At 43.0% G+C, this 288,358-nt stretch overlaps 1 protein-coding gene across 1 annotated transcript; it reads right to left on the bottom strand.

Annotated features, from left to right (window-relative positions):
• Window positions 1–144,296: 144,296 nt before the first annotated feature.
• Window positions 144,297–256,195, bottom strand: LOC124596476 (UDP-glucosyltransferase 2-like). Its single transcript, XM_047135623.1, has 6 exons — window positions 256,057–256,195; window positions 210,078–210,309; window positions 209,384–209,976; window positions 193,675–193,897; window positions 190,810–191,029; window positions 144,297–144,814 (listed from the first exon to the last, which is right to left on the bottom strand). The coding sequence occupies exons 1-6, from the start codon at window positions 256,093–256,095 to the stop codon at window positions 144,526–144,528; spliced, it is 1,596 nt and encodes a 531-aa protein (XP_046991579.1). The 5' UTR covers window positions 256,096–256,195; the 3' UTR covers window positions 144,297–144,525.
• Window positions 256,196–288,358: the final 32,163 nt, after the last annotated feature.

The following is a 288,358-nucleotide window of genomic DNA, read 5'->3' as shown; positions in this document are numbered from 1 at the left end:
GCTGTTTCGCGAATTCAGACCACAGTGAGTAGCGAACTTTACATTCATCTGTGAACAGAACTCGACGTGCAAATGGGGATGTGTCCGATGCAGCGGTACAGGAACCACGTGCAGTAGGCAGCGCGTTGTGGAAAATCGGCTGGGCCCTTAGTGTGTACCCTTTGTAGGTGGTACGGTAGTTAACTGTTGCTCCCGAAGAACGTCCCAAGCGATACTGCGACTAACACTCATTGCAAGCCCAATTGTTCGAGTACTCGTTGACGGGTTCTCTTTAGCGTGTTGCAGTATATCTTCTTCAAATTCGGGTTTGCGGTATTTCTGTGGAGCACCACGGTCCTGCCTCCTCACGATGAAGGTACACTATCCGATCAAAAGCATCCGGACACCTAGCTGAAAAAGACTTACAAGTTCTGGCGCCCTCTATCGGTAATGCTGGAATTCAATATGGTGTTGGCCCACCCTTAGTCTTGATGACAGCTTCCACTCTCGTAGGTACACGTCCCATCAGGTGCTGGAAGGTTTCTTGGGGAATGGCAGACAATTCTTCACCGAGTTGTAAGGTGTCAGGCAAATCCAACACCTTCCATGAAAACCCTGACATGATAAGCAAATCCAGTAGTATGTCACATAGCTCCGAATAAATCGTGACATTAAATTAACCAAAGTAATACGAGTAACAAGTGAGCAAATGGAATACCACAGACTAACACAAGAATGCCTAAATGCATGTCATACCATTCCACCGTGAGACAGACGCAGTTCCGAGGGGAGAAACGAGAACAGAAGCCGAGAGCAGAACCGTGTTAAGCTGGAAGGCCCTACGATAAGGGACGGACACCCACGTCGCCAGCTAACCGCTAGGACCACCCCCCAGCCCATGTTAAAAGCTAGAGCCCTCCAGAAGAACAGTATAGATCTTACGATAACACAAAAAGGACCACCCCAGCCTGCAAGTTTTAGCGTGAGACTTTTTCGCGTCTCTGTTACGTCAGGACCACCCCCCAGCCCATGTTAAAAGATAGAGCCCTCCAGAAGAACAGTATAGATCTTACAATAACACTAAAAGGACCACACCAGCTGCAAGCTTTAGCGTGAGACTTTTTCGCGTTTCTGTTACGTTGCAAACTTTAAAAACATTGCCCCACCACGAAAAGTATAACGTTTCTCATTGGATAGACAGAATTTTTGTAGGCGGAGCTTAAGGTTAACATTGAGATGAAAACACAGCCAGATAGTTTTTTTAAACCAACTTCAGTAAATTGTAGTAAGGAGAAGTTAGGAGAGAGTTGCTTCCGAGACGGCGAGGTGAGCAGAGCTGTGCTGCCCGCCGCCCCCTGACACCGACAAGGTAATGAACGCACGCGATGCCGCATAACAGTGCATAAAGCTTCACTCAGAACTGCAGAAGTCTCATCTGTTACACCCCCATTTTGTGTAATACTAGTGTCGATAGTCAATTAAAGCTCATAGTGTTCACATTTGCCACTTGAAGTAAAAATCTGAAACGCGATGATTTTTCTGTTATATAATTATTGAGAAGCCACTGTAATTTACAACAAATTATATAAGTAATTAAAGATAATTGAGGGTCACTGTAGACCATTTTGATAGTTTTCTCTTTTGTGAAACTTAATTTGAACCTAGATTATAGATGTGATATGGGATAGGTCATCCTTCGATCCATTGTAGAACTTGGAAACCCATTCAGGGAATATTCGTTCACATTTTTGTTGAACGCAGTTAGTTTTTACCATCCTGTATTAAAACATTTCCTTTTATCAATAGTGCAATTTATAAACAATGTTTTGTGAGTAGAATAAAATTTCCAATGGTAAACTTAACTGCTTTTTCGACGTTATTTTACCAGCTAACTAAAAATAGGAAAGCCTTGAACCCCTTCCACTAAATTTAGTTAGTATTAAGATTCTCTTACAGGGAGTGCAGTGGAGCTGACGCTGAAATCATTAAGTATTTGGTTGTATCATCGCTAGTCTCACTGAACTCTTCTGAACTCTACATGTCATGTGTGGTCTGACGTCTCCTTACCAGCAACAGGTCCCAGGTTCAAACTAGTCAATTCCCTAAAAAACACGCTCAGAGCGTCGTTGTGCGAAAGTGGTAGGGAGACATGATATAGAACAAACAGACACCACGCAGAATGTTAGAGAATGGCGACCCTGCCAGGATGGTAAAATACCATGATTGAAGGTCGACCACATGCCTAACTAGGTCAGAAAAATATCCTGCTGAAAAATTTTCGTAATAAAAATTTTTTTTTTTTAATGTTATAATTAGTCGAAACAGTACCTGCAGCGATAGATAGTAAGAAAGTATTCAATAAAAGTGAGACATTCTGGCAGAGACAATAGCATAATTAAGTTATGAATTTTAATATTGTTGGAATTAAGTTTTCTCTCCAATGCAAGCGCACAGGTGGCGGATACATCATTGACAACTTGGTTCTGATCCAACAAGTAAGTGAATTTTTTGTCAAGTCGTGTGAACAAAAAGTTTATGAAACGCGTGAGATCGTATGAGCGCATGTTGACTCGAAGTAGGACGCGTGAATTGCTTTTAAAACAGAAAATAAGGGATTCGGAAAGATTAGCAATGGCAGATCGAGACTTTGACCGAATTGAGGTAGAGACCCAACATGTAAGCGGACAGAGAACAGAGGACAGTACAACAGACGATGCAGTATCGCGAGAAATAGGACAGATAACGCACCATAACGAGGATAATGTACGTCAAGGCATAGAAAACATAAGTCAGCATAAGACAGAGGAGCAGGAAAGTAGAGAGATAGTCGATGAGGATTCTAACTTGCGTCTTGAATACGTAGAACCCATAGTACAAGTAATCAGAGCTCCCTCAACACAGAGTACAAGGAATGCGAGCAGAAACGTGTCACAGCACAGTTCAATGCAATCGGTTGCGAACCAACACTTGGGCGAAAACACAGAGCGTAGGCCGTCGGAAGAAAACGCAATAGGACCCACCAATCTGGCAGAATTATTACAACAAATTACGGAAATCATGACAAGGCAAAATAAAGACATAGCGAACCAAATTCAAATTCAGAATACAGAAACCACGAGACAAATGAGTGAGATTAAAGAACAAAACAAAAAAATTCAGTTACACCTAAGTCATATTGAAGACGAGGCAAAAGAATCTCGAGAAGTGATAGGAAACTTAATAACAGGTCACAATCAATTGAGAACAGACATTGACAAGGTACAAGCGACGTACAAACATTGCGTAATGACATTCAGGACGAGAACAAAACATTACGTAACAACACCCAGGGAGAAGTCAAGAAACTAGAGAAACAGATAAACGAAATTACTAGACGAGCAGCAGGTACAGCGCGTGAAGTTGTTGAAAACAGTGTGTTACACAAACCTATCACAAAAGCAGCGCTGTAAAGATATGATAACCGCATAGTCAAAATAGAAGCGCAAATGAAGCGACAATTTCAGAAATTGCGAACAGAGTTGCTGCAAACCATTGAAGTGCGTAGTGAACAGGATAGAACAAGCACTGAGTCTGCAACCACATCCGTATCTGTAACAGTACCGGAAAAACAAGCAATTAACGAAGATATCATGCATTTTCGATTCCAATCACAGGCGTAAAATAACATACGTGAAATCAGACAGCCTGCACCGCGGGTAGCGAAAGTTCCAGTGAACAATATCCAATGGATCTACCACAACCGGAAAGAACGACGGGAGAAGTGATCAGAAACAAAAGTGGCGAAGAATCGCGAATTTCATATGGAACTACGACGAAGTACGACAACGATCATTTCCTCACAGTCAGAAAATTTCAACACTTTTGAGAAGGAAACTCATTACATCCACGAACTTTTATTGATCAATTCCGAGTAGGATTACCAGAACACTGGACGCTAGCACACAAATTAGACTTTATATGCGCACACATGTCAGGAACAGTCGCAGAAACCATGCAGAATGTTGCAGCGACATGCCGATCGTACGAAGATTTCAGAGAGAAGTTTCGCTCACGATATTGGTCCAGCGAAGCACAGAACAGAGTGAAGTACGAATTATTACAGAACCCATATTTCGAAAATTCAGGAGAGAAGAGTCCCGCAAAGAAAAATCAATGCTTAGATGTACCATACAGTGACGGAGAGTGGATTAAATTATGCGCGATGAAGCTATCATTGAAATACCAGCAATCATTAGTAGGTCGCGGAGGCAATGACGTCGAAGCATTTAAAGGTATTCTAAGGGAACTAGAGTTCATATTTTCGGAAGATGACGCAAGAAAAAGACGAAGCGCACGTGAAAACGAAAGCAGAAAGCAGTGGAATCCACAAGACACAGTACGAAGAAACAATAATTACGAACCATGTGATAACTTCGCACCAAGAAACGACAATAGATTTCAACAAAGAACCGGTTATGGATTTAGAAGAGAATATGACAATAACTATAATTCACCCGGGAACGGCAACAACTATTACAGAGGGAATAACGACAACCGGAACGGGTACTGGAGAACCAATAGACCGACAAATTATCAACAAAGAAACCACTATCAACAAGCTGAACGAGAAAAGAGAATACAGATAGAAGAGGTGGAGGTAAGACCACCAAACCCCGGTAAACGTTCGAATTGACAGCTAAGCGCCCATGCCAAAGAGAATGACGCACCGACCCTGGACAAATTGCAGCACCTTGAACAGAGAAGTAAAAATCTTATCACGAGAAGAGAAGAAGGAAGAAACAAATCCGCAGGGACCAGATGAAAACGAAGACAAGAAAATAACAATATCGTGTTGGGACGAAATTAATTGCGAGAATACTGACGAGGAAGATGAATTACCAGAGGCATGCACAACGAATGTAGGAGGAAAGGATGAAGTAATGAGTATTGCAGAGCTATTTGAGATGGAAACCAGGAAAAGCGAATTCAATGAGGATAATGCGCAGTCGACAGAAGTTGAAAATAAGTTACGAGTGGACACACAACCCAACGTATATAATGAAGGAAGTTATGAAGTGATAATTAGAGCATTTAGATGCGATTATGTGGAAGTAGCGACGAAGAAGGAGAAGATACACGAGGATGAGGAAAAAGTAGAGGATGTTGAAGAAAGCGTAAATGAAGGAAGAAATAGAGAAGAGGAAATAAAAGAGAGAGAAGTAGCAGTCGAAGCTTATCCTACAGAGAGTTCGAATTCACAAGGGAAATTCCTAAAAAGACTCATGTATGATTCAGTGGAGGATTCGTTGATGCAAGAAGAAGAAGAACAGAACCAACCCTTTCAAATTCAACCAATTGTGAAGGCCATGGTAAAGCATATCCCAGTCAATATTGTAATTGATAGCGGAAGTGAACTGACTGCGATCTCAGAAAATTTATTCATGCAGTGTAATGCCAATGAGGAATTGCCAATTCTGAAAACACGTAAGATTAAAGTAAGACCCTGTTATAAACAATGCTGCGGAAGTTACGAGACAAACAAGGTTAACTCTTTCGTGTCAAGGTCAAAAGATCGAAGCCAACTTCGTGATTATACCTAAACTAACTGTAGATTTGATTATAGGTGCAGATTTTTTAAATGAGAGACCAGCGATAATAGATATGGGGAGAGGTGGTGTAACATTCAGGAATGTCACACTTCTCTTGGAGCAAAAGCTAAAATTAGAAGAAATACCAGTTATAAACAAACAATTAAGAATGATGCGAGATCAAGAGGATGAAAAATTAAATGGTATGCACAAAAACTCACGTTAGAAGTTCATAAAGAAATCGACGAAAAATTGCAAGAAGTTCAAGGTATTTTGGAACACAGTAAAAGAGAATTAGAGGGTATTTTACGAGATAAAGCAGAGGTATTGTTACCTAAGACTGGCAGTATTAAACACTTTCAGTACAAGTTTGAAGATTTATTTTTATTACTGGTAAATAATCAGAACAATATTTCAAGATTATGTTGCAGATATGATCGTCAGGAGAAAGAAGAATGAAGAGAGAGGAAGGTGGGAAAAAGAAAGTAGTGTCAATAAAAACAAAAACAAAAATGACACCAATAGTACCATACATTAAGGTGAAGGAATAAAACGTAGATAGTCTAACAGCATGAAAGACTAAAATGCTATACACCACGACACTACACAAAAAATAAAAATAAAACGAATTTGAGGATTCTTTTAGAAGTTATGACTCAAAATATCTTAGAATTGTAACATGGAAGGGGCGCCGAAATTTGTAAAGCTTTTAAGAAGGCGTAAAACAATGTAGGTACTATACATATGTTAGATGATTATAATTAAAACTTTTTGTAGTAACCATTGTAAAAACTCCAGCAAGGACAAGGTGCAACGACCCACTAGTTGCAACAAGGGAAGTATCAAGAAAGAAAAGGATGTAATTAGCAAGACACGATTCCTACAAGGCAGAAGCGTCGAGAGAAAGGAAATGACAGCGAGACCAACAGAAGGCCCTTCTATCGGAAGTGGGCTGTAAATCTGCCTGCTAAGTGGAACCCTGCTGGGACAGGACATGGAACCACACAGTGGCGGAACCCTGCACAGACACGACAGGACACCGAATGCCAGAAGGGACGGGTGCAGGGACTGACAAGCAAACACCGGACTTTCACCGCTCGTAAACCATGGAACGCCCCGACTCAGCGGAGCGAGCAAAAAACGGCCTGACGAGAAGACCGCTTGGGCAAGCCACCACTGGCAGAAAAAAAAAAAAGCGTAAAAGTCACACTACTGCTATTAAACAGCACGCTGATGCACGAAACTGAAGAAAACTTACACAAAGTAAAAATGACACACCCAAACAATTTATCGAACTGTTACTAAGAGGAGAACTTCAAAGCGACTAGTTATCAATAAATATTTCCATATCCTGCCCAGAGAAGAACCAAGAAGTAAGTAAGAAGCAGAGAAAAAGCAGGAAGAACAGAAGTTGAAAATTCGCAAGATTGAGACCCAAAAAGAAGATGGGTGAAGAATAGGCGACATACCTTCCCAAATCCCTATCCTATTGTAAACTAGTCGTCTGTGAAGTATTACAACGAAAAACGACCGCTATCAGCGACATATAACGATGACTCTCACGCATACAAAGCCAGTAAACCACGAGATTCTGCACTCACAGCTCCATTCCATAATGGGACCTCCACAGCAGCAACACACACTTGCAAAGCCAACAAGGAACGACGAACGAAGCTGTACATCAAATACTTGCCCACATCCATCTCGCTCAAGTCGATGACCATCGTGAAAAAACATTCGTCAACCTCATGCTTAAACATTCATAGGATTGTGTGAATGTGGGAAATCAAATTATGTGATGTAGGAATTGTGCAAAAGAAAACTAAATAAATTAAGCACACCAGACAGCTAATAAACTACAAAATAACAGTCATTGACTATGGACTTAAGTAAAAAATAGACTATCGACAAAAATAAGTCATTAGTTCTGAAATGGTCAGTATATAAAGAACAAAAGTAAGGCATAATAAACACTAAAACTATATGCCACTCATTTTCTCCTCATAAAAATAAAAGAATAACTATATTTTACTTATTTTCTCCTTATAAAAATAAAGAATAAAATATTATCTTGTTGGATGTTTTCCCTTTTTTTGACATTTGTACCATTTGTTAGGATACTATCTCAATACTTACGTATGTATATTTCATTGTCAAAGCAATTCTTGGAAATAAGTCTTATTTGTTAGTGTAACAATGTTGAAATGAGTGTCTAGAAACAAAAACATTTTACTTGTACATGACATTTAGAAATTGTGTTAGGAATAGATTTTACTTAATTACTACATTTATAAAAACAATATTTCTAAGAAAATCGATGTGAAAGACTCCTCACTTTCGATAACAAACTTCTTAAAAAACAAACTTCACAATTAAATAAAGAAAGAAAATAATTTAAAAAATAATAATTATAATAGAATAAAAATATTCTTCCCTTGTCAATATAAACATATTTTTCATAATAATGTGGAAGAATATAAAAATATAAATTAGTAATACAAAGTAGCATAGAACAGAATAATGTGGCTGAACAGTAGGCAACAAAATTTAGATAACGGAATAATTTTTGACTGGCTTGGACAACAATTCGATCATTGACTAACTTCAGTGCAAAAATTAAGTTCGAAGGGTGGTGAAATGTAAGGTGTCAGGCAAATCCAACAACTTCCATGAAAACCCTGACATGATAAGCAAATGCAGTAGTACGTCACATAGTTCCGAATAAATCGTGACATTAAATTAACCAAAGTAATACGAGTAACGAGTGAGCAAATGGAATACCACAGACTAACACAAGAATGCCTAAATGCATGTCATACCATCCCACCGTGAGACAGACGCAGTTCCGAGGGGAGAAACGAGAACAGAAGCCGAGAGCAGAACCGTGTTAAGCCGGAAGGCCCTATGATAAGGGACGGACACCCACGTCGCCAGCTAACCGCTAGGACCACCCCCCAGCCTATGTTAAAAGCTAGAGCCCTCCAGAAGAACAGTATAGATCTTACGATAACACAAAAAGGACCACCCCAGCCTGCAAGTTTTAGCGTGAGACTTTTTCGCGTCTCTGTTGCGTCAGGACCACCCCCCAGCCCATGTTAAAAGATAGAGCCCTCCAGAAGAACAGTATAGATCTTACAATAACACTAAAAGGACCACACCAGCTGCAAGTTTTAGCGTGAGACTTTTTCGCGTCTCTGTTACGTTGCAAACTTTAAAAACATTGCCCCACCACGAAAAGTATAACGTTTCTCATTGGATAGACAGAATTTTTGTAGGCGGAGCTTAAGGTTAACATTGAGATGAAAACACAGCCAGATAGTTTTTTTAAACCAACTTCGGTAAATTGTAGTAAGGAGAAGTTAGGAGAGAGTTGCTTCGGAGACGGCGAGGTGAGCAGAGCTGTGCTGCCCGCCGCCGCCTGACACCGACAAGGTAATGAACGCACGCGATGCCGCATAACAGTGCATAAAGCTTCACTCAGAACTGCAGAAGTCTCATCTGATACACCCCCATTTTGTGTAATACTAGTGTCGATAGTCAATTAAAGCTCATAGTGTTCACATTTGCCACTTGAAGTAAAAATCTGAAACGCGATGATTTTTCTGTTATATAATTATTGAGAGGCCACTGTAATTTACAACAAATTATATAAGTAATTAAAGATAATTGAGGGTCACTGTAGACCATTTTGATAGTTTTCTCTTTTGTGAAACTTAATTTGAACCTAGATTATAGATGTGATATGGCATAGGTCATCCTTCGATCCATTGTAGAACTTGGACACCCATTCAGGGAATATTCGTTCACATTTTTGTTGAACGCAGTTGGTTTTTACCATCCTGTATTAAAACATTTCCTTTTATCAATAGTGCAATTTATAAACAATGTTTTGTGAGTAGAATAAAATTTCCAATGGTAAACTTAACTGCTTTTTCGACGTTATTTTACCAGCTAACTAAAAATAGGAAAGCCTTGAACCCCTTCCACTAAATTTAGTTAGTATTAAGATTCTCTTACAGGGAGTGCAGTGGAGCTGACGCTGAAATCATTAAGTATTTGGTTGTATCATCGCTAGTCTCACTGAACTCTTCTGAACTCTACATGTCATGTGTGGTCTGACGTCTCCTTACCAGCAACAGGTCCCAGGTTCAAACTAGTCAATTCCCTAAAAAACACACTCAGAGCGTCGTTGTGCGAAAGTGGTAGGGAGACATGATATAGAACAAACAGACACCACGCAGAATGTTAGAGAATGGCGACCCTGCCAGGATGGTAAAATACCATGATTGAAGGTCGACCACATGCCTAACTAGGTCAGAAAAATATCCTGTTGAAACATTTTCTGAATTTTACTGTTGGCACTACACTCGCTGGCAGACTACGCTCCTTAGACCAAACGTGGTGTCTTTTGGCATTTACCGGCATGATGTGTGGCTTAATAGCAGTCGCTTGACCATGAAATCCAAGTTTTCTCACCTCCCGCCTAACTGTCACAGTACTTGCAGTGGAACCTGATGCATTTTGGAATTGCTTTATGATGGTCGGATAGATGTCTGCCTAGTAGACATAACGATCCTCTTCAACTGTCGGCGGTCTCTGTCAGTCAAAAGACGAGGTCGGCCTGTGCGTTTTTGTCCTGTCCGTATCCCTTCACGTTTCCACTTCACTCTCACTTCGGAAACAGTGGACCTAGGGATGTTTAGAAGTGTGGAAATCTCGCGTGCAGACGTATGACACAAGTGACACCCAATCACGTGACCAAGTTCGAAGTACGTGAGTTTCGCTCTCTCACGATGTCTAACGACTACTGTCGTCGCTGATAGGGAGTACCTGGCAGTAGGTGGTAGCACAATGGCTTGGCTCTGAGCACTATGGGACTTAACTTCTGAGGTCATCAGTCCCCTAGAACTTAGAACTACATAAACCTAACTAACCTAAGGCCATCACACACATCCATGCCCGAGGCAGGATTCGAACCTGCGACCGTAGTGGTCGCGCGGTTCCAGACTGTAGCGCTTAGAACCGCTCGGTCATCCCGGCCGGCTGGCACAATGCACCTAATATGAATAGCGTATGGTTTTGGAGGTGTCCGCATAATTATGGTCACATAGTATACCTGTTTCTAGGAGCCGCTGCTTAACTTGGGCAAAACGTTTGTGCAATGGCGTACTACAAGGAGCATGTCTGTGTATTCCGAAAAGTGTACCAAACCTTGTTTATTGTATCGGAGACGCATAGGTAATGAATAGGTCTTGAAGCAAGGCAGACGTTAAGTGACATCACGTGAACGTCTGACATAGTACACGACATCCTGTCTACCTTATTGCATACCAGGAGAATGAGAAGACTTTTTTTTTCTTTCTCTCAGCAGACCTCGACGCGTTACACATTTGAATCGAAACCGTCGTAGAATGGAAACGATACGTTTCCGGACATGGGTTAATATTCAAAATATTATGTATTCGCTCCCCTCTAGAAGGCCTAGACGTTTGTAACCGAAATTTCCCTGCGCATTCATTTTGCCGTCGGCTGTATTTTAAAAAGTAAGGCAAAGTCGTTTGGCATTATTAGCCGGGAGAGCTCAACCGGTCTGGTCAAACGCTAAGTCGGAAAGGACTTGCTTCCGCCGCACACAGTTGCTTCTTTCGTCGCGGACATACGAGAAGTGCCTCTGTCGTATGTGTGTTTGTAGAATGTGACGAGTGTAACTGATGCGTTTGTAGTGTGGTGCTATGTTTGTTTTATCTGATGAAAAAAGAAGGGAGAGGGTGAATCATGGTGCCGGCACATAGCCTTCTCCTCTTGAACACCGCAAAGGGGGCGCTGAGCTTAACGTCCGCATACAGCGGACGGATCACCATAAAATGTCTCTGTGAAGTCGAATTCGCTACAACTTATTCGCTTTACTGCCTGATTTTAGCTCAATTTACGAACTCTTCCAGAAAGACTGAGCACTCAAATAAGACCTATTGAATATCATATGTGCGTTTTAATGTGGGGTTTCGGTTTTGTTTTGTGGGAAACGCTGAGTTGGTCATCGTCTGCTGGGAGCAGACGATGTTGCTTCTCGTTCGAAGGAGAGCACAGTATGACCAAGTTAGGTTTCCAATACCTGAACAGAGAGGTTTACCCATCTTAGTCGAAGGCTGTTTTTGTATGTGAGGTTGGCGACGGAGGGCTACCCCTCTGGTAGATTCCGCTGCACGGGGAGCTAGGTAATCTCGAAAGAGAAAGCGGCACTCTTAGGTGAACGCTTGGTGAGTACGGATCGTAGCTCTTAAGGGGGGTTGCAGGTGATAGGAAGCAGGTTGAGTTAGGACTTCGTTATGTTTAACTGTTGAAACACTTAAGAACTTTAGCTTAACTGAATCGTGTGAAGCGAGTTATTTTCGAATGTGCCATAATTATATTGCATGAAATAGGCGATTTTTGTGTGTTTGAGTAAAAAGTGTGGAGGTTACTTTGTTGATTTTGAACAACGATAAAGTAGAATTTCAAACGGTAAATCTGATTAGTAAAAGCTGGTTAGGATCACTTCAGCCGTACGTGAGTGTAACACTGTGTCGAAGCGAGTATGATTTTTAATGATTTTTTATATTATATTTTGTGGAAGTTGCCTTTGTCTATGTGTGCCGATTTTATGCCACGTGTTTGGTAATCAATGACCATTCGGGTCCACCACGGCACCGCCATAGTCTTTATTTTAACAGTTTGCTTGTTTAATGAGCTATAATTTCTGCGATAATATCTGTTCTTTCGTGCGCTTTCTACAAAGCAGCACAACAGTTTGATTCGGAATGCACCACGTCTTCTAGTTCGGCTGTTTGCAAGGAGCAGACGCAGTTACTATGTTGAATAGTAATCTCACAATCTCGTGCATTGGTTAAACCTCTGTCCAGAGTAGTGCATGCCTAGAATCGTAATGCGAATCTCACTGAGATATTTTTATGGTATGAATGGAAAGGAGATGATAGTATCATTGTCTCTCACCCCCGTTTTTCTTCTTGCTGTAGTTAAATTGTGCTCTGTTACATTCTCACGTAATGCTTACTTAAATATTTCTAGTCAGGCACCAGTTATGTGTAGTTAGGATGTGCAACCAAATACTTAGATACATTACTGGCCATTAAAATTGGTGCACCACGAACATGACGTGCTACAGACGCGAAATTTAACCGACAGGAAGAAGATGCTGTGATATGCAAATAATTAGTTTTTCAGAGCATTCACACAAGGATGGCACCGGTGGCGACACCTACAACGAGCTGACATGAGGAAAGTTTCCAACCGATTTCTCATACACAAACAGCAATTGACCGGCGTCAACGTTGTTGTGATGCCTCGTGTAAGGAGGAAAAATGCGTACCATCACGTTTCCGACTTCGATAAAGGTCGAACTGTAGCCTATCGCGATTGCGGATTATTGTATCGCGACATTGCTGCTCGCGTTGGTCGAGATCCAATGACTGTTAGCAGAATATGGAATCGGTGGGTTCAGGAGGGTACTACGGAACGCCGTGGTGGATCCCAACGGCCTCGTATCACCAGCAGTCGAAATGACAGGCATCTTATCCGCATGGGTGTAACAGATCGTGCAGCCACGTCTCGATCCCTCAGTCAACAGATGAGGACGTTTGCAAGACAACAACCATCTGCACGAACAGTTCGTGACGTTTGCAGCATCATGATGGTCGCATCCGTGTTTGGCGACATCGCCGTAAACGCACATTGGAAGTGTGTATTTTGGCATATCACCCGGCGTGATGGTATGGGGTGCCATTGGTTACACGTCTCGGTCACCTCTTGTTCGCATTGACGGCACTTTGAACAGTGGACGTTACATTCAGATGTGTTACGACCCCTGGCTCTACCCTTCATTCGATCCCTGCGAAACCCTACATTTCAGCAGGATAATGCACGACCGCATGTTGCAGGTCCTGTACGGGCCTTTCTGGATGCAGAAAATGTTCGACTGCTGCCCTGGCCAGCACATTCTCCAGATCTCTCACCAACTGAAAACGTCTGGTCAATGGTGGCCGAGCACCTGGCTCGTCATAATACGCCAGTCACTACTCTTGATGAACTGTGGTATCGTGCTGAAGATGCATGGGCAGCTGTACCTGTACACGCCATCCGAGCTCTGTTTGACTCAATGCCCAGGCGTATCAAGGCCGTTATTACGGCCAGAGGTGGTTGTTCTGGGTACTGATTTCTCAGCATCTAGACACCCAAATTGCGTGAAAATAGTATAATCTAAAAATGCCTCTGAGCACCATGGGACTTAACATCTGAGGTCATCAACCCCATAGAACTTTTGAACTAATTGAACCTAAGGACATCACACACATCCATACCCAAGGCAGGATTCGAACCTGCGACCGTAGCGGTCGCGCGGTTCCAGACTGAAGCGCCTAGAACCGCTCGGCCACTCCGGCCGGCAAAATGTAATCACATGTCCGTTCTAGTGTAATATGTTTGTCCAATGAGTACCCGTTTAGCGTCTGCATTTCTTCTTGGTGTAGCAATTTTAATGGCCAGTAGTGTATAGTAAATGATCTATGTGAAAGATAAATTCTGTGGTGTTGATCTTACCCATTTATTCCGATTTCCAATCTTGTATTAATCAAGTTGCTTCATGCATGACATGGAGTGCTATTTTTCTGGCTACTTAAAGAAATTTGCATACTTATAATTAAATTATTAAAGTAATTAAACTAATAATTTTCCAGCTCAGTTTTTTTATAAATCGTTAGGAGGGGCTTGGGCTGTTGGCGACCCTGAAATTCTGAATTTTATCACTATTTGTGTGAGAGAAGCAGCTAGAAATGCGAGATAACGTATATGGCTCGATGAGAAACGCCGTAAAGATAGTAATACGTTACAACCATCAACAGTATCACAAGCCTTCACTTCATGAAACATTGCGGGGAGGTTTGCAATTGAATCCAGGATATTGGGGAAAAGTCTGTTAATCAGGAGCTTTACGCTACTAACTCTCCTTCCATGGCCGGCCAAATACCCGCAGTGAAGATTGCATCCACCTTCGAGATTCAAGCCGGCTTACGTCCGAGTCGAGCGCTACCGCACAAGTGTGCTTTAACGACCTCGCCTACGGAGGTAAGTACTACGAGGGTTATTCGGTAAGTAAGGAACGATCGGTCGCGAAATGGAAAATACACTAAAAATCTGATCAAGCTTTTCACAGATGCGTTGGGCACTGTGTCTAGTACGCCCGTCCATCACATCATGTCGCTCTTTTGAGTTCTGCGTTCACAGTGAGAATGTAAGGATGGCTAGAAATTAGCGTCTCCCGCGAAGTATGAGAGCCTGGCGAAAGATTTCGCCTGAAGCTATGCAATCCACACAACTGTCATGTGGTTCGTTCTATACGATAATTCTCGGCCGCACTCTGGAGGAGTAGCGAAGATGCTCCTGCAGCGTTCACGATGGGAAGTGTTTGATCACCCACAATACAGCCCGTAATTGGCTACCCATGAGGTTTATCTCTGATCAAATAAACCGCTGGCTATGAAGACAATATTTTGACACAGACAACGATCTGCAGTCCAGAGTAGAAATTTGTCGGAAAGCACTGGCGGCTGTCTTCTATAACTAGGGAACTGAAAAGTTGGTACAACGCTACGACAGATGTCTAAGTCTGAGCGGCGACTGTGTAGAGAAGTAGCTGGAAGGGGTAGCTAACCGTTGCAAGTAAAACTGTTTTGTTTTCACTGTGGTTTCCATCTCGCGACCTATCGTTCCTTACTTTCCGAATAGCCCTCGCACATGGTAGAATACTTTTTATGCTCATGCGTTTTGACATTTCTGTAGTCGGAAAATCTTCTCTGTAGGAACCAACATGGGTTTCGCAAACAACGATCGTGTGAATCCCAGCTCGCTCTCCAAGAGATGCAGAAGGCACTAAACCAGCTCCCAAGTTAATACCGTGTTCCTTGACTTACGAAAGGCGTTCGACGCAATTTCGTTCTGTCGCTGAGATAGCAAAATGCGAACATACCGAATAACAGACCAGCTTTGTGAGTGGAATGAACAGTTCCGACAAAACAACAGAGTATGCCTTCTAAAGGAGAGAAACTTACACTTAAAAGTAAGTTCAGGCGGGCCGAAATAGAGTGTTACAGGACCACTGACTTTCACAGTATATCCATATCAGAAGCTCCATGAAACTATTCACAGATGATGCTACAGAATATAGAGAAATAGCAAGATTAAAAAACTACAGCGAAATGTAGGAAGACCTAGCAGTGCCAATGAGGATGTAAATCAGGTTTCCTTTAAATACACGCTGTAACGGTCGTGAGGTTTCGTGACCTTTGAGATAGGACGTGGTGAGTCGATGTTAAGTCAGGAATGCCTTTAAGGCGACAAAGATGTCATTATCAGCACCTCATCGAGTTTGAAGGAAGTCGTGCAACAGGGCCACGAGAAGCCGGATCTTCCTTCATTGATATTGCAGAAAGACTTGGCAGGAATGTACACTGTACTGTTTGCTGGCAGCGGTGGTCACGGGAATGTACGGCCCCAAAAAGACCGGACTCCGGACGGTCGGGTAGTACTACCGAGAGGGAAGACCATCGTGTGAGCAGCAGATGGCACTACGGTGATACAACTGTTACAAACTGGTTACTTCAAGGACATGTGCAAGCCAGACGCCCTGTAGCATGCATTCATTCCACTGTCCCCAAACCACCATCAGTTGCGCTTTCAGAGCTGTCAAGCGAGAGCTCATTGGAGGGCAGGGTGTGTTTTCTTATGAAAGGTGGTTCTGCCAGTAATGACCGTTTGTTGGTTAGGAGGCCAATTGATAGCCTGAAACTAACCTGTCTGCGAGCTAGACATTCTGGACCTACACCTGTAGTTACGGTCTGTGGTGCGATTTCGTATGACAACAGGAGCTCTCTCGTGGTTATCCCAGGCACCCTGACTACAAAACTGTACGTCAAGCTGTTGTTTCGAACTGTTGTGTCGCCACTCATGAATAGATTTACAGAGGGTGTTTTCCAACAGCACAACGTTTGCCCACATACCGCTGCTGTAACACAACATGCTGTAATCGAGCATATATGGAACATCGCCGGACCTCAACTCCAGCGTCATCCACAACCAGCATTAAGCGTCCATTTATAGACGGGCCAAGTGCAACAGACATGTAACTCTATCCCACAAACCGACACCCAGCATCTGTAAAACACAGCGCATGCTCGTTCGCATGCTTGCATTCAACATTCTGCGCGGTAAGAGACGTTATTAATATACCAGCATATCACATTTGCAATGGCTTATCTCGCGCTTACATTAACCTGTGATCTTGCAATGTTAAACATTGAAATATGTTAACTAGAAAAATGTATTTCCGAAATTTCATTACTCTACATTAATTATTTTTTGGTGTTGCGTTTTTTCCGTCAGTGTAGGTGAAAATACCCGCTATTGTATGATTACACAAATGTTAAACAATTACTGGAAGTTACATCAATTAAACACCTGGGAGTGTGCGTGGGGACGATTTGAAGTGGAAAGACCACATAAAACTGCTCGCAGGTATGGTATATGCCAGACAGAGTGGTTTTACAAATCAGCTGGAAGTGCGGTCCACCCTCGAAGGATGTAGCTCACAAACCGGTGTTTCGACCGATACTTTAACATTGCTCATCAGTATCAGGGAGGTTTGACAGAACTAACAGAGAAGATGCGAATAAAGAGCAGTGCGTTTCATCACGGGATCATGTAATAAGCGCAACGGCGTCAACAAGATGATGCTCATTTAACTCCAGTTGCAGACGCTGCAACAGAGATGTTGTCCGTCACTGTGTTATTTACTCTTAAAATTCCAAGCGAGTACGTCCTTAGAGGACTCAAATTCAAATGGTTCAAATGGCTCTGAGCACTACGCGACTCAACTTCTGAGGTCATCAGTCGCCTAGAACTTAGAACTAATTAAACCTAACTAACCTAAGGACATCACACACATCCATGCCCGAGGCAGGATTCGAACCTGTGGCCGTAGCGGTCACGCAGTTCCAGACTGAAGCGCCTAGAACCGCACGGCCACACCGGCCGGCCTTAGAGGACTCAACCAGCATATTCTTTCCATCTACGTATACCTCGTGGAGAGACTATGAAGGTCAAATCAGATTAGAACTCACACAGAGGCTTACCAACAAGCGTTCCTTCCGAGCACCAATCGCGGCAGAAACAGGGAAGGGCGAAAGTGACGTTGGTACACAAAAAACCCGCCGCCATACTCCATAAAGTGGTCTGCGGATTGTACTACGAGTTTGTGGTCATGGTCATTTCACACGAGGTGTCTGTGAGGCAGTAGTATATTGCTGGACCCATCTTGCAAATCACTTTCTCTGAATTTTAGAGTAAAACTCCCTGCAACACAAAGAAGTCCTCCTGTAGAATCTGCCACCGGACCTTGATGAGCTTACCTCTGACGTGCTATCACTTTAGTAAACGGACCCACGCTGAATCTTACTGCTGCTCTTCGGATCTTCTCTGCTTCTTGTATAATTCTTCCTGGTGAGAGTCTCCGAGAGACGAACTGTACTCGAGAAAGCTACCTCTTTGGTAGCATAGTACATTTCATTAGGATTCTTCCAAAGAATTTGTCAGTTATCCGACTTCCCGATAACTACGTAATCTAATGTTGTGGTCTCACTTTAAATCATTCTCAATTCTTACGCCTAGATAGTTCAAAGGTTCAATGAATGTTCATTTTTTTTATAAAATTTTTATGACCCAAGATCGCGAATAGGAAATCTGATAACTAGTTCCGACCGTTTCCATCAGGTGGTCGGATTCTGTACGACAACCTAATGGAAACTTCGACTGTTGCTGTTACCTGACAACATGGCTGCTGCATATGTCACTTTCCATGCACTGTGCTTGTCTGTACTTACTCATACTCGTATTACAAGTATTAGTTTGAATATGAAAATCCCATGGCGTTGTTAACAGCCAATTGACAAAGTGTCCTATCTTAGACACTGCTGTGTATGCTTTGATCTGATGACTGGAAGCAAACGAAAGTACGAGGGTCACTCCAAAAGAAATGCACACTACTTTTTTAAAAAATCCATATTTTATTCTACATGTTTGTAAGTTTTACAGTGTGTAGATACATTCTTTAGGAACAATATTTTCACTTCTCCACATAATTTCCCTCCCTCTCAACTGCCTTACGCCATCTTGGAACCAGCGCCTGTATACCAACACGTTAAAATTCTGGACCAACCTGTTGGAGCCACTGTTTGGCAGCGTGCACAAGGGAGTCATTATCTTCAAACCCTGTTCCACGAAGAGAGTCTTTCAGTTTCCCAAAGAGTTGATAGTCACATGGAGCCAGGACAGGACTGTAAGGTGGGTGTTTCACTGTTGTCCATCCAAGTTTTGTGATCGATTCCATGGTTTTTTGACTGACATGTGGCCGTGCATTGTCGTGCAACAGCAAAACATCCTGCTTTTGCCGGTGTGGTCGAACATGACTCAGTCGAGCTTGAAGTTTCTTCAGCATCATCACATATGCATCAGAATTCATGGTGGTTCCACTTGGCATGATGTCCACTTGGCATGATTCCTTCGGAATCGAAAAAAACCGTAGACATAACTTTTCCAGCAGAAGGTGTGGTTTTGAATTTTTTTTTTCTTGTGTGAATTTGCATGATGCCACTACATTGATTGCCTCTTCGTCTCTGGTGAATAATGATCGAGCCATGTTTCATCACCTGTCACAATTCTTCCAAGAAATTCGTCCCCATCAATGTCGAACTGATCCAAAAGTTCGCTGCATACCGTTTTTCTGGTTTCTTTGTGAGCCACTGTCAACACCCAGGGAAACCACCTGGCACAAACCTTTTTTAACGCCAACACTTTCAGTATTCTCCAAACACTTCCTTCCCCTATCCCAATGTAGCGTGGCAATTCATTCACTGTGATGCGTCTGTCAGCAGTTACCAATTCATTAACTCTCTGCACATTGTCTGGAGTGTGTGCAGTACGGGGCCTGCCGCTGCGAGAACAATCGTCAATATTACCGTGCCCGCTTTCATCACGTAACCTGCTTGCCCGCCGACTAACTGTACTGCGATCGACAGCAGCATCTCCATACACCCTTCTCAACCTCTTGTGGATTTTTCCCACTGTCTCGTTTTCACAGCACAGAAATTATATGACAGCACGTTGCTTCTGACGAAGGACAAGTGTAGCAGCCATCTTGAAGACATGCTGTGACGGCTCCACTCACGGTGACAGGTTGAACTAAGTTTGAAAACAAGCGGGAAGGATGTATCTACACACTGTAAAAATTTCATACATGCAGAATGAAAACTGTATTTTTACAAAAACAGTGTGCATTTCTTTTGGAGTGACTCTCGTATTTCTCAAACTTACTAACACGATGTTGGCTAAGAAAGATTTTCTAAGAAGAAGATCAATGTTCATCGAAATAATAGATCGGATCACTACACTGACGATGTAACTATAATTTAAAGGTTGTTATTGTTTGCAATGATTAATCGTCAGTCGTATAATCGAATATTAATGAGTTTAAAGGTTTACAATTAAACAAAATGCTAGTAAATGAATGTTAGTTGGGTGTATTACCACTTGGTGCCTCTTTGAAACCAAATATGATGGAAATTGTCTGTTTATTCAGAATATTGCCACTTTAAATTTATTTCCATGCTGAAAACATGAATAATACAGTCTCTGGTTTTCGGAGGTTACATTGTTGACAAAAGCACGGGAAAGTTATAGCTGGAAGTCACGAACGATGCCGGTCGAGCGTAGGCTTGTTCTGCGCCCTTACATCACGCATTCTCAGAAAGTCAGTGTGGGTTCAGAATTACTGTGAGCGCCCTGCTGTTAATGCCGTAACTAATGCATTCTGCAGAAGCAACCGAGAGACATAATTTGCAGGACATGCGCTTTCTTCAAGCATAAAGCACGCGCATGCGCGTACGTACTGTAACTGTCAGTCAGGCAATAGTAGCTGACCGAGACAGACGCGGCAACTGGGAAGTAACCGCTTTTGTGACATTTACGAGTTCCTAACCAGAAGCGAATTTTATTACATCATCTGTGTGCTTTAATAGTTTAGTTTCTTGAGTTTCTGCGTGAAAATTTAGTATCTAATAGCCACAGTTCTCGCGTTTTCGTTTGCGCCGGAAAGTAAACCGATTTTGTGACATATTACAAGTTTCTTATCAGGGGCAAATTATTTAGTTTCACCTGAGTGCTTCGGTAGTTAGGTTTTTGAATATCTGCGTATTATTAGACTCTGTTCCTGCGTTTTCGTTTGGATCTGCAGTAGATTTCCGTAGCGCGTGTCGATGATCGTTTGCGCTGCCAAAGTAGAGTAACTAAACATAGCCTTCCGAAATGCTTTCACAAAAGAAGACGAAGTAAATATTCCAGAATTCGAATCGAGAAAAGCTGCCAACATGAGTAGCGTGGAAGTAAATATCCTCTGAGTAGTGAAGCAACTTAAATCACTTAATAAAAGCAAGTCTTCTGGTCCAGACTGTATACCAATTAGGTATGCTGATGCACTAACTCCATACTAAATAATCATATACAACCGTTCGCTCGACGAAAGATCCGTGTCCGCAGCTCGTGGTCGTGCGGTAGCGTTCTCGCTTCCCGCGCCCGGGTTCCCGGGTTCGATTCCCGGCGGGGTCAGGGATTTTCTCTGCCTCGTGATGACTGGGTGTTGTTCAAAATGGCTCTGAGCACTATGGGGCTTAACATCTTTGGTCATCAGTCCCCTAGAACTTAGAACTAGTTAAACCTAACTAACCTAAGGACATCACACACATCCATGCCCGAGGCAGGATTCGAACCTGCGACCGTAGCGGTCGCGCGGCTCCGGACTGAGCGCCTAGAGCCGCGAGACCACCGCGGCCTCCTGGGTGTTGTGTGATGTCCTTAGGTTAGTTAGGTTTAAGTAGTTCTAAGTTCTAGGGGACTGATGAGCATAGATGTTAAGTCCCATAGTGCTCAGAGCCATTTGAACCAAAGATCCGTACTCAAAGACTGGAAAGTTGCACAGGTCACACCAATATTCAAGAAAGGTAGCAGGAGTAAACCACTAAATTACAGACCCAGATCGTTAACGCCGATATGCAGCAGGATTTTGGAACATAATAGTGTGTTCAAACATTATGAATTACCTCGAAGAAAACTGTCTTTTAACACAGAGTCAACATGGGTTTAGAAAACATCGCTCCTGTGAAACACAACTAGCTCTTTATTCACATGAAGTGTTGAGTGGTATTGACAAGGGATTTCAGATCGATTCCGTATTTCTGGATTTCCGGAAGGCTTTTGACACTATACCACACAAGCGGCTTGTAGTGAAATTGCGTGCTTATGGAATTCGCCTCAGTTATGTGACTAGACTTCTGATTTCCTATCAGAGAGGTCACAGTTCGTAGTAATTGACGGAAGGTCATCGAGTAAAACAGATGTGATTTCTGGCGTTCCCCAATGTAGTGTTATAGGCCCTTTGCTGTTCCTTATCTATATAAACGATTTGGGAGACAATCTGAGCAGCCGTCTTAGGTTGTTTGCAGATGACGATGTCGTTTATCGACTAATAAAGTCATCAGAAGGTCAAAATAAATTGCAAAACGATTTAGAAAAGATATCTGAACGGTGCGAAAATTGGCAGTTGACCCTAAATAACGAAAAGTGTGAGGTCATCCACATGAGTGCTAAAAGGAATTCGTTAAACTTCGGTTACACGATAAATCAGTCTAATCTAAAAGCCGCAAATTCAACTAAATTCCTAGGTATTACAATTACGAACAACTTTAATTGGAAGGAACACATAGAAAATGTTGTGGGGAAGGCTAACCAAAGACTTCGTTTTATTGGCAGGACACTTAGAAAATGTAACAGATCTACTAAGGAGACTGCCTACCCTACGCTTGTCCGTCCTGTTTTAGGGTACTGCTGCGCGTTGTGTGATCCTTACCAGATAGGACTGACGAAGTACATCGAAAAAGTTCAAAGAAGGGCAGCAAGTTTTGTATTATCGCGAAATATGGGAGTGAGTGTCACAGAAATGATACAGGATTTGGGTTGGACATCATTAAAAGAAAGGCGTTTTTCGTTGCGACGGAATCTTCTCACGAAATTCCAATCACCAACTTCCTCCTACGAATGCGAAAATATTTTGTTGACGTCGACCTACATAGGGAGAAACGATTACCACGATAAAATAAGGGAAATCAGAGCTCCTACGGAAAGATGTACGTGTTCGTTCTTTCCGCGCGCTGTACGAGATTGGACTAACAGAGAATTGTGAAGGTGGTTCGATGAACCCTCTGCCAGCACTTAAATGCGATTTGCTGAGTATCCATGTAGATGTAGATGTAGATGTCGTCTGGAATCATCAACAATGCAATCCTCATCTGTGCCTCGAAATGCGCGAACTGCCATCGATCGTGGATTGGGCTACAGTAGCCTTGCACAGTAGTAGTTGTGGAGTCGCGAACAGATATGTTTTATATTAACGGGTTTCTACGGGCTTACGTACAGTCAGTTTACTGTTTTGTAAAAGTGTAAGTTTATCAAATATAGCAGAGTATCTTTCATTGTCTTTCTATATGTTCCCGTTCGCCCCCGGTAGCTGAGCGATCAGCGCGACAGAATGTCAATCCTAACGGCCACGGTTAGATTCCCGGCTGGGTCGCAGATTTTTTCCGCTTAGGGACAAGGTGTTGTGTTGTCCTAATCATCATCATTTCATTCCCATCGGCGCGCAAGTCGCCGAAGTGGCGTCAAGTCGAAAGACTTGCACCCAGCGAACGGTCTACCCGACGGGAGGCCATAGCCACACGACATTTTTATTCATATGTTCCCCGCGGTATTCACGTTTAATCCCAGATGCAGGTGTCCATGAACAGCATTCCGTCCAATAAATGGAAGGATATTTTTTTTAAATAAAGCAAACTGAAAAATTTTACCAAGCCATATAATATATGAGACATGTCATAATCTAATCGACATGTACACGTCCTGGTGGGAAATCCAAGCAATGGCGACAAACGCACTCTTCAGAGAGCTGAGACATCTCTTACTGATTGTGAAATAGTGCACCTCGCAGCCGGTAACTGCGGTCATTAATCTGTCGCATTGCTGCAAGAGCGGCTTTTTGCACTTACGTATCTCAACGACTTATACAACGCTTACACGAAATAAAGTAATACTACAAGCTACGAAACGTCTAAATTTATTTCGATATACAACTGTTGTTCTCGTCCTTGTACCAGTGACCTCGCGTAGACCACATGGAAGAATAACAGCGCCTTTCCAAATCTGCGCTCAGAAAAAGTACGAGGTGCATTCAAGTTCTAAGGCCTCCAATTTTTTTTCTAATTAACTACTCACCCGAAATCGATGAAACTGGCGTTACTTCTTGACGTAATCGCCCTGCAGACGTATACATTTTTCACAACGCTGTCGCCATGATTCCATGGCAGCGGTGAAAGCTTCTGTAGGAGTCTGTTTTGACCACTGGAAAATCGCTGAGGCAATAGCAGCACGGCTGGTGAATGTGCGGCCACGGAGAGTGTCTTTCATTGTTGGAAAAAGCCAAAAGTCACTAGGAGCCAGGTCAGGTGAGTAGGGAGCATGAGGAATCACTCCAAAGTTGTTATCACGAAGAAACTGTTGCGTAACGTTAGCTCGATGTGCGGGTGCATTGTCTTGGTGAAACAGCACACGCGCAGCCCTTCCCGGACGTTTTTGTTGCAGTGCAGGAAGGAATTTGTTCTTGAAAACATTTTCGTAGGATGCACCTGTTACCGTACTACCCTTTGGAACGTAATGGGTAAGGATTACGCACTCGCTGTCTCAGAACATGGACACCATCATTTTTTCAGCGTTGGCGGTTACCCGAAATTTTTTTGGTGGCGGTGAATTTGTGTGCTTCCATTGAGCTGACTGGCGCTTTGTTTCTGAATTGAAAAATGGCATCCACGTCTCATTCATTGTCACAACCAACGAAAAGAAAGTCCCATTCATGCTGTCGTTGCGCGTCAACATTGCTTGGCAACATGCCACACGGGTAGCCCTGTGGTCGTCCGTCAGCATTCGTGGCACCCACCTGGATGACACTTTTCGCATTTTCAGGTCGTCATGCAGGATTGTGTGCACAGAACCCACAGAAATGCCAACTCTGGAGGCGATCTGTTCAACAGTCATTCGGCGATCCCCCAAAACAATTCTCTCCACTTTCTCGATTATGTCGTCAGACTGGCTTGTGCGAGCCCGAGGTTGTTTTGGTTTGTTGTCACACGATGTTCTGCCTTCATTAAATTGTCGCACCCATGAACGCACTTTCGACACATCCATAACTCCATCACCACATGTCTCCTTCAACTGTCGAATTTCAGTTGGTTTCACACCACGCAAATTCAGAAAACGAATGATTGCACGCTGTTCAAGTAAGGAAAACGTCGCCATTTTAAGTATTTAAAACAGTTCTCATTCTCGCCGCTGGCGGTAAAATTCCATCTGCTGTACGGTGCTGCCGTCTCTGGGACGTATTGACAATGAACACGCCCTCATTTTAAAACAATGCGCATGTTTCTATCTCTTTCCAGTCCGGAGAAAAAAATCGGAGGCCTTAGAACTTGAATGCACCTCGTAATACGTATTCCATACTAGTGAAGTAACTTGGTTAATATGTCATTTTGTTTTCTTTTGTGGCCCCTCTGCAGCAGTCGCAGTTTTACGACTAATATGGGATATATTCCGTCCTTTGTGACTGTAATGGCTCTGAGCACTATGGGACTTAATATCTATGGTCATCGGTCCCCTACAACTTAGAACTACTTAAACCTAACTAACCTAAGGACATCACACAACACCCAGTCATCACGAGGCAGAGAAGACTGTAATGAAAGTGTTATTAGACAAGAAGCGTTTTGGGTTATTTGAAAGCATCTACATTGCTCACTGTAACAACTGTGTCTTTTCTTACAAATTTGTTTTCTGCGAAATACGGACGTCGTTCATCCAAGCTCCAGCTCCTTCACAAAATTGCTACTTTTTTCTCTTCCGGACTATGCTGTACCATACATAACCACGCAGCGAGGTGGCGAATTGGATATGGCATAGGATTCAGAGGAGTGAGTTTCAAACGACTGTCCCAGCATCCTGTATTCCGCACTTTTTCGTAATCAGTTCATATGAATGTCGGAATAAAAGGGTTGATGGCTATAAATCATTATAGCCTTTAACATTCTCCATTTCATCGCCTACACTCTGAAAAAGTATATTCCGAAGGTCGGCACAGCCACACGAGCAAAAGGAGAAGACTGCAAGTTTCAGCTCTCTTAGGCCACCACAACATGGGCTTTTGCAACGAACAGTCTTCCACACAGTGCAGAAACGATGTACAAAAGAATCTAAATAAAGGAAGAAAGAAGATATCATCAGGCTGAAAACACCAACAACTTGTTATGGGTAGACAGATAGAATGGCTCTCTTCCACACAGTGCAGGAACGATGTACAAAAGAATCGAAATAAATGAAGGAAGTCAGAAGATATCACGAGGTTAAAAACATTAATAACTTGGTATTGGTAGACTGCCACATAGAAACAGAAATTTTTCGGAAGAAAACTTACATTCTTTCGTCTGAATGCGTACACCTTCTCCATGGCGAGACAAATGTGACTTTAAGTGGTCTATTACTTTACCAATATGCTATAGAACATGAATGGAATCTCGAGCTATGGCGAACAACTTAAATTCCAAGCACGTCACAAGCCCATAACAAGTGGTTCTTAAAACTGCTAATACAACCACATGAAGAGACCACTGCGTTTGCAAAAAGGAAGAATTAGAGGAAACAGAAAAGGGTTACGTTGGCGGCTTTCCAGATGTCGCTTATCACTTCTCAAGCGTTACCCTTATAAATGAAATGTAAGCTGTTGCTGTTGTATTTGTCCCATTCTTTGAATTCTGTTTGTAACTCTATAACGCTTCTGATAAAGAGGCTGGCATAAAGCATACTGTACAACGCAATTTCCTTGCCTATTCTTAATACAAGCAAAATTTGGTGCAATGATGTCTGCCTTAGGGCTCGATCATTTGAGAACCTAGTTTGATCATGTGGCATCATGCTTCGATATCACGCTAAAGACGTCGTTACGTTGGTGGCGGAATTGCAAGTTTCCATTAGACAGTGATAGCAGTCAGGCGGGATCTGGTGGGCCCAATAGAGTAGGGCTGATGATAAAATATCGATACTTTTCCCAAAATATATCATTAGATATCGATCATACTTTCTCACTGATATCGAAATGGCAATATCGGGTGCCGATATTTTTATTTTGTGTTACATTTTTTCGGAATTTTCGGTAAATATTTGAAACTGTACTTTTGAAATTGTAGTAGAACACAATTTTACTTTCACTGAGTGAAGGACTCTTACTACTTTTTGAGCTTTCATCAGTCCAGTGTTTCTATTTGACTATGTGAAGCAAGTGTAGGTGGCACAAGAAGACATCTGATTGCGCTGGGGATGGAGTGTGAATGGAATAACAAGATTTCCGATGTGAAGTGTGGCGGAACCGGTTTATAGTATTTCGTGACTTTAATTACTTATAAATGATATTTCATATATATATATATATATATATATATATATATATATATATATATACAATTCGTTTGATCTCAAAAATGATTATCCCGGCTAATATTTGTCACTGCACTAAAGAAATCTCCACTTGACGTTGTGTAGAAATGTTGTCTGTAAAGTCGTGAGAGTTGGACTAAATTGCATATCATTTATCAGATTTTACACAACTGTTACTTAAGATGGAAGCACCTTTCTCTAGCAAAGGGAACATTTAGTCACAAAATACTACCCGCGCACAACACTGACGTATGTCTCCTATTAAAATATTTCATGTAAATCGTCCGAAATAATTAGGCTTCATACATCAGCAAATAAGAAATTGACATTATGTAACGTGCTGTGAGTACTGTTTTTAAAGATACAATGTGAGTTGAATTCTGTCTGTTAAAGTAGATTCGGGACCACCAGTGCACATTTATTTGCCTTCATTTATATCTAACAACATGTTTGTTAAAATTCTCGATTCTAACCTGCTGCGGAAATAATTTTGCTAAGATGGCGGCAGGCAGACGATAGTCAATTTGTCTATTGTTATTCTCGATTCCTTTTATATCAAGTTAATATATTTAGATAAAACTCTTTAAGCCTTTTATCTCTATTCTTCAGCATTTAAAGTTTTTTCAATGGAAATTACGTCATATTTTTCATACCAGCAACTATAGTTGAAGTCTTTTATCTCGGCGGCTCGCGCATGCCCGCCCAGACGCGGGAGATTGCTGCGTTGCCAGTTGCACACGACGCACGCGCCAAGAGAAGCAGCACCATAGTATAGTTCGCAAGCTTACGTTTAGGGGGGAGCGCGCAGTTCATGAAGTAAAGCCACCACGGCCGCATTAACCTTTTCGCTGCTACAGAGACGTGCTCCCCGCATTCCGCGCTGTGCGCGATTTTGTCACTGCACTGCTCGCCTGTGCTGACACATGGTGTTTCCGACTGCTTTGACACACTTATCATTCGATTCCACAAAACCTATTTGGCCAAAAAATTAGATTTTTACACATCTTCTTGACTGATACCTTCCCCACACTTCCTTTGACTGATTGAAGTGCTTTAAAATAAAGCCAAACGCGCCCGGTGTAAATAAAACTTTTATTACAGTCGCGAAAGACGGAATATTTCTCAATATTACATACGACACCTATGTGGTACTTAAATTAAATGAGTTATTGTTATACAGTAAATTTTATATGAAATTTAGGTACCTTGTCCACATTATATTCTCAACATTGTGGCAACTAAAATCGACCATACGGAAAGTATACGCTATGGACTTTTACCTCTGCAAACTCTTCAGAATTTCGTGCAATGGTTTTCTACATTTAATGCTGCACAATAACTGGGTTGAACATCGAAACAAAATTAAGTCATTTATGGGGGGAAGGTATCAGTCAAGAAGATGTGTAAAAATCTAATTTTTGGGCCAAATAGTTTTTGTGAAATCGAATGATAAGTGTGTCAAAGCAGTGGGAACACCATGTGTCTGCACAGGCAAGCAGTGCAGTGATGACAAAATCGCGCACAGCGCGGAATGCGGGGAGCACGTGACAGCAGCAGCGAAAGGGTTAATGAAGAGACAAAGCACTATTTCAAGAAATTGCATTCAAACGAATAAAATTAGTGAAGTAAGACACTTCGATATTGTTTTTAAATAAAGAAAATATTTATTATTGCACAAGGTTTGAACTCTTCACTTTTCACTTACTAACCCAACCCCTTAACCGTTACGCTAGCACAGCTTGTCCTGCAATGTCTCTCGATAAGGACTCTAACAGGTCACGCAAAATTCTGACAAACACTGTTGGTATGCCTATGAATTACTCGCACTTCGTCGAAGTACAATAGGAAATAAACAATTACCGCTGTTCTTTATTGCGAAAAAGCAGTTCGTGAAATTGATACAAACACCTTTCCTTGCTATCGCCTGAATTAGGAGTCTTATTGCTTGTTTAGTTTAATTAATTAATAGAAAATGAAGCAACTGGTATAAAGAAGGGTTTTTCCAAACTTTCTATAAAACAAAGTCTGCTATCAAGACATTGCTTTTGTTCTATTACTTTATTTATGACTGAGCGTTTCTAAAATTGAAGACACTCGTCCGTGCTCTACTCTGCAGTCGAGATCTGGCAACGTCGTTCTCTGTTCATTGGCTGACTGTATTTTTTGACGTCAGATGCGCAGAACGAACCTAAACTCGGCCACCAACATAAATGACGCGTGCTTTAGCGCTAATGGCTGCGCTCCTACTTGCGGTGCTGAAAATTAACACTTAAAAACATTAATTACATTGGATTACAATTGAAATTAATACAAACTCACGTCTAGACAATAGCGACTCTATTTTTCAAATAATAATTAACAATATCGTTATAGGTTTTCTCTTTACAGACCTCACACGTCTCACGTCGGAACAGTTCATCGGTTAGCACAAGAAGAACAACTGAACCAAAATTATCACAGATAACAAAAAAAAGATTATAATTGTGGTTGTCTATGAATGTAGTTCTCTGATAACAGTTTTAATTCACACAGTAATTAAATTATTACAGAAATAATGAAATAATTCTCGTCATTTTTACACGATACAGTGTTTTTATTCGTAGTATCGATAATATTTGTTGAAGTTTGTACACTTAGTTCATTTTAACATCTTGTGCCGCACGGTCTCAGGCGCTGCAGTCATGGACTGTGCGGCTGGTCCCGGCGGAGGTTCGAGTCCTCCCTCGGGCGTAGGTGTGTGTGTTTGTCCTTAGGATAATTTAGGTTAAGTAGTGTGTAAGCTTAGGGACTGATGACTTTAGCAGTTAAGTCCCATAAGATTTCACACACATTTTTTTAACGTCCTGTCGCTAGAACATAGTGTCGTGGATATTATAGAAGAAATAGCACACGAGTTGCATTAAAAACAACGCAACTAGCGTGCTATTTCTTCACATCGGCGTTCTTCAAAAACAGTTACTGAAAATAATGAACAAAAATCTAAATGACAAGGTCGGTCTTGCCTGTGGGCGGAGACGTGTGAGGGAGAATGCTTACGTAATCGGCGGTCGTGGATAGCAACAGAAACTGCGACGTCTAACTTCACCACGCAATTTGGACACTACAGTTTCTTGATCGCTGGCGTTTGTAGAAATGAAAGGTCGACATGAAGTGTTCCGGACAAATCCGATATGTGACGAAACCGAACGACAGACCCAATGGACACCTTTTATTGTACCGCTTACATGCAGTTAGGCCGATATTACACTATCAAATTTATTTGTCTAAGATTTGATCAAAGATGTGATCAAATATTCGTCAAATATATTTGACAAAGATCTTTGATGTGGCGCTAAAAATGAGTATTACCCTGTAATCACATTTTTCGTCAAAGTTCAAGATGGCTGACAACAACAACTTGTTATTAACCGCAGCAGTTGCGTGTACCACACAATTGCACTGTGTGCACATGCGGAGAGAAGGGGGGGAAAAGGAAACGCACCTCGGTGAAGCTGTGGGTTTTACGACGACACGATAAAAACATCCAACAAAACTTGTTACGTGAGCTTATAGTGGAGGACGTCAAGTCGTACATTAATTACTTAAGAATGGATGAGCATACATTTCTGTATGTGCTCAGTGAAGTGTATCCTCATATCGCAAAGCACAATACTCACTTAAGAACTGCTGTATCTGCAGAAGATAGGCTCACTGTAACACTCTTATTCCTTGCTACAGGAGAGATTTAGGTTAGGTGAGGTTAGGTTAGGTCAAGTCAGGCCTCCAATCTTCTTAATCTATTTTTGTACTCAGGGTGCCTCACATTGTAAAGCGCCTCACCAGCTTCATACATCTCTATTAATTTTGTAGTTGTCAGCACACACCAATTGTATTTATGGGCAATGTTTATAAAAAACACTACAGATGACAGAACACTGCAGCGATGCTAGCGCTGCATGTGGTAACATGCCACATTGCAGTGAACAGAAGACAACCGACTTCTTTGATCAAATCAAAATATTTGACATCATTTGACAAAGTTCCTTATTACACCATCAAATTTCTTTGACAAAGATATTTGACAAACATATTGGACAAAGAAATTTGATAGTGTAATACCGGCCTTACCATTGTTAGCAAAGAGGTCATCGCTCTAAGGGGGATAAGTGGGCTGCTAGCCTTATGATGTACGAAATATCTAATAACAAATCTATGCATAAAAATGCACCTCTAAAACCGGCGGTACATTTACAATGTGCAGCCGATATTTTCACAGGCCGGTGCGTCGATATTTTTTCCGTCGGTATATCGAGATAATAACATCTTTTTTCGATATGTCGAGGGCCAATAAAGATAATTTTTAAATATCAGTATATCAGATTCCCGATATTTATAAAAATATCAACAGTCCTACAGTGGAGAGCACCCGCTGATCCACCCGCCTCCAGGGGCTCCGTACCTCGAGCGGCGCGATATACAGGGTGTCCGAAAAGACTTTCCCTTATTACATAAATTGATAACTCAAGCTAGAAGTAAGATACAAATATGAAACTTCTGTCGAATTGTTTACAACTACCAAAGTTTTTTTCTGTTTTAGGTTCGCAGTGCGTAAGTAGTGAATGAGGTGCAGTGCCCAAGAAGCCATGTTAACCGAAGGCACAGTGTGTCCTGTGATACCATGAGACACGATCACCAACCACAGTGCAGAGACACTTCCAGGCAACATTTGGAAGGAATCCACCTGATGTCAAGAGTATTAAAGCCTGGTATTAGAAGTTCAAGAACACAGGATCGGTTGCTGACCTTCCGAGGTCTGGTCGACCCTCAGCAGACAGGGTGGAAGCTGTAAGGCTGTTTTTTCTGCAAAGTGCAAAGAAATCGGTGCGCAGGGCCTCACGTGAATTACAGATGCGAAAAAGCTCTCTCCATGACATTTTACACAAACACTTATTGTTTCGTGCATACAAAGTGCAAATCGTTGAGGCCTTGTTGCCCAATGAGAGTACACGTCGATATGACTTTGCGGTCGAAATGCTATCACGTATTGAGGACGATGATGGTTATCTCAGACGAATTGCCTTTTCCGACGAAGTGACCTTTTTTGTCAGTGGAGTAGTGAATCACCATAATGTGCGCATTTGGGGTTCACAACCCCCTGGCGAGGTCATGGAGTGCACCAGAGGCAGTCCAAAGGTGAATGTTTGGTGCGCACTATTGCACGATCGAATTATAGGGCCATTCTGCTTCGTTGAGGTCACCATCACATCTGCAGTGTATCTGGACATGTTGCAACTGTATGCTGTTCCTCAGCTGCTTCAGTATCACCCCGATGTCTTCTTTCAGCAAGACGGTGCACCGCCTTGTTGGGGTTTGGACTTCCGTGCCTATCTTGATATGACCTTTCCTGGGTGATGGATTGGTCGTGATGGGCCAACGGTTTGGCCTCCGCGCTCTCCTGACATAACCCCATTAGACTTCTTTTTATGGGGTCATGTCAAGGACGAGATCTACCGAACACGTGTACCAGATCTTGAAACCCTGCGGCAACGGATAACCACAGTCGTTGAATCGATCCCTCCAGTAATATTGGGTAATGTGTGGACGGAAACTGAATATCGCCTAGATGTGCTAGATGCTACCAAGGGTGTTCATGTGGAAGTTTACTGATGTGTTAAAAAAACTTTGATAGTTCGTAAACAATTAGACACCAGTTACATATTTGTATCTTACTTCTAGCCTGAGTTATCAATTTATGTAATCAGGGAAAGACTTTTCGGACACCCTGTACTCTGTAGGACGGCCGGCGGCAGCAGTTCAGGCCTCTCGCACTCCACTTGCGCTTGGAGACTCATCGCTACGACAACATTGTTCGCTCTTAATAGGGCGAGCATCATCCTACTTGCTATTGTATGAGCTGGACTCTGACTCTTGCTGCATTATTTGTAATGAATCTTCGTATGATCGGAGGGATGCAAGATAAGTAACTCTTCTCTTTATTGTGTTAAATCGTTCGCTAATTATTTATCCCCCAGTTCAGCTTTCCTACGACGTCAGCTGCCGCTCCACTCTATAGACCATTGAAATGCCTGGTATGGCAGGAAAGAGCGGATTAGGTTGTGGAAAGGGGCCAAAATAAGTTCCTGTCAGTTGCACTCAACATACAAACTTTATTTATCAAAACACAATATTGCAACAAGGATGTAAAACACTCAAAACTCTAATCGACCTCCCTTGATTAACTTTAGATCGGCTGTGGGCCACACTCAAAATCCAAGACACAAGGCCTAAGCAAGAAATTGAAATACAGGGTTCTTCTAGAGGTTACACTCAAATATTTTCTAAATCTTCAATCTAAATAGGCTGAAGACCTTAGCAATATAATTATAATGGAACTTGGTTGGAGGCCGCATATTAAGCAATAAGAGTTACAATCACAAGACAGAAGGCCTTATTTTAAAACATTTCATGCAAAATTCGGCTGGAGGTCCCATACAAAAGCATAACAATCTTATCCCTTAAGGGCAAGACAAGAACATTAATTTAAGAAATATTAAAACTCGGCTGAAGGCTGCACATCAGCAAATAATTTAACGGCTTAAACCTTAGAACGAAGAGTATCAATTTTAAAAGGCAGAAGGCCGTATCTTAAAAATTTCATACAAAATTCGGCTGAAGGCCCCTATAAAGAATAACAATCTCATGCCTTAAGGGCAAGACAAGAACATTAATTTAAGAGATATTGATACTCGGCTGAAGGCCACATATCAAATGGTTCAAATGGCGCTGAGCACTATACGACTTTACTTCTGAGGTCATCAGTCGCCTAGAATTTAGAACTAATTAAACCTAACTAATCTAAGGACATCACACACATCCATGCCCAAGGCAGGATTTGAACCTGCGACCGTAGCGGCCGCCCGGCTCCAGACTGTAGCGCTTAGAACCGCACGGACACTCCGGTCGGCACCACATATCAACAAAATATGTTTAACGGCTTAAGGCCTAGAAAAAGAGTTTCAATTTAAAAGGCAGAAGGCCTTATCTTAAAACATCTCATGTAAATCTCGGCTTAAGGCCCCATATAAAAGAATAACATGCCTTAACGGCAAGACAAGAACGTTAATTTAAGAGATATTGATACTCGGCCGAAGGCCACACATCAACCAAATAACTAAAACCGAAACTGGGAAATTATTATGTAACACACAAGGAACGGCGCTCAGAAGTTTCCAAGGGTCGGCCTGGGATTGTAACACAAACGCTCGTGTAGGTGAGACAGGCAGCCTGTCCAACGACTTCTCAATCTGGAGGCAACCCAACCGACAGACAGCCGACAGACCAATCAACAAAATCGGTTCTACTCCACGCAACCAGCAAAACGACCACAAGATTTCAATACAACGACACACAGAATAATGTCGCCCACATCGACCAACAACACCTCAGCTGTCGAACTATACGCCGCGCTGGACAGCAACAACACGACGAGGAAAATACACTGCCGAAAAGTACGTCAACGACCAGGGCAGGTAACCGGAAAGTCAACGGCCACAAGGCAGAAGAGACCGCTGATCAACTTCAATAACAGGGAATAAATTAAGTTAAATTAAACTCCACAGGAAGACGGCTGGAATCTTAGCCGACTTAAATACACACACGTCGTTGCTCGCAGGAATGTCCCAAAAGCGACAACCAGGATCAAACGAAGAAATCTAAACAGCTGAGGCTCGGTAGTAGGTTAAGTGAGGACTCAACTTTCATGTCCGAGATCGGTGGGCGACGAACTTCGCAGCACTCGCAAGCAGCACCTCACACTCCAACCGCGCGTGCACACCGCCAGCGGCTCCGGCCCGACACCGCGAGACGAGGACTTCCTTGCTGCTCCACGCCAACCGACCGACTGGTCACACATCGCCCAGCTGGAAACTATATCCGCCACACCAAAAATAGTTCATCAGTACTAGTACCGATACACGCTGCTGCTGCCACTCACGGAGAGGACAGCAACATTATCACTATAACGGCAGGAGAAATAAAACCACAGGACTGCAACCGTGGTTTAACCCAAGACAAGCATGACTCGAGCCAGCCACGGCTCAATCATCTCTCCTTACCATTGTGTATGAAGTCGTACACAACAGACCAGATAATCTGACCCTCCTCATTTTGTGACCAATGACGGTCTTTAGAACAGCAGAGTGTCATTCTCCACACAGAATTCTAATTTTGCCCGCCTTACTTTACTGACGCTAAAATTAGTAATGGAGTAGAAGAAACTGAAAGGATTGACTGCCAGACTTTCCAGACATAATGCAATGAAGTGTTTCTAATCACTCATCATAAGGAAGAAACTCACTTGTGTAATAGATTTAGGTTCTGCTGCATCCATTTCCACATCTTCGAGCTACTAGCTAAAACAATATGTTAGGTGCTGAAGTACTTAACGAACTCTACATAACAGATAATTTTGCGGATTTGTGAAAATTTATAAGCCACTCCTTCAGTATGGTCGCAGAAAAAACTAAATGGATAATTGGCGAGAATAAAAGGCGCCCACGAAAACATACTCTTGATTTTTGTTAATAGCTTCTCCATATACATCCAAACTCCTCAAGCTGCTTTACAGTGCGTGGTGAAGGGTACGTCTGTTACCAGTATCTCTCACGAATGGCACGTGGGAAGAATGACTGTTACTAACGCTCTGCGTGAGTTCTAATTTCCCTGGTTTCTCGTCGTGGTCATTTCGCGATATTTATGTGAGAAGAAGTAATATGCTGCTTGGCTCTTCTTCGAACGCACGCTCTCGAAATTTCAGCAGTAAATTTCTGTGTGATGTGTAAGACCTCTATTGTTGAGTCTGCCAGTGGTTTTTCTTTAGTATCTCAGTAACACCCTCGCCCCGACTAAACGATCCCGTGACGGAACGCGCCGCTGTTAGATCTCCTCTGTCTCTTCAATTAATCTTACTTGATAAGTCCCAGGACAGCGCTGCTCAAGAATCGGGCAACACTTCTGTCGTGGATGAATCACATTTCCTGAAGATTCTCCCAATGAATTCTCAGCGTATTACCTAATTTCGTACCATTTGTTTTACGTGGACATTCCAGTTTAGATCGCTCCGGATACTTACTCCTACGTGTTTGATGTTAGTTACTGTTTACAGACATCTGTCGCCAATAGTTTAACTAAACAGTACGCCTTCACCTAGACATGCATAGTACGATACATTATTGATTCACGTTCAGCTTTGGGTAGTTATGGCCATTACGTGAACCAACGAAATAATTTCTGAGAAAAAAAATAGAAGTCAGTGAGATTTTGAACTTTCTGATTGATTCTGGATTTTCTTTCCCAGAAATTCTTTCAATGGTTCGCGAAATTGCCGTAACCACTAGAAGCTGAACGCAAATCAATGCAACCTACTGTGCATATGGAGTTGAAGATCTACCGTTCAGTTACACTATTTGCGACAAATGTCCGTAAACAGTAGCTTACATATCACACGTAAGAATAAGCATCAGGAGCGATCTAAACTGGAATGACTACGCAAAACAAATAGTAGGTATGGTAGTAATGTTCCGTGAGTATAATCATGTATTTCGGAAACAACGACGTCCAAGAAAAGAGTGGTTTAATATCGTAGACTGCAATTCCAGTTTAGCAACACTGAATAAGTAGTCGAAACTCTGAATGTGAGAACGGAATTAGCCTTGCAAGCAGCTTGTAACTAAGCACTGACACTAAATGACGTTCATGTGCCATGTAGCAGGAATCCGTTTAAAAAAGAAAGAAAATGCACTTCAGTGCAGTTATAATAGCAGCGAAACTTTGACTGCAGGTCTGCACCGAAAATCATCTTAAGAAGAAGCTCCCATTTTTCTTATAAGGAAAAATACGATTAAACAACTCTAAGTGCATGTGAAGTGTTTAGTGTAAATGGTTAAGCGCCATTTACAGCGGCTTCTAAAATTCATACTATCGTTGCCGTGCGGTTTTCGAATGTTGATGAATGAGTGACATCAAATATAAAATAACTACTAAGTGTGAGAGGCACCCACGTGCCTTGCTCATACTGTGGCATCAAGCAGTCAGGCCTGCAAGATGAGTGGTCTGCCAAGCGAGTGGATTCATTCTTATTTATCGAGTAACATGAACTCTCGTACTCACAATTAAGTCACTAATCAAACTCCTGTATGAATAATACGCAACGGAAACGCACATCTGACTATCAGTAATTTACAGAACTCTGACTGTTCACTACGCACTGGCAATACCACATTTTCTTTTTTCTTTTATTTAACGGCTTTTATCAACACGTGGCCACCGCACTGAAAATGAATGGCGCACACATTATAAATTCGGGACATCATGACAACATACAATTCGAAGGAAAAGTCCACCAATCTTTTTCTTTTCACTATCTTATTTATTCCGATAAATTCTATAACCTAAACACACAAATTCTATAACCTACAAGAATAACACATGAGAAATTCCGCCCAGTGGGCATGGCTTTACATTGGTGATTCTCTACCTTATGGTCTCGTAATTATTTAACGCTACAGTGCACTTTCTGGATAGGATGGTGGATCTTTTATTATATCTCACACTTCGACTCTCACAATCATCACGAAACTTTCCTCCAGATCGAGCGGTACAGAAGGAACAAGTATAACCCACTAATCTTTTGAAACTATCTTGCTACTCTCCCATGCAAACCACACATACCCAAATTACATGACATACACCACACTACAACATGGAATACAATACAATAAATATTCACAACACTATCACTTTCAGCTTTCCCACTTCAATTAGTATTTATCCCAGTTTCACACGACACTGCCCCACTTCGTAATTCTACTTTCCTACTGTGAACTCTGGAGATATAAGCACGTCTTCCTGTGCAATGCAAGCCATGTGGCGTTGCTGGATAGACGGCTGACTCACCTTGCTTCTCTCTCAGAGCATTATGGTTTGAATCAAGCGTCACACGGAAACATATCTCGCGAAGTAATATTAAGAACATATTCATCACACACATGAGTCCTCAACTGATACCATGCACGAGTCCTTCTCTTTATCCTTTGTCTCATGCACAGATTGAGACTCACACAGTACTCACCACGTGGAAGTACTCGTCTCTAATTTCAAGTCCTGCACACGCCATTTCTTAAATATTTCAACTTATAGTACACACGCTAGTAATTCAGCTTAACTTAAGCGCACGGAAGTATTTCAACTTATTGCTACACGTGGTTTCATTGTGACCGTTGGTCACTTCCGAAGATTACTACGATCCCATTAATATTACCTGCCTGACATTTAATTCTCCCCACAAAAGTTCCTGAAATAGAGAAATTATTATTTCAAACTACTCTTAAATATTCCACATGTATACCATGTCTCCACTCTTTTGTCTTTACGGAGCACACCCAAGACAGGTCTTAACAGCACAAGATCCAGCGGCAGAGTGCTGAAACATGGCCATTCTTCAGGTCATCTCGCACCTCTGTCGAGGTGGGGGAAGACCATTCTACCATATTGGTCAGCCACATTTCAGGTGCTCAAAGCTCCGGTAAGTTTCATCTCTTTGGTTCCACCAAAGGTGGCCAAAGGATCGTCTCAAAGATGATCATATACTCACATTCACTATCTGCGGTTAGCAGACGACCATACATTCATTCATTTCACAGATCTCACCAAACTGGATGTAGGGATTTACTTTGTGGGAGTGCACATGTGATAAATTAAATAAATAAATTGTCATTCTTTCCCACACTGGTATCCGGCTTCGCTGTATAAATTGAAATTGAGTTATTTCACAAAAAAATGTGTTGTTCTGACAAAAATAATGAAGTATGTTGTACCTATTTTCAATGTCGGGCGGTACTGTACCCTTTCAAGTGGCGCAAAGATTAAGAGAAAAGGGTAAGTAGTGAGATAGAAAAGTACCTAACAAAGGCATAAGAAGTATGATCAAAAGTTAATGCACAATAATTAAACTACAGTATTCTTACCATTAGTTTTCAGGGTAAAATGGATAGCACTCTTTTCGAATCTGAATACGTCAACTCACAAGAAAGAATATGTTTAAGAATTTGATTTTGGATAAGATGTTGTAGATGTTTGTGATTGCAGTAAAAGTTGAAATAAATTCGCACGACCATCAATCACAAGGCCAAAATTCTATAATGCTTTAAATAACTTGAACAACAATAAAGCGACAGGGATAGCCATTAAAGTATGCTGGAGATGCCGTAAAAGAACAGCCAATTTAAGTTACGTGTCTAGGTTATGTGGATTGAAAACTACCGACAAAACTGGTAAAAACCAAAATAATACCAAGCCTAAGAAAGGAAATACTGAATGTTAAAATTATAAAAACTGGGCGCTACTATCAAATACTTCAAATATTCTACACAAAATAGTAAAAAATAAAGTAAAAGTTGACATTCCCCTTCATTTTCGAGAAAATCAGTTTATATGTAGTCAAAGAGAAACTATAATTACGAATCATTTCGGCAATAAGATTGACTTGAAAGATTCATTGACATAGAAATATATTTGGACAGAACAGATTGGAAGTTACTCAGCTTAATCAAAGCTGAAGCGGTCTGGCGAGATGAATGACTGATACTCAACTTACTCAAAACTGAGTGTCGCATATCTCATCTAAGTATTAAGTAGTCATTCACGTCATTAAAAAAGAGTCTGCAATAAAAAGAGGCAGTCGCATTTCTCCCTGTTTGTATGTAGAAGGAGAAATACAAACAAGTAACAAACAAACAAAAGGAATACGAAATAACTGTAAACAAATTAATTGAATTAGACTTGCCAATGATTCTACATCTTACAAGATGCAGAATAGGATATTAATTACATTTGAAGTATTATGACAGATATCCGGGTTAACCGTAGGGTAAGAAGAAACACAAACAAAGCAAAACCGATGCTCATTGACATAATTGGGGAGCTAAGTGAGATCAAATATTTATATCAGAAATGCGACACTAATGTGGATAAATAACGTATGTTACTTAGACAGTGCAATTATTGATCACAATAGTAGGATGGCAGGCATTGCATAAGAACTGCAATGCCCAAACAAGCCTCAGGAAGTAAAAGTAATTTATTAACAAATAAACAGCATCGTACAAAAGTAAGAACGTAAGAAATTAGTCGAAAATGCTTTAAACTGTTGTTGTGAAGGGTAAACATATAGGAAATAGAAGAAGAAAAACTTTGAGACACTAAGGATGTAGGTACGGAGAAATCACTAAAACGTCAAAAACTCAAAGGAAATCCATAAAGTAAATACTAAAAGAAATAAACGAAAAAACTTGATTGTCATCTTAAGGAAAACCAAATTAAAATTAATAGAATGCTAATTAGGCATAACAAATTTATAACGAACGTCTTTGAAGGAAAAATGGAGGGAATCAATAGTCAGTCTCAGAAAATCGGTGCAGTAAGTGTGACCAGTGGAATTAATTGCAGCGCTTCAAAAATAGTGGCACGGTTGGGAAAGACGGAAGGATAGCTACAACACCAAGGCTTTGCACTTTATGAATGACAATAGTAAAATTCTTTCATGTGACACCATCCTGTTAGGACCACATATTTTTGTATTCTTAATCTACATGTGGAGAGAGATTCTCGGATAAATTCCATTCAGAGAACGATGTCCTCAGTGGCTTATCTGAATGTGCTACATTCTACACGATTGCTACAAGCGCTTGTGTCTCCACAATAAAACACCAGATAAATATTCTTTATTTGCCAACGAATCTTCCACGCCATGTTCTTCCTCCAGTCTCACTTCAAAGCATTCCCTAAATAATGGGCTAGGGCACGATACACAGGTTTTCATTTTGTTATGTTACAACATTCTGCACTGTTTATAGCTGTTCACTTCCTCTATTTTATTCCTATCCCTGGTCTGTATAGAGGTTGCCGAAGGAGAATTCTGGACAAAAGGCTTAAGTTCGTTAAAATGCTCGAGGGGACGACCTTGAAGATCCGTGAGACCACGTTAGCTGCCATTCTACTAAGCATCCGTCCTGTCCCGACTCGGGACTACGACAGTGTAATTTATAGGTGTACAAGACGGAGTTATTTAAATATTCATGACGCACACGACAATGAGGGAATTAGGATGGCGACTGGAGCTTACCGGATCAGCCCTGAGCCCCGTTTTTATGAGGACACACGAGAACAGCCGTGTGTCGTCCGGAGGCGACTGCTCACGCCACGTCACGTTCTGAAATTTCTCGCCCCCCACCCCTCCTTCAAAGTTATTTCCCTTCTTTCCTCACACCGTATATCCATATACAGACTATACAAAAAAGTGTTACCTATCGCCGGCCGGAGTGGCCGAGCGGTTCTAGGCGCTACATTCTGGAACCGCGAGACGGTCGCAGGTTCGAATCCTGCCTCGGGCATGGATGTGTGTGATGTCCATAGGTTAGTTAGGTTTAAGTAGTTCTACGTTCTAGGGGACTGATGACGTCAGAAGTTAAGTCCCATAGTGCCCAGAGCCATTTGAACCATTTTTTGTTGCCTATCTATCAGGAAGCATTCCTCACGCATGAAAATGTAAGATGTGTTATATGGACATGGGTCCTGAAACGCTTTATTTCCATGTTAGAGCTTATTTTCTAATTCTTTTCATAATCACATTAATCATGGGAAACACACAGAAAGAGAACTTACTAGAATTATATGAAATGTTTTGTTACATGAAATGCTCAAAGTACCCTCTTGGTTACATGGATGCGTGGTGTTTGTTCTTTTCGACTTGTCTAACAAGGGAACCTCCCCATCGCACCCCCCTCAGATTTAGTTGTAAGTTGGCACTGTGGATAGACGTTGAAAAACTGAACACAGATAAATAGAGAAAACAGGAAGAAGTTGTGTGGAACTATGAAAAAAATAAGCAAAATATACAAACTGAGTAGTCCATGCGTAAGATATGTAACATCAAGGACAGTGAGAGCTCAGGAGCGCCATGGTCCCGTGGTTAGCGTGAGCAACTGCGGAACTGTAGGTCCTTGGTTCAAGTATTCCCTCGAGTGAAAAGTTAAATTTTTTATTTTCAGACAATTTTAGTGTGGGAGTAGACGTGACTACCATTCCTCCAGGTCGTACACCTCTTGTGTTGATGTGTTTGGTTTTCGGCAAGTGAAATACTTTGTGAAAACATTCTACGATTTTGCGAAGCTGCACATGTACCCACAGCAGTATTGTTTACGTGATCGTGTGTCAATTACCAAAGTTCAGGCACTCACACACAATCGACTTCGCTCTCCAAAATTCCAGGACATGTTCAGATTTGCTTGGACATATGCAGGATTTGACGGTCTACACACGGAAAAATTTGAAAACGTTAAAAACATATGTTTTGACAGAGCACAGGGAAAACTGTGCGACTGTGAAACTGTTGCATTCATTTGTTGCAGTTTATGTGACAAACTCTTATGTTTTCATCACTTTTTTGGGAGTGATTATCACATCGACAAGAAAACCTAAATCGAGAAAGGTAGAAGAATCTTTTTACCCACTCGCCAAGTGTACAAGTTAGGTGGGTGGACAATATATTCCTGTCATGTGACGCACATGCCGTCACCAGTGTCGTATAGAATATATCAGACGTGTTTTCCTGTGGAGGAATCGGTTGAACTATGACCTTGCGATCAAATGTTTTCGGTTCCCATTGGAGAGGCACGTCCTTTCGTCTTCTAATCGCACGGTTTTGCGGTGCGGTCGCAAAACACAGACACTGAACTTATTATAGTGAACAGAGACGTCAATGAACGAACGAACAGATCATAACTTTGCGAAAATAAGGAAAGTAAACTTCTCACTCGAGTGAAGACTTCAACCAAGGACCTTTCGTTCCGCAGCTGCTCACGCTAACCGCGGGACCACTGCACTCCTGCGCTCATACAATCCTTGGTATTGCCTATCTTGCGCATGGACTACTCAGTGCGTATATTTTGCTTATTTTTTTCATAGTTCCACACACCTTCTTCCTGTTTTCTCGATTGATCTGTGTTCAGTTTTTCAAGGTCTATCCACCGTGTAGGGAAGCAGCCTACTCACGCCGTAGTCTTTCCATTGTGTGCCAGCCTAGTCCGCTGTAACTAGCTCTGACGTCATAAATGTTGCGCAATACTTTAAAAATCAAGCAAATAACCTGAAACGGTTCTAGCATGTCAGGAGTAATACTAAATTAACATGTGTTGAATGTCAGTTCAATAACTTTAACCATTTTCGAAATTTGGATGTTTTTCTGTAAAAATCATTGGCGCAACAGAAAAGAGCTAGAGATTTAAAAATATATATTTAGATACTTTTTCCATAATTATTTGATAGAAACAGTCTTCTGGATCTCACAAATTAAGATTTTAGTTGAAATTCATAATTTTTCGGTTTTTGTCTTAAAAATTAAGGAAGCAAGATAGATTAAGTAGGCTAATAAATAAGGCTAGGATGTTTATATTTAAGTAGAATGGAGATCCGCTATAACCATAAAAATGTGAGAAGTTTCATTTGAATAACTATAAAACTATAGCGATAGCGTATCTCCAAAGGGCAAGTTCAGAGCTCGTCTGCTGCGTGCACTGTAATTAATTTAATTCTCTCGCCCAAAATATTTAACTTAGCCACGTCAAACTTTTATTATGATTAATTACCTGTGTGTTGAATGCACATTTAAATTGAGAGTTTCATCGGCCATCAGCAAAAGAAGCTATGACTTATTCAATAACTTAAAGTGGTGCATTACTAGCCCAGCGGCTAGTCGGGAGAGCCGATTTGATCAGGCGTTCCCTTAGCCGTCCGCACCGCGGCTTTATACAGGGTGTTTCAAAAATGACCGGTATATTTGTAACGGCAATAAAAACTAAACGAGCAGCGATAGAAATACACCGTTTGTTGCAATATGCTTGGGACAACAGTACATTTTCAGGCGGACAAACTTTCGAAATTACAGTAGTTACAATTTTCAACAACAGATGGCGCTGCAAGTGATGTGAAAGAGATAGAAGACAACGCAGTCTGTGGGTGCGCCATTCTGTACGTCGTCTTTCTGCTGTAAGCGTGTGCTGTTCACAACATGCAAGTGTGCTGTGGACAACATGGTTTATTCCTTAGAACAGAGGATTTTTCTGGTGTTGGAATTCCACCGCCTAGAACACAGTGTTGTTGCAACAAGACGAAGTTTTCAACGGAGGTTTAATGTAACCAAAGGACCAAAAAGCGATACAGTAAAGGGTCTGTTTGAAAAATTTCAACGGACTGGGAACGTGACGGATGAACGTGCTGGAAAGGTAGGGCGACCGCGTACGGCAACCACAGAGGGCAACGCGCAGCCAGTGCAGCAGGTGATCCAACAGCGGCCTCGGGTTCGCCGTGTTGCAGCTGCGGTCCAAATGACGCCAACGTCCACGTATCGTCTCATGCGCCAGAGTTTACACCTCTATCCATACAAAATTCAAACGCGGCAACCCCTCAGCGCCGCTACCATTGCTGCATGAGAGACATTCGCTAACGATATAGTGCACAGGATTGATGACGGCGATATGCATGTGGGCAGCATTTGGTTTACTGACGAAGCTTATTTTTACCTGGACGGCTTCGTCAATAAACAGAACTGGCGCATATGGGGAACCGAAAAGCCCCATGTTGCGGTCCCATCGTCCCTGCATCCTCAAAAAGTACTGGTCTGGGCCGCCATTTCTCCAAAGGAATCATTGGCCCATTTTTCAGATCCGAAACGATTACTGCATCACGCTATGTGGACATTCTTCGTGAATTTGTGGCGGTACAAACTGCCTTAGACGACACTGCGAACACCTCGTGGTTTATGCAAGATGGTGCCCGGCCACATCGCACGGCCGACGTCTTTAATTTCCTGAATGAATATTTGATGATCGTGTGATTGCTTTGGGCTATCCGAAACATACAGGAGGCGGCGTGGATTGGCCTCCCTATTCGCCAGACATGAACCCCTGTGACTTCTTTCTGTGGGGACACTTGAAAGACCAGGTGTACCGCCAGAATCCAGAAACAATTGGGCAGCTGAAGCAGTACATCTCATCTGCATGTGAAGCCGTTCCGCCAGACACGTTGTCAAAGGTTTCGGGTAATTTCATTCAGAGACTACGCCATATTATTGCTATGCATGGTGGATATGTGGAAAATATCGTACTATAGAGTTTCCCAGACCGCTGCGCCATCTGTTGTTGAAAATTGTAACTACTGTAATTTCGAAAGTTTGTCTGCCTGAAAATGTACTGTTGTCCCAAGCATATTGCAACAAACGGTGTATTTCTATCGCTGCTCGTTTAGTTTTTATTGCCGTTTCAAATATACCGGTCATTTTTGAAACACCCTGTAAATAAGAACGCTGCGCGAGGAAGAAAAGGCCCTAGTTCTCTCCAGACGCTGAATAGCACACCATCTGTGTCGGGAGTCGCGTCGCGTCGGTATCATAGCTATAAACAGCCTCGGATGCCGTATTAAGTTACTCGGGATACGCGTAACCATGAAATCATTTTCGAGTGAAGTGTTGATTCTGGGATGACTTTAATTGTCTATCGTTAGTTTCAGTATGTCGTATTTTCACGTGCCGCCGCGGGACAGACATTCTACCATTATTTAGCGTGACGTTTGATGAACCTAATCATCAAATTATGGCGAGCATTCATTTAAACATTTAAGTTGGACAGTTATAGTTGCATCAGCGCATTAGACTCTGAACTGCTCTGTTAGTCAGATTGTGTGGATTCTTTTTTTTTTTTTTCATCTGTGATTTTCAGAATACAGAGAACTTTTTTTACATGATCGTTTTTGATTACGAATCCCAGACAACCTCCTAATTCCTCAAGAGCCATAAGCTGTAGCTATAAGTGTATTTCTCAGATGAAGTGGGCACTAGGAATTCTAATTACAGGCTTCACGTTTTGCTAATCACTTTCTGGTTGCCAATATTGTAGTTAGATAGCCAGTGTTGAGAACGGCAAAAGACAGCATAAATAATAGGAACTGGTTTTACATTCTACATTACATATTAACAAAATAAATTCCACAGCCGCCCCACAACTGTGCCAACTTATAACTAAATCTGAGGGGGGTGCGATGGGGAGGTTCCCTTGTAAGAAACAGGCATCACGCGGAAAATGGCTCTGAGCACTATGGGACTTTACTTCTGAGGTCATCAGTCCCCTAGAACTTAGAACAACTTAAACCTAACTAACCTAATGACATCACACACATCCATGCACGAGGCAGGATTCGAACCTGCGACCGTAGCGGTCGCGCGGTTCCAGACTGTAGCGCCTAGAACCGCTCGGCCACCACGTGGAATACACAGCTGTTACACGTATTAGGTAAACTAAAGGAGGATGGGTCAGAAAGGAAAGAAAAGGGAAAGAATTATTGATGTAATCTGCATCTGGACTTTATACAGAATCAGCGGCCACGAGTGAAAATGTGCGCTGGACCGGGATTTGAACCTAGAACCTTCTAGTTACTAGGAAGCTTCGTTACCCCTTTTTTATTATTATTATGATTTTTTTACGAGGAACAGGGTAAATTAACAAAAGATCTTTATTGGTACAAACTTAAATACAACAGAAATGCCATCCTTCCGGTGAAAATAACACAAGACATTATGATCGTACAAGGCGAGCAATTTTTTGTTTTTATGAACAAGGTGTAGGAAAAAAAGAATAATAATACTGATGTAAGCTACGAGGTGTGAAGCAATATACAGTGGAGTGAGGGAAAAACCACTGTGTTCTGGTATAGTGCATAAAAGAAAGGAGGCGCGTGTCCATGCGCCTACTCCACTGTGGGTTACAATATAGAAAGTAGCGCGGGGAGTCTCAGATGTCAGCAGGGGGGCGGGAGTGTTGTCGGCGTGTGGCACCATCCAGCTGAGCGGGGGTGACGTAAAGATCGCATGTAGGTAATTGGTGAAGAAGGCGCGGTAGCGCGGTCGGTGTTCGACTTGACTGTGGGCGGTTTGTAAGTACTGCCAGAAATCAAGGCGTGATTTGTCGCCATCATTATACATGTAGGTGATCGTCCATCCCTCGACCCATACAATCGCATGATTTTTGGTGGTGGGGAAATTAGTATTCTCAGGATGGATAAAAGTCCATGGGTCAATCGAGTTCGGCGGAATGCGGAGGTAACAGGCAACGAACTGTCGGGCAAGTTTCCAAACGTCACTGGTGGCAGCACAAGTCAGTTGATGGACATCGTCATCCACGAGGTGGCAAATGGAACAAAGTGGAGAGTCCAGTAGTCCGATGGCGTGAAGGCGATGATTTGTGGCGAATTTTTCATTTGCGACTTCGTACCATGTTGCCCGGACGTTGGAGGGAAGAAAAGGCTGGTGGATATGACGCCAAACCGTGGGCCACCGCTTGGACGGATGTCTCACTTCGATATTGTTGCTGGATATGGAACGAAGCAGTGGGGTGTAAAAATCTTTAGGTCGAGGAGAACGGGTGGTCGGTAAGTGTGTGTGGGCATAACTGAAGTCGACGATGAAATCAGAAATGTGCGTCAGATGGTGCTTGATGTGTCCGACTGGTACTGGTGGTGTTATGGTCGCGGGCACAAGAATTTCCAGCAAGCTGCGCGTAAGGGAGGTGCCCCCGTGCCACTGCTTGTGCATGGTGGACATGTACAAGGACGCCGCTCGGAGTCGCACATTGACAAGGCCGAGGCCTCCCGCTCGCGTGGGAAGGGTGAGCGTGTCGTAGCGGACCTTAAAGAGCGTACCAGCCGTAAGACAGTATCCGAAGGCAGCCTGGCGGCTGCGTCCAATTGTTGATGGCAGCGGGAGGACCTGTGCTATGTGGACCATTCTGGACGCCACATGTTGATTGAGGTATTGGACACGTTGTAAAGAGTCGAGTCGTAGGAGAAGATTTTGTCGCACCGCCGTGCGGATAGTTTGGAGTGCACGCCGAAAATTGATGGCAGCGGAGCGGCGCACGGTGGAGGTGAAAATGATACCAAGGTATCGTAGTTTTTGTACACATGGGAGAGGTGCTAAGTCGTCGTGTGAGAGGCCGCGTCCAATGGGCATCGCCGCGGATTTAGCCACATTCATGTTACTGCCCGCTGCAGTGCCGTACGCTGATATCAAATCAAGTGCCGTGTGTGTTTCACTCCGTGAGCGGATCAAGAGGAGGAGGTCGTCCGCATTCGCACGACATCGAAAACTGTGCTGTCGCAAAGTGAGACCAGAAAGGTGGCTCGTCAGACTCCCGATGAGTGGCTCCAGGCTTATGGCATAGAGTAGGGTCGAAAGTGGGCAGCCTTGCCGTACGGAACGCCGGATCGCCACCGGTCCCGCCACACGCCCGTTAACCTGCATCAGCGATTCGGCGGTGCCGTACAGGCGCCCGATAACGTCGGTAAAGACTGGTGGAAAACCCATGCGGTTCATCACTGAGAACAGAAAAAGATGCCGCACTTTGTCGAATGCGCTGTCAAAATCAACGGCAACCACTGCGGTGCGGAGTCTGCACGCCGCTGCCAGTGCAATTAAATCGCGACATTCTCCTGTGGCCGTTTGTATATTAACTAAGCCGCCCGGAGTCTTCTGTTCCGGGGATGGAATGCTAGGCAGGACCTTGCTGCATCGCGTTGCCTGTAGGCGTGTAAAAATTTTATAGTCTGCGTTAAGCAGAGTCAGGGGACGGTAATGTGCTGTCGTCACACCTGGTGTCGGTTTGTGGATGGGTATAATAATTCCCGTGACGAAGGACGGCGGTACGGCGGTCCCCATCGTCAGCAGTTCATGAAACATCGTTGTCCACTGTGACGCCATTAGTGTGAGGAAAGCGCGATAAAATTCTATCGGCAATCCGTCGACACCAGGTGACTTATTCAGAGCGCCTTTTTTGATTGCATCGTGGACTTCGTCACGCGTAATTGGCTCCATCATCTCGTCCGCTTCGTCGTTGGTGAGGGTGCGAGTTACGTGTGATAACACAGACTCCTCAGCGTGGTTGTCAGTAGTCTCCTCCTGGTACATTGTGCGGTAGTGGTCGACAAAGGCACTGACGATTTCAGCCTGGCAAGTGACGTGCTGGCCGTGACAGGTGTTGATCTCGGTGATGAGTTGTTGTCGTCGATGTTTCCTATCGGAGGCGATATGATACATGGTGGGATGCTCTCGTTCCGCCGAATCTTGACATCGGGTTGGCACCATAGCCCCCTGCAGTCTACGGCATGTCAACGTTGCAATTTGCGCCTTAATCCTGCTGCGTTCCCTCTGGGTGTCGGGGGTGGGCGGTTGGGCGTCCAGGTCGCGGAGAACGGCGTAGAAATAGTCGGTAGCGACTTCCTTTTCATACTGAATCAAAGTACGTCGAATGGCAGGTTTGGCACATTCCAGCCACCAGGTCAAGGTCGTGCAGTATGTAGGCAAGCGACGTTCACAGGTGGCCCATGTCTCGGTAACACATTGAAGACATTCGGGATCATGAAGATGGGAGGTGTTTAGCTTCCACGGTGCACGACTACGCCAGACCACTTGCTTGGGGAAGAGAATGTTGCAGATGTAGGCACAGTGGTCCGAAAAGGCCAGGGGCCAAAGTTCTGCACCTTGGACTGCAGGTGTGAGTTCCCGAGAGACGTAAACTCTATCAAGGCGGCTCGCGGAGTGACTCGTCTGGTAAGTATGTCCAGGCGCGTCGCCGTGCTTAACTTCCCAAGTGTCGCGGAGCAACAGATCTCGGACGACAAGACGCAATTCTTGACAGGTGTTGAAGTGGGGCACTTGATCTTTAGGGTGGAAGACACAATTAAAATCACCGCCAAGCAAGCAATGGTCACAGCGTCCAAGAAACAAAGGAGCGATTTCTTCTGAATAGAAGAGTGCCCTGTCGCGTCCGGGTGGAGCCTGACGGAGTGTAAATGTTGACGACACGCGTCCCAATGACGGTGACGGCCATCCCTCTGGCAGATGGAAGGTTTGTGATATCGGCCACTGGAATGCCTTCTCTGGCGTAGATGGCTACGCCACGTCCCAGGTGGTCACCAGGAGAAGGATAAGTGTTATATCCCGCGACGTCTGGAAGTGTGGCCAAGTGTACTTCCTGTAGTAGTGCGATATCGACGTCCGACGCCCATATCATCTCTCGCAGCAGTTGAAGTTTCAGGGGTGAGCTAATGGTGTTTGTGTTGATCGTCGCTATGCGGTAGGTTTGGAGCCGTACCCCGCCGTGGAGGGGAACTCCACCGGCAGAGGATGAAGAGGGGCGACGCAACGGCGAGTCGTGCCGTACGCCACCTGACGGCGTTAACAGCGGCGTAACGAGGCTTCCGTCTGGGGTAACTCTGTCCCCAGCGTGTGGTCCGGGTCTTCATCGACGTCCTCACTCCACACCATTGAAGGCGCTGTCGTTGTGATGGTCGTACGTTCCACGTCGGTCGCAGGGGCAGAGGACGTCTCGGCGGCAGTCGCAACGGTGGAGTCCATTGGCTCAGGAGCGCCTGAGCGAGCCAGCAGAGTAGGCATCTACACAGCCACAGTCGGCGTCATGTGGTCGTCATTCGTTTCGTCGTGTAGGTTCTCCGAGGGCTCGTCGGGTCGGACGGCCTCTGGAGCATCAGGGGGAGGTGATCCGTCTCGTTCCGAGACCGTGCGGCGCCTCCTCTTACGCCTCTTAGGTGAACGTTGTTTGCGGGTTCGTCCCTCCGTGTCGGAAGACGGAAGGGAGTCGCGTCGTTCTGAGAGGAAGGCCGTCGCGGGAACGTCGAATAAGGGGCGTCCATATGGTCGGGCGGGTGGGGGTTGGAAGTTGTCGCTGTTGGCAGTGGCGCCGGAGTAGCGTCAGGCTTTGAGCGCGACGTGTTGGCCCCGGCGGTATCCGTAGCAGCTGGAAGGGTCACCGGTACATGGTCCGACGGGTGGCGGCCGGTGGGAGGAGAAGAGAGCGCCGATGCGTAGGTGATCGGTAAAACCGTCGTCGGAGCCGGAGGTGCCACGGTAGCGGCTGGCAATTGGGTGATTCGTCGCTGAAGACACTCAGATGTGAGGTGGCCTTCTTTGCCGCACCCGGAACAGGTCTTGGGTTGGCCGTCGTATATGACAACCGCGCGCCACCCGCTAATTTGCAGGTAAGATGGCACGTGGCGATGGAGATCGATGGTGATCTGCCGTACACGTAAGAACGGGGTACGTTTGGAATTGCGCCCAGCGTTGGGCAGTGTGGCCATGTACAGTGCCATAGGGGCAGAAAGCCGCGATAACGTCTTCCGCCGGAAGCTCGAACGGGAGTTCGAAAACTCGTATGGTGCGCATTCCTAAGCCGGCATGGTCGACAGTGACCGCTCCGACATTGCCGTCGGCGTGGCAAAAGCATAATCCATGGTTGGTGTCACGAAGTATTCTTTCACATACCGCGTCATTGACGACTTTGACGTACACTGTACTGCTTAATATGGACAAATGGATGCCCAAGATGTCGGAAGCTGGGATCTTAGCAACGTCGCGTAGGAAGCGTTCCACTTCCAAGGCCTTTGATCGTGCGTAGTCGTTACAGAAGGTGAATCGTAATGTTCATTTTCTAAAACGGTTGGCCATGGTTCTAGTGCACGTAAGCGACACATAAGCGACGGCCGCTAAAAAGTAAACAACAGCGAGCGCGCGCGCTCCGCAGGCGGAAACAACTCGTCCGCACTGCACGGCGGCGAAAACCGGACTGCCCCTTGAGCGATCCAGACACGGTGTTAAACACAGTTGGGCAGACTTCTCGGCCGATCCACATTCTCATGTAGTGCACCTTCAGGCAGTCCCTGTCCACGTCCTCCATGTTCGCTTCTTTGAGATTCCTGCAGGAGGTCGAATGAAACCGTGATCTCCACTGAAGGTGGAGGTATGGTTGGGGGTTTTGGGTAGATGGCGCTAGGTGGAAATGTGGGTCGACCGGGAGGCGGGTCGAGGTAGTCCGCGCAGTTACGATAAAGACCGTGTCCGGGTGACACAGTGCTTAAGGCAACTGCCTACTAGGCAGGAGATTCTGCGTTCGAATCCCGGTTTGGCAAACATATTTACCCGTCGCTGCGGATTCCCCATAAAGTCCAGATGCAGCTGACATCAATTATTCCTTCCCTTTCCTTTTATTTATCCGCCCTCTTGGATACGTTTGTTCGACTACATAGTAAGCCGTAATTCTTAGGTCCATCGCTAGTGTTTGTTGCTCCAATTGAACGAAGGTAAGGTTGACATGTGACTCGCTTCATTGCTTGTGTTGACATATGACTAACATCATTACGCTACTAGAATCAAGGGCCCAGCTTCAACTGTTCAGTGTTCATCACGAAATTGGTTTCTGGTAGAGCGCAATGGCAGCGTACTGAAATGTGGAGCTGACAGACGCCTATTTGCTGTACGAATAGTCAGATGGTAATGGCTGCGGCGCTCAACGTATATATCACGAGCGATTTCCAGAAGGACAGTGCTCCGACAGGAGAATTTTCGAAGCAATTGATCACCCTCTTAGGGGGCCGTGATGTACACTTATGCTCATAAATTAAGGATAATTTGCAGAATGTGGTACCACACAACGTGGCACTACACAAAACTGGCGCTAATAGCATAGGCACATAGGGAACACACACGACACAGATCTGTAAGTCCATGGTACTGGTGATAAGATGAGAAAACCGTCCCGAAACACATGTGCTCCTACACGCCACTGTTTCCTGCGCATGTACGCCGACATCAATATGGGAGTAATCACCATGCACACATACACAGGCCGCACAACGGCCTAGCATACTCAGGATAAGGTGGTCGAGCAGCTGCGGGGGTATAGCCTCCCATTCTTGCACCAGTGCCTGTCGTAGCTCCTGAAGTGTCGTAAGGGTTTGAAGACGTGCAGCGATACGTCAACTGAGAGCATCCCAGACGTGCTCCATGGGGTTTAGGTCTGGAGAAGAGGCAGGCCACTCCATTCATCTGATATCTTCTGTTTCAAGGTACTCCTCCACGATGGCAGCTCGGTGGGGCCGTGCGTTATCATCCATCAGGAGGAAGGTGGGACCCACTGCACCCCTGAAAAGGCGCACATACTGGTGCAAAATGACGTCCCCATACATCTGACCTGTTACAGTTCCTCTGTCAAAGACATGCAGGGGTGTATATGCACCAATCATAATCCCACCCCACACCATCAAACGACGACCTCGATACAGGTCCCTTTCAAGGACATTAAGGTGTTGGTGTCTGGTTCCTGGTTCACGCCAGATGAAAAACCGGCGAGAATCACTGTTCAGACTATACCTGGACTCATCCGTGAACATAACCTAGGACCACTGATCCAATGACCATGTGTTCTTGACACCAGGCTTTACGGGCTCTCCAGGGGTCAGTGGAATGCGCCTTGCAGGTCTCCGGGCGAATAAACCATGTCTGTTCAGTCGTCTGTTGACAGTGTGTCTGGAGACAACTGTTCCAGTGGCTGCGGTAACGTCCCGAGCAAGGCTACCTGCGGGCGCTGATGGTGAGATATCGGTCTTCTTGTGGTGTTGTACGCTGTGGACACGTTTCCTGTCTGCTGGAATCGTCGCCATAATCTTGAGATCACACTTGGTGGCACACGGAGGGCCTGTGCTACGACCTGCAGTGTTTGACCAGCCTCCAGTCACCCTAGTATTCTACCTCTCACAACGTCATCTATATGTGTTCTTTGAGCCATTTTCAACACACAGTCACCATTAGCACGTCTGAAAACATCTGCTCACTTACTCGCTGCACAGTACTCTGACATGCACCAACACACCTCTACGTATGTGGACTGCTGCCAGCGCCACCGTGCGCCGACCGCAGGTCAAATGCACCGCATGATCATACCCTGAGGTGATTTAAACCCGCAAACCGCCCACCAGAGCGTTGTTTCACCATGTAGCAGCATTATCCTTAATTTATGAGCATAAGTGTATTTAAGCCTATTTCTCGCGACTAGGGAAGGCATAGAAGGATGAGGACACCTCATCTGGAGGAAGGAACTTCTTCATGCAGTTGACGACAGTCCTAGAGCCAGGGAAAGATAGTAAGGTTGACCACATGACTGTCTGCAGAGTGCTACATGACAACCTGGTGTATTCATACCACGTGCAAGAAATACCAGCAGCTGACTTTTCTGCAAGTATACACTCCTGCGAATGATTGATCCAACAATTTGTCAACCCTCACTTTAGTGCAGATGTTCTGTTCACACATGAGGCTTCGTTTCAAAGCAGATGATCAATGTGTTGAAGAGCTGTAGAAAGTGAGCTGAAACAGGGAAGAAAAATGGTTTTGGTCTCATATCCACACAACACATTTTCTTCCTTTACGTGTGAGTAAGTTTCCTGAAAGTTCAGCCAAATGTTTTCTTACGCTCTGTACACCACCAAAAATGAATAAGCTCTCGAAAAGATAGCTTAACAGTTTTCGTCAACCAGTTTACTACGAAGAGTCGAGCTATCATTTTCAGTACATATTTACAACAGAGGCGCCAAAGACTAATTAAAGCTCCTACCATACCCAAAACGAAATGGGTAACGAACATCAGGAGCAAGATAACCTACGCCAGTGAGTACTGGCCGTCCTCGATGCTAGTAAAACGCTTTAACGTTGTTACTTGTGGGTCCTCAGTCACAGTCTAAATTACTAAATCACAATATGCAAGGTTGAATGTAAACTTCATTTTTCACTATTTTTATTGCAGGAGCAGCTCACGTCTTCAGTAGTTTGCGGTGCTGCTTTTACGTGTTTCAGCAGATGCAGGGGAGGACATAGGGCGTAGACCAGGTATGATGTTACATGAACTCCCAGTGTCACGATTAAATAGAAGGAAACCATCAGTACATTCCAGAATGAAATTTTCACTCTGCAGCAGAGTGTGCGCTGATATGAAACTTCCTGGCAGATTAAAACTGTGTGCCGGACCGAGAGTCGAACTCGGGACCTTTGCCTTTCGCGGGCCAGTGCTCTACTGGTACACAGTTTTAATCTGCCAGGAAATTTCATCATTACATTGATCACATTTGCCGTAGCCTCAACATGTAACGATCCGGTTATAATCGCTGTACATTCTGTTTTTAATTCCTCGGCATTGTGTTACCTCAAAACGTGGTAATATTTGCTAAGTGATGGGATATGAGCTGAGGGAAAATCATGTTATTAATTGTTTTAGGAAAATGTGTTACAGGCTGAGTTTTACGAGCCACCACACGGTAGGACAACTCGTGGCACTGAGTACCTCGATGGAGGATGCGTGAGGTGATAAAGCAGTGAGTCGGACTGCTGTTGCACCGTCAAAAGAGGATTTAATTAAAACTTTGTACGCGTCAGTCATCCTTTTGTTTTCGTTACTTAGTGACCTAATTCTTTTCTTTGTGCCAGGCTAGGATAAATTTTATTAAAAGTGAAATTAACATTTGTCACAAGACTTCAGAACTCCTTCCTTGAACACTGCGTTGAAATCTGCTTTGGCAATAGCTTAGCGATCAAGAGCAAGGTGTCTTGGCCTACGTGAAATTGGTGGGCCTGCGCTACTGTTAATGTAGTGAACGATGCTGTCACGTACCTTTTTCGGAGCTCCTGGGGGTCGCGTGATAATTGGGAACTGGCCCGGTAGCTCGGCGTATCGACTGCTTGTTGACTGGGTAAGTTTGGTGTCGCGATTATAGAGTCTGTCACATCCGCTACGGTAAAGTTCAAAATGAAGGCACGGCGCAATCCTAAATCCAGTCCTGTGTGTTGAATACTGTAGGCCGCTATGGACGAGTCATTGGCGGCGGAGAGGCGGAACATGTCGGTGGCCGATATTTGTGCAACAGGGTCCGCACAAAAATAGGCAGATCGGATCCCGTATCCACTAGAAATATCCGTCCCTTCTTCCGATCAGTTATGAAGACGCGCAAAGACGGGGACTGACATTCGGGTACGCCTACTTCCGATTGCCATTCTTGTTTGGGGAAAGCGCATGGCGAAGTGCATTTCTGCCCCTGGTCATAGAACTTTCGACGATACCAACAAATTTCGTGTTCGGTCATGCCGCCAGATGCAGGAGATTTTTTAAAAATAATCCTTGAGTGGGAGGGTGCAAAAGGCCATTGATGTTTACGGCATTCGACGCCCCACTTACTGTCAAATGGTTCAAATGGCTCTGAGCAATATGCGACTTAACTTCTGAGGTCATGAGTCGCCTAGAACTTAGAACTAATTAAACCTAACTAACCTAAGGACATCACACACATCCATGCCCGAGGCAGGATTCGAACCTGCGACCGTAGCGGTCCACTTACTGTCCACCATGCAATATTGGCTGCTAATGGTAACAGGGGGCGAGACTGGATGTATGCAGTGGTGAGCACAGTATGAGGCTACTGAACGTAGTTGAACCGCTTAGTCGACGAGTAACTCACAACAACGCCACAGTCCTAGTGGTGTTGATACAAAGAAGAGCAATGGCAACGATAAACAAAGCAAACGTTGCATTATATCTACAACAACTATTGCCGCAGTTGAAATGAAAATGAAATGATCGTATGGCATTGTTGGCCGGGAGGCCCCATTCGGGGAGTTCGGCCGCCGTATTGCATGTCCTTTTTAGCTGACGCCACTTCGGCGACTTGTGAGTCATTGATGATAAAAGACACACAACACCCAGTCCCACGCTGGGTATGGATCCCGTGGCCCCCTGCGTGGTAGGCGGTAACGCTACCGAGGCCGCAGTTGAAGTTTTGTCGAAATGAAACCTAAGGAATTTCACAGAGTGAGAAAGAAGTGGCGCATGAAATATTAGCGTTTTTGCAAGATGACTCAGTGGAATGTGTGGTATCGTATACGGTCGACTGTGTGGTCAATATGCATGAGTACAATGATGACCACAGGCTGAAACAGGCGTCGAGCCACGTAGTTCATCGTCCTTGTCGTACAGGGAGCCACAGATTCCGTCACCAGTGAGACGCAGTATAGGACAATCGCTGTCCAAGGAGCGGGTACTAAACATAGTTTCGTACATGGAAGATCACCGACAGCACAGTAAAATAAAAATTATGAACAGATTTGGAATAAGTTCTCAGCAATATGACGTGTAGTGCATCAGAAAAACTTTGGATATTCAAGGGAGGACACTTGTTATCAAAACTGGTGTTTGCGCGTTTCAAGGATGCTCGTTACAATTTACAGGATGTGCATGACAACTATCAATTGCGTCATGCATGTCAAACTGCGCGCGACATAGACTGCAATGATTTCAAAAAGTGATGCAGAATAGGAAGGCGTAAGACAACGGAATTTCAAACTAATCGTCAGCTTGGCGATGCACAGAAAACTGCGAAATCGGCCCGAAAATTTGTAGATGAGATAAACCAGCTTATTCCACCGCTCAGTAAGAAATTTATTTTCAATAATGCATAGGAAAGGAACCCTGGAAATTAGAGGTACCAAAAGAGTTGTATCAAGATCAGCTAACATGCTAGTGTTCATGTGGATGGAAAACTGGCTGTAAGTTATGTATTATACTGCGAGAAGTTGGAGGTAATCTACCCACTGCGTGTTCGTGATCTGGCAAGAGCAGTAGGGAATATTTACCTTACAGCAAGCTGTACTGGGAAATGGGCGTAAGAGAATTATAACTATGGTATGAACACTGCACCGGCCGCTGTGGTCGAGCGGTTCTAGGCGCTTCAGTCCGGAACCACGCGGCTGCTACGGTCGTAGGTTCGAATCCTGCCTCGGGCATGGATGTGTGTGATGTCCTTAGGTTAGTTAGGTTTCAGTAGTTCTAAGTCTAGGGGACTGATGACCTAAGATGTTAAGTCCCATGGTGCTCAGAGCCATTTGAACCATCAACACTGCTTTTGGCCAACAGCTGGTCAAAATAACTTGCTTTTGCTTGATTCCTGGTCTGCGTATAAAAATCATATTCCTTTATAGCAAACTATCCCTCCTGAAAAGTGTGTGACATTGCAGTTTATACCACCTGGAACCACTGGACAAATTCAGCTTCTGGATGTTAGTTTTTTCCGTGCCTATAAAACATATTAGGGAACTATCTGCAGCTACGCCATAAAGGATAGGTTTCACGACAATCTCCATGACAGACTGTTTTGCATTCGGTTGCATGCCATTACTTGCCATCAGTTTTCATCACCCCGTTACACCAGTGATTCCATAAGCATCCTGCACAGTTTGTAATTCCTAAAGAGTTCGCCTTCGATCTTGATGGTGAGAATCGTGATCTCAGTTGCTTGCAATTTTTCAGCCGGTGTTCATGGAACAAGTTAATTGTTTGGAACAATTTTTGAATGTCGACGATGTCCATTTGCGAAGTGTAATACATACATCCCATACAAGGTTGATTATCTCTGCATCTCCCAGACACTCATTTTCTGTCACCGTCCCGATGCTCATAGTAAATCATTAGGAGCTAATATTTTTCATATCATAATTGTTAACACAAGACTTTCATATGATTCTTACTAAAGACTGAACTAGCTGCCTCACACTTAAGGTGTTCCTTGCTAGAGGAACGACTTTTGGACCTTCTGCAAAAGCGTCCTCTAGCGTTTCGGTCAGAGAGTAGGTCGCTGATTTGTTTACTCACAAGGGAACCTCCCCATCGCACCCCCCTCAGATTTAGTTATAAGTTGGCACAGTGGATAGGCCTTGAAAAACTGAACACAGATCAACTGAGAAAACAGGAAGAAGTTGTGTGGAACTGTGAAAAAATAAGCAAAATATACAAACTGAGTCGTCCATGGGCAAGATATGCAACATCTAGGAGATCGTGAATGCAGGAGCGCCGTGGTCTCGTGGTAACGTGAGCAGCTGCGGTACGAGAGATCCTGGGTTCAAATCTTCCGTCGAATGAAAAAGTTTAATTTTTTATTTTCAGTTTATGTGACAAACTCTTATGTTTCCATCACTTTTTTGGAAGCGATTATCACATCCACAAGAAATCCTAAATAGGGCAAGGTAGAAGAATCTTTTTACTCATTCGCCAAGTGTACGAGTTAGGTGGGTCGACAACATATTCCTGTCATGTGACGCACATGCCGTCACCAGAGTCGTGTAGAATATATCAGACGTGTTTTCCTGTGGAGGAATCGGTTGACCTATGACCTTGTGATCAAATGTTTTCGGTTCCCATTGGAGAGGCACGTCCTTTCGTCTACTAATCGCACGGTTTTGCGATGCGGTCGCAAAACAGAGACACTAAACTTATTACAGTGAAGAGAGACGTCAATGAACGAACGGACAGATCATAACTATGCAAAAATAAACTTTTCGCTCGAGGGAAGACTTGAACCAAGGACCTCTCGTTCTGCAGCTGGTCACGCTACCACGGGACCACCGCCCTCCTGAGCTCGCGCCATCCATGATGTTGCGTATCTGCCCCATGGACTACTCAGCTTGCATAGTTTGTTTATTTTTTCATAGTTCCACACAACTTCTTCCTGTTTTCTCAATTGATCTGTGTTCCGTTTTTCAAGGCCTATCCACTGTGCCAACTCATAACTAAATCTGAGGGGGGTGCGATGGGGAGGTTCCCTTGTCAGTGCTTGAACCTAGTTCGCGAGGTTGTCGTAACCTGCGCGCGCCACCGCCGATGCGTTGCTGCATGCTACGACTGTTGAACTGCTTGATGACGACACGATCGCGTCCTGTATTCTGCTTGCCAGACCCGCTACGGCCCCTAGTCACGTCTACGTCTGTGACTCTGTAATGGTCTATCACTTTGAACTGCTCCACTGTGTGCGTAACCCTGCATCCGGTAAGGCGCACGCGTCGACCTTGTCGTGCAGATGTCGGAGGTACTGAGACGATTTTATGTTCCCTATGTCTTCCTGTGTAAGTACTTGCCTCACTCGCTCTTCCTGAGATGCTGACACTCTGTGGATCGACCCTGTCTTGAGCCTCTGGTATGATTCTGTCTCTGGAGGTGTGGTTATTATGTTTTGTACTTCTGCGGCGTAATGGTGGTGTAATTGTCTGACCGCTAGCGCGAACTTTGTGGATTATGCTGTTACTCCGGCGCTGAGGAAACTCGCCTCGACTTTCGCGAGTCATATTGCTGGATCGTGTGGCCAAAACGGGGGTAATCGAAATGTGTGCCTTGATACGGCGGGTGCGCCCACCATCTCGATAAATTCTTCACTCTTGATAAATCCGTCGTATTTCCGCTGTATCGCGGTTTATTCTCACCGGCTGTACTGCATCTTGTCGAGCTCGCCACTGTTGCAAGACTAGTTGACAGCCTAACCGACTGAATACGAAGAGCTCGTAACTGAGCTAGGTACAAATACGAAATATTAATTCTGTATCAAGAACAAAATTTATTTTAAAATGAATGAGGTCAACAAGCAGAACAGCCCTAACGTATAATTGAAACGAGACAGGTACAATTGTTACAAAGTGAAGTTGTAAAAGTTGTTTACTCTTAAAATTAATTCGGAGTACTCTTTGCATTGTAACGCGGAACTTTATTGTCCGAGGAATCTGGACAACTAAACGCAGTCAGATCGCATATTTTAGGGTCAAAGTATAACTCTTGCTGTGGAAGTGTTTCAGTAATCGGCGATTTTTATGTTAGACCACTTATACAGTCGGTTCACCAGAGTCGAATTATCAGAACTAAAATTATTACTGAGCATTAGAGTTTGGGAACTGACGGCTGGAATTATTGTGGTTAAACCCAAACATTCAGTATAACAGCAGATCCTCTTAAGACATAACTAAAACTTCCTGTTTTGAAAATAAAATAAATATTTAATTATATTTTCCAAGTACAAGACAATCGAGGGTGTGCCTCTGAATGCTAGTTGAACGAGGACAGCGGTAAGAATAGAAAAATCGGCAATAACGCGTAACACTTTTTGCGCGGATAATTAAAATATAATATTAGAAACAGGAGCAGTAAATATGTTACACACAGTTTCGAAGGAGGACAGGAATTGGCTCGGTGGTAAAATAATGTGGTATGAAGAAAGTATTACGACTGCAGATAAACTCCAGGGCTACAAAGCTTAGAGGTGCACTCATGTTCCGAAAATGTCGCAACAAATTAAAGCTTGTGCCTGGCCGGATTTCGAAACCTGTTCTTCTGCGAGTGGTGGAGTCACCTTACCCAACGGCACGATCCGAGAAAGTATTCAGGACCGATCTCAAAATTCCGTGTTACTCCAACATGTGCAGGTGATTCCATTGCATACGCGGAACTTCCGTGTTCGAAATTCGGTCTGGCACAGATTTTCCTTTATCACAGCATATTCATTACTTCGTAGATTCAGCATTTCGCAACGTATTTCACTAATTTCATTCCATGTCAATGATTTCATCCCAATCTTTTCATTCTAGTGAATTTGAGGAATTGGCGTATTCACCTCAGCCGCGCAGAAGGAAGTTATGCGAGTCGTCTGCCGCACGTGCTTGTCGTATTGTTTCTCTCTTTCTCTCTTTTCTCTCTCTCTCTCTCTCTCTCTCTCTCTCTCTCTCTTCTCTCTCTCATTCTCTATCACTAAACAAGTTAACTGACATTACAGATCAACATTTCCTTAAAATGGTGCTTCAAATCATGAAAGTAGAAGGTCTATCCAAGCAAGCAAAGCAAAGCTTCTCATTCTGGACCGCTCTCTTGTTTGTTGTTAGCTTTCTTGACCATGTTAGACTTGTTAGATCGGTTATTGCTGCTACAATGGCAAGTTATCAAGATTTAAGTGAGTTTGAACGTGGTGTTATAGTCGGAGCACTAACGATGGGACACAGCATCTCGAGGTAGCTATGAAGTGGGGATTTTCCCGTACGACCATTTCGCGAGTGTACCGTGAATGTAAGGAATCGGGTATAACATCAAATCTCCGACATCACTGCGGCCGGAGAAAGGTCCAGCAAGAGCGGGACCAACGATGACAAGACAATCGATCAACGAGACAGAAGTGTAGTCCTTCCGCAAATTGCTGCAGATTTCAATGCTGGGCCATCAATAAGTGTCAGCGTGCGAATCATTCAACGAAACATCATCGAAGGCCCACTCGTGTACCCTTGATGACTGCATGACACAAATCTTTAGCCTCGCCTGGGCCCGTCAACATCGACACTGGACTGTTGATGACTGGAAATATGTTGCCTGGTCGGACGAGTGTCGTTTCAAATTCTGTCGAGCGGATTGACGTGTACGGATATGGAGACAACCTCATGAATCTATGGACCCTGCGTACCAGCAGGGGACTGTTTAAGCTGGTGGAGGCTCTGTAATAGTGTGGGGCGTGTGCAGCTGGAGTGATATGGGATCCCCGATACGTCTAGATACGACTCTGACAGGTGAACGACGTAAGCATCCTGTATGATCACCTGTAGCCATTCATGTCCATTGTGCATTCCGATGGACTTGGGTAGTTGCAACAGGACAATGTGACACCCACAGGTCCAGAATTGCTACATAGTGGCTCCAGGAAAACTCTTTTGAGTTTAGACACTTCCACTGGCCACCGAACTCCCTGGACATGAACATTAATATACATATCTGGCATCCCTTGCAACGTGCTGTTCAGAAGAGATCGCCACCTCCTCGACCTGTTACAGATTTATGGACAGCCTTGCAGGATTCATGGTATCAATTCCCTCCATCACTACTTCAGACACTAGTCGAGTCCACGTCACGTCGTGTTGCGGCACTTCTGTGTGCTCACGTGGGCCCTACACGATATTAGGCAGGTGTGCCAGTTCCTCTGGCTCTTCAGTGTATAATCGGACAATTAGCACAGTTTTCGGCCTTCTATTGTAAATTATTACTTTTTGTGTGGTAGTAAACCAAACTTGTTCTTGCCATATCTTGGTTGTGTTTCTTTCCAGACAGCAGCCGATAATGTCCCCTGAGGCCGAAATTGATCAACTGCACAGGATGTAATGTAGTGAATTCTTGTCGACAACAACAGAGGCGCAATTTTTCAAACGTCCGTTATATTGTTTCATACTCTCGAAAATCTGAGTCGTGGTACGAAAACATCCCAAATTGTTACAGAAGCAGTTACGCAATTATATTACAGAACCACCTTTAGCCTCAATTACACCCTCACTACGAATTAAACACTTCATTCTGGCCTCAGCGCACTCGATTTCTCGCTTCATAAGCCAGCATTACGCGACACACGTAACGTGTACATCAAGTGTAGGCGTCCTACCATCTAGCAGTAGAACGGGTGAAGCTGCGATTTCACCAGACGGTTCATCCGCAAGGGAGAAATAGCAGCTGTTCTATTCTGCTGTGGAACCGCGCAAGCGCAGTGGAACAGATAGATACAAGTGTGCTTGAGCAAACAGCAGCATTTCGAGCAGGCTTTCTGCTTGTTATCGTTTTCACGTGCCGTCAACATTCGAGAAATACGTGAACTCTCGAGGACTCTTTTGGCTACTGCACGAGATATTCTAAATATTTTTCAGTAAGTAATTTTTATTTCATTAATGCAGTACATCGACCTCCAGAATGCTTATGACCGTGTATGACATTCCAGTCTCCTCTTTAAACTCCAAACCTATGCCCTGCTTATGAATTTTGTCCATCTGGCCGCTTCCTTCCTCTCACGCTGTCCTTCCTATGTCACCCTCCAGGATACCAACTCCCATATCTTTTATCTCACCACCGGCGTCCCCTTTTTGTCCTCTCCCTGTCCATTATCTCTTGTACACTGCCCTGATATGCCCAAGCCACCCCCACCTGTGCACCTCATGCAATATGCTGATGACACTGTCTTCCTGTCTATCCTACCCTTCCAAAGGTCCCAACGCACTTCCAAACCCACCTTGACCATTTCACCAACTGGCGCAACCAGCGGTTCCTTCGTATCAACCCCTCCAAGACCCAGGCAATCACCATAGGCTGCACCTTCCGCTCCTTCCGTCTCCATGATTTCTACCTAATCATTTATGGTCATCCCATCCAGCTCACCCCCACCTTGAGATACCTGGGCCTAACCCTCGACCGGCACCTCACCTGGACCCCACATCTCCTGACCATCCAGCAGAAAGTCTGTACCCACCTCCACCTCCTGAATCTCCTGTCCGTCCAGACATGGGGATTGCATTTTTCCACCATCCTCCACACCTACAAATCCCTCATCCGTCCTACACTCCATTATGCCAGCCCCCCCCCCCCCCCGACTTTCATAAGGTCATCCAAATGCTCTGATGCTCTGCCGTGCCTTCCGTATCTGCCAACCATCCCCCACGCGGCTCTTGTACGATCTCATCCCCTTCCCCACCTCCTCCTTTTCCTCCAACGTATCCACATCCTTTACACTGTCCGCAGGCTTGACTCCCCCCCCCCACCCCCTGGTGTCCTCCTTCCTCTCCACCCCCTGCCCATTGCCGCGCCTCTATCGTTGTATCGACCCCTCTCTTCACCTCCACACCCTCCATATCCTTCATCAGGGCAATTTCCAGCACCTCCCCCTCACAGATGATGTTCACTGTGACGTCTACCCTTCCTACCAACTGTGGCCTGGCCTTGCCCCCTCCCACCCCAGGGCACCCCCCTTCCTTTTCCCTCCTTCCCCCAGAACGGTTTCTCCACCTTCCCCCCTCCTCTCTGCACTCTCTCCTTGGCTGTTTTCCTCTCCCCCTTTGGCTGACCCCACCGCATCTCACCTTCTCTCCCCCCTCTAGCACTGCCCCTTCCCCTCTTTCTTCCCTTCTCCCTCGTATCCCTGCCCGTGGCAGATTCTCCCAGTTTGTTTCTTTGTCATCAGTGTGCTACATCTGTGTTGTGTTTGGTGCCAATCTACAGTGACATCAAGTGCTGTGGTTTTAATCATGTGCTCGACTTTATCCTCCAGCAGTACTTCGCCTTGTGTTCTTTTAATCATTACAGTGTGTGGTTTTTTGTGTAATATACTTTTTACATTTTTATGTCCATTGTTACAGTCGTCCTCTTTTGTACGCTCTCTTCCACAATGTTCCCCCTCTTTTTATCTATGTTCCGCGATATTTTCTCCTTTATATTGCTTTAAATGTCGTTCTGTTATGTGCTTACCTTCTCTCGGCTGAAGAGCAGCGCCTATGCTGTTGCCAGCCCGCCGGCCGCGGTGGCCGAGCAGTTCTAGGCGCTTCAGTCCGGAAATAAGCGGCTGCTGCGGTCGCAGATTCGAATCATGCCCTGGCCATGGATGTGTGTGATGTCCTCAGGTTAGTTAGGTTTAAGAAGTTCTAAGTTCTAGGGGAGTGATGACCTTAGATGTTAAGTCCCATAGTGCTTAGAGCCATTTGAACCATTTTGCTGCCAGCCCGCCCCATATGGGGAATTGAAATTCAATAAAAAAATTTAATACAGTAATAAAACAAATGAAAGTTATCTTTTTTGTATTATCGTTGAGTCTGATTTCATTGCATCTTTTGTATATTTCAGCATGCAGAGAAGCACAGTGTTGAGAGAACAGCCACAAGAATGAGATCAATTGTGCCATCTGCGACCAGTGAGGACTGTAAAAGTTGTTTTGCATCATTGCGGTCGCACTGTTGTGAAATAAGCTTCCCTTCATTACTGTGGCACTTGCGCGAATCGCATCATGTACGACCGACAAGGCGCATCCATTCTGACCAAATTCCTACATTGATGTAGATCTTCGAGCTTCAAATCCTTCATTAACAGGGAGCATACGTCCCTGCTTTCATCTCTTCTTCCAAGCCAGGGTTGAACCCAATTCCTACTCTTCGCAATACGTCGTCGTTCTGCCCTTCTCCACATAGACAATCATTTGCTTGCACCAGCATGACTATAATTCAGTATTATCATAACGTAATTTCATTCTAGCTGCACAAGATAACAATAACTGCTTAATAAATACGAATCTACACCTCTTAGAAGTTTCAATATGAGTAAACAGCAGCTTCACATAAAAATATAAATAGCAGCTTTAAAAAAATATCATCTTTTACACTCAACGTAAATCTCATAAGCAAGCCTGCTGTTTCGAATATGTGCCTCTGGCGCGCTTGTGCGGACCTATACACATTTAGATGACAAAAGTCATTACATATCTGCTAATATCGTATCGGACCTCCTTTTGCACGGCGTAATGTAGCAACTCTACGTGACATGGGCTCAACAAGTCGTTGGAAGTCCCCTACAGAAGTACTTAGCCACGCTGCCTCTACGGCCATCTGAAACTGCGAAAGTGATGTCAGTGCAGGATTTTGTACACGAACTGATCTCTCGATTATGTCCCATAAATGTTAGATGGGATTGATGTCGGGCGATCTGGATAACCAAATCATTCACTAGAACTGTTCAGAACGCTCTTCAAACCAAACGCGAACTATTGTGGCCTGGTGACATGGTACACTGTCATCCATAAAAATTCCAACATTGATTGGGAACATTAAGTCCATGAATAGCTGCAAATGGTTTCCATGTAGTCGAACATAACCATTTCCAGTCAATGATCGGTTCAGTTGGACCAGAGGACCCCGTCCATTATGTGTAAACATAGCACAGTGCCTTTCTGGTAACTTGAGTCTACGACTTCGTGCGGTCTACGCAACTCTCGTGCCCTACCACCAGCTATTACCAACTGAAATCGGGACTCATCTGATCAGGCCACGGTTTTCCAGTCGTCTAGGGTCCAGGAGAGGCGCTACAGGCGATGTCGTCCGCTGTCGTAGCCCATTAACGTCAAATTTCGCAGCACTGTCCTAAAGGATACGTTCAGTGTATGTCTCATATTGATTTCTGGTTATTTCATACAGTGTTGCTTGTCTGTTAGCACTGACAATTTCTAGGCAAATGCCGCTGCTCTCGGTCATTAAGTGAAGGCCGCTAGTCAGTGCGTTGTCCGTGTTACATTGCCTGAAACGTGGTATTCTCCGCACGCTCTTGCCACTGTGGATCTCGGGATACTGAATTCCCTAACGAACCCCGAAAACTAATGTCTCATGCGTCTAGCTCAAGTTACCATTCCGCGTTAAAAGCCTGTTAATTCCCGTCGTGTGGCCATAATCACTTCGGAAACGCTTTCATATGAATCACCTGAGTACGAATGACAGCTCCATCTGTTTAAGTGCATATCGCTACCCCATGACTTACGTCACTTCAGTGTACACGTTAGGTGTATCGTGTAATATGGCTAATGAAACTCAGCACGTCGCTCTTAACGGAACAAAATTGACAAATGTAAAGGTATTGTCTGGAGCACCCCAAGGAAGTGTGATAGGAACGTTACAGTTTACAGTATAAATAAATGATCTAGTAGAAAGGCTGTTCGCAGATGATGCGGTTGTCTATAATAAAGTAGCAACGCCAGAAGATAGTAACGATTTGCAGAATGATCTCCAGAGAATTGATGATCGGCGCAGGCTCTGGCAGTTGTCCCTGAACGTAAATAAATTTGGCATGCTGTGCTTACATAAGAAAAATGGTTCAAATGGCTCTGACACTATGGGACATAACTGCTGAGGTCATCAGTCCCCTAGAACTTAGAACTACTTAAACCTAACTAACCTAAGGACATCACACACATCAATGCCTGAGGCAGAATTCGAACCTGCGACAGTAGCGGCAGCGTGGTTCCAGACTGTAGCACCTAGAACCGCTCGGCTACGCCGGCCGGCTTACATAAGAAAAGCAATCCACTACTGTATAGATACACTATTGATGACAAACCGCTGTAAACATTATCTGCCGTAAAGTGTCTAGGAGTAACTATCCACAGCGAACTTAGGTGGAATGACCACATAAAACAAATAGTGGCAAAAGCGGATGCCAGACTCAGATTCATAGGAAGAATCTTAAGGGGGGACGTTGATGAAAACACACACTATTTCAAAAATGCACCAAATCCGCAGTTTTGGGGATATTACAATGACATTTTGTACCACGCTTTACACGAAAGTAATACATTTACATATAAAATCCTTTGATTATACATATTCAACTTTTTTTAAATGAAATTTGAAGTTTTATTTTCAAAAAATAATGTATGTTCCTTTTCCTCAGAAAGTATTCAAGAGATTTCTACAAACATTTCTCTGTTTCATCTTTTTATACGTTGTAAGCTTCTCTCACGAGGTTTTTGGGATGGGTCAAATAGGAGAATTTTCATAATTTTTAAATTATAATTCAACAAGTACAATTGTAAATTCATGAAAAATTCCAAGGACTTTTCCCCATATCTCAGCTTGCAATCAGAATTTCAAAATTTGCTCTTGAGACAACGTTTATTAGGTTTACAGAAAAATGTGTACAAAACTTCATAATTCTAACATTCATAGAATCTGAGGAAAAGACACATAAACTTTAAAACTCAAACTTTTCAGGAAAAGCAATTTAAAGTTCAACCTAACTTTTTTCCTAATGTCACTTCTTCAGAAGGCACCACATTTGTACTCTGGGTCGGCTTTCCCTTCAAGGCTTCTCTTCCGGTTTCTTGTTGTCTGTCTTCTTTCCTTTACCAGGTCTTCAACCGACTTTTCAGTTGCAGAGACCCGCTGTAAATCTATTTGTCTCAGGATGTCTTGCGTAAAATTTCCTACTTTGAAGCTTATTCTTTCTAATAACTTCGTCCTCCCGACCTTCCCATTATTAAATACAATAACTGCATCATTGGTTGCAATTCTGACAATTGTAGCAAATGCAAATGTGTTTTTAGGGCATCGTTTCCATATGAGTGAATTTAGAGACCCATTCGGATTTTGGTTTTTGCCATGCACACACTTTTTGAGCATTGCAGGATCGCCCAAAGATGATCTATAAAAGCGAAGAGTATGTATCACGGTCTTCTAGATGTATCCCGCACGCGTTTGGTTGAAAGTAATACGCAGAATCTTTGTTCACTGAGCTGGTATTGAAGTGCTGCTTCAAAACGTGGGCATGGCAAGGAGGCTGCATCACACTTTTAATTAATTTTCAGGCACTTTGGATGCGATTTCAGCATTGAAACTTTGGGAACTTATTGTCCATGAGTTGTACTAACAAATAAAAAATAAATCGAAAATTGACATTTTTGGTCAATTTCATCAACGTCCCCCCTTAAGGAAATGTAACTCATCCACGAATGGAGTGGCATATAAGGCCCTTGTTCGATCGATTCTTGAGTATTGTTCATCTATTTGGACTCCCTAATAGATAGACGTGATGGAAGAGATAAAGAGGATCAACGAAGAGTGGCGCATTTCGTCGCGGAATCGTTTAGCCGGCGCAAGCAGCGTCACGGACATGTTCAACAAACTCCATTGGCAAACGTTACAAGAGAGGCGTTGTCTATCACGGAGAGATTTACTATTGAAATTCCGAGAGAACACTTCCCGGGAAGAGTCGGAGTACACATTACTTCCCCCCACATACGTTTCGCGAAATTCGAGAAATTAGAGCCAATACAGACGCTTCTCGACAATCCTTCCTCCCACGCGCTATTCCGAGTGGAACAGGATTGGAGGGCTACGTTATCGATATAAAAAGTACCCTCCGCCACGCACTGTTGGGTGACTTGCGGAGTATTATATAGAAGTAGGTAAAAACGTTGGCAGTTCCAGACTTATACGCTTAGGCCGCTGCTGCAGACTTGTATACGATAGGTGTGTCGTGTAATACCGGCTTAAAGGTCTCCACTCAGCTTTGTCCAGCTTCTGCATTGTTTAGCCCATTGAAGATATGCAGCCTTGCGTGTCTCTTCGAGCACTTGTACCCGAATCCAAATGTCCGCTGGATGCAAGCTCCCTTCGCAATGTTCGTTCGGAAACTAGTTGAAATGGTCATACGTTCTTTGACAGCAGAAACAGCTGTCATGTTTGACACCGATTGTACTGACAAGGCGAAACACTCGTCTTCACTCCCTATTGGTTAACTTTCTCTTATGACCACTGTCCTCACTCCATGTTAGACCATTCCTTGTAGACACACTGGACAGCCCATGTTAGTATGCAAACAGATCATGTGCACGTCCGAAGACGATAACTGCTTTGTGATTTTCTCTGACTTCTCCAGTGTCCATCTTTCTTACTGCGCCGATTTCATATAATCGACTGGCAGCCATACGGAAAACACCTGCACCTGGGATGCTTTTTCTGGGTAGAAAACGTGGGCCGCACAACCCATTAAACATAGCGGATCACGAGATCCAGTACTTTGGTAAGTCGATTAAGAGGGTACGGCTAGCTTCGCAGTCGAGGCAGATACATATGTCGGACAACAAAAGATGGGCGTTGGCGCGAGCCGCCGTTACCCGACACCTCCCAGACATGGATACCCGCAGCATTCCACTTCGCCACTAGAGCTGTGACCAAGACACGTGCCCGCCAGGCACCTGTTGGCTGGGCGACCGTTCACGCTAAGCAGGTCTTGTCACTTCATTACCACAGCACCGGCTCCTCTCGCTGTAAAGGAGGGTGGGAGTAGGCCGCCCAGGACCGGAGTTCCATATATTTCGATGTATTACGACTTCAGCTATTGACCCTCATACACACTGCTGATCATTAAAGCTGCACAACAAGGAAGAGTAGCAAATAACCAAATTTTACTTATCTTATCTACACAGTGGCGGCTCGTAGGTATACATTATGAATGTTCACAAATTTTTAACAGCCGTATACCGCAAGTCTCTAGAGGAACGGAAGGTTCCAAATGATTGGAAAAGAGCACAGGTAGTTCCAGTTTTCAAGAAGGGTCTTCGAGCAGATGCGCAAAACTATAGGCCTATATCTCTGACATCGATCTGTTGTAGAATTTTAGAACATGTTTTTTGCTCGCGTATCATGTTCTTTCTGGAAACCCAGAATCTACTATGTAGGAATCAACATGGATTCCGGAAACAGCGATCGTGTGAGACCCAGCTCGCTTTATTTGTTCGTGAGACCCAGAAAATATTAGATACAGGCTCCCAGGTAGATCCCATTTTCCTTGACTTCCGGAAGGCGTTCGATACAGTTCCGCACTGTCGCCTGAAAAACAGAGTAAGAGCCTACGGAATATCAGACCAGCGGTAAGGCTGGATTGAAGAGTTTTTAGCAAACAGAACACAGCATGTCGTTCTCAATGGAAAGACGTCTACAGACGTTAAAGTAACCTCTGGCGTGCCACAGGGGAGTGTTATGGGAGCATTGCTTTTCACAATACATATAAATGACATAGTAGATAGTGTCAGAAGTTCCATGCAACTTTTCGCGGATGATGCTGTAGTATACAGAGAAGTTGCAGCATTAGAAAATTGCAGCGAAATGCAGGAAGATCTGCAGCGGATAGGCACTTGGTGCAGGGAGTGGCAACTTATCCTTAACATAGACGAATGTAATGTATTGCGAATACATAGAAAGAAGGATCCTTTATTGTATGATTATATGATAGCGGAACAAACACTGGTAGCAGTTACTTCTGTAAAATATCTGGGAGTATCCGTACGGAACGATTTGAAGTGGAATGATCATAAATTAATTGTTGGTAAGGCGAGTGCCAGGTTGAGATTCATTGGACGAGTACTTAGAAAATATAATAGTCCATCAACAAAGGAGGTGGCTTACAAAACACTCGTTCGACCTATACTTGAGTATTGCTCATCAGTGTGGGATCCGTACCAGGTCGGGTTGACAGAGGAGATATAGAAGGCCCAAAGAAGAGCGGCGCGTTTCGTCACAGGGTTATTTGGTAAGCGTGATAGCGTTACCGAGATGTTTAGCAAACTCAAGTGGCAGACTCTGCAAGAGAGGCGCTCTGCATCGCGGTGTAGTTTGCTGTCCAGGTTTCGAGAGGGTTCGTTTCTGGATGAGGTATCGAATATATTACCTCCCCCTACTTATACCTCCCAAGGAGATCACGAATGTATAATTAGAGAGATTCGAGCGCGCACGGAAGCTTTCTGGCAATCGTTCTTCCCGCGAACCATACGCGATTGGAACAGGAAAGGGAGGTAATAACAGTGGCACGTAAAGTACCCTCCGCCACACACCGTTGAGTGGCTTGAGGAGTATAAATGTAGACGTAGATGTAGATGTAGAATAACAACAACATACATAATTTGTCTGAAAAAATGGAGGAATTGCTTTTGTGGAATTTTGTTCTTTTGTACGTAATTAAGTACAGTTTATGGCAAGAATGAAATAATGTTTAAGCTTCCTCTACTCTCCGTTTCGCATTTTTGTGTAAGTGAGAGTTTTCCTGCTTTTTATTTTTTTCCAACTAATGTACAAGATCCCTAATTCATGTATTAGTTAACGAATTAACTTCTAGGCAGAAAATCAGGCTTTCTTACGTTGCACTCACACATCAATTTACACTTATTATACACTTCTTTGTTAAGTGTTCGCTTGCAGTCACGCTTATTTGACTTCGTCAGTTTCTCAGACAACGTATCTGATCTGGAATGCCCTAGTTTCTTTGCAGCTAACTTTTCCTGGTAATTTTCTTTTCTGTAACTGCTTAATACAGGTTCAACAGAGTTCATGTTGACACTCCACAGGAAAGCCAATTCCTGCACAGCAGACAACCAACTCCAAATACAAACTATCGTTTGGGGAAATTATTAAATTCAAGCAGTATCACCAACAATATCACTTGACTCTAGGTGCTGAGACCCATAAGGGCCAAGAGCAGACCTCTTCGAGCCCCTTACATTTAAGTGAATATCAGAGAATCCAGTGAGGCAGCTTTCTTTTTTTTTCCACACAGGCAGGGACAGGCTGGCAGCAACACAGTCCACCGCTCTTCAGCGAAAGGGTTTTACAAGAAAAATACAAAAAGGCAAACTCTTGCAAAAAAGGGGGATAAAATGGGGGACATAAAAAACACTGTAAATGGAGATGATGGGAGTTAAAAAACACACTAATAAAGGGACATGCACTGGGGGACAGTTAAAAAGTCGACATAAAGTTAAAAGAACACAGCTGGCAATTTGAAGCTCACTTAAAAAACATTGGAGGCAAAAACAAGTTACAAGTCAGCCACAGTATAAAAAGCACATGAACAATCATGGACTATATACAGGTCGAGCACACAACTAAAACCACATCACTAGATGACACTACCAGCACCGAACACAACACAAATGAAGCACACTTGATAATGGATAAAAAACCTGGAAGGATCTGTCGGAAGGGGGGGGGGAGGGGAAGGGACAAGGAAGAAGAGAAAAGGAGGCGAGAAGGAGGGGAGAGAAAGGGGGATGAGGTGGGGGGGTGCGCTGAAGGAGGGCTGGGGAGGGATGGGAGAGGAGGGAGTGCAGGGACTCAAGGGGAAGGAGGGAAATCCGCTCTGGGAGTAGGAGGGGAGAGGAAAAGGGGGCCCTGGGGAGGGGGGGGGTCAAGGCTTGGCTACAGTTAGTAGGAAGGGTAGATGTCATGTTCAACATCTGGGAGGGAGAGGTGCTGGAAATTTCCCTGACAAAGGAGATGGAGGGTGTGGAGGTGGAGGGAGACAGCAATAGAGGCGCAGCAACGGGTGGAGGGTGGAGAGGAAGGAGGAAACCAGGGGGTGGGGTGAAACAGCTTTTCTTGAATGCTCATATACACGTACAATATGTATAGATACATGATTTTCAGGGCCTCAAATGGATTACTCTATGATATAATCAAAAGCTTAATATACTGTATCTCATTCAGAAACCCACATAACAGGTTTTTCTATCAATATAGCTGTAACATATACTGATGTCCAATCTAATTTTACTATACAGTAAGCGAATTCGCATATCTGTGCAATGTGCTACCGCCTTGCACCGAACGAACCTCGGCTGCAGTGTGCTACCACCTGGGGACATTGATATAAACTTGTAGTTGAGTGATATGGGCAAACGGGCTAGCAGGCCACACTGTGAACTTTGCACATTGTTTATCAATTCCATATGTATCGGGCCCGTAAGACGATTACGTCATGCCAGTTGCGCATGCACAGGAGCTCCTTAAAACGTCCACAAGTGAAAGTGTGCTTGCGACCCTCATGCCAAGTTTCACCAAGTCTAGAGGAGCAGTATGTAGATTTAGTGCCGTGTATTTCAGATTATCGCATCTTCATTACGTTTAACAGTATTCAAAGAAAAGTAACCAATAAATCCGCGATGTTTCAAAAGTTAGGGTGTTCACGTGTTCTTGTGCTCTTACACAGCAGCCGCCACTGCATCTACTCTACATGGTGCATGGCGGCGGGAACCATGTACCACTATAATCATTTCCTTTCCTGTTCAACTCGCAAATAGAGCAAGACAAAAACGATTGTCTACAAGGCTTAGTATGAGACCTAATTTCTCTCATCTTATCTTCGTGGTCCTTACTCGAAACGTACGTTGGCGACAGTAGAATCCAACTGCAGTCAGCCTCAAATGCCGGCTCTCTAAATTTCCGCAATAATGCCATCAGGAAAAAGTGTCTTCTTCTCTCGAGGCATTTGAGTTCACAAAACATTTCCGTAATATTTGCATGTTCATTGAACCTATCGGTAGCGAATCTAGCAGCATGCCTCTGATTTGTTTGGATGTCTTTATTTAATCCTCGCTGATGGGTATCCTAAACACTCGATCAGTACTCAAGAATGGGATGTATCTTTGCTAGAGCTGCTTCCCGCGCGGACAGAGGTGACGGTTGGTGTTCAGCAAAGCAAGCTAGCGTTCTATAAGCGGTCTCCTTTCTAAATGGGCTACACTCTCCCAGAATAATCATAATAAAACAAAGTTGAGTTTTCGTCTACCCGATTAAAGACCTTACGTGCTTACTCCACTTCATATCACTTTACAACGTTAGGCCTAAATATTTAACAGGCGCCGGCCATGGTGGCCGAGCGGTTCTAGGCGCAACAGTCTGGAACCGCGCGACCGCTACGGTCGCAGGTTCGAATCCTGCCTCGGGCATGGGTGTGTGTGATGTCCTTAGGTTAGTTAGGTTTAAGTAGTTCTAAGTTCTAGGGGACTGATGACCTCAGAAGTTAAGTCCCATAGTGCTCAGAGCCATTTGAACCATTTAATAGGCGTGACTGTCAAGCACCACATTATTGATACTGTATTCGAACGTCACAGGATTGTTTTTCCTACTCATCCACAATAACTTACATTTTCCTAAATCTAGAGCAAGCTGGCATTCATCACACCAACTAGAAATTCTGCCTGTCATCATGTGTCCCCCCTGCAGTCAGTCAAGGATGATACCTTCCTGTACACCATAGCGTCATCTGCAAACAGCCGTAAGTTACTGTTCACCCTGCCCATCAGACCATTTACGTATATGGAAAATAACAGCAGTCCTGTCACACTTCCTTGGGGCACTTTTGAAGATAGCCTTGTCTTTGGTGATCACTCGCCGTCGAGGATAATGTACTGGGTTCTATTACTTAAAAAGTCTTCGAGCCACTCATATATTTGGGGACCTAACATGCATGCTCGAACCTTCGTCAACAGTCTGTGGTGGGACACTGTGTCAAACGCTTTCTGGAAATCAAGGAATACGGAATCTGCCTTTTGCGCGTCATCCATGGTTTGTAGGATGTCATGTGAGAAAAGGGAAAGCTGAGTTTCCCACGAACGATGTTTTCTATATCCGTGCTGATCTGTGGACCGATACTTTTCTGTTTCAGAGAAATTTCTTACATTGTAACTCAGAAAGTATTTAAGAATTCTGCAGCAAACCGATTTTAAGGATATTGGTCTGTAATTATGGGGATCCGTTCTTTTACCTTTCTTAAATACAGCAGTCACCTGCGCTTTCTTTTGCAGTCGCTTGGGACTTCGCCCTTGGCGAGAGATTCGCGATAAATGCAAGCTAAGTAAGGGACTAACGCCGCAGAGCACTCTCTGTAATACCGAACTGGGATTGCATCTGGACCTGGCGACTTACTTGTTTTCAACACTTTCAGTTGCTTCTCTACGCCAGCGATACCTATGTCCTACACGTGGAGTGCGATGGTATGTTTGTACGATCCTCCTGCGTGATTGATTTCTTAAACGTGAAATTTAAAACTTCAGCTTTCTTTTGCAGTCTTCTATTGCCACACCAGACTCGTTGACGAGAGGCTGAGCAGAAGCTTCCGATCTGCTTAGTGATTTTACGTATGACCGGAATTTTCTCGGGTTCTCGGCAGAATCTTTCGCTAAGGTACGAAGAAGTAGGAAGAAGAATACATGATTAAATCTGTAGATTGTGTAGGTTAATTTCCATCTTTTGCAACAGTAATGAAAGTCTTATTAAGACGAGATGCGTTTCGCTTTGTTCTAAAGCATCTTCAGTGGCCACTGCAACAATATGATTTTTTCTCTTAAAATTTTGTTTGCTATGATCACGAATAGTTCACATGCTTTACTAACAGTTTTTATTCTTTTCGTTGCTCACGGCACTTTGGCATTTTGTTGTTATACTTCATTCTGCTCTCCTTCCACTGAATGTGTTGGGTTTTTGCACACAGATTCAGAGACTTACAACATCCACCACAAACGCACACGCCGAGATTACCATCACCATACAGGAAGAGAAAAGCAGAAACTCAACAGGAAAGCTGATACGTACTCGCATACGGAAACAAACTGACACACAGAATCTGGAATATCCTTAAGAAACAAGGGATAAAAATAGTTTACAAAGCGACAACTCCACACAGATAAGTCTAAAAAAGGAAAATCACACTGACATGTACCAAAACTCCAGTGTAACAGCTGTAGTACTCTGTACCTAGTACAGAAAGGCAAAACTTTTGAAATAAGGTTCAAAATGGTTCAAATGGCTCTAAGCATATGGGACTTAACATCTGAGGTCATCAGTCGCCTAGAACTTAGAACTACTTAAACCTAACTAACCTAAGGACATCACACACGTCCATGCCCGAGGCAGAATTCGAACCTACAACCGTAGCAGTCGCGTGGTTCCGAACTGAAGCGCCTAGAACCGCTCGTTCACAGTGGCCGGCTTGAAATAAGGTATAAATAACACAAAAGAGCGGGGAAATATGCCACCAACTATTCAACATTAACAGAACACCGCCGGCAAGAAAATTACCACCCTAACACAACATAAAAGGATATGAAAACAGTCAGATTCTGCAACAAGAAACATCTGCTAAACGTATAAGAAAACTTCCAAATTCAAAAAGCAATAATAGAGAAGAAGATAATAAATGATCAGACAAAAATCAGCAACCAGACGCTATTTAGATTAATAAAACATATTGTTGAGAGAGAACAAACCCTGTAGACACCACAAAATAATATCACAAACTAGACAAAATGCTTAAACTAGATCTTACACCACTGTACCACAGCAAAGCAATAATTTATACACACAGTAGCTAGGACATGTTAGCTCCCATCACTAACACAGAAACTGAGACGCGCGCGCGCAAGCACAGAACAAGGATTATCACCCCAATTTATAAAACGTTTCAAATGGCTCTGAATACTATGGGACTTAACATCTGAGGTCATAAGTCCCCTAGAACTTAGAACTACTTAAACCTAAATAACCTAAGGACATCACACACATCCATGCCCTAGGCAGGATTCGAACCTGCGACCGTAGCCGTCGCGCGGTTCCACACTGAAGCGCCTAGAACCGCTCGGCCACTCCGGCCGTCTCTCTCTTTCTCTCTCTCTCTCTCACTCTCTCTCTCTCTCTCTCTCTCTCCACTCCCTCCCTCCCTCCCCCCCCTCCCCCCTCCCCCCCCCCATAACTGGAAAATATAAACACTCCCAGAGCGGTAGCAGGCACCCCAAGCACTACCTAAACAAACAAAAGACGAACGCATCCTGCAACAGCAAAGCAAAACACACAAAATGACGAGAGGGCAGTGATGCTTCTCAACAAAGAAACATGAATATAACTAGCGCATTGCAAATGCTCTGTACAAAAACCCAATACGTGGAAACTAAAGAAGAATGAAATAAACAACAAAACACCGCGAGTAACGAAAAGAATAAAAACTGTTGACAGTAGAAAGTAAATTATTCAAACTGTTAATGATCATAGGATACAAAATTGTAAGAGAAAAAAACTATATTATTATAGTGGCCACTGAGGATATAAAGCGAAGCGAATCTGGTCGTAATACGGCCTTCATTACAGTTGCAAAAGACGGAAAGTAACTTATACAACTGCATATCTGCAACTGCACAAAAAAGAGGCCGAAAAAACAAAGAAGACAACTTGTAAATTTGCAGATTATGTGAGCTTATGCACGGTGTTACATTTAGCAGCAACAACGGCTCTAGCCTGGCTGGCATTGATGGGTGGATGATAGATATGGGTACATCATACCATACTGCGTCAACTATGCCAGAGTTCATCAGTAGTGGTGGCTGCCGAGTCGAGGCACCCATGCCCTCGGGAACCCATAACCATTTGCAGTGTATGAGAGATCCTGAGGACTTGCTGGTCAGTAGAACACCCTCTGCATGTAGCTGCGGACCAAATAACTGGCTGTGCGAACCAGAGGTTATCATGTGCTGTACCGAATGGCACGCCGTACCACCATACCAGATGCTAGGCTCGTATGACCGACACGAATACCATCTGGGAAATTTGTTCTTCCCCGAGACTCCACACAGGGATATGCCCATCGTGATTCTGTTCACAGAAGCTGGACTCGTATGAAAAGGCGACATAGTACCACTGCTGAGTGCATTGCTGTCGTTGGGCGCACCACTGCCTGTACAACTCTCTCTCTACTGCCACGACAAGGAAAGCCGCAACAATGGCCACCGTGCTGTTGGTCCGTGGTGCTCCAAGCATCGTTACCCTTCCCGTATCTCAGTGCTCACCTTGCAGCAAGCAATCCCATTTCCTTATTCATTGTACGTGAACTGAATGTACGACTTTGCATGGCTTACAAAGGGAACACATAGAAATCGTTGTTTTTTTTCCTTTCTTTTATATTTATGGTATGTGAAGTTCAGAACTTAAATACCCCGATTTAAAAAAAAAATCGCAAAACCAAGAAGGAGTGCGACAAAAGTGAAAGTTGGGGGGCGTGTTTCTACATCTGAAAGAAGGTGTCTATCCAAATTTCATGCCAGTTGCGTAAGAATGGCGTTATTACTGCCACTAAGAGGCTACAAATCAGGTTTGCTTTAAACATACGCTGTAACGATCGTGAGCGTTAGTTACCTTCGAGATTGAACGTGATGAGTTAACGTCAGTCAAGAATGCCTTTAAAGCAACAAAGTAGCCATTATCAACATCTCACTGAATTTGAACGAGGTCGTTTAGTAGGGCTGCGGGAAGCTGGATGTACGTTCTGCAATATTTCAGAATGACTTGGCATGAGTGTAGTCACTGCAAGTGATTGTTGGCAGAGGTGATCACGGAAGGGTATGGTCCCAAGAAGACAGCACTCCAGACTGACACGTGACACTGCCGATTGGCATGACCAGCGTGTTCGCTGTACTGCTTTGGTTCAGCGTACGGCATTTTCAGCAGCAACTTGGCACCACAGTGACACAACGAACTGTTAAAAATCGGTTACTTCAAGGATTGCTCCGAGTAAGGCGCCCTGTACCGTGAATTCCACTGACCCCAAACCACCGCCATTATCGACTTCAGTGGTGTCAAACTAGAGCTCATTGGAGGGTAGGGCAGAGGGCTGTTGTGTTTTCTGATGAAAACTGGTTCCGCCCTTGCACCAGTGATGGCCGTGTGTTGGCTAGAAGGAGGCCAGTTGAGGGCGTGCAAATAATCTATCTGTGCTAGACACACTGGACCTACACCTGGAGCCATGATCTGGGGTGCGATTTCGTATGACAACAGGAGCACTCTCGTGATTATCCCACACACCCTGACTGCAAATTTGTATGTGAGTCTCGTGATTTGACATGTTGTGCTGCCATTTATGAACAGAATTCCAGCGGTTGTTTTCCAACTGGATAACGCTAGACCACATACCGCTGTTGCAACCCAATGTGCTCTACAGAGTGTGGACACTTTGCCTTGACCTGCTCGATCACCAGATCTGTCTCTGATCGAACACATACGGGGCGTCATCGCACAACTCCATCGTCATCCACAACCAGCATTAACCGTCGCTGTATGGACCGACCAAGGTATGGAACTCCATCCCACAAATTGACATCTGGGACCTCTACAACACAATGCACACACGTATGCATGCTTCCACTCAACATTCTCTACACCGGTTGTTAGTGCACCAGTATTTCACATTTCCAATGTCTTATCTCATGCTTACACTTATCTTGATCTTGAAATGTTTATCACTCAAATATATTACCTAGACAAATGTGGTCCTGAAATTTCATTGCACGACATAAATTATTTTTTGGTGCTGCGGTTTTTTCCGACAGTGTATCAATTTGCAGATACAGTTCGATGCAACTGTCAAGAATTCTCAAGAAAATCGACTTCAAAGTTTTCCGTTGTTTTCAATTGCTATACCAAGTTCCCTTTTTCTAGATAGGTCGTGTGGCTCTGAGGTAATTGCTCTTTTGCCACGTGTGTGGTCCAGGTTCGATTCACAGTCCTGGCAAAATTTTAAACAAAGGTGCCTGCTCCATGAACATTTCCATGATGCGTAAAATGCATAGGGATGAAAATAATTTACTACGTATTTTTAACTGAAAACAATCTTTTCTAAAAGAAATTCTATTGGTTAAGAATTTAAATTTTAAATGAAAACTGGATTTTTGTTGCCAGTACATAATTAGAAGTAAGAAGACATTCATTTTTCATAAAAATAGCTATCAGATATCTGCTAATTAGCATAATCTGAAGAATTTTATATTTAAATGATGCAGGTTTTGTAATGAAACGGACGAAAAGAAAAATATATTGACAGAAAGGAGACTCTAATCAGCGATTACCAGTCTCGAACGCTATTGATTGTTTTCCACGCCAGTAGAAATGCACCTCTATCAGTCACGAATCGAACATAAAATCCATACATAGCAAGCAACCATTCTACGAGGGTTGTTCCTCAGCCGAAAACAATGTTACGAATGCGAAACTTAATGTTTGTATTATTTGAAGTTTCCTGAGTGAGTGTGCCAAGTTTCAGTCACTTCCGACAGATAGCATAGCTGCAGGACAGTTTCAAAATGGCGTCTGTAGGTGATGTGCGTTACAAGCAACGTGCTGTCATTGAATTTCCCACTGCAGAGAAAGTAACTGTGGGGAACATTCACAAAAGCTTGTGAAAAGTCTGTGGAGTATCTGCTGTAGACAGAAGTACAGCTAGTCACTGGGCACGGAGAGTGAGTTCATCAAGAGGCGGTTCGGCGGAACTCCACGATTTACAGCGGTCGGAGAGACCATCCACGGCTGTCACACCTGACACACCTAACCTAAACCCCTCGGACTTCCACTTGTTTGGGCCATTAAAGGATGCCATTCGTGGAAGACATTCTGAGGACGATGAGGAGGTGATTCACACTGTGAAGCACTGGTTCCGTCATCAGGACAAGAATTGGTCCCATCATCAGGACAAGTATTGGTACCGACAGGGCATGCACACCCTTGTGTCTCACTGGAGGAAGGCCGTAGAACGGGATGGAGACTACGTGGCAAAATAGGGTGTGTAGATGAAACACCGTGTGTGTAATTCTCATTATATTCAACAAATAATTGCTGAAGAAAAAAAAAAAGTGGTGCATTGCTCTCTGGGCAACCCCCTTGTCAAACACCTACACTGCCTGTCGAGGATAACAGAGCCTGCTTTAGCACATTAATGACGAGTTGAAAAATTCAAATCTACTTTCTCGAGAATTTTTTAGAGTTGCATCGAAATGTTGACGGCAGGTGTCCGCACTAGCAGTGCATAAAACATGTCAGAGGGACACAGATAACAGTGCAGTCGATGTCGTACTGCTGAAACATAGAGATTTATCGGACGCCCAAAAGTGCAAGATCGTTGGCTTTCGCCCCAGGGGTGGAAGCAATTCCGAAACGGTTAAATGTGTAAACTGTTCTCATGCCGCCGCAGTTTAAGTATACCACGAATGGCAAAATGGTACCGCCGAAGCAACTGTGATGCACCACAGTAGTTAGATGACAGGGCTGAATGACAGCTGCGGAGATATGTACGGGCAAACAGACGTGCAACTGTTGAACAACTGCCTGCGCAGATGAAGCAAGGGGCTACCAGCAATGTCGCCTCTATGACCGTTCAGGGACTATTGCTGCGTATGAACCTCCACAACAGGTGCCTAGTTCATGAACCCTTGCTGACTGCTGTTCATCGGCGACGAAGGCCGAAATTTGCACGGAAATACCGCAGTTGGACATCTACAGCATGGCAAAAGGCGACTTTTCAGACGAATCGCGTTTTATGCACCATCGGACAGAAGGCAGTTGGCGTGTAGGATGTGAAACGTCTGGAAGCAAACACGCTGTAATCACGAGGGACCATTATGGCCTGGGGAATATTTTAGTGCCTTTCCCTGGGTGATCTCGTCATTCTGGAAGGCACACTGGATCAACACAACCGTGCATCTATCCTTGAGGACCATGCACACCCCTGCACACTCCTCGGAAAGATGACATCTACCAGCAGGACATTGCAACATGTCACACAGCACGCAGTGTACCGTGCTCTCTGGCCATCAAACTCCCCGGATTTAACCCCAATCGAGAATCCTTAGGACCAGCTCGTTTGGGTTGTTTGCGCAATGGGTCCTCAACCGTGACATCTCACACAGCTGGCCACGGCACCTTCAAGAACTTCATTGACACTCTTCCTGAAAATCTCGCAGCGGTCCGCGCTGCAAAGGATGTTTATTCAGCTATTGACAGATGGTCACATTAATGTGTGTGGACAGTGTATAAATGTTAGTACGTACAAAAAAATCCGACTGCCGTTTGGTCCATTTGTTAGTGAACATAATGTCTTTTCTTTCGGGCACCAGGCGCATGGTGCAGTTGAGATCCTACATGCTCTTAAGTATGGTCCCCCTAACCCCGTCGATTCAGCTTCTGCAAAGCAGTCACACGCATTCGACCAACACGAGCAGCAATAAACCGCAATCTCGATAGGCTTTGATCCTCCCATTGTCGAATTCGGACATGTGCTGATAGACTTTTCACTGTCTTACATGAGGAGTGATTGGATCTTCTCATAAACAAAAACATTCAAGTGCGATTTCCGAATGACATAGAATGTAGATGGTGTTACGTCTATGTGATTTGTGTGGTTTCTCTGAAATGCTAAGCACCTACATATCGAAGCTACTGAGCTGCCATGAGGATCCAGAGGGTCCCTGCATTTACCTGGCTTGTGGTGCTCATTTAAACTTTCGTAAAACGTAGTATTATACTACGTAATTGATTTCAGTTGTATCCTGTATTTAAGCCCCAAATTACTCTGCACCTCTTTGGTAAACAGTATAGCAATCTAATCCGCATCTGGTGTATTGTTGGTATCCACTCCACACCACATGATACTAGGTTTACATCTACAATGAGGTGACAAAAGTCATGGGATAGCGATATGCTCATATACAGATGGCAGTAGTATCGAGTACACAAGATATACACTGAAGCGCCAGTAACTGGTATAGACATGCGTAATGACATACAGAAATATGTAAACAGCCAGAATACGGCGCTGCGATCGGCAACGCCTATACAAGACAACAATTGTCTGGCGCAGTTGTTAGACCGGTTACTGCCGCTACAATGGCAGGTTATCGAAATGTAAGTGCCGGCCGCTGTGGCCGAGCGGTTCTAGGCGCTTCAGTCCGGAACCGCGCTGCTGCTACGGTCGCAGGTTCGAATCCTGCCTCGGGCATAGACGTGTGTGATGTACTTAGGTTAGTTAGGTTTAAGTAGTTCTAAGTCAAGAGGACTGATGACCTCAGATGTTAAGTCCTATAGTGCTCAGAGCCATTTCAACCATTTGAAGATGTAAGTGAGTTTGAACGTGGTGTTATAATGGGCGCACGAACGATGGGACACATCTCCGAGGTAGCGATGAAGTGGGTATTTTCCGGTACGACCATTTCACGAGTGTGCCGTGAATATCAGGAATCCTGTAAAACATCAAATCTCCAACATCACTGCGGCCGGAAAAGGATCCTGCAAGAACAGGACCAAGGACGACTGAAGAGAATTGTTCAACGTGACATAAATGTATTCTTTCCACAAATTGCAGCAGTTTTCTCTGTTGGGCCTTCAACAACTGTCATCCTGAGAACCATTCAACGAAATAACTTGGATATGGGCTTTCGGAGCAGAAGAGCCACTCGTGTACCTTTGTTGACAGCACGACACAAAGTTTTACGCCTCGCCTGGGCCTCTCAGCACCGGCTTTGGACTGTTGATGACTAGAAACATGTTGTCTTGTCCGACGAGTCTCGTTTCAAATTGTATCGAGCGCATGGACATGTACGGGTACAGAGACAACCTCATGGATCCATGGACACTGCATGTAGGCAGAGGACTGTTCAAGCTGGCGGAGGCTCTGTAATAGTGTGGGGTGTTTGCAGTTGGAGTGAAATGGGACTCCTGATACGTTTAGATACGACTCTGACATGTGACACTTACGTAAGCGTACTGTCTGATCACCTGCATCTATTCATGTCCATTATGCATTATGCTTCCGATGGACGTTTGCCATGAAGCAGGAGATCCCAGGTTCGAGTCCCAGTCGGGACACACATTTTCAACAGATACCATCTTCATATATATATACAGTTACCTGTTGACTTTGAACTACAGTGTCCAGTCACATTAATGTGACCACCGCTTATGTTCGGCGTCAAAGTGCCATAACGACTCACAGACTGCAGATGGCAGCACTAGCAGAGGAGGGTATGCAAAGAGTGTCGGGTGGTTACGGTAAACAGTACAGTCGTTGTCGTAATGCGGACAGTTTTTCTAACTTGCTAAAGGACATGATCACTGATTTCCTGTCCAAGAGTGGAAGCATTTATGAAACGGCTCAGCATGTAAACCGTTCGCTCGCCGCCATGGTTAAAGTACATAGTGGGTGGAAAAATGGCGTTATCCAAAACCTGCGCCGAGGCAACTATGGTGCGCCAGCGGCCATAGATGACAAGGATGATGTGTGCTGACAAATAGACGTGCAACTGTTGAGCAACTGGCCGCGAACGTTGCCGTGTATGGGCATCCGCAGCAGGCACCTGGTTCATGCACGCATGCTAAATGCTGCTCATCGCCGACGAAGGCTGGAATTTTCAAGCCAGCGCCGCAACTGCACGTCCACTGATTGGCGACAGCTGGCCGTTTCAGATGAATCACGTTTTAAGCTCCATCAGACAGATGTCCGTCAGTGTGTGCGGCGTAAAAAATCTGAAAGCAAACATCTTGCAACAATTTTCGGAAGGATCCAGGCCGGAGGAGGGAGCGTAATGCTCTGGAAAATGTTTTCGTGGCATTCCATGGGTGATCTCGCCATTCTGGAGGCACAGTGGATCAACACAAGTATGCATCTATCCTTGGGGACCCCTACATGCAGTTTGCTTTTCCTCGGCACCATGGAATCTACCAGCAGGACAATACACACAGCTCGCAGCTTACGTGTGCGGTTCAGAGAGCGCCAGGATGAGCTTATCGTAACCCCCACCAGACTTCCCGCATTTAAACCCAGTCTGTGAAACCACATCGACAGGGCTGCATGCACCATGGATCCTCAGCCGAAAAACTTAACGCATCTGGCCACGGCATGGCTCCGCTTCCTTCTCGGTACCTTCTAGAGCTTCACTGACTCTCTCGGTCCACATGCACCCTGCAAAATGTGCATATTCAGGGTTTTGATAGGTGGTGACGTTAATGTGATTGGACAGTATACAATTCAGCTGGATTTTTATGGGGATTATCGCCAGAGGTTGCTAGGAGGCAGCTCGAGATGTTGTACGAGATGTTAACGGTGTACAGTTTCCAGTCCAGACAGCTCTCAATCTTTCTAAATGTATTTAGATGGCTGCGGGTTATTAATTTTTCATTTTCAAGTGGTAACAGTTTTAACATTTCCTCTAGTGCCAATGCGAAGACAGTGCCCTTATTAGACTGGTTTTATTACTGCAATAGTGTAAACAATTAATTCCAGTCCGTCAATAAATGTTTCTGTAAATCTGGCACCGAATAATCTGTTTCGTGCGCCACTACATCGCAAAGGATGATTGGATTCTGGCCGCCGTAGTGAGTTTAATTTCATGCTACGCTACGAGATTTCCGAACAAAGGAAAACAACATTTCAGAACGTGTAATACAATGGATTCTGTTTTACCGTACCCCCCAAATTTGCATCATCTACTTTGTCCCTACTTTGTTTTAGACACCGCCTGGCAAAATAAGTTGAACGTCCAGCAGCGCATTAGGAAACGAAATTAAACTTCGTGGACTGAGAGGGTACGTGATGTTATTTTAATAAGTACAAAATCGAATCAAACTTACTGAGATCTTGGCCTATGGTACCACTTTTCAGTACGGTTTTATACTCCCTCTCATGTGAATGCATACACAGTTTCGGTTGGGAAGGTGGCCATAAAGCCATAGTATCCTCTCTTGAGGCAAGCTGGTCGTTGATGTCCTGGATAATGGCACTCGGGCGCAGTTGACTCCGAGCTGGTCCCAAACGTCACGTTCTATCGGGGACAGCTCGGGGGATCTTGTTGGCCACGGGAGTACCTCGAAAACAAGCAGACATTTTATAGAGATACGTGCCAGGTGTGAAAACGCACTATCGTGTTGAGAAATGTCACCATGGTTCTGTCGCATGAGATGCAACACATGAAGCCGCAGGATGTCCGTGAGATACAGTTGTGCCGTTAGAGTTTCCTTAATCACAACCAATCGCGACCTGCAGTCACACCCGATAGCTCCTATAAAGGAACTGGTCATTGGACAATTTTTTATATACAAAAATACTTAATACGATCAAAGAATTAGATAACCCGTTAAAAAAAATATTCTTCACAGATTATAATAGCTTTGCTTTTTATTTTAAATGAACAAATGGTAAGGTAACAAGTTATCCTTATTCAACTATAAAAATCTGTAATGAATTATTCCTAACTAAAAAAACAAATATACTAAAAAACTGTTTTCTAGGTTTTTAAGAGACGTTTCAGCTTGATGATTATTATTCTCAGTATTGCTATGTCTCTAAGTCATTTTTAGTAATAATTTGTAAAAAAAATAATTAATTACATGTAAACTCTCGGGACTCAAAAACTCGATACTTTGTAAGATCGTTGCTCTGTGAGTTGTATGTACTTCTTGATTTCACACATGTTATAGCGTGCTGTGACGTGGAAATATAAAAACCCTATATGTGAAATTAAGAAAGTAAAATATGTAATGGGAGACACTGAAAACATGCAGTATTCTTATCTAAAGTATCAAACCCGATCATACTTCCTAGGCGTGAAATTTATTTTTATAGCGAGCAATGTATTTCAACGAACCATGTTTTCGACGAGAAGCTTCAAGAAGCGCACGAGTAAACTCTGTTTTAGTATTATTCGTTCTTCCTTCTCACTCGTAATGGTTGAACTCTGCTAACGTAGTAACAGCTAAAAATTACACTTCTTTCAAAAGACAACAATAGTGATTTCTCAACATTTGTTTTTCACAGTACTAGAGGGAAAGGTCTTAATACTTTCCAAAACAATGGAAGATCGGGACTTCTCCCGAGGTCGACGCTATACCCACTGAAGATGGTCAATCGGTGTAGCGCAGAACCGTCATTCTTCGCTGAACAAAGTCGACGCCATTAATCCTTTCATCAGCAGTCCATGCGGCAACACCCCAAATGCAGCTGTTTGTCTTGTGGCGTTAACGGAAGGTTACGCAAGGGGCAGTGATTCTCTAGTTTGATTGCCGCTCGTGCTGCGGCGTAACAGAATTTTACGTTTTCTCGGATGACAAGTGCAGATGTGAAGGGCTTACGATGTGCTTGGTGTGCTTGTGGTGGTCAAGACGTGGTCGACCGGAAACTCGACGACGAATATCCCTGGTCTCACGTCCCCCCGCAATGCAACATCGGGCCCCTGTCACATCCGGATGCCTCACGAATCTGGATACTGCATGATTTGACCAGCTGGCCAAATGGAGACCCACATCGAAACCCATTTCGAAGTCACCTGCTGATAACGCTATGTCACACGAGTACGCTGCATGCCCGAGTCCTTCACATTGACCACCTAACATCTGATGCTGGCCTCATCAAGCCTGGAAACAACATTAAAGATGAACGACACTAATGCATTCTGGTGGCCAAACATGACAACGCTAATGCATTCTAGTGCCCACTACACCTGTCACTGAGAATCGCAGTTGTAATCATTTACGTATGTGTCGATAGTACAGGGTGTTCCATTTATCTGATGACCGGGGTATTGCAGGCCAGCCACGGAAGTCGCGCCTGCCGGTCGAATGGGTCCAGCGGGACGTCACTATGCCCCCCTCTTTTTTGTGGGTTTTAGCCTGATGGCTGTACAGACATACACGTCTTGTCGGCCAGTGCCATTCGAGCAGTGAAACAGGCATCACGAGTGTAACAGTGAAGTTTGCGAACGCAACAACGGCAGGAGCGAATTATTCAATTCCACAACAGGTGTTTATTTACGATTTGTACGTACATACAGAGTCCACTCGTACTGTTCAGAGATTGTTTGAACAGAAATTTCCAGGTGTTAAAGTTCCGAGTAGTGATACAGTCCACAAGATAGTGAATAAATTGGGTGAAAGGAGAAGTGTTCAAGACAAGAAGCGTAAACGACGACGTACAGTGCTCACAGCATCTCGTCTCGATGACGTTGCATGCCCCCTGTAAAATTCCCCTAAAAGGCCTCTTAGACGTCTTTCGCAGCGAACACAAATATCGTGCACCTCTGTACAATGAGGTGCTAAGCTGCTTGGGCTAAGACCTTATAAAGTATTGGTAGCACAAGAACTTCGACCTGGTGATTCTACGCACAAGATTAAATTTTGCTAATGGGTTTTAAAACAAGTGCATGATAGTAAAATGGATCCTTACCTCATTCAGTTTTCAGACGAGGCTTGCTTCCATTTACACGGGTATGTTAATCCCAAAACTGTTGACATTGGAGCGTAGATAGACCTGTTGCGCTTCATGAGGAACCCATTCATGTTCAGGGAACAGGGGTGTGGTGCGCAGCTAGTGGTGACAGAATAATAAGTCCAATTTTTTTAAGGATACTGTAATAGGTCCAATTTTTTTAATGATACTGTTGCAAGTGAAAGATACGTGCAAGACAGTTTGCCACAGTTTTTTGATGGACTGAGTAGTGGTATTTACACTGGTCTCAAGCAGTTTAAATCGTTGCTTGAATTCTGGGCGTGCTAAATCATAGACTGGGCGAATTACTCCTTATACACTATGTGATCAAAAGTATCCGGACACCTGCCTGAAAATGACTTAACAAGTTCGTGGCGCCCTCCATCGGTGATGCTGTAATTCAATACGGTATTGGCCCACCCTTAGCCTTGATGACAGCTTCCACTCTCGCAGGTATACGTTCAATCAGATGCTGGAAGGTTTCTTGGGAAATAGCAGCCCATTCTTCACGGAGTGCTGCACTGAGGAGAGGTATCGATGTCGGTCGGTGAGGCCTGGCACTAAGTCGGCGTTCGAAAACATCCCAAAGGTGTTCTATAGGATCCAGGTCAAGACTCTATGCAGGCCAGTCCATTACAGGGACGTTATTGTCGTTTAACAACTCCGTCACAGGCCGTGCATTATGAACAGGTGCTCGATCGTGTTGAAAGATGCAATCGCCATCCCCGATTTGCTCTTCAACAATGGGAAGCCTGTGTTGTGATAGTGCCACGCAAAACAACAAGGGGTGCAAGCCCACTCCATGAAAAACACGACCACACCATAAAACAACCGCCTCCGAATTTTACTGTTGGCACTACACACGCTGGCAGGTGATGTTGATCGGGCATTCGCCATACCCACACCCTGACATAGGATCGCCACATTGTATGCCGTAATTTGTCATTCTCTACAACGTTTTTCCACTTTTCAATCGTGCAATGTTTACTCTGCTTACACCAAGTGTTTGGTATTTACTGGTGTGATGTGTAGCTTATGAGCAGCCGCTCGACCATGAAAGACAAGTTTTCTCACCTCACGCCTAACTGTTATAGTACACGCAGTGGATCCTAATGCAGTTTGAAATTCCTGTGTGATGGTCAGGTTAGATGTCTGCCTATTACGCATTACGACCCTCTCAATTGTTGGTGGTCTCTGTCAGTCAACAGACGAGGTCGGCCTGTACGCTTTTGTGCTGTACGTGTCCTTCACGTTTCCACTTCACTATCACATCGGAAAAGTGGACCTAGGGATGTTTATGAGTGTGGAAATCTCGCGTACAGACGTGTGACACAAGTGACACCCAATCACCTGACCACGTCCTAAGTCAGTGAGTTCCGCGGAGCGCCAGATTCTGCTGTCTCACGATGTCTAATGACTACTGAGGTCGCTGATGTGGAGTACCTGGCAGTAGGTGGCAGCACAATGCCCCTAATATGAAAGACGTATGGTTTTGAGGATGTCCGGATACTTCCGATCACGTAGTGTATCTCATTATGAAATACTGTTCTCGAGCTACATCCGTTCAGACGTCTCAGCTGCTAGCGGGTGAAGGTAATGTTGTGGATCACGTGGAACTCCAGTATTTCGCTCAGTCCATGTTGCTTACGGTATTACTCATTGATGCCACTCGTCACGTGGACACCGAGGAGGTCTCCCGTGGCGCAGCTGACAGCTTCAGGGCGCTGCCTCGGCGAGCAGCTGTCAGCACCCGTCAGCAGAGTCACTGCCGACAGCCGCAGCGACCGCGGCGCTACGTGAGTCGAATGCGCCCGCTGCTCACCTGATTTATCTCCTCTTGTTTACATTCCATTCTGACTCGCACGCGGGAGGCCTCGCATTACGACGCTCTGCCCTCCGGATAACGTTGTTTCTTTTGCCGTCCGAATAAAAGTAATTGAAATGTTCGACGTCGAAAGAAGTAACAGCAGCTGCACACGTATTAGCCCGCCCAGTTCGTCACTGCACTCTTTTTATTATCCCACGTGACAGACAAATGTTACCCTTTCGCCGCCTGGTCCACTTCTGTAAACAGTTGGACAGTGACGCGTACCTCTCGGCGTACCAATCAGTCTCAGAGAGTTGTTCGCTATCAATCAGGGTGAACCTGCTCGCACTAGCTATGGTCTGATACACGCTTTGGAGAGTGTGTGAGCGTTTTTCAAGCAGATAGTGACCCTTTCGTGGTTAAAACTCATTTTACACATACACTGCCAGAAAGAAATTATTACATCCTTTTAGACGTTCCCAATTCACTCAAGATATATTGTTGCAGCAGTGCAGACAAGAAAATGAACTTGAATTATTATTTGGGTGTTTCAATCTAATTTTCCACCTCGTGTGCAGGAAAATAGCAGGACATTGATTGGTAACATTTTTGTAGACAGTGGTCAGATTGAAATAATTAACATGTACCTGATTTCAAATGGACTATCTGATCACAATGCACAATTAATGGAAATAAACAGTATGGCATCTTACAACCCAGAGGCAGCGAGACATACAGAATATTGTTTTAAGATTAAGCTAAGAGGGGTGGTATGAGATGAGATATGAGAGAAAGAGGTGCTGATGTCAAATTCAGTTTATTACATAGTAAATTTTGTGTCAGCATTAGAAAGTTGCTTTCCTAAAAACTTATGTAAAAGACTCTCTAACAAAAAAGCCGTCGATTACTAAGGAAACTGAAATCTCAGGTAAGAGTAAAAGGCTTCGACTGAAATAAGACTTGCACTTGGCGGCCGAACTTTCCCCGATGGGAACTTCCGACCAACGATGCCATACGCTCATTCACTGTAGTATTTTAAGGTAAGTAATTAAAATGACCAGAAGTATGCATGTAATGACAGAAATAAATACTGCGCATAACAAGATTAAAACTATATGGGACACTGTCGAAAGGAAAACAGGACAGCAATTCAGTGTACAAGATTCCATAACAATGAAACTAAATGACAATGTTATGACTGATAATTCACAAGCTGCAAGTATTTTTAACAGTCACTTTCTAAAGGCAGCAGAAAATATGGGGTTAAATGGATCAGTTGAAGAAGCGTGAGAATATAATGAGAACGTCATTCCACAACACTTTAGACAACTAGCAGTAGGACCAACACCCTTCACTGAAATTAATACAGATATAAAAATCCTAAAACAAAGCTCATATGAGGTGGAAGAAATTTCAAACAGAACTCTCAAAAGCTGTTCCATCTTAATAAGTAATGTCCTTAGTGATATACGCAATGCATCATTGGCACTGTGTATTTTTCCAGACAATTTAAAGTATGCAATTATTAAACCACTTCATGAGTACTCAAGTTTTGTGGAACTGATGACTTTACAAACAGCTGGTTTGAATCATACTTGACAAACAGAATGCAAACCGCTGGGCTGAATAGTTCAGACAATGTCTAAAGGTAGAAAATATTTGTGACTGTGGTAAAATCATAAAGGGATTCCCACATGATTTAATTCTGTGTCCACTCCTATTCCTTATATATGTGAATGACCCTCCTTAACATCCAACAAGCAAAATTGGTACTGTATGTAGACGTTGCTAGTGTTATCATAAATCCCATTTCAGAGAAAGCAACAGAAGAATTAGTAAATTATTAAGTAGTTATCCAAAAATGGACACTTCCTAAATTTTGAAAAAAAAAATACATTACTTTCAGTTCTGTACAAGAGTCACACCAACTGTTGATGTAGCACTTGAGCAGAAGTCAGTAAGTAAGGTAGAATCCTCCAAATTTTTGATATGCACAGTGATGAAAACTGGAAGAAGCATATTACTAAGCTTTTCAAACAATTAAGTTCAGCTACTTTTGCTCTTCGTATAATTGCTGAGCTTGGAAACAAACGTTTCAGCCTCCTGAAATATTTCGCGTATTTCCACTCAGGAACGTCGTACGGAATAATTTTTGGGGTAAGTCATCATTTAGAAATAAAGTATTGATTACACAAAAGTGAGCAGTAAAAATAATATGTGGTGTTCACCCACAGACGTCATGTAGGTGCTTCTTCTAGGAGCTAGGGCATTGTAACTGCGCCGTACAATTCATATTTTCCCTAGTGAAATTCGTCATAAGTAATCACAATTTGAGAAGAACAGTGGTGTAAATATCTACAACACTGTTAAATCTGTCAGTCGCTCAGAGAGGATTTCAGTATGCAGCAATAAAATTTTCTGACCATTTGATCAATAACGTAAATGTCTAACACGTAGCGAAGCAAGTTTTAAATCTTATTTAAAATTGTTCCTCCTGGACAACTGCTTCTGTTCCATTGACGAATTTCTATTTAGAAACTAGTTGCCATTAAAAGAACCTGTTTTTTAAGCGTAGTTGCATGGATAGTGTAAGTAGGCTGTTTATGTTTTCTTATTGGTAACGCCACGTAGCGCTCTATATGAAAAATCACTGGCTGTGCTGTGTGCAGTCTGTGGGTAGTTTGCATTGTTGTCTGCCATTGTAGTGTTGAGCAGCGGCAGCTGGATGTGAACAGCGCGTAGCGTTGCGCAGTTGGAGGTGAGCCGCCAGCAGTGGTGGATGTGGGGAGAGAGATGGCGGAGTTTTGTAATTTGTCATGAACTGCTATATATATTACGACTATTAAGGTAAATACATTGTTTGTTCTCTATTAATATCTTTCATTTGCTAACTATTCCTATCAGTAGTTAGTGCCTTCCGTAGTTTGAATCTTTTATTTAGCTGGCAGTAGTGGTGCTCGCTGTATTGCAGTAGTTCGAGTAACGAAGATTTTTGTGAGGTAAGTGATTTGTGAAACGTATAGGTTAATGTTAGTCAGGGCCATTCTTTTGTAGGGATTTTTGAAAGTCAGATTGCGTTGCGCTAAAAATATTGTGTGTCAGTTTAAGGACAGACGATCTATGGAACGTGTAACTAAGCAACTAACCAACACCTCTACGTAATGCGTAATGGAGCACAAGATTATCACGAAAGGCGGACTCCCCGGTATACAAGGAGGCAGGCTTTCAAAATAAAATGAATGAAATGAGGTGGTGGTGACCCCCAACTACGTACCCTCCGCCTCAGAGTTGCAATATTAAAAGTTTTGGCTGGTTTCGTTGTCTAGGGGCTGGGATACGTAGTTGCCGCATTACAGGCCAAATACTGCTGAGTCTACAGTATACGATAATAATACACACATGAATCGAATGGTCGAAGGTTTCTATCACTCGGCAACTGCGAATTATGAATGTAACATATAAATTTATAAATGAAAGATTGCAATTAAATAAAATCTGCAGGTACGGTATTAACTTAACTACTTTAAATGATGAGTAAGATAGTTGAAGTACTTTTGAGAATGCGGTATATTTCTGCAAAACACTTGTTGGTATCGATGGCCCAGCAATTAAATAAAATATAAGTTGAATAACAGGGAAACAATAGATTTCTACTTCACGTATTTAGTTATGAACAACAACATAGCTCGCGAGATATTCACTTCTGAACGCATACTACGACTTCACTGCAGAAGCCACGGAAATCACACAAGAGCACAGGTCGGCACTCCGAAATATTTCTATCTCTCGCGACCACTCGCAAACTGCCCCACTGCCCAAGTCTCCCCCGCGACTTTGCGTCCATCGCGCCGTCGCGTCCAGCACTTCCCGTATCCTGTGTCGTACTACAGTACTGCCCCTGCCAGAACTTCGGTAGTCACCTCCCTTAGTAACGAGCGCTGTGATTGGCTAGAGCGCTCCCTCCACGTCTCCAAGCTAACGTACATTCACAAACACAAAACACTTTCGAAACACTGGATTTTCATTTAAATAACTTGAAATTAAATAAATATTCCTATGGCTGGACCATAAACACGCTCTAACACACATTATTAAATACATAAACAAATTAAATAAACATATTTCAATGGAATAGAACAAAAGGTAGGCCAGTAGCCTATGGTCTCTGTGCTTTCTATAACACAATAAGTATTTAACTAATTTCTTCGTGAATAGTATATATCGGATTAAACAGAGACATAGACGAATAAATATATTTATAAGCATGCTGCTACCGTTTTTTCGTGTAACTGTGGAATATTTATGGCCTGACGCGATCGATAGTAATCGGCTACTTTCACCTCCAATAACTCATGTATTATTCAAGTTACATGCCTGTAATTCATACCAATTTAGGTTTACACTAATAGCTTTCTAAAGACATGGCGATCGACAAAATCGGATGAAGCGTTTATATTTTGGAAATTCGTTGCTGGCTGTTCCTTGTATTATTTACCATCAGATACTAAACTTTAAACTAATAAAGATATTGAAAATCTGAATACACCATCAGAATCGTCGTGCAAATAATGGTAATGTACATGTTTCTTTTTGAGGTATCATGATTCATCTGGCTACTATTAATTTCTATACAAACTGTGAAATGTCTGTCATTAAGGTTTCACGAAGTCCGCCATCTTTGGCCCTCCCGGCGCACAGCGTCACCAAGGAATTCCCAGCCACGTGCTCGATGGAACACGTGCTGGAGCTATCCCTCTCTTCCGGCTTACGTTCGGGACCACGTGTTTGCTGTCGGTCCCCGACTGGCCGGGCGGCCCGTGCGGCCACTGCTTCCTCCGAACTTGGAATATTTTCAGGGTGCCACGACTCGTCCGTTACTTCAAAGTTGTCAGCAAAGAAGCAGTAACAGCGAAATAGGCCGGTCAGGAGAGCTCACCGACTTCCAAAGTATACTAGTTCAAATGGTTCAAATGGCTCTGAGCACTGTGGGACTTAACATCTGAGGTCATCAGACCCCTAGAACTTAGAACTAATTAAACCAAACTAACCTAAGGACATCACCCACATCCATGCCCGAGGCGAAATTCGAACCTGCGACCGTAGCAGTCCCGCGGTTCCAGACTGAAGCGCCTAGAACAGCTTGGCCACAACGGCCGGCAAGTATACTAGTCATTGGATGTCACTTGAGTTACAAATCCATCACGGACATTTCAACCCTTCTAATGCTGTCCATGTCTACTGTTGGTGACGTGACTGTGAAGTGGAAACGCAAAGAAACAACCATTGCTAAACCAAGACCAAGCAGACCTCGTGCACTGACGGTCAAAAAATGGTTCAAATGGCTCTGAGCACTATGGGACTTAACGTCAAGGGTCATTAGTCCCCTAGAACCTAGAACTACTTAAACCTAACTAACCTAAGGACATCACACACATCCATGCCCGAGGAAGGATTCGAACCTGCAACCGTAGCGGTCGCGCGGTTCCAGACTGAAGCGCCTAGAACCGCTCGGCCACACTGGCCGGCACTGACGGACAGGGAACGTGGAACATTGCAGAAGGTGTTAGCAAAACATCGCATGAAATCAGCGGAAGGAATTACACGTAAGGTCCAAAGTGGGTGACAGAAGAAGTGGGATTCAACTGTCGAGCATCTCCTCATAATCACACATTTCTGGTGTGAGTGCTAAGTGACGCTTGATGTGGTGTAAGGAGCGACGCAACTGGATAGTCGACAGCTAGAGACGAGTGATTTCGAATGATGAGCCACACTGTAATCTGTGCCAATCCTGTGGAAGGTTTGATTTTCCGCCAACCCCTGCAGTACGTTATCTGCCATCATGTGTAGTCCCAAGAGTGAAATACGAAGGAGGTGGCGTAATTCAGTTGGTTCAAATAGCTCTAAGCACTATGGGACTTAACATCTGAGGTCATCAGTCCCCTAGACTTAGGACTACCTAAACCTAACTAATTTAAGGTCAGCACACACATCCATGCCCGAGGCAGGATTCGAACCTGCGATCGTAGAAGCAGCGCGGTTCCTGACCGAAGCGCCTAGAACCGCTCGGCCACAGGGCCGGCGGCGGGGTAATTGTATGGAACTTATGGTGTGGTTCCCTCAAAGCACTTAAGAAGGATATGAACACATTTTATGGCATTGTGTACTACGTACAACACAGGTTTGTGTCAGCAAGTCCATCCTGTTGTAAACAAGCGTCTCTGAACAATAACGTTCCTGAAATGGTCTGGACTGCTCAGAGTCCCGACATGAAGCCAATGGATCACCTTTGACATGAATCAGAACGTGGACTTCGCTCCAGACCGCAGTGTCCAAAATCACTACCTTCTTTGGTTTCGTCTCTTGAGGAAGAAAGTGCTACTATTCCACCACAGACATTAAGGACATCCCATTGAAGGTGTCCCTTGCAGAGTTCGAAACGTCATAAAGGCAAAGGATGGACGCACTCCATATTGATGTCCACTAACACTGTTGTAAGTAGGCTGTTCAGGTTTTTATGTTGGTGACGCCACGTAGTGCTCTGTATGAAAATCACCGACTGTGCTGTGTGCAGTCTGTGGCTGGTTGTCATTGTTGGAATATTCGCTTGTGTAGTGTTGGGCAGTTGGATGTGAACAGCGCGTAATGTTGTGCGGTTGGAGGTGAGCCGACAACAGTGGTGGATGTGGACAGAGAGATGACAGAGTTTTGAGCGGACGATCTGGACGGGTGTCCCTCAGAAATAGGAAATTTGTTTAATTGGATGTCACAAAATTATATATAATTACTTTTAAACGCTATTAAGGTAAATACATTGTTCGTTCTCTATCAAAATCTTTCATTTGCTAACTATGCCTATCAGTAGTTAGTGCCTTCAGTAGTTAGAATCTCTTATTTAGCTGGCAGTATTGGCGCTCGCTGTATGGCGGTACTCCGAGTAACGAAGATTTTTGTGAGGTAAGTGATTCATGAAAGGTATAGGTTATTGTTACTCAGGGCCATTCTTTTGTAGGGATTATTGAAAGTCAGATTGCGTTGCACTAAAAATATTGTGTGTCAGTTTAGTGATGATCAGAATCAGTAAAGAGAAAACTGTTTGAGTACGTTGAGTTTTACTCAGCTGTCTTTGTATCAAATAACGTAGTTTACCAGCACAGTAATTCAAATTTTTTCTAAGGGGACGTTTTCACTGTGTCCGGATACAGTTGATCAGAACCCCCTTCCAACGCCGAGATCGCAGTCAGCCTTTAGTGGCGCAGCGGTTCGAACGGTGTTTATATCCCTGACGCACATGAGCGCGAGAGGTGTTTACGCCAAGTGTGTAGCGGTGTGCCGCGGTAATATACAGAACGAATTATGGCCTTGTCGTTCAGCAAATCGACACTGAAATTAGCTTTGGTAACGAATATGCACGACCGAGAGCTTACGAGATAGAACGTTGTTCACGGGACGAGGTAAAAATCGAACCTGATGCTCTAGTCGGAATTCATTTATCTATAGTCAGCAGCATGGTCTATGTCAAGCTCATCAATGAAGCGGCATGTGACGAACTACTACTCCGACACCGACAAGGGCTTCGTTTTTGTCATTCGGACGGGAATGTTAGAGTAGTCACAGTTGAACACGTCGGCATGGGACAACGAACGATCCGCGTCTTTGAGCTTTTTCAGCTTCCATTCGAAGTGCCAGAAGAACAGGTGACAGATGCTCTGCGTCCTTACGGAAGGGTCCTATCCCATGTGGCTGGAAAATTGGCCAGTTTCAAAACGTATCCTGTCCTCAGTGGCATCAGACAAATACGGATCGAACTACGAAAACATGTTCCGTCATACCTATACACCGCTTGTTGTAGGGCGATTGTCATCTGTGACGGACAACCAAGAACGTGCTCTAGGTGCGGTAAGGAAGGATACGTACGTTCTGAGTGTACCCAACGAAGGTTGCAACTGCTGCCATGGGATGATCCACCACTCACACCGCATCCGACTATACTCCCCATGAACTATGTCACTGCACTACGTGATGGCGTAGGCCGGAAAGTACAAACAGAGGCAGATCGTGGTGAACCACGAAAGGAAGTCGTTGCGCCGGACCGCCTGCAGCAGTCAGAGGAAGCCATTTTTTCGGTGCCGCTTGCGGCCCCTTCAGATACGGCACTTACGGACGTCTATAATTTGACGGCACACGATTCAGAAGTTCTCCACGAACTTCAAGAGGCCATGCTGACCTCTGATGCCGAGTGTCGGCAACGAAAACAACGATCACCAAAACGCCGGAAGAAGCGCCGCCTTACGGTTGACAACGACCAACCAGATCCAGCAGGTAATGCTGAGGCGTTGAGTACAGAGCAGACAACTATGGATACAGAAGGATTGCCTTGCGTCGATGCAGGGGCGGCCAGCGGGACGGCGACACGACTTTCCGACGGCTCCAGAAACAGCGGAGGAGTACGATAGACGGCAACAGGATACTGAGGAGGTTACGACGCCTAAAACGCACCACAGCGATGGGACGCTGTGGGACTGGTCACAAGGTCCACCCCCGTGCGGAACTGATGGCTGGAGGAACTGCACCTATACATTCTCCCGGTGTACGACCGGAAGAGTGCACGGAATAACGGCAGACCACGTGAGGGGACGGCGGGGGAAGGTAGGAAGTAGCAGACTATGTACGGAAGAATTAGCGACCGTAAGATGTCCTGTCTACTAATATGTTAACAACAATGCAATAAGCTTATCGGATAGGGTCTGTTAACATCAATAGCATTGGGACGGCGGTAAAAATCAAGATGTTCCGTGACACGATAAGCTCTACAGACATAGACATAGCGCTGTTACAGGAAGTTCGGGTGCTTCCCCCTCGGAATTTTACGGTTAAGATATTTACTGTCCCCGTGTGACGAGAGAGGCGTCGGCACGGCGATACTGTTGAAGGAAGGGATACGTGCAAACGAAGTGGAGTATTTGCCTTTGGCCCGTGGTACGGCCGTTACCCTAGGTGGAATACGTTTGATCAATAAATATGCAACGTCAGGCTCTGATAAGAGAACGAGCAGATTTTTACGCCCGTGAGGTTACACCGTTGTTCCAGGGACGATACGATGTTTGCATACTCGGCAAGGATTTTAATTGTGTGCTCGACAGGAAGAATCAACATCCTAAATATATTCGTAGCCAAGAACCTCTGGAGCTAGTCAACGGGATGGTACTAGTCGATACATGGAACCTGAAGTATCGCAACCAACCGGAATATTGCATTTTTGCGAGCGAACCGTTTGGATCGGATCTATGTTTCTAGGGAGTTAGCGGTGTCGACGGTGGACACAAAAATCGGGGCGACGGCCAGGCATATATTTGTACGGTTACCATAGCTAGACAGCAGGTATGGAGACGGAGGAATAATTGGAAGATGAACGTCTCCCACCTGCGTGATGCAGAATGCCGCCGCATTGTGGAGAACACGTAGCATGTCTGTCTCCGTCGACCAAATTCTGATGGTTCTGTCCTACAGTGGTGGATCGAGTGCGCGAAGCCAGCTTTACGGAGATAAGTTATGGGAAGGAGGTTTCTCAATGGCAGCACACGACTTTTACCTTACGACCATCCGGGAACTGTTCGCTCAACCAGCTACACCAGAACGCCAGACGGCCGTCCACCGAGTCAAGGCGAAGTTGATACAACTCGTGACGCGAAGGACGGAGGGTACGATGATACATGCGAGGTCGCAGGATTGCCTTCCCAACGAAGTTCCCTCGATGCATTACGTGATAAAGGAAATAAGAACGAGACGAAGGCCGTTAATTCATGCGATCGATCACGGCGAGGCCGTCGTTTTCCAACACAAAGGGGCACAGCACAGGCGTTCGTGGATCATTTTAGCAGATTCTATGCGAGCGACAAGGAAGAGCCCGTACGAGACCCCAGACGCGACGCGAATGAAGCGGATTTGTTATCTGAAATTACGCGCGAGGAGCTGGAGGAAGCGATTACACGAGGTGCCTCCAACAAGTCCCCAGCCCCTGACGGATTCCCACTGAAATTTTATCGTGTCTTTGTGACCATTATGACGCCGATGTGGTTATGCCTGTTTAATGAGCTTCTGCGACAAGAAGGCCCGGTTCCCCGCAGAATTCACGGAAGTGCTCATGATTTCGATACCCATCCACATGGCGGCAGACGACCTTGTGATTATCGCCTCTTGGCCCTCCTTAATAGTGACTACAAGATCGTTACGCGCATACTGGGCTGTAGATTTCGTTCATGCGTTTTCGGGTGTATCTTGTGTGCCTCGCGGCGGTGATGAACAGGATGGGTGTCCCGCCATCATTGACCAATGCAGTGATGCGGCTGTTGCAAGGCGCCATATCAGCGATGGTGATCAACTGAGAGATAACAGAGTATTTTAAGATCTGTCTGACAGAGTTGCCCCTTGTCGATCCTCCTATATGCGATCGCTCTAGAACTGTCTTTCGTTTGCTTTCCACACGACATTATTTATGTGAGCATTCCAGTTAAAGCTGTTCATTATTGTAAACCCTAAGTATTTAGTTGAATTGTCAGTCTTCATATTTGTGTGATTTATCGTGTAACCAAATTTTAGCGGATACCTTTTAGTACTCACGTGGATGTCTTCACACTTTTCATTATTTAGAGCCAATTGGCATTTCTCGCACCATAGAGATACCTTGCCTAAATCATTTTGCAGTTGGTTTTGAACTTCTGATAAGTTTACAAACTTTACTTTCCAGTACAACCATTTCATGAGTGTACCGTGAATATCAGGAATCCGGTAAAACATCAAATCTCCGACATTGCTGTGGCCGGAAAAAGATGCTACAAGAATGGGACCAACGACTGAAGAGAATCGTTTAACGTGACAGAAGTGCAGCCCTTCCACAAATTGCTGGAGATTTCAATGGTGGGCCATCAACAAGTGTCAGCGTGCGAACCATTCAACGAAACATCATCGATATGGGCATCCGGAGCCGAAGATCCACTTTTGTACCCTTGGTGACTGCACGGCACAAAGTGTTACACCTCGCCTGGACCCGCCAACACCGACATTGGACTCTTGATGATTGGAAACATGTTGCCTGGTCGGACGAGTCTCGTTTCAAATTGTATCGAGTGGAAGGATGTGTACTACCTCATGAATCCATGGACACTGCATGTCAGCAGGGGACTGTTCAAGCTGGTGAAGGCTCTGTAATGTTGTGGGACTTGTGCAGTTGGAGTTACGTGAGACCCCTGGTATGTCTAGATACGATTCTGGCAGGTGACACATACGTAAGCATCCTGTCTGATCACCTGCAGCCATTCATGTCCATTGTGCATTCCGACGGACTTGGGCAGTTCCAGCAGGACAATGTGACACCCCACACGACCAGAATTGCCACAGATTGGCTCCAGGAACACTCTTCTGAGTTTAAACACTTCCGTTGGCCACCAAATACCCCAGAAATGAACATTATTGAGCATGTATGGGATGCCTTGCAAAGCGCTGTTCAGAAGAGATCTCCACCCCTCGTATTCTTACGGATATATGGACAGCCCTGCAGGAATCATGGTGTCAAGTCCTTCGAGCACTACTTCAGACATTAGTCGAGTCCACGCCACGTCGTGTTGCGCCACTTCTGCGTGCTCACGGGGGACGTACACGATATTAGGCAGATGTAGCAATTTCTTTGGCTCTTATGTGTAAGTGAGGAGCAGATGCAGACGTTTACATCTACATCTACATGATTACTCTGCAACTCTCAATTAAGTGCCTGGCAGAGGGTTCGTCGAACCACCTTCAAGTTATATCTCTACCGTTACACTCTCGAACACCACGCGTTAAAAAATAACACATACATCTTTCTGTACGAACTCTGATTTCTCTCTTTTTTTATGTCATCGCCTTTCGCTGTATAGGAGGGCGCCAACAGAATATGTTCACACTCTGAGGAGAAAGCTGGTGATTGAAATTTCATGAGAAGATCCTACCGCAACAAAAAACACCTTTGCTTTAATGATTACCATCCCAATTCGTTTATAACATCCGCAACACTCTTTTCCTCAGTTTCGCGTTAATACAAAACAAGCTGCCCTTCTTTTGAATTTTTCAATGTCGTCTGTCAACCGTATCTCATGCGGATCCCACACCGCGATTCTCCAAAACAGGGCGGACAAGTGTAGTGTAAGCATTCTCTTTAGTAGATTTGTTTCATTTTCTAAGTATTCTGCGAATGAATGGCAGTCTGTTTGCTTTCCACACAGCATTATTTACGTGAGCATTCCAGTTTAAGCCGTTCATAATTGTAAACCCTAATTATTTAGTTGAAGTGCCAGTCTTTAGATTTGTGTGATTTATCGTGTAACCAAAATTTAGCGGATTCCTTTTAGCACTCACGTGGATGTCTTCACACTTTTCATTATTTAGAGTCAATTAGCATTTCTCGCACCATAGAGGTATCTTGTCTAAATCATTTTGCAATTGGTTTTGATCATCTGATAAGTTTACAAACCGGTAAATCACAGCACCATCTGCAAACAGTTTTAGTGGGCTGCTCAGATTGTTTCCTAAATCGTTTCTGCAGATTAGGAACAGCAGAGGGTCTATAATACTTCCTCCGGGAACGACAGATATTGATTCTGTTTTACTCGATGACTTTCCGTGAACTACTAAGAACTGTGACTTTTCTGACATAAAATCATGAACCCGGTCGCACAACTGAGACCGTACTCCGTAGCCACGCAACTTGATTAAAAGTCACTTGTGGGGAACGGTGTCTAAAGCCTTCTGGAAGTCTAAAAATATGGATTCAATTTGACATCTCCCGTCGCTATCTCTCATTACTTTATGAGAATAAAGGGCTAGCTGTGCTTCACAAGAAGGATATTTTATGAATCCGTGTTGACTGTTTGTCAATAAACAGGTAATTCATAATGTTCGAGCACAGTATTTGTTCCAAAATCCTACTGCAAATCGACGTTAGCGATAAGGGTCTGTAATTCAGTAGTCTGCTCCTATTCCTTTTCCTGCATATATTTAAGGTTCTGGTGCAGGTCAGAGAATATCTTCCGTTGCGCAGGTAACAGTTTTAATTTCAGGACCACGAGGAGTAGTTTCTTTTGTGTATTATAGGGCGAGAAACATACGTTGAATTCCTCGAAGTCCCAGGTTAGAAGAAAAAAATGGCTCTGAGCGCTATGGGACTTAACATCTATGGTCATCAGTCCCCTAGAACTCAGAACTACTTAAACCTAACTAACCTAAGGACATCACACATCACCCAGTCATCACGAGGCAGAGAAAATCCCTGACCTCGCCGGGAATCGAACCCGGGAATCCGGGCGCGGGAAGCGAGAACGCTACCGCACGACCACGAGCTGCGGACCAGGTTAGAAGAATTAACTGTTAAAGTACAGAACTAGATTACGAAGTTTCACATTGTTTTACCAATAACAAATGCCAAATTTAAAGGAATAGTAGTCTCACATCTCAATGACACGATCCAGGATCGTTAGTATGGCTCTGAGCACTATGGGACTTAACATCTGTGGTCATCAGTCCCCTATAACTCAGAACTACTTAAACCTAACTAACCTAAGGACATCACACACATCCATGCCCGTGGCAGGATTCGAACCTGCGACCGTAGTAGTCGCGCGGTTCCGGACTGAGCGCCTGAACCGCTAGACCACCGCGGCCGATCGTTAGTAACTAGGTACAATATCAGCCTTCTATTTCGAAGGCAGTTGTGTAACTCCAAAGTTACGAGTCGAAGACACATGCTAGTTGATAAAACGAAGGATGTTCCCCAGGAGAAGTTGGCCGCAAAGATGATTGCTGGATGTATACTGTACGTGGGAAACTATTGTCACTGCCAACGGCCGTCGAAACGCGTAATCCTACCGCCAGCTGCCCATCCGCAGAGCTGTGAGCACAGGAAGGCGACCTCCGCCCGCGGGTTTACAGCTCCCTGGGGCGGTGTTTTAAAGATAGCCGCGTGCAGCCGCCACGTGGCTGGTTGGCTTAGACGCCGCGGGCCCTGTGTTTCTGCTGAGCGGCGGCAACTGGGGCAGACGCGGCCGCAGAGACATCGATCCGTCGCCGGAGGATCTCTCACCGTTGCGCGGGCTTCAACCCCGTTGCTTATAAGAATGAAGTCATTTCTTTTTTGATCCACTTTTTAAAATCAGTGCTCCAGCTAACATCTGTTCGGTCGTTCAACCTTTCTTACCATATGTTTCAGGTGACCAGATGCAGACCTATAAAAAAGAGGTCAAACAGCTTCAAAAAGGAGGTCAAAGTTAGAAAAAAGAGGGCACACCGAAACATATGTTCGAATTTAATAAACAAGTTAACCAACAAAGATATCATACATTACTTAATTTTTATTGGTACTTCCCTGAAGATCCAATTTTCCATAGAAGTGTGGGCTTGCTTAGCAGATAGTAGTAAAAAGATACACAGCAAAATTCTTTTAAATTATGCTGAAGCATCAACATGCCTTTAATAAACTGAAGGTTTAACCTACTCCTGTCATCAGACCATTGTATTGTAACGAGCGAATTCTGAATGACAATCAACAAACTTACTTTCACAAAAATACTTGGCCCATTTTTTACTACAAGAGAACTTACTAAATTCTGGGTCATTACTATTCTGTTTCAGAAATTGTCCAAATTATAGAACTGGTCAAAATGTTTTACGCCTTTAATTTAAAAAGTTTTGCGTTTATGTTGCAAATACAAAACACTTTTTTCAGTATCACTGTAGTTAAAATCTTTTTTAAGAGACATCCATTTGAAACACGAAAAGTCGTCATATACACAGAGCCTTCGTTTTAAATATTCATAGCACGATTGATGCAGCAACATACCTTCCTCCACTAAAAGTTTAACTTCTTTATCAAATCCTTCTCCTGCTGCCATTTGGAACTTCTGTTTAACCTTTAGGCAAATGAATTTTTCATTTGATTGGTCCTCAAGCTAAGTCCTCCTTTTCTAGATGCAGAATATTTGAATTGAACATCGACATCAATGATTGCAAATGCCACAAGCAGGCTTCACTTAACCTATTCTCAAAAAACAAACAAAACACATTTTGTCGCTTGCTTTCAGACAGAAAATAAGATCTGAGAGGAAAACACATTTCCAGTGCCCTTTCACTGGCTGGGGAAAGAGACAAGCACCTAGTTTTAGCATTAGGCAGGACTTGTTTGTAATTTACCTCGACAAATTCAGAGAAAAAGTGTAACTGTTCCGTTCTAACAGAGTACATAGAAAAATGTTATGGATTTTCACGATGACGCTCTCCAAATCAACAGAAAGACTATCAGGTTCACGCTGAATCACAGTATAGAAAATGTAATCGATAAAAACGACGATCCTGCTGCCATCTGTAGGTAAGGTATTTAACGAAAGAGCAATAGAACTGGAATAATAGAAAATATAATTTTATTACGGTCAACTTTGCGAAAAAGGAGGACAATGTAAAAATCCGCCCGGACGCCGGACAAAGAAATAAAAGGAGGAGATGTCCGGATCTACTCGGACTTCTGGTTGCCCTCCTTATGTTTTCGTTTGCATCACAACAGTGCCTTTTTTTATTTGGTTCGACGGATGTTTGCCGTGTTCTCCCTTCACTTCTGGTTGTTGTTATTATTTATTCATGCAAGTGACGGCCGCGGTGGTCTAGCGGTTCTAGGCGCGCAGTCCGGAACCGCGCGACTGCTACGGTCGCAGGTTCGAATCCTGCCTCGGGCATGGATGTGTGTGATGTCCTTAGGTTAGTTAGGTTTAAGTAGTTCTAAGTTCTAGGGGACTGTTGACCACAGATGTTAAGTCCCATAGTGCTCAGAACCATTTTTTTTATTCATGCAAGTGACAAGCAATCTGTTATCCGTTATATACAGGTTGTGTCACATAAAACCGGTACGCCTCACGTACCGATTAATCTTCTCTAGTCCAATTGTTTGTGAAGTAGCATCACTGTTTTGAACGCTGGCTACACTGCATTTTACTGAGAAGTTGAAGCTGTGTTTTTGTGTGTCAGTTGTTGTGAGAAACTCGTAGCGTTGAGCTGTTGTACAGAAATGGGGCAGTACAGCGAATTGATATTGTGGAGTCTTACATAAAGCACTTGGACGAGTCACCGTCCGGATCTGCCTTGTACTGTTGGCCAGCGGGGTGCACTCTGACCTTGTGAGGCCAATTGGGGAGCTCCCTCACTGAGAAGTTGAGAGTTGGCAATACTCTCTTAGGATGTAAAGGTTGGCTATAGCGCACATACACAATCTCTGGAATCTAAGATATTGTTGTCGCGCATCGGAGCGCTCGGATTAACTAGTAGCAATTTGGAGGCCAGTGTAGGAGCCCGCCTGCTGTGGTGCGCACGTGTGTTGGGCGAGGGGTCGTCGCCGAGCTGCCGTACTGCCGTGTCCGCCAGCAGCGACACAGAATTTGGTATTTAGTTGATATTTTTTTTATAATTTTCAGCGCGCTTGTAAATTTAAAGGAAAGGGTTTGTGTATGTGCGTAGCAGCAGACGGTAATTTTGATAATGATAGGAGTTGAATTCTTAAGGGGAAACCATTGTTAGATTAAGTATTGATTTTTGTCATTGATTTCTTTTGTAATTGTCAGGGAATTGTTTCGCTATATATTAAATTGCGAAGTATTTCAGTCTGTCTCAAGAGTTTGATTAATTTGTAATATTGCTTTAATTTCATTGGAGGCAGACTGACAAACGAAGCGATTGTTCAAAGAGCTTCTAGCGTTTTGTTGCTTGACTGAGAAAGAATCGCTTTCAGAATATAGTTTTTTGCTTGGGTTATCATTTATCGAGTTTAGATTTGACCAAACCCTTTCTCTTCAATTATATGTAGTTGTAGCAAGCAGCAGCAGCTGCAGCAACAGCAGAAGCCGCCATACAGCATGAATAATAGGTTTTTTATGTTTTTTGTTAAATAATGGAAAGCAGCAGATCAAGCAGTGGCAGCAGAAAGACCAAGTAAGTTATTTGTTGAGCACAGGACCAATAACAAAATAAAGTTTAGGCGATCTCTGTAATAGTAAAGTTAACAAGAGTACAAGCACGAGATTTTCAGTAGAAAACACGAGACAAGAAGATAGAGCTCGCAAATTTTCAAATTTGCGACACTGGCCTGGAAAACTGACAACGGCCGGCAGTGCGGTGTGTTGAGCACATGCCCCTCCGTATCTGCATCCGGTGACGCATAAGGTCTGAGGATGACACGGCGTCCGGTCGGTGCCGCTGGGCCTTTGAGACCACTTCGGACAGTGTTTGTTTGTTCTTTTCTTCTGTATGTCTGCAGACGAATGTCGTTTCTGACATACTCCCACCAAATGATGAAAACACAGTCAGTTATGCTATAGACATACACTACTGGCCCTTAAAATTGCTACACCACGAAGATGACGTGCTACAGACGCGAAATTTAACCGACAGGAAGAAGATGCTGTGATATGCAAATTATTAGCTTTTCGAGCATTCACACAAGGTTGGCCCCAGTGCCGACACCTGCAACGTGCTGACATGAGGAAAATTTCCAACCGATTTCTCATACACAAACAGCAGTTGACCGGCATTGCCTTGTGAAACGTTGTTGTGATGCCTCGTGTAAGGAGGAGAAATGCGTACCATTACGTTTCCGACTTTGATAAAGGTCGGATTGTACCCTATCGCGATTGCGGTTTATCGTATCACGACATTGCTGCTCGCGTTTGTCGAGATCCAATGACTGTTAGCAAAATATGGAATCGGTGGGTTCAGGAGGCTAATACGCAACGCCATGCTGGATCCCAACGGCCTCGTGCCACTAGCAGTCGATATGACAGGCATCTTATCCGCATGGCTGTAACGGATCGTGCAGCCACGTCTCGATCCCTGAGTCAACAGATGGGGGCCGGCCGCGGTGGTCTAGCGGTTCTAGGCGCTCAGTCCGGAGCCGCGCGACTGCTACGGTCGCAGGTTCGAATCCTGCCTCGGGCATGGATGTGTGTGATGTCCTTAGGTTAGTTAGGTTTAAGTAGTTCTAAGTTCTAGGGGACTGATGACCACAGATGTTAAGTCCCATAGTGCTCAGAGCCATTTGAACCGTTTTTGAACAGATGGGGACGTTTGCAAGACAACACCCACCTGTACTAAAAGTTCGACGACGTTTGCAGCAGCATGGACTATCAGCTCGGAGACCATGGGTGCGGTTACCCTTGACGCTGCAGACGAGCCTGGGTGCACGAATGCCAAAAAGTCATTTTTTTTCGGATGCATCCAGGTTCTGTTTACAGCATCATGATGGCCGCATCCGTGTTTGGCGACATCGCGGTCAACGCACATTGGAAGTGTGTATTCGTCATCACCATACTGGCGTATCACCTGGCGTGATGGTATGGGGTGCCATTGGTTACACGTCTCCGTCACCTCTTGTTCGCATTGACGGCACTTTGAACAGTGGACGTTACATTTCAGATGTTTTTCCCTTCATTCGATCCCTGCGAAACCCTACATTTCAGCAGGATAATGCACGACCGCATGTTGCAGGTCCTGTACGGGCATTTCTGGATACAGAAAATGTTCGACTGCTGTCCTGGCCAGCACTTTCTCCAGATCTCTCACCAATTGAAAACGTCTGGTCAATGGTGGCAGAGCAACTGGCTCGTCACAATACGCCGGTCACTACTCTTAATGAACTGTGGTATCGTGTTGAAGCTGCATGGGCAGCTGTACCTGTACACGCCATCCAAGCTCTGACTCAATGCCCAGGCGTATCGAGGCCGTTATTACGGCCAGAGGTGGTTGTTCTGGGTATTGATTTCTCGGGATCTATGCACCCAAATTGCGTGAAAATGTAATCACATGTCAGTTCTAGTATAATATATTTGTCCAATGAATACCCGTTTATCATCTGCATTTCTTCTTGGTGTAGCAATTTTAATGGCCAGTAGTGTATATTCCTGGGTGGTAGTGTCCAATCTCGACATCACTGTGATCGATAAGAGAAAATAGATTGCTTTATGCAATAACGAAAATTTGGAAACAGTTTGGAGCTTCACAGGGACTCTTTGTAACTGCCAACTACTGTAATGTGGGTAATTAAAAATCACATTGCTGTTTTCATGCACCATACCCTTTATTGATTCAAATGTACATATGTGAACTTGACCGCCTAAGAAATTAGATACCTAAAGGAACAAAATTGTCTCCAATTACCCCACTGCTGTAATTACAATGAATCGACTCGTTTCGGATCAAGTCTGTTCCATCCGTCCGAGATAAGGTTCCATGCCACACTTAAATTTCTTCCGCTAATCAACATCTGAGGCTGGAACACAAGACATTCTCCTCGCTAAATTAGACAGCACAGGAAAGAGACTGTTGTTACACCGTCACATCTCAAGACGGTCATCGCCATCGCCACTATCCATTAGGGTTAAATAAAAGTCAACGTCATCGTCAGACTTAGTATGATGCTTCCCACACTCTAGTAGCCCCGACTTCGTGATTTTGTATCAGAAAGTAAAATAAGTGCAGCACCATAAAATACAATAAAACAAACTAAATACATAATAATAGCAATAAATAAACTAATTATATTTTGTTTTCCCTCTGGGGGTTAACAAGAAAACGAAAGGTAAGAAGATGGAGATGATGGAACAGAGGACCCTCTTCTGCAGCAAGAATTCAGAAGGCCACCAACACACAGAAGAAGCAAGACTGAGATCAAGATTTTATAACGAGGCCAACCGTAAGGTGTATGAACTACTTAACAGTGGCAGTTCGAAATAGAGATGAATTTGCGGTTGATGGAGAGACCTTTGCTAATAAATTAAGAAACAGGGGAAGAACCCGCATCGCACTTTCAATAGTTGATGACGTTCTAAAATTAGAAACGGAGTATTATGGAAGGATAGTGAATTCAAATTTGCAAAGTACCACACCACTCGAGGTGATAATACCTCCAATTTTCCTTCAGCCTATAGCGGAAATAGCAATAACTCATTCTCTTCTGACTCTTCTACGCTTTATGCATCGCAATATTTTGAAACTCCGGTCCAAAATTTAGAGACAACCTATAACCAAATCGTATGCGTCACAGCATTATGAAACTCTGTCAAAAATTCGGAAGACAACTCATAACCAAGCTGTACTAGTATTGTCAGACAAATTTTAGTAACAAAAATAAATTTAGATGATAAAGTTGTAATCTGTAAATAATAATTATTAAAATAAAATATACTGGCAATAAAAATAGTATTGAAAAAATTGGATAGTTTTTATTGGTTAGTATTTATTCCCAGGAGCGATTGCTGCTTGTAGATACTATATGGCTTTTCAACTGGTATGTGAAACGCCGTATCTCCATGCAACAATCGCTCCTGGAAATCTAATGATGAATACTTTCTGAAACTCGTCATATGAGCAATAAAGTCATTCCTTGTCTCATGTTTGACTTTTACCATTGCGACCCAGTCAGCTTGAATGCAGAACTAGGGTTTGAACTTCAAGTTTGACGTTGGATAACAAATGACAGTTTTTTATCATTCGACATTATTACAAATTTAGTTTTCGAATTTTTTCCTTTGATTGTACTGTGTGTTCTGGTCTTTTGCTAAATTTCATGATTATAGGCCAAAAAGAAGTACCCTTTAGGCTTTGATGGGTGAGTTTTTGAGTATCAAGATGTGGCATAAATGGCCATGCCTTTTCATTTCATTGACTTAGAAAGCTCAATTTTGTACACCGTCAAGGAACAATAGGCGATAGTGTGTGGTATAAATTTCAGTTGGATATGTGTATCTTCTCCTGAGGAAAAGCGGACAGGCAACAAAGTAATCTTATAAAAGATCCGTTTTTGCCTATTGACGTATGGGTCCCTAAAAATGAACCAAGACGACAGAATAAAGTTCCCAATAAAATTCCTAAATTACCTCTGTGTTCTCGGCATGTTATAAATAAAAAGCTTCTAAACAATTCTATAGAAGCAGAAATGTTAGCTGGAAAAGAAAAAAATAAGCCAGTGTTCATACCGCGAAATCCAATCATTTTTAAGTAACGTACCATACAGCTTTAAAACGCCCCAGTTTCCTGTAAGATTATGTTACAATACAACTATCAATAAAATACAAGGGCAAACATTTCACTGCTACGGAGGGAATTTAAAACAATCGTGTTTCTTGCACAGACACCTACGAGTAACATTTTCGCACGTTGGACAATCACTAAACTTTTCGTCTTTGCACCCGAAGGCAAACCACAAACTTAGTTTCTAACAATGCCACATTTTTTTCTAATTAAAAAAAACAAGGAGCAGGCCAGGTGAAGCGGGTATGTTTCAACTAGTTTTATAATCTATCAACTCAGCAGCAGTGGGCGAGCAGTTTATCACAGACTCTCCCTGTAGGCTGTTATGAAACCTCAAGGAATGCGACGTTGAGAAATATTTTAAACCGTGAAATGAAGGAAGAAAACGAGTGTTAACTCAAGTGGGTCCTGCTGACATTAATGGTAATTTAGTTTCTTTTGTGTCGGACATGAAATTTTCTGGCGTCTGTGATAAACTGTTCACCAACAACCACCTACTAGATCGATTTTAATGATAGTTATCACAGTATAAGATCACAGTTTAAGTTCGAAATCAATTACCTAATTTATGCTTACAGTCTCCCATCTTTCTCAGACTAGTTATTATAGTCAAACTGTCACAAATACACACCTCAACGAAAGTTTGCAATATCATAGAGTTTACTACAATGACTTCTTACAGTGCACCCATTTAGTTTTGTACGGTATCTTATTAACGAAATGAACATAATTCCATCTTCAAACAAGAACGATTTGATTAGTGACAAGAAATCATTGAAAAAAAAGGCTGATTCCTAAGAGTACATCTGAAAAAAAACAGTGAATGATGATGATTGTCATCTTTAGTGGTATGTCTTCCCCTCGCACGGGTGAGTTCTTCCACTCTGCGAGACATGCTCTGGATGAGACCATCTTCGGGTGTGAGGTCCCAATCCTCAATGGCAGCTTCAGTAGTGTCCTGAAGATTGTCAGGTTGATTTGGACGCTGTGCAACGGCCACCTTGAACAGGTCCAGTGCATGTCTGGGGACTCTGCTGGCCAATGAATTCTGTCACTGTTGCGTCTTTGAAGATACCGAGACACTGCCAGAGTACGGTGCGGCCTTGAATTGTCATCGACTGGGATGAAGCTGTCACCGACTTCACGCCTGTAGGACCTTACAGTCGTTTGTAGGACCTCTTGGAGGTATTGGGGACCAGCCAAATTGCCGTATATGGGAACTGGAGGTGTCTGCTAGCCCATCATTATTGTTGCCCAGAAGATTATGCTTCCACTTGCAAATGGATGGACGTCCTGAACGTATCGGCGTCCCTGGTGTCGTCTAGCACTCCTCCAAACCTTAACACGTGTTGCGTCCGGTCACAAACCAATCCTGGTCTCGTCACAGGATGTAACATTACTCCATTCTGCAATGGTCCAATGTTGATGTGCAAGAGCCCAGCTCCTTCGATTGTGTCGGTTCCTTCGGTTCAGCGCAAAACTTCTCATTGGTCTTCTGAAATGATCACCCTGATGTAATCCTCTGTGCACTGTCTGATCTGAGATACGAATCCCTGTTGCCCGGTAGAAGTCATTTCCAATATTTCTGTCAGTTGATGTTGGGCGCCTGCGAGCCGACAGTTGAAGAATACGGTCCTGGATAGATATTATCATACGAGGATGACCACCGCTAGGTCTATTGTTCACATTTACCGACTCTCTGTACTTTCTCCACACCTTACACACACCACTTCGAGTGACATGTAACCGATCAGCAGCATTTTGCTGTGTATGACTTACTGAAAGTAAAGCCACTATCCCGACTCTGTCAAAGTGTTGTATACCTCTACGTGGCATATTACTGCAGTGCTGTACACAAACTGAATGAGGTTGTTGTTGGTACTGGACTGAACTCAGTGTGACACTGCGGTAGCGGTATGTATGCATGACTGGGAAACGGCTAAAAAGCATGACAGAAGTAAACACCGTCCAGTATATGGGCTATAATTGGATAATGCTGAAGTGCCTAGGTCAATGAGACCTTCAGCATCGTAGACTATAATTTGCGATAGTATTCCAAACTGCTACAATATGTCCCAGCCAATCAGCGAGGAGAATAGTCGCGCGTTCTTGAAGAGAGGAGAGAGAGTTTGTTTCTTTTCAAATCCATGAGACGCAGCTACTTAGTTGTCTTTTATTACAACTACTGGTCTCGGTATTACACCGTCATCTCGGTAGAGAAGAACAGTTATGATTGTCATATATCACAGTATCTACTAGTATGGCAGTCCACAGAGAACCCAGCTGGTATCTTTGCACAAAAGGTGGTATGTCTAATTAGAAATCACATTTAAAACAGTCCCATTTTCTTGTCAATGTTTTCACATCTATGTTTCTTCGCCTACTCCACGGACCAACTCTGAAATTCTTATCTTATCAGTCTACCTAATTTTCAATATCTCTCTATAGCACCACATCTCAAGCGCTTCTGTGCTCTTCTCGTTTCCTCATAAACATTTACTCACTGAGCAACACTGTGCTCCAGACGTATATCATCAGAAATTTATTCCTCAAACAGAGCCCAATGTATGATACTAGTAGAGCTCTGTTGCCGAGAAATGACTTCTTCATAGGTGCTAGTGTGCTTTTTATGTCGTCCTTGCTTTGTCTGTCATATTATACAATTTTCCTTCCAATGTAGCAGAATTCCTTCACTCCGTCTACTTCATGGTCCTGCGGCGTGGCGGGTTAGAAACGTGGCGTAAATGTTTGATCACTGTGTCTCGTCTTACTGTGCACTACAAAAGTTCCACGTACCTCAGTACGGCGTCTGATCACCAACCCGTTTCTCTGCATACGTAGATACTGTCCAGAAGATGTTAAAAACAGCGTTAAAGAAAAACACTGCCAATACTTACGTTTGCAAAGTCCTCGTAAACTCTGGTAGCAAGCTATCCTGTAATACCTCATGACGAATTTCGGGTGGAGGGCTGATTGTTTCATCTCTTTAGGAAAATGGCAAAATTCTACAACGAGTTCTTTTATTTCTTTAGGTTCAAAATTAAACACTTGCCATCAGCCCAAATTTAATTAACGAATAACATCACTGCCCTCAGTTCACAGTTCATGCAACCCAGTACACACCCAAGGCAGCCAGAAATGTACCTAAGTCGAACCCGAATTGTTACGCGATCTACAGTCAATACTCTGCTTCAATATATGAGTTTCACTTTCGGTCCTTTGCAGTGGATTTCTATTAACAGAGATTGCTCGCCAGATATTCCATAGGCGAATGTGAAACATGCCACGCTGAATTTTACAAAGGCCGAAAGTTCACACGCGTTTATCTCTCTAACAAATCACTTCACCAAGCTCAGATTTTTGCACTCTGTCCGTAAATGCAACTGTTTTCACGGCAATACAATCCGGACGCGAGAAATCAATAACTTCTTCATTTTACTCATAGTGTAGAGGGACACGTCCAACATGACCTGCACATCCGATAGCTAGCCAGCAACTCCCTCAATGCTGCTCCTTCCACAGCCTGTAAGTACTTGCAATGCCCGGGAAATGCTTAACTCTGATTGGTTATTCAAAATGACCAGCCAATGGATGAGACCATCTTCGGGTGTGAGGTTCCACTCCTCAATGGCAGCTTCAGTAGTGTCCTGAAGATTGTCAGGTTGATTTGGACGCTGTGCAATGGCCACCTTGAACAGGTCCAGTGCAGGTTCTTTCTCGTGCTAAAACCGTCTTACGCCAATAAGCATTCACAGATGCATTTACGTCACTTCATCGTGCATGTATTAATAAAATGTTTAACAAAACCAAACAAAAAGAAAACTAATATTGAAATAACTTTAGAAAACTATTACTCTGCAATAGGCTATTCTGGCTGCCTTCTGACAAAAGCAAGTACCCTTGGACATACATCATCAACACAGTGGGAAATTACATTTTTCATTGCAACTTGCTTGCTTAACACTTTCCTATGACATAGCTACGTAATGTTTAACATGAGATAATATTGAATTTTTTCGAATGTCCCATACACATTCTCACTCATTCTCATTTACTCACACAACAACACGGTAAATAAATACTGATCCTTTCTGAACTTTTTATTATGAAAACGAAATATAGTTAACGTTTTTAATTGTGAAAATTCAAACATACTGACCTAACATTTTGTGAACTTCAGTAATGATTCCAAATGATACTAAACGACAAACTGTTATGAATCCTAACTGACTTTAATCTTACAAGTGTCGGTTTGGGATGTTTTAGGTAATTTTCTCTAACTCTGAAAGTATGCCAGCTAGAAAGCTGAGATTTTTACACAATTTTCTTTTTAATAACAAAGAGCGATATATTGACTTCTAACTAAGCTGAATAATGTTTAATATAGTTTATTTAGATTCTTAGGGGCTTGAATATTCTGTCGCTCGAACTGACACAGGTATCGCTTCCCACGGCTAAGCTAGCGACAGGTGCGAATGAGTCACGCTAAGATACAAGCGGCTGTTTCTATCACCGCAAACGGCTCCAAAGCTACGAGCCATACTGCAAAATAGTGCAATAAAAGCCTTTGCGACGTTACAGTCCATAATTTTGATATTATCTCTAATCTCATTTCTGTTACTCCTCATTACCTTCGTCTTTCTTTGGTTTACTCTCAATCCATAATCTGTGCCCAGAAGACTGTTTGTTCCACTATTCCGCGTAATTCTTCCTCGATTTCATTAAAGATAGAAATATCATCAGTGAATCTTATCATTGATATTCTTTTAATCTTTATTTCCATCACTGCTTCTTCGATGTTTAGATCGAACAGCGGGGAAGAAAGATTGTAATCCTGTGTTACATCCATTCTAATCCGAGCACTTCTTTCTTCCATTCTTATTATTCCATCTTGGTTGTTATACACATTGTACATTACTCCTCCTTCTCTATAGCTTACTCTTATTTTTCTTAGAACTTCTAACATCTTGTAGCATTCTACATTTTGTTATACCTCCTTCTTCCGTTGACCAGTTGGAATAGTTCTTCTGTTTCTCAATGTCTATTCGCAGTTAACCTCCCTTGCACTCATATTTCACTCTCCAACTACTCTGACTGCCCTTTATGAAGATGTCCATTCCTCTCAGGGTGACCACATGTCCCGATTAATCGGGATTGTCTCGTTTTTTTGAGGCTCAAAAATTTGTCCCGACTTTTTTTTTTTAAACCAGCAATTTTTCCCGACTTTCAAGGATTATTTTCAGACATTTACAAAGTGGTTAAAATATTGTTTGAGTGTCGATTTTATAAACTATCAATTGAAACTGACATTCCGTACGTTGGTACCCCTGATAATGTACAGCTTAAGCACTATAATTGTTGCGTACTCTTATTTTCTTTGCTTTTGCTTGCCATTATTGTCAGCACTCAGTATCAGTTTCGTGAAGGGCTAGCACGTCGTGGCGTTGCCGAAACGAAAATCAAAGTTTTCGGAAGAGCTTCAGAGCAAATTTCCTTGCTTCACTGCTACAGACAATGACTGTTCAGCAAAATGTAACGTATGTAACTGTGCTGTATCCGTGTCTCATGGTGGTGCTGCAGATCTTAAGCATCATATGGAATCAGAGAAACACAGGAATAATCTTCGATCGGCAGGTTCCCCGCAAAAAATGACGTGATATTTCGTAACTTCAAATACACAGGAACAGAAAAACATAGCTGCAGCAGAAGGAACCCTGTCAGTCCATGTTGTTAAACACCACCAAAGCTATCGTTCTAATGACTGCGATGTTCAACTAAACAAAAAACATTTTCCTGATTCTAAGATTGCAGAAAATGTTTCGTGTGGAAGAACAAAGTGTGAATCAATTATCAACAATGTTATAACTCTGCATTCCCAGAAACAGGTAATAGCTGCTGTAAACAGTGCAAAACACTTTTCAGTATCTACTGATGCTAGCAACCATGGGTACCAGAAAATTTTTTCTGTGATAGTTCAGTATTTTTCTGTAAGTGAGGATGGACTGCAGACGAAATTGCTTGATCTTGATGAATTGCAGAACGAAAAGTCCGAAACAATTTCTTTCTCATGTTATACAGTCATTCAGTGTAATCCAAAGTGTGTTGCATTTGGTGCAGACAATACTAACTGTAATTTTGGTTGGTTAATGAAGAAAGAGGGTAATAATGTTTTCACACATCTGAAAGAAAAATTAAAAAACTCTAACATTGTTGGCATAGGTTGTCCAGCACATGTTGTTCAAAGTGGTTGTGACGTTTTACCTGTTGACATTGACTGCATTGTCATGAAGTTGTACAACAATTTTCATATTTTTTCTGTACGTGTTGCAGAACTCACTGAATTCTGTGAATCTGTTGGTGTCAGTTACAAAAATTTACTTTCCTTTTCCAAAACAAGGTGGCTTTCATCGTTGCCAGCCATAGACAGGATCTTTAAAAGTATGAACATTTCAAATCTTACTTTTTGTCACAGTATAAATCAAAGTTCCCTGCAATCTTAAAGAGTTTTTTCAGTGATCCTATAAATGAATGTTATTTACTTTTTGTACATTTACAAATGAGTGTTTTCCAACAATCCATTCTGAGCATTGAGAAACAGAATAATTCCATATGTGAAGTATTAGCAGACTTAAATAAAGCTTTGACAAGTCTAAATTCAAGGAAACGTGAACATTTTGTACCACTAAGTGTAAAAAAAACTGCTGAATGATTGTGATGACCACTCTGTTAACAAATTTGACATAACAGTATCAACGTTTTAGGATGCTTCAGTAGACTATTTATCCTCATGGTTACAGGGTATAGCTGAATTTTCTTTATTCTCATGGATGATGCTCACAGAACCACCAGAATGGTCAGTAGTTGAAAATACTTTAATGTGGCTAAATGAAAGGGACGTTCTAGTAAATGACAGCCTCTTATTTGATGAAATAGTTCAAATACAGTCATTTGTAAAACAACAAGTGGAAACAGACAGTCAACAATGGAATCAGTTGATGGCACATGAAAAATGGTGTAGGTTTTTCAGATCTTGTCAGTGTAATGAACAGTTCAGAGAATCGCTTATATAGCGCAGTACTTCTTTTCACCCCCTGCCCACAATGCAAATGTTGAAAGAATCGCTTATATAGCGCAGTACTTCTTTTCACTCCCTGCCCACAATGGAAATGTTGAAAGAGTTTTCAGCTTACTATCGTCACAGTGGACAGATGAGAGGAATAGATTTACGGTGAGGAGCGTTAAGTGTATTTTACTGATCTCTTTAAACTTCAGTAAATACAGTTGCACTGACTTCTATTCATACCCATTAGGCAAACCTGAGTTGCTGAATGAAATTTCATCTTCGAAGAAATATGATTGCAGTGTGGAATCCACAAAACCATAAATTCCTTGTGTTCACTAAGAACTTTTTTTGTAGTGATTGTTACTGTATGTCTTTCCACATTCTGTGTTATAAATGTTACATTTCTTAATACGTAAATTTCTGAAAACTTGAAATGTACTTCTTTCCAGTCTTTCCATCCTTTGTTTCGTTTTGTACACACACACACACACACACACACACACACACACACACACACACACACACACACAAATATCAGTGAAGGCTATATTTGCAGAGGAAGAAGAAATGTTAGCATTAAAAGTGATATTTAACGAGAAATAAAAATTGTCCCACTTTTTGGCCAAAAAAATGTATGAAAGTTCCACATTTGGCCGAAGAAAATAAATATGGTCACCCTGATTCCTCTTGAACTGAACTGCCTAGGGTGGTAGTCATTACCGCAGTTTCTACAAATGTGGAGAACTTCCAACGCCCATCGTTATTCTTCAAAACGTTGGTATCCAACTTATATTCACGTTGATTTTTTTTCTGGCGATTCTTTTAAACTTCAGACTACTCTTCGTCAGTACGAAATTATGGTCCGAATTTATATCCGATCCTGGGTACTCCTTACAACCCTGTACCTGATTTCGGAATCTCTATACGACCATAATGTAATTCATCTGGAATCTTCGTGTCTCCTGGCGTCTTCCCAGTATACCTGCTCCTCTTGTGATTACTGAACAGAGTATTCGCTGCTACCAGCTGAAATTTATTGCAGAACTCAGTTAGGCTTTCTCCTCTCTCATTCATACTACAAAGCCCATATTCTCCCGTAATCCTTTCCTTTATTCCTTTCGCTACAACTGCGTTCCATTCTCCCGATAATTATTAGGTTTTCATCTACGTTTACATACTGTATTACCCGTTCAGTATCCTGGTATACTTTACCTCTTTATCTTGTGCTTGCGACGTTGGCGTACCTGAACTATCGTTGCCAGCTTTGGTTTATTGTCGATTTGATGAGTATAACCCTATCACTAAATTGTTGTCCGCTCTGGTAGCTGAGTGGTCAGCGCGACGGAATGTCATACCTAACGGCCCGGGTTCGATTCCCGGCTGTGTCGGAGATTTTCGCCGCTCAGGGGCTGGGTGTTGTGTTGTCCTCATCATCATCATTTCATCCCCATCGACACGCAAGTCTCCGAAGTAGCGTCAACTCGAAAGGCTTGAACTAGGTGAACGGTGTACACAACGGGACGCCCCAGCCAGACGGCATTCACATTTTACTGAACTGTTCAGAGTAAATCACTCTCTGCTCTACCTTCCCATTCATAATGAATTCCGCTCCCTACATCCCGTTTTCCGCTACTGTTGATAACCATCCTTTATTCTCTGATCAGAAATCCTTCATTCCATTTCACTTCACTGACCCTCCACTATATGTAGATAGAGTGTTTGCATTTCTCTTCTGAGATCTGCTAGCTTTCCTACTAAGGTCAAACCTCCGACATTCCGACATAAAAATGTTAACCTGTCGTTGGCTATTCCATCTTTTTCTCATGGCTAGCTTCTCTTTAGCAGTCCCCTCCCGGATATCCGAATGGGGGACTAATCCGGAATCTTTTGCCAATGGGGAGATCATCATGACACTTTTTCAGTTACTGGTCACATGTCCTCTGGATCCACAATGTGTGTCTTTGATGCAGTGGTTTCCATTGCCTTCTACAGCCTCACACCTTTGCTCATTGCTGATTCATCTGTCTTTTATGTAAAGTTTCCCACCCCAAAGATAGCAGAGTGCCCTGAACCTGTATCAGTTCCTCCATCCTCTCATAGTAAGGATCGTACTATGCTCTGAAATTTGCAGTTCTTCCTATAGATGAATATCCTTACCTTTACTCTGAGTACGCAGCGCTTTGAGGCGTCCAGTCGATGGTATACTTGGACGACCCTTTGTATGAATGTGTGTGGCGACTGAAAATTTGTCCCAATATGAACACGTCTCTAAGTTAACTATATCTTACTTGAAGACTTCTGCTCATCTATCTAGGAGTCACGAACGACGGCGGTCGAGTTTAGGCTTGTTCTGCGCAACTACGTCACGCATTCTCCAGCCTCCAATGAGCGTTCAGTAGTGTTCTGAGCGCTCTGTTCTGAATGCCGTGGCTAATGCGAGCTTTAAACGTGATCATAGCGAGTTGTGCAGTGAATTTTTATTCCATTTGTTGCTAGCTGTCATTGCTGATGTTGGTGGTAAGTGATACACTCAGCATAAGCAAGCGAGAGACATAATTTGCAGGATACACGCTTTCTTGAAGCGGATAGCACGCGCATGCACGTACCGCAACTGTCGCTTGGATTCGTCAACAATGCAATCCTAGACCATGCCTCGTCATGCGCGAACCGCCATCGTTCGTGGATCGGACTATAGCATCATATTCGAACCACTGGGTTTCATACGCAAGTAATTTGTCTCGTTTCTTCACCTCCCTTTTCAGACTGGTGGCGCAACCTGTACCCCAGTGTGTTATCTGTTTTAAAAGCTACTTTAGCGTAATATGGTTTAAAAATATTGACAAAATGCTGCCGTTGTATGGAGTCTATATCTTCTCTAAATTTCCATGACTTACGCATTTTGCGTCCTTCGCCTTCGGATCATTTTGTCAGTCATGCCCTTCTGATAACTGTTCTTGTTGGCTTCGTGCATAATATTTGTTTCGCCTGTCCACATCATTTAATAGGAGACTGTATGCTCTATCCGCTAAACATGTGAATGAAGTATCTTTCCGTAAGTTCGCACAACAGGCATTACTAAGCCTCAGCGTCTGCCGTTGGTGATTTTTTGTCAATACTAAACACATGCGTTCTACCTCATCTTCCTCGTTTACGTAGAGGAATTACAAGCCATCACTATTTCCCTGTTCTCCCGTAAACTGGCCTCAGTGTCTGCCGTTGGTGATTTTCTGTCAATACTAAACACATGCGTTCTACCTCATCTTCATCGTTTACGTAGAGGAATTACAAGCCATCACTATTTCCCTGTTCTCCCGTAAATTGTTTTCTCACTTAAACTTTTAAATTTACTCACTATGTTATTGATAATGTTCTCATGCCCCGTTCACCAACAGGAGCCTTTTATCCACTGAACACTTATAATACGGGACCTCAGCTATTATAGTAAACCCATTTTCTTGTATGTTGAATTTTTCCTGCACAGCCAAGCTCCTGTGCTTTAGCAGGTTTATTCGAATAGCCGTCAACGGCATTTAGAGTCTTCATGTCCAGGGATGCAGACTTCAATGAGTCTGCAATAATAAGCATAGAAACCTATTAGGACACCAAATCGAATCCTCTAGGAAGTTGAAAATAACCGATAACAGAAAATCTATTTAGTACTTGAGAGCTTTTATCTGCATTGATAGTTATACACTTAGCGGTAACAAATTTCCTAAATGGAAACGTGTCATCCGAAATTTTCTCCACTCATACGTCACCTAACTTTCTGGTGTGTCGTTCTTGAAATTAGTTGATGTGATAATATCCTTATGACAAAAGTCTTCAGCTTTTGGGAAGCATTTTGCTTTACGTAATTCTCTGTTAAACCTACCAAGAAGACTTTATTTGATATGGGCGTGAGTTTCGTTATACTTGATCAGTTAAACGTTGTCAAATTGTCAACTTGAAGTATAAATTTTATTGCCGAATTGTTCCAGTACGGACAAGCTGCGGGAGGTGGTACCGCCTTGTTGCAGGTTACTACGGTAACAAGTATGTGTTGCTGGCCGTATAACATGCAGGCGCCTCTTCTAGGTGCTCCTTCACTTAACTGCAAAATACTAGACTCGTCCGGAAATAAGTCCCACCGACATGAGGAAGAGTCGTTTAAACAGTGATTTACAACCAATTCATATATTCTATTATTCTTGCACATACTTACCTCAGTCGTCAAGGTACTTATCAATTTAACTTCTGTCTATAATTTATAACTGTTTAATATTATTTATCTGGGCTTAACAAATGTAATACAGAATGTTAAAAAAATATTTGACTTCAAGGTTTTTCATGATCATGTTATAGAAAGCCTGTCGTGCCAGTAGACTGTTGAGGTACATCTGAATGACACTACAGCGCGGCCTCACGAAGAAAATCTCACCGTCGAATACTGAGAAAAGTTTGCGTATTTCGTGTGGCAAACGACCATTGAAAATGAATGTGGTGTGCACCAGTTGTCTATACGTCCCGCTATAACGTTGTTTAATTGTTGTGGTGTGCTTGTGGAAGCCTATGAAGGGTTTTTACGTTGCTGATTGATTTAAAACTGCTGCCTTTTGGTCTACAGTTATCTACAGAGCTAACATGTGTTACTGGTGTCTATTGTCAAATGTTCTGTTTCTCAAAATAGAGCCTAGAGCAGTTTGCACATGTAAAGCATCTGACCGTTTGAATTTTGTTTTGTTACATGCTTGTGGCGCATCCGTCTAGTTTCATCTGTTGTTCCTTCCATATCTTAGTTTTTCCTGAAATTTTTGGAGTGAATCATAGACTGAAATAATAATTCGCACTCCAGACCTATCACGACACAGTCATACGGTAAAAATTACGTGATAACATTAATACTGCGCAACACGATTAAAGGTTCATTGTCTCCTATTCCTATTGCAACGCAGAAGTTTGAAATTTCACTCGAAGGCGTCTCTAACCTTCCTCTGTAATAGTGCAAAAGCGTGGTGCTCTGCGACTTCACCCTCGGATTCAACAACGCTTCAAACAGCAAGCTGTCGACACGTGCATAAAAATGTCAGCGCTCAGTAGTTCATGTGGTGTGTAAGGTGGGTTAATGGTGTCGCATTGGCACCAAATGTCATCACAATTCTACCTAGTGCCACCGCGAGCGTGCCGCACCATGAGAAAGTCGTCACACGCCCTCTTACTCGCATTTCACCCCTTCCTATAACGCCTCTATGATGGAGGTCAGACCCGAGATCACATTATTGATATACGCGGTATTCTTGTGGGTGGCCGAGGAAAACATTACAGACACATTAGCGCTCATAATTGACAGGAGGTGGCATAGAAAGGGTCAATAAAACCACCCTTTCCCTTGAGACGTTGATTCCCAAACATAAGGCCTGCCAACGAGGAGTGATGGTATGGGATGTCATTTCCTTTCCTAGCAGGACCCCTTTAGTTGTCATTCGCGGCACTTTTACAGCACAGCGGTGCGTCGACAATGCCCTACGCCACTTTTTTGACCTTGATGGCAAGCAATCATGGACTTACGTTTCAGCAAGATAAGGTCCGCCCACACACGGCAAGAGTTTATACTGCTTGTCTTCGAGCTTACCGAACCCTACTTTGGCCAGCAAGGTCGCTGGATCTCTCCCCGTTTGAGAACTTATCTAGAATTATGGACAAGGCCTCCGAACCAGCTCGGGATGTTGATGATCTAACGCACCAATTGGACAGAATTTAACATGCCATCTGTCGGGAGATCCCACAACTTTATAATCAATGCCAAGCCAAATAACTGCTTGCATAAGGGTCAGAGATGGACCAGCCCGTCATTGACTCGCTCAATTTGTTAAGTTCTTTCTATTGAACAAATCGCCCAATTTTTCTGAAATTGTAACCATTTGTTTGCCTGTTCATGTACATCACATCTACCGATTTCTGCCCAATTTGGATAATTCCATCGTGCTAGGCAGTTTTTTTCAATAGATTGAAGACTTGCGCGGAAAGACGGGTTAATCCTCAAATGTAAAATCTTAGAAATTTGTTGCCATCTATTGCTGTATGCGGGAACTACCAAAATTAACATTGGTCTCACCCCCAAATTTCACTGGGAAGTGAGACCAATGTCAATTTTGATAGTTCCTGTACCAGCAACAGATGGCAACACTTACCTCTAAGGTTTTACATTTTTCTGCACATGCCTTCGATAGTATTAGAAGGTTCCTTTTGGTCGTTAGGTGTACATACAGTTTCATGAGACACTCTTTCAACAACATTAAGACATAATACCGTAACAAATGACATTTTAAAGAAATATTGATTTTTGTTCTTCATTTCCAAGTACAGCATAATTATACGCTAAACACCATTTCCCAGATACAATACGTTTCAATACACTTTATACCAAAAATTTTTTTCATTCGCTTTACATTCTGAACTGATTAGCCTCGCTACTACTCGACACCCTTGGAAAGCTCTGCTGTAGAGGGAGGAGGCTTCAAATTCGCTTCAGGAAAAACTGTAGCATACTGCAATGAACTTCTGGTATCATTATATAACTATATGTGTAACGTGCATACATTATTATATCGAAAAGATGAAACTGCAGTGGAGACAGTAGGTTAGAATAGGGGAGGTGCACCCAAAAAATCATAAGCTGCTTCCTTAGCAGCAAAGCTAGACTGGGATTCACAAGCTGTCGGTCAAGATTAAATATTAAGAATAGGGAAAAACAATACACAACAGACTGGCCTTCTTGTCACATCAGATTAGACTAAAAACTCAGGCTTTCGATGATAAGCCGTTAGCGATCTATGACTGATTTATGACCCGGTCGTAAGGCGTCATATCTCTCCAGTAGTCCTCGGTCACATGAGAAGAACAGAACCTAAAATCTATTCACTGACGAGTTGGAGACGAAAGTGAAGTTGGTTTATATATATATATATATATATATATATATATATATATATATATATATGAATGCGCTGTACGCTCGGTGAGCTTCCATATCCCGGCTCAGAGGAGGAGCGTTTTAAATTCATCGGTACACACAGTTCCAACTGCTTCTGACAAGTACCACTTGAATTCTAAGATGAAACATCTTCAAGCATATGTTGGTAAAGAATGGCTATGGAACTCGATGTAGAGTTAACTTTCTCTCAAAAATGGAAATGCGAAAATATCAACAAAGCCAAGACAATCCGCTGAATGCGCTCCTTGCTTTTTGTGGGGTTACATCTAACAAAATATTTAGGGGTCTGGACAGACAAGGCGTAAGACACGTTTTCTAGCCGCACATCAAGTTAGAAGTCAATCCTACACCTGGTAGCTTTGGCCCTAGGGTCCCTTGAATTTATTGCATCCTGTGTCAGTGCAGAAGCAGCTATGTCGGTGAATAAATCCATCCAGTTTTCGAACGTTATATAAAACAGTGTCGGTACTTTAAAAAACGCAATTTAGCCAAATCAGAAGTTGCTGAACACAACCTCAAGAAAAATCATGAATTTGTGTTTGAAGAAACAAAAGTTTGTCCTAAAGTCGACCTCTCGTCAAACAGGCCGTAGACAACAGAATTTACAATACTTACTTTAACGGGGTGAGAGGCTACACTTTAGTGGTACATGGCACCGGGATTTCAACACTAACTACAGAGAAATTCGCCGAGCTGTAAGTGCGTAAATTTCAAGGGTCCGCAACAATTTGAATGAAATCGGTTTAGGTCATTCCGCTTCATTTTTAAACTAAGTGAATTATTAAGATTTGTTCATCTTCGCAGCGGTGCTCTTCAGGGCGACTAAACTGCTGGTTTCTCGGGATGCTCTTTCCGTTTATTGTATTGGTACGTCATGGGACAGTTCAAAATTAAGAGTCCCGTTTGGATGGGATCGCTAACTGCCAGGCTGTCGGCAACTTACAGCCATCCTCTTTGCTCATGAAGTTGGGGCGTTTAATTTTCTTCATAGTCTGTTACGCAAGGTCTTCAAAAAATCAGTTACATATTACTGTGGCAGGCCAATTAACTTTCAGTGAATGCTCCACCGCACTTCAAAGTGACATAGGTACAGGACATTATCCTTCAACATAGTCACCAAGTCTGCGTAAACAACGGTCGCAACTTTCTGCCAGCCATTCAGATCCACTACGAATCCGCTTCTTGTTCATGGAGCCGACCAGCAACCACTGTGTGAAAATATCTTCCCTCCCAGTTGTTCTTTCAGTTTGCCTAAAAGATGGAAATCGACGTCTGCGTAGCCCTGCTCAAATTGTTGCAGAACGAGAAAAGCATACCAAATCTAAAAGAACGCAAAATCCCCAAGATTGGCAAAGTTTTACAGAAGTTCGAAATATGGCGCGTACTTGAATGCGAGATGCTTTTAATAATTTTCACAACGAAATTCTGTCCTGAAATCTGGCAGAAAACCCAAAGAGATTGTGGTCATACATAAAGCACACCAGTGGCAAGACCCAATCAATGCTTTCACTGCGAGATAACAACTGTGAAGCCACTGATGACAGTGGCACTAAAGCAGAGTTATTAAATGCGGTTTTCCGAAACTCCTTCACCAAAGAAGACGAAGCAAATATTCCAGAATTCCAAACAAGAACAACTGCCAAGATGAGAAACATAGAAGTACATATCTTCGGTGTAACGAAACAGCTTAAATCACTTAATAAAGGCAAGGTCCAGATCGAAACCGTATTTCTGTATTTCCAGAAAGCTTTTGACACTGTACCACACAAGCGGCTCGTAGTGAAATTGCGTGCTTATGGAATATCGTCTAAGTTATGTGACTGGATTTGCGATTTCCTGTCAGAGAGGTTACAGTTCATAGTAATTGACGGAAAGTCATCGAGTAAAACAGACGTTATTTCTGGCGTTCTCCAAGGTAGTGTTATAGGCCCTTTGCTGTTCCTTATCTATATAAACGATTTGGAAGACAATCTGAGCAGTCGTCTTCGGTTGTTTGCAGATAACGCTGTCGTTTATCGACCAATAAAGTCATCAGAAGATCAAAACAAACTGCAAAACGATTTAGAAAAGATATCTGTATGGTGCCAAAAGTGGCATTTGACCCTAAATAACGAAAAGTGCGAGGTCATCCACATGAGTGCTAAAAGGAACTTACTCAACTGTGGTTACAAGATAAATCAGTCTAATCTAAAAGCCGTAAATTCAACTAAATACCTAGGTATTACAGTTACGAACAACTTAAACTGGAAGGAACACATACAAAATGTTGTGGGGAAGGTTAACCAAAGACTGTGTTTTATTGGCAGGACACTTAGAAAATGTAACAGATCTGCTAAGGAGTCTGCCTTCACTACGCTTGTCCTTCCTCTTTTAGAATACTGCTGCTTACCAGATAGGATTGACGAAGTACATCGAAAAAGTTCAAAGAAGAGCAGCACGTTTTGTATTATCATGAAATATGGGAGAGAGTGTCACTGAAATGGTACAGGATTTGGGCTGGACATCATTAAAAGAAAATCGTTCTTCGTTGCGACGGGATCTTCTCATGAAATTCCAATCACCAACTTTCTCCTTCGAATGAGAAAATATTTTTCTGACACCGACCAACATAGGGAGAAACGATCACCACTATAAAATAAGGGAAATCAGAGCTCGTACGGAAAGATATAGGTGTTCATTCTTTCCGCGCTCTACACGAGACTGAAATAATGGAGAATTGTGAAGGTGATTCGATGAAACCTCTGTCAGGCACTTAAATGTGATTTGCAGAGTATCCATGTAGATGCAGATGTAGAAAATTTACGTTCGTGCCATGAGTCAGGGAAGCTATCTTGTCCAGGTCACCACCTCTGTCATATGCCCCATCCCTGTCCAAACTGTTTCGCACACCACCCACTATCACTACATAGTCCTCTTTTCTAAAGTTCTTACATAAAGACTCTAAGTCCTCTATCACATGACTTAGCCCTGCATTTGACTTGAAGATACTGGCGGCCTGGTACACTGCCCCTAAACTTTCCTGTAACTGAGGGCCTACACCTCGCCCATGGCTACTACCTAGCAGTAGCGCTTTGTTCTTCCTAAAACTTTGTACATTCCTAGAATTCTTGGCCTCAGTTGAAGTGTGCTGCACATTTCCTGATCCTTATTCTACCTGAGGCTGTTCTCCACTTAACTCCAGAAGTGGTTGATACCTGTTTTTGGTGTTGGTGATAAAACTGTCAGATCGCAATCTCTTTCTTCCTATCCTCCTATCAGCTGCCAGTTCCCAACCACCCTCCTCCCCTCTGTCTCTCTTGATCCTTATCAGTTCCTTCCTTGCTTCCTCTAACTGTGCCTGCAGGGCACAGATATTCCTTTCCTGTTCCCCAATGGAAATGTTCCTACTGCATACTCTGCAGTTCCAGGAGAGAGCCTCTTCTGTTCTCCCAACATTCTCTCCACTGCATCCCTCCCAGTGAAGATATTACCTGCAAGATTGGCAACAAATCCCTCTACTCACTACCCTATAACAGCTCCCACATTTCTCACTCATGATCAGTTTGTAAAGAATAATTAGGTTTAAAGAATGTTTAAAATTTGTCAAGGACACGAGATTGGCTGTATGTAAACAAAAAACGACACAAAGGTCTCACGTTTGCTTGTTGTTTTTGTACTGTTTTAGAGACATAGTAACAGGAGAATGAGTTCGTAATTACTTTGCTTTTAGAGAATTTACGTTATCAAGCGTGCTTGGTCAGGTTTTTAAACGTTTATAACTTGGAAAATTTAGGCCTAGATCGCGTCTATCTAACTAGTAAAAAATACGAAATGTGTTAGTTAAATACGGTTTAGAAACGTTTAATTACATTTTTATTACGACAATAGACACTGATAAAACTATTAGCTTCTTTTTGCAACGAATTTCACACTATAAAGAAAAAATGAACAGAGTTTTTTGTGTTTATGTCTCTCAAAATTTCGGATTATGTCGCGATTACCGGGACTTCAGATAACACGAAGTTTTTTTCAAGAACAAGCTCTGCTGGGACGCTAATATTCAGTTGTGTGACAATAACCGACACTATAGCAAGTATACGAAACAAAGAAAATTTAAATTTGACACTATTTTCTCTTAAATAAGTTATTTTAGCACACGAAGAAAATACCTTTGCTCTTCCTCGGCGGCCATCTTGTTGGCTAAAAACATTGACCCACGACGTGTATGTAAATATTTTTCGCATTTTGACCTTTTGATTTTCAGCGTGTGGCATTTTTACCCCTTGTTGCAAGTTGATCAGCCACATTTTTATGCATCTCGTAAGTAATTGCTTAAAATAAGATACTTCAATACATTTGTGCCTTTCTGTTTAAACAATTTTATTTCAGAGTTTCTCTTATGGTTCTCCTACATCAGTGATGCAGTACCTATTCTATCACTTTAAGTTAAAGATTGTAAGGTGACGATTTTTTTCTCTTGTCATTAAGCAACACTGAAGTTCAAGAGAAATTATTTGCTCCATTTTCCGTTAATAAACAATTCCTTTCAGCTACTACTGAACAGTTCGAGGATAAATTTTTTTGTGTTGAATCTTACAGTAGAGTAGGTTACGTCATTATTAGTTGGTTTTAAGATATATCTTTTGAATGTTTTTATTTAGGTATTGTGACTAACTAAATATGGCCATATTATTCTGACTCCACTCACGGACAGGTTGACATTTGACATCTAATGATATTGACCTTGTCTTGGTACCTGCTGTTTTCTGTTCGACGATCATCATGTAAACATTAGTATAATGTTTGAGAAATGAAATAATAATGTTGTAATAATAAGTAGTACTTGTGATAATCAGAATCCCATTATTCAATGACAATTGTAATAAGTTATGAGAATCAAACTGAAAATGCAGTCATAAGAAATGACATTCTTTACTAATGTATGTTGACTGGAGTTCAAGTCACTTGTACTGTATAAGAAGGAATTGCATGTATACTCACATATATTTTTTCTTGAATATCTCCCACAGAAATTGGTTTATATGAACTTCATATTTTGATTGCTTACCCATAATATTACTTTGTATGTAAATGTACCTTTCAGCGATGCAAATTTTCTATTGTATGACAAATTAAATGAAATGTAAGTACTATGTATATATATCAGCTGTGGAATCTAAGATTAATTGTAACATTTTTTTAGATATGTCACCATTAATGTCTTCGAACACATCTGTATGTCATTCAGTGATGTTATGTGTGTCATATTTCGTATGTTCTGGGTCAAGACATGTACTTTATGGTATGCTGTGTACTGAACCATTAGAAACGAATTTGTATAGAGCTACTTTGCCACTAGGTGTCTAGGCTAAACCTCATGTTTACAACTGTACTTCAAGGAAATTGCCACACTTCTGCAATTATATGTGATCATGCACTTTTAAGTCATTTACTGAGCAGTGAGCATACGTGCCTATTCACATAATGTTGACTTTTATATTTAAGTGCATATAACCTATTACTATTCATTTATTCACTATGATTTGTTTCTGTTAATGTGTCATATATGAGACCTTTGATCTCCAATATCAGTTATGAGAACCTGTTTTCTCAAAGGGATGTGATGTCAATGTTTGTATGATCATCATAAATTCTTTGGTACTCAACAAAGTATACTTGTGCCTCTTACTATTACTACTGATTCTATACTGCACCTTTATCTGAATATGAAAAGGAGTGACACACTAAAACATTCCTATGTCAATTATGAGAACCTGTTTTCTCAAAGAGATATGATGTCAATGCTTGTATGATCATCACGAATTCTTTGGTACTCAACAAGGTTACCAGTGGATGTAATGTATGTAATGAGTCCCTGAATCTACTTACACCTCAAACTTGTGTGTCGTCAAATGAAAATATTAACATTTTTGGTGTTGTTATCATAAATGTAAAAAAGCTTGGAATATAATAAACTCAGTCGCCAAAAATAACAAACCAAAAGAGGTAGCTGTCTCAGCAAATGATTTTAACAATTTCTGTATACAGTCAGTTAGGGATATTCAGAAAAATATCATTAAACCCATGGAAACTGCTGCTGAAATGATGGAAAATTGTAATTTGGGGTTTAGGCATGACAGACATAATTTTGTGTTCTTTGAAGTGACGCAGCAGGAGGTTTTAAATATTGTAAATAAGTTTAAGTCTTCGAGAAGTGCAGATATATACGGCATGTCCTGTAAGATATTGAAAAATGTTATTGAATGCATTGTTGGCTCTCTAACTTAGGTCATAAATAAGTGTCTGACACAGGGAATTTTCCCCAATGTACTGAAGTTATGTAGAGTTGTTCCTGTGTATAAGAATGGAGATGGAAAATGTCCATCTAGTTACCGCCTCATATCCCTCACTCCTGTTTTTTCTAAAGTATTAGAAACTGTTATGTATAACCAAATGTGTAACTTTCTAGATAATAATTGTATTATTTCCAATGAGCAATTTGGTTTTAGAAAAAACAGATCGGCCACTCATGCTATTGATTCGCTCTCCAGGTATTCGAAGATAAGGAGTTTCCTCTAGTCACCTTTTGTGATCCGAGTAAAGCATTTAATTGTGTGCACCACAAGTTACTTCTGCATACATTAGAGATTTTAGGTTTTCAAAACAGTGGCTTGGGTATTCTTAGATCTTTTTTGGAGCACCATAAACAGATTGTTTGTATTAATGAAAATAGATCCAATATAGCCAATGTCCTGTGTGGTGTGCCTCAGGGCTCGGTGCTTGGCCCACTGGTTTTTCTGATTATGATTAATGATTTACAGTCTAATGTAAGTTCCCATTCAATATTATATGAGGACGATACAACCTTTATCAACAATGACCGTGACATTGAATTGTTAAAAAATATAACAGAAAATACTATCAGTGAATTATAAAAATGGTTCAGAGCAAACGGTTTTTTATTAAATGAAAATAAAACACAGTTCATGTTTTTCAGCTTAAGAGATACCTTATTTCTGAATGTTTCAAAAAATGTTAAACTTCTTGGTATATATTTAGATGATAAACTTAATTGGAATTACCATATTAACTATACATCTGCTAGGCTTTCTAGAGTAATCTATTTGTTGAGATGGTTAAAAGATTGTGTATCAGATCAGTATATTAGATCAGTATATTTTGCCTTCTTTCAGAGCATTATTTCTTATGGTTTACTATTATGGGGAAACTGTAGCCATGTACATGATATTCTTCTACTGCAAAAAAAGTTGTAAGAATTATCACTGATTCTGGTAGACTAGATTCCTGCAAGCCATTGTTTGTGAAACTTAAAGTTATGACTGTTGTTAATCTCTCTCTCTCTCTCTCTCTCTCTCTATATATATATATATATATATATATATATATATATATATATATATATACTCTTGTTCTACATACCATGAACAATTTACCAAACCAGCAATTAAGAGAAAATATATATTTGTATAATACAAGAAAGAGGAAACACATTGGTGTACCTTTTCAATGTTTAACTAAGTCTTTAAAAAGCTATCATGTAATAGGTTCCAAATGTTGCAATAATTTTCTCTTTGTAAATTCGATTGTCCTATTGAAAAGAACAAGCCAAAACTGTATGAGTGGCTGGTTGAGCATCCTTTTTATTCCCTTGATGAATTTCTTGATTGCAGTCAAAAACAAATAATATTATAAACTTTGGCTGCTCCCAATATACTACATTAATTATTTCATTAGCAGTTCTAGTTACCTATTTGTTAGTAGCTAGTAATAAGCATTAAATTGTTTTTCTCTGCACAGTTGCAAATGGCAGTTATTATAATCTGATGTAATATTTCTTTGTATATAATATGTTTTCCTATTCTTGGTATTCTGTATTCTAACTTTTTCCTGTATTTTGTACTGGTACATTCTCATTGATTTGGTTGTACTACCTCACTTTATATATTGTATCTCCTGTCTATTGCCTATTTATAAAACTATTGTAATATTGTACTTGTAACTCCTGCATATAATTTTGTTTATATTTTGTAATCTGACATTGTCTATTGCTTCTGTAAGCTTAATGACAATAAAATATTATTATTATTATTATTATCATAGTGTTTATTGTCCCTAAGTATGCTGCACCAAAAACATGTTCCTGTAACTGGTTTTCTGTTTCCAGATGATTTTTATTCTGTTGAAGAACTGTATATAACATTTTGTTATCTTGTCAAATGAACTACCGCCAATTCCAGGTAGATTTGAATACTCACCAGCACAATGATACTTGTGTATTTATTTTCTGTCTCTTTGTGCTATTTTGAATTCTATGTAATATTTATATCCACTCAATTGAGACTTTTTTATGCTTTTGGAGAACTACAAATAAAGTTTTGTCATACTGTCAAATAAAGTGCTATCAGTGTCAGATGGGTATGAGTGCTTACGTCCACAAGATGATACTTGTATATTAAGTTTTCTTGACTATATTGGACAGCTTATCAGTTACCTGTTATGTACATAATTTATGTAATCTTATGCTTATGTTCATGTATTCTACCACTTTTGTCAAACATCTGATGCTATTTTTCTCAATTTCAGGTGTATGTAAGAATTTTGCAGTTACTCCTTGCCAACATGTTAGGCAAGAATCACCCCACAAAATTCTTAAAAGTGAGGGTGGGGGTTATGAAAGTTGGACATATTATTATCGCAAGTTGTAGTGAGCGAGCAGTTGTCGAGAGGAGCCGGAAATGGTCAAGTGGTCGGATGCAGGGTGCGGTGGAGAGAAGCCGCACGACATGATAGGTCACAGCCTGCCATGATCATGTTAGTAGCGCTGGAGGAGACTTTGGTATTAAATGAAGAACTTTTTAGTAATTTGCATTTTTTGCTGCACGTAGTTCAAAAATGGCTCTGAGCACTATGGGGCTTAACATCTGAGGTCATCAGTCCCCTATAACTTAGAACTACTTAAACCTAACTAACCTAAGGACATCACACACATCCATGCCCGAGGCAGGATTCGAACCTGCGACCGTAGCGGTCGCACGGTTCCAGACTGTAGCCCCTAGAACCACCCGCCACCCCAGCCGGCGCTGCATGTAGTTGTTGGTTGCTTGTCCACTAGAGGGATTTTGTCACATTAGTGTTTGGATACATTCAGAATAATATTCGTATCTTTTTTGTGGTCAGAAACATGTTTATTGAGTATAGACATTGTGGAATAATTAAAAGTCTGTGTAGAGTTTGTCAGCGTTTAAACATCAGTTTTCTGAATATAGTGAATTAAAAGTTTTTATTGGTTTCTTTCATTTTTCTTTACATTGTTTAGGGTTAGTTGACCAAACCCATCCTGAACATTAAATTTCTATGTATAAAAGTATGGCAGTAATTGTTGCAATTAGTCCATGCATTGCACTCTCATGGATCGGAGTACTGCTTTTTGAAATATTTTTGCTTCTTGCTGATCATCCAGTTGCAGTGGCAAGGCAAGGTAAGTTGTCTGCTGCATACAAGAACATTGCAGGCAGTTGTTAGGATACGTTAGAGGAGATTTTAAAACTCACAGTCATGTGGTTGAACGTCACACACGTGTTTCTGTACATCTTTTAAAGCAATTATGAACTCGTTTCAACATATTGCTTGAAATATCTTACTATCTCGTGGAGTACCATGAGCTCCAAGTAGTCGTTGGACCATTTACTTAGGGATGGACTGAGTTTGTGAGAAAAGAGCCAGAGCAGCTGCTGGACACCCCTTATCGTTTCAATAGGAGTGTCACTTTTGTCTGCTGTTACGACGAGCTGTGCATCAGGGAGAAGGTGTTTTCAGGGTGATGGCGTGGGTGAAGCAATCTTTGATGCATTCAAACACTGCCCGCATCTGGTCCATCCACAGACTTTTTCGTTTGCCAATGGTGTGTTTGCCAGCAAGGGTTTGTTTTAAGGTACTTGCAAAGCTGCTGCATGTGGAAGATATTTTCTGTACAAATTTATCATGTCTAGGATTCTGCATAATTCTTGGTAGTCGTGTAATGGAGGCAATTGTCAGACGATCTCGACACGTTGTGGTGTAGGCCTTATTCCTGATGCATTTACAGTGTGTCTGAGAAGGTGACTTCTTTCAGAAGGAGTTGATATTTTTCTTGGTTTGTTATGATGCTGTTTTGAGAGGGGGTGTTGAAAACTTGGTATAAGAAAATGAGAGCTTGAAAAATAACCCGTCTATAAAGCATTGCCATAATTGTACCACGTTTTTTAGTCCATGCCATATGAACATAAATTCGAATAGACTGAGCTGCATGACTACGGCTCTTTTTGGAATTCATCTCACTACGTCGGTTTTCATGGATACGCCATTTTACAATCAAGGACACTAAAAACGGAGGCATTTGCTAGATAGTGGGTGAAGTCCTCCATCTTCGGAACAGAGTATTTGCCTATAGTGCTCGCCTTAACGTTTCTGTAGCTGCTGCACAGCCTGGCAGAACCGTCATTCTTGTGGATCAGTTTTATGGGTGAATCTTAGGAAGTATAAGAGGGTTCATCCACTGTCGCTTCGGAAACCATTGGTAGGTCAGGTGGTAATCGACATGGTCTGTGACACACTGTGGGCTGGATGTAGTGATGATTTTATGGACTGTTCCATTCTTAACGGAGCATTGTCTGAAATATACTTTGAGGGGTCCTTCAAAAATTCAGTGGGGTCTGAGCATACGAGCAGTCCTGTACTAACCTTTAAAGTGACCAATGGGAGTGAGGTCGTTACCATCTCCATGGGTGGTGAAAGAAATGCCAAGTCGCCATATTGTGAGTGTGTCAGCGAGGAGGAGGCGACGAGTGGAGGCTGTTGGCGTAATCTATCGATGTACTACTGTGTCATGAGGAGTTTGCATTTGACACCTTGAGTCTTGTCTCTGATGGTGTTCCTGTGGTGGCATAAATGAAAGTTCACTTTATGCATGACAGAAGAAAGTCGTTGAATGTGGTGCAATTGATTCGTCATGCAGAGGTCCTCATGAAGGAACTGATGATGACCGTCGGGCGTGTCTGCAGGAAATGGGGGTTGGGATGCTGAGAGGGCTACGCTGTTATGCTAAGCCGTAAATGGGACGCAGCCATGGACGCTGGTGGTGGAACGGTCGATGGTCGTGTATATGAGGCTGCCGGTGTATAGGTCCAGGACCAAGCTGAAGTGTGAGACAAAATCGACATCAATAATGGGTTCTGTCACATCTGCACTGATAAATGTTCAGATGAACTGTTTGGCGAAGGCGAGATCGAGTGGGAGGGTCTGTGAACCGTAGACTTGGATTGTCAAATCGTTCGACTTGCAGAGATTGGTGGGCACGTAGACGGGAGTGGCACCTGATGAAGAGGATGGCAAGGTGCCGACCTCGGAACCTACATTGACGAGGCGTAGTCAGCCACTGGTGTAGTTGGACACAACAATTGTGTTATCGTGAAGCGAGGAGGGCTGGTGCAATCTGTTATCTCTGTGAGTGTCGAGGGGCTTAAACATCCAGCATTGTCCGATGCACCTCAGCGAATCCTGCGTTTAGTTTGGAAAATTTTATAGTGGGATGTACTACGTGTGACAGCAGCATATGTTACATAATACCAGTGGAAGCGGCCGTGCGGTTCTGGGCGGTGCAGTCTGGAACCGTAAGACCGCTACAGTCGCAGGTTCGAATCCTGCCTCGGGCATGGATGTCTGTGATGTCCTTAGGTTAGTTAGGTTTAACTAGTTCTAAGTTCTAGGGGACTAATGACCTGAGAAGTTGAGTCCCATAGTGCTCAGAGCCATTTGAACCAGTGGAAGCAGTTCTGCTCAAGTGCGCCATGGTCAGTGACGTGTTGCAAAGGCGCGGAGGTGGCATATTTGACAGTGTTCTGCACAGGTGCAGTGTGCTCGGTGACATGCTGCGTAGGGCCAGGCACGACGCGGATGGCGATGTCGTGTGCAGGCAGTGCAGTTAGCAGTATTCTGTGCAGGTGCGGGTGTGGCATGGATGGTAGGGAAGTAGGGATTTGTTGATGCCTTTCGAAAGTTAATGCTCTGGCCAGGCATAATGAACTCAAAGTCATCTGGGGTCAGGCAGAGTCGCCTCAACTGGTGGCTGGTGGACCAACGCTTGTACTGCCGTTGAAGTTGTGAGTCGTGCCCATCGCGATTGTTGTCAACATTATTATTGCTTTCTCTTGTTGTATGACCGAGTATATCTGATCGGCGAGCTTAAGGCGTGCGTCAAAAGGATCATCTTCATGAGCGACCATCGCCAGTTGCACTTGCAGGTGTAATTTTACAATCTGCAGAGGTCATAACGTGTGATCAGGCTCAAGGTGGGTGATTTCACCCGATGTGAATATGCTGTCCGAGATGGAAAATCACAAATTAGGTTGGTATGGCCAGAAAGGCGGTAGTTTGAGGTGCATCCAATGGCCAGAAGACTCCCAGGTCGATGTTCGTAGTGATAGAACTGCCGCGCCAGTACAGTCCATTGCTGGCATGACATGATGCTTCGGGGGCGACGTGGTACGGTAGGGGATGCAGCCAGCTGCATGAGTTGCGAAGCTATCGTATTTGCGCGCAGCTTGTTTGTCTCGTCGAAAGAGATTAAACACATATTCAACGGGTTGAATTGCCGTGGCTCGGATGTAACCTGGTTTGTGAAAAAACGGCTTCCAATTGGAATCAAAAGGTACATTGTCACCTTCCATTGTTTGGCATTGTTGTACACTAACATAGCAATGTGCATTGTCACTCAGCTGGCGTCGTGGTCTACCAGTGAAAACTGCGCAGCACAATGTGGGCATTTCGGCAACATTGTCGTTGAGGAATAGACACATATGTGCTCAATTTATATGCGATCGCGATCGTCGGGAGTCACCGTTTTAGACCCACAGGGATAGGAGATGACTACAACGAAAAACCACACAGTCGCAAAACTCCGAGGAATAACACTCACGAACAGGACGAGCATACACGAACGAACATATGAAAACTGTAAAATGAAATGGAATGATGTGTGGCATTGATGGTCGGGAGGCCCAATCCGGGGAAAAGTCGCATTTCAGATGGCGCCACATTGGACGACTTGCGCGTCGGTGATGATGGAATGATGACGAGGACAGCACAACACTCAGTCCACGAGCGGAGAAAACCTCCAACCCGGCCGGTAATCAAGCAGTGTTCCCATATTGCTATCGTACAGGCAATGAAATATGAAACAGTCAAAATAATGTATTTTTCGTTAATAATTTTATCTGTAGTGAATAGTATGTCTTCTGTCAATTATTGCTGATTAAATTTGTTTGATTACTACAGTGAATGAAGGTGCAAATGAAAATCAATATGTGAATTTTGGCATGTCTGTTAACTGAGTATACGGTGGCGAGAAATTGTATCTGTAGAGTCTAGAAAGGATTTGGAGCTCAGCTATCATCACGATTGGACAGGTTTACTTGGAGCTCTGAAAAGACGTTTTAATTCTGCGGAATTAAGACCTTAAAAAGATCGTGGAAAGTTGTAAAGTATTTACGGACGAACAACAAAGACGAAAGTGCAAATTCCGGATTTTCTGTGTGAACTGTGACTTTTTTGTACAACTTAAATCCGCATGGCATACTGGGAAAAACGTGACCCAGACCTGAACGTTCTAAATGACCGAGTTCTGAAATACTAAGCGAGAATTCTGTTTCACAGGAAACCTATTTGCTAATTACCCGATGACAGGTTAAGGCACATATTACAAGTTGGCTACTGAAAGTGACCGTAATTACGTGTGAATGTTGTAATTGTAACATTCAATTAGATCGGATTTGGCAGTTAATTTGTATCCGAGAAGCGACAATATAAACTAATTTTATTCTACAACTTGCTCTCATTTAATAGCTAGTAAAAACCTGGAGTTCGAAAAGCATTATATGTACCCTTTAGGTATGATTATGCAGATAGTTTATGCTATAGCTTCTCTAGCCGAGGAACATCATTCGTTTTCTAACAGCAGAGAAAGATCAACGAAAGGTGAGTGGAATATTTTTCTGTTGGCGAACAAACCGGCAACGCGCCGCCACAAGAAGAATGCCTTAGAAAGAATGAAAAACAAAACTGAACACCTCATTCATCGATACGCACAAGTACAACCCTGCAGGGCGTATGCAATTAACGGCGTATGCTGGAGCAAAAGGGATGTTCCAACTCATCCCATAGGGATTTCATCGGGTTCAGGGCGGGACTCTGGTCAAGTCAGGAATGTTATTGCCTACACGCTATTGCTTCATAGATGCTGATTTATTACAAAATAATATGTTCTCAATAGTTTGCTCATTTGCTTACTGCATTCTGTAGGTCGTTCATAACAGCGAAGAGCTTGCAGATCAAGAGCTGTGTTTCACAGTAAAAAAGATGAACAAGTGCTCATAATTCTTAAGGTAAACATTTTAGGGTCCATGTTTACTGCACATTTTTCCTTGTTTTGGTATATACTTACGTCCCTTAAAATTTGGAATAACTTTTTTAACACCGTGTATATTTTACACATATACTGGTAGGAAACCTCTTACAAGCTCTGAACGACATGCTGTGAGTTTTTTCGATGTTTAGTGACTACGAATCGTCTAGGAACGATTTATTACTGTTCATGAAGGACGTCTTTTGACGTGTAATGTATATGCCCATGGAAATAATGTAATGACATACTTTTTCATAAAATATTTTGTGTATGGAGCTGGGGCTATACACAGCCAGATATACACTGACGGAAAAAAATTGCAACGCCAAGAAGTTGTGGGATATAAACGAAAGTTGATAGGCGTATTATTATTACATCTGAAAGAGCCACTATGAAGATGCAAATACGGTTTGCTTTAAATATAGGCTGCAACGGTCGTTAGCGTTAGTTACGTTTGAGACTGGACGTGGAGAGTTGATGATGTTAGTCAAGAATGCCTTTAAGGCGACAAAGATGCCTTATCAACACCTCACTGGTGAGGACTACGAGAAGCTGGATGTTCCTTTTGCGATATTGCAGAAAGACTTGGCAGGAATTTAGCCACTGTACCTGACTGCCGGCAGCGGTGATCATGAGAATGTACGGTCGCAAGTAGACTGGCCTCCGGAAGGCCACGTTGCACAACCGAGAGGGAAGACCATCGTGTTCGGTGTGTGGCTCTGGCGTATCGTACTGCATCTGCAGCAGCAATTGGCACCATAGTGACACAATGAACTGTCACAAATCGGTTACTTCAAGGACAGGTCCGAGCCAGACACTCTGTAGTGTGCATTCCACTGACCCCAAAGCACTGATTTTGGTGACTTCGGTGGTGTCAACCGAGAGCTCGTTGGAAGGCAGGCTGTTGAGTCTGATAAAAGCTTGATCTGCCGCGTTGCCAGCGATCGCCGTGTGTTGGTTAGTAGGAGGCTAGTTGAGAGCATGAAACAATCTGCCTGCGTGCTAGACACACTGGAGCAACAACTGCAATTATGGTCTGGAGTGTGATTTCTTATGACAACAGGAGCAATTTCGTGGTTATTCCACACACGCTGACTACAAATTTGTACGACAGTTTGGTGATGGGACCTGTTGTGCTGCCATTTATGAACAGCATTCGAGTGGCTGTTTTCCAATAGCGTAACGCCCGCCTACATATCACTGTTGTAATCCAACATGCTCCACCAAGTGTCGAAATATTACCTTGGCCTGCTCGATCACCATATGGGCGCAGATGGGACATCATCGGACGAAAACTCCAGCATCATCCACAAAGAGCACTAACCGTCTCTGTATTGAACGACCAGGGCAACTGGCATGTAACTTCATACCACAAATTGACGTCCGATACCTGTACAACACAACACATGCACGTCTGCATGCTTGCTTTCAACATTCTGGCGGTTATCCGATTATCAGTGTACCAGCATTTCACACTCGTAATGACTTATCTAGCGCTTACATTAACCAGTGATCTCGAAATGTTAATCACTTACATATGCTACCTAGACAAACGTATTCCCGCAATTTCAATACTTTACATTCTTTGATGTCATAATTTTTTTTTCATCAGTGTATCTTCAACGAGGGGCGTTTGAAAAGTCCGTGCAAAAATAAAAACTACTTACGTGTTTGGGGAAAACCTTTTTTTATTTTTCGACATAGTCTCCTTTTACACTTATACACTTCGTACAACGCTGTTCTAATTTGCTGATCACTTCCGAATGATAGGAATTGTCCAAGTCTGCAAAACAACTATTAGTTGCTGCAATCATCTCCTAGGTTGAATAAAATCTTTGTCCCGCCAGCCATTTCTTCAAATTGGGGAACAAACAGTAGTCCGAGGGAGCCAAGTCTGGAGCACAGGGGGGATGTGAAACGAGTTGGAGTCCTACTTCCAGTAGTTTTGCGACCACAACTGCTGAGGTGTGTGCTGGTGCATTGTCGTTATGGAAAAGGACTTTTTTGCGGTCCAATCGCCGGCGTTTTTCTTGCAGCTCAGTTTTCAAACGGTCCAATAACGATGAATAATATACACCTGTAATAGTTTTAGCCTTTTCCAGATAGTCGATGAGGATTATCGCTTGCGAATCCCAAAAGACAGTCGCCATAATCTTTCTGGCCGAAGGAATGGTCTTCGCCTTTTTTGGTGCAGATTCTCCCTTGGTAACCCATTGTTTAGATTGTTGTTTGGTCTCAGGAGTACAGTAATGTATTCATGTTTCATCCACAGCGACGAAACGAAGGTTAAAGTCCTGCAGATTCTTCCTGAACAGCTACTAACCATCCTTGCAACACTTGACACGATTCCGTTTTTGGTCAAGCGGAACCCATCTTACGGTTAGCTTTCTCATGTTCAGATGTTTGTGCAAAAGATTATTACCCGTGCATTCGAGATGCTCACAGCACTAGCACCTCAACTCTTCTGTCATACATCACCATATCATAGATTTTGTCAATGATTTCTGGAGTCGTAACCTCCACAGGGCGTCCAGAGCGTTCAGCATCACTTGTTCCCATATGACCACTCCGAAAATTTTGAAACCACTTATAAACTGTTCTAATCGAAGGTGCAGAGCCACTGTAATGTTAATCAAGCTTCTCTTTAGTCTCCTGAGGCGTTTTGCCTTTCATAAAGTAATGTTTAATCACCAAACGAAATTCTTTTTCGTCCGTTTTTGACTACCTTGATTCACACGAATGCTAAACACAAAGAAATAGACCAATATGGCTGAAACTTGGTGTGTGTTCTTTCCAAACGTCTATCTAAACATGACCTCGATACGCGCCGGTGGTGCCATCTCTCGGACTTTGAACGGACCTTTCAAACGCCCCTCGTATATGACGGTAGCCCTATACACAGGCAGATATATGTAATGTGTGACTCCTGGTCACTAAATTTCTGAAGATGTCCCGTGTCTGTCAAGTGAAACGCATCAGTTGCCAGCAGCCATAAAATGCTTAACACCCAATGAAATTCAGTTTAAGAGAAGCCTAAAGGATTTATTGTTGGCCAACTCCTTCTACTCCACTGATGAATTTCTCAGTAGAATCAAGCTATTTTTGTATATATTAAAGTACAATCTAACTTCCGCGCCATTTCAGTGCAGTAATGTGTTCATTGTAAATAAGTATTGCAGTAAATGTTGATGGTGTCGGGACAGCAATAAGCCACAAATTTACTTTCAGTTCCTTTATTGAAAGGGTACCGTTACCGGTTTCGAATCGTTGCGATTCATCTTCAGACCGTTTACACGCTTTCCTTATAACATGTGGTGTGTTTTTTTACAGATTAATTGTCCTAAAATATAACACCATCAACATTTGTCTTCAAATAAGAGCCATGGTCTCCAACTATATCATCATATGACAAAATTGCAGCAAATATTGTAGTAGTTATATTATATGTTTATTACCTTATTAAATAAATAAAACATTTTTTTAATTTTAAATGCAGTGCATTAATGCGATCTTAGTAAATGAGTGTTCCAAAATGATTCTTTCATACAGTGTTCATTAAAAAAAGAGGACTATTTCACTTGGAACCTGTGGAAGGTACATTAGCTTATCTGTTTTAGTTGTAAATATTTGTCATGTATTATTGCTTTTCTGACACGTTCTACATCCTGGAGGACCTCCTCACTATGGATCAATTGGAATGAAAGTAAATCTAATCTAATCTAAAGCAAAGAAAATTTGTATGCGAATTGTAATGCTCCAAAATTTTTATTAAAATATTTGTTATGTTTTATACTTAGCATATCAATCCATCCACTATTTAGAATGCTGTGTTGCACAAATTGCTAATTTTTTGTTCTGATGAATGCAGAGAATTTGTTTTGATTGTATTGACATAACTGCAGTGGGGAGAAGTCAGATTATATGGCGTGCGAGTGATCGACCCCACTGAACTCAAGAAGGTATCTTGGGCCTCGAAGCGCCGGTGTCATCACTGCTTTTTCTTCGACTCAGCGTAGGCTGCACGTGTGGCGCGCGGGCGGCGACACCTGCGGACCACAAAGAGGCAGAGGAAGACTGGCGCCAGTGCGCAGACGGCGACGAAGGCCGCGACGTCGAGCAGCAGCAGCTGCCACCAGCTGAGGTCGAGCGCCGCGCTGCGCATGTGCGGTGCGCCGCCGTGCCTCAGCACGTACTCCGTCCAGTAGACAGCGCGCTCCAGTGGCGGCTGTGGCTGGTCGCGGAACAACCGTGACAGTTCCGCTGCCCGCTGCCCGTACCTGCAACGTCACGCCAGCCGCACAGCACCACTAGAGACACACTGACTTGGAGCCACAACGGTAACACAAACCCACACACACAAAAAAGAAGAAAAAAGGACGCACCACGAAGGAATTATCAGAATGGGACAGAATTGGTAGGTGTCATTTACAACTACAGACAAACAAGTGATTACAGTTTCAGAAAAAATCGGATGATTTATTCCAGGGCAAGTGCTTGGGAAAGTGCTTCACAAATTGAGCACGCCGATAACACGTTAGTCCACCTCTGGATAATATGCAAGCAGTTATTCGGCTTGTCATTGATTGACTCAGTTGTTGGATGTCCTTCCAAGGCATATCGTGCCAAATTCTATCAAACTGAGGCGTTGGAACTTCAAACTTTCGAGCTGATTAGGGGGCTCTACCAATAACACTCCAAATGTTCTCATTTGGGGAGAGATCCGATGACCTTGCCGGTCAGAGTAGGGTTTGACACGAACGAAGACAAGCAGCAGGAAGTCGCTGTGTGCGTGCTGGCATTATCCCTTTCAGACGATGTGGTTCCGTTTGAACCTACCTACGACTGTCTTACTTCGTGGCAAATGCACATTAACTACATCTCTAGCTACCTTCCACGCCACCAGTAGGTGCTGCCCTCTAGAAGCTGCAGCTTGAACTACTTCATATGCTTCAGATCTTAGCAGGTAGACGAGCAAACATAGGAGCCATTTTTGACTGCGGTCCACGACTGTCTGTGTTTTCAAATTGTGACTGAATTTGTCTCTATAAGGTATGTTCAATTATACTCTGCGTATTGCGATAGAAATTAAATTTATGTACTTATTTTCACGATTGTAGTAGTGGTTCCTTTTGAAAGCACTGCGACTCTAAGAGCAACATGACTAGCTGTGGCCAGTTGTTGTATTTACTCCCCTCCCCCACACGGATCCTGTATGACCACATTCCGTTCCCGCACCTCCTCCTTTTCCTCGAACGGATACAGATCCTCTACACCTCCCACAAACTTGATCCCCCTCACCCGCTTATATCTCCCATCCTCTCCCACCCCCGTCCGCTGCCGCACCTGTATTCCCACATCCCACCTGCTCTCCATCTCTCCACTCTCCATACCCTCGCATAAGGTGCCTTCCGCCAACTCCGCCTTCCTGATGATGCCCGCATCTCCTCCATCTATCCCTCCTACCAATTTTGATCCTCCTTTTCCACCCCGTGTTTTTTCCCAAGGGCACACTCTCTCCCTTCTCTCGCTCCTCCCTACCCCCCTCCCTCCTCTCCCCCAGGCTTCCCCTACCCCCCTGACCTTCTTTCCTCCCCCTCCCCTCTCGTCTGTCACTGGCATCTACACCCGCCCTTCTCCCTCCTCCCCCACCTTTTCCACCAGGGTAGGTCCCTGGACTCGTACATGACCAGTGAACATTCACACGCCAGAGATCATTGCCATTGGTTTTTTGTGTGCCATCGTGTTAGTGCCTTAGTGTTTCACCGTCCGTGCTCCTCGTTCACGTGTGTCATTTCTGTCATCTATGTTTGTGTATCAGTGCTGAACGTTTTTTTATTTCGCTACGCCTGTGAAGGGCTCCATGTGTTTTACTTTGTGTGTCTACTATTTGCTATCCACCAATTTGTTTTTGCTTTTCTATCTCTTCATCTGTACTACTTGTAATGTCTGTGGCCGAAGAGTGGCGTAGTTTTGCCGCTGCCGGCCTACCTTGTATAAGGTATAAAATGACAATAAAGGAAAAAAAAGTTATTGTATTTCCAGTTTCACACGTTGTACTCTCGCGGAATAAATGAAGCCAAAATTCTGGCGTGCCTTTTGAAAGGGTTTACTTTTGATGCCGACTCAGAGATTGAAAACAGCAGTGAAAGTGGAGATGATTAACACAAAATGAACAGTTGCTCAATGACCAAATAAATATTGGAAACCAGACTCTAATAAAATAATTTATGAAATTACATGAAATAGAAAAGAGCCCTTTCCATCCTTCACCCTCTCCCACTCTCCCACCCAATCCCCCTCCCTTCCAGTTTCATTTCATTTCTTGCTCCTCACCTTCTCCTCCAACTCACACTTCATCACACTACTAAACACTTATGTCCACTCATCATGGCTTCTCCCTCACCCACCGAAAAGAAATCACCGCTAAACTTCACCACTCTTACACAGTACATAAATACACAGCAACATAATTAAACAGAATTACACTCATACAATAAACTAAAAAAAATGAGTAAAGGTCAAAGACAAACTAATAGCAATGTTATGTTGGCAACACTACAAAACGCAAACCACAATACATACTTAGAAGAATAAAAACAAGCAGAAAACAGTCGTGTGCGGAAAAGTGTGCTGTGTAAAACATAAAAAATGCTTAATTCTACAGAGCATCTAAAAATTAGACTACAACTATCACTGTATAAGGAGGAAAAGCATCAATGATGTGCTAGCAGACGGCATTTCACGATGTCGGCGAGAAATCAAGCGGAAATCACCTTAAGTAAAAATCAACATATAGCTAAATAACTGTTTTTCAATCTTAAGGCAAATCAAAATGTAAATAACTCAATTACAGATCACTGGTGATGCTTTACCTCAAGCAAGCGAGACGCGTCTCGTGGAAACAAAAAACATGCACTTCTTTGTGGCTGCAACGACAGAACGAAAATACCCTCAACAATTGTAAAGCAACTACGGACAACATGGCCACATAAACGAAGAATTGGAGATGATGTGTTAGCTAAAGACAGTGATCTCGATTTGGCGATAGTACGCAGTAACAAATAGTTTTCCAAGCTAATCAGAAATTCCTGGACGTCAAAGCGTATCATGAGCAAAAAAAAAAAAAAAAAAAAAAAAAAAAAAATTAATTAATTAATTAAAAAAATGTAAAACTGGTGTACCATATAAAAAATATACAACAGAAGCAAAGCATCTACCAATAGATAGCACCTCAAGGAACTGTGTATCCTGAAGCACAAAGAAAGAACGTCACAGAATCAGAGGGATGTGTGTTCTCTGTCAAGTAGCCCTACGCCTACCCGAAGAAAGAAACTGCATTTTATTTTACCACCAAAAAGTTACGGTATTTCATACACGGCGGCTGCATTTGAAACCTCCCCATATGTGTTCAGTTAATGTATGTGACACGTGTTTTTCACATTGTTCTGTCTCGACGTACGTCTAATAATCTAATTAAAAAAGAAAATTCAAAAAATCTGATATTTAGTATTTCTGGTCTGAAAGGGTTGTCTTGGTGAAATGTAAGCCGAGGAGGGTTGCCATGAAGGCCAACAAAACGGAGTGTAGAATATCGTCGACGTACTGCTGTGCTGTAAGGACACCAAGAAAATGGAGAGAGATTGTCTTGGACATGATACAGGATTTGTGGTGGACATGATGAAAATAAAGGCGTTTCTCGTTGCGGCGGGATCTTCTCGCGAAATGTCAGGCACCAACTTTCTCCTCTGAATCCGAAAATATTTTATTGTTGCCGACCTACATAGAGAGAAACGATCATCATAATAAAATAAAGGAAATCAGAGCTCGCACGGAAAGATATAGGTCTTCGTTTTTCCCGTGAACTGTTCGTGAGTAGAATAATCGAGAATTATTCTGAAGCTGTTTCGAGGAAGCTTCTGCCAGGCATTTAAGTGTGATTTGCAGAGTATCCATGAAGACGTAGATGTATGCTGACATTGCCACAAGTATAATGTGATTCGTCATTCCAAATCATTCGTTTTCAGTCATCCATTGTCCATGGGAACAGTAGCATGTTGGTACAGAATACCGCTGACGCCCACAATGCACAGCGACATGCGCAGTGAACAAAGAGTTGTAAGCTGGCTGCGGTGGGAGTAAGAGCGGTTGTAAGATCGTTGTGACGTAGCAAGGCGGTCCTCGCTTAGTATTACGAAACAAATTGTAATGTTAAGCCGATTTCAAGTGAATTTGTATAAATAAATCGTGTTTAATCTTTGTGGTGTTACTGATTTGGGCAGACAGAGATCCTGAGTCACCATAATTAAGATTATTGCTCAACAAAGCTAAGCATTACGGTTGGCTGAAATAGCATCAAATTATCCTAGATATAACACTGTTCATATTGTACATGAAGAATTATCAATGCAGTTGGGCATTAGAAAGTGTGGCGACGCATGTTTCGCACTACGATTTCATCACTGTCTTCGGCTACATCGGAGAAGACAGCATAGCAACATTGTGTGTGCATCAGTTATTTGCGACAGTAGTAGTTCGTATCGAACTGGATTCAACATTGTTTAGGACTGATTAGGAAAGAAACTGTGAACATTATTAACGAATTTAAATTATGCATAGGCATCAATTACAATGAACAGTGATTACTGTGAACATTATTACAATGGCTGACACAGAACAAAACGATGGTGACATTATTAATGAGGAAGGACAATTCGACGATTCAGTTAATGTAGAAAAGAGTTGTGAACTCGATCATTCCGCGAGCTGTGTAAGAGAAGATTTGTGATTCAAACACAAAAACGCATAGTTCAGCACCAGCAGAGTTACAAAATGAGAATTAGTTTTCGTTTACTGTTGCAGATATTGCAAAAGAGTGAAAAACTCGACCAGCAAATGGAAAAACTTAATCGGGAAACTGAAAAAACTAATAAATAAATCGAATAAATGACTCAAGAGATGAGGGACAATTGTGTGATGAAACTGATAATGTGTGAGTAGAGCTTACTAATACACCTAGTCAGAAAAAAAGATGAATTCCGAAGACAAGGTAACAATAAGCGTAATGGACTCAAAACTGAAATTCAAGACACGTAAATGCAGATTTACTAACGATACAAACGAAGTACCGTGACAAATGCAGAAAATGTTAAGACACCGGGCGTTATTAGTGGCAATGTATTTATCTCACGCAGTGATTGTGCTGAAATGGAAATATTGCATGAGGCAGGTGGTGTTGAAGTGATTTCCGAGTCGTCAAAAGTGGACAAACTTCCAAAGGAATACACTGAAAATTCGTGAAAACTGTGATGTTTGGCATATTGTGTGTGAGTTGTGTAAAGATACGGTGGTGTGGGACAGACTGTCAGTATTTTGTTATCAATTGCGACTGAGCTGGTGGAAGAGGTTCGTGTACGAATAATGCAAAAAGTTTAAACACATACTACATACGTTTGATGTCTGTCCTGTCGAACACGTCCGCAACTGGGCATTGAAACAATTCAATAGCGAAAGTTGAAAAATTGTGCCAGGCCGAGATTCGAACCCAGATTTCCACTTTATGCGAATGCTCACCTTAACTGCTTCAGCTACCCAAGCATGCTTTTCATCCGACACGAATTCTCACCTTACAGAACACCTATTGTCTCGCAGCATTTTCTGTATACTTTATACGTTCCGTCAAACACCACTGTTTTTTGATACAGCAGCTGTAAATATCACCATCTTGAGGAAGGTATCAACTTCAGCTGCAAATGGGCATCGAAATATTTCAATGGCGGAAGTTGAAAATTTGTGCCGGACTGGGACTCGAATCCAGATTTCCCTCTTTACGCGAAAGGTTGTCTCAACTGCTCTGGCAGTCCGAAAACTCTTTCCGTGCGACCCAAATTCTCAACTTATCACACATTTGAAAGTACCATCCTTGTCTATTTACCTCATTTGCTCGTAGGAATCCTTGTACTACGTTACGACCCCATTGTGTATCCGCACTGAGGATATCATAGTATTCAAGTTTACAGATAAATCATATATGTGTGGCGCCTATTCTGTCTGCGATGTATTTTCTTACCGGTTCGAATACAACACATTGACAATCTAGCCGTTGTGCAATTGTTGTGAACTGCACTTTGCAAGACAATACAATGACAATACAATCGACTCTTCAGCAACCCACATTCATCAAACATCAAAGTGACACTTTCAGTGCAGTGCTTCAACAGCAGACAATATTGTCAAACAATGCGGTACTACAAACGATTTATTTTGTGACATCCGTGCCACTTCCGCTTCGCACGAAAATCTGGCACATACTGAGCCACAACTGTCCGATTGGTCCGATTTGAAATTGTTCTTTCAGACTGACGTTTCTTCCGTGCCGCGTGCAAAATTGTTCGATCCAGTGCTAGTGCGGCCGGATGAACAGTCTTCAGAAAGTCGTATCGGGCTCCCAACTGTGCTTCGAACAGATATGGAACATTCGTCTGTCGTACCCCTAAGGATGTCGTGCTGGTAGCTGCCACGACTGCCCATTGATGTCGCCTGCACAAGCTTTAGCACACATCCTAGACAGCCACTTTTTGGCCTGGACCAACCCACTGTCTGGTTCGCTATAGTCAAAAGCATCCTCACCACATTTGACGTCACTAGTGACGATGCTAAACTTGTTACGCTGTTCAATCTCTCAGGAGAGCACGCTTTGTGGTAAGTGACATTATCCTTGCACGTCTTGCAGATAACAAGTACACTACAGCAAAATCGTCTCTTCTGCAATCCCTCTCACGGATGCCGGTAGAACAACTATAGCAAGTGATTTATAACGAACATCTGGGAAACGGGCACCCTTGCAGACAGAACTCAATACGTTCCTCTTAAAGGAAATCGACAGATGTAAAAGTAACTTCCGGAATACCCCAAGGAGTGTGATAAAAACTGTTACTGTTTACAATGTACATAAATGATTGGTAGGAGGGATAAGCAGTTCTTGAAGAATGTTTGCAGATAATGTGATTCTCTATAAGAAAGTAGGAATGCAACGATACAGATTTGCAGAATCACCAGCGGAGGATTGATGAATGGTGCAAGCTTTGGCAATTGACCCGCAATGTAAATAAATGTAATATATTCCGCGTGCATAGGAAACGAAATCCATTACTGCACAGTTACACTGTTGATGGCAAATTTCTGGAAACAGCATATACCGTAAATATATATATAACAGTAATTGTCCAAGGCAACCCTAAGTGGAATGTCCACGTAAAACAAATGGTAGGAAAACCAGTTGCCAGATTGAGATTCACAGGAAGAATCGTAAGGAACTTCTGGCAGGTTAAAACTGTGTGCCGGACCGAGACAACTCGGGACCTTTGCCTTTCGCGGGCAAGTGCTCTACCAACTGAGCTACCCAAGCACGACTCACGCCCCGTCCCCACAGTTTTAATTCCGCCAGTACCTCGTCTCCTACCTTCCAAACTTCACAGAAGCTCTCCTGCAAACCTTCCAGGAGTGCTAGTTCTGCAAGGTTCGCAGGAGAGCTTCTGTGAAGTTTGGAAGGTAGGAGACGAGGTACTGGCGGAATTAAAACTGTGGGGACGGGGCGTGAGTCGTGCTTGGGTAGCTCAGTTGGTAGAGCACTTGCCCGCGAAAGGCAAAGGTCCCGAGTTCGAGTCTCGGTCCGGCACACAGTTTTAATCTGCCAGGAAGTTCCATATCAGCGCATACTCCGCTGTACAGTGATAATTTCATTCTATAATCGTAAAGAAGTGTAACGCTCCATGAATGAAGTGGCTTACAAGGAGCTTGTTCTCCGATTCTTGACTATTGTCCGTCAATCTGGTTCAAATGGCTCTGAGCACTATGGGACCCAACATCTTAGGTCATAAGTCCCCTAGAACTTAGAACTACTCAAACCCAACTAACCTAAGGACATCACACACACCCATGCCCGAGGCAGGATTCGAACCTGCGACCGTAGCAGCCCCGCGGTTCCGGACTGCAGCGCCAGAACCGCACGGCCACCGCGGCCGGCCGTCAATCTGGGATCCAATGAAGAGCGGTGTGTTTCATATGCTCAACGAACTCCCGTGCTAGACATTACAAGAGAGGCACTGTGCATCACAGAGAGGCTTACTATCAAAATTTCGAGAGAGCACTTTCCGTGAAGAGTTGGACAACATATTACTTCCTCCCACATACATTTCGCGAAATTATCTCGACGAACAAATTCGAGAATTTAAAGATAATACAGAGGCCTACCATCAATCATTCTTCCCACAAACCATTCACGAGCGGAACAGGGAACGAGGGATCAGTTACGTGCCGTTAGCTGGCATGCGAAGTATGATGTAGATGTACACTCTTTGACATAAAACTCGACCGGCGGCCGCCGCTTCAGAGGCTAAGTCCGCGCCGATCGCGACATGGGACAAAAAAACTGGCCAACTCGCAAATTCCCTAAGTCCGGTTATCTGCACAATCTGGCAACACTGTAGACTGCGGCACTTCCTGGAGGAAAACTTGTCCCATGATAGAGAAACCCTAGGGTGATTACGCCTGTGGACTAGCGGTAGCGTGCGTTGTTTCTGTTCATAATGTCAGTGGATCGAGAGCAGCTGGCATAAAATATTTTTATAGCCTCTTCTGTCTGAATGCTTTAGACGTGAATGTAATGGCAGCGCAGATTCAATCTATTTCGCTTTGTGACACACTGATATTAAAATTTTATCCAGTAACGATTTTGCGGCAGATTTCCTGCAGACTGTCCTGCTCTGGACGCCGTATGCGGCAAAGCTCCGGGATCCATTTGCTGGCTACTGGCAGCGGCCGTGGCGACAGCAGCGGCGCTGCACTCCCCCGTTCTTTATCGAAAGCGCCTGCTACCGCTCATCGCTTTTGATGATTTAAAACGCTTTATTATTAAATGTTGCTCCACAGAAAATTTCTACAATTTCCATTCACGCTCAAAAGCAACGGAGACAGACGCCCTGATTAGTAGGCGGGTATTATATTACATTAATCGGCAAGAGTTGAGTATGGCCCGAAATTAATTCTATAGACTGGGACGAAATTAAACCACCTCACTACATTCGATGAATTTATAAATGCTTCATACCTCGTTTCTTTTCCTTTCAAACTCAATTATTTGTGCAACTTTTGGTCAATGTTTGGATGTTTTCGTCAAGCCAGAGTGAGCGTCTGTGGTGTAAAGTGTATTACAGTTCTTGTTTCATTCCTTATGGTAAGTCTATGCGATAAACTGTGTGAATACCTTGCAATGCATGCTCTGTAGCAGTGCAGGAACACTGCACATTTGGAGTTCCATGTATGGGTTCATGAAGTATTTATTGTTGATCGTAAGTGATAGTTAAGGTCATCAGATTTAAACCAGAAAAATTTGTCGTTTTGAAGGTTTCAGAGAACGGAAAGGAATTGCTAACGCCGGTGTTAGAAAACGTCTACAGTTAAATGCTATTGCAAAAATTTAGAAGAAGGGAACTATGTTAATGAACACGTGCACTTCAGAAACAACCTTCTGACATGTTAGACCTATATGACGAACAAAGCTCAAATTTATATCGTTGACAGTCGGTTTGAATCTTTTCAGGACCTATTTTACAGTGAAGCACCTTGGAATTTGCAAACCAGAAATCCATGATATTCAGATTTCGCATAAGAAATTTTTACTAGCAGTTTGCAACTCCATTAATTAAAATGGAAAATAAAAGGTTTTAGTCAGCGGCTTCTACCGTGATTCGAACTGCTATGTCTTATAGTACAAGCACTGCAACGCACAAGGGAACCTCTGAGCTAACGACACACTGGCGGCCAGAGGCGGACTATAGTCACTGCGATGTTGCCTGAGCCTCAAAACGCAACCTTAAACGCACAAACAGAGGAGGTGGAGATTACTGTTTTAACGTCCCGTCGACAACGATGTCATTAGAGACGGAGCACAAGCTCGGATTAGGGAAGGATGGGGAAGGAAATCGGCCGTGCCCTTCCTAAGGAACCATCCCGGCATTTGCCTGAAGCGATTTAGGGAAATCATTGAAAACCTAAATCAGGATGGCCGGGCGCGGGATTGCACCGTCGTCCTCCCGAATGCACACACAAACAGGTGTTACTTATGTGAAGAACGCCGTTCTTGGAGTCCAGAAATTAAATATACTTTCTAATTGTGTCATCTTGCAGTGGATTATATCGTACGAGTCTTCGATGTGGAAAACGAATGTCAAGTGAATTTAGCGAGGTAACGCCGACCTACACCCGGAAGTAAATGCACTATCAGAGTGTTGACAAATACTTGCTACGACGCTGCTATTTCTCGGCTCTCTGACGAGGCAGCTCTTCAGCGAAATGCTTGCCGTGATTCTCCGATACGGTTCTTCAGAGTGGAGACGCGCGCGCACGTTTGGTTTTTATGCGGCGTTCTCCCCTGATGGTTTCTGACGTCGCCTTGTGGGCTATGTATACATATGAGACATTCAATTATCATTAAGCCAGAATGATACAAGTTTCAGCTTCCGGCGTGGAAGAAGGCTGTTGACGCCGACATTATATCATTTCAACGTAGGGAAAGCAAAACGGATCATTCAATGTTTCTCATTCAACATAAAGCATGTGAGATAAATTTCCGTAACGTTCATAATCATCTAAAAATACAAACAAAGTAAAAATACACCGGAAGCTTATTCGAATTGAATATAATGTAAGATACCAAACGCTTTGCACCTCGATATCGAATTTGTCCACTTGCAATCTTTTGCAGCATACACATAGAATGTCATGATTACTACGAGAATGAAGAAATATGTTGGTAAGGATGGAAGCAAGAAGAGACGCAGTCAACAAATATTCTATTCCTCATGGCATTCATTTCATTTGACACGTAAGAAGAGGTAAAGCGGGAATTTACTTTCGTTAACACGAAAGATATGCCGCACATATTGATAACGAGGAAGTCTGCGTCTTCATACGTTTCCTCCTTGAAATCTGTATGCTCTATTATATACTAAGTAGCCCGATCATTGTTTCAGTAATGTTACCCTCTTGTTTGACCCCGTAACGATGAACAGATTCCAAATGCATGTCTCTGCGTGAAAGTAGCTGTTCGAACCCTTCCTGGGTTGTTTTTTGTGTTTTATTGCTTGGAATTCCTGAAGCAGACCACTGTGCCTTCCCCCCTCGTGGGTTAGGTCTCAAAACTAAACCTCTTTGTATCCAATGGCATAATTTATTCATACAGCATCAGCATAAGACTCTTGCGAGTGAGAGAATGACAATAACAATCATAACTAGAACAAGCAAATAATGAATGATGTTTATTCCAACGCAGAACGAGAATGGCTTTAAATATAAAAATCTTTATCTGTATCCATATCTATTGATCTTTGAGTTGGCACAATGCAAATATATTCTTAGCATTTAGTTACTGAATTAGTTCTGGATGTTTGCAGAGAAAAGGAAAAGTCGGTACTTCTCGCTAGTGTAATATAATGTGAACCAGAAACTACCCTTTCCTTAGAACACGACTCAAGCAGGTCCTCAAGTAGGTACCAAAGCACTGCTGCATTCTGTTCCCTGACATTGCTCTGATGACGGTTAATGCAGATAGTTCCGATTATGAAATACAAAACGTATTGCAGGTTAGTTCCTAGGATAGTAACATTAAATTTGCGTTGTAGACGGCACATGAACGTGACGACTATCCATATTACTCATCAATATAAAAAGACAATATTTTGGGAATTTAGCAGGATTACTCAAAATGAATTCTGAAATTGGGTGACTGACCGCACATGTGCTAAACGTCGTCAAGAGTATACGATGTCCTAATCGCATTAGGAATATGAAGATCGTCTTCGACAGCTCGCAACTTTCACATTGCTATCTCCACACTACTCCAGACAGCCCTCGGTGGAGTTGCACTACGTTGCCGATGTTATGGAAGGCCTTCAAACCGACAACAGACAACATATTGAAAAATACAAGCGAATTCTCTTGCAGCGTAAGCTTATTGTAACTAATCTAAAAATTATTGGAGAGGAACATTGTCCTATTCAAAAAAAGTAAAATGTTACACACTGTTGACGTCAAACGGACATTATCTATGTCCTGTCTTGTGTCCTACTCATCTATAATATCAAGTGTACTATGAAAATGATTATATATAATGGATTATAAGGTAATGCATTGATACCAGATGGTGGGGGCCGGCAGGTGTGGCCGTGCGGTTCTAGGCGCTTCAGTCTGGAACCGCGTGACCGCTACGGTCGCAGGTTCGAATCCTGCCTCGGGCATGGATGTGTGTGATGTCCTTAGGTTAGTTAGGTTTAAGTAGTTCTAAGTTCTAGGGGACTGATGACCTTAGAAGTTAAGTCCCATAGTGCTCAGAGCCATTTGAACCATTTGAACTATTTAACACAAAATGACATTAAAAATTTAAGTTATTCACGAGCAGCTAGTTGAGAATATGTATGAACATTAAATGACACGACGAACCGTCTTGTTCTGCATATGGATTCAAACCCAGCTCATGCAGACTAAGCAAAGATTTCGTGACTGACGGAAACTAACAATCATTCCTGATTAGGCATACAGAGAGTGATATACCTCGATTTTAGACAGTATCAGTTAGCAAATATCAACTTTAAATTGCATAACGCAAACAAACATTTTTAACAGACGCGAATTCCTACCCAGCATCTATTGTCCCTGTTAACGAACTACGAGAGATGTTAAATATTGCTTCTTCACAAGTAACTTACTTGAAATGCCGTGAGGTAAAGCTGTGTGTTGGACACGGATTCGACCCGGAACCTAATCGGATTGCTATCGAAGTACAGTCAAATGTGACATATCGGAATTTCGCGGCAGTAGCTAGATGTTTTAACTGAAATGACGAGACGAAACATTAATTTTTTCCTTCCCAGGACTCCAACCCGGCACCTATCGCTGTTATACTCTAGAGAAAACGAACGTTAAATATGGGTTTGTTGCACCAGCAGTGACATGTGAGCATGTTTGAACTGAAATAATATGACGAAGAGTTCAGCGCTCACTGGGAATAGAGCCCCACACATATCGTTGTTGACTACACACAAAGAGACGTCAGCTACCGAATTTTTCTCCACCAGCTGCTCAGAATAGCATCTTGAACTTACAGTCATCTCGCAAATAGTTCTGTGTCTCACTGGGAGTTAAAAACGTCAGATATCGTTAGTGCTGACAGCGAATGAAAATACATTAAAAATCAAAATTATTATCCACCAGCAGATAGGTGTTCTCATGATAGAGCTTGATAATACATAATTAAATCTTTAGTGCCGGGCCAGGATTCGATCCCATTCACGCGTAATATGTGAAGGTGTTGAGGAATCTGCAGTTTTGAACAAACAACAAATTGTAGCCGAGCTGTACTGCCACGAAGGGATCAAATTCCGCGTTAAGGGCGGTCTGAGTTGCATTCCCAGTTCAGAACCAATTTTATCGACATACAGAAGCTCAAATAAAAGATGGAATAAGTGTCCTGTGACCATACATAGCGTTTGTGTCGTCACTTGACATAAATAACTAGTATAAGAAAGGTTACTGGTGATAGAGTTTCTACATGTCGCCACTCCAGACTTTACTGTGGTTCAACCTACCGTCTACTTGGTAAAGAAGGAATATCATCTTTAATGTGAATTTTCAGACCACGCAGCCATTATATCTCCTTCACTTGGTGTAGCCAGGAGAGAATGGAATCTGTCTCTCCCTATCTAAAATCATTGACAGAAGTGGGAATCGGACCCAGACCATAGGTATAACAACCTACCATCCGTCCAACAGACCACGAAATCCTCTTCTCTGCGAGTCATTTTTCTATCGTAACGCAGTTGCGCCACACTGGATGGGAATTCTGACACACAGGCTCCCTGTAGTAATTTGCAGCATGTTCAGTAAATTCATTTACTTGGTTGACCGAATCACCATGAACTAGCTGCCTCGGCTACCCAGTGCATACATTCGACTATTTTGTAATCACAGAAATAAAATCACGTAACTGCCACCTACACACAACTGCCAACAGTGTAGGATGCAGAAGTTTAAATAGGAAGTGTTCCTTTCCACTTGAGCTATTCTATTGCGCTATCTGTTACTAGAAAACGTCGTTCAGTCCAAAAGAAAAGCTGTAACTGTTTGTCTCTCAGAAGTCAAGACCTGGCCATATGCATAATCTCACAGTGCTGTGGAATCCAAAAGTTCTGGAGGAATAGTTGCCGAGCTCTGGAGCTGTTGTAGCTACGTGTCAGCTTGTAGCATAGATAAGATGTCGCGAGTTCGAATACATTCAGTGCTACATTTTTTAAAACGCAATTCTGCTCTCTGCTGAAGTTATCAATCTAATGGAACTTTGAACATAATTCCCTTCACTTTTCAACCCAAAGTAGTAGCATGTGGAAAAAGGACTAACTACTGTGACATTTTGTTCTATTCAGGTTTAATAGACAGCAGGCAGCAGCTGCATCTCGAAGATGTGCAGGGAGAGCGCATCGTGCCATAATACACTCCTGGAAATTGAAATAAGAACACCGTGAATTCATTGTCCCAGGAAGGGGAAACTTTATTGACACATTCCTGAGGTCAGATACATCACATGATCACACTGACAGAACCACAGGCACATAGACACAGGCAACAGAGCATGCACAATGTCGGCACTAGTACAGTGTATATCCACCTTTCGCAGCAATGCAGGCTGCTATTCTCCCATGGAGACGATCGTAGAGATGCTGGATGTAGTCCTGTGGAACGGCTTGCCATGCCATTTCCACCTGGCGCCTCAGTTGGACCAGCGTTCGTGCTGGACGTGCAGACCGCGTGAGACGACGCTTCATCCAGTCCCAAACATGCTCAATGGGGGACAGATCCGGAGATCTTGCTGGCCAGGGTAGTTGACTTACACCTTCTAGAGCACGTTGGGTGGCACGGGATACATGCGGACGTGCATTGTCCTGTTGGAACAGCAAGTTCCCTTGCCGGTCTAGGAATGGTAGAACGATGGGTTCGATGACGGTTTGGATGTACCGTGCACTATTCAGTGTCCCCTCGACGATCACCAGTGGTGTACGGCCAGTGTAGGAGATCGCTCCCCACACCATGATGCCGGGTGTTGGCCCTGTGTGCCTCGGTCGTATGCAGTCCTGATTGTGGCGCTCACCTGCACGGCGCCAAACACGCATACGACCATCATTGGCACCAAGGCAGAAGCGACTCTCATCGCTGAAGACGACACGTCTCCATTCGTCCCTCCATTCACGCCTGTCGCGACACCACTGGAGGCGGGCTGCACGATGTTGGGGCGTGAGCGGAAGACGGCCTAACGATGTGCGGGACCGTAGCCCAGCTTCATGGAGACGGTTGCGAATGGTCCTCGCCGATACCCCAGGAGCAACAGTGTCCCTAATTTGCTGGGAAGTGGCGGTGCGGTCGCCTACGGCACTGCGTAGGATCCTACGGTCTTGGCGTGCATCCGTGCGTCGCTGCGGTCCGGTCCCAGGTCGACGGGCACGTGCACCTTCCGCCGACCACTGGCGACAACATCGGTGTACTGTGGAGACCTCACGCCCCACGTGTTGAGCAATTCGGCGGTACGTCCACCCGGCCTCCCGCATGCCCACTATACGCCCTCGCTCAAAGTCCGTCAACTGCACATACGGTTCACGTCCACGCTGTCGCGGCATGCTACCAGTGTTAAAGACTGCGATGGAGCTCCGTATGCCACGGCAAACTGGCTGACACTGACGGCGGCGGTGCACAAATGCTGCGCAGCTAGCGCCATTCGACGGCCAACACCGCGGTTCCTGGTGTGTCCGCTGTGCCGTGCGTGTGATCATTGCTTGTACAGCCCTCTCGCAGTGTCCGGAGCAAGTATGGTGGGTCTGACACACCGGTGTCAATGTGTTCTTTTTTCCATTTCCAGGGGTGTATGTCAGAAAAGTATTTTCTACATTAGCCGTCGTGTGGTAGTGATATTTTATTCTTCTTCAAACTTTGTTTGACAGCGTTAACTCAGAACAAGTTTTCTACATGCATGTAATTAATAAACTGCATGTGCATTGTCAGACTGTCATAGGTAACATCAGAGAATTCGCATATATCGTTGATGATTAATTTCTCTCTCATGTTTACTATCGTTTTAACAACACTAAAGGAAACCTTACGAAAATTGTGCACTGTATTATAAGAAATGAAATAAAACTAACCATGATAACCTTACGACGAAAGTATCTGTACACAAGCATGCCTCTATCGACACGAATTAGTAAAATACTACTCACTTAGATTTTGATTGGGTCTGTGTTTAATTGGTATGCTGTGTCATACTCAAGAGGTATGCAAATGTGGCATTTCATAAATATAGTTACGTATTCCTAGAAACCCAAAATTCGCTTGTCAGCAGCGGAAAGAGGCGTTACCTGTTGTGCAGCATTGTAAGTTTTTCAACATTGCACTATGAGCTGAAAGCATTTTCTTGCGATTTCCTTATTGATGTTTGATCTGACTGCTTGTAGCTCTTTCACAGAAGCGATAAAAACGTTACAGTCAGTGAGACTGGAACTGCAAACCGTAACAGACGCTGTTTCACAGGTCAGCACGTTACCACAGAGCTGGCGAGGAGGTATGGGTCTCAGCTTCCTATTACGAGGGCAATAGTAACTAGAACTCGTAAACCGCTATTTAAAGGTCGAGATTAGTTGCGATTTCCACTTGCAACGACTTTCCTGGGCTGAAAACTGTAAATTTTCAATCTTCTGTTACCCTTCAAGCGATAATAACTCAGATTATTCAATGGAAATGACAGGTAAAATCAAGTGAACTTTGAGGCTTAATTCCGTGCACACCAGGAAGTAACTCGTCGATCACAGAGTTGCCAAACATACGTTGCCTTGTTGCCAAATCTCAGTTACAGTACCAGCAGGAAGAAGACGAACCGATGTGATCCTACAGCGGTCTGGGAAGTGACCATAGCTGGTGTCTCCAAGTCGCGGCTGCTGCGGCCTGGAATACGTAATGCGTCTGATTCGCTTTCTGTAACTAGGTTTAGGGACTGGAGCGTAGTTACTAATAATACTCAGAACTGACTGCAAACTGAGCATCATAAATCAGTAACTCTCATTGTTGTTTTTATATTTCTTTCGTAAGTGTACTCAAAACTAAGAAAGTCATTCACAGGCGTTTTCGTGCCTCGCCGATAGTCGAGCACAACATACAAATAAAAATTAAAAGGAATGTGTGTGTGTGTGTGTGTGTGTGTGCGTGTGTGAGAGAGAGAGAGAGAGAGAGAGAGAGAGAGAGAGAGAGAGAGAGAGAGAGAAATAGCAATGAGAGAGAGTGTAACAAATTGTTGTAAAGAAATTGAATCATGGTATTTAAAGAAATGTTTCATTAAAATGACACGTTCCAGATCATTACGAAATGTCGTATTCATGATCTATGGAACAAGAGCTAATCTAATGTAATCTAATCTAATCTAATCACATCATATTGATGATTAGCCATGAAGAGCCATGAATTACCGAAATTTTTGCCAATACCAGTAACCAAATCTAAACTTGAAAATAAAAGACGACAATTTTTGTAATAAACCGTGACTCCTATCAAGACCCTTTCGTCCCTGTTATCTAACCACGAAAGATGTCTGATATACCTCCATTCTGAAGTAACAAAGTGTGCATGCATTTAAAGATGAAGTGCATGATGTGAAGTTCTGTGACGGAGATACGAACCCAACACGTAATCCGATTGTTAACTAAGAAAAATCAAATGTTACGTATCGGTTTTTCTTACGAGCCGCTAGGTGTCTGAATCTAAAATAAGGATACAAACTTTTGTGCCTAAGCGACAATCGAACTGCACACCTACCGTGCATCCACGAATATAGCTTAAGTATCAGTTGCTTACTCATGAACAGTAAGATGTGTGCGTGTTTGACCAGAAATAACGACACCTGTTGCGATTGTTGGCAACAAATGAACAGACATTGAAATTGCGCGTTAATTTTCACTAGCAGGTGGGTGTGCACTTGATAAAGCTAGAAATGAAATTATGAATATTTTTGTACTGGATCAGGTTTCAGACCCACACACTTACCTTTGGAGGAGACCTAGAGAAGATTGCAGTCTTGGGAAAAGGAACGAAATGACTGAACTATACTGTTCCGAGAGATTCAGATCCTCGAAAGAGGAGATACGAATTCGAATCACAGTCCAGCACCAAATTTTTAAACGTCTCTAGTTCAATCAAGTACAAGTAAAATAAGAGCCCTGTCCCTTTAAATGGCTATCGGTTCATCAAATAAAATAAAATTTTCTAATGTAAGTAAGCTTACTGGCGACTGTATTTCTGTTTACCATGACTTCCGCTGTGTCATTTCCCAACGTAAACCGGCTCTGCCCAGTTGGTAATGAAGGAACGTGATGTTTAATGCGGATTCTGGATTATAGCGTCTTTCTCTTGAGGTTACCAGAGGTAAAATAAATCTGTTTGTGCCTCTTAAAAGTAAATGCCTGAACCCACGCATTGCACCTGTGATAGCTCGTTCCACCAGACCATTGTGGCCACATTACCCAGCCCCAGGAGTGTGCTGTAACGGATGATGTGCTTAGCTTACAAAATTAGTCACGGTGGAAAAAATGCGAGTCTATTAAATGGTCAAGTAGAAGCAAGCTTCTGACGCAGAGATTATGCTATTCTCATGTCAGCAGGATGTAAAGACTCTTCTAGGCATCATAGGCTGGATGTGAAGCCATTTTGATTTTTCACAAATTCAGCAAATTTCTTAGTTCGAGAAAATCCACTGTGAAGTGTGAAGTTGCCGGATAATTCGATTATTACTGTAATTATTACTATCATTTTATTCATACCGCTGCTGGAACACGACCGTAGTCTTGAGGTAAAACGCGAAACCAGCTAATATGACGTCTGGCGACCGAAAGCACATATCGACAAAATTTTTATCGCCCCTTTCCTCTCGGTGCTGAAGCTATGAGTGTAAATCAAGCGAATCTACAATATCATATTAGCTGGTCTCGCGTTTTACCTCAAGACTGCGGTCGTAGTCAAGAGTAATGTACTAAGACTGGAGTCAAGACTTCCTCTGGGAAGTGCCGCAGTCTACATGTTGCTAGATCGAGCATATTGCCAGACATAGAATTCTGAGAGGAGCACGACTGTATTGTCCACCTTACGTGAACGACTCGGCGGTCAATTTTTTGGTCTGAGACTGTATCTACAAACATATTGCACGCTTAAGACCCAGAAGAATTAAAAAAAAAAGTAGTTTATGAGAGCAACGTTAACCATAGCGTTCGAAGTATTCATAGTATTGTATACGTGTGTGTAAACGCCTTCCAATGACCACTCAAGAAAGACAAGGATACACAGTCTAGCTTCAATATTATAAATACGCCTCAGTTTGTGGATGAACTCAGACTTAGGTTGATAATAATTTTGAAAATTTAGCAGCACTGTACCCATTGGTGTTAAACTCGTTTTCAACCAATAATTCCCACAGCTACAGGGATACTACTTGTGATACCTCTTAGACAAAATACTTAAACAGTGTTATCAGACGAAAAGATCAACCTGACACAAACTGTGGGAAGTTTGTTTTACAACCTTCGTACCTGGATATTCAGCTTTTTCCTATTTGAGATATCTGTGAACGTTGCTGCTTAAGACGATTTAAGCAGAAACTAAATTCCCTCAGCTTCGACAATGTTTAAAGAAATCGTCTTATCGGCACTAAATCGTGGTTTGTGAATGGTTTACCGGCCGTACTCCTCCGTATTTTGCCGGTTGGAAGGCGAAAGCTTACTGACAAATTTCACACAGAAATTACTGTTACAGTGTACTTATGGAGCCAAATGAGTGAATTGCGTATTTTCCGGTGAGAAAGAGCACTGGCAAACAGTCTTCGCTACATTAGGTTATTTAAACTGGTGTCACTCTGAGCTAGAATTTATGGTCAGAGACTAAATGTAAGGTCAACGTTTCGGATGCGTGTTTTGCGACTGTGAAATACTTTCCTAAATTATAGAAGCGAATATTAAATTTGAACTAATATTGCGAAAATTTTGTACTTGGACAGCTTAGAATGATAATACTTCTGTTTATTGCAAAGGGAAACAATAGATTTTCTAAAACACTGTCTGTCATACACTACTTGAAACAGGTCATGTCGACCAAATCGTGTGGGAGAACTAACAGTAATGATCGAATTATCCGGCAACTTCACACTTCACAGTGGATTTTCTCGAACTAAGAAATTTGCTGAATTTGTGAAAAATCAAAATGGCTTCACATCCAGCCTATGATGCCTAGAAGAGTCTTTACATCCTGCTGACATGAGAATAGCATAATCTCTGCGTCAGAAGCTTGCTTCTACTTGACCATTTAATAGACTCGCATTTTTTCCACCGTGACTAATTTTGTAAGCTAAGCACATCATCCGTTACAGCACACTCCTGGGGCTGGGTAATGTGGCCACAATGGTCTGGTGGAACGAGCTATCACAGGTGCAATGCGTGGGTTCAGGCATTTACTTTTAAGAGGCACAAACAGATTTATTTTACCTCTGGTAACCTCAAGAGAAAGACGCTATAATCCAGAATCCGCATTAAACATCACGTTCCTTCATTACCAACTGGGCAGAGCCGGTTTACGTTGGGAAATGACACAGCGGAAGTCATGGTAAACAGAAATACAGTCGCCAGTAAGCTTACTTACATTAGAAAATTTTATTTTATTTGATGAACCGATAGCCATTTAAAGGGACAGGGCTCTTATTTTACTTGTACTTGATTGAACTAGAGACGTTTAAAAATTTGGTGCTGGACTGTGATTCGAATTCGTATCTCCTCTTTCGAGGATCTGAATCTCTCGGAACAGTATAGTTCAGTCATTTCGTTCCTTTTCCCAAGACTGCAATCTTCTCTAGGTCTCCTCCAAAGGTAAGTGTGTGGGTCTGAAACCTGATCCAGTACAAAAATATTCATAATTTCATTTCTAGCTTTATCAAGTGCACACCCACCTGCTAGTGAAAATTAACGCGCAATTTCAATGTCTGTTCATGTGTTGCCAACAATCGCAACAGGTGTCGTTATTTCTGGTCAAACACGCACACATCTTACTGTTCATGAGTAAGCAACTGATACTTAAGCTATATTCGTGGATGCACGGTAGGTGTGCAGTTCGATTGTCGCTTAGGCACAAAAGTTTGTATCCTTATTTTAGATTCAGACACCTAGCGGCTCGTAAGAAAAACCGATATGTAACATTTGATTTTTCTTAGTTAACAATCGGATTACATGTTGGGTTCGTATCTCCGTCACAGAACTTCACATCATGCACTTCATCTTTAAATGCATGCACACTTTGTTACTTCAGAATGGAGGTATATCAGACATCTTTCGTGGTTAGATAACAGGGACGAAAGGGTCTTGATAGGAGTCACGGTTTATTACAAAAATTGTCGTCTTTTATTTTCAAGTTTAGATTTGGTTACTGGTATTGGCAAAAATTTCGGTAATTCATGACTCTTCATGGCTAATCATCAATATGATGTGATTAGATTAGATTAGATTACATTAGATTAACTCTTGTTCCATAGATCATGAATACGACATTTCGTAATGATGTGGAACGTGTCATTTTAATGAAAGATTTCTTTAAATACCATGATTCAATTTCTTTACAACAATTTGTTACACTCTCTCTCATTGCTATTTATTTCTCTCTCTCTCTCTCTCTCTCTCTCTCTCTCTCTCTCTCTCTCTCTCACACACACACACACACACACACACACATTCTTTTTTATTTTTATTTGTATGTTGTGCTCGACTATCGGCGAGGCACGAAAACGCCTGTGAATGACTTTCTTAGTTTTGAGTACACTTACGAAAGAAATATAAAAACAACAATGAGAGTTACTGATTTATGATGCTCAGTTTGCAGTCAGTTCTGAGTATTATTAGTAACTACGCTCCAGTCCCTAAACCTAGTTACAGAAAGCGAATCAGACGCATTACGTATTCCAGGCCGTAGCAGCCGCGACTTGGAGACACCAGCTATGGTCACTTCCCAGACCGCTGTAGGATCACATCGGTTCGTCTTCTTCCTGCTGGTACTGTAACTGAGATTTGGCAACAAGGCAACGTATGTTTGGCAACTCTGTGATCGACGAGTTACTTCCTGGTGTGCACGGAATTAAGCCTCAAAGTTCACTTGATTTTACCTGTCATTTCCATTGAATAATCTGAGTTATTATCGCTTGAAGGGTAACAGAAGATTGAAAATTTACAGTTTTCAGCCCAGGAAAGTCGTTGCAAGTGGAAATCGCAACTAATCTCGACCTTTAAATAGCGGTTTACGAGTTCTAGTTACTATTGCCCTCGTAATAGGAAGCTGAGACCCATACCTCCTCGCCAGCTCTGTGGTAACGTGCTGACCTGTGAAACAGCGTCTGTTACGGTTTGCAGTTCCAGTCTCACTGACTGTAACGTTTTTATCGCTTCTGTGAAAGAGCTACAAGCAGTCAGATCAAACATCAATAAGGAAATCGCAAGAAAATGCTTTCAGCTCATAGTGCAATGTTGAAAAACTTACAATGCTGCACAACAGGTAACGCCTCTTTCCGCTGCTGACAAGCGAATTTTGGGTTTCTAGGAATACGTAACTATATTTATGAAATGCCACATTTGCATACCTCTTGAGTATGACACAGCATACCAATTAAACACAGACCCAATCAAAATCTAAGTGAGTAGTATTTTACTAATTCGTGTCGATAGAGGCATGCTTGTGTACAGATACTTTCGTCGTAAGGTTATCATGGTTAGTTTTATTTCATTTCTTATAATACAGTGCACAATTTTCGTAAGGTTTCCTTTAGTGTTGTTAAAACAATAGTAAACATGAGAGAGAAATTAATCATCAACGATATATGCGAATTCTCTGATGTTACCTATGACAGTCTGACAATGCACATGCAGCTTATTAATTACATGCATGTAGAAAACTTGTTCTGAGTTAACGCTGTCAAACAAAGTTTGAAGAAGAATAAAATATCACTACCACACGACGGCTAATGTAGAAAATACTTTTCTGACATACACTCCTGGAAATAGAAAAAAAGAACACATTGACACCGGTGTGTCAGACCCACCATACTTGCTCCGGACACTGCGAGAGGGCTGTCCAAGCAATGATCACACGCACGGCACAGCGGACACACCAGGAACCGCGGTGTTGGCCGTCGAATGGCGCTAGCTGCGCAGCATTTGTGCACCGCCGCCGTCAGTGTCAGCCAGTTTGCCGTGGCATACGGAGCTCCATCGCAGTCTTTAACACTGGTAGCATGCCGCGACAGCGTGGACGTGAACCGTATGTGCAGTTGACGGACTTTGAGCGAGGTGGGCATGCGGGAGGCCGGGTGGACGTACCGCCGAATTGCTCAACACGTGGGGCGTGAGGTCTCCACAGTACACCGATGTTGTCGCCAGTGGTCGGCGGAAGGTGCACGTGCCCGTCGACCTGGGACCGGACCGCAGCGACGCACGGATGCACGCCAAGACCGTAGGATCCTACGCAGTGCCGTAGGGGACCGCACCGTCACTTCCCAGCAAATTAGGGACACTGTTGCTCCTGGGGTATCGGCGAGGACCATTCGCAACCGTCTCCATGAAGCTGGGCTACGGTCCCGCACACCGTTAGGCCGTCTTCCGCTCACGCCCCAACATCGTGCAGCCCGCCTCCAGTGGTGTCGCGACAGGCATGAATGGAGGGACGAATGGAGACGTGTCGTCTTCAGCGATGAGAGTCGCTTCTGCCTTGGTGCCAATGATGGTCGTATGCGTGTTTGGCGCCGTGCAGGTGAGCGCCACAATCAGGACTGCATACGACCGAGGCACACAGGGCCAACACCCGGCATCATGGTGTGGGGAGCGATCTCCTACACTGGCCGTACACCACTGGTGATCGTCGAGGGGACACTGAATAGTGCACGGTACATCCAAACCGTCATCGAACCCATCGTTCTACCATTCCTAGACCGGCAAGGGAACTTGCTGTTCCAACAGGACAATGCACGTCCGCATGTATCCCGTGCCACCCAACGTGCTCTAGAAGGTGTAAGTCAACTACCCTGGCCAGCAAGATCTCCGGATCTGTCCCCCATTGAGCATGTTTGGGACTGGATGAAGCGTCGTCTCACGCGGTCTGCACGTCCAGCACGAACGCTGGTCCAACTGAGGCGCCAGGTGGAAATGGCATGGCAAGCCGTTCCACAGGACTACATCCAGCATCTCTACGATCGTCTCCATGGGAGAATAGCAGCCTGCATTGCTGCGAAAGGTGGATATACACTGTACTAGTGCCGACATTGTGCATGCTCTGTTGCCTGTGTCTATGTGCCTGTGGTTCTGTCAGTGTGATCATGTGATGTATCTGACCTCAGGAATGTGTCAATAAAGTTTCCCCTTCCTGGGACAATGAATTCACGGTGTTCTTATTTCAATTTCCAGGAGTGTATTATGGCACGATGCGCTCTCCCTGCACATCTTCGAGATGCAGCTGCTGCCTGCTGTCTATTAAACCTGAATAGAACAAAATGTCACAGTAGTTAGTCCTTTTTCCACATGCTACTACTTTGGGTTGAGAAGTGAAGGGAATTATGTTCAAAGTTCCATTAGATTGATAACTTCAGCAGAGAGCAGAATTGCGTTTTAAAAAATGTAGCACTGAATGTATTCGAACTCACGACATCTTATCTATGCTACAAGCTGACACGTAGCTACAACAGCTCCAGAGCTCGGCAACTATTCCTCCAGAACTTTTGGATTCCACAGCACTGTGAGATTATGCATATGGCCAGGTCTTGACTTCTGAGAGACAAACAGTTACAGCTTTTCTTTTGGACTGAACGACGTTTTCTAGTAACAGATAGCGCAATAGAATAGCTCAAGTGGAAAGGAACACTTCCTATTTAAACTTCTGCATCCTACACTGTTGGCAGTTGTGTGTAGGTGGCAGTTACGTGATTTTATTTCTGTGATTACAAAATAGTCGAATGTATGCACTGGGTAGCCGAGGCAGCTAGTTCATGGTGATTCGGTCAACCAAGTAAATGAATTTACTGAACATGCTGCAAATTACTACAGGGAGCCTGTGTGTCAGAATTCCCATCCAGTGTGGCGCAACTGCGTTACGATAGAAAAATGACTCGCAGAGAAGAGGATTTCGTGGTCTGTTGGACGGATGGTAGGTTGTTATACCTATGGTCTGGGTCCGATTCCCACTTCTGTCAATGATTTTAGATAGGGAGAGACAGATTCCATTCTCTCCTGGCTACACCAAGTGAAGGAGATATAATGGCTGCGTGGTCTGAAAATTCACATTAAAGATGATATTCCTTCTTTACCAAGTAGACGGTAGGTTGAACCACAGTAAAGTCTGGAGTGCCGACATGTAGAAACTCTATCACCAGTAACCTTTCTTATACTAGTTATTTATTTCAAGTGACGACACAAACGCTATGTATGGTCACAGGACACTTATTCCATCTTTTATTTGAGCTTCTGTATGTCGATAAAATTGGTTCTGAACTGGGAATGCAACTCAGACCGCCCTTAACGCGGAATTTGATCCCTTCGTGGCAATACAGCTCGGCTACAATTTGTTGTTTGTTCAAAACTGCAGATTCCTCAACACCTTCACATATTACGCGTGAATGGGATCGAATCCTGGCCCGGCACTAAAGATTTGATTATGTATTATCAAGCTCTATCATGAGAACACCTATCTGCTGGTGGATAATAATTTTGATTTTTAATGTATTTTCATTCGCTGTCAGCACTAACGATATCTGACGTTTTTAACTCCCAGTGAGACACAGAACTATTTGCGAGATGACTGTAAGTTCAAGATGCTATTCTGAGCAGCTGGTGGAGAAAAATTCGGTAGCTGACGTCTCTTTGTGTGTAGTCAACAACGATATGTGTGGGGCTCTATTCCCAGTGAGCGCTGAACTCTTCGTCATATTATTTCAGTTCAAACATGCTCACATGTCACTGCTGGTGCAACAAACCCATATTTAACGTTCGTTTTCTCTAGAGTATAACAGCGATAGGTGCCGGGTTGGAGTCCTGGGAAGGAAGAAATTAATGTTTCGTCTCGTCATTTCAGTTAAAACATCTAGCTACTGCCGCGAAATTCCGATATGTCACATTTGACTGTGCTTCGATAGCAATCCGATTAGGTTCCGGGTTCGAATCCGTGTCCAACACACAGCTTTACCTCACGGCATTTCAAGTAAGTTACTTGTGAAGAAGCAATATTTAACATCTCTCGTAGTTCGTTAACAGGGACAATAGATGCTGGGTAGGAATTCGCGTCTGTTAAAAATGTTTGTTTGCGTTATGCAATTTAAAGTTGATATTTGCTAACTGATACTGTCTAAAATCGAGGTATATCACTCTCTGTATGCCTAATCAGGAATGACTGTTAGTTTCCGTCAGTCACGAAATCTTTGCTTAGTCTGCATGAGCTGGGTTTGAATCCATATGCAGAACAAGACGGTTCGTCGTGTCATTTAATGTCCATACATATTCTCAACTAGCTGCTCGTGAATAACTTAAATTTTTAATGTCATCTTGTGTTAAACCCAGGAAGGGTTCGAACAGCTACTTTCACGCAGAGACATGCATTTGGAATCTGTTCATCGTTACGGGGTCAAACAAGAGGGTAACATTACTGAAACAATGATCGGGCTACTTAGTATATAATAGAGCATACAGATTTCAAGGAGGAAACGTATGAAGACGCAGACTTCCTCGTTATCAATATGTGCGGCATATCTTTCGTGTTAACGAAAGTAAATTCCCGCTTTACCTCTTCTTACGTGTCAAATGAAATGAATGCCATGAGGAATAGAATATTTGTTGACTGCGTCTCTTCTTGCTTCCATCCTTACCAACATATTTCTTCATTCTCGTAGTAATCATGACATTCTATGTGTATGCTGCAAAAGATTGCAAGTGGACAAATTCGACATCGACGTGCAAAGCGTTTGGTATCTTACATTATATTCAATTCGAATAAGCTTCCGGTGTATTTTTACTTCGTTTGTATTTTTAGATGATTATGAACGTTACGGAAATTTATCTCACATGCTTTATGTTGAATGAGAAACATTGAATGATCCGTTTTGCTTTCCCTACGTTGAAATGATATAATGTCGGCGTCAACAACCTTCTTCCACGCCGGAAGCTGAAACTTGTATCATTCTGGCTTAATGATAATTGAATGTCTCATATGTATACATAGCCCACAAGGCGACGTCAGAAACCATCAGGGGAGAACGCCGCATAAAAACCAAACGTGCGCGCGCGTCTCCACTCTGAAGAACCGTATCGGAGAATCACGGCAAGCATTTCGCTGAAGAGCTGCCTCGTCAGAGAGCCGAGAAATGGCAGCGTCGTAGCAAGTATTTGTCAACACTCTGATAGTGCATTTACTTCCGGGTGTAGGTCGGCGTTACCTCGCTAAATTCACTTGACATTCGTTTTCCACATCGAAGACTCGTACGATATAATCCACTGCAAGATGGCACAATTAGAAAGTATATTTAATTTCTGGACTCCAAGAACGGCGTTCTTCACATAAGTAACACCTGTTTGTGTGTGTATTCGGGAGGATGACGGTGCAATCCCGCGCCCGGCCATCCTGATTTAGGTTTTCAATGATTTCCCTAAATCGCTTCAGGCAAATGCCGGGATGGTTCCTTAGGAAGGGCACGGCCGATTTCCTTCCCCATCCTTCCCTAATCCGAGCTTGTGCTCCGTCTCTAATGACATCGTTGTCGACGGGACGTTAAAACAGTAATCTCCACCTCCTCTGTTTGTGTGTTTAAGGTTGCGTTTTGAGGCTCAGGCAACATCGCAGTGACTATAGTCCGCCTCTGGCCGCCAGTGTGTCGTTAGCTCAGAGGTTCCCTTGTGCGTTGCAGTGCTTGTACTATAAGACATAGCAGTTCGAATCACGGTAGAAGCCGCTGACTACAACCTTTTATTTTCCATTTTAATTAATGGAGTTGCAAACTGCTAGTAAAAATTTCTTATGCGAAATATGAATATCATGGATTTCTGCTTTGCAAATTCCAAGGTGCTTCACTGTAAAATAGGTCCTGAAAAGATTCAAACCGACTGTCAACGATATAAATTTGAGCTTTGTTCGTCATATAGGTCTAACATGTCAGAAGGTTGTTTCTGAAGTGCACATCTTCATTAACATAGTTCCCTTCTTCTAAATTTTTGCAATAGCATTTAACTGTAGACGTTTTCTAACACCGGCGTTAGCAATTCCTTTCCGTTCTCTGAAACCTTCAAAACGACAAATTTTTCTGGTTTAAATCTGATGACCTTAACTATCACTTACGATCAACAATAAATACTTCATGAACCCATACATGGAACTCCAAATGTGCAGTGTTCCTGCACTGCTACAGAGCATGCATTGCAAGGTATTCACACAGTTTATCGCATAGACTTACCATACGGAATGAAACAAGAACTGTAATACACTTTACACCACAGACGCTCACTCTGGCTTGACGAAAACATCCAAACATTGACCAAAAGTTGCACAAATAATTGAGTTTGAAAGGAAAAGAAACGAGGTATGAAGCATTTATAAATTCATCGAATGTAGTGAGGTGGTTTAATTTCGTCCCAGTCTATAAAATTAATTTCGGGCCATACTCAACTCTTGCCGATTAATGTAATATAATACCCGCCTACTAATCAGGGCGTCTGTCTCCGTTGCTCTTGAGCGTGAATGGAAATTGTAGAAATTTTCTGTGGAGCAACATTTAATAATAAAGCGTTTTAAATCATCAAAAGCGATGAGCGGTAGCAGGCGCTTTCGATAAAGAACGGGGGAGTGCAGCGCCGCTGCTGTCCCCACGGCCGCTGCCAGTAGCCAGCAAATGGATCCCGGAGCTTTGCCGCATACGGCGTCCAGAGGAGGACAGTCTGCAGGAAATCTGCCGCAAAATCGTTACTGGATAAAATTTTGATATCAGTGTGTCACAAAGCGAAATAGATTGAATCTGCGCTACCATTGCATTCACGTCTAAAGCATTCAGACAGAAGAGGCTATAAAAATATTTTATGCCAGCTGCTCTCGATCCACTGACATTATGAACAGAAACAACGCACGCTACCGCTATGTTTTGTAGACGCTACTCCCTTTTTTTTCTTTTTTTCCATCTTTTTTTTTTTTTTCAAAAGAAAACAAAGACGCCAATTATACTGGTTTCTCCTTCCAGTAAACAAAAATGAGTCTCCTCCGTCTTGGTGGCGAAGAAGCAATCTTTTGGAACAAAAAAAAAGTTTCTCAAAGCCAAAATCAAATTTCTGTTTCCTTTAAGAACAAACTATGAGGAATAAATAAGGAAAAGCTTTTTAAGTCATCGTGCGACTTGTAGTTAAAGTCCAGTTCTTACAGGAGCTCTTGAAGTGTATCCGCCTACAGCATGCCAGCTCGTCCAAACGTGTCTTCTCCGGGCGTAGGCGTGGGTTCTGGGTAGCAGATCTATTCAGGTCGGTTCGTTTTATACAGTTTTCAGCTTCTCAGGGCTTGGACGTTCCAGCTAGTAGGTGGCTCATCGAAAGTGCTCCGTAAGAAATTGGAAAAAATATTGTTTATAGCGTGGGTTGCTTATCAGGACGCAGTGTCGTTCGTTGAGATAAGTCCAATATCCTAGCGTAGATTTGTCGCCAGAATTAAAAAGATAGCGGATCGTGTGGCCACAGATCCAATTCACATAGTTAGTTTTGGCGGAGGGGTAGAAAGTCTTATCTGGGTACAAAAGCATGTGGACGTCGATCTGAGCCGGTGTCTGGCGAGTAAGAAACGCCAAAATTCGCCGCGCAAGTGTCCAGACGTCTAGCGCTGTGCCACAGTGGAACCGGTGGACATCCGTGTCATCCACTTCACAGTGGGTGCAGAGGGATGAATCGGCGAGATGGATGCGGTGCAGACGATCTCGGTTAACTTGTTTGCCATTCACGGTGATGTACCACGCTGATTGAATGCCTGATTCGAGAAAACGCGCATGGATCGCCTTCCATATGTGTCGCCACACGTACTGTGGATACTTACGTTCGATGGGGTTGGACGGGCGGCACTGTTGTAACAATTCGGAGACTGTTTTCGTGAGGCACAAACGTGTAAGTGGTAAGGACCGGTAGATATAACTGAACTCCAGGAAAAATCGTTGGATGTAATAAAAGGGGGTTGGAATGGTCGATACCAGTACTGGGGCGGACAAGGAGACCGGTGCAAAGTTGTGAAGCAGGAGGCTAGTAAGGCTCTGCGGGCAACGATGCCAAAGTTTTAGTTGGGAGCTGACGTATAGTGCCTTGACACGAGTCGGCACGTGGATGAGTCCCACCCCGCCACGATCTCGTAGCAGTGCAAGGGATTCATACTGCACCTTGAATAACATCCCCGAGCTGACGAAGGAGCCGAAAGCCATCAACAGTCGTCGCGCCAGGAGATTTGGGACTGGTAGTACTTGAGCCACGTGTGGTATACGGGAAGCATGATACACGTTCACGTATTGCGCGCGTTGGATAACGTCGAGAGCTCGTAGCCGGTGATCTGCGAGATTTGCTCTGATTGTCTGTAGCAAGCGTCTACCATTGACAGTCGCTGAGCGGCGCAGGTCTGCTGTGAAATCAAGTCCAAGACACCAAGTGTATCCTGCGGCGACACTAAGGGGGGCAGCGCATCTCTCCGGCAAGCCCTCACCAATGAGCAGGACCTTGGATTTTGACACGTTGAGGCGGCTCCCCGACGCTTCGCCGTAAGTCGCCACCCATGTCAGTGCTGCTCGTACTTCATCTTCACTGCGCAGATATAGTACTATGTCGTCTGCGTAGGCTGTACAACAAAAACGGTGGCCTTGCACTGCCATGCCTTCCAAACGTTGGCGCATGCCCTGGAGCAGGGGTTCCAAGGCGAAAGCATACAAAATCGTGGAAAGAGGGCATCCTTGTCGTACAGATCGTGCGATGACCAGGGACGGTGTAAGACGACCATTGTACATGATTTTAGAGGTTGCACTACTCAACAGGCGCATAATCACCGTTACAATACCGCCAGGAAAACCCATATGCTGAAGAACTGTCCGTAAATAGAAGTGGTCAACACGGTCGAAAGCCTGGCTAAAGTCCAGTGAAGCCAAGGCGCCAGGGAGACGCTGATGATGCGCTAATGCTATCATGTCTCTGTAACGGCAAAGGGCCGTACGGATGTTGTTGTCGCCTCCTAGGGAAGTCTGGTCGCAGGATGTGACGTAACGTGCGACCTTCTTGAGTCGCGATGCCAGTAGCCGTGTGAATATTTTCATGTCGCTGTTGAGCAAAGTAATCGGGCGATAGTCCTGGACCCTCGATAACCCGCGCGGTTTATGTACGGGGATAATAATGCCTTCTAGAAAGGCGCTCGGGACCACTGTCATCGGTGACATCAGCTCTTGTGCGATTGCCGTCCACGTGGAAGCCAACAAATAGCGAAAACTTTTATAAAATTCGATGGGGATACCGTCAGGTCCTGGAGATCTGTTATCGGAACCCGCCTTGATAGCGTCTACCACTTCATCGGTGGTTACGTCGTCTTGGAGGTCATGCACTGCATCCTCTGGAAGAGTGTTCGTAGTAAGCTGAGCGACGTCTGTGATCAGGGATGCAGAATGCGGTACGGCTGCGTATAGCCCGGCAAAATGAGCATGGAGAGCACGACCGATGCTTTGTTGGGTGTCGTGCCGGCGCCCTTCCACATCAGTCAGGACTTGGATCAGAGCTCATCGTCGTCGTTGTCTTTCCTGAAGGAGGTGGTACATCGACGGACGTTCTTGAGGGATTCGATTAGAAGCTCGAGAACGGACTACAGTGCCTTCCAAGTTAAGCCGCATGATCAAGGAGATCTGCGCCTTCGTGCGATGGACCATCGACTGCCGGGCTGGCGAGAAAGGCATCGTCGTACAGTCACGTAGAATGGTGTAGTAGAAGTGCAGGGTATTAGTTTGCCACGCCTTTAATTCCTTCCCATAACTCATCAGAGTCTTCCTGAGGGTCGGCTTTGCACAGGAGAGCCACCATGATAAGGTGGAGTCATAGGCTTCTCGACGATGGTGGCAGCGTGCCCACGCTTCTTCGACCATACGGCGACAGTCTGAGGAGGTCAGGTGAGCGACATTGAGTTTCCACAGACCACGACTATGCCACACTTGCTGTCGGGCGAGAGTGACGTCACAGAGGTACGCATCATGGTCTGAAAAGGCCAAGGGCCAGACTTCCGCATGACGTGTGCCATCAGCAAGGGAGCGGGTAACGTAGATGCGATCTATGCGGCTTGACGAGTGAGAGGTGTAGAATGTATAGCCCGGTTGAATTCCGTGGAGCTTCTTCCATGTGTCAACAAGTCGGAGACGGTCGATGACCACTGAGAGAGATGCACAAGGGGAATGTCGCGGTAGTTGGTCCGCGGGCTCTTGTGTCGAGTTAAAATCCCCACCGAGTACCTAATCGTCCTGTGGACCGGTGAAGAGGGGCGTGACGCTTTCGGCAAAAAAAGTTTGTCGGTCATGACGGCGGCCAGTGCCGGACGGAGCGTAGATATTAATAATACGCACGCCGAACAGTGTGAGGGCCATACCTCGCGCAGTGGGGAGGTAGATGACGTCCTCTGCAGGGAGTCCGTCGCGTAGCAGGATGGCGACGCCGCTACCGGTATTGGATGCGGGGGAAACATGGGCGTTGTATCCGGTGGGAAATAGGAAGTCAGCCACAAACACCTCTTGTAAGAGTGCTATATCCATATCCGCAGAGTAAAGAGTGTCTCTGAACATGGCCAGTTTATGGGGGGCACGAATGGTGGCAAGATTCATCGTGGCGATACGATATTGCTGTGTGCGGCCATCCTCAGTATTTGCAGAACGTGCGGTAGAAGTAGCCGGCAGGTGGAGACCCGCCGGTGGTCCCGCCGTGGTGATAATTACTGGCGGGGCGCCAGCCCCAGTGTCGCCGAGGTGGACTCCTGTGCAGACACGCTGGCAGTCTGTTCCACTTCTTCTTCAACGTCATCGGCCCAGGAAGCTGACGACGTGGACATGTGACGGTCACGTACTTCCGGAACGGGTGTTGTGGATTCCGCAACATGAGTGGCAGGGGGACCGCCGTCATCATTCGTTGACAACGGCGAGGACACGTCCCTGGCTGGGAGAGTAGGCGTCACAGGAGGGGCGCCTGTTGCTGCCACATCGCGTGACTGGACGCAATGTGGGAGATCACCGTCAGACATCAGGTCGACATCTCCTGGGGCCGTCTGAGAAAGGGCGTCATCGGAAGACGTTCGTCGTCGTTTCCTGTGTTTGCGAGGCGACCGCTGTTTTCTGATGTGGCCTTCTGAATCAGAATGTGGTCGCCCGTCGTCTGACGCCAAACCCGTCTGGACAAAGGCAGACGTCGGCACGACACCGAGGTCGACGTCCATGGTTCCTACACGAACATCGGTTTCGGTCTGCGAACCGGACGGTCCTGAAGCGAGCACTGGAGGCGACGCCGTGCTTGTGTCCTCGGCGCGTTGTGCTGCGGCGGGAGGCGTTGACGAAGCTGCTGACGCAATCGAGATTGTTACGACTGGGTCCTGTGCAACCTTGGCGTAGGTGATGGGTAAGGACGTGACCGTCGAAGCCTGGGTCTCTTCACGTAACGGCGTCTGTATTAAACGGCGGTGTAAGCATTCGGAACGTACATGTCCCTCCTGGCCACATCCTGCGCACGTTCGTGGCTGTCCATCATACATGACGATGGCCCTCACACGGCCAATCAGCAGGTACGATGGGACATGTTTCGTCAGCTCAATTTTTATTTGCCGGACGCCATTTAATACGGGGTAGGTGGTAAATGTTTGCCACTTCTCCGCGACGTGACCCAAGACGGTGCCATATGGTTGGAAAGCGGCAATGACCACATCCTGAGGCACCTCGAGCGGGAGCTCAAACACCCGCAATGTCCGGAGACCGAATCCAGCATGGGCGACTGTCACAGCACCCATATGTCCATCAGAGTATTTAAATTTCAGTCCGGTAGCATGACGGTGAATTATGTCATTGCAAATTTCCTCCGTCGACATCTTGATGTAGACAACACTTCCAGTGATGGAAAAATGTATGCCTATTACGTCCTGGGGGTGCAAACGTAGATCCTGACGTATGAACTGTTCGACTTCGAATGCTTTGGGTCTTGGATGTTCGGTCTGAAACGTTACTTTTATCGTTGCATGGCGGTACGAGTGCGCCATTGTGTACGTTAGTACTGGACTCGATAGACACAAACACCGCGACGCGGAAGTAAACACCGCCGAGAGCGGAGCGTCGGACGGCGCGCGGAGCAGCTCCGCACGCTAGCACGGCTGCGAGCCGACTGTCGGCTAGACCACAGGCGTAATCACCCTAGGGTTTCTCTATCATGGGACAAGTTTTCCTCCAGGAAGTGCCGCAGTCTACAGTGTTGCCAGGTTGTGCAGATAATCGGACTTAGAGAATTAGCGAGTTGGCCAGTTTTTTTGTCCCATGTCGCGATCGGCGCGGACTTAGCCTCTGAAGCGGCCGGCCGCCGGTCGAGTTTTATGTCAAAGAGTGTACATGAACAGGTCTCCGTCACAGCTCTGACGTAGATTATGCAGACTAGTTATCAACTGATGCCATACCATATGTTATGGACTTTATGGATCTTCAAACTTCCATCGCAAGTGTACAACCTAAGCACCCATGAACATAAATCGTTGGATAACTGGCCCAGATTAGCAGACAGGATCTTCGTCATACTCTAACACAATGCATCGGTACCATCGATAATAATACCACAACACCAGCTTCAGCGTCCCTGCCACCACACTGCTGCCAAGCACAGACACAACAATCACCTACACTCTCCCAAGAACTTTGTGACACCATCCAAACCTGGTCTTGACACAACAATGGCAGTCTCTGAGTAAGTACCTCTGTCAACACAACACATTAACCTCGCAGACTGTTGACTGTAGTCTTTCGAACTGTGAATGCGCTCTAGTAGGTTCTGTGGCTGTCTCTTGTGTGGATGTGGTCTTGTACTGCGGTTATTCGTGTAAAATAAAGAGTGCTATCTCAAAACAGGACGTGTTATCCGTCACCCTGGTCCTATCCTGGCGCAGGACTCTACATTGCTGACCCATAACGACTAAATACTGATTTATTTTCATGCTGATTCAGATACTACACGTCGACAATACGCCATTGTGCAACAATTGTGTGGTGCAGTCCACAAGACAAGACAATGATTTCAATGTTAGAGCGTATGGTGCTTTGTAATCTACTCTTCTGCAACATTCATCAAATGCAGTGCTCCAACAGTGGACAGTAAAATCTAACAATGGTGTACTACAAACGATTTACTTTGAGGTTTTGTTGCCACTCCCACTTCCCACGAAAATCTGGGACATAATGAGCCACAATAATCCGAACGGTTAGGTTCGCGATCATATACTGTGCCCGACAATAATACCATTGCACATAGATCGCAGCAACAGCCTCAGCATGCCCACCATCTCGCTGCAGCCGAGTTCGGACACAACAGTCACCTACATTCGCCAATGACAACTTCCTCACACCATCTCAACCCGGCCTCAAACGGCGATGGAAGTCTCTGAGGAAGTGCCTCTGCCAACACAACCCTTCACTCACCAATGGGATCAGTAATGCACCTCTTACTTGTGTGCTTCCCACTGAAACTCCATGCATGCCTATACCCCCAATCTCTCCACAAGAGTCGTTTATACAGTGCGCTATCAGGAATGGAGTGGTACATGAGATTACCACCATGCCACGCCCTCCAGCCCATCACAGACCACGCAGGTTACCGCCAGACAAGCTCTGTGTCACTAAGGCTGCAATCGATGAACTCCTAAAAGCCGGAGTTCTGAGACCTTTGAACAGCTCATGGGCTTCACCCACACTGAACATTCAGGATTTCTCCTATTGTCTTGTACGCACTTCTGCTTTGAGGATCAATCACTGCAAGCAAGCGTTCCTGCAGATAGTGATGAGTGCAAAAGATATTCACAAGACAGCGGTTATCATGCCATTCAGCTTCTTCGAGTTCCCGTTTACGCTACATGGCCTGAAAAACGCTATTTAAACCAGGCATCTTTTTATTGGTGGTATTTTGTTCAAGCTCCTAACCTGATTTGCCCACCTAGAAAACGTCCTCAGACAAGGGCACGCGTGAATTGCATCTTAAATGAGTTTTCGACACGCTTGCTGATAACGGTTTGTGATTAATGAAGAAAAATGGCAGTTTCGACGTACTGAGGTCATCTTTCTCAGGTATATCGTTAACGATGACGGCATTTGTCCTACACCACAACAAGTGGAATTCATCTTTCAGCTGCCGCTGCTGCAATCTCCAAAAATTATGTCTATTCCTAGGGATGATTAATTTCTATCGCCATTACCTTCTGCAGGTAGTCGCCATTTAGGCTCAACTCACAGAAGTTTTTGCGAACAAGAATAGCACTGGTAAAATGTAAGCTGGCTGGGCCCCCTTGCATGCAGCTCGCCTTTGACCAGCTTAAAGACTACCTTGCACATGTCATGATTTTGGCACACCCACTTCCTCACGCTCATGTCACTATTACATCTGATGCAAATGATTCCTCTATTGAGGCGGTTCTCCAACAGGCAGTGACAGGTTAAGCAATCACTTCAGTTTTCCTCATGTAAACTGAAAGCTTCACAGCGTAAGTGGTTTACCTATGACTGTGAGCTTCTAACGGTTTATGAGGCAGCTCATCATCTCAAAGTTGATATCGAAGGCAGACCATTAGTCATTTACATGGGCCATCAACCGCAGACGCAATCCGAAAGGCATATGCCTCAGGTGATTCAGCCACCTGAACTATACTGCACAGTTTACAATCGATGTGCACCACCGGAAGAGCGCAGACAATGTTGTGGTGGGCGACCTCACAGATCAACGCCCTCTTGCGCGAATCGACTACAACGAATTCCAACAACTACAACACCTTCGCCACGATCCCACTACTTATCTCAGACTTACACATCGCCTGATACTGGGGGTGGGTAGACAGATTTTGGTATGATGTGTTACAAAACCGAACTCGCCCCTTTATATCTCACTGCTTTGGAAGATCATTTACGACGACTTGCACAAATTGTCGCATTCCAGCATCAGCCCAATGACACACTTTCATCTACATCTACATCATGCTCCGCAAGCCACCTAATGGTGTGTGGCGGGGGGGTACTTCCGGTACCACTATCTGATCCCTCCAACACTGTTCCTGTGACTGCGAAGAATGATTGACAGTAAATCTCCGTATTGGCTCTAATTTCTCGAATTTTCTCCTCGTGGTCAATACGTGAAATGTATATGGGGAGAAGTAATATGTTGTCTGCGGGTGTACAGGATGGAATGGTCAGACTGTGATGCCTGCTATGTGGGACAGACTGGTAAAGGACTTGAGATGAGGTTTGGTGAGCATGTAGCTTTGTATAGCTGAGAGATCCAACTTCGCTGCCGATCAGGCTGAGAATGGGCACACACTCCCCTCACAGAGGATGGGTGCCAGGTTATTGCATAAAGCTGAGAAGGACAGATTCATGAACTTCCTGGAGGAGATGGAGATATTCTGTCATCTGAGGTCATCTGACATTCACCTGTTCAATGAGCAGGCATTTCAGCTCAGGGGATGTCACAACTCAGGAGGGAACTAATATGGAAATTACTTTTTGTTCATTGTTATTTCATTCCCCCTGCCCCATGTCATATGTTGTCCGACTCCTCCTGAAAAATGCTGTCCCGAAATTTCAATAGTAAATCTCTCCTGATGCACAACACCTCTCTTGTAACGTCTCTTGTAACGTTTGTTTAGCATCTCCGTAACGCTCTCTCGCCAGCTGAACGATCCCGTGACGAAACGCGCCGTTCATCGCTGAATCTTCTCTATCTCCTCTATCAGTCCTATCTGATAGGGATCCAAGATAGTTGAACAATACTCAGGAATCGCATGAACAACCGCATTATAAGCCACTTCTTTCGTGGATGAGTTACATTTCCTAAAGATTCTTCCGATGAATCTGAATCTGGTGTCTGCTTTTCCCCTATCTGTTTTATATGCTTATTCCACTTAAGGTCGCTCTGGATAGTTACGCCTAGATATTTTACGGCAGACGCTGTCTCCAGCTGTTTGTCATCAATAGTGTAGCTGTACAGTAGTGGATTTCTTTTCCTATGTATGCACAATATGTGACCTTTACTTATGTTCAGGGTCAACTACCACAGTCTGCACCATTCATCAATTCTCTGCAGGTCGTTCTGCAAATGTAAGTAGGCTGTTTATGTTTTCTTATTGCCAACGTTACGTAGCGCTCTGTATGAAAAACACTGGCTCTGATGTGTGCAGTCTGTGGCTAGTTTGCATTGTTGTCTGCCATTGTAGTGTTGGGCAGCTGGATGTGAACAGCGCGTAGCGTTGCGCAGTTGGAGGTGAGCCGCCAGCAGTGGTGGATGTGGGGAGAGAAATGGCGGAGTTTTGAAATTTGTAAGACTGGATGGCATGAACTGCTATATATATTATGACTATTAAGGTAAATACATTGTTTGTTCTCTATTAAAATCTTTCATTTGCTAACTATGCCTATCAGTAGTTAGTGCCTTCCGTAGTTTGAATCTTTTATTTAGCTGGCAGTAGTGGCGTTCGCTGTATTGCAGTAGTTCGAGTAACGAAGATTTTTGTGAGGTAAGTGATTTGCGAAACGTATAGGTTAATTTAGTCAGGACCATTATCTTGTAGGGATTATTGAAAGTCAGATTGCGTTGCGCTAAAAATATTGTGTGTCAGTTTAAGCACAGTCATGTATAATTTTTCTAAGGGGACGTTTCACAAATTATTACTAACTTCTGGCGTTGCTACTTTGGTATAAACAATTGCATCATCTGTGAATAGCCTTAAAAAGCATCCGACGCTTTCTACTCTGCGCTTTTTTCTAGTCGTTAGGTACCTTTCGTTGCTCAAGCGATCTACGATAAATTACTGCCAGAAGGGGAGCAAGTTCTTTCGCATAATCTTTATAGAATCTTATAGGTATCTCATCTGGCCCTGAAGCCTTTCCACTACTAATCGATTGTAGCTACTTTTCAATTCCGCTCGGTTATCTCAATATCTGCCATTTCGACGTTCGCATGACGTTTGAAATGAGGGACAGTGTTACGATCTTCCTCGGTGAAACAACTTCGGAAGACCGAATTCAGTATTTCGGCCTTCTCTCTGTTACCTTCCGTTTCGATGCCGATGTGGTTGCTGACAGAATGAATAGATGATTTTGACCCACTTACTGATTTTACATACGACCAAAATCTCTTAGGGTTTTTACTCAGGTCGGTTGATAACGTCTTACTTTCAAAATCGTTGAATGCTTCTCTCATTGCTCTCCTTACGCTCATTCTCGCTTCGTTCAGCTTTTGTTTTCAGATAGGTTTTTACTTCTCTTCAATATGAGATGAAGTGCTCTTTGTTTACGTAGTGCTTTTCTAACACGGCTATTAACCATTGTGGGTCTTTCAAATCCTCAAACCTTGTTACAGATCGCTTCATGTGGCTGAACGTTAAGGAAGATTGCAAAGAGTGAATACACATGTGCATTCTATGTCAACAGAGCACAGTGGGGCATCAAGTGCAACCACTTCCTGGCTGGTTTGAGGTCCCAACGGGATGTAACCAAGATGTACATCTCGATCTGGCGGGAACTCTCTCTGGTAGATGCTATCGATGTATTCTTTCAGTCATCGACTGCATAATGCCGTGGGTAGAGGCTGCACCTATCAGAGACATCACAGCAGTTTCATGAGCCAGAGCTCTCACTGATACGTGGATTTCTCAGTTTGGATGCCTGGCGTCTATCACCACTGATCAAGGTCGGCAATTCGAATCGGCCCTGTTCAGTGAACTGTGCAACTTTTTGCGCTACTCAGCGATGTCAGACATCTGCCTACCATCCACAGAACAATGGTCTTGTCGAATGGTGGCACTCGCTCCATGGAGGCCAATAAACCGAAGTCCTGCCTTGGATGCTATTATCAGTGTACTTGGCACACAAACCTGACAAATCTCTAACAGAGGTTCTGTATTGCGAAACACTCTCCTTACCAGCTGATTTCGTGCTTCAACAACCACCAGTTGCAGCCAAGACCCACCCATCCTCGTCACACACACACCAAATGCCTTATAGCATGCCTCTGTGTCACTCCTATCTTCATTCACAAGGCGCTTGATGACTGTGATTTCGTTATGCTCCACAGCGACATGGTCCAGTCAGCTTTGCAAATGCCATACACACACACAAAATGTTCAAATGTGTGTGAATTCCTAAGGGACCAAACTGCTGAGGTCATCTGTCCCTAGACTTACACACTACTTAATCTAACTTAAACTACCTTGCGCGGCCACTTCGGGTGGCACACGGACACAAAGAAAGTGCTTAAACGAAGGATACAGCCTTTCGAAATATTACTGAATGACACGCTTTCAACAGTAACAATAAACCGTCTCAAGCCCATGTGGACCCTGCACATCAACTCGTCCACTGACGCTGCACCGCTTCTTTCATGCCAGCCAGCCCCGTCCCTTGGCACTCAGCTGGGACGTCTGACAACACACATTGAAGCCCCCAATGATTTCGAGGTACATCTCGAGATCCAAAACTTCCTACCTGACGACCTGTGTGTCAAATTAGTTTACAATTTTGTGATCATCGAGGGACAACACCCAGAACACCACACCAAGTATGACTTCTTAGCGTGTCACTTTACACATGCCTAAAAACTGCTGAATGATTTGACTCACACGCTACCACGTCACGGCTGACCCCATGGGATCCGTTCTGGCAGCCAACACTTCCGGCCAATCCTACTAAGGGCAGACTTACCGACCACTAGTACATCTTCAGGACTTTCGCCTCTGCGTGATGAAATGGGAATTTCTCCCACATATGGACATTCCAGCCAGTATACAAACACCGCTTAGACCAACATCTGTGCCGGCCGCGGTGGCCGAGCGGTTCTAGGCGCTTCAGTCCGGAACCGCGCGACGGCTACGGTCGCAGGTTCGAACCCTGACTCGGGCGTGGATATGTGTGATGTCCTTAGGTTTAAGTAGTTCTAAGTTCTAGGGGGACTGATGACCTCAGCTGTTAAGTCCCATAGTGCTTAGAGCCATATGAACCAACATCTGTAAGAACTCGGACCTCTCCATGCCTCTCCTGCTGATCACGTCTCGTATGGTTTCTCCATCGTCATATCATGGTGGTCACCTGGCCCACCCAATGCTCTGCACTATTGTGGAGGGAGGTTCTTTGTCAGGACGCCGTGATGTATTAACCTCGCTGACTATTGACTGTGGTCTCTTGCAGGCAATCTTCGGAACTGTGAGTGTGCTTTGTTGGTTCTATGGCTGGCTCCTGCACAAATGTGTTCTTGTATTGACATTATTCTTGTAATAAAGAGAATGCTATCTCAAGTCAGGGCATGTTATCTGTCACCCTGATCCACTCCCAGGGCAGGACTATACCAACAGTTATAAGAATGCAAATTTTACTGTATTTAACATTACTTTGAAAGATGATTTAATACTTTCTCATATACCGAAATATTCTCATAATTTCTAACGTCACCTATGATCATAATTAATGGTTTAATAGTGCATTACTAAATAATTATTCAACGATATTAACTATAAGAATCATGAGACCTGAGTTCCTCCTGGCGTATACAATTTGGAAACATCTTCCGGGAACTCAGCCAGGTAATGTTTACGGCTACCGCCGATATTTCGGCGGGAGTACAGCCCACCATTTTCAATGCACAAACTGCAACGGACAAATGATGTACAGGCAAATTTAAAACCTCGATTCTTGTAGTAATTCAGGAAAGATAACACACACACACACTGAACGCTAGTGCCACCAAAGATGACCAGAGTCAGAGGTATCGATAGTGAAAGACTATGAACTAGCTAGTGAGATAACATTGACTCTTTCCCTCTGTTTTTTGACAAGGGAGTGATCAGGATTCCAAGCAGAGTTTAAGCAAAAACCTCCATCCCTGTTTACAAGGTTGCTCGCTAATTCAATCTCAACAGCCTCCTTAATAACACTGCCCCAATAACTGGACGTGCATGCCTGTGTCTCGGTATTGTTATATGACATAGGGTGACCAGTATCCAAACAATGTCCACATATAGCAGATCTACTTGGCTGCTGTAATTGTGTATGCCGTTTATGCTCAATCCATCGGTACTACACGGTCCTGATAGTCTGACCAATATATGCCATGCCACAGCTACAAGGAATGCGATATACACCCGCCTCACGCAAACCAAGATCATCCTTAACAGAACCCAAAAGCACTCTAATTTTAAATGGAGGTCGGAAAACACATTTCGCATCGTATTCCCGTAAAATACAACCGATCTTGTTGGAAGTGCTTCGTATGTAGGGCAAAAAGGCAGTACACTAAGGTGTCGACTCAGTATTATCATCAATCACCTTTTGTACAGTGGTCGATAGCGCAACACATTTTCAATCTGTCTTTCACCATACCCATTTTGACGAAACGTAGCTTCAAGATGGGGCAACTCAGCTGGCAAAGTTCCAGTGTCGGAAATGACATGAGCCCTGTGTACCAAGGTGCGAAGTACCCCTGCACGCTGAGCCAGATGGTGACAACTATCAGCCTCTTAGTAAAAGTCTGTGTGAGTGCGTTTCCGGTAAACTCCATGTCCCAATGATCCATCAGCCTTCCTCCTAACCAAAACGTCAAGAAAGAGAAAGCAACCATCCTTTTCCACCTCCATTGTAAAACGAATGTTCTGGTGGATCGAGTTCAGATGTTCTAAACAGGCATTCAAATTCTCCCTACCATGAAGCCCAACAACGAAAGTATCATCAAAATATCTGAAGAAACAGGCGAGTTTCAAAGGCACCGACTCTAATGGACGTTCCTCAAAGTCTTCCATAAACAGATTTGCAACACAGGTGACAACGGACTACCCATCGCAATCCATCTATTTGTTCGTAATACCGGTCACTGAATAGAAAGTAACTGGATGTCAACACATGTCAAAAGAGATTAGTTACTTCAACACTAAACCTAACCTCAATTAACCGCAACGTATCAGAGGAACACGAGTGAAGAGAGAGACCACATCAAAACTTACTAAAATATCAGTCATTCAACCGCATTCCCTCCAAACGACGTAAGAAATCAGCTGAGTTCCTAATTGATGTCCACACTGACCAACTTGTAAACTTAACAGAGAAGCAAGATGTTTGGCTACACGATATGTTGGAGAGCCAATATTGCTCACTGTAAGATGGAAAGGAACCCCTTCCTTGTGTACCTTCAGAAGGCCATATAACGTAGGGAGAATAGCACTATAGGTGTTAAGGCCTTTGATAGTGTCCTGCGACAAACCACTTTCCTTCAGGAGGCTGTTGATCTTTCTCTCAACACTTTTCGTGAGGCCAGCACAACAATTCAGCCTCATTGCTTCCATTAATCTTTTGTCATTTATTATAAAATTATAATTTTTAACAAAATAAATAACGAAAAAAACAATTTATAACAAACTGACCAACAAACAACAGATATCAACCATGAAAACCACGACGTAATGAGATATCGAGATGTGCACATGGCCGTGTATTGGGTGGAAATGAGCTGCAGGGTCACGTGATAAACAACGAACGGATGACGTCAGCCATCAGAATTTTCTTCCATAGAAACCTGGATGGTGCCGTGATGTGATGTGATGGCTAGCATAGATGCCGCCATTTGAAATGGATTTCGGAATGTTTTGACAGGACGTGACATGAATAGACGTGATAAGAGTGTGAATTGGCCTTAACCGAGAAGCGAAATACAATTTTTTCGATTTAGCTTTGAAAATCCTTTAATAATGAAATAATTTCAAACAACTTTTCATCTCCTATTTTACTTCGTTAGGGGACTTAATTTCCAAAAACAGTGAAACACAATTTTCTTTTTAAATTTCTAACTGAGAAGATAAATACGAGTTTCATAGATGTAGCTTTAGAAGTGCTTTAGGAGTTCTTTAATAATGATTTATTAGAAAACTTTCACCCAGTGCTTTACGTCCTTAATATTGAATTTCCAAAAATGCTAAAACACATATTTTTCTATTTCTCACTGAGAAACCGGATACCAATTTTCGTACTTCTACTTTCAAAATTTCCTTAATAATGACATATTTTCAAAAAGCTTTTCATCCTCTACTTCCCCCTTTAGGAGGGGAATTTCGAACAGTTCCTTGTTAAACGATGTCTAAAAGTGCAAGGTCCACACCCTCTCCAAATTCCAAGTATCTATCTTAGCAGTTTGGGCTAGGCGATGACGACTCAGTGAATCAGTCATGCCCTATTTCTACTCCTTATTCATTGAACTTCCCAAAACAGTGAAAGACATATTTTTTCACTCCAACCAATATTCAAAACTTTAGCTTTAAAAACGCTTTTACAATGTAATACTTTCATTCATAACAATTTTCAAAACTTTAACTTTAAAAATGGTTTTACCATGAAAAACTTTCATAAAAGTTTTAAACCACTAGGGTTGAATTTCCAAAAACAGTGAAACACATATCTTTTATTTTTGACACAAACGCTAAATACAAATTTTCAGAGATTTAGCTTCAAAAATGCTAGCAAAATAAAATATTTCCATAAAAGCTTTCCCTTATTTCATCCCAATAGGGGTTGAATTTCCAAAAACAATGAAACACGTATTTCTTCATTCCTTACAGAGAAGTCAAATACTAATTTTCATAGATCTAGCTTTGAAAATGCTTTCATAATGAAATAATTACATAAAACTTTTCGTATCCTATTTTACTTCCTTAGAGGCTTAAATCTTCAAAAGCACTGAAAGAGGTATTTCTTATTTCTAATCTAAAAGTGAAATACCAATTTTGATAGATGTAGCTTTAAAAATGCTTTAATAGTTCTTTAATAGTGATTTATTTTAAAACATTTCGCTCAATATTCTACCCCCTTAGTCACTGAATTTCCAAAAACACTGATATCTTTTTTTTTAAATTTCTGATGGAGAGACCAAATACCAATTTTCGTAGTTCTGTCTTCAAGATTGCCTTAATAGAGGTATATTTAAAAAAAAGAATTTCATCCCCTATTTCACCACCTTGAGGACGAAACATCGAAAAATACCTTCTTAAACGAGGTCTACAGTATAAGATCAACATCCTCTGCAAAGTTCAGCCTTCTATCCTTAGTGGTTTGGGCTGGGCGATGATGAGTCAGTGAGTAAGTCAGTAAGTTGGGTTATTGCCTTTTATATGAAGGGATCACATAGCGGGTCTCTCATTCAGAACTTGTATTTGAATGTTGTTTGAGTGAATATTATATTATCCCTCATGTAAGAAGGAGAACTGTCTACCATCACGTGTTAGAATTCAACAGTGCAACGATCATGGTCTGTCGAGACAGTTATTGATCATTCTGCTGTGTTGCTACTCATATCGATCAGGATCCAACACTATCATGAGAATATCAAATAGGTGAGTTCATGAGAACTACATTCAACGCCATGCAGGATCTCAATGGCCCCAACCATGTAGTGTCCTAAAAGACATACGTACTGTTTACTCTGCCATGCGGGATCTTACAAACATGTCGTATATCATCACCTAAGAAAATGACATGGTTGAGGCAAGGACAGTGCACTGATCTCAGAAGCACCATGATCCATCAGTATGGTGGCCATTCGTGCAGTTTCCTTCGACATTGCAGCAGAGAGGGGCAAGCTGATAGTGGTGCGCCAAACAACACTGGACATAGGAATGGCACCGCATTGTCTTTTCAGATGAGTTCTGGATTTATACATAACATTATGATGTATCCATTCGTGGAGGCTCCGAGGAGAACAAACGTTGTCAGAATTTTTTGAGGCACTAAATAATTTTCTGTCACTCCAGAGGAATATTTATTTCCCTCTGGAAATAACCTAATGACTGCAGTGTTTTATCACTGAATAGAGCAGCAATAGTCAACATGCTAATAAAAGTGAATAAACTAACTTACTTTTGTTGTGTTAAGACTTCGCTGATTGCCCATAGTAAAGACTCTTCTGTAATGTTGTGGAACAGTAATTTAACTGCATATCCTTTAGCCTCAGCTCGAATTAAATTCACATTTTGATCTCCAAGTATTGGTATTCCTAAAACTGGAACTCCATGGTAGACAGCTTCTTGAAGGCTATGTATACCACCATGTGATATAAACAACACAACTTTCTTATGTCCTGTAAAAAACAAAGTAACATTATTGGCTAAATCAAATAATGGAAACCTCAGCTGCAATATCAACAATATAAGTAAAAGACAGATGGCTACTCACCATAAAGATGTCACATTGAGTTGCAGACAGGCACAATGAAAAGACACTTACACATCAGCTTTCGGCCAAAACCTTCATTAGAAAAGAAAACACACACCCATTCACTCACACAACAAGGCACGCCTTACATACACATGACCGCCATCTTCTGCAGCTGGGACCAGAAAGTAATTTTCATACAGAATGGAAGCAGCCATCTGGAGAGGACATAGAAGGGGAAGGAGTAGCAGGGTATGGGTAGGAGGAGCGTGCAGGGACTAGAGTACCAACAGGTGCAGCGTTGGGAGGCTATGGGTCCCGGATATGAGGAGAGTGGGGGGGGGGGGGGGGTAAAAGGGTAGAAAAAGAGGAGGAGCAAAAAAGGAGAAAGACAAGTGGATGTATTGGCAGAATGTGGCACACAAAGAGGGGAATGGGACAAGTATAGGGGGAGGTGATAGGGCAGAATGGGTGGAAGCTGTTGGTTTGAGGTTGTTAGGACAGTAAGTTACCGTAGTTTGAGGCTGAGATGATGCTGGGAGTAGAGAATGTACTATAAGGATGACTCACATCTGCACAGTTCTGACACGCTGATGGCGGAGCAGAGGATCCAGATGGCTCAGGTAGTCAAGCAGCCATTGAAATCAAGCATATGACATAGCCACTTTACAGGTGGCCTGGCGTCTGATTGGATAGGATAAGCCTGTGACAGGAATGGAATGGGAAGTGCTGGGTGATTGGATGGACAGGTCTTGTACCTGGGTTTTCCAATTTAGGAGGTATGGGAAGGATCTTGGGTAGGAAATCCCTCATTTCAGGGCATGAAGGTAGGTAACCAAAGCCCTGAAGAAAGATGTGGTTCAGTTGATAAGTCCAGGATGGTACTGAGTGACGAAGGGGCACTCTTTTGTAGCTGATTCTTGGGGGCGGTGGGGCGTTTGGGGGTGTGGGGCAAAATGGCATGGGAGATCTATTTGAGGACTGAGAGTGGGAGATAGTGCCTGTATGTGAAGGCCTTGGTGAGACCCTCAACATACTGCAGATACTCTGTCCCTGGTGGCCAGGCTGTATAGGAGGGACCTTTTGGTGTGTGAAGGATGACAGCTATTGATATATAGGTACTGTTGGTGGATGGTTGGTGGGTGTAATATGGGCAGAGGTGTGGATGGAGCCATCAGAGAGGAAGACATGGTCGCCCAGGAAGGTGACATTCTGGGTTAAGGAGGACCAAGTGAAGGTGCTGAGATTGTGGAGGAATGAGGATAGGGTATCTTGGCCATGACTCCTGATTGTGATGATATCATCAATGAACCTGAACCAGACAAGGGGTTTGTCATTTTGTGAGGCTAGGGAAGTCTCCTCTAGATGGCCCATAAACAGGTTGGCGTGTGAGGGTGCCATGCAGGTGTCCATGGCTGTGCCACAGATTTGTTTGTATACCTTCCCCACAGAGGAGCAGTAGATGTGAGTTAGGTGTATGAGGTGTGAGGTAGTGGGTTTCAAGTCTGATGGATGTTGGAAAAGGTAGTGTTCAATAGCAGTAAGAACATAGGCACAAGGGATGTTGGTGCATAGGGAAGTCATGTCAACAGTGAAAAGTGGGGATCCAGGACGTAAATGAGTGGGGATTGTAGAGAGCTGGCAAAGCAAGTGGTTGGTATCTCTGATCTGAGAGGCTACATTATGAGCAATTTGTTGGAGGTGCTGTTCAGTGAGGGTTGAAATTCTTCCAGTGGGGTCACAATAACCAGCAACAATGGAGCATTCAGGATTGTTGGTTTGTGGATTTTGTTGAATATGTAGAAGGTAGATGTACAGAGTTTCATAGGGTGAAGAAGGGAAATGAATTTAGGGGTGAGGTTGTGGGAAGGGCCTTCAGCTTTAAGCAGAGGATATGTTAGGCTTCTGGGATGTGATCACTCTGGCAGAGTTCATAAGTGGAGGACTTGGATAATTCGCAGAGGCCTTCTGCCAGTTTGTCACTGTGATTCATAGCAACAGTGGTGGAACCTTTGTCTGCAGGTAAGATGATATGGTCAGGATTTGTTTCCTTATGCAGAAATCCTGGTTCTCTGAGGAAGGAATATGGGAAAGAATGGTGAGGCCAAGTTGGAAGTAACGTGCCTGGGATAAATTGAAAAGGGCTGTTTATGGACAATGTGACCCACCAACCACTCTAAGGGATCTATGCCGAATCGCCGTTGAGGAGTGGGACAATCTGGACCAACAGTGCCTTGATAAACTTGTGGATAAAATGCCACAAGGAATGCAGGCATGCATCAGTACAAGAGGACATGCTACTGGGTATTAGAAGTAGTGGTGTGTACAGCAATCTGGACCACCACCTCTGAAGGTCTCACTGTATGGTGGTACAACATGCAATTTGTGATTTTCATGAGCAATAAAAAGGGTGGAAATGATGTTTATGTTGAAATATATTCCAATTTTCTGTACAGGTTCCAGAACTCTTGGAACTGAGGTGATGAAAAACTTTTTTTGATGTCTCTTTGTGATGCTTAAATTAACATAAAAATTATTATACATATGTGATTTTTAAGTGAAGTATATTACCCAAAATATCATTTTGGGGAAACCATTTCCCAAGATGTACATTACTTGGCTTCCCAATCATATCATCTTGATCCCATTTCCATAATACTGTTTGCTTCAGTTTTGAGAAAACTTTGATAAAAACATTGAATTTGTCATTTGGCATTTCAGAAGGTTGAACATTTGACCCGAAACTGAAGAATATAACTCCTTCTTCGGAATTATCCATAACTGTTTTAAGTTCCTGCAATATTAAAAAGTGAACCTTGCTAAAAACTTTATTACTGACAGACAAATTCTAAATATTGTCTATTTTGATATAACACTTAATGGTCCTGGCAACTAAAGTATCATAATTACTGTTATGACAACTAATCTATGCTTCATGAAGTTAAGAAAACACACATGGTGCAATAAGCAAAGATAATCACATATCCATTCAAATGTACACTTGACAGCACAAAAAGTGGCAGTGGAAAACTGCAGCCAGAGTCAAAGTCCAGCACAGCATTGACATGACTGAATTGTCCTATGCCATTTTCCTGGATTACATTGAGAACAAGAGGAAGAGAGATTATTACTTGAAATCTTACACAATATCATCCTGTATATATTGTGCCTGTACTTCAATAAAATAAAATAAAGTTTTCTCCAAACAAAATACACTGCTATTAGCTATAGGTACATTGTAGAAACAGCTTAAAGGGAAGCTTCTGTTGATTGTCAATAGAGACCAAATATGTAGGCATTATAAATCATTGAAATAGACAGGCAAAAATGCATTATAAATAGCTAAAATAGGCAATATGAGGCAATGTTGAAAAACCTCACATTATTTCTATTTGTTTAATAAATTGCACTACTCAGCCATGCAATCAGCATATTTATGTTAACATTGTGTGCATTATATTTTTAAAGCAACTTAAAGATTGTAAACAAAATGCTAATTGTACTTGATGGAAAAAGGAAAATGTTTCTTGAAAGCCTATTCACTACAGTGCTTTACCAGCTTATTGGTTGCACTTGACAGTCAAATTCTTTTTTAATTTTCTGGAGTCTTGCAGAGTCTCCTGTCAAAAAGCACATTTTTAATATGAGAAAATGAGCCCTCAACATCTATATAGGTAACTGGAACAAATCTAAAACACTGAACCATTGTAGGGTCCATTTCCACTGCAACTGAATTGTCACCTTGTAGAATATTTGAAATCTGTCAAGATCAGGATTTTTCAAAAACACCATTTTACACTTTTCTCTAACTAATGAATCCGTTGTGACCTTGCCACCACTGATGTGAAATATCACACAAATAAAACTCTTTGACAGAGATATTAGTCACTTCTGCCCACAGGGAATAAAATCTTTGTGACTCTAGTTAACCGGAGTTTGCTACAAATAATGAATTGAGTGATGACCCTACTATGAACAACAACTTCTATTTTGACACAACAAGTGTACCTTGTGATGTAGTGTTAGCTTTGACAGAGGAACCTTCCACAATTGCCATCATTTCAAACAATTCAAAGAGAATTGTGACTGTAAAAATGACTCACATAATGTTGTCTTCCACCATTATCAGCCTACAGTTGTTTTGAAACTTGAAAGTAATGTTCTACTGTGTCTTACCATCAATACAAAAATGGTGACTCTGTACACTATGTGGAACACATTTCAATGTCCTCAGTGACTTTGGTGATGAGGCAAATGTTGCCTCACATCATCAACAAAGTATTTGGGCAACTAATTCAACTCAGTATGACAACACATTATGTGGCTTCACTTGTCCATCTACAATGGGAATGAACCAGATGCATCCATTCACAATCCAATGCAAGAAGAGTCTTCATTTTGCACCTGCACTGTACATACATGGTCTATGGAATCTTTTTCACCATAGACCTCAGAACAAATGTTTTGGCATGTCCCTAATAGGACTTCTGCAGAGAACATGTACATTTGAGTTTCCAGTGTAAATTACCAACCTTTAAAATGGAACACCTGGCAAAATAGTTCATGACCATGAAATTCACACTGTACAGTTACAGAATCCATCAATGATACCGCCAAATTTATGGCGCTACTAAGCAACACAGGGGATCACGCCCACATTACTAATGATGTCATAGAAGCACACCTGGCCAAAGGCAAGTCTGACACTGCTTAGGCAGCACTGCTCCAACTCATGGAGACACCAGAGTAATACCTAGGACAAGTAATTTATGAGACAACTCTGTGAATCAGTTAATCTGACTTTCATGCAAGACAGAATGCTCTGTATGCTCTGGCTAATTAAATTAACACCTCAGCTTCAGATGCAAATAATTTTGCACAAATATAATCCAACAAAAAACAAATTATTTCTGGACAGGCTTTTGCAGCCTCACAGTAATGGCAATAGTTGGATAATACATACAATAATAAACATTTCAAGCACATTCCTACTGCATGATGTTGGCTACAATCATGAGGAGATGCTAAGACCCCACCATTTGTGTACACTCATGAGAGTGACATCACAAGTGACTACTAGAGAGTGGTGGCGTCGAGCTGGCTGTGACTGCCATACCCACAGTTGACAAAAATATACCTCACAGCATCGAGAGGGTGCAATCACAGCTATGTTGGTTTTACTCGTGTTTCGGTGATTGTGCATGCAACTGATCCACAATGTGCAAACACCCAAATGCTATGTGTTCTGCCACAGGCAATTCAGATCACTATATCCAACCACAAATGGAACATATGACATCTCTCGTCCAAATGCACATTGCAAATAACACTCACATCAGGTTTGTTGTTACCATCAGGCACACTGTGCACCTTAGAGAGAATTTCCCATTGCAGCTGATGGTAACAGATGTTTGTGAACCAATCTTGGATGCAGATTTTATCCATTGATTTCACCTCTCCCCTGACCTAACATTAAGCATCTTCAGGCAAACTCCAGCAGTGGAGAGTCAGTACCCAGTAACAATGGCAGTCCACCAGCACATTCACATACAACTTCAGACAGGATTATTCCTTTACAACCCCCTTCAAACCTGACATATAACACGTGCCTACAACTATGTAATGACTGTCATGATTTGGAGTCTGAACTACAAGCATAACAAAGAGTTATGAAGGAGAAAAAAAGGAGAGGCTCAGGTTACACAATGAGAATTTAGAATTGGAAGCTCAGGCACATACCTTAGTGAGAGAACTGGATGTTATGAAATCTCATCTCAATCAGTTACAGTGGATACAGAATCACAATCTGGAAATTCCTGGAGCAAACAAAATAGCACTTGCCACTATGTTGATGGCCTGCACATACAGACAGTTGCTGCATACTGCACTGCACAGCTCACCAAAAATGCAGTTCAGTAAGGTGAACTTTCCTAACAGCATGCGTGCACCCATTATTTGTGCCTCCTGTGTCATCCACATGATGTGAGCGATTATACATGTTACAGTGCAAAAAATTAACACCACACCAGGCCCACTGTCTCTGTGCATTGCCTCAAACCTAGACTTTGGAAGATAAACCCACCATAGATGACACAAGTACCACTTGTGCAGAAGACAACAAGCAAAAAGAAACAGATGGCAATGCACCACCTCATCCATCTCTGCCACAAGCAACACTCCCACTGATGAAATTCAAGATTTTTGATACTGGCCAGCAGTGTCATTGCAGCCATATACAAAGTCCTCCCCCCAACCTTACACAGTTCATTTGCACTAAAGAGAGGATGCCATCACTGTGCTTCTTTGTCAAGGAATGGTCCAGTCATGTCCTGCCTTGGAGCCAGCCTTGGAGCCAGCCACAGGACTGCTGGTCATTCGAAGTAGTATGAATAACATGTGAGAAGCTGAAACCTTTGTGGCCTCCTGCCATCAGTGCTACACATTGCATAGCGGGGTTGAGGGAGTGTCTGTGGGGCCCTCACCATCATTGATGCAAAATATCACTCAAATAAAACTCTTTGGCAGTGATATTAATTATCCAAGCCAACAGGGAGGGACATGTCTGTGACTCTAGTCAGCCAAAGTTTGTTATGAACAGTTGTACTGTGTGCACATGAACTCTCTGTTGTCTACAATACAGTTCACATTAACCTCACTTGCTAGCAACCTGCTTCATTCCTCAAACTCTCCACACTGGAATTCCAACAAACCACATTTTGCTGGCACATCGCAATCTTTGAACTGCATCATCCACAGTTTTCACTGACTTTGTCAAAGGTTGCCCTGTTTCTGGAAGCTGGCAGATCACTTGTACCAGGACACTGGACTCTGCCATGATGGAAGTAAAGTCATTTCTCACTTCCAAAGATATGAGAAGTTTCTATGCTGTTACAACTGAAGATGCTTCATCCTCCAGAGCCATGACCAACTTAGTTGTACTGGGGAAATTTGTAGCATAGTAAACTGCTGCTAAAAACTGCTTCTCCCATCTCATTACGATGAACTGAGAGGGCAGAGATATGTCTGGCGCAATGTACTTAAATGTCTGACTCCTCGACAGGGCTTTCACAATGATCTTCTTAATACTGGATATCAATTTGTCGACATCCAGAAACAAGCTCCTGACACTATGTGAAAACCACATCCTACAAAGGCCACATGAAGCACATTTTGAAAAAGTCCTTTTTCATGTATAACACAGCATCTGAGATGAGTTGACATGAATACACTGTCATAGGTATTCAGTTTCTTCATGCCATCATAACTGTAAATAATTGCTAAATAACAGTGTGATAGTTGAATCATTAACTTTTTCCAGATGCTCTGTTGCAAGCTCTTTTAATTCACCTTCTAAAGCATCTAATGGTCTAACAATTATACTGGCAGCAAAAAGATCCATAGGATCAGTTGACTTGTTGACTGAAATACTGATTCTTTTATTTTTTACTTCATTTTTAAATATTTTCATTACCGGTACTTCATTGTAACATTCACTTAAGTAACAGTTTCATAAACTTGATGCATTGGGCAATGACTCATTTGTATACTTCTCTGAAAACTGTCATAATGTTGGATTCTATATTTTCGAGAAACAGATTCTGGCACCACAAAAAGCTTTACATGAGTTGAACCAGTAAAGGAATAAATAATAATCAAAGAGGCAACAAAAGGCTTTTATTTTAGCAGTTAGGTATTTAAATAAAGAAAAAGGCAACCTACAGCTGGTGTTTCAGTCATAAACATGTAAATAATACAGATTCACATTCAAACTGAATGTAGATTTACCACATTTAAAAAAGGGTTTCTACCAAAGTTCTGGTCTCTGCTCATCAATACAGTGGAACAGACAACATTTGGCATTCTCTGTAAAAGGGTGGAGATTCAGTTCCATGTTAGGAAGCAACAATTTTTTTTTTCCTTTTCTGTCTTTGGCATAAGAGCCGTGTAGGGCCAAGATTCAATAAATTCACCATGCACTTCAAGTTTTGGAGCTCTCTTTTCCTGAAACACTAGAAGTGAACACAGTGAAGTGCTGGGAACCAACACAAAAACAGTGCACAATCCTGTATCCATTCAACAAACAGAAACAATAATGTCAACTACACATTACCATGTATTTGATCTTCCTGCTATGCCAGAAAGTGATGTTAAGCCAAATTTGAAAATGTTGACTGTTCTGGTAAACTCTTCACTGTAGCATCACTACTCAGGAGCAATGAACTGCCATCTGTCGGCTGAGAGGTTCTTCTATGGCATACTTGCAGTTGTAGTCCCTGTTGTAAATACTTGATCAACCACAAATTTGGTTCACAATCATAGAAAATGTTTTCACACACCAACAAGTTAAAGATGGCCATGAATAATTTATACCAGTGATCAGCAATTTAGACAAGTGGATGAAGCATTTGGTGTTTCATATTATTGTGCAACCCAGCAAGTCATCAATCTTACCTTATTTTAAAAGCAGAAGTAATTGCTTGCTGCCCAAAACTACCAGGCCAAAGGCTGAGACAAGTGCTTTATCAAGAAACAAAGGGTGACAAAGTCCCTTCAGAATTTTTGTGGCACCTACAAGGTATGATAAACACAATCACAGTTTTCGACTATTTGTTGTTGCAAATTTGGCAACAGTTACCATCACCAGTGCAAGTAGCATTGGCGGCACATGAATATCAACTTATAAACGAGTTACCAAAACTAGCTGGTAGAATATATGCAACACTGAACATGTCAAAAACAGTGACCACGACTTTATTGGCAGGTGGCATGCCGTTCAGCTCTGCCCAGTGGATGCTGATCTCACTCAAAGAGACAACATTGGACTGCAACCATCACATTGCACCACCTGCTGAGCATTTCTGGAGAGCTATAGAGCTCATTCACCACAGCTGAAATGCTTATCAGGCAGGTTTGAGAACAGTAGCACTGGAGAGGACCTAGCAAACAGTTACAGAACTGCAATGCCAATGTTATCAGCAACCTGGGAGCAATTCTACTAATGTTTGCTGGTACCACAGACGTCAACAAGCATAGAAATGCATAAAATCATGCACCTAATCGAACAACAATCTCAATCTGTATTAGGCACGACAGATCGCAATTGAACAAAATGTGCCACTAGTGACAAATGCAAGTTAAACAACAGGTGGGACATCATCATGCAGCGGTAAGCAAACTGCTACACAATGGTTAGTATGTCCACAGTAGCAGTAAAACATCTACACAATCTCCACAAACATTACAGCCACCTGCACACCCCACAGCATTTCAATTGTTGTATCAGAGAGACAGATAGATAGCCTCCTTGACTGACACTGGCCCCAAGGTCAGCATCTTCCCACTTCAGTGCACATTTGACAATAAACAAGATGAACATCTGTACCTGGAGGCAGTAAACAATAAGCCATTAGGTACTGGTTATTGACTTTGACTTCACCAGCCCCTCTATATGGACATTTGTAGTTACTGGCATCACCAAGCCTGTATTAGGTGCCAAAAGTAGGACTATAGAACACAGTGATCAGAGGCACAGTAAATCCTAGACAGGCTAGCTCTGCCTGCAGCATGGTACAGACAACAGACAATGCTAACACCTGTGCAAATCTACAGAAGAAGTCTATGGCCAGTTTTTGGATAGCAGCACAGCATAGTGACATCAAATACCACAATTGGCTAATCTGTTGCACAACATGCCTGCTGACTTGCCTCACTGTGCCTACCAGAATCAAAGGCCAAATTTTAAGAATTGCTTCAAGCTGAGATAATCCAGCATTCTGACAGATTGTGGTCTTCACCTTTGCAACTCATCTGCAAGAAAGACAGCTTGTTGCACCCCTATGGTGATTATCACATTTTAAATGCCAGGACCGTACCAAACAGGTTCTCTGTGCCAAACATTCAATATTTTGTGGGTGCTTTAGCTGACACAAAAGTTTTCTGCATCACATACTGCCACGAAGCATACAACCAAACACATGGGAGGGAGGTGGAAGTTTAATGACACACTGAATATGGTAGCAATATATCATTTGGCCCATCTGAATTCTATTTATGCTGTTATATCTGAAAACTGTCCCACAGACATGGCAACATATCACATACCTTGATGACATTTTAGCAATCTCACCAAATGTCGGGCTACATGAATGACAAATGTGAGAAGCATGTTAGTGGTTGACAAATATGACATAGTATTTAATGAGCAGAAATGCATCATCAGCAAAGCAGAAATGACCTCACTGGGATGAATCATTTTGGCAGATAACATTCATCCATTATGAGAGAAATCAATAGCTCTACAAACCCTTCTGAAGCCAACAGACTGCCAATAATTACAGTGTTTCCTGGGAATAATCAACTTTTTTTGCTGCCACTTCCCAGCAACTGTCCCTTACAGACATGCTTGCAGAACATGATACCACAGGTTGATGATCCCTTGAGTCAACCTTGGAGACAGAAAAGTTTTCTACAGTCTTCTGCTGAACATTATTAGTGTAGTGCTCCTCAATCACCCAGTGCCATCTGCACTGCTGGCAGTAATCACAGACGCCAGCCAAACAGCAATAGATGTAGTCCTACACCAACAGATTGACCACCAATGGCAACCATTAAATAAAAAAACTGCAACCAGTTCACAGCAGTGGATCACATATGGCAGAGAACTACTTGCAGTGTAAGAAGTTCTTTAATATTTCCACCGACAATCTGAAACTTGCACTGTGACAGTTTAAGTTGACCACAAAACTGGTAGTTCCACTTTCCAGAATACTAGTGACAGGTGTTCCACCAGGTGGTTAGACATACAGAGTTTGTCAGCCAGTTTACAATGGAGGTGTGCCACATGGTAGCAGAAAATATTACAGCTGACTACTTCTCACACATCTGTGGTTTGGTGTATATATAGCATGGACAGCTAAGAACATGCTACCTTCTGAAGACTGCAGATCAACAACTACAAGGAATTATTGCCTACCCTTCCACAGGACCATGACTTTCCCAAACTTGGTGCCAGGCACAAAATTAACACTATGGTGCAACATCTCTTGACACAAGCCAAGCCTGTACACTGCCCCAGAACTCCACAAAGCTACTCTTGCCAGTGTTCACAATCTGTCACATCCAGGAGTAAACATGATACTCAAGTTATAAATAAAAACAAAGATGAGGTGACTTACCGAACGAAAGCGCTGGCAGGTCGATAGACACACATACAAACACAAACATACACACAAAATTCTAGCTTTCGCAACCAACGGTTGCCTCATCAGGAAAGAGGGAAGGAGAGGGAAAGATGAAAGGATGTGGGTTTTAAGGGAGAGGGTAAGGAGTCATTCCAATCCCTGGAGCGGAAAGACTTACCTTAGGGGGAAAAAAGGACAGGTATACACTCGCACACACACACATATCCATCCACACATGCAGACACAAGCAGACATATTTGGTCTTTAAATATGTCTGCTTGTGTCTGTATGTGTGGATGGATATGTGTGTGTGTGCAAGTGTATACCTGTCCTTTTTTCCCCCTAAGGTAAGTCTTTCCGCTCCCGGGATTGGAATGACTCCTTACCCTCTCCCTTAAAACCCACATCCTTTCATCTTTCCCTCTCCTTCCCTCTTTCCTGATGAGGCAACCGTTGGTTGCGAAAGCTAGAATTTTGTGTGTATGTTTGTGTTTGTTTGTGTGTCTATCGACTTGCCAGCGCTTTCGTTCGGTAAGTCACCTCATCTTTGTTTTTATATATAATTTTTCCCATGTGGAATGTTTCCCTCTATTATATTGATACTCAAGTTATTGATTTAAAATAAATGTCCTCACATAGTCACATTCATGTATTCAATGCTAGCTATGCAAAACGGGATGAGTCATAAACACTGACATGAGGCAGTTTCGAGGCTCTCCAATAAGACTTGCCCAAGCCCACATCAGTCCTGTAGGCTAGGGTGTCCATTCGTCCCGTTTTTTCCCGGGACAGTCCGGTTTTTTACCAAAATGTCCCGCTGTCCCGAAAGTTTTTTTGGGGACGCTCAAATGTCCCATTTTTTTATGATTCCACTTGGCTAGAGTATTTTACACTACTGGTTGTTTAACTTGCTATTAACTGCTCAATTATTTACGCTAGGAAGCGTGTGATGACTTTCAGCATACACCAAACATGTACTGAACTGTCAACAATTGCAAGTAATTTTAAACGCACTATAGGTTACCAATAACAACGAAGATTCTTCTCTTCTAAATCGATCCACTGAATCCGTCCTTTTGGTTCAGAGATAACCACTAACACTTGCTCTGTGGCTTTCATCATCTCACTGTTAATGTTTTGCACTGTGCAATCACTGTTTCATTATGCCAAAACGAAAGTGTAATTTTAACAGCAATATAAAAAGCAAGTTTCCTTTTATCACTGATAGTGGAGAAACTGTAGAATGTACGTTGTGCAGATCAAAATTTGCTATTGATCATAGTGTAAGGTCTGACATTGTGAATCACATTAAGACTTAGAAACATCGCATGAGTGATCAAACGAAAAGAGCAAACAAATGCGTGAGTGACTACTACGTAAACTTAAAATCAGTAGCAGAAATGGATAGGCAGTTGGCAGCACAAGAAGCTACTTTTACATACCACAGTGCAATGCACAACCATAGCTTTAAGTCAATGGACTGTACTACAGCAGTTGTTAAAAAACTTTTCAATCCTAAATTCACATGTGGACACAAAAAATGTAATGCAATCATTTCAAATGTTATTGCACCATATGCAGCTCCGCAGGTTTTAAATGAACTGAAAAGTGCTCGATTCATTTCTGTAACGATTGATACATCGAATCATCTGGATTTGAAGTTGGTCCCTATCCTTATCAGGTATTTTCACCCTGAAAATGGCATCACAGTGAAAGTCCTCGAATTGCTTAATTTAGCTGGAGAAACTTCAGATTTACTTCAGAATTGGAGGTTTTAAAGAAATATGATCTTGAGGGAAAGGTGATTGTAGTTTCTGCAGACAACACTAACACCAATTTTGGTGGCAAGCAGAGGAAAGGAAAAAAACAATTTGTTCTATAAACTGCAACAGAACACAGTGAATAATACAGTAGGTGTTGGCTGTCCCGCACATGTGGTGCACAATTCCTTACAAACTGGCTCAAATTGCATACCCATCAACTGCCAATTAATTGTAAACAAAATCTACCAGCATTTCCACATAGATACAGTAAGGGTTGAATCTCTGAAGTAATTCTGTAAGTTTACTGAAACTGTATACAAAACTGTACTTGGACACAGCAAGACAAGGTGGCTATCTCTGCTACCAGCATCGGAAAGAATTGTAGAGATATTTCCTGCTTTGAAATCATATTTCATTTTCCTTGATAAGTGTCCTGTTATCCTTAAACAATTCTTTGATAACCTTGTGTCTATTGTTCTTCTACGTTTTCTTGCTAGCCAGCTAAAACCTTTCTCCACAATAATTAAATGTATTGAGAAACAAGAAATCACAATAATGGAAGTTTATCAAGAAATAATCAAATAATTGAGCAAATTTCAATGTAGAAAATCTTAAAGATTTCCTACATCCTTTGTACATGAGACTCTAAGAAAGCTGGAAGAAGAGGGTGAAATTCATATTTATGCTGACACCTTCTATGACTCTTGCATTGAGTATATTAAAGAATGGTGTTTACCATTTCTCATGCCTTTTAAAGCATTTGACTGGGTTAATACTGAAAAGGAGCAGCTACAGTAAAGGATATTCAGGACTGTTGTGTTTTTGTTAAAAGTATTGTACCAAATTTTCCTGTTGATGAAGATGAACTGTTTGATGAATTTTCATGTGCACAGAGCTTCATAAAAAGTGAAGAAGGAGACAAAGAAAGTGTTAGTGCAATGTGGTCTATAATATGTGCTAATTTCAAAAGTAAAAACATTAACATGAAAAACATGATTCATTTGGTGGAGTTTTGTCTGGCAATTCCTGGGTCAAATGCTCCTGTGGAACGTGTGTTTTCATTAGTGAACTCTTTGTGGTCAGATGAAAAAACCAGAATGAAAGTTGAAACAGTGAGGGCCTTGCTCATTGTCAAAACACACTTTAATGGTGTATCGAGTACTGACTTTTATGATACAATTTCAAATGAATATGCAATTCTTGATAAAGTACATAAAAGTGAAAAGTATGGTGATAATGTGGCAGAATAATCGCAAGAAGTTATTTGGGGTCATCTGAGTGCACGTTTTAAAGGTAAACTTGTATGTGTATTAAATTAGTCTATACAATATTTATGTCCCGTTTTTTTTTTCTTCATTGTCCCAGGTTTTTCTCTAATTTATTTTAAATGTTCCCTTTTTCAGTGAAAATGAAATGGACACCCTACTGTAGGCCCCCCTTCCACCTGTGAGTGGCTAGAGATGCATTTTCAGAGTGATGGACAGATGTGCTTGATGAGCGAAGCAACACCTATCATGGACATTTCTACTTTGTCACCACCTGGATAGCATGATTTGATTGCTCTCTCCACATCACTGCAGATGAGGGCCATCAATTCAAATCCATTTTGGTCTAAGAACTGTCCAACTTTTGTAGCATTCAGTGTCATCATATAACAAAGTATCATCTTACCAGTAGTGGGTTGGTGGAAGGATGGCATCAGATCTGAAGACATCTCTCATATGCCACAACGAGAAAGGGACAGATGCTCTTCCCACAGTCCTCTTTGACCTCCACGCAGTGTACAAACAGGTCATCAGAGCATCATTAACAGAAATGGTCCATGATGAGACATTATGCATTCCAGCAAAGTACCTCATACCTGTACCACTACCATGAACAGCAGAAATGTCACAGGTGGCGCAACAGCTCCAAGATCACACTGCCTAGATCCAACACCTACCTGCCCAGCTTTGTGCCACATTGAACACCATGATTTCATCCATGAAGCTTTGGATGACTGTATTTGTATCAGTCTCCACACAGGTCACATCAAATCACCATTCCAGCAACGATACACTGCTCCCTTTCCAATTATGCGACCAGGAGACCACACCATGGAGATCAAGCAAACTGGTAAAACCACAAACGTCACTATTGAGTGAGTCAAGCCAGTGCCTTCACTTCCACAAGACATCATGAAGACACTGCAAGCTTCATTACACCCAGAGACGTCCATGCTGACCTCACATGCAGTTACCATCTCTATCCATAAGCCAGCAGCCACAATGTCATCACAAGCAGCAACTACACAGATTCCATGGCCAGCAGTTAGCTCAATAGCTGTCCAATTTTCTTGGATTGGACCATATGAGAAAACTTTCCTGACCTAGCACTAGATACACACAAAAAGCTCTGGAACAGTGCCCTAGCAGAAAATGAAATAAGAAACAATCTTTCTGGGTGAGCATCTGCAACTGAGTATTGTGATAGACATGAAAATCAACATTTCAGTTGTAAGGCTTTTATTTTTAATGTGACAACCAGTTTTGGGTGAACAATGTCCATCACCATGTGCAAATCACTGAAAACAGAGGAGAGGAATGCGATAAAAATAATTTTTCTATATTCCTGCATGAATGAAATAATTAAAACTAATGCAGACATCATATACACAATTTTTAGGCCGCCCGGCTAGCTGTGTGGTCTAACGCACTGCGTCCTGAGAGGGAAGGCATGCTGGTCCCTGGCATGAAGCCTTCCAGCAGATTACTGTTAAGGTCTGGTGTGCTGGCCAGCCTGTGGATGGTTTCTAATGCAGTTTTCCATCTACTTTGGCGAATGCGGGCTGGTTCCTCTTATTCTGCCTCAGTTACACTGTGTCAGCGATTGCTGCACAAACACCCTTACCACGTATGTGTACACCATACTTACTCCACTATGCAAACATCTGGGATTGCCCTCATCTGGTATGAGATGTTCCCGGGAGGGGGGGGGGGGGGGGGGGGGGTCCACTGGGGGCCAAACCACACAATAACCCTGGGTTTGCTGTGAGGCAGTGGTGGTGTGGGTGGACTGCTGTGACCTGTTGTGGGGTTGTGAACCACTGAGGGCTACAGTGGGATGAAGCCTATCCATCGTTTCTACATTGCTGATTTAATACAATACAATACACAGTTCTTAGCAGTTGTTGGGCTAGATATGGTGAAACGTTAAAAGAAATAAGAAATAAAGAATAAAGAAATAAGAAATAATAAAATACTGTGGTGACAGCTAATAATAACACAAAGAAACAGCCAGATGAAGAGGCTTGGTGTAAGATAGGAGCCAGAACATATACGTCAGTCATGTGCTGCAACCCTGAATGTCACGTTACTGGGTACAGAGGAGGCAACTACCACAAGCGAGTGTAGTGCATGGAGTGATCTGCACTGAACGGCATGAGACTAATTAGTCCAGACACTCGCACTTAACTGACAATATTTAAATATGGAAATGGAGAGAAAGTATTATGAACATGAAAGGTGAATAGAGAAGCATAATACAACAAATCTAATGGATTAATCAACACATTAAAATAAGGCAACAAAATGAACAGATGATAAAACCACCAAATAAAAAAGATAGCTGCTTAAAGAGATGTGGGCAGAATAAAAACTAAATAAATAATAAATTGTGTCAGTTTAAAAGTGAATGGCCTGGCTAGCTGGTCTCATGTCATTGCCATTTGTTCATCCTAAAAGATGGCCATTGTATTGTCACACCGAAGTTCACCAGTTTAGCTTTCTCATTTGCATGCACCACTCTGTGCCCTTTGCTTGCTTGCTCCTTATCTGAACAGATTTTCTTGCATTTTTCTAGAGGGTCACACTTTGCACTGAGTGTCAATAATGCATAAATCTCCCAGTTACACTCACAACTACAAGTGTCCTTTCCTTTTATGAGCAATACTGTACAGTCTGTTGGTGTGACTGGCTCCTGAGTAACATGGAGGGAAATTCAAATTTCAGCCACTTTTACTATTTGTGTTGTTGAGTTTACAACCATTAATTCTTCATGTTCTGCAGATTTTTCAAGAAGAAGAACTTTCAAGAATGTAGTATGAGTCAGAGTTTACATTTATATGAATATTTTTCTATTTTTCAAAGAAAATAATTACCTACAGCTGTATCAACAAAGGCTGTTTACAATATACTACTACTTGTCATGCAGCTTTATAATGAATATGTCTGTTCAGTTCTGAGTAACTGTTGGTAAATATATGTCAATTTTTTGATGTTCCACTATTTAGCAAAGTAAAGTTACTTTAACGTGTACAGTGTCTTCTACTGTGTGCAGTATCACAAAAGAAATAAAATGGAATATTGGTGATTAAATTGAAATTATGCAACTGTGATATATTGAAGCTTTTCATTGTGATGGTGTATGGGAACACAGTCATACAATAATTAGAGATTAGGGATAAATTTTTCTCTGACTGCAAGCATGATTTTCAATTTCTTTTTGTAGTGAAGATTGTATTTGGGGCTACCAGTCGCATCCTCAGCTCCACCTGTTATGTATAGACATAAACAGCTTTGCTGACCAGTGAGGAGTAACTTCCCAAATGGTGCTGTTGACACAGGTTTTACAGTGCACACTACAGTTGGATAGTGATGACAGCAAAATTCATATTCACAGGAATATTGAGCATTATGTCAGGAACATAGGAATAAGCACCTAGGTTGCCAATTGGGTCACCCAATATAAATGTGTGAGTTTGACATGCAAGTCGCCGAAGTGGCGTCAACTCAAAGGACTTGCACCAGGCGAATGGCCTACCCTACGGGAGGCCCTAGCCACACGGCATTTTATAATGTGAGAGTATTTGGAAACTGATATATAACACTGGCATTATGCTTATGTGCCAGTCCAAGAAAACAATCAGTGTAAATGTCAGCTATAAGGAGATCAAACTTCCAGTCACTAGATGTTATTAGTTCTTGTACTTCTGATGTACTGACAGCAGTCTTACACATAGCAATTCCAAGGATGCTACTGAGGAAAATAAATATATATCTCATATTGATTAGATGTATATGTTCCAGATACATCTCTGGAAAGGATTTGTAACCCTGAAATTGCCCATGACATAATAAAAGAAACTGAAGACCATTTCTGCAGTCAGAATCAAATTTATTCCTAATTTCAACAACTGTGAATATATCATACAATCTATGAAATAATGTTTTGGATTTTGGCATGATATGTTTACCAAATATCTACTTTTATTTTCACCTAACATACAAATATTGCAAAATTAATTCTATCAAATGCAATATGCAAGACTGTTTATCTGGATATTGATCTTATACTCACCTTTGGAAGATCTTTTGAAGGTTTAATATGCATTCCTCCAACCTGAATTGTATTTGGTGTTAGAGGCCTGGGAAGGCCTATGCTTTCATGGTTGTTGAGGAGAAGCAGTGAAGTGCTTTTCCACAACTTATCAATAGATGGAAAATTGTCAATATTTCTAGAATATGTCATCATTATTTCTTGTTGGCGTGGAATATAACTGAAGAACCGCACTAATTCAACAAGGAGTCCACACACACTGTTTAACATCCGTTGTAAAAAATTCATATTCACAGGAATATTAAGCAATATGTCAGGAATGTAAGAATATGCACCAGGGTTGCCAACTGGATCACCCAACATAAACGTGAGAGTATTTGGAATTTGATATATAATACTGGCATTATGCTTATGTGCCAGTCCAAGAAAACAGTCAGAGTAAGCACCAGCTATAAGGAGATCAAACTTCTGGTCACTAGATGTTATTAGTTCTTGTACTTCTGGTGTACTGACAGCAGCCTTACACATTTCAGTTACAAGTATGCCACTTAAGAAAACCAAAGTAAGTGGGTTTGTTTCACCTAGTTCAAAAAGTGACAAGTTTCTCTCTTTATTTGTAAATAATAAAATGAGGCAGTCAATAGGTAATGCTGTACATCAGATATGAGCATTATTCTACTTAATTTATTTTTTATATCAACACTGCTTTACTTACAAAAGCTATCCATTCTGTAGTTTAATTTAATATCTCTTACATTCTTCACGGGTGGAGACTGTGGGAATGGACTAATCACAGTCAAATTATGCCCTCTTTGAGCTAGTTCATGAAGCAATGGTGATATAAAGACCATGTGACTCCTACTTGGAACTGTCACCACTGACAGAATGTTAGCTCCCTGTCCCTGTGTGATGACTCCAGCTAGCAGAAGTATACACTGCCAGATGCTCTGTAACAGAGTAGCAAAAATAAAAAAATAAAAGCTGTTTGTAGGTGTTGCACTCACATTTGTCTGTTGTCATAAGTTCATTTAATCATAAATCTGAATAGCTCTACTATCTCATTGAGATGTATTATTACTTAACTTGTTTGAATATGGTGAATAAATCTGCCTATTCTAAACTACTCAATATTAGGCATCATGTCCAGCTCGTTGTATTCATAGGTTTTATGGCTGTCATTTCTAAAAGATGACGTTTTGGGTGTACACAACAGATAGCAGCCAACACCAACATCAACAAGATGGATAACTATTTACAACAGCAACAACAATAATGACAGATAAAAAATATCAACATAAGAGGTAATTTGAAATCAATTAGAAGTTGATATATGTCTGCAGTTAAACACAACGTTCCACATTTTATAAAACAAATATGGATCAAATTCTTTCACTTTCAGTAGGCATATTTGTCTTACTGAGTGTTGCCTTCTTACATCAGTTGTGTGTCACACACAAAAATAATTCATTTTAACCATGTTGTATGTCATATTCTTGTAGTAAGAATTCTTCTTAAGCAAAAATTCCTACATTGCAACTACTTGAATGCAGCAACTGCATTTTTCAATTAGACTTCCTTTGGATTGGCATTTACTGCACTAGGAAATGTATTAATAGATGTTTATGACTTTCTTTGTTTTTCTTATGCTCGTAATAGTTCATTCACATTGGAAAGGCCCCCTTACTTGCTGCTATTCTGTAGTTACTTGCCATCAACTTTATTAGCATCTAACTGCCATGATAAAAGTCATTGGATAGTGTTAATGGATTGGTATCACTTACTTTGTTGTTGCCACTTTCTGAGATTGATTGGAAAAGAAGACACATACCTTCATGATAAGTTACACAGTGAGTTCAGAAGTTAAGTTTCTCCTCACTCATAAAGTGTTGACAGCTAAAGAAATGGGAGCCACAAAGTATTTTTCATGTGTAACATCTGTAATATTTAGGACTGATGTATAAGAGCTGATAAACACTTAAAATTTTAGCAATAGGTATAAAAAACTGCGATGGGATTGTGGAAATACAGGGTGACTTAAAGGAGATGAAGAGGGGTGTCAAATGAACAGTAGTATGTTGATTTTTCAGAAAAAAAGCCTTTTATTTATACAAAAGCAAAGGTTAATAGCAACATGAAACAGGATAGATTTCTACTCACCACATAGAGGAGGGATTGAGTGGCAGATGGAACATTTAATAGTACATTTAAAAGTAAACTAAGTTACCAGACGGGGTTCTTCTTCAGATGTAGAAAACACACACACACACACACACACACACACACACACACACACACACACACACACACACACAAACGACAAGCTCTAACTTGCACACACATGTCCACTGTCATCTTCAGATGCCTAGGCCTGACAAAGGCTAACATTTAACACTATAGGAAAAGACCAATTGCTATGTAATGTAAGAAAGACATGTCAAGTTTCAGGCAGACACAATTGGCCACAATCTTCACCAACAAAAGAAAGACACATACATTCACATGTACAAGCAAGAACACCTCACACTCACATGACTGCCAACTCCAACATCTCAAGCCGGAATGCAACTGTCACGTGAGATGCAAGCAGCAATATGGAAGGGGCAGGGAAGGGGAAGGAAGAGTAGTGTATGGGTGGGGAGAGAGACAAGCACCATCTGGTGGAGTGTGCAGGGAGTACACTGCCAACAGGCACAGCATCATGAGGTTGAGGGGCAGGGACGTGGGGAAAAAAGGAGCAAGAAAAGAGAGGAGCAGGGAGAGACAGATGAATGCATTGGCAGAGGGCTGCAAATAAACAGGGTGGGAGATGAGAATGGGTAGGAGATGATAAGACAGAGGGGGTGGAAACTTTTGGGTGTAGGGTGTAGAGTCTGTGGACAGTATCTTACTGTAGGTTGAGGGTGGGATAATTACAGGAGTGGAGAATGTGTTGTACAGATAACTCCCATCTGTAAAGTTCAGAAAAACTGGTGGTGGAGGAAAGGATACAGATGGCTTGAGTAGTGAAGCAGCCATTGAAATCAAGTGTGTTATGTTCAGCTGTGTGTTGTGCCATGCAGTGGTCTATGTTGCTCTTGGCCACAGTTTGGTGGTGGCCGCTCATCGTGGAGGACAGCTGGTTAGTAGTCACACCAATATAAAAAACTGTGCAATGATTGCAGCAAAGCTGGTAAATGACATGGCTGCTTTCACAGCCGGCCAGACCCCTGATGGCATAGGATAAACATGTGACAGGACTGGAGTAGGAATTGTGGGATGGGTAAACTTGCCAGGTTTTACACCTGGGTCTTCCACAGGGATATGCTCTTTGTGGCAATCTGTTGGGATTGGGAGTGGAATAGGGATGGACTAGGGTATGTGGAGGTTGGGTGGTCAATGGAACACGACTTCAGGAGGGGTGGGAAGTATCTTGGGTAGGTACTTCAGTCCTGTTACAGAAAAACGTAATACAGAAAAAGGACAAGGAAACTGTAGACAATGACTGGTTCACTGTCATGACTAGAAGCATTTGGACTGAACGAAAACTATTAGCATTTTAAATGGACCAAAAGCTCAGCACAAATAACCATACAAAAGATTATATTGCATACTAGCGTATGGAATCTACCTGCTCCACAAGCTGAGCAGCTGTGCTGGTAAATACCTCCTACTATATGCTTATTTCACTTACTTCCACTCCCACTTGAACTATGGAATATTACTACAGGGTAATTATGCAGGCTTACAACCAGTATTTAAATAGCAAAAGAAAGCTGTCAGGACCACTACAGGACTTAGCCCTTGTTAATCATGAAGAAACTGTTTTGAGTACCTTGATATAATTTTTGAAATGTGGCACATTTACAGTGATAGTATTGATAGTGTTGAGAGGGCTCTCAACAGTGAGTGTATATATACATATTGTAGTCAATCAGTTCTGTACTGTGATTGTGCTCAATGTGTAAACAGAGAGGTAAAATGTCTTAAACTTTCTGTTAATAAATATTCTTAACTTGGAGGCAGTTCACAGCTGCTAAGTAAAAGGAAGATTGTTATTTGGTAAAGTAGTGATCCATTATGAACTAAAAAGAATACTGTTATTCAAAAAGTGCTTAATGAATAGGACATGGTTGATATTGAGATACCAGTGTTTTCTGGAGAAGACTTTGGGAACTGGAAGCAGTGAATGGAAATGTATCTGAAAACTAAGAAATCCTCCACAGTCACTTCAAGAGCAAATATGAGTTTGAGCAATATGGTACTTGGGAAAAAGAAATTTAACTGCACTGAGCTACATATATGCATCAATTTCAAACAAGCAACCAGAATTTGTGAGTGATAAGGAAACTGCTTTTGAGATAATGAAAAAGTTTGATGAATTATACTCCAGGGAACTGACAGCACTGCAATTTATTTGCAGAAACAAGTTGAATAAACTGAAGTTTAGAGACTATAGTGACTTCTACCAGTACCTTGTCTCCTACCTTCCAAATTTCACAGAATTTCTCCTGCAAACTCTTGAGAACTTCCGTGAATTTTGATGGTAGGAGATGAGGAACTCGTGGAAGTAAAGCTGTGAAGATACCTTGTGAGTCATGCTTGACTGGCTGGTTTGACAGAACACTTGCCCACAAAGGGCAAAGGTCCTGAATTTGAGTGTCGGTCCAGCATTCAGTTTTAATCTGCCAGGAAGTTTCAGTGAAGAAACTAAATTAGCAGGCACTTAAGTGATAGAAAACTATACACTGAGATCCTTGCTGGAATCTTTGAACTATAGCAAGGACTTAATTGAAATTTTGAAAGAAAAATCTCAGGCAGTTGAATACATTAAAAGTAAAATAAAATGATGGATTTAAAAAACAAGGATGAAAGTGAAGGTGCATAATCAAATGCATTTTACACTGTGAACCAAACCACTATGAGCTACCAGGAGCAGTTGGATTATGTATTTGACAAACAAGGACATTTCCAGAAGGACTGTTACCAGTCAGGAACAAGCAGAGATTCATGGACATCCTCGAGGAGGCAGTCATGACAGTTGACAACATAGTCAAAATGGACAGGATAGCAGCAGTAACAACTGGTCACATATTAAAGGTGAGTAGATTGAAGAGGCGGTCATCATCCAGGATGCAGAAGATATCAACAGAACTAATATGCCACGATCAGCTTTGTAATGGAGGTACAACCTACGATAGCATGTAATAATGTTGAGTCAGATAACAATGTACAGATTAACTGGTTATTACTCAGTGGTTGTATAGATCATGTTGTCAATAATGATAGTTATTTTTCTGAGTGCATATATTTACAAGACCAAATGCATGTAAAAACTGTGGTTGGTGAAGTTTGACAAGCTGCAAAAGTTGGAAATATGATTAATTATTTTCCACTTTATGATGACATGATTCCAATTCAAATAAAAAAATGTATTTTACATAAAGACATGGGTAGAATTTTGATTACCAATACTAAAGTGACAAAAAAATAAATAAAATTGTGCCTGCAGACAATTCCTCAAAAGTTTTTGATAAAGACAATAACTTACTTGTGATCACTTTCTAAGGAAATAGGCTGTACAAAATGACAAGTACAATTTATAAGAAAGTTATTAATGTAAATAATATGAGTAATAAGGATAGTATATCAGTAAAGGAGAAATGGCATTGTACTCTGGGACATGTAAATTTTAACGATATGGATACATTATGTAAACATCAGTTACCAGATGGATTGTCAACAAATTTAAAATCAGAGTTTATGAAGTGTAAAGTTTGTTTGAAAATAAAATGTGCAATTTACATTTTGAAAGCAATAGAAGCTTAGAAAAAGAAACCTTAGAGATTATTCAAAATGATCTGAATGGGCCTCACTCAACTCACATTTAGCATGAGGAAATATTTTTATTGCTGATTATACATTGTCCAGTCATACTAGTGTGTGTGTGTGTGTGTGTGTGTGTGTGTGGGTGTGTGTGTATGTGTGTGTGTGTGTGTGTGTGGTTTGAGGTTTTTGGGCACTAAACAGCGTGGTCATCAGCGCCCAAATGCATAGAAACAGGAACACATGCGGTGAAGCGACGAAGACGGACAGCGAACAAGGAGAACGGCTAAAAGACACAGACCTGATGCAGTTCCAAATCCTCACATACAGAGGCAAAACAAGAGGAGAAGAGAAGAAATGCACTAAAAAAGGAAAGGAAACACAAGGAAAAGAGAACAGAAATCGAAGTGAAACAAGTAGGTAATTGTGACTGGCGGACCTCTTACCTAAAACCTGGGTGAGCCAGTCACCCAGCAGCACATTAAAATCCTCTCCCTAAAATCCGAGGCAACGAATTGGACAGGACACAAAACCGTAAGACCTTAACTATAATCATTGCATCATCTTGCAAAATAGAGGGCAAATCCTCCTCCCGCCGGAGTAAAAACCATGCGTTAATGTGCCCGATGCGGAGGCAAGTGAGGACAACCTCATCCTGCCTGCATGACTGGTAGGACGTACGCCATGGCCGCGTGGTGGCCTTGACCAGATGCAGCTTATTTTCACCGACTGTCAGTCACTCCTCTTCCCATTGATGCATAACACGAAAACGCAAAAGGGAGGTAACAGCATGGAGGGGGACGGCACATTCAAAAACTTGAGGGAGGGAACATGTGTCTTTGGCAGCCACATCTGCCAGTTCGTTTCCCCTAATACACACATATGTGACCACCTGTCAAAAGCTTGAATAAACACCTCTTGGAGCACCAACCAGTGTGAGACATCTAGGAAGAGAGTCAATGAGGTTCTGGAAGTTACCGACAGGGATGTGGAGCCATGCTGACTCCAGTGCCATGGTGTAAACAGCCCGATTGAGGTGGTCCCACAGATTCTTGATTGGGTTTAGGCCAGGGTGGTTTAGCGGCCAGGGTAGAATGCTAGCCACATCCTGGTGCTCTTTGAAACATGCATGTACACTGCAAGCTGTGTGACATGTTGCACTGTCCTGCTGGTAGATGCCAACATGTCAAGAAAAACAAGCCATAAGTAGGGGTGGACATGGTCCCCAAGGATAGATGTGTACTTTTGTTGATTCATTGTGATGAGATCACTCAGGGAATGCCAAAAAATATCCCCTGGGACATAACACTGCCTCCTCCAGCCTGAGCCCTTCTGACAACTGTTGCCGGGTGTTTGCTTTCAGACATTTTGTGCACAAAATGTGAGTCACTTGAGAAGGTCACTCAACACCACTCAGCATACATCCAACTGCAGTACTGGCATACGAGTTCCAGCCTTTGTCACCAGTGAACAGCATTCAGCTTGGGTGCATCAACCAAGTGCCTGCTGTGGAGGTCCATACACAGAAATGTGCACTGAACAGTCATTGAGAAGACAATGTAGGTGGCCCCTGGGTTAATCTGGGTGGTCGTTTCCTTAACAGTTATTTGTCTATTTGCTCATACTCATCTCCACAGCCATCATTCAGCCCTGTCATCTATGTCCCATGGTGCACCACAGCTGCCTCACTGGTTTTGGATAGTGCCAATTTGCTATACACAGTATTCTTTAATCATAGCGGCACATGAAAAGTTTACAGACTTATACATTTTGAAAATGCTGCCACCCTTGGCTCAAAAGAAAATGATCATGACATTTTGGACATCAGATAAATCACTCTGTTTCCACATAATGACTATGATTGCACTGTTTTCCATGTCCCACTGACCCACTTTATATATTCTCCATTGCTAGCACTGCCACCTGCCATCTGTGAGTGGCTATTGCATGTTGGTATTGAACATAGGACGCGGTCACATTAATGTGAATGGACCCAAGCAGTAAAGAAGCTAGAGTCTACACTGTCAAATCTAAAAATCAAGTTTACAATTGTTAATGAAATTGAAAATTTAACTGGTAGAACTATTAAGAAATTGAAATGTGACAATGGGAAGGAATATTTAAATTCAGATGATTATCAGTTTATAAGATAGAAAGGAATCATTTTAAATGCATCTCATCCCTGTGTACATGAATTAAATGGTACAGCTGAAAGATGCAACAGATCACTTAATGCATATCTGAAGATGCCTGTTATCTGAAGCAAGGATAGATAGGAGATTTTGGCTTGAAGTAGTTTGTGCAGCTGCATACCTTTAAAAACAGAACTTTAGGAAAACACCTTATGAGATAATCTTTGGAAAGAAGCCTACTGTTAAATATTTAAAGTGTGTGGACCAGAGGGTCCAGTTCAACCTTTGACTCATGATGTAATTGCGTTGTGTTGTATGAGATCATAAGGGGTGGAGTGTTTGAAATGGATTGTGTTTTCACAGGGCATGTTGGAGTAAGTTGTGCACACTAATGTGGGATTAATGTTTTTGAATAGTTTGCAAGCAATGTTAGCGCAGCAATGGATGTAGGACTGTGTGTTACTCTAAGTTTTGGAGTTTGTTTGGTTTAGATTAGATTAGATTCAGCTTTTGTTCCACAGACCCAAAAAATGAGATCATTCTCATGGGTGTGGAACATGTCAGAAACTATAACATAAAAAACCTAAAATATCTGAATATAATACTTACAACCCTGACCATTTGTCAGAAGATTGTCAAAATAAGTGGATACATTACAGTAAAATGGAACTGCTAATACTTACAGGATTCATAAACTGTCAGAATGAAACATTGTTATGCACTTTTAACAAATTTTTCATGCACAAAATACATAATCTTAACTGTAGTGACTAAGTGCTGCTAAAACTGAAATGTAACAGACATTTTTACTGAATCTGGCCAAACAGTCCCTGTTAAGATATTCTTCTATAGAGTAGAAGGAGTTGCCTATCAAAAAGTCTTACAAACTCTGTTTAAACCATGCTTTATCCAAAGCCAAGTTGTTAATGGTTGCTGTCAATTTGTTGAAAATATGTGTTCCTGAATACTGGATCACTTTTTGGACCAAGGTAAGTCATTTTAGACTATGTATTGATCTATTTGTTGGAAATAGAGATATCTTACTTGCAACAAATTTCATGAAGGAATAAATATACTGAGAAGCAGTGGTTTACATCACAAATGATTATATGATAATTAGTCAAAACCCTCAGCTGCCGACAGGTGTTGTTGATGTACCTTGATGGGGACAGCTGAAAATGTGTGCCCCGACTGGGGCTCGGACCCAGGATCTCCTGCTTACATGGCAGACACTCTATCCATCTGAGCTACTGAGGACACAGACGAATAGTGCAACTGCAGGGACATATCCCTTGCACGCTTCCTGTGAGACCCACATTCCCAGCTGCCCACAATCTACATACATAATGTGCCTAATAGATATTTGCCCATCCACTCATTACTCGCACACACTAAGGTGATGAATCCCGTAAGAGTTTGGCAACCTGTGAGCATTCGCACAGATGAAGGTCAATGACTGGGTAGCCTTTTAACTATATATACATGAAGATAGTAACTATTCTCAAAAGAACAGATACCATTGATGTGCGTGCAGCTTCTCTAGAATAAATGATAATTAGTTGAAGCCCTCAGCTGCTGACAGGTGTTGTTGATATACCTCGATGGAGACAGCTGAAAATGTGTGCCCCGATTGGGACTCGAACCCGGGATCTCCTGCTTACATGGCAGACACTCTATCCATTTGAGCCACCGAGGACACAGTTGAATAGTGCGACTGCAGGGACTTATCCCTTGCATGCTTCCTGTCAGACCTACATTCCCAACTGTCCACAATCTACATACATAATGTACCTAATAGATATTTGCCCCTCACGCACCTGTCTTGCCTATGTCTGCAGACATGCACATTCACTTGACAGCTGCTAATGGCTCTCCTGTTGCTGTTAAGGGATTCCAGACACATACTCAAGACCCTGGCTATGATACACACTTCACATGGTCGTTCACCATTGCCAGTGTTACAGAGATGGTCCTGAGTGCTGATTTCCTATGGGCCTTTTGCCTTATGCCCTTACTGCATGCAAACAAACTCTTCTACATGCCTCCTGATCACACTGCTGACAGTACACGCACTTCGGCCACCTCACTGCCCCAATGCGATGATGCCAACAATCCTTCACCCTCGGACAAGCCCATGCAGTGGTACATAAACAGTGTGTGGACTGCACTGACCACTTACTACACGTCTGTCAACAGAATAAGGACACGCAAAAGACACTTATTTGTGTCTGACAGTACAATGTGTCCTTGCACAGCCACATCCAAACAGTGCAGGCAGAAATTGCAGAGGCTTGATCGCCCCTTGAGCACCTCCATTCCTCACCTATCACCTACACTTACGGACCTGCACCTGTTACTTGACACCTCACATCACTTGATGCAGCCACCCCTATCTCACCATTTACCAAGGTCAGTAAATCACTTGCTGCTTATTCTGTGCCTGCTCCTTTGCACCTTGTGTCATTGGCGCTGCACTTATAGTCCTGCTGTTCACCTCCCCCAAGCCTGCACTCATGTCAGACAATCCCTGCCATGCTGCATATGTGCCTGCACAGTATGCTGCTTCCTGCCCCATGCTGCGCCTATGCAGAATGGCCTCACCCACACTGTGCCATCGCCTGCACAGTATGCTGCTGTCCATGCCCAATCAGCGCCTGCACCCATTGTGTGCCTGTCGCACTGCAACTGATCCTATACAGCTCGTTGACCACGCCATGCATGTAAATGCACCAGCCTCACCCGGGCGGTCCAGCTCCAGTCTGCGGCTGCAATCTGACACTGCCACCTGCCAGGCTGAGCTAGCACCTGCTTGCAGCACTGCCTGCCACCCTGCATCTCAGCTTCCCCAGCTCACTGAACATGCCATGCCTATGCAGACTACCATCTTGCTTGGACAATCTGGCTCCAGCCTATAGCTGATGTCCAACTTCATTTCTGCTGCTCAGGACAGACTTCCAAGTGGCCCACGCTGGTAAACTCTCAACCAGTGCATCTCAGTCTCATGGTTACAGACAAGGAGCTGGTAGTCACAGGGGGCCATGATGACTGCACCATCTCACCTGAGTCCCTGGTACACCATTTCTGGGAAGTTCTCACCTTACCTGATAATGTCAATCTTGCAACTTTGCATTTGCATTTCACTGTTAATGGCTGCCTGACCATCTTCACTATATGCCTACCCTCTCTGGACAGTAAGCTCATGGACCCACCCAATGCACATGTACCAGAGGTACCTCACCCACACACACCAGTCATGATCTCCACACTGTGGTCTGCACTAGCAGTAAAAAGGGGGGGGGGGGGGGGCGAGCGGTGAGCACTCTGTGGGTATGTTTGCGTTGATGGTCAGAGAGTGTTTTGTCATATATTCTTGTATGTATCATGTTTCTATAAAATAAAGTGTATTGTGTATTCTGTACCACTGTGTTGTCTATCATTTCCTATCACTATGCACTGGAGTTCCACAAGTCCTTTGGAGAACAGATACACCCCTGCATGAATATTAAGAACTCACATGACAAGCCAGTACAAAGCAAGGAAGGTAAGGCTGAAAGGCAGAAGAATTATGTAGAAGGGATTTTGAAATGAAATGAACTCTAAGGCGATGTTATGGAATGGGGAAGAACAGGTGGGGGTTGAGATACTCATGAGAAGAATCTGACACAGCACAGAAAGACCAAAGTTAAAACAAGGTCTCTGCAACAGATGACATTCCCTCAGAATCCTTAGGAGAACAGACAGTTTCAAAATTATTCCACCTGCTGTGAAAAATGAAATGTAATAATTTCAGTGCCAAAGCAGCCAGATACTGACTGATGTGAATATTACCAAAACATCAGTTTAATATAACTTGGTTGTGAAATGCCAATACAAGTTCTTTACAGAAGGATGGAAAACTGATGGAAGTCAACACCAGAGAGGGCAGGTGTGGTTTCTGGAAAAATGTAGAACCACAAAAGGCAATGCCAAACCTACAAATTATCTTACTAGATAGGTTAGAAAAGGACAGACTTACATTTATAGCTTTGTTTGATATAGTGTAGCTTTGGACAATGTTAACTATAATACACAGTTGGAAATTTTGATGGCAAGAAGATAAAATGCATGGAGTAAAAGGCTATAGCAACTTGTATGGCAACCAGACAGCAGTTACATGACAGTTGGGCATGAAAGGGAGGCAGTAAGATAGAAGGGGGTGAGACTGGAATAGAAATATCAACTGACTGGAAGAACAGTGTCTTGCAAGTAGGTTATAAAATGAACATTGGCAAATATAAAAAAGGTAATTGAATGCAGCCATATTCAATCAGACAGTGCTGAGATAATTAGTTTAGAATTTTCAACATAAAATAGAAGATGATTGTTGTTATTTGGAGAGCAATATAATTTACAAAGGCTTAGTTTGAGAGGATATAAGATGTACACTGTTAATAGCGAGAAAAGCATTTCCGAAAAAAAGATATAAATGTAAATTTTAGGAAGTACAGGGTGTACCTAGATTCTGGGAACACTTTCAATTATTTATTGCACAAGAACCAAACATTGTACAGATATCATACATGTGTCATTTTGAAGATAAACCCTGAAAGTTTTCTTCATGTATACCACCACAGTGTAGTTTGGTAATCTGCCGATAGTCAGCGCTAGTCGCAAACATGGCGAGCTTAGGTGCAATGGATCAGCTGTGCTACAGAAAGTGACAGCTGTTTCATGAAATGGCCTCCCCGATCACCAGATCTCACACCATGTGACTTTTTCTGTGGGGACACATTAAAGATCTGGTGTATGTACCGCCTCTACCACGTGATGTAGCAGAGCTCCAGGAGAGAATATGGGAAGTGACTGCCACAGTCGACAATGCCATGCTGGGATGGGTATGGCACTAATTCAATTACCATATTGACGTCTGCTGGGTCACTAATGGTTTGCATATTGAATGTTCATTAAAAAAAAACTTTCAGAGCTTCTCTTCAAAATGCAATATGTATGACATCTGTACAATGTTTAGTTCTTGTGCAATAAATAATTGAAAGTGTTCCTGGACTTTATGTACACCCTGTATTTTCTGAATATATTTATCTGCAGAATAGCCTTGTATGGAAGTGAAACAAGAACAATACACAGTTCAAACAAGAAGACAATAGACGTGTAGGGAATTCTTTCTTCACTGACCTTGCATACATAACCCTGCGGTACACTAGTACGTACAGGTATTAATATTAACAGGGAAAAAGGTGAACAGGATATGGAAGTTAATCTTGATTTTTTGGTTCCTTTATTGGAACAGGATTAAATTAAATAAGAAGCCTCACAGAACTGTAGGTTTCAGAGAGTGGTAAGCAGTGAATTATAAAAGTCAAAAATTTTACACACCTATTCCATACCTAGCAAATACAAGAAAAGAAAACTTGTGGGCACACATGTGGTAGAATACAGCAATCAGATGACATGTGGTATACTAATCAGTATAATATAGTCATTACTGGGAATTTCATGATGGGGAAGTAGCCTACCAATACCATGAAACTGCTGGGGATAGAGTGAAAAACATCAATCTCAAATTGGTCCGTGTGAGCAAAATTCTAACACTCTACCACCAGCACTCAGCAAGGTTTTGCATATGTCCGCAATCATTTTCTGGCCAAAGCTTGCAATACAGACTCACCAGCATCATCTTCTCTGCAAAAGTACACGACCAGAATACTGTCACTGCACCTCACAGCAAGTTCTGTCTTCAAGTCCACACAGCACAAAAGACAGTCACAACGAAGCACTATCTCACTCAGGTGAGGTTTTCAATCATTCACCATTGGTGCAGGAAGTGCCAGTCAGCTCTTTCCATTGCATGCTTTTCTCTGGAAAAACCACAGGGCTGCCACAGGGCACTGCATGGTGTACAGAGATTCCACTACTTCAGTCCACTTTGGACACAGCCGATCCACATCATCCACGGTTGTTGCCTGCTGAAGCAGGCAGATGTCAAGCGCACATGCATTGTAACATGTTGCTACACAGTTTCCCACTGTGAGAAGGAGACAGTTTGGAGGGAGGGGTGCACTGCCAACGGCAGTGGTGGTGGTTGCAGCCCCTGCACCAGATGGCAGTGTGGAGCTGGTGAGGGGGGCATCAGCTGTGGTAGTGAAGGTGGAGGCAGTGATTATGTGTCATGTTCCCCATATCTGGCTGCAGTGTAGAGACAGCAGGGCAGCATATGCGGCAGTGGCAGGCATGTTAACAGCATATATGGTTGGCTTTGCGTTGTCCCATGGCCAAATCACCAGCGGGGGTGAGGGGTGGCACTGCACTTTGGTCCACTTCCACATTGAAGTATGGTGCACAGTTGGGGCACGGGTGACAATAGTGGCAGTAGTGTTCTGGTATGTTGCCAGGTGGCAAATGGAGAATGGCACTGTGTGTGCCCTGCATGGGTGGTATACTGTACACCATACTGTAGTGGTGCCATGGGCATGCACTGCGGGTGCCCCATGCTGGTAGGCCGGGTCACCCACCACTAGGAGGGCATGCGCTGGTGCTGCAGTGGTAGTGAATGGCCCATCAGTGCCTGGGGTGTGGCGTGTTTGCATGTCGACTCAGGTACCACAGTCGGGGAGGGAAGGTTCAGCAGTGGGGACAAGGTGGTTGAGTAATTGGCAGCACTGTCGAGTTAGTCAGCAAGGCAAACAGCAAGGCAGCCTCCTTCCTGGAGTCCCATGGGCTGCCACTTAGCTTGGCAGTGTTGGGTGAGGCATCATCACAGTTGCTTGATGCCACCTAAATCACAATGGCCAGCGGCACACATGGGCTCGAGAGGTTGCGTGTTTATGCCAGCTTCAGGTGATTGAGACGTTGGTCACAATGCTGTGGAGCTGCAAGGAGAGCATCTTTGTGCCATGTGAGAGGATGAGATTCAGGCCTCTGAGTACTGTGGGCAGAGCGACAACTGATAGGCCTCATCCACAGCATCACCTGTGCACCTATACTGAGATCCCACTGCATGAAGGACTGGTGTTCAGCGTGTTGCCTGGGAGGTGCTGGGTGCAGGTGCGCCACTGAGTTGTGAAGCTGCTGCACAAAGGGTGACATGCCTGTCCCGGGTGGCAGGGTGTGTTGCTCAGTGAGGTTGCCTGGGAGGGCAAGTGGCTGTCCATACACAAGCTTGGCAGCAGATGTTCCCAAATCTGCTTTGTGGGCTACCCACAAACTTAAGAGAACTAGAGGCAGTGCAGCAGTCCAAGTTGCAGAGTGGCATGTGAGAGCAGCTTTTAGAGATCTGTATAATTGCTCCACCATGCCATTAGCAGCAGGTTGGTAGCAAGTTATGTTGGGCAGAGGTACTGTTTCAGACCACTGGGTGAACCTATCGATTATAGTAAGGAGATACCAGTGGCTATTGGATGATGGCAGGAGACTACGATATTCATGATATCAGAAGTGATGGTCCACTGGGGGGTGGGGGGAGGGGGCAGTGGTATGCATGTGCCTGCCTACTTTAGAGCACAGGCATGGGATGCAGGTGTGGGCCCAGTTGGTGCAATCATGCTGGATATTGGGCCAAATGAAATACTCCCACAGGAGCACAGCAGACTCACAGATCCAGGGTTGTGCAAGTGCTTGAAAGCTGCCTTGTGGAACTCTGGGGGATGGTTTGGACGGACACGTTCCAAGGGGGAGCCTGGCCGGTCAGTACTGGCATGAACATTGCACTACATGGTTTTGTGGGTGCCTGGCATTACACACGGTTGCAAGCTGAGACCAATATTTACATCGTTTTGCAGCTGTAGGAGATCAGCATCGGCAATAGAGGCAGCAGTGGTGAGGTCCAAATAGTTGAGTGGAGCAGTAAAGGCACACAATCAGCAGTTGATGATTATGTTGTCTATTCCAGCAACATGCTGGACAACAGTGGTGAACTGTGCGATATCTGCATGCCCTCTTCGCAACAGAAACCTTTTGTCAAGAGGCAGTAGTCATTAAAAACTGTGAAATGGCACCCCAGCTTCAAGGTTCTGAAATACACAGTAAGGAACTAGTGATCATACATGGCTTAACACTGCTGTGGCTCTGTGAGATTTCAGGGGCTGCAACTCCCTTCAGTGTGTTGCTGCTGGACTGTGCCTATGGCAGACTGGCTGACATCAATTACAATTGTGAATGGAGTAGTCAGATGAGGTTATGCTAGGAGGGGCAGCTTGTGAGAGGTCATGCTTTGTTAGTTCAAAATTTAGACATTTGTGCCATCCAGGGAATGGACCTGTTGCCTTTTCTTTGATCACTCTAGAGTGCAGCCTTGAGCACTATTTGCACACTCCTAGCATCCTTTATGTGGTGCCTGGAAAAATTCACAGTTCCAAGAAACATGCACAGTTCTTTGCACTTAGTGGGATGTGGGAACTCAGACACAACCTGGACCTTCTCGTCAAGGGGCAAAAACCTGCAGATGATATCCTGTGCCACACAAAGTTGATCTCTGGAACACTGAAAATGCACATCTCCAGGTAGGTAAAGACAATGTAGAGCATCAACACAGAACCTTTGACTAGCAGTGGGGGGCTACAGAATAACAGCAAAAATTATGTGGGTAGGTTGGGTAATTAATGAGGAGGTACTGAGTTGAACTGGCCAGAAAAGAAATTTATGGCGCTATCTGGCTAAAAGAAGTGATTGGTTGATAAGACACACCCTAAGACATCAAGGAATTATAGATTTAATAATGGAGGGATGTATGGGGGTAAATATTGTAGAAGAAGACCAAGTTTTAGTACAGTAAATAGATTCAAATGGATGTAGGTTGCAGCAGCTATGCAAAGGGGAAGAGGATTATACAAGGAAGACTAGCACGGATCGCTGCGTCAAACCAGTCTTCAGATTGAGAACTCCAATAATAATGTATACCCAAACAATAATGTATACTCAAAAATTTTGAATAGTCTGTCCTATTCACTGACTCCTGTTCATGTGCTTCATACATCACTGGTGTTATTTATTTGTCTGATAGAACTGATGATACTGTGGTTTTTTTTCTTTTATAGAAACAAGGGTCATACTTTTGCAGAGAACCAAATAATAACTCTTTGAAAAACGTTGACAATTTCTTCTGATATTGTACCCGAAACAGGACTATTGTTTACTAACATCTGTCATCTATCTATACACACCTCTTAAGCTAAAACAAATTTTTGATGGGAAGCTCCCTTGCCCTTTTGATAATAGGAAAGATACAGCCAAAGAAAGAGTTGTCTTGTGGCATAGGAGCAAAATGTCCAGGCACAGTGCACTGTTGTCAGAAACCACAGAAATTCCCCGGATTAATTACTGCATTCACTTCTATGGAACTTGTTCATTTATTTTTGTGCTGTTACACACTATCAGAAAATATAAAAAATTAACATCTCTAAGGATATGACATGGAAATAGTACATTTGTATGGGGCATAAATAATGGCAGTAAAGTGAACTATTTGGACCGCCTAGCTGTAGATGCAGTAAGAATCATACACTGGGCATGAGAAAAATGTGTATTCAGAGAATTGTAATGAAGTAGTATACACAACAGACATGCCAGCATTGTGTTGACGGGAGAAATTCATTCAATAATTTCAGCTAGTTCATTTTGTGGTCCTGACTGTAGTTATATGAAAAAAAGAAAACAAGAGCTGATTCACAATCCTTCTGTACAGGAACATCACACAGGATCATGCGTGCTACACCAAATGAGCAATCATTGTTGATCACCAAGTAAATACATCACAAGCTGGGACCAAGTAGTCATTGACAATCATAAAGTGACTACATCACAAATAGGGACCAAGTTTACTACTCTGGATTAAAATAACATGTGAACACCTATCAATCATGATTTGGAATCAGCATATTTGCATGTGAGATTGATAGTGGGAGATACAGGCAATGATTCTAAGTGACATGTTGTGAACAGAATACATACTACATGCTGAGTACAAATATTTAGCATATAATAATAACTGGTGTAAGACTGACTGTTTTCGAGAACCATACAGCATTAGTAATAGTTGTCAGGCACTGTTGAAGAGCACAATTGTTCCTTAGATGAATTTCATTGACTGGAAGAGGGAATCTGTACAATTAGCCAACACAATGGATGTGAGATGTCAGCTGAAAGCATTGCAACACCAACATAAATTGCACCCAGAGTATCAGAATGATCTGGAGTTTATGAAGCAGTGGTATAAGAGAACAGACAATAATTGAACCCTTCCCAATCAGTTAATAAACATTAACATTTATTAATTTATTTAACTGAATAGATAGTAAATCTACTCACCAAGGGCAGCAGAACACACACATAAAAGACAGTTGTAATTGGCAAGCTTACGGAACCAGAGGCTCCTTCTTCTTGCAGAAGGGTTGAAGTGGAAGGAAGAGGGGTGAAGGAAAAGGATTGGAGAGATCTAGGAAAATGGGTACATTTCGGGAAATGCTGATATAGACGGCCAAACAGTGTTTACATAACAGCTGGTATATGACATGTGTTGTTTCACAGGTGGCTCTCCCTCTGATAGTATGTTTTGCGAGTTACAGTACTGTTATAGGTGGTGGTAGGAGTGTGCTTAGGGCAAGTCTTGCAGCAGGGATGGTCACAGGGGTAGGATCCATAGGGTAGGGAGATAGGTGCAGAAGGAGCATAGGGTTTGACAAGAATATTTCTGGGTGTGGTGGGAAAATTTCAGACAGAATGAATCTCATTTCAGGGCATAATTTTAGGAAGTCATGCCCCTGTCAGAGTAGCTGATTAACACATTCCAGAACATGATAATACTGAAATACCAATAGTGTGCTCCGAAGTTGTTTTTTGGAATGATCAGCAGTACCAGGATCGGATGTGATGGTTCGGGAAATCTGCTTTTTAACTAGGCTATGGGATAATTACATGCAGTGAAGGCTGAGGTAAGAATGGTGGTGTATTGCTGTAAAGAGTCTGCATCCGAACAAATACATTTGCCTTTGATGCCAAGGCTGTATGGGAGGGAACGTTTGACATGGGAAGGATGGCAACTGTCAAAATGTAAGTGCTTTTGTTGGTTGGTAGGTTTCTTCAGTGAGGACGAGATCAACATCAAGGAAAGTAGCATGGAACTCAGAATAGGACCATGTGAGGTTTAATTGGAAGAAGGTATTCAGAGATTCTAGGAATTTTAGCAGGTCAGCTTCACCATGATTCCATATGGTAAAGATGTCATCAATGTATCTAAACCAATCCAGGGGTGAAGACTTGTGGATCCTAGGAAAGCCCCCTCGAAGTGACCCACGAAAAGGTTGGCATAGGAAAGAGTCATCCTGGTTCCCATGGCCATAACCCTGATCTGTTTGTATGTGTGCCCCTCAAAGGTGAAGTTGTAGTTGGTAAGTAAGAAGCTGAGTAAGATGCATAGGAAGGATGTCATAGGTTTTGAATCAGGTGGGCACTAACTGAGAAAACGTTCAGCAGCAGACAGTGTGGGGGATGTTGGTTATAGAGGGAGGTGGCATCAATTTTGGCAAGCAAGGGGTGTGGTGAGAGTGGGATGGGTGCGGATTTCAGATGATCTAGGATATGGTTGGTGTCTTTGATGTAGGAGGGAAGTCTTTGTACTATGGGTTGCAAGTGTTAATCAACTAAGGCAGATATATGCTTGGGGGGGGGGGGGGGGGCTTTGTAACCAGCAGCTACAGAACGGTCAGGATGATAAAACATCAACAAACAGTTAATTTACTGTTTGCAACTAACATGAACATTCCTGTCAGTCACAACACATAAATATGTTAATATTACTTTAAAGTAAAGAAGAATGAGTAAGGGTATAATTTTGAAACAAATTTATGTGAAAAACACTGTGACTTTCCACTACATGAGTTTTTTCAAGTCATAGAAAATGTCATATACACTCATGAAATTTTATTCAAGTTGTTTAAGACAGCAATTCAGTGTGGTAATGATATCAGCAACCTTAAATGTTGTGTTGCAAAGACAATGTATCAAGCATCCATTTGGTTTAAAGCAAATGGCTTCTTACTGAATGACAACAATCCTAAAGGCAAGATTCCGTCAGATGATCCAAGTTATGTTGAGCTTTTGGGGGTAGATTTAGAGGATAAATTATCTTGAGGACATTATGTGCAATATATTAGTCGGAAGCTGTCAAGTGTGATCTATGTGTTAAGGTGACTTACAGATTGTGTAGTCAAAACGTATGTTAGAACAGCCTATTTTTCTTTCTTCCACAGCATAGTAACATATGGTATTATTTTATGGAGGAACACTTATAAATCGCAACGTAAACTATTGTTTTGTAAATGAAAGATGATGACTGTAATAAACTACACATAGACTGTGTTTCATTTTACGCAAAAAAGAAGTTACTGAAAAAAAGAAGAGAAAATGTACATAGTTATAACACAAAAGACAACAGTTGCATTTATAACCCAAAGCACAGACTGTCCAAATCACTGAATAGCTACGAACTCATGTGGCATAAATTATTTAATAACATTCCACAATCTTTACAAGAATTACCGGAACAAGCATTCAAACAAATATTGTATGACTGGGTAGTTACTCACACATTCCGCGATATAAATGAACATTTCAACTGTAATATACAATGAAGAGCCAAAGAAACTGGTACACCTGGCTAATATCGTGTAGGGCCCCGCGAGCACACAGAAGTGCCGCAACAGAACGTGGCATTGACTCGACTAATGTCTGAATTACTGATGCAGGGAACTGCCACCATGAATCCTGCAGGACTGTCCATAAATCCGTAAGAGTACGAGGGGATGGAGATCTCTTCTGAACCACGTTGAAAGGCATTCTATATATGCTCAATAATGTTCGTGTCTGGGAAGATTGGTGGGCAGCGGAAGTGTTTAAACCAAGAAGACTGTTCCTAGAGCCACTCTCTAGCAATTCCGGATGTGTGGGGTGTCGCATTGTTCTGCTGGGTTTGCCCAAGTCCGTCGGAATGCACAGTGGACATGAATGGAAGCAGGTGATCAGATAGGTTGCTTACGTACGTGTCACCTGTCAGAGTCGTATCTAGACGTATCAGGGGTCCCATATCACTTCAACAGTATGCGTCCCACACCATTACAGAGGTTCCACCAGCTTAAACAGTCCCCTGCTGGCATACAGGGTCCATAGATTCATGAGGTTGTCTCCGTACCCGTACACGTCCATCAACTTGATACGATTTGAAACGAGACTCGTCCAACCAGGCAACGTATTTCCAGTCATCAACAGTCCAATGTCGGTGTTGAAGGGCCCAAGTGAGGCGTAAAGCTTTGCGTCGTGCAATCATCAAGGATACACGAGTTGGCCTTCGGTTCCGAAAGACCATATCGATGACGTTTCGTTGAATGGTTCGAACGCTGACAGTTGTTGTTGGACCAGCATTGAAATCTGAAGCAATTTGCGGCAGGGTTGCACTTCTGTCACGTTGAACGAGTCTCTTCAGTCGTCGTTGGTCCTTTTCTTGAATGATCTTTTTCCTGCCTCAGCGATGTCGGAGATCTGATGTGTTACCGGATTCCTGATATTCAAGCTACACTCGTGAAATGGTCGTACGGGACAATCCCCACTTCATCGCTACCTAGAAAATGCTGTGTCCCACCGCTCGTGCGCCGACTATAACATCACGTTCAAACTCACTTAAAACTTGACAAGCTGCCATTGTAGCAGCAACAACCGATCTAAAAACTGCGCCAGATACTTGTTGTCTTATAGTGGCGTTGCCGGCCGCAGCGTCGTATCCTGTCTCTTTACCTATCTCTGTATTTTAAGACGCGTTCCTACACAAATTTCTTTGGCGCTTCAGCGTAACAATGTGCCGGCCGCAGTGACCGAGTGGTTCTAGGCCTTTCAATCTAGAACCGCGCGACCGCCACGGTCATAGGTTCGAATCCTGCCTCGGGCGTGGATGTGTGTGATGTCCTTAGGTTAGTTAGGTTTAAGTAGTTCGAAGTTCTAAAGGACTGATGACCTCAGATGTTAAGTCCCATAGTGCTCAGAGCCATTTGAACCATTTTGTAATAATGTGACACTAACAACAAACCTGTTTTTTTTAAATATAAGTTGCATTGTATTATATGTGTAACATTTTCTGTTGCTGTAATGGCTGCATAGCAATAAAATTATTATTATTATTATTGCAATCTCACAGAATGACTATCATCTTAAGTGCGAATGTATGAAATAACATGAAGTGCTGCTAACCAATTGTGAACGAACTAAAAGAAAAAGTACAGTGCGACTGTCTAACTGAGTCCAGTCTACCACATCCCTGTGGAAATGGAGTTCACCTGTACCGCACAATTTTACAATTTTCTTGTCCCTTGACAGGCACACGTGAAGGATGCAGGGAAAAAAGGGACTCATCAGTAATTTGATTATTTTGAGTCACCATCAAAAACGAATCTGGGATCAGTGTATTTTGTCCTGACGTTGATTTCAGACTAGTTTATGCAAGATCAGCTAGTAGTCTCGTTAAAAAATTATGTTACATTATCAAAACTTTATTCTAATACCTCCAATCTCAAACTTTCAAAATAACAAAAAGCCTATAAGCCCCTTCGTTTCCGGCACTCTTCACAAGCCAAAGGCAATAAAAACAGTCAGCATTTCTTAAAAGTGGATTTTTATTGATTTTAAATCCAAAGCGAACTTAGGTACAAAAATATAAATACTAATTTATTTGACGTATATTGTACTTTTCGGCTATTTCGACCATGTATGCGTCGTTTGGACTGCATGCAATCCTCGGTGCGTCTTTTAAGTGACAGGACAACCAATTACGATATTTATTTTTCAAGTAGTTCATTTTCACAAACGAAATTTCAGAAAGATAGCTTGAAGGAAATAGTGTTAAAATAAACTGCGTAGAGTCTCGTAAATTTTTATTATTGCTAGGCACTCATCTCCAAAATTCAATCTATTCCTGCTTTTCACAATGTCCTATAAATTGAGCTTTAAGCTGTGTGTTGAGATGAAGTTCGATTATCTCATTTATTAAATAAGTTTTATGAAGCCAAAATTGGTAGAATAATTTGAGATCACCATCATCAACATACCAAGTGTTCTCTGTGAGGATGAAACAAATACCCTTTTTTTTTAATTTCTTCCAAGCGTACTTTCACATAGAATGTCATGCCTTGGTAAATACTTTCGGCGATAGTTAGGTCAGATTGGAGCACACAACAGTTGAAAAATTGGAGAAATCTTTTTCTTCAAGTTCGTTTACGTGCAATTGCTGTTTGGCTTCATATGCTACTCTTTTAATTAGTCATGTGCCCATTTATTTTATTTTGGCCCTGGATTTCCAAATTACATTTGTTGAATTTTTGTGTAGTATTGAAGAAAAAAGCTGTAAGTGCCCACCATTTTTACTGCTGTGTTGTAAGAATTAAAAAATTTCAGATTTTAAACTGACGAACGGTTCTTGTACTTTTCCATTGCTTATACCGAGATACTCAGATCGGTACCAAACATCGTATGTAGATAGAGTATCAACCAAAACACCGATTTAGTCCGTGCTATGTGCTGTCATCCAATAGAACATGTGTTAACGGTAATTAAAACTAACACCGGAACTACGCAGCACAGCAAAGTCGTATCTGTGAGTGATAGTTCTGCAGATCTCAAGTGTGGGAGTTGATAGTGCGTAAGGTCATCGCGCGTTCAGACCCCATAGAAAAATATCCATTAAAGAACAACCCTAGAGACAATAAGAGGGCTCGCCAGGACCCATCCGAACCAAAACCTATTGTTGGGACAAAGAGTCGAACACATCAACACTAAGATCCTGTCGAAAGCCTGGTATATGGCACAGATACTTTGCGCACTAACAGAAATTGCACGAACGATCCAAGGGGAATCTTTTACCGGATTTGGATGCGGGAGATATTCGAAGTGTCATAGGCGACGTGTTGGCTGAGATTTGTCGACGGCGCAGTTGTTCCACAAAGCAACCCAAATGGAGAACAAGAACAGGCAACTGACGTTCGACAAGACCTACGCTCTCCCCACTGTGACTAATCCACAATTAAGAACGGCAAATCACATCTACGGCGCACTAACACGACAAATGAACAAAACAAAAATTGTGACAAAATTTCCAGACCACGATTGGCCAATAGTGTCGAAAAAAAATCCCAGAACTGGCAATACCAGAGCATGCCAGATCCATGTGGTACAAGTTCGTGCACAACACCGTACCAAATAATGAAAGGCAGGCCCTAACCCATATGAAAGAATCGCCCAACTGCGAAATCTGGAACGGAAAGGATACCGCACAACACCAGCTCCTATGCAGGGCTAGCAGCAATCTATGGCCGACATGAAAACAAATGATAGCCCAAACGATACACGTAACATACAAATTACGGCACTCGCCGTCCCTGATGCGAAACCGTTCCCCAGACCGAAGAGCACGGCCACGATATGGATGCTAGCCTTGACTGCAAACGCGAAAAAAGCAATCCGACAGTGTGCAATTCCTTACGGACTTGCGGGAAGAAGACAAGAAGGTAAAACAACAACCAAATCGCGCCTTCAGGGATGGCCTGTCTGCCAGCCCCCCCCCCCCCCCCCGGCCGCCGCCGCCACCCCAATCCTACAGCCCCCACGCTCTCGTTGTCGACACCAACGCCCTCCCATCCCTTCCACACCCCACAGGCAACAAGAATTGCTACATGTGTCTTAAAGTGCAATTAAGTGACAGTGAAAAGAGGTTTTTTTAAGTTCTCGCATGCAAAGTTATCTTACAGTGCCATCGTAATCATTTTGGTGTCTGTGTATTTTTCCCTCATGTGTAAATAATATGTGTGCTAAACAGTGATTATCGCACTATCATTAAAGCTTAGCAGTGAAATAAATTAGTGCTCAGCACTGAAATCAATTAGTGATTTAAACACTCTATTTAACCATTACTCTTTCCCTCTCTCTCTGCTCTGCCTGTTTTACTCTCGTTCCCCACTTTTATCAAATTTATTCTATACTTGCTCTGTCCATTGCATCCCAGTGTGTTGTTTCTCACTCGATTGTCTAAATGTAATACAGTGTTACATGGTTTAATGTAACGTGTTTCTTGCTTTCCCTTGCTTATACATAATATGTAAATAGTGAGAATAGCATACCATTTTAAATGCTGAAACAATTTTTACTATATAGTGTAAACCAGGAAATATCCTGCATCCACGTGCTAGCAAACCTTCTGAGATGCTCTTCGACTCTGCTGGCCAATTGTGGTCTGGAAATTTTGTCTCAATTTTTCTTTTGTTCGTTTGCCCTCTTAGTTCGCCATAGATGTGTTTCGCCGTCCTTAATTGTGGGTTAGTCATAGTGGGGGGTGCTTAGTTGTTGTCGAGCGTTAGTTGCCTGATGTGACACGTCTTGGAAGGGGATGTGTCTAGTGTCTACTGGCGCTGCCTCTGACTGTGGCCTGTAGTTCCTTATTGGGCAGGGTGCGACATTGTTTCCGTTCTTGTTCTCCATTTGGATTGCATTGTGGGACAACAGCACAGAACGCTTTGTTTTCATGTCGACCAATCCCAGCCCTCCTTTAGTATTGGAACCTCAGCCACTCTGCATTGTTGCCAGATGTATCCATTAGGCGGTGATGACGTCATCCAAGATCACGGCCATGACGTCATTCAAGACGGCGGAGTTTGGCAGGAAGAAGGTCATTTGGGTTACCTCCACTAACCTAACCCCTTCCCTCCCCCAGAAAAATGGCAGGAAGTTCAAATTCCAACAGCATAATGAATCACACCACGGTTATCTCTACTAAGCTAAGAAAATCGTGGGAAGACAGGCCACTTGGTCTACTTCCACTAACCCGTGACCTGACTGCCACTTCCGCCTATGAACTGGCGCCAAGTTTGAATTTTGGCAGTAAACAAAAGTCACTTGGGGTTTCGCTACCAACCTAAGAAAATCGTGGTAAGATAGGTCATGTGGACTAACCTCAGTCACCTGACCACCACCTCTTCCTAGGAACTGGCGCCAAGTTTGAATTTTGGCAGTAAAAAAAGGTCACTTGAGGTTTCGCTACCAACCTAAGAAAATTGCTGCATAGAAAGGACTCTTGGACTAACCTCAGTCACCCGACCGCCACCTCTTCCTATCGATTCGTGGGAAATGGAATCAGTCTTCATTGGGCTGCTGGAGAGAGGAATGAGTGTACTTTATTTATTTTGGAACAATTTATTTAGGGATGGAGAATATTTATCACAGTGATGCAGAACACACACTCTGACATGCCACACAGCATACATACCTGGAAACTACTCCTAAATAACTCATCTATAATGTTCTACGCACACACAACTGCTAATTGTAAACTGTCAAAATAACGCATTGCACAGCCTACAGACATGCAAACCACTCGTAAATAATGTAACACATTTACATCCAGAGACCCAAACAGCTCTTAAATTGTCAAAATAATAATCCATCTAAAACACTCTGCAAAACATGCTTGCTAATCGTCAACCATCGAAATCATGCACCAGTCTTTATTTTAACAATTAGAGACAGCACTACTATCCAGTGTGTTCGCCAGGAGGTCTGGGCTCCAACTGACTTAGTACACACCACCACCAGCAGAGGGCACTGTCGTCCGTGACGTCATCTGATGATGCGACTACAGTTATTCAAGATGGTGGCATACATTGTGTTCACCTCGAGGCCTAGTACATATTGACACCACCAGAGAGCACTACTATGGACTTGGAATGAATTTTCGCGAATGCCACGCCCACCTGGACTTGAAAGGAAATAGTTAAACTTTCTCTACAACTCAAGCAAGCGATGTCAGTCAATCTTTATGTGGTGTCCAATAGCGTGCCAGTGCATGGATGGGATGGAAACGGCACCATCTATGTGCTCTAATAATGAGCATCATAGCTGATAGCAAGAACAATTTTTTACCAATTTAAGAGTAACTTCAACATCGGCCAGTGACGTGGCAGCATGTTTCTCCAGTTTCAGTATCATAGCTAAACCACCCTCTCCCCACTTAGAGAGTATCATTGCGAATATGAATAGATTACTGTGCAGTATGTCCATTCAGTGTTAATTCTCGAACACATAAATCATCAAAGTATACCAGTAATTTACGATCTATCTCTCTGTGTATGGGAGTCATAGAGCGTTTTCACTGTCTTAGGGTAAAATTAGAGAGTGTAAGACCCTCTCACACAGCCATTGACTTACCCTCCCTGCAGCACCATTAGGGAATCAATCTGCAAGCGACCAGAAGAAGACCGCTCGTAAAAACGAAAAAATACTTCCGTAAAACACTTGCTCTTGGCAGATACGAGCACAAGATAGCTTTCTGGAGATGTATAGTGTCCACTGTTCACATCCAATCACCGTTCACAAATTATACGATGCCTGCATCAGGCCTGTACAAAATGACCTTTAGTAGCAGGGGATACATCCCACAAGCAAACAGATAAACGCATAACACCAGCGTCCGACACGTGAAAATTACAAGTTATTCCGTCACTAACTCTGAAACAGCATATCTGTCGGGCAAATGTGTACACGGGGACTGCAGCGCCTCACAAGCTCCTATCGCTAACTTAGTTATGACGCTGAAGTCTCGATTTTATTCCCAAGATGCGACAGGGGGGATGGAGCACATTGCATAAGTCAAAGTTCGTTAAGAGGAATGTGTCAAGTTTCATCACACATGAGGTGGAAGTCCTCTGATGTCTGACAGGTTTACTGTTAACGGTTGCAAGTCGACAGTGCTTTAAACCACATCCAGAAAACGTGGCTGTATGTGAGTAGAATGCAGGTTATGTCACGCGACTGATGCATCCGGACAAAACACTGGAAAAAATTGACCTGTAACAACTACTCCTTCTCTAGAATGCATCAGTCAAACATTAAATCGTACCTCATTACAGCTCTATCTCAATTGATCACCCCGTCAACACTCTGTTATCCTTTAACGCAGATGCAAGTAAGTTTAGAAGTGAATGGTTCTCTGCCCGACTCCTGAAAAGCATCAAATATAGTAGTCAACTCGCGTGTATCACTGATAACTCAATAGACATACAGTACAGGGTGATTCAAAAAGAATACCACAACTTTAAAAATGTGTATTCAATGAAAGAAACATAATATAACCTTCTGTTATACATCATTACAAAGAGTATTTAAAAAGGTTTTTTTTCACTCAAAAACAAGTTCAGAGATGTTCAATATGGCCCCCTCCAGACAATCGAGCAATATCAACCCGATACTCCAACTCGTTCCACATTCTCTGTAGCATATCAGGCGTAACAGTTTGGATAGCTGCTGTTATTTCTCGTTTCAAATCATCAATGGTGGCTGGGAGAGGTGGCCGAAACACCATATCCTTAACATACCCCAATAAGAAAAAATCGCAGGGGGTAAGATCAGGGCTTCTTGGAGGCCAGTGATGAAGTGCTCTGTCACGGGCTGCCTGGCGGCCGATCCATCGCCTCGGGTAGTTGACGTTCAGGTTTCATAAGTAACCTTTTTCGTAGGACTCTCCATACAGTTGATTGTGGAATTTGCAGCTCTCTGCTAGCTCTGCGAGTCGATTTTCCTGGGCTGCGAACAAATGCTTGCTGGATGCGTGCTACATTTTCATCACTCGTTCTCGGCCGTCCAGAACTTTTCCCTTTGCGCAAACACCCATTCTCTGTAAACTGTTTATACCAACGTTTAATACACCACCTATCAGGAGGTTTAACACCATACTTAGTTCGAAATGCACGCTGAACAACTGTCGTCGATTCACTTCTGCCGTACTCAATAACACAAAAAGCTGTCTGTTGAGCGGTCGCCATCTTAGCATCAACTGACGCTGACGCCTAGTCAACAGCGCCTCAAGCGAACAAATGTACAACTAAATGAAACTTTATAGCTCCCTTAATTCGCCGACAGAATCACCGTGTATAATGCTGCCTCGACGGAAAAAAATTGACTGCCTTCCTGATTCCCCTCGTTTCGGTGTCGACGTTTTCTCTGATTCCTCCTGTTGCCGCATACTTGTTCCAAAAAAATGGTTCAAACGGCTCTGAACACTATGGGACTTAACTTCTTAGGTCATCAGTACCCTAGAACTTAGAACTACTTAAACCTAACTAACCTAAGGACATCACACACATCCATGGCCGAGGCAGGATTCGAACCTGCGACTGTAGCAGCAGCGCATTTCCGGACTGAAGTGCCTATAACAGCTCGGCCACAATGGCCGGCGAAACGAGTCTAAATGTAGAGCTCGTGAATCATGTTCGGACTGTAGTTTGGGGACTCTACACAACGCGAGCAAACTCTTCCGGTTTCCTTATGTTGTAGATGTGTTTCATTTAAAATCAGCCGATGTGTTACGTATTATGTTATCCGCCGTTAGAACATAAATTACACTGTGCAGCGTCTAGTTTCCTGCGAAAGGCCGCGGATCAGAACTTCTTAATGCCAGTTTAGAAGCACACTAGCAGCAGCAGTTTGAGGTGTAAATTCGGTGAGGGACTGTGAATACTGTTAGGGATGCTTGCATGGCTGCACACTGCGCTATTCTGGGAAGCTTTGTGAAATTTCTTTCTCCGAGCTGGAGCCCCACCACAGCTTTGTATCATCGCGCCAGCATCGATGCCTAGGTGACTTCTATATCGGATGAAGTTAGTTGAGCTTCTATAGTTCGTAATTTTTCTCTGTTGAGGGGTAGAGAATAACGATGGTAGCATGTTGGGCTGACTGATTTGAATGGACATGGATCTGCTTCAGGCTGTCCGCAGCTTTCTCGCTTCCCGCGCCCGGGTTCGATTCCCCGTGATGCCTCGTGATGACTGTGTGTTGTGTGATGTCTTTAGGTTAGTTAGGTTTCAGTAGTTCTAAGTTCTAGGGGACTGATGACCATAGACGTTAAGCCCCATAGTGCTCAGAGCCATTTGAACCATTCTTTTTTTTTTTTTTTTTTTTTTCCCTTCAGGCTGTAGTATCTTTATCTAGTTAGGAGATTTACCTCGTTGCGCGCATTTCCACCGAATGGTCAAAACACGGTCCTGTTGCAGTAACTCAGGTCATTCTATTTGTACATGGGTTGCAAAAGGTGGTGGATATGTCTTTCTCCGACTTCTGCTCAGTTCCGGCTTAAATTGGAACGATCACATGCAGAAAGCTTTAGAAATGGGAGAAGTTGCAAGATGCGTAGGGAGTATCTAAAACCACGTTGGAATTTTACTGTAGCAGCTAGGTTTGGGAAAGGTGACTCGTTCCAAGATATGAAAGTGTCAGAAATATATATTGAGTAGTGGTTGTAACCATTAAAGGTATTGTCAATAGGATCCAATGCAGGTATGTGGTTGAATGGAAAGACCCGATTCCAAATCATGGACATCATTTCTAGCAGATAGCATAATACTAGAGATCTGAGAAGTTCGTGTACATTTTCTTACGAACTCAAGCGGCACATCATATTCTACTACAACTGTTTGTGTTCCTTCTCAATCAGTCATCACCTATAACTCAGTGGATATATCGTGGAACCTCTGATATGGTCTCGAGACAGAATGCGCTACAAATACTGTAGAATTATCAAGCTGGGGGCGGTTTGAGCGAGTCGCAAATAGCGCTTACATTTCACATTCCTTTGCTGAATCACTTTCAAAGTTCAGTGATTTTATCAAGATGTTGCATCATGGGCTGATAATACACATTCCTATGATCACCGTCACGGTATTTGTCTGAAAAAAAAAAACACCTCATTCAGAGGTAATGTCGTACCTCGATTCGTAAAGCGGGTATAGCTTTTAACAGGGATACTTGTGTGCACCTGTAGAACCAAAATCGCTTGTGACAGCAATATGTGGTAGTTGTTGGGATCTGATTTTTTTTAACGTCTGCCCAATTACATCTATCTTTCTGAGACACAGTGGTAGCACTGGCAAGAAAAACAGAAGAGACATGCACATGCATTGTTGATTTTCGGTAAGTATTATTTCGTATCATAGGCAATCAGTTATTGATGAAGTATTATACTTAGTAGTAGTGGTGAGCGCATAATATGTTCGCATTTGAGAATCAGGTTTATAAAGTATGTGTTTATGGAAAGGAGATGACTATGTCCAGTCATAAGGAAGGTACATATATTTCCATTTCCAGAGACACAGCCTTCAGCAGGGTGTATTTCCGATACTTCGCTCATTGTTGGGTGCCTTTCAATTGAGACTGCGATCATAACATTTAACTGTAAGTATAAAGATAAAAGATATATGTGACGGGTTTTCTAGAACGATTCCGTGTATGCATGGCCTGTGGTGGGAATGATTCACGTTTCCCGTTAATGGCAGCATCCATCCGAATGCAAAGGCCTGTTGGAGTGTAGAAATGCATCTGAGTTAACTTTGCCATCCTCTAGAGTCTAGACGACCGAATAGCGAACTAATAATTAATATGTGTTGGATAGCTTTTGTGAACAAGTGGAAATTTAAGAATGGATATGGAGATGCGTTTGCATTGGACTGTTCTTCCCCCCCCCCCCCCCCCCCCCCCCCCCACCATGTAAATTGTTCGGTTGACTGCTTCTGCACATTTCGCGCCTTAATTTAGTTGACAGAAGATCGATTGTAGGGTGTGCATCTAGCAGGTGAAAGAGACGTTTGCTTGTTCTCTAGACATGAGAAACACCTTAGTTGGCTTGTAAATTAGGGATGATTTGGTATCTGTTACATCAGCGAGATCAGTATTTGCGGATGGAAATATTATTTCTCATCTGTTTGTTTCTAGTTGGTCAGTGGTCTAGAGCATGCTCCACCTAGCTGAAGTTTCAGGTTTGTAGAGAAATAATTTCCAGTCTATATCTTCGGAATTATGTTGCGTGAGCGATCGGGAGGGTACTGTTGTGTGCTTGATATAGAGAAGTACCTCTAAATGATATAATATTATGGTAAACGATCCGGAAATACTTGTGTTCTTGTATTCAAGGTCCTGTCATCAGTGGGAGAGCAGTCTAATAGAGTAAGAGTCTCTCCGTATTTGACGATATGTACGACACTTCGCGAGGTTTAGTTGTCGCTGCAGTATCGTGGTCAATGTAAAATAGTTTATTGCCGCTGAAAGTATCGTCTGTAGAAAGAAAGAAAGGGTGGACAGTGCTTCCCTAGGACTGAGCAGCATCGTGAAATATAGCCGGTTTGAGTGTAGGTATGCCATAATTTTTTCGGGTGCTGTACAGATATAAAAGATAACTGCTCTATTTGTGTAAAATGTGTATGTATTGCATTGTAAAGTTTTTGTAGCTTATGTTGTGTAAAATGTCTATATATTGCATTTTAAAGTTACTGTGGTTTATGGTGTGGCATGACTAGAGAGGATGACTATGTGTCCTATCGTGAGGTATGTATAGATTCAGCACATTGATAACCACGAGATATTTTTTTCTTGGAAAATTATGGGCGCTATAGATTCTGAGATTCGTTCCAGAAGCACAGCCATCACGAGGAGACATTACCTGTACATGGATCGGTGTCAGACTGTAGCAGCAATCGTTATATTTAATTTAGTTACACTGGTAAATATCTTCCTGGCTTCCCATATCCTTGTGAGTCGCGTGTGTATTTGATGATCTATAGACAATTTTACGGGTTTAACTCTCAATGCACTTTAGCGATCTATGCAAAATAATTTTACCGCTGAAAGTCTAGTCTGCAGAAAGAAAGAAAAGATGGTGGTGCTTCGATATTGACGACAACAGTAACGTGGCGGATAAATTCGATAAGAGCCAATCATAATTCTCGATTCATTCACATCCTTTGTGCTGGGATATAGGAGCCTCTACATAGTGGTGGGAAAAATTGCGTATGTTGAGAGCAGGAAGGGTAGCACATGATGGAGTGGGTACCACATTAGGTCCGCGAGGAAGACTGCATTCGACGCTATTCTGCGTCATTTTCGTAAACAAGTTCTGTTAGGGCAGGAATTTTCGTGCATACAAGCTGAGACATCAAGAAAGCGAACGTTAACTATTTCTGGGACCTTATACAATTTCCGCGAGGTCGACTAAGTTCTTGTAAATATATTTATTTATTTGGTGGGAATAGGTATAAATTGACTGAATGTGCAACAAAACACAGGTGAATTGAAGAAGTACTTGCATATAGACAGATGACATGAGAATAAGATTGAGAACTTTCTTAAATGGGTTTGTGAAGGTTTGTAGCTACACTGTCATCAAAGGTAAAGACAAGTGCTGTCCGGAGGTGCCTCGCATATGGGAGCTGCGCCTTGGTGTTCTGTGACGTCAGTATAACAGTGGCTGTATACCGGACAATAGATGCAACTTTCACCTTGCGCTCAGCGACGGCTTGTGGCTGTGCTCCTGCCCGATCACTATAGCACCTATGTCTAGGTGAGCACGTATTTGGACAGGAATTTATCAGAAATCAAGTATGAAAGGGATGTCCCCGCCTCATGCATGTAGTCATCTGTGTATGGTTTGACAGCTGACAACCGCATTACCTTGCAGTCCAGTGGACAGGGTGTGGGGTGGTGGTGCTTGCGTGCATTGACTGCATTATTTTGTGAGTGGGACTGTAGGCTGTGCCATGTGCTATTTAGACGGTTTACGAGTACTGAGCATGTCTACACATCACTGTGCTGCATTATTTAGGAGCAGTTTGCAGGCCCGTACTAAAATTATTTTGGAAAATTAGGAGTTGTATGTGTGTCTACAGAGCATTTTATAGGAGTGGTTTACAGGTCTGTGGGTTGTGTGGCGTGACCCCAGCATGTGTTTTGTACCAGTGTGATAAATATACTCCATCCCTAAATAAAATGTTCGAAACTAAATAGAATACACTCCTTCCTTACTCTTCCCAGCAGCCCAGCGTAGGCCGAATCGTTTTCGCGCCATTTTCCCCCTCCAGACCACCATCTGGGATTAGGTCACAGGACAGATGACAGCGCCCTCTGGTGGCAGTAACGTGTACTTGGTCAGTTGGAGTCTAGATCTCTTGGTGGAGACATTGCTTGCAAAATAAAAACTAATGTCATCATAGGCAGAGTCGTTGTCCCGCCATTTCCCCCCACCATCTTGGATGACATCATGCACTGTGCACACTAGTACATATTAGTACATGTTGGTGCTTGTTAGTGCACGTTAGTGCACATTAGTGCACATTAGTACACTTTAGTACACGTTACTGCACGTTAATACACTTTAGTACACATTAGTGTACGTTAGCATGACAACATGGGTTGGTAAGGGGACGTGGCGGTCGGTTGAGGATCGTGGTGGAGACATTAACTATTTCCTTCCAAGTCCAGGTGGGAGGGGTATTCCTGAAAATTCATTCCAAGTCCACGGTAGCGCTCTCTGGTGGTGTCAATATGTTCTAGGCCTTGTGGTGAACACAATGTATGTCACCATCTTGAATAACTGTAGTCGCATCGTCAGATGACGTCACAGACGACAGCGCCCTCTGCTGGTGGTAGTGTGTACTAAGTCAGTGGGAGTCCAGACCTCCTGGCGAACACACTGGATGGTGGTGCTGTCTCTAATTGTTTAAATAAAGACTGGTCCACGCTATCGATAGTTGACAATTAGCAAGCATGTTGCAGAGTGTTTTAGATGGATTATTATTTTGACAATTTAAGAGCTGTTTGGGTCTCTTTATGTAAATGTATTGCATTATTTACGAGTGGTTTGCATGTCTGTAGGCTGTGCAATGCGTTATTTTGACAGTTTACAATTAGCAGGTGTGTGTGTGTGTGTGTGTGTAGAACATTATACATGAGTTTTTTAGGAGTAGTTTCCAGGTATCTATGCTGTGTGGCATGTCAGAGTGTGTGTTCTGTATCACTGTGATAAATATTCTCCATCCATAAATAAATTGTTCCAAAATAAATAAAGCACACTCATTCCTCTCTCCAGCAGCCCAATGAAGACTGATTCCATTTCCCACGAATCGCTAGGAAGAGGTGGCGGTCGGGTGACTGAGGTTAGTCCAAGAGTCCTTTCTATGCAGCAAATTTCTTAGGTTGGTAGCGAAATTCCAAGTGACCTTTCTTTACTGCCAAAATTCAGACTTGGCGCCAGTTCCTAGGAAGAGGTGGCGGTCAGGTGACTGAGGTTAGTCCACATGACCTATCTTCCCACGATTTTCTTAGGTTGGTAGCGAAACCTCAAGTGACTTTTATTTACTGCCAAAATTCAAAATTGACGCCAGTTCATAGGAGGAAGTGGCAGTCGGGTCACAGGTTAGTGGAAGTAGACCAAGTGGCCTATCTTCCCACGATTTTCTTAGCTTAGTAGAGATAACTGTGGTGTGATGCATTATCCTGTTGGAATTTGAACTTCCCGCCATTTTTCTGGGGGAGGGGAGGGGGTTAGGTTAGTGGATGTAGCCCAATTGACCTTCTCCCGCCATAATTCATACTTCCCGCCTAAATTCGCCGTCTTGAATTACGTCCTGGCCGCCATCTTTGATGACGTCACGCGCTGTTGCCAAGTCTACATGCCGCCAGAGTGGCTCAGTATCAACTTTGTTCCAATACTTCCTTCCTCCTTCACCAACGAGCATGTCGCCTGTGAGACTTTGAATATCTCCCGCCTTCACATCAGGTAATAGATGCTCATATGAGCATTCACACAATTTCTGCTGGTGCGCATAGTATCTGTGCCAATACCAGGCTTTCGACAGAATCATAGTGTTGATGAGTTCGACTCTTTGTCCCAGCGTTGCAATTCGATTGGCATGGGTCCTGGCGAGCGCTCTTATTGTGTGTTGGTTTATTCGCCAGTTTTGTGCCGCAATTTTTAGTGGACGTTTTTGTATTTCCATTCTGAGTGTTTTATGGATGTAAGTTATTCCGTACCACTGCCATTGGTTATTGTGACAACAATCTAACACGCTACCAATTGCCCTACGAAGCTTTGGCACAATGGCCTTATACGGAAACTATGTGGAGCTGGTTTCCCAGATGGACTCGTATGTCTCATACACTCAAATCTCACGAACAGTTGTTTTAACACTGAAGTGCTGGGTAAACAATTGACACAACACGGTATCCAAGCTGGATTACCCCAGGGAAGCATCTTAAAAAATTTTCAAATGCGTGTGAGTTCCTAAGGGACCAAACTGGATAGGTCATCTGTCCCTAGACTTACACACTACTTGAACTAACTTAAACTAGCATATGCTAAGAACAACACACACACCCATGCCCGAGGGAGGACTCGAACCTCTGGCAGGAGGAAGTATCCTAGGGCACACCTTGTTCAACCTGTACATTAACGACTTCCCAGCAATACAAAATACGACGTTAACCATCTAGTAAGATGACACATCCATCTTTGCCCAAGACTGGAAACCGTCAAACATAAATTCACGAATACAGACAGCACTCAGAACTGCTGAGTTTTGGTTGGAACGATGGTGTATTAAAGTAGACATCGACAAGTGCGAAGCAGTTCTGTTCACACGAAGACCGAAACTACTGCGCAAACATCGACACTCTAGACAGGTAACACTACGTATATGCCCAATACGTTTCCAAGAGAAAGTCAGATATCTCGGTGTCTGGCTGGACACAGCATGTTGTTATCAATGGAGAGACGTCTACAGACGTTAAAGTAACCTCTGGCGTGCCACAGGGGAGTGTTATGGGACCATTGCTTTTCACAATATATATAAATGACCTAGTAGATAGTGTCGGAAGTCCCATGCGGCTTTTCGCGGATGATGCTGTAGTATACAGAGAAGTTCCAGCATTAGAAAATTGTAGCGAAATGCAGGAAGATCTGCAGCGGATAGGCACTTGGTGCAGGGAGTGGCAACTGACCCTTAACATAGACAAATGTAATGTATTGCGAATACATAGAAAGAAGGATCCTTTATTGTATGATTATATGACAGCGGAACAAACACTGGTAGCAGTTACTTCTGTAAAATATCTGGGAGTATGCGTGCGGAACGATTTGAAGTGGAATGATCATATAAAATTAATTGTTGGTAAGGCGGGTACCAGGTTGAGATTCATTGGGAGAGTGCTTAGAAAATGTAGTCCATCAACAAAGGAGGTGGCTTACAAAACACTCGTTCGACCTATACTTGAGTATTGCTCATCAGTGTGGGATCCGTACCAGATCGGTCTGACGGAGGAGATAGAGAAGATCCAAAGAAGAGCGGCGCGTTTCGTCACAGGGTTATTTGGTAACCGTGATAGCGTTACGGAGATGTTTAATAAACTCAAGTGGCAGACTCTGCAAGAGAGGCGCTCTGCATCGCGGTGTAGCTTGCTCGCCAGGTTTCGAGAGGGTGCGTTTCTGGATGAGGTATCGAATATATTGCTTCCCCCTACTTATACCTCCCGAGGAGATCACGAATGTAAAATTAGAGAGATTAGAGCGCGCACGGAGGCTTTCAGACAGTCGTTCTTCCCGCGAACCATACGCGACTGGAACAGCAAAGGGAGGTAATGACAGTGTAAAATGAGAGAGATTAGAGCGCGCAAGGAGGCTTTCAGACAGTCGTTCTTCCCGCGAACCATACGCGACTGGAACAGGAAAGGGAGGTAATAACAGTGGCACGTAAAGTTCCCTCCGCCACACACCGTTGGGTGGCTTGGGGAGTATAAATGTAGATGTAGATGTAGAAAACTTACATGGAGGGGACCACATCGAATACGTTGCCAACAGAGTGCAGGCGAGGCTCGAACAACTTTACCCAATGCTCAATATGGAAAGTACACTGAATAGGAGGGTGTCGAGGTCCATGGCACTGATTAGACATCTGATGACGTGCGCAGCTCCCGTCTGGAGATACGCAGCTCCTACACGCCTGCGGCGCCCTCAGATGAAACATAACAAAGTGCTATGGATCATTAGCAACGCTCCACGCTACACACGCACCGTGAATCTTCACAATGAATACCGCCTTAACCCTGAAGAAAGTATTCTAAAAACAAGCCACACGACTATACAGGAATCGAGACACCCTTAAAGTCCTTTCATCCTCACTCTGGGAAACTATGATCGCAACCATAGGTGGAACCATAAGCGGTCATAGACACTACTAGCTAGGGCATAAGCACCTATGGCAAGCTAACATACACCCACAAGCGACAAACGCCGGCAAGCCCCTATAAAAAAGCAACGTTGATTGGATATGCCAGCTGACCAACAGGCTACAGCAGAGAAACCGACAAGCTCGCACACTGACGCACAAAACAATCGTAAACATTACCCTACACTGTGAATCTGATGTATGATCTACCGGACACAAAACGACGATGAACCTAACTGTTACAGGTAAATGCTGAAGGTGACGGAGAAATCAAGACTGACACCCAGCAGCACCCGCTGAGTAATAGCACCGCACAACGTTAAAGGTATCGACCTGCATGATACCCACTACTAACAAAACCTACCCTTGCATGACCTGTCGCAGGTAGCAAGAAAACCGGTACTGCTCTTACAACCCGACCCAACTATCGCAGGTTTTTTTTTCCCTTGACTCTTGCCTTGGCACTTTTTCCCTCCGCCCTTCAAACCGCTAACCTTCGTTCAACTTTCGACCCAATCTATCTCCAGATGAGCGCGTATTAATGGTTAACTCTACCCAGACGTACGCAAACATCGCAGTACCCACATCCTGCGAGACCTCATTCCAGTTGAAAACTAACCCTTCTGCAGATATGGTAGTAGACGTTTAGTGTTGGCCATCATGGCGGTGTGGGCGTGGAGGGGCTCCACCCACTCGAAGTTATACATATTAATGACAGATATGCTGTTCCTGTGCTCCGTAGTTCTGGTGTTACTTTTAATTAACGTTTACGCTCGTTCTGCTGGAGACAGCACATAGTACGCAATAAATCAAAGTTTTGGTTCATACTCTATCGACATAGAATGTTGAGTACCGATCTGAGTTTCCATTCCCTCTTAATCAATGCTATCAAACAATTGTTTGCCCCGTCATCTACTGAAAGGCTTTAGCATACACTCATGTTAAATTGTTCCTTGGTAAGCCATTTTTTCCCACAAAATTGTCAGTTGCATCCATAAAAATCACAAACTTTTGTGTGACCTCTTGTGATTATAACGCCAAGGCGTTTTCGTCTACTACCACATCATACCTGCAGTAACGCATAAATAATGAAAATTGAGCCGTCGAAGATGTATCTGTAGTGAAATGACATGCAAGACTAAAATATTTACATAGTTTTACTTTATTAATTAATTCGTCAAACATATATTTTGAAATGCCTTCTATGCGGCAGCGACAATTGGATTCCAAAAGCGTAAGATTATTTATTTCAGCCAATATTTGTTTAGGCTTACTGATTAAGAAACGTTGAAAAAAGTTTGAAAAACGATTAACGCACATTGATTCACTAATTAGCATTCGTGAAAGATTTCATATTTTTCTGAAAGAAGGTTACTTACGTCGTCTGATGTTTTCGTGACATCATCGTTTTGCTTAACCGTTACTGGCATAACGTTTTGTTGATTTTAGATGATAAATTTTTTTCTTGCATTTAAATCTAAGGTAATAGCTACTGTAAATGAAATATGCTGACTTAGGAGTAGTGACGAAATAAAATGTACCTTTACATTCAATCGTTCTTCAGCCTACTAAACAAACAGCAGTTTCTTCTTTGTGTTCGGTTATGTTCTTCCCATTTTTCTTGGAAACTTCTATGCTCCTCATTTATTTTCCTCTTAATAACTACACTGGTGTCCAAAATTAAAGGAACAAACTGAAATTTTGCAAGGTTGCTTTTATTTTGCCACAAAAGAGTATAAACATTTGACAGTCAAGTACAGAGTCCGCCAGAAAAGTGTGTATACACTTTAAGGAACGAAAACTATTACTTATGTGTTTATTTTACATTTAATAATTGATTACACAGGTTGCACAACCTTCAGTTAAGCACATGTTTGCTTTAAATGTTCAAAATGTTCACCGTTGGTGGCTGGACACATAAAAGAACGATAACCGGTAGCCGCAACTACGTCAGTCATTGTTAACAGTGGAGATCGCTGCACATGTCGCTGTAACATTCTGACGAAGTTCCTCCAGCTTGCGTGGCTTACGTCGATAGACGTTATCTTTCACAGTTCCCCACAAGAAAAAGTCCATAGGTGTTAGATCTGGCGACCGTGGAGAGAACTCAATGAGCCCTCTTCGTCCAATCCAATGCCCTGGAAAACTGTCTTCCGGGGAAGTTCGAACGGCTAAGTGGTAGTGTGGTGGCGCCCCGTCCTGTTGGTAGAAGATCTTTTCATCAGCTCCATAAAGCGCACGTATACTTGGCAAAATTGATGTGCGTAACATCTCGAGGTACACTTTTCCAGTGACAATAGCATCAAAGATAAAGGAACCTACTAAGCCCGTAGATGACAGTGCACACCACACATGAACCGCTGGTAGATTGAACGCTTTATCCACATAAACATGCGGATTTCCCGGTGCCAGCACACCCTGTTATGACGATTCACGGTTCCATTAAGTTTAAATTGAGCCTTGTCACTCCATTCTAGCTTTGCCACAAACTGTTAGTCATCAGTTCCCATTTGCTGATACCATTCGCAAAATTGCATTCAGCGATCGGTATCGCCATCATTAATCGCGTGCAGTAATCGTGGAATGCAAACTTTCCAGTTAGCAGCTTTCAGAATTCTTCCTACACTTGTACTGCTAACCCCCACTTCATGTACACATTGTGTAGCAGACTTCTGTGGAGAATTAAAAAATGTTTCCAACACAAGAGCCGTCGAAGCAGGACTTGTAGCTGTACACTGACTTCTTGTCCTTCCTTTGTGAATATCACAAATCGTTCCATGCAATTCAAACTTGTCAACGATGCGTTTATTTGCTAGGCGGGTTGGCGGTTCTGTTTCAAACTCCCGCCTCCACTGACGTTGCACTTCGATGCATTATCAAACTTGAAAACCACTTCACAAAACATTTTCGTTGCTCGAATGTCAAGCGTGCTCCAGCCATCTTGTTTTCTCAATACTGAGGTGAAAGTACTAACATCTGTTGAATCAAAGACCATACTACAAAACACTCGTTGCTCAACTAGAACGACAATATTGATATCTCGATAAGGCCTGACAAAGAGGGTATACATTTTTCTGGCGGTCTCAGTAGAAACGATGTAAATAATATCTAAATAACTGCAACATGCATAACAGTAGACAAAAATGTTCTTCGTTTCTTCCAACGTAACGGATTTGCACACACATTCTGAGAACTCGTCAATATGCTCAGCATGGGATGTGACCACCTTTGGTAGCAATACAGGCCTCACAACGACGTGGCATGCTGTGAATGATGTCATCAGTCTCATGTTGAGGCAATAAAGCCCATTCTTCGTCCAGAGCTGCTCACAGTCTTGGAAAGCGGTTGCTGGATGCTGACATGATGCACGCCTTGTTCCTAGTGCATCCCAAACATGCTCTATGGGATTCAAGTCGGGAGAACGAGCAGGTCACGCCATGCGTGCAGTATCTTCCGTTTCCAAGAAAACATCAACCGCCCGTGGTCTATGAGTCGAGCATTATCGTGCATTAATGCGAGGTCTGGGCCCACAGCACCTCACAACAACTGCAGATGAGGTCCCACGATCCCGTCACGATACCTGACAGCAGTTAAACTTCACCAATTCACCCGTACCATTTCATAAAGAGGGATTCGAGTGGTCAACATAATATGTGCCCACGCATTAGGGATTCTCCTCAGTATCGGTCTGTTTTCACAATGCATGGGTCTAGAAATCGTGTTCAGCATTCCCTCCAGATGCGAGTCCATCGAGAATCACTCTCCAGATGGAACCCATTTGTGAAAACGACATTAGCCCACTTTTCGATCGTTTAGGTGGCATGTTGATGACTCCACTCTAGACGTTCCCTTCAGTGAGGAGGCGTCAGAGGTAGAAATACAGCACGTCTCCGACAATAAAGGCCACTCTGCCGAAGCCTTCTGCACACCGTTTGCTTTGATACAACACGTCCAGTGCATGCTGCGACCCCACAAGCCAGTTGCTGTGCAGTGCTAAGACTGTACTATTGTGCCGTTACAGCCAAATAACGGTCATCTCTTTCTGATGTCACACATGGTCGGCCCTGCGCTGCTCTTCGGGACACAGTTTCGGTCTCTATAAACTGTCGCCTCAACTGAGAAACAACAGAACGATTCACGATAAGCCATCTTTCTTTCTACGGCCCTCCACAGCAGAGAATCTGGTAGGCACTCTCCCTGTGGCATACTGTACCGTTGGTGACTGTGTACACAGCGGTTGAGGATGTGGGACTATCCGAGAAACAATACCTCGTTTCAAAAGCGCTCTGACGTCATCGTTGGGATGGTTGTTCGTTGACCGGAAGGCCATCTTCCGTGCTGAACACGATGGTACGGCCATGTGGTTGACAGTTAGTATGATCATATCGTGAATTAGACACAGGACGGGAAAATAGAGGTTTTTTGCTTAAATTTTGGACACCAGGGTATTTCTGATGGTACACCAGGCATTATTTATTCTGATAGAAGTAATCACAACACGAACGACTACATACACACTTAACGCGTCTAACGATCAAGAGCACCGAAGCTCGACTGACACGAACGACGCTCACATGCTCTTGGAGTTTCCCTCGTGCGCTTCTTGCTAGGTATATCGGTAAAGTTAATGAGATTTCGTGGTGGCGGTTAGAACTCAGGTCCTATCAGTAAGTGCAATCGTGTAACGTCAAGAGTTCTCTTGTGTCGTACAAAAATTCGGAAAAGACAACTTGTATGCTATTTAGATCTTTGTAAAAAGATACTAGATTCTGGGTAACAATCACACAATGGGTAAAACACGGCTGAGAACCAGGGGCAGTACATATACTTGATTCGGGCCGCATGCGGCCCGCGAGCTATTGTTTGAAGACCAGTGGATTACATCAACAGTGTCGCCAACAATAAAGGATGTTAAAGTTATTACAACGTGTCAGTAGGTCGTTGAATTTTTAACGTTTTGTTTCTCTGTTTATGATTGTTTTTGACAGGGATTAACCTAACGACCATAATTGAAATTTACTTCCTGTGAAATACACTACTGGCCATTAAAATTGCTACACCAAGAAGAAATGCAGATGATAAACGGGTATTCATTGGACAAATATATTATACTAGAACTGACATGTGATTACGTTTTCACATAATTTGGGTGCATACATCCCGAGAAATCAGTACCCAGAACAACCACCTCTGGCCGTAATAACGGCCTTAATACGCCTCGGCATCGAGTCAAACAAAGCTTGGATCGCGTGTACAGGTACAGCTGCCCATGCAACTCCAACGCGATACCACATTTCATCAAGAGTAGTGACTGGCGTATTGTGACGAGCCAGTTGCTCGGCCACCATTGATTAGACTTTTTCAATTGGTGAGAGATCTGGAGAATGTCGGAAACGTGATGGTGCGCATTTCTCCTCCTTACACGAGGCATCACAACAACGTTTCAACAGGCAACGCCGGTCAACTGCTGTTTGTGTATGAGAAATCGGTTGGAAACTTTCCTCATGCCAGCACGTTGTAGATGTCGCCACCGGCGCCAGCCTTGTGTGAATGCTCTGAAAAGCTAATCATTTGCATATCACAGCATGTTCTTCCTGTCGGTTAAATTTCGCGTCTGTAGCACGTCATCTTCGTGGTGTAGCAATTTTAATGGCCAGTAATGTAGCTTTATAAGAGACATTTCAACAAGGGGGAGAAATGCAAACGTTAGAAAAGAGATTGATGTTCTCATAAAACAGGCGACTCAATGCTCGTTTCTCTCTGAGGCCCCGTAGAAGCAGGTGCTCCGTCATTAATGATGTAACTACGGCACGAGGCGTTAAACGCGAACCTATCTTTGTATTGCTCTCGTTTGCCCATGAAGGTACCGTCGTAAACGTAATACGATATTTTGACAGCTTATCTTGCCGTTATCTTGAGGCGGTACCTGTAGGTTACGTAAACGACTGGACCCGGGTATTCACCCGAGATTAACAAAAAATAGCTGATGTACCGGGAAAGCGAAAGGTCACATATTAAACTGCCTACGTCCCTTCCTGTCACTGACTCGTTTCCTGTGATACGGCTGCATTAATGAGACATTTTCCTCTGGAAAATGAGCAGCAATTTTTGTGACCCTCGGCTGATTGTCTATGTTCGTTGTGTACACTAATTTTCCATCCCATTTCTATCAAACACACTCAGGCAACAACTGTGATCAAAAACAAAATGGTAGTTAAATAAACTGTGTCAGGAAGATAGAATATTTTTAATGTTGTAATTAAATGGAGATTTAAATCCTTTGCGTATAAAATAAGTAATAACACAGAGCTTTTTGGATTCAAGCAACAACGGTGATCAAAAACAGATGGAAAGTTGAATAGACTGTGGCAGGAAGATAAACTTTTATAATGTTGTAATTAAATGAAGATTTAAATCCTTTGCGTATGAAATAAGTAATAACACCTACCTTTTCTCCAACGAGAAAATGAACAGCACATTCCATATTACTGGGAAATTATAATGGAAATTATTACGTCGAGAGATCTGCCCTCTTGGATGAGCGGTCATTGTGTGACAAACATGAAAAACCTGAGTGCGTCTCCCGATTATTAGTATCTTGGTGGGATCAGTACTTAGCAACTAACGTGTTGCTTGGTCGGAATAAAGTCTTCAGTTTCAAAAACCGACATGAATACCCGGGAGATACCAAAAAAATGGCTCTGAGCACTATGGGACTTAACATCTATGGTCATCAGTCCCCTAGAACTTAGAACTACTTAAACCTAACTAACCTAAGGACATCACACAACACCCAGTCATCACGAGGCAGAGGAAATCCCTGACCTCGCCGGGAATCGAACCCAGGCGCGGGAAGCGAGAACGCTACCACGCGACCACGAGCTGCGGACCGGGAGGTACCCCTCCAATAAATTGTTCTCTTATAATATAGCAGTTATACGGAATACCTGTGAAAATTGTGAAGAGATAAGTTTTAGTTCTGTCTCTGTGGAGTAAGAATGTTTTTGATCTGTCATGTAGGCAGGAACAACAAATACTTCTTTTAGGGGCCGTTCGTGAAACACATGAGGGACGCTAGATTGGTGTGTCGGCTACTTCCATATTATTAATTATCTATCTATATCCGGATCCCGCCCCAGCTACTGCCGCGTCTGGGTGCTGACGAGTCCCCTCCATTTGGCTCGGTCCTACCACCACTTTTCTTCCTCCACTTGCAGCCCGGTCACGCCTCTCCCTTCCACAGATATTTACTCCTGTTTTCCACCGTGTTCTTGGGAGCCCTCTAGGTCTTTTCCATCCATCTTTAGTTCTTCCATAATTTTGCGGAGTCTCTGCCCACACATGTCCGTACCATATTAGTCTCTTTTTTTTTCGAGTTCTTCTCTCATACTTTCTTGTTTAAGGTACTTTCTAATATTTACATTCCTTACTCTGTCCATTCTTGTTTTTCCGTTAACTGCTCTGAGGAATTTCATTTCCCCTGCTTGCAGTCTGCTCCAGTCCATTTCTGTCATTGTCCATGTTTCTCCTCCATAGGGGACAGCAGGGAAGTAATAACTCTTATGCATAAGGAGTTTTGCTTTTTCTGAAACTTCCTTATTCCAAATCAAGTGTTTTATTGTTTGGTAGAAATTGCCTCCCTTCTGTAACCGCCTATTCATTTCGTTGGTTATTCTTCCATCACTAGATATTTCACTCCCTAAATAAGTGAAACTGTCTACCACTTTGAGTGGTTCTCCGTTCAGAGTAATATTCCTGTTGATCATTTTTGTCTCTTTCAAATACCATTACTTCACTCTTATCTTTATTTATTTTTAATCCATACCTTTTCATTATTTCCTTCCACACATCAATTGTAACTGTGCATCTACCTCTTTATCGTTCCATAATACCATATCATCTGCAAAAATCATCTTTTTTGTCTTTTTCTTTTACTATATCTTTAACTGCCCTATTCATTCCCTCCATCACAACATTAAAAAGTACAGGAGATAGAATACTTCCTGGTTTAAGTCCTTGTCTTATTTCGGACTATCCAGAGTTCCCCAATGGTGTTCTAATTCTACAATTGTGTCCTCTGTACATTGTCTTTATTACATTAATGTATCCATCTTCTATACCAATCTTCTTCATTTCTTCCCAGAGTCTTTCCCTGTTAACTGAGTCATATGCCTTTTCTATGTCTCTGAAAAACAATATCATTCTTTTGTTATACTCCCAACTTTTTTCCGTCAGTTGACGGATAGAAAATATCAGGTCGATCGTGCTTCTTCCTTTCCTAAACCCATGCTGTTCTTCATTCAGCTCCTTTTCTATCTTTTCACCTAAATGATTTAGTAAAATTCTTTTAAAAATCTTGGCTGTATGACTCATAGTTTATTATTATAGAACTGTTAATATTTCTCAGCCTAATCTAACAGTTGTCTCCACTGCCCAGAAACGTATTATAGTAATAATTTTCTTTCCTTAACAATGAAACATTTAGATTATGTCAGTTGTAGTCTCTCTGCAGCTATTTGTTTGAATCTAAATCTGGTATCACGTTATTGGAATTTGAGAAATCTCTCTCATAAGCTGCAAGAGTGTGCCTCCTAACCCTAATCCTGTCAGTAAAAATAAATGCATAAATAAAACATCGTCCAGAATTAGCGCGAATATTTTTTCGGCTTACTGTCGTAAATTTCAAACCAGTCGCTTTGCTTACCTGCCACCTTCCCCCATTAGCACAGAAACGTAAAGACATCGTGCCGTTTACAGCGATGACTCTCTAGCAGGCCGCAATGTACTGTGTCCTTGCTGAAGGGTGTGCTTGCTGAAAGAAAACGGCGCATTCATTCACTGCCATCAACTCGTGAAACTGACAACGATTGCGTGTCGTAACCCGTATCTGGCGGGCTGAAAGGGGGGCAGGAGGGGGGAGGGGAAAGGAAAACAAAAAACAAACAAAAAGCTGTTCGAAGGTGGTGTGGTGGGGATAGATTGTACCTGCATACAACAGCTACAGCGGGAGTTATCGCGCCAGTGCTCTTCTACTTCATATACTTACTGCTTGTCCACGATTACTTGAAGATTTGCGTAGACAATGCTAGAGTCACTAATAAACATCATCATTCTGTCAATGTTTTTGACATATACCACGATAAAGTACTTGAAAGAATAGTTTACAGAGGTTAGTACATATGCACGACAGGTACTGCCTTAAGAAATGAATATGTCGCACTCTGAGGTGTGTTACAAAATTATTAAAATACAAGTGAGGTAATTTGTGCGAGTCGGAGATTATTGATCACAGTCCTAGTAACAAAAACATAAAATAGTGAGCATTTCGTGTTTTATCGGAACAGCCTAGTAACCATGACAACAAAACGACATTGTCCACAGCACCTGAAAGTGGCTGGTCTGCAGCCACTATGATATTCTGTAACTGAACGAAACCAGTCGGCAGGGTAGAAAAACTGTGTCACTGACTGTAATAACAGACATTTTCATGTGTGAAGGTTAAGAGAGGCGTGAAACTCTCTTTATACAATTCATTTACGAACTTGCTGGCGGTTAAGAGACCAGTCATTCTTATTGTGACTAGTAAAAAATTCAGAGGCTTTGTGTGTAAGTGGTTCTTACTATCTGATCTGTGGATAAGACTTGCTGCAACTAAATGTTATTGAAGGTAAATAATAGCATCTGATTAATTAATAATAAAAGGGTATTAGGGCATTCAAGCAGCTCAGTTAATCCGTAAAGGGGAAAAAATTAAACATTTACAGTTAATGAGAGTAATAGGGCAAAAGGGTAGTGACTCACTGATTTATGCGTTTTTTGACCTTTCACCTTTAAAGCGACAGTTCAAGGTCACTGCTGTGACAAGTGTCAAGGTCACTGCCTCTGGGGCAATTGTACAGCTTAAAATGGCGGGAAAATCAAAGTTCCGTTAAACTGTCATATGTTAAGGTCACATGTCTTGTAAACCCACGTTTTATTATCAACATTACAGCTTCCCAATCTCAGAGATAAGTCCTACGACTTTTTTCCACTTCGAATTTGTTTTTAGGACAAATGATAATGTCAATACTGTTTAGCATTCTCTTCCATCATAGCCGTCTTAGTGAGACGATGGAACAGAAGTTGGTGTCTTACACTTTTAAACCAAATAAGCTGAATTACACTAATATGAATATTTACTTATTTCATTTGCATTATTTAATTTACTCCTTGTCCTCATTTGATAATTTTTAATGTTTTTCAGCAAATATTCGTTGTTGGTCGTCTTAATATGATGATGCAGTGGGTCAGTTGAGATTGTCACACTCTTAAAAACGAACCTATCTTCAGTCAGTTGCATGATAACTAAGTCTGAAGCCACTTTACGAGCCATTTTATTGCAAAACTATTGCACTCAAAACTGATTAATCGTCTTTCCATTGTCACGCATCATTGTGTTAAAGATAGGTCTATAACATAGGCATCGCAGATTTTCGTCGTTAATCTCATCATTAGAATAGCCCTTTCTGTCTTTTGCCTTTTATACTCACTACAACCAATATTAACAACTTACTTAACAGAAAGAGTGATTATAAACGACGAGACCGCGAAAAGACTTACAATCACCTAACACTCTTTGGTTTTCTATGTTGCATGTGCCACATCTAACGGAGAATTCACATTTAAAAAGGGAGAAAGAAATAAACAACAAAAAAGAAGAAAAATGATGGTTCAACCTAGAGAATTTCATTCGTCAAGTCCAGGAAATATTTTGAGAATGACAGTGTACCACTACTGTATTGAGGTAAGAACAATCTGCAGCACGTAATTTTAGGTTTCCTGGTGTGTACAATAAATAATACTGGACTTTTCGTACAAGTCATTCAATAACAGTATCTTCTGTTTTAAATTTTGGCCTTGTCAATGAGAATACATGAATGTAGGTCACAAGACGGGTTGACTCCATTACGTTTTATCAACACTGGCATGTGCTGCTGAAGATTGTTTTACCAGCCATACTGAATTGGATATTAATACCCAGGACTTTTGTAGATCTTAGTTATTCAAAATTTTATAAAAATATTTCTAATTTACATTAATTTTACGGTGAAAATAGACAAGATTTCTAAAATGACTGCACAAGAAGACAGTAACGTAGAGCTTAACACTGAACAGAACGAGTTTGCTAACACAGAAGATGAAAATGCACAAGTTTTAGAACCTGATCGCTCTCTGAAACTGATGCAGATATTATGACAGATCATTCATTCTGTGAAAATTATACTCATTTAGGTTATCTTTCATGCAGTGTAATCCATCAATCTGATGATAATGTTTTATGTATAGTAAATGTACCGAAGGGCGATATTTCAAGTGAAAGGAACATACTCATAGCTGGTGATCCACATGACCTCACTGCTCTAGTATCCCAAAATTTTAAGACAATGAGGGACGACATAACAGCGCAATCTGAGAACCATTCCAAATAATTACAAAACCAATATGAAGAACTTCAAAATCAGTCCAAAGAATTACAAACACAGTCTAAAGATTTGACGAAAAAATATGGTAACAGAGAGAAATTGACTGCTAATTTCAATATATTGTCATTACAGTATGACACTCTATCAAATTAAGTTGCACAACTAAAGAAAGCTTATTGTGGTCTTCTGGAAGCTGTACAGACCGTGTCTAAAGATCAAAAACTAATAAAAGATCTGATTGTGTAGTTACAAAATAAGGTCAACACTTACGTAGAAGAACAAGATGTGAAGGCTCAAAACTAATTAAATGAACCATGCAAACAGAATGTGGATGATTTTTCACAATGGCTTTCACAGAAGGATGTAGAGGTAAATGACAAACTAAATTCAGAACTAGGGCGTGTCGTAGATGAAATGATCACAGCCGCTATGTTCGAGTGAGACAATGCTGGCAAATCGGTAAAATCCGAATTAGAACAAGTAAAAGTAGCTTTAAACAAAGGTCCATCAGAACGGTGTGACCAAGTAAATTCCCAAATCACGACCGTACAATAGGAATTGTCTTCAGTCAGGGGCATGGTTCCAAGTATGCCACTAACTGTCAACAAAGTATGTGGTTATTACGACAGTCCTACTGCGGCAAATCAGACGATGTATGGCAATAACACAAATTCTAATAACCTATCGCCAAACTGTATACCATATAAAGGAACGGCTGCTCAGTCACTTTCTGCTGTTGTATTTGAAGAAAGTTTAATTCAGCACAAGAAATTACAACCTTATAACAGTTGCGCTGCTCTTGTGACGTCACCTCCCACGTCACCCGAGTGTGGACGTGCAGCACGACGACCAGCGCACACGAAAATAGTAACATAAACATAAAAGAAAGTAAAACAACTGGAACCATCCTAGTGATCAGGGAAACCGGGGCAGGCTATATTATAGAAATAAACACAACAGATGCTGGATTTCACATATGCCAGCCAGAACCAAGTGAAAATAAAAATTACTGAAATAAAAAATAATCGGATGCCCATGGTCTGCCTGTTACTAACTAGTAGAATTACAGCCTGTCCGTAAATATCCTTGGCGTGACTAATAAACCATAATTGAGCACCCATGATCAAGTTGTTAAAAAGTCCTTTAAGTCTCATTAAGCTCTCCCATGATGGTTGTATCATGGGGTGGCAGCAATCAAGGCAATCACGTCAGACTCATAAGGCATAATAATGGTATCAATATCAGAGACGAGTAGACTATGGATGACCTTTGCACACTAAAGAAATACAGGTTTTAGTGCAAGCTTCAATCGTGCCATAGTGGGAAAAATTCTTACCAAAATATTAGGCTGGTGCATAAGTTATTAGAGTTTTTGTTATGTGTGTTTGTATTTCGGCTGCTACCGGTCTAGTTATCGATAGTCATTTCTTAATTGTAGCTCATTGTTGCTATTTGAGTTTACATATTGTTGCGGCTCTGAGCACTATGGGACTTAACTACTGTGGTCATCAGTCCCCTAGAACTTAGAACTACTTAAACCTAACTAACCTAAGGACATCACACACATCCATGCCCGAGGCAGGATTCGAACCTGCGACCGTAGCAGTCGCGCGGTTCCGGACTGCGCGCCTAGAACCGCTAGACCAAAGCGGCCGGCCTTACATATTGTCACTGTATCATTTGAAGATAGTAAGTGGAGCTATTGGTTCTACAAAATGGAGTGCCAAGTGGAGAAATCGGAACATATTCTTCAGCTTGAGTTCAATAGAGGGGTGACAGCAGGGCAGGCAGCCAGAAACATTTGTGCCTTGTACAGGGATAATACGACTGGACAGAACGTGAGAAGAAAATGGTTTTCTGGTTTTAAGAAGGATCGTTTGGACATTAGTGTCTCCACGATCAGGAGGACCTTCGGGGTTTGATGTGAATCGTTTAAATGCATTAATCCACAATGATCTACGTCAGTGCACTCGAAAAGTGGCAAATGTAATGAACTGCAATCATTCCACCAGTGTATGACCTTTATATGCATATAGCGTCCCCAGTGCCAAATTTTTATCATGTAGCCGTAAAATAATAATTTCTCTGTGTAGGTTTAGATTGCAAAGAAATAATTTATGACAGAATGATCTAAAGAGACGACAAGTTACACTCTTTTGTTAATTTTTTTAGTCGACCTTACTTCTTCGCTTGTCTTGAATGTGTCTAGAGGGACATCTTGCGTGTGCTGACAAATGTAAGCATATTTGTATGAGTTAAACATATAATATAACTATTTAATATTATTGTGCACTTTTAATTTGTAAGAGGTGATCCCGATTTCATGTCCGCCTTCCTTGAATTAACCTGCATTCAAGTAATTTACAGCTCAACAATCGCAGCGGCCGATGCAGCCAACGACGCCATTACGTGGCGATATTAACTTATGAAAAATTAGCGGAAGCGGAAAACTCGCTCGCTATTAGCATAATATTAATTTTTCTCCACAGCCGCACGAAGTTGCAGAAATACTTAGCTTTAAGATTCTTATTTTCAGTAGCATAGCCGAGACCCAGAGCCAGGACTCTGACTACAATACAATGGTTAACGGAGGTAAGAAAATACTCTCGCGCGTGTGTGGGCCGCAATTGTAATTAATAACTAAAGATCTTTTGCTTTAACGTCAACTGACTAGCCGAGGAAATTTATATGAAAAGTTTATTACATTGTTCAACTTAAACATTATTTTTATGAAGGCCCACCACGTAAGTCGGCAACAATCAAAAAATAATAATAACAATAATAATATATACATTAAATTACGACGACCGACGGACGCGAGATTGGCGCCGCAACTTTGGGGCCCGATTAATATGATTCTATTGTAATGAATGTAATTATGTATGTGTCTAATTGTTGTAAAATATTAATGCTTGTATGAATTCTTTTACATGTACAACAACAAAACCACACCCTGAGGAGATCTGGAGAGGAAAAAGTGTAGAAAAGAAAAAGGATTGCGAGAAAGAAAAATAATTAAGGTAAGGCCTATTGTGCAAGCATCCTGTGTAGCTCTGTGCGGAATATCGAACCCATGTGCACATGAGATACCTTCGGTGTTTTGTGTATTTATGTGTTTATTTTTGGAGGGGATAATTATTCGTTTTGTGTATTTATGTGTTTATTTTTGGAGGGGATAATTAATCGTGTGTGTATCAGTGTTAAAGATTCGTCAGTGGCTTAAAGTGAATTTAGTATGGGTAAGATAGGACAACCTAAAGCTCCGTACCAAAAGAACAAAATTCTGTTAATATGGAAAGTGAGGATCATTTGCAATACGTAAACGAATCCCAAGCCACCGCCTCGGATAACATAATTTCCGGAGCGGGGGGCGAGGATCTGTGGACGGTGAATGACGCTCCACAGCAGAATGGGAATAGAGTAACAACTCCACTGCCTGGGCAGGGGGGCCAATCGAGTGCTAGATTAAGCGGGGCACCAGTATGCTCACCGATTGCAGACCCATTTGCAGAATTTCTGCGCAGGTTAGAAGAAAGAGATAGGGAAAGAGATCAGAAACTGGCTCAGATGCTCCATGAGCAAGAGCAACAAAGAGAACTGAAAGAAGGGAAAAGGAAAGAATGTCAGAACAGAGGGAAAAACAAAGAGACGAAAAACTGGCTCAGATGTTGCATGAGCAGGAGAAAAAATTAACGCAAAAGCTCATTGAGCAAGAGCAGCGCAGTGAAGCAAAACTCGACAGTATCCAAAGCGAACTTGCCGAGATGCGGGACGCGTGCAAAGAAATACCCGATCTTGTGCAAAGCTTAGCCGGCGAGATGCAAAAATTACAGATATCGCAGGCTAGGCTTGAAGATAATGTCCAGACTTTAACCAACCGCGTAGATAATGTGGAGATAGATGCACGGAAAAGTATTGACGCATATTTGGAAGTGCAAGCTCAAAAAGTAGAAAAAGAATTAAATGAATGGCTAGAAGTAAAGGATCGCGAGATATCTGCAAAGATTGAAAGCGACGTAAAAACAGCTGTAGAACAAGCGACTGCGGCCGCGAGTGTAAATATTGACGCCAGCGCTGCCGCACTACATGCCGAATTAACACAGATTAAGTCCTGTGTGACTGCGGAGTTGCCAAATTGGCAACAGGAATTCGCGCGGAGACTGTCTGCGTTGGAAAGCAATGTAAACAGTGGCGGACAGATCATGAATCAGACTCCGCGCACTGATTACTATAATAACGCTGACGGTAGCCAGGGTGCGAGTGCGCAACCGCAACCTAATGCGAATTATGAGCACGAACAACATGCGATACCGTGCAGCGCACATCACGAAGTAATGAATGTCACAGAATGTAGCAATCAGACGTGCAAAACAGAGGACAATGTAATAAAACACAGGACATTCCAACCTTTCAATAGCGAAAAACGAAATGTCCACCCTGTTGTATTTATTAAGAGCTTCAGGAATGTGTTTCCTAGGACATGGACGGAAAGACAAAGAATACAGTTCGTGGTCTCCTTTATTCAAGGTGACGCGGCACTGTGGGCCACCGACGTGTCCGAAAAATGTCTAACGATGCAACAGTTTGAAGGTGCATTCTTGCAAAAATTCTGGTCCGATAGCGTCCAAGAAAGACTACGAAAGGAGTTGTACAGTCCAGAAATGTACAATCCTAAGATGGGAACGTTACGCAAATATTTCGAAAAGTATATAAACAAAACCAGGTACTGGGACGAGCCAATGTCCGATCGTGACATAATCAGATTAATAAAAATGAAGTTGCCCAGTGAAATTAAAAGATATTTCATCAATGTGCCGGAATACGATATAGAACAATTCATGGAAATAGTGGATTCTGTTGACCTATTGATCGAAGATATGAAAACCGAAAACAAGTGGAACCATGCAGGCTATAATCAACACAAAGCCGATTACAATAGCAGCCACAGTAACGGTAGTAACTTAGTACCAAATGGTAACGGGAATAGGCAAGAGCACCGGCAACAGAATCAAGGCACAAACAATGGCAATGGTTATAACGGCAACGGTTATAATCGTGAAAATCGAAAGAGACATCATGATGGACGCATGAGTAATGGATATAATGGTAACGGCAATCCGCAATGGCGCAACAACCGAAACCAGTGGCGTGGTCGTAACGAACCGACACCACAGTGGCAACAAAACACAGCGCCACAATGGAACGCCAACCCAGGTCCGTCACAGAACATGTCAGGGAGTTACAACCGACCACCACAAAACCAGAGCCATACACAATATCAAAATACACCATCGGGGAGGCAGGGCGGCCAACCCAACAGTAGCAACAACGACAACCAGAACCACAATGTGAGGTTAGTGGAAGTGACAGACAACTGTCAACCCACTAATGCTCATCCGTTAAACTAAAGACAGCCACAATACGCTCTCCGTTGTTGGCTGCAGGATGGTGTAGTGAGGGCACATTCACGGATGACAGCCATAAACTTTGTATGCTGAGATACAATGAAGGAACAAAAATAGAAAAGGAACTTGTAGACATACCGCAGACATGTAACCGAACTGACAAAAGTGTTGTGCAGGCTATATTGCAAGCAGATATGTATGGAGCACCAATACACATAATAGTCGATACCGGTGCGTCAACCAATGTCATGAGCGCAAATTTTTACAAGTACTTGAGTCAAAATAATAGAATACCAGTATTGCCAGTGAAGAATTGTCGTGTAACAGGTGCAATAGGTGCACAATCTCATATCATAAAGCACCAGGTGCAAGTCGAGTTTACGGTAGGAAATGAAGCAATGAAAAGCTCGTTCCGAGTAGTTACGGGATTAGGTGTTGCTTGCATCCTGGGGATGGAATTTTTACGCCAGAGGGACGCAAAAATCGACCTCTTGTGCGGGGAAGCAAGCCTTATGAATGAGGATAGACGTGTAGTTTTGCCATTGTTGAGGACACGGGAAGTGCACGGTAAATATTGCCGGAGCTTTCAAACGAGATTCGAAGGAATACAGGTAATGAATTTATATTCTGACTTAAGTACAAGACAAGTATATTTTAAAGATTTTATTACTGAAGACAAAGAGGAAAAAAGGAAACTGATAGCCATGAAAGTTAGGGAGTCAGAACATTTGACTGAAGCACAACAAAACGAATTGACTCAGCTACTTACAGATTATGAGAATGTGATTTCGGAAAACCCGGTGTTATCGAGGGCTACACCTATAACATCGAAGTGGTACCTCACGATACTTTCTGTCACGCAAACTACACCATCCCGTGGTCAAAGAAGGAGGCAATTACGAAGGAAACAAGAAAAATACTTACAAAGATTTAAAGAAGTTCGCTCAGTAGAGTAACTTTTACATTTGTGTGTAGTAGGTTAAGTTTATAGTGTATTTTTTCTGTGTGTAAATGTTAAGATTTTAGTGCAACATTTAAAGACAATGAGGCACACAAGATTAGTGCGATTCAATTTTGTAGATGTTAAGGAATAATAGTATTTTTAAACAATTGCATTTTGAAGAAAAAAAATGAACGTAGGTTTGAGAATATGTTAAAAATTTCATGTTGAAAAATGGTTTAAAAATATTAAAAAAAAAAAAAATTCACCAGCATGTAATGATGAAAGAATTTTTCATTAGTGTGTCATGAATATTTTTGAACTGTAGTAGTAACGCAACTTATGAAATTTAATATTATAGTGTATGTGTTGTTCTATGTATTTATGTCTATACCGATCTTGAAATATGCTCAATCATAATTTACTAAACAACATGAGTGCAGGGTGTACATCACCCAAGGTACCTCATGTGTTGTGGACAAAGTACAAAGCAAATCAGTAAACGCGACTACCGCTAAGCACTGTTAAAATATATTGCCATCTGCTAAGGCAGAGATTTGCACGAATTTGTAGTGTAAATAAAAGTCACAAATCTAACATTAATCTAGGAACTTGCACGCTAGGCCTAGATTATAAAATGTCTACAATAATGCGAGAGGCAAAGTTTTGTAAAGTCGAGCCTGGCTCTGGAGAGCAAGTACGCAATGAGTGGGCAGACATGACATGGGGACTTACCTCAGATGAGACGGAAATACAATTGTATAGTCAAAAAATCTGAAGGCAAGTACGACTCTAAGTGGAAAATAAAAAGTGATAATTAGTGCGAGAGACTGGTAAAATCCAGCACTAGCCAAAATCCAGTTCAGACTGAATGAAATACATTAGTGTTTGTGAACTAATCGAAACAGTTACTTTAAGCAGTGTGAAAAACTGTGAAGGTGAAACTGTGATATGGACAGTGAAGTGCTAGTATTGAACGTTCAACAGCGGTGAGGACGCCAAACGCCAATATTACGCACGAAAAACTGTGAATTTACTATAAATGTGAACTGTTAACGTGAAGTGAACCCGCAGTCAATATTTTTGGGACAGACTGTAGTTTCAGTGAGCACAATAATGCGAGATTGGAATGCGATGCGTGGACTGTTGCAAAACAGCGACCGCAGAAACGGCGAATGTTTGTGCTAAGCTCGTATTGGGACACTCACCAGTGCCTGCGAGTGCGGCGAAAACATAAATAATTTTATTAAGACAAAAACTGACGTGTAATGGAAACAGTGGCGCATCAAAACTTCATTCACGGGAGAAGATCCATGTCATGTATTCTGCAAGACAGTGCTAGCTTGACACTCGGAAACTGGCGAAAACTTAACAACTGCCGCACTAATAAATGCTTCTTTCCCACTAGCGTAACCATCTGCAGCGGGAAACAAATATTACGTTGCTTGTGTGTATGTTTCATGTACTACGTCGGAGATGCGTAGCAGAGCTGACTCCTGTCAACAAGAGCGGGGGGCGAATATCATCCCACTCCGCCACGCCCGGGCGAGACAGAAGCGCATCGCCAACCGTGCAGCCGATCAGCTGATTCTGACGTTCCGCGACGGCGAGAGACACGCTGGCGTCGAGCGGGCGTTGACCTCTCCGCAGCCGCCGCGAACGCCGAGCACCGAACACACCAACCGACGCCGTCGCGAGCCAAACTTCGCGGCGTAGATCATCAACGACACCGCAATCAATTGTTATAATGACCTCATTTTTTGCATAGTGCAACAAAAATATTTGTTTGCACATCCTGTACTCCAATGACATTCCAGAAACAATTAAGTGGAAGTGACCAAAGCAGTTAGTCTGTCGCTCCGCCGAGGTTTTCCCCAGGTTTCCCTACGGCCGCGCCAAATGGGGAGCGAACAGTTGACACCCCTGGGACTTCAAGTTTATGGACGAACTCGTGATTGTATACCTTTGAACACCGCAAAAGTTGCAACCCTAAGAAGAAGCAACCAAAATAAAACTAGTTGTATTCTATGTCCTTTTGTACATGACTGCATACGTAACCAATTGTATATTATATTGTTATGTAGATAACTTCATCTGTATTACACTTTGTGTGCAACACACCTCAGTAATTACAACATACGATGTGACATATGTAAACTGTGAAAGAAAAATCTGCGTGTGGACAATGTGGACATGAAAGAGGAAATATTTATGTCAAAAAAAAAAAAAAAAACACGAACATTTTTTATGACATAAACATTTCGGGGGGCAATATAGCGTCCCCAGTGCCAAATTTTTATCATGTAGCCGTAAAATAATAATTTCTCTGTGTAGGATTAGATTGCAAAGAAATAATTTATGACAGAATGATCTAAAGAGACGACAAGTTACACTCTTTTGTTAATTTTTTTAGTCGACCTTACTTCTTCGCTTGTCTTGAATGTGTCTAGAGGGACATCTTGCGTGTGCTGACAAATGTAAGCATATTTGTATGAGTTAAACATATAATATAACTATTTAATATTATTGTGCACTTTTAATTTGTAAGAGGTGATCCCGATTTCATGTCCGCCTTCCTTGAATTAACCTGCATTCAAGTAATTTACAGCTCAACAATCGCAGCGGCCGATGCAGCCAACGACGCCATTACGTGGCGATATTAACTTATGAAAAATTAGCGGAAGCGGAAAACTCGCCCGCTATTAGCATAATATTAATTTTTCTCCACAGCCGCACGAAGTTGCAGAAATACTTAGCTTTAAGATTATTATTTTCAGTAGCATAGCCGAGACCCAGAGCCAGGACTCTGACTACAATACAATGGTTAACGGAGGTAAGAAAATACTCTCGCGCGTGTGTGGGCCGCAATTGTAATTAATAACTAAAGATCTTTTGCTTTAACGTCAACTGACTAGCCGAGGAAATTTATATGAAAAGTTTATTACATTGTTCAACTTAAACATCATTTTTATGAAGGCCCACCACGTAAGTCGGCAACAATCAAAAAATAATAATAACAATAATACTATATACATTAAATTACGACGACCGACGGACGCGAGATGCAGTGGGAAAAGTTCAAAAATTGTGTGCATGGGTACTGCATGCTCTATACCAGACTCTCAAAAATCAGCGGGAGGCCATATGTGCATTTCCGTTTGATTGTCATCAATTGGCTCATGAACAACAGTGTCCATTCCTATCCTGGTGATGAGAAATGATGTCTTTATGCTAACTTAAGGAAAACAAAGACACGCCTGAGCCCAAACAAAGCAGCAACCTGCATACAACCACAACAGAAAATGCTATGCATCTGGTGGAACAGCAGTGGTGTGAACTGCTTCTGTGAGGTATAACCATCACTGCTAACATTTATTATCAACAACTGAGACGCCTTGGAATGCAGTCCAAGAACAATGACCAGTGAAGTGCTGCAACTCCATGATAACGCCCACCCTCATTCTGCTATAGCCCACGTCACGTAGGATGGCACTTCCGGGCATAGAGGCGGAGCGGCAAGGGAGTGCCAAGGGATGAGAACCGCGCATGCGCAGCAGCAGAGGGGGGTAAACAAAGTCCACGTTGCCGAACTGCGTTGCTGCTTACAGCACTCAAGCTCATTTGCCTGTGGTACATCGTATTACAGGCTCAAATCTACGAGGGGAATAGTAAATGTTAAAACCAATTTCGATCACTCATCATGAGAGAAATATTAATTCACCTCTTGACGACGTTTCGTCCACTGCTCCACAGATTTACTCGGCACGACGTCGGGAGGTGAGAACAGCTGACAGCTTTGTGAAGTTGTGAACTACAATTTCTCTCAAAACGGCAATTGTCTAACGACAAGATCATTGAAATTGTTTGCAATAATTATTATTTATTGCGACATATTATAAGTAAAAATTTAATATACAGCAAAATTAACTTCAAGCACAAACCGAAATCGTTATATTTGTAATCACTGTGAGTAAAAAAGATTTAGTGGAGGAAAGACTAATGTAAAGGACTATCGTAAAAATGGTCAGTAAGTTGTCATATTTTTCTCTATTAGCAAGCATTATGAATGTAAAGTAACTCTTTCGACGTTACAATGAGAGACGGCATTTACAATACACTGAACTAGCAAACAATTAACCATCGTCTGCGAATAACTCCAGGAAATGCTAACCGATAACGTCGAAAACCACCGATACCTCGACAAGTAACAGATACTGTCATTTTAGGGCCTTATCCAGTTCATGCCTTGAAAATTACAGGGGTTTACATGTGGAAATATCGGACTATTGACGAATTTATCCAGCTGCATTCTCGCATGTTATTAGAGCATAGAACATGGTGGGAGAAGCTTAACTTCTCCTTTGGGCAATATGTTTAACATTATAGTCTGCATAATTCAAAGGATATGAAGTCCTAATAAAAAGGCTAGGAAGATCTCATTGTTATGTATGCAAATGATAAGTTGTCAAATACGTTTTTTAAACCACGAGTCTTTAAAATTAAGAAATATTATTACTTGTTTCCAAAATTTATATCGTCATACCATCGTCACTTCAAAGCTTATATCCATCATCACTTCCCTGTCAAATTATTCTTTCTGAAGCTTTTCAGCATACCACACAGATTGTGCCCATGTTGCAGGTTGTATGTTGTCTATTGGCTGACGCACAAGCGATTCAGTGTACGTTATCTTGAATGTTTTGGTTTTTTTTCTCCCACGTAGCCTTAACCCTTTGCCCAAATTGATTCATTGGGCTACACTGACAGTGACACATGGATAAACGCAAAACGGTAACGTGCAAGCAAGTCAAATTTGTACGTTCTGTCATGTGACGTTCTTGTGTTTTCAAATGTCAACAGTAGGAGACGTGCTTTCAGATTCACGTCTGAAAAAGTTATAAATGCGGTAAATAATCTCCATGCCTGCTTGTGATGCACTTCACATTTATTGTACTCACCTGACTTTTACAGATACACATTCACAGCTATACTGATACAAGATAAAAGAGAAAACAAAAAAAAAATGACAGTTGAATGAATAATTCGGTTGTCACGAAGCACGGCAAGAGTGGAACATGTAGAAGATAGGTTCTCGCTGTCTAACTGTAACTCACTGCTAGCCACTCGAAAAAGAGAATGAATATTATTGGCAGCCAGTGGCTAGTGGAGGTGGATGCACACAACGGTTGAAAATTGGGCAGCCCTTCTACATGACGCGGACTTTAGACTGATAGAAAAACGCTATACAGGAGTTGGTTTGGGAAGTCATTCAATAACCACCTCATTCACCTAAGCTTGCACCCTCAAATTTTCATGTTTTCCGCTCATTATCAAATAGCTTTCAAGGAGCTTCCTTTCCGTAAGAAAATGCGCTTTGTTTATGACTCGACAAGTTCTTCGCCTCAAAACCACGTGATTTCTACAGTGGCGGAATCGAAAAGTTGGCCAAACGTTGGCAGACTATTGCAAACAATGGAGGAGAACATATTATTAATGACTAAGGTTTCTGTTATGTATATCTGGCGTGTTTATTAAGGTGGGATATAATGGATTTTAGTTCAAAAAATCGATTTTTCAAAAATATTATTTTCTTGATCTACACAGTTTAATCTATGTTGTTTGTGAATTATATCGGGACAGCAGCTTTAGAAATGCCTTTAAATTGTTAAACTAACTCTGCACTGGTAGCCGCTCCCGCTTTTTCCGACATTTGGAAAACTTTGATTCAGCAGAATTTTTGTCAGTGCGAAGCTATTTTCTTTCGATATTTTTGGCTGACATCTATATCTCTGGCTGACGTCTCTATCTTTCTTACATGTTGTTTGTTTACGATTTGACAAAACCAACACATATTAGTAGGTGGAAGGTTGAATTCGCAAACCTTTACGTGGAAGTCAAGATTTATGCATAATGGGTGGTGGAAAAGCTGTATTTCGGAAATGGAGGTTTCATGAAAATCGGTTTACCAACAAAAAAAGAGGAAGCAGCTCGAAATGAAGAACATAAACTCTCAGCTTCAGCATCGAAACTTGGGACTGGAGCATTGTACAGGTGTGTGAATATGATGATATAGATTCCACTGGATTCAGACTTATTGGATTAGAGCTTCTCTACCAGGCTGTAAAGGTTTCATGTTCATGTGTTAGCTGTAAAAATACAGTATGCATGATTGTTGTTGAAGAAAGAAGAGCGGGAATTACTCGTGATTTTAAACTAATTTGTAATTCGTGTGGCTATGAATTTTCATTTTCTTCCTCCACCTTGTGCAAGGTTTGAAAAAATAAATAAGGAAATGTCTGATGCTGTTTGCGATTCTGCCAAAGTAGTGGAGGAATTGGTGGAAATAAACCAAAGAGAAATATGTCCTGGGGTAGATATTCATAACAGTGAATCTCCTACAAATGTTACTGACCTGTGTGTGTCTGTAGATGGGACCTGGATGAAAAGGGGCCACACATCTATGTATGGAGTTGCATCTGTTATTGGTAATGACCCAGGTAAAGTTTTAGATGTAGAAATTATGTCTAAATACTGCCACCAATGTGCAACAAGGAAAATGTCCTACAATGAAGACAGTGAGAAACTGTGGCAAGAAAAGTATGCAGTGGCATGATATAAAACTATAGTGGCTCAAGGGGGGGGGGGGGCATGAAGGCTGCTGCAGTTGTGAGGATGTTCTCCAGATCTGAGGACCAGTATGGTGTTAGATGTACTAAATACCTTGGTGATGGGGCTCCTCTTCGTTCAAAGCTGTAACAGATAAAAATCTATACAATACAACAATAGAAAAGTTGGAACGTGTTGGCCACATGCAAAAGAGTCTTGGTGGTAGGCTTTGTCGCTTGCTGAAAGAGAAGAAAGGAGAAGTACTTGAGGATGGAAAACTACTAGGTGGAAAAGGCAGGTTTACTCTGAAGGAAACTGATTTTCTTCAGTTATTTTATAGGATAGCTATCAGGAAAAACACACATAATTTAGAGGCAATGAGGAGTACTGTGTGGGCAATTGTTTTTCACAAACTATACACTGACCAAACACCAATGCACAATCTGTGTCCGAAAGAGGAGTGGTGTAAGTTCAACAACAAAAATGAGATGTATTCACATAAACACTCATTACCAGAACCTGTTGTGAACGCAATTAAGCCCACATTCAGGTTTCTTGCAAACCCTGATTTATTGACGAAGTGTCTTCATGGAAAGACACAAAATGCGAATGAAAGCCTCAATAGTTTTATTTGGATTAGATGCTCAAAAAGGACACTCTGTGGACTTGAAGTATTCAAAATAGGTGTCTATGATGCAGTTTTATGTTACAATAGCGGAAATAATGGCAGAATTGAAGTGCTGAAGAGAGTTGGTATAGATCCTGGTGTGTTTACAACAAAATCATTTTACACCATTGACGAGAGCAGGGTCAAGAAAGCTAACAGACCAATGTCAGTGTCGAATACAGGCCAGAGAAATTCAAAGAGGGGAGAAGAGAAACCTGGAGGCTGAGCAGTATCAGTAGGGAGGATTTTAAAATTGAGGTAAGCTTATTACATGTGGAAGTATGAGAAGAAAATCTTTGAATCTCATTTTCTCTGTTTTACATTTTTTACGTTATTCATTAGCAGTAAATAAACCTAACGGCCAGGTACACTCGTTATGGATGCATGTGCTATTAATAAAATAATTATACCAGTCCACTAACAATCAAAAAAACTAGAAGATCAATTACAAAAATTTCATGCAGTACGTTGTTCGACCAGCCTAGAATTGTGCTTCCTATTGGCAGGTCTTACCATCAAATGAGTCTAGGAAATACACAGCTTTTTGTCAATGCAGGCAGAAGTTATCAGCTTTGTGTTTTACCGTTTGGACTAATGTACGTTCTGGTATATTTATTATGGAAATAGATACAATTCTCAGACCAAATCTCCTAGACAAATAAACACTGGATGTTAATGACATCTCAACTGTCACTGCTGTGTGGGAAGAATACCTTGAGTTATTAGGCTGAACATTACGTAAATGTCCACAGGCTGGTTTTTGCGTTGCTGCAGACGCATCCTTTTTCGGAATTGGTGCATGTCTATTTCAAATGCCTGAAAATGGAAGGTAAGATTGATGTTAACATGATTAGTTTTGCTACTAGAACCCTTTCAGAATGCGAACGTCGATATTCTGCTACTGAGTTAGAAGCTCTGGACGTAATATGGTCTAGTGTACGATTTGCAGGGGGGGATGGGGGGGGATTCCCCCCCCCCCCCCCCCCTCTGCATCAGACCATCCCCTCCTCTGGTTTTAGTTTATGCATCCCAACCTGGGATGTTTATTTCCCAAGCACTGGAGTAAAACGTTACATATAATTTAAATTTGTGGAGCCGAACACTGAAAGTTTTTAATAAGTCTTACTATTAATATTATTAATATGTTTCAGTTTTCTATCATCAGAACAAGTACAACTTTTCACAAATGTGCCTCTACTTTTTGAATTCCCCTCGTATATCTGTACCTGTATGTAGATGATTTTGTAAATAAGCTTTGCCTATAATGTACTTTTAAAGATATAACAAGGGATGGCTTTTCTGATAGTGCATACGCGTCAATAATGAGTTTCGGCATTAACATCTATTTATAAATAGCTGTTTAACCATGCGTAACGCCACGCTCCAGGCTAGTAACATATTTAAGTCTACTAACCCCCTAAGACATCCCCCCCCCCCCACTGGTAAAAGCACAAATCGCACCCTGATAAGGGCATTTAAGAAGTTCAGTTATTACATTTACGGAAAACACATTCAGATATTTTGTGATCACCTCACTCTGATCTTTTTAATAACCTGTAAGCTACTAATCATTGGATTACGAGGTGGACAGCTTTTCTTGAGGAACAACCACGGACAAAAAAATCACAACACCAAAAAATAATTAATAAATAAAAAATAAAAATAAATTTTCGGGAATACATTTGTATAGGTAACATATTAAAGTAATTCACATTGCAAGATCATAGGTTAAACATTACGAATGTGAAATGCTGGTACATTAATAACAGGTGTAACCACGAGTATGTTGAATGGAAGCAGGCAAACGTGCTTGCATTTTGTTGCATAGGTGCCGGATTTCAGTTTGTGCGATGGAGTACCGTGCCTGTTGCACTTCGTCGGCCAATATAGGGACGGTTAATGCAGTTTGTGGACGATAGAGTTGTCGTCCGGGGATGTCCCACATGTGATTGATTGAAGACAGATGTTGTGATCAAGCAGGCCAAGGCAACTTGTCGACACTGTAGAATATGTTGGGTTACAAAGCAGTAGGTAGGCGACCGTTATCCTGTTGGAAACACCTCCTGGAATGCTGTTCATGAATGGCAGCACAACAGGGCGAATCACCAAATTTGTAGTCAGGGTGCGTGGGATAACCAAGAGAGTACTACTACACTCCACATGTAGATGAAGTGTGTCTAGCACACAGACAGGTTGAAACTTCCTGGCAGATTAAAACTGTGTGCTGGACCGAGACTCGAACTCGGGACTTTTGCCTTTCGCGGGCAAGTGCTCTACCATCTGAGCTACCCAAGCACGACTCACGCCCCGTCCTCACAGCTTTACTTCTGCCAGTAGCTCGTCTCCTACTTCCCAAACTTCACAGAAGCTCTCCTGCCAGTCTTTCTTCCAGGAGTGCTAGTTCTGCAAGGTTCGCAGGAAAGCTTCTGTGAAGTTTGGAAAGTAGGAGACAAGGTACTGGTGAAAGCAAAACTGTGAGGATGGGGGCGTGAGTCGTGCTTGGGTAGCTCAGTTGGTAGACCACTTGCCCGCGAAAGGCAAAGGTCTCGAGTCTCGGTCCGGCACACAGTTTTAATCTGCCAGGAAGTTTCATATCAGCGCACACTCTGCTGCAGAGTGAAAATCTCGTTCAGGACTGATCCACCAGGCTGTGGCTAAGCCATGTTTCCGGAATATCCTTTTTTCTAGGAGTGCTGGTTCTGCAAGGTTCGCAGGAGAGCTTCTGTGAAGTTTGGGAAGTAGGAGACGAGGTACTGGTGGAAGTAAAGCTGTGAGGATGGGGTGTGAGTCTTGCTTGGGTAGCTCAGATGGTAGAGCACTTGCCTGCGAAAAGCAAAGGTCGTGAGTTCGAGTCTCAGTCCGGCACACAGTTTTAATCTGCCAGGAAGTTACTTTGGGTCTTGTGTTGCAGTCATGATATTCACTGTTATTTTTTACAGGGAAAGGTTATTAGAGACAAAGGACAAGAGGGAAACTTATGCTTTGAGAAGATGGTAGGGATCCTCCTCTTTTGAAACACGTACTTTGCAGGACTAGCACTCCTGAAAGAAAGGAAAATGCGGAGACATGGCTTAGCCAAAGCCTGGGGTATGTTTCCTGAATGATATTTTCACTCTGCAGTGGAGTGTGTGCTAATATGAAACTTCCTGGCAGATTAAAACTGTGTGCTGGACCGAGACTCGAACTCGGGACCTTTGCCTTTTGCGGGACAGTTTCTGTAAAGTTTGGAAGGCAGGAGACGAGGTACTGGCAGAAGTAAAGCTGTGAGGACGGGGCGTGAGTCGTGCTTGGGTAGCTCAGATGGTTGAGCACTTGCCCGCGAACTCATGGGCTTCGAACATGGTCAGGTGATTGGGTGTCACTAGTGACACACGTCTGTAAGCGAGATTTCCACTCTCCCAAACATCCCTAGGTCCACTGTTTCCGATGTGCTAGTGAAGTGGAAACGTGAAGGGACATGTACAGCACAAAAGCGTACAGGCCGACCTCGTCTGTTGATTGACAGAGACCACCGACAGTTGAAGAGGGTCATAATGTGTAATAGGCAGACATCTATCCAGACCATCACACACTAATTTTATACTGCATCAGGAGCCACTGCAAGTACTATGACAATTAGTGAGAAAACTAGAACTTCACGGTAGAGCGGCTGCTCATAAGCCACACATCACGCTGCTACGTGCCAAACGACCCCTCGCTTGGTGTAAGGAGCGTAAACATTGGACGTTTGAACAGTCGAAAAACATTGTGTGGTGTGACGAATCACGGTGGTGATTCGATGGCAGGGTGTGGGCATGGCGAGTGAACGGTGGACGCCATCTGCCAGCGTATGTAGTGCCAACAGTACAATTCGGAGGCAGTAGTATGTAGTGGTCGTGTTTTTCATGGAGGGGGCTTGCACTCATTGTTTTGCGTGGCACTATCACAGCACAGGCCTACATTGCGGTTTTAAGCACCTTCTTGCTTCCCTATGTTGAAGAGCAATTCCGGGATGGCGATTGCATCTTTAAACACGATCGAGCACCGGTCCATAATGCACGGCCTGTGGCAGAGTGGTTACACGACAATAACGTCCCTGTAATGGACTGGCCTGCACAGAGTCCTGACCTGTATCCTGTAGAACACCTTTGGGACGTTTTGGAACTCCGACTTCGTGCCAGGTCTCACCGACCGACATCGATACCTCTCCTCAGTGCAGCACTCCGTGAAGAATGGGCTGCTATTCCCCAAGAAACCTTCCAGCACCTGACGGAACGTATACCTGCGAGAGTGGAAGCTAAAGGTGGGCCAACACCATATTGAATTCCAGCATTATCGATGGAGGGCGCCACGAACTTGTAAGTCATTTTCAGCCAGGTGTCCGGATACTTTTGATCACATAGTGTAGTAGACAATTACAAAACAAAATCAGCTTACGCTGACCTGAATATATGCTCATTAATTTGTAAATAAAATGTAAAAAAATGGTTCAAATGGCTCTGAGCACTATGGAACTTAACATCTATGGTCATCAGTCCCCTAGAACTTAGAACTACTTAAACCTAACTAACCTAAGGACATCACACACATCCATGCCCGAGGCAGGATTCGAACCTGCGACCGTAGCAGTCGCGCGGCTCCGGACTGAGCGCCTAGAACCGCTAGACCACCGCGGCCGGCAATAAAATGTAAATATTCTTGTACGAGACAAAGAGAAGATTTAGAAATAAATGTGTAAATACAATGAATAAATTTTTGATATCATGAGTAATAAGGGGATACTCAGGGACGAGTTGCAACCTAAAATGTGTAATGTAAGTGACAAAGCTATGAATCTGAAAACCTTGATTTAAGTTACAGCGACTTTATACCATGTTAAGAAAAAGGGACCATTTGGTAGGTGTGACTGATGTGGAGAAACCACATGAAGTGAAGCCTGTGTTTGGCAAGCATTACTATGTGAAACCTGAGCATTTTGCCGACACAGACGCATAAGAAGAAGGTGAACACTTTGCTTACCTGGACTTGATCCTGTGAAATATCTGGCTGACTATGGTTTAAATGGTGAAAGAGGGATGTCCTTGGAAGTTCCTGCAAGGCATTCTATATAAACGCATTATCAACTTTTTGCCGTTAACGAGAATGTATTTGCCGTACCTGGACGGCTTAAACCTTACGACAATCGCAGCTGTGCAGTGCAAACTTGATTGTCGAGGCTGATTGTTGCCTGCGTGGCAACTACGAAAATCGTGTACCCTGTTGCATTCGAAAACGTTTAGTTCAGCACAAGCATCTTGAGTTGTGCAAAAGGAACACTGTGTCGTACAATTGTTTCACAGTCCTGACCAGTGGCAGATACAGAAATCACGTAACTTGATCAGCCATAGGAGGCTCGTGAAGCAGTCATGGATCATCTCTGTCCAAATGGGCTTAGAAGCTGCTATCGAGGTCAGAAATAGTTGGGGATGAACAAAATTTGGATGAGAAAGGTAAAAAAGTGCAATGCAGTGAGTGAAATTTCAGCGATTTGGAAATGATCCAAGTGAATTGTTTTTGTGAAATATATGGGGTAGATACCGCCATTTCCCAGCAACGCTCTGCAGCCCAATGCAACAATGGTCGCGTATCAACCGACGATTGCCTTATCCACAAGTACCTGCTGCCCTGTCTGCAATATCAAGAGACAAGGTTTACGCTGCTGTCGCGTAGCAATGTTATGCCTCTCAACAGCAGAGATGTGACGTCTGTTGCTATTAGTCGATGCTAGCTGCATTCGCTGAATACCTCGTTGACATCTTCGGGGTACTACACAGGCTCCATATCGACGTACATAGTACCAACCTACAATCATACACTGCCGAAGAATGTAGTGACCTTTGCTCGGCTCCATATATCTGTAACTGCATACTGCAGTCTCTACTTGAGTTATATTGCTGTAATCTGTCGCCGACACTAGCGCCAATTTATGGTCGTTAAATATTTATTTTATTTCCTACAGTGTATTGTGGTTTCCACTGCACCTGTAGAGCTGTTTTACTATACTCGATACGTTTTCTTCTCAATATTTAGTGTTAAGTCCTTCTGATGATGACTATTTCGATTTACCTCTGGCAAGTAGTTGTTGAAGTTTCGAGAACATACCTTCACCGAGGAGTCAAGCAGCATATTGCTCCCTCCTACGTATATCTCGCGAAGAGACCATGAGGATAAAATCAGAGAGATTAGAGCCCACACAGAGGCATACCGACAATCTTTCTTTCCACGAACAATACGAGACTGGAATAGAAGGGAGAACCGATAGAGGTACTCAAGGTACCCTCCGCCACACATCGTCAGGTGGCTTGCGGAGTGTAGATGTATATGTAGATGTAGAAGTACATATTTTCGGAACTGTGTATCATAGTCGCTACATGAGTAGTTCAGCTAAAGTGTAATTTCCGATACTACCTTTGATTTCTTTATGACAAATATTTTTTTTAGTTCATGTTCTGTATTTTTGTCTTTACTACAGCTGTAGAACATATTTTACGATATTTTATTCTATGTCTTTCCAACAGATAATTATAATGCTTCTCATAACTAATGTTTCGATTTACTCCAAAAAAATACATGCATTTATAACTGTGTATGGCAATCTCCTCTTGAGCTATGAAGGGTGAAGAAAAAATGCCACTCTTGGTGGTCGGCATGCGATTCCTCATCCCATTTCAAGACAGATGTGTATCTAGCAAAACCTATTCCCTCCAGTAGGTTTACTAGATACTAAATTTAAAAAAAAATCAAAAAAAAGAAAAACGAGGGTGTGAGAGCAATGTAACTGCGTGTGCCGTGGTGAAGAACAGGTTACATGAACTCTGTGCTGTGCCAGAGCTGTTCGTTCTGGCTTCAGCAGCTGAGCAGTCTATGAAGCACATTTGCTAGTTTTCTTTACATTCTGTGGCCATTGCTTGTACTCCAGATCGATGGCAAACAAAGTCCATAGATCAACACTCGGTTTCACATTCTGCAATGATTATGCCAGAGGTGGGATGCTTTCTTTGTGACTTAGCCAAAATCCTGGCGAATGGCGTAGTGGGCATCCACTTCTCTATACTGAACGGCATGGTGTACGTTAAAGTCACCAGTGACGTGACGTGTAATAGGATTCTTCACAACGTGCAGCAGGGGCTCTGATTCTGCCACGCTGACGGTAACATCAGGATGATGACAGCAGACCACACAGGATTGTGCAAGCAGAAAATTTGGGTCTCTGAACTGCCATTCGAATCCCTGGTGGTTGATATCAGGGACATCTTCTGACCATTCAAGGCCATGTAGCCAAATGGTGGGCACGGATATGGACACACCCCATCCTTGATGGTGACCGCAAGATAACCAAATATCTTGGTCATCATGTGCCATCATACCTCCAGATATGTGGCTGCCGTATGGTCGTCATTTACAACAGTGAACCCCCAACTTGCTCAGGATGCGGCAAGAAGGACCATGTTCAATGAGTATGTGTCCAGTGTGGCATCACACAACTGATGGCATGTGACGTGACACCTGCGCCACAACTCTCCTACATGGCAGCACCCATTGCCCCTGCAACTACACATCACCGCCTGAATTCCTATTGGCGCCCTTATCGGACGCCACTGATACAACCATTGCATAAAGACCACAGCAAGTAACATCTGTTTCAACACCGCTGGCACCACACCATCTCTGAACTTGTGCCACTTCGAGTGCAACCATTGGGGGTCAGTTTACTCACATGTATGCCTTGTGGTGGTGATGTCGTTGCTCAACACGAAACACAACCGGTTCAGGGGCTGTTGCTGCGCAACAGAGTACTTGCAACAGTTTCAGGGGTGGTGCCAGTGCATAACATCATGTGCGATAGATGCGGGGCTGTGCCCTTGCACCACGGCATGTCCAAGAGAAACAGTTTAGTGTTTTCATGCCTCATTGTACATGACCGTTACGGCGGTGGTACCTAATACCCTCGCACCTTGCCACTTAAGAGCGTATCTGGGGAGAGGGGTGCCCTCATGCCAGGCCATGTGCAACCAGAACAGGGGCACAGGAGCAGTGCACTTGGGCCTGGGCACTTGCAGCTGTTGTGAGGGCAGTGTCCTCACTCAATCTCAAGCACGACCAGTCTGGGGGCAGAAGTCGCGAGATACTGGAGTGGGGTCAATGCTCTTGCACATTGTCATGCCTGACTGGTGCGGAAGCTTTGCCCTTGTGCAAAGGTGCATGTGACTGGTGTGGTGGCATTGCCCTCATGCCATATAGCATGGGACTAATGTGGGGGCAGTGCCCTCGCGCAATTTCACATGCTACGGTTGTGGATTTGGTGGTTTCACGACATGCCACATGAGACTGGTGTGAGGGCTGTGCCCTCACACCATGTTGCGCACCAATTGTGCAGGACACTGTAGTGCATGGCTGCTGTGGGAGCATGACCTCGAGTTACGTCATGCATGAAAGTAAAATTCTATGTACCGACTTGACAGAAAATCCTAGGAAGTTCTGGTCTTACGTTAAACCAGTAAGTGGCTCGAAACAGCATATCCAGACACTCCAGGATGATGGTGGCATTGAAACAGAGGATGACACGCGTAAAGCTGAAATACTAAACACCTTTTTCCAAAGCTGTTTCACAGAGGAAGACCGCACTGCAGTTCCTTCTCTAAATCCTCGCACAAACGATAAAATGGCTGACATCGAAATAAGTGTCCAAGGAATAGAAAAGCAACTGGAATCACTCAACAGAGGAAAGTCCACTGGACCTGACGGGATACCAATTCGATTCTACACAGAGTACGCGAAAGAACTTGCCCCCCTTCTAACAGCCGTGTACCGCAAGTCTCTAGAGGAACGGAGGGTTCCAAACGATTGGAAAAGAATACAGGTAGTGCCAGTCTTCAAGAAGGGTCGTCGAGCAGATGAGCAAAACTATAGACCTATATCTCTGACGTCGATCTGTTGTAGAATTTTAGAACATGTTTTTTGCTCGCGTATCATGTCGTTTTTGGAAACCCAGAATCTACTATGTAGGAATCAACATGGATTCCGGAAACAGCGATCGTGTGAGACTCAACTCGCTTTATTTGTTCATGAGACCCAGAAAATATTAGATACAGGCTCCCAGGTAGATGCTATTTTTCTTGACTTCCGGAAGGCATTCGATACAGTTCGGCACTGTCGCCTGATAAACAAAGTAAGAGCCTACGGAATATCAGACCAGCTGTGTGGCTGGATTGAAGAGTTTTTAGCAAACAGAACACAGCATGTTGTTATCAATGGAGAGACGTCTACAGACGTTAAAGTAACCTCTGGCGTGCCACAGGGGAGTGTTATGGGACCATTGCTTTTCACAATATATATAAATGACCTAGTAGATAGTGTCGGAAGTTCCATGCGGCTTTCCGCGGATGATGCTATAGTATACAGAGGAGTTGCAGCATTAGAAAATTGTAGCGAAATGCAGGGAGATCTGCAGCGGATAGGCACTTGGTGCAGGGAGTGGCAACTGTCCCTTAACATAAGCAAATGTAATGTATTGCGAATACATAGAAAGAAGGATCCTTTATTGTATGATTATATGATAGCGGAACAAACACTGGTAGCAGCCACCTCCGTAAAATATCTGGGAGTTTGCGTGCGGAACGATTTGAAGTGGAATGATCATATAAAATTAATTGTTGGTAAGTCGGGTACCAGGTTGAGATTCGTTGGGAGAGTGCTTAGAAAATGTAGTCCATCAACAAAGGAGGTGGCTTACAAAACACTCGTTCGACCTATACTTGAGTATTGCTCATCAGTGTGGGATCCGTACCAGATCGGGTTGACGGAGGAGGTAGAGAAGATCCAAAGAAGAGCGGCGCGTTTCGTCACAGGGTTATTTGGTAACCGTGATAGCATTACGGAGATGTTTAATAAACTCAAGTGGCAGACTCTGCAAGAGAGGCGCTCTGCATCGTGGTGTAGCTTGCTGTCCAGGTTTCTAGAGGATGCGTTTCTGGATGAGGTATCGAATATATTGCTTCCCCCTACTTATACCTCCCGAGGAGATCACGAATGTAAAATTAGAGAGATTAGAGCGCGCACGGAGGCTTTCAGACAGTCGTTCTTCCCGCGAACCACACGCGACTGGAACAGGAAAGGGAGGTAATGACAGTGGCACGTAAAGTGCCCTCCGCCACACACCGTTGGGTGGCTTGCGGAGTATAAATGTAGATGTAGATGTAGACTGCATGCAATTGGTGTTGGAGCATTGTCCTCACACAGACTTGTGTGATGGTGCAGGAGCATTGCCCTTGCACCACACCACATGCAACCATTGTGGGGCAGTGCTCTCAAACCAAGTCACATGTGTCCATTGTGGGGGCAGTGCCCTTCGACCACATCAAATGCAACCAGTGTGAGGGCTTTGGCCTTGCACTACATCAAGCACGACCAGTGCAGGGAGGTATAAGTAGGGGGAAGCAATATATTCGATACCTCATCCAGAAACGCATCCTCTAGAAACCTGGACAGCAAGCTACACCACGATGCAGAGCGCCTCTCTTGCAGAGTCTGCCACTTGAGTTTATTAAACATCTCCGTAATGCTATCACGGTTACCAAATAACCCTGTGACGAAACGCGCCGCTCTTCTCTGGATCTTCTCTACCTCCTCCGTCAACCCGATCTGGTACGGATCCCACACTGATGAGCAATACTCAAGTATAGGTCGAACGAATGTTTTGTAAGCCACCTCCTTTGTTGATGGACTACATTTTCTAAGCACTCTCCCAATGAATCTCAACCTGGTACCCGCCTTACCAACAATTAATTTTATATCCATCACATCACATCGCACTCGACTGATGCTGAGACGGTGCCTTCATGCCACTTCAGGTGCAAGCGATATGGATGCAGTGCCCATGTGCCAAGTCAGTCACAACTGGTGTGGAGGTAGTGCCTTCGTGCCACATTGCACATGGTTTTACAACACTTTTTTGGAATGTTACCTGTGCAGGGGCAATGCCCTTCTGCCAAGTCGCTCGCCCTTGCGCAGTGCTCACATGCCGTGTGATGCACAGTCTGTGAGGGGGCATTACCCTCAAGCTGTGAAGTGTGTGACTAGTGTGCAGGTGGTAGCATTGGACTTTGTACAATGCTACCGATCCATGGGCGGTGCCCTGACACCATGTCATGAGAAATTGTTGAGGGAAGGCAGAACCCTCACACCACTTACTGTGCAACATGTGCAGGCTCAATTTCCTCACGCCATGTCATGCATGACTAATGTGGCAAAGTGCCCTTGCACCATACACCAGTATGGGGACAGTGCCCTGGTTCCCAGTCATAAGTGCCCATTGCATGGGCAATGCCACATCATACACTTTCAGTGCAGGGGCGTGCCCTCGCCCTCATTGTAGGTAATGAGTGTGCTGGCTCCATGTATCATGTGACCAGTGTGGGAGCAGAGCCCTTACACCAAGTACTGAATGACCAGAGTGGCTGTGGTGCCTGCACCATGATGTGTGCATCCTGTATATCGGTGGTGCGCCTATGCAGCATTGCACTCGACCGATTTTGGGGCAGTTCCCTCTTGCCACATCGCTCATGACTCCTGCCTGAGCAGTGAACTTGTGCCAAGTCACACGCAAGGTGACCTGTGCTGGCTGCTGCCTCATACTGTGCCATGTGATGCTAGTGTGGGAGTGGTGCGTAAGCATCGTGGCAGCATGTAATCATAGTGGGTCAGTTCACTCATAGCATGTTGTATGCAGTCAGTGCAGGCTCGATATTTAGCATCTGCTTGCATATGACCAGTGTTGGGGCAGTGCACTCACGCTCTGTCACATGCAGCTGGTGCAGAAGGCGCTACCTCTGCTTGGGTTGTGCATGACATGGCAGGAGGGGACCATTCCCAAAACAATCGCATAAAACTTCTCATGAAGGCACTGCCCAAATTTCAGTGCAAGATACATGGCAAGATGGCAATGTCCTTACACAGTCAGTGCATGATGTGCCGTAAAGCACTGCCCTACATTGGTCGCACGTGCCAAGCGAGAGGGCCCTGCCCCTCCCCGGTCATGTCAAGCATGGTGTGAGGAAACTGCTCACACAAAGGTCATGTGGGGCTTAGTGTGAGAACACCACCCTCACTCTGGATGTGCACGATGTGGTGTGGGGGCACTGTCCTCAGACTGGGAACAGTGCACAATGTGGTGTGAGGGCACAGAGGACACATAAGTGACACACAATGTGGCACGAAGAACTGCCGACGCAATGATCGCAAGCAAGGTGGTGTGATGGCATCACCCCCACACCAGTTGCACGTGACTTGGTATGATGTAACCACACCTGCACCAGTTGCACTTGATGTGGAAACAGGGCAATGTCGCTGCAGTTGTCACATGTTGCTTGGCGGGAGGGCATTGGGCATTTGCCTGTAAATGAGTCACGCACAAGGTGGTGGAAAGGTACCACCCCCACACTGGTAGCATGTGAAGTGGTGTGAGCGCACAGCCATGGCACCAGTTATGGACTTCATAGCGAGAAAACATTGCTGTGGACAGGTTACAAATGACATGGTGTGAGGACACCACTGATGTAACAGTAAACATGACATGGCATGAGAGTACTGCCAGTGCACTGGTCATGAGCAATGTGGTGTGAAGACACCTACAACGCAATGATCACATGCAACAGGGCATGTGGGCACTGCAACCCCCATTATTGCATGCAACATAACACAATGGCATTGCCTCCTTACAGGGTGAGCAAGACTTGGTGCGACCACACCACATCCTCATTGCTTGCATGCAACGTGGTGCGAGGGCACCTCCCTTGCTTCAGTCACGCTAATTTGGCGTGAGAACACCACCCTCACACAGGATGCGCACGACAGAGCATAAGGCCACTGCTCCCGCAATGGTCACAGAGTACCTGGCGTGAGGACAATGCCCACAATGCAAGGGCACCACACCCACAATGGTCATGCAGAAATGAGGCACAAGGGGACCAAACTTGCAACAGTCACATGCAATGTGGTGCATGGGCACCACCCTGGCAACGAGCACATGTGACATTGTATGATGGTGTGACTCCCTTCAGGTCATGCACAAATTGGTACAACGGCACTGCTCCTGCACAGTCACATGTGACATGGTGTGTAGGTACCACAATGCATCATGTGTGCAAGCTACGATTCAAGGGCACTGCCTTCAAACTAGTTGCACACTACTTGACATGAGGGCAAGGCACCTGCATGGGCATGCGTGACTTGGCACAACAACACTCTCTCCACACAGGTCAGGTCGCACAAAATGTGGCGTGGGGGCACCATCCCTGCACCAGTTGTTCACGGCTTGGGTTGATGGCACTGCCGCCGCAAGTGTCATGCACAACATGCTGCGAGGCTCAGCCCCTGCACAGTCTGCATATGATGCAGCACAAGGGCACTGACCCTTACCAGATGTGGGTGACCTGACATGAGGCTACCAGTCCCAGAAGAGCTGCATGTGTCTCGGCTTAGGGCAACTGTCTGCAGTGCAAGCAACCGCAACATGGCACAAGAGCACCACGTCAGCACCAGTCTCATATGACATAGCGCAAGGACATGGAGATAAGAAATATTGCATGCAGTGTGGGGCATGGACATGGCCCCCGTGGTGAGCAAATGTGAGGTGGTGCATTGGCACAGCCCCTGCATAGGTCGCATGTGAATTGGCATGAGGACTCTGCTCACTCACTGATATCTAACAGCTGAACTAGTCATGTGTGACATAGCATGAGAGCATCGCCTCTGCACCAGTTGCATGTGATGTGGTGCGAGGGCACTTCTCTGAACCATCAGAGCACTGTTCCCACACTAGGCATACGGTAACTGGCGCGACAGCGTCGCCACCATACTGGTCATGTCGAACTTCAACATGGCATGAGGGCACCACCCCTGCATCAGTCACACCACATTACAGGCAAATGACTCTGTCTTGATGATTTCAGGCCTTGTCACGCAAGACCATTGGGGAGATAGTGCCCTTGTGGGACATCCCATGTGACTATTGCAAGCTTGGCACCCTTGTGCAAAGTTGTGTCCTACTTGCGCAGGACAGTGCCCTCGTGCTGAATTGTGCATGATCATGTGGAAGCAGTGCCCTTGACCCACATCGCAACTCACTGGTGAGGGGGATGTGCTGTCACACCACATCGCAGGTGACCTGTTTGGGGTCGGTGCCCTCACACCAAGTCACATGCACCTCAACTGGGGTCGTGCTCTCAGGCCATGTCCCATTCCACCTTCGTAGGGGAGGTGCCATCAGGTGACGTCACACACGAGAAAGGCGAGGGCTGTGCCCTTTCACAAAATGGCACACAATAAGTGTGGGGAGCAGTAACCTTGCCCCAAGTTGTGCATGATTAATGCAGGGGTGGTGCTCTAACTCCACATTAAGCACAATGTTTGTGGAGCAGCCGCTTCTCACCCCATCTTTCATGGACAGTGCAGGTGTGGTGCAATGGGCCATGTCACATACGACTGGTGTAAATGTGATATCCCCACACAAAGTCGTGCACAGTTGATGTGGAAGCAGTATCTTCATCCACTCTGCACAACTGGTGCAGTGGTTGTGCCATTGCACCACCTCACAAGGGACAGGTGCAGATGCTCTCATGCCACATCATGTGAGACTGGTGCAGGGGTGGTGTTCTTACACGAAGTCACAAGTGACCTGACAATGGATGTTCCTAAATATTGCTGAAACTATGATGAATTCGAACATGATTTTTATCTAAATACTGGTCTGTAGCTATGCAGGAAAGATTACATAGGGAAGTTTTTTTAACGCTGAGCCCTTCCAAGCCCACCAGGGAAAGGTAAGAAAATATTTTAAGAAATACTTGATTAAGATACGATACTGGAGTAGTTCCATTTCACAACGAGATGTGATAGGAATTTTGAAAGCTAAACTGCTCATTGATATTAGAGAATAGTTAATTATTGTATCTGAGTCTAATGTCAAAGAATTCATGTTTGTATTAGATTGCATTGATATGATTTGATTAATGAAGACACAAAGGCATATTATCATTTGCACAGCAGTAATCATGAAGGAAACAGAAACCACACAGAAAATTGTAAGCATCAACAGAATGATAATGGAGGATTCCACAGTCACCATAATAACAATCCAAACAATAGCCAAAACCACTTCAATATTAGAAAACAGAAGAAGCAAAATTACAGAGTCCATTCTAGATATACAAACAAAATTGGTGATCCGCAATGGCAATATGAGCTTGTTAACTACACAACATTCATTAATTGGGTGAATAATAGTAACATCAATAATGATAATTTGAGAGGAAATGGTACTACATTCAACAACCAACCACATGTATCACGTTCAGAAAACTAAATTCGAACCCGTTTAGTCCCAAATGGTCAGTCGAAGAATGGGAACTGGTTGAACAGGGAAAGGTTAATTTAATGAAATATGACAACGATAATGGTATCTGGGATGAACTGATTGCTGACACCTCAAACCGTCAACCTCAATCACAAATTATGTCACAGTTGGCTATACATGCCATGATTGGAGACATACCTACCACAGTGTCAATAGCCACTGTTGCTGCAACAAGGATAAGTTGTCTAGGCTTCTTTCAAAGATTATGTCAGAAAATTAAGCTGCCTACCTTGCCAGTCAATGGTTGTAGGATAGTAGGAGCTATTGGCACATGATCTCAGATAATTAAATAGCACACCTACTTTCTGCTAGTTGTAGGCAATGTGACAATGGTAGGCACATTCCTAACAGTAAAGGCATTAATCGCAGACTGCACAACAGGTATTGATTTCTTGCATGAAAAGAAGGCTACATGAGTGCAAAGTGGACGCTAATCACATCAACTGTGATCTTGGCATGGCAAATATTGACAGAGGATTAAAGCGGCGTTCATGGA

Source organism: Schistocerca americana, chromosome 1, assembly GCF_021461395.2.
Source record: "Schistocerca americana isolate TAMUIC-IGC-003095 chromosome 1, iqSchAmer2.1, whole genome shotgun sequence".
Lineage (NCBI taxonomy): Eukaryota > Metazoa > Arthropoda > Insecta > Orthoptera > Acrididae > Schistocerca > Schistocerca americana.
The sequence above is the reverse complement of the archived record's forward strand: the minus strand, read 5'-3'. Positions and strand labels throughout refer to the sequence as shown.

Coding starts and splice junctions, on each gene's coding strand:
- LOC124596476 (XM_047135623.1), bottom strand. CDS start 256,095: ATGTCTTTACGTTTCTGTGCTAATGGGGGAAGGTGGCAG. Junction 193,898..209,383: donor CTTCAAAAGATCTTCCAAAG/GTGAGTATAAGA, acceptor TTAATATTGCAG/GAACTTAAAACAGTTATGGA. Junction 191,030..193,674: donor TCCCCAAAATGATATTTTGG/GTAATATACTTC, acceptor TGTTTTTTACAG/GACATAAGAAAGTTGTGTTG.